The sequence below is a fragment of the Oncorhynchus mykiss genome, chromosome 8 (genome assembly GCF_057628025.1).
Source record: "Oncorhynchus mykiss isolate SJ-2025 chromosome 8, ASM5762802v1, whole genome shotgun sequence".
Lineage (NCBI taxonomy): Eukaryota > Metazoa > Chordata > Actinopteri > Salmoniformes > Salmonidae > Oncorhynchus > Oncorhynchus mykiss.
The window spans coordinates 76,226,135-76,501,995 of NC_143029.1; the positions used below are offsets into that span (position 1 = coordinate 76,226,135).

General features: G+C 42.3%; 13 protein-coding genes and 2 long non-coding RNA genes across 33 annotated transcripts; 7 read left to right on the plus strand and 8 right to left on the minus strand.

Moving 5' to 3' along the window:
• Positions 1–11,176: 11,176 nt before the first annotated feature.
• On the plus strand, positions 11,177–13,531 carry myadmb (myeloid associated differentiation marker b). The gene has a single exon (XM_036986227.2). It carries the CDS (start codon positions 11,177–11,179, stop codon positions 12,059–12,061), a length of 885 nt encoding a protein of 294 aa, XP_036842122.1. The 3' UTR covers positions 12,062–13,531.
• On the plus strand, positions 12,042–19,766 carry ftr66 (finTRIM family, member 66). The gene is made up of 6 exons (XM_036986222.2): positions 12,042–14,320; positions 15,108–15,203; positions 15,366–15,599; positions 17,951–18,110; positions 18,234–18,293; positions 18,470–19,766. The coding sequence occupies exons 1-6, from the start codon at positions 13,727–13,729 to the stop codon at positions 18,997–18,999; spliced, it is 1,674 nt and encodes a 557-aa protein (XP_036842117.2). The 5' UTR covers positions 12,042–13,726; the 3' UTR covers positions 19,000–19,766.
• Positions 19,767–32,949: 13,183 nt separating this feature from the next.
• Positions 32,950–40,896, minus strand: nfatc4 (nuclear factor of activated T cells 4). The gene is made up of 13 exons (XM_036986215.2): positions 39,877–40,896; positions 38,210–38,373; positions 36,542–37,051; positions 36,275–36,450; positions 35,993–36,155; positions 35,781–35,881; positions 35,571–35,672; positions 35,200–35,387; positions 34,718–34,858; positions 34,487–34,542; positions 34,273–34,399; positions 33,404–34,102; positions 32,950–33,244 (listed from the first exon to the last, which is right to left on the minus strand). Exons 1-13 carry the CDS (start codon positions 40,055–40,057, stop codon positions 33,186–33,188), a joined length of 2,667 nt encoding a protein of 888 aa, XP_036842110.2. The 5' UTR covers positions 40,058–40,896; the 3' UTR covers positions 32,950–33,185.
• A 4,079-nt stretch (positions 40,897–44,975) lies between these two features.
• Positions 44,976–50,402, plus strand: ltb4r2b (leukotriene B4 receptor 2b). Its single transcript, XM_021613764.3, has 5 exons — positions 44,976–45,272; positions 48,508–49,130; positions 49,435–49,635; positions 49,750–49,793; positions 49,922–50,402. Exons 2-5 carry the CDS (start codon positions 48,525–48,527, stop codon positions 50,175–50,177), a joined length of 1,107 nt encoding a protein of 368 aa, XP_021469439.3. The 5' UTR covers positions 44,976–45,272; positions 48,508–48,524; the 3' UTR covers positions 50,178–50,402.
• Positions 50,403–59,552: 9,150 nt separating this feature from the next.
• Positions 59,553–60,895, minus strand: LOC110530578 (uncharacterized). The gene is made up of 3 exons (XR_002474548.3): positions 60,709–60,895; positions 60,048–60,085; positions 59,553–59,860 (listed from the first exon to the last, which is right to left on the minus strand). It is a non-coding gene; the product is annotated as an uncharacterized LOC110530578 (long non-coding RNA).
• A 100-nt stretch (positions 60,896–60,995) lies between these two features.
• sdr39u1 (short chain dehydrogenase/reductase family 39U, member 1) lies at positions 60,996–65,315 on the plus strand. The gene is made up of 6 exons (XM_021613770.3): positions 60,996–61,984; positions 62,745–62,851; positions 63,170–63,252; positions 64,223–64,344; positions 64,467–64,619; positions 64,766–65,315. The coding sequence occupies exons 1-6, from the start codon at positions 61,969–61,971 to the stop codon at positions 65,194–65,196; spliced, it is 912 nt and encodes a 303-aa protein (XP_021469445.2). The 5' UTR covers positions 60,996–61,968; the 3' UTR covers positions 65,197–65,315.
• Positions 65,316–65,435: 120 nt separating this feature from the next.
• Positions 65,436–68,895, minus strand: mettl17 (methyltransferase like 17). Of its 4 annotated transcripts, none has more exons than XM_090182623.1 (14): positions 68,702–68,895; positions 68,359–68,500; positions 68,045–68,194; positions 67,776–67,857; positions 67,587–67,668; positions 67,410–67,483; positions 67,229–67,323; positions 67,069–67,139; positions 66,874–66,981; positions 66,705–66,773; positions 66,555–66,605; positions 66,371–66,436; positions 66,044–66,234; positions 65,436–65,956 (listed from the first exon to the last, which is right to left on the minus strand). In XM_090182623.1, the coding sequence occupies exons 1-14, from the start codon at positions 68,768–68,770 to the stop codon at positions 65,869–65,871; spliced, it is 1,338 nt and encodes a 445-aa protein (XP_090038749.1). In that variant the 5' UTR covers positions 68,771–68,895; the 3' UTR covers positions 65,436–65,868. The 4 variants fall into 4 exon arrangements, with proteins under 4 accessions (XP_090038749.1, XP_021469443.2, XP_021469444.2 ...); XM_021613768.3 differs by having other exon boundaries at positions 66,371–66,463; XM_021613769.3 differs by having other exon boundaries at positions 67,776–67,863.
• Positions 68,715–75,908, plus strand: parp2 (poly (ADP-ribose) polymerase 2). Its single transcript, XM_021613765.3, has 17 exons — positions 68,715–69,156; positions 69,472–69,681; positions 69,763–69,930; positions 70,183–70,253; positions 71,657–71,707; positions 71,791–71,887; positions 71,971–72,046; positions 72,212–72,314; positions 72,794–72,947; positions 73,035–73,173; positions 73,265–73,328; positions 73,481–73,615; positions 73,768–73,895; positions 74,035–74,134; positions 74,242–74,340; positions 74,660–74,784; positions 74,991–75,908. The coding sequence occupies exons 1-17, from the start codon at positions 69,081–69,083 to the stop codon at positions 75,148–75,150; spliced, it is 1,956 nt and encodes a 651-aa protein (XP_021469440.2). The 5' UTR covers positions 68,715–69,080; the 3' UTR covers positions 75,151–75,908.
• Positions 75,909–81,987: 6,079 nt separating this feature from the next.
• si:ch211-284o19.8 (protein lifeguard 1) lies at positions 81,988–90,855 on the minus strand. Its single transcript, XM_036986223.2, has 7 exons — positions 90,445–90,855; positions 87,916–88,178; positions 87,592–87,674; positions 87,084–87,284; positions 86,565–86,693; positions 86,270–86,413; positions 81,988–86,129 (listed from the first exon to the last, which is right to left on the minus strand). The coding sequence occupies exons 2-7, from the start codon at positions 88,160–88,162 to the stop codon at positions 85,980–85,982; spliced, it is 954 nt and encodes a 317-aa protein (XP_036842118.1). The 5' UTR covers positions 88,163–88,178; positions 90,445–90,855; the 3' UTR covers positions 81,988–85,979.
• A 326-nt stretch (positions 90,856–91,181) lies between these two features.
• On the minus strand, positions 91,182–105,053 carry zgc:66427 (mRING-CH-C4HC2H_ZNRF domain-containing protein). The gene is made up of 5 exons (XM_021613772.3): positions 104,279–105,053; positions 102,092–102,187; positions 99,707–99,812; positions 93,426–93,525; positions 91,182–93,257 (listed from the first exon to the last, which is right to left on the minus strand). The coding sequence occupies exons 1-4, from the start codon at positions 104,793–104,795 to the stop codon at positions 93,468–93,470; spliced, it is 777 nt and encodes a 258-aa protein (XP_021469447.1). The 5' UTR covers positions 104,796–105,053; the 3' UTR covers positions 91,182–93,257; positions 93,426–93,467.
• A 15,701-nt stretch (positions 105,054–120,754) lies between these two features.
• Positions 120,755–143,354, plus strand: LOC110530582 (apolipoprotein L6). Of its 6 annotated transcripts, none has more exons than XM_090182624.1 (16): positions 120,755–121,448; positions 124,796–124,873; positions 124,980–125,043; positions 125,182–125,235; positions 126,838–126,903; positions 127,261–127,341; positions 127,420–127,479; positions 136,854–136,934; positions 137,050–137,103; positions 137,189–137,302; positions 137,906–137,965; positions 138,149–138,205; positions 138,870–138,944; positions 139,123–139,162; positions 139,255–139,306; positions 139,440–143,354. In XM_090182624.1, exons 4-16 carry the CDS (start codon positions 125,200–125,202, stop codon positions 140,341–140,343), a joined length of 1,680 nt encoding a protein of 559 aa, XP_090038750.1. In that variant the 5' UTR covers positions 120,755–121,448; positions 124,796–124,873; positions 124,980–125,043; positions 125,182–125,199; the 3' UTR covers positions 140,344–143,354. The 6 variants fall into 6 exon arrangements, with proteins under 6 accessions (XP_090038750.1, XP_021469448.3, XP_036842115.2 ...); XM_021613773.3 differs by having other exon boundaries at positions 120,794–121,448; positions 139,120–139,162; XM_036986220.2 differs by having other exon boundaries at positions 121,163–121,448; positions 126,841–126,903; positions 139,120–139,162.
• A 27,123-nt stretch (positions 143,355–170,477) lies between these two features.
• LOC110530584 (ferric reductase 1) lies at positions 170,478–175,361 on the plus strand. Of its 3 annotated transcripts, XM_021613779.3 has the most exons (7): positions 170,478–170,748; positions 170,926–171,026; positions 172,449–172,655; positions 172,814–172,918; positions 173,006–173,144; positions 173,253–173,378; positions 173,510–175,361. In XM_021613779.3, exons 2-7 carry the CDS (start codon positions 170,928–170,930, stop codon positions 173,551–173,553), a joined length of 720 nt encoding a protein of 239 aa, XP_021469454.3. In that variant the 5' UTR covers positions 170,478–170,748; positions 170,926–170,927; the 3' UTR covers positions 173,554–175,361. The 3 variants fall into 3 exon arrangements, with proteins under 3 accessions (XP_021469454.3, XP_090038757.1, XP_090038758.1); XM_090182631.1 differs by lacking the exons at positions 170,478–170,748; positions 170,926–171,026 and adding an exon at positions 171,376–171,773; XM_090182632.1 differs by lacking the exons at positions 170,478–170,748; positions 170,926–171,026 and adding an exon at positions 171,423–171,782.
• LOC110530586 (heterogeneous nuclear ribonucleoprotein C) lies at positions 175,357–180,621 on the minus strand. 8 transcript variants are annotated; one of them, XR_002474551.3, is made up of 10 exons: positions 180,440–180,610; positions 178,595–178,746; positions 177,435–177,700; positions 177,145–177,229; positions 176,978–177,028; positions 176,698–176,855; positions 176,372–176,485; positions 176,056–176,192; positions 175,723–175,952; positions 175,357–175,557 (listed from the first exon to the last, which is right to left on the minus strand). XR_002474551.3 is itself a non-coding variant. In XM_021613782.3 (9 exons), exons 2-9 carry the CDS (start codon positions 178,597–178,599, stop codon positions 175,854–175,856), a joined length of 903 nt encoding a protein of 300 aa, XP_021469457.1. In that variant the 5' UTR covers positions 178,600–178,746; positions 180,440–180,621; the 3' UTR covers positions 175,357–175,853. The 8 variants fall into 8 exon arrangements, 5 of the variants coding, with proteins under 5 accessions (XP_021469457.1, XP_021469455.1, XP_036842120.1 ...); XR_016482622.1 differs by having other exon boundaries at positions 177,157–177,229; positions 180,440–180,582; XR_016482621.1 differs by having other exon boundaries at positions 176,978–177,025; positions 180,440–180,582.
• Positions 180,622–181,649: 1,028 nt separating this feature from the next.
• Positions 181,650–190,770, minus strand: LOC149982124 (uncharacterized). The gene is made up of 2 exons (XR_016482623.1): positions 186,468–190,770; positions 181,650–185,006 (listed from the first exon to the last, which is right to left on the minus strand). It is a non-coding gene; the product is annotated as an uncharacterized LOC149982124 (long non-coding RNA).
• A 15,547-nt stretch (positions 190,771–206,317) lies between these two features.
• LOC110530587 (complement C3-like) lies at positions 206,318–269,931 on the minus strand. 2 transcript variants are annotated; one of them, XM_021613784.3, is made up of 40 exons: positions 269,511–269,931; positions 259,557–259,734; positions 251,967–252,129; positions 251,613–251,683; positions 248,395–248,486; positions 245,889–245,974; positions 245,685–245,772; positions 242,839–242,950; positions 241,338–241,461; positions 240,718–240,833; positions 238,688–239,041; positions 238,396–238,593; positions 232,333–232,497; positions 232,122–232,248; positions 231,839–231,913; positions 231,559–231,753; positions 231,301–231,412; positions 230,815–230,903; positions 221,048–221,187; positions 220,258–220,467; positions 220,092–220,152; positions 219,206–219,286; positions 214,851–215,054; positions 214,376–214,454; positions 213,825–213,981; positions 213,508–213,600; positions 212,983–213,145; positions 211,604–211,761; positions 211,281–211,454; positions 211,115–211,174; positions 210,866–210,950; positions 210,656–210,713; positions 210,204–210,291; positions 209,964–210,053; positions 209,327–209,438; positions 208,440–208,529; positions 207,750–207,830; positions 206,909–206,995; positions 206,655–206,793; positions 206,318–206,550 (listed from the first exon to the last, which is right to left on the minus strand). In XM_021613784.3, exons 1-40 carry the CDS (start codon positions 269,579–269,581, stop codon positions 206,445–206,447), a joined length of 4,932 nt encoding a protein of 1,643 aa, XP_021469459.3. In that variant the 5' UTR covers positions 269,582–269,931; the 3' UTR covers positions 206,318–206,444. The 2 variants fall into 2 exon arrangements, 1 of the variants encoding a protein (XP_021469459.3); XR_016482624.1 differs by lacking the exon at positions 213,825–213,981 and having other exon boundaries at positions 269,511–269,910.
• Positions 269,932–275,861: the final 5,930 nt, after the last annotated feature.

The following is a 275,861-nucleotide window of genomic DNA, read 5'->3' on the forward strand; positions in this document are numbered from 1 at the left end:
TGGCGATCTGTTCACTGTCTGCCCTGGCCTGTCTCCCCCTGTCTGGTATAGGTACCCCCACCACACTCTCCCATCTCTCCCGAGCTTTCGCTCGCCTCCAGCACACACACACTGTTGTGACGAGTGACTCTGAACTTACAATGGCTAGCCCCAAGTCATTATATATTTTTTTATTGTGCATTTTGCTATTTTGCTATTTGCCTCATGACTCCTGCTTGCTTTGTTGACTATGAAATTTCTTGTTTACCCAACCACGGGACAGACGATGTTTATACCAACATTCGGGACACTGACTATCTATTGGTTACACAGACTTTTGGCCTCCCATTCTATTCTACCCATCTCTCACCGGCTTTGTATTCATGTTACATGATTAAATTACTATATAATATGATCTTGTTGCCATCTAATGTACATTCAGATGTCATAAATCAGCACTGCAGAGCTCTCCCTGTCCTCTGCAGTGCCTTGATTGCATTACTGCTTGTCAGGATTTGGCCAGGATTGTTCCGGTTTTGGCCACTAGATGCCCCCATTGTGCTTTTTGACCCTTTTGTTTTCCCTTGTTTCCAGTTATTATTTGCACCTGTGCCTCGTTTCCCTTGAATGTATTTAAACCCTTAGTTCTTTGCTCTGTGTTTGAATGTTAGCACCCAGCAATGCTGTGAACATTTGTTGCTCCAGTTGGACTGTCTTGTGGCACTCTGTTTTTGTTCTCGGTTATTTATTTTTGATTATCTTTTGAGGCTTTCTCCTGCTGTACCTACCACCTTGTGGATTTACCTTTTGACTTGAGGATTACCTTTTTCTCTTGGAATTACTTTTGATGTTGTGGATTTATATTTTTGCCTGCAGAACTTTCCTTTTTCTTTATTAAAACACCATCTCAAGTACTGCTGTGTCTGCCTCATCTTCTGGGTTCTGCCGACTATTAGTGGCTCAGTTTTCTAAGTGACTGTTTCTCACACTGGAGACCCGAGTTTGTAACCGGGTCTTGACACTGCTGATTATATCTGGAAATGTGCATGTATACCCTGGCTCATCTACTGTTGCTAGCCCCAATTCTGACTTGTGCTCTGATGTCTGCTTCACTGATTTCTGCTCTCGTAAAAGCCTGGGTTTTCTGCACGTTAAACACTAGAAGCTTATTACCTAAACTGGATCAAATCCAGATGTGTTGGTCATTGCTGAAATGTGGTTAAGGAAGAGTGTTTTGAATACTGATGTTATTAACATTTCTTGTTATAACCTTTGTCGGCAAGACAGATCTTGCAAAGGTGGGGGAGTGGCAATCTTCACCAAGGATCACCTTCAGTGCTCTGTCTCCACCAAGTCTGTCCCCAAACAATTTGATTTTCTGGTTCTAAGCATTAAACTTTAAAATAGCACCCAGCAACAGTCAAAAGAGTTATCGTCCATCAGCACCGGCCTGTGCCCTACCTGCTCTAAGCTCTCTCCTGGCCCCTTACACTAAGTCTGAAATTGTCCTGCTAGGTGACCTAAACTGGGACATACTTAAACCACCCGACCAGTCCTAAAGCAATGGGACGCCCTAAATATTTTTCTGATTATTACCAATCCCACAAGATATGACTCCAAAACACTCAGAAAAGGCTACTGTCCTCGATGTTACCCTCACAAATAATCCTGATAGCTATCAGTCTGTTTTCTGTAATGACCTTAGTGATCACTGTTTTACAGCCTGTGTTCGTAATGGCTGCTCAGTGAAACGACCTGTCCTGATTTGTCATAAACGCTTAAACTTTAATGAGCAAGCCTTCATGAACTGGTCTCTGTAAAATGGTATAGAATCAGCTTGATCCCTGTCGAAGACGATTGGACCTTATTTTTGATATTTTCAGTGGTATTGTTAAAAAACACGCCCCCATAAATAAAATTAGAATTAAAAACAGGTTCAGCCCCTGGTTCGACCATTATCTTGCAGATTTATTCCACCTCAAGAATTGCATTTGCCGAAAGGATCGGCACACGCATACTCACGCTGACTGGCTCTCATTCAGGCAAATGAGAAATAAGTGCACTCAGACCATCCAGAAGGCCAAAGTTTAAGGAGCAGTTCTCTCTCTTTGGGTCTAACCCCAAGAAGTTCTGGAAAAAGGTTAACGACCTGGAGAAAAAACCCTCTTCACAGCAGCCCATGTCCCTTAATGTTGATGATGTGGTTGTTACTGACAAGAAGCACATGGCTGATCTCTTTAATCACCACTTCATTAAGTCAGGATTCCTATTTGACTCAGCCATGCCTCCTTGCTCATCCAATATTTCCTGATCTCCTACCCCTTCTAATGCGACTAGCACCGACGCTTCTCCCTCAAATTCCCCTGCCCCGCTACAAAGTTTCTCCCTGCAGGCGGTCACTGAGTCAGAGGTGCTAAAGCAGCTCCTGAAACTTGACCCCAAAAAAACATCTGGGGCAGATGGTTTAGACCTTTTCTTCTTTAAGGTTGCTGCCCCTATCGTCGCCAAGCCTATCTCTGACCTTTTTAACCTGTCTATCCTTTCTGGGGAGTTTCCCATTGCTTTTGAGGGCAGCCATAGTTCATAGTTCATACTTCATCCTGTTATAGGCATACTTCTATTTTGCTCTGTTTATCAAAAGTGTTGGAAAAACTTGTCAGGCTAAAGATAAATCTAGACTTGGTTTCCTCTATCGTAATCGCTCCTCTTTCACCCCAGCTGCCAAACTAACCCTGATTCAGATGACCATCCTACCCATGCTAGATTATGGAGACATCAATTATAGATCTGCAGGTAAGGGTGCTCTCAAGTGGCTAGATGTTATTTACTCTTCGGCCATCAGATTTGCCACCAATGTTCCTTACATGACACATCACTGCACTCTACACTCCTCTGTAAACTGGTCATCTCTGCATACCTGTCGCAAGACCCACTGGTTGATGCTTATTTATAAACCCTCTTAGGCCTCACTCCCCCCTATCTGAGATAACTACTGCAGCCCTCATCCTCCACGTACAACACCCATTCTGCCAGTCACATTCTGTTAATGGTCCTCAAAGCACACACATCCCTGGGTCGCTCGTCTTTTCAGATTGCTGCAGCTAGCGATTGGAACGAGCTGCAACAACACTCAATCTGGACAGTTTTATCTCAATCTCTTCATTCAAAGACTCAATATGGATACTTTTACTGACAGTTGTGGCTGCTGTAGTTGTAGTTGTGGGTGATGTATTGTTGTCTCTACCTTCTTGCCCTTTGTGCTGTTGTCTGTACCCAATAATGTTTGTACCATGTTTTGTGCTGCTACCATGTTGTGTTGCTACCATGTTGTTGTCATGTTGTGTTGCTACCATGCTGTGTTGTCATGTCTTGCTGCCTTGCTATGTTGTTGTCTTAGGTGTCTCTTAATGTAGTGTTGTGTTGTCTCTCTAGTCGTGGTGTGTGTTTTGTCCTATATTTATTTATATATTTTTAAATCCCAGCTCCCGTCCCCGCAGGAGGCCTTTTGCCTTTTGGTACGCCGTCATTGTAAATAATAATTTGTTCTTAACTGTCTTGCCTAGTTAAATGAAGGTTAAATAAAAAACTTTTTTTTAAAAATGCTACTACCAGGTGTTCTTGTGGGATCAAGGACATGAATGGAGGGTAGGCTAAACACTTTCCCTTTGAATATTCAGAATGTTAGGCTGCATGTCCGTAGTTACACGCACACACAGTGGTGCCTGTGTGTGTGTGTGTGTGTGTGTGTGTGTGTGTGTGTGTGTGTGAGAGAGAGAGAGAGAGAGAGAGAGAGAGAGAGAGAGAGAATGAGGGAAAGGATACCTAGTCAGTTGCACAACTGAACAGTGGTGGAAAAAGTGCTCAATTGTCATACTTGAGTAAAAGTAAAGATGCCTTAATAGAAAATGACTCAAGTAAAAGTGAAAGTCAACCAGTAAAATACTACTTGAGTAAAAATCTAAAAGTATTTGGTTTAAAATATACTTAAGTATCAAAAGTAAATGGAATTTATAAAATATACTTAAGAATCAAAAGTAAAAGTCAAAGTATGAATAATTTTAAATTCCTATTTTGTATTTATTTTATTGATGGATAGCAAAGGGGCACACTCCAACACTGAGACCAAATTTACAAATCTAGCATTTGTGTTTAGTGAGTCTACCAGATCAGAGGCAGTAGGAATGACCAGGGATGTTCTCTTGATAAGTGTGTGAATTGGACCATTTTCCTGTCAAAATGTAACGAGTACTTTTGGGTGTCAGGGAAAATGTATTGAGTAAAAAGTACAGTATTTTATCTATGAATGTAGTGAAGTAAAAGTATGTTTCCAAAACCTCTGAATCGTGTGTGTGTGTGTGTGTGTGTGTGTGTGTGTGTGTGTGTGTGTGTGTGTGTGTGTGTGTGTGTTTGACTGCTTGTCGCGCTGAAGCGCAACACTTTTTGTGCAGCTTTGTGCAACTTCGTATGCCTTCAATCTTTGACCCAGGTCCGGAAACGGATGTTTCTGAGTCACTTAAATCACATTATAAGTAAATAAATAGTGGTTTCCAGGGGAACGGCCTCTGTTTCTTAGCAACATAATACAAATAATGTGAGCAAAAAAAAAAAGAATAGTAGTACATGCAAAATAATGTATTATCTTGGTAGCCTAGCCAATGATGACATCATTCTGTAGCCCTCACCACTCTATCTTATCCCATAGCAGGACGTTGCTGCTTTAAATTGGAACCATCACGCCAAATTAAACAATAATAACCAAATGACAATCAATTAAATTAATTAAACTGTAATTATTTCATTGACATTATTTCATTAATTTATATCAGGTTGTTAATATAAAGATTATTCATCTAAATGGAGGAGGGTGGTATCGGATGACTCGCAGTAGAAAGATGTGGAAATAACGCTTGAGACATTTCATACCTAATTTGGTTGCAATGGGCGGGAATCTGGGGGGAGGGTTTTTTCGCACTATGACTGTGTTAAATTCAGGACTAGGAAGGCTACCAGTGTAAATTCGTATTCGATTAGATATCCTGAGAGAGAACGAAACATTTTGCAGTCCCAAAACTAACGATAAGGTAATACCTTTTTGTTTCAGAGTTATATTTGAGATTGTGTAATAGAATACTGGTCTATCCGAGAGTTAGCGTAGTTTTTATACATGTTTTCTACAGCATGTTCTACAAACAGTTGCAACTTGGCCTACCTGCATGCTTTTCTATAGTTTTAACAGTCCATTGAATATAATTATTTTCACCGTGAGCGCTGGAAATAAAACATCACTTTTGCACGGGATCAAGTAAATTGTTTATTATTAGCAGTATTTAGGACACAAGATAGGATAGTCAAGAAAATAACTGCTGCGGTGTTGTAAAACTTGTTTGCCATGGAAATGTTTTTGTTTTCTATGAATGACTTGATGGTGGATACACTCGTTTTTTTGTAACACTGGGAAACTCCAGTGCGCGGCACAATTTGCACTTCACGCATCACCTCGGACTGTGGTTGTCAATGCCCAACCAGAATAACGGGAGGATAACGGTAGGCAACAGCTGCCAGAATAACGGGGAAGTTGTAAACCGATTTTAGCTGACTCTTTTGAAGGAGGGCTCTGATATACACTACATGACCAAAAGTATGTAGACACATGCTCGTCGAACATCTCATTCCAAAATCACGGACATTAATATGGAGTTGGTCCCCCTTAGCTGCTATAAGAGCCTCCACTCTTCTGGGAAGGTTTTCCACTAGATGTTGGAACATTGCTGTGGGGACTTGCTTCCATTCAGCCATGAGCATTAGTGAGGTCGAGCACTGATGTTGGGCGATTAGGCCTGGCTCGCACTAGGTGTTCCAATACATCCCAAAGGTGTTCGATGGAGTTGAGGTCGGGGCTCTGGGCAGGCCAGTCAAGTTCTTCCAGACCGATCTCGACAAACATTTCTGTATGGACCTCGCTTTGTGCACGGGGGGGGGGGCATTTTCATGCTGAAACAGGAAAGGGCCTACACCAAACTGTTACCATAAATTTGGAAGCACAGAATCATCTAGAATGTCATTGTATGCTGTAGCGTTAAGATTTCCCTTCACTAGAACTAAGGGGCCTAGCTCAAACCATGGAAAAACGGCCCCAGACCATTATTCCTCCACCAAACTTTACAGTTGGCACTATGCATTGGGGCACATAGCGTTCTCCTTGCATCCGCCAAACCCAGATTCGTCCAGACCATGTGTGATTAATCACTCCAGAGAACACATTTCCACTGCTCCAGAGTCCAATGGTGGCAAGCTTTACACCACTCCAGCCGACACTTGTCATTGCGCATGATGATGTTAAGCTTGTGTGAGGCTGCTTGGCCATGGAAACCCATTTCATGATGCTCTCGAAGTTCTTGTGGTGACGTTGCCTTCGTAGGAAGTTTGGAACTAGTGAGTGTTGCAATCGAGGACAGACAATTTTTATGCGCTTACGCGCTTCAGCAGTCCAGTTCTGGGAGCTTGTGTGGCCTATCACTTCGCGGCTGAGCCGTTGTTGCTCCTTGAAGTTTCCACTTCACAATAACAGCACTTAGTTGACTGGGGCAGGTCTAGCAGAGCAGAAATTTGACCAACTGATTTGTTGGAAAGGTGGCATCCTATGATAGTGCCACGTTGAAAGTCACTGAGCTCTTCAGTAGGCCATTCTACTGCCAATGTTTGTCTATGGAGATTGCAAGGCTGTGAGCTCGATTTGATAAACCTGTGCTGAGCACTTGTTGGCAGCTTTTCCTTCACTCTGGGGTCCAACTGATCCCAAACCATCCCAATTGGGTTGAGGTCGGGTGATTGTGGAGGCCAGGTAATATGATGCCGCACTCCATCACTCTCCTTATTGGTCAAATAGCCCTGACACAGCCTGGAGGTGTGTTTGGTCATTGTCCTGTTGGAAAAACAAATGTTAGTCCCACTAAGCACAAACCAGATGAGATGGCATATCACCACAGAATGCTGTGGTAGCCATGCTATTTAAGTGTGCCTTGAATTCTAAATAAATCACTGACGGTGTCACCATGAAAGCACCTCTTCCTCCATGCTTCATGGTGGGAACTACACCAAAAATCTCAAATTTAAACTCATCAGACCAAAGGACAGATTTCCACCGGTCTAATGTCCATTGCTCATATTTCTTGGCCCAAGCAAGTTTCTTATTATTGGTGTCATTTAGTAGTGGTTTCTTTGCAGCAATTTGACCATGAAGGCCTGATTCACGCAGTCTCCTCTGAACAGTTGATGTTGAGATGTGTTTGTTACTTGAACTCTGTGAAGCATGTATTTGGGCTGCAATTTCTGAGGCTGGTAACTCCAATGAACTTATCCTCTGGGTCTTTCTTTCCTGTGGTGGTCCTCGTGAGAGCCAGTTTCATCATAGCGCTTGATGGTTTTTGCAACTGCCGCTATGACTGACCTTCATGTCTTAAAGTAATGATGGACTAACGTTTCTCTTTGCAAATTTGAGCTGTTCTTGCCATGTTATGTACTTGGTCTTTTACCAAATAAGGCTGTCTTCTGTGAACCAACCCTACCTTGTCACAACACAGTTGATTGGCTTGAACACATTAAGAAGGAAACAAATTCCACAAATGAACTTTTAACAAGGCCCACCTGTTAATTTAAATGCATTCCAGGTGACTACTTCATGAAGCTGGTTGAGAAAATGCCAAGAATGTGCAAAGCTGTCATCAAGGCAAAGGGTGGCTACTTTGAAAAATCTCAAATATAAAATATTTGAGATTTGTTATAAACTTTTTTTGTTTTGTTTACTACATGATTCCATATGGGTTATTTCATAGTTTTGATGTCTTCGCTATTATTGTACAATGTAGAAAATAGTAAAAATAAAGAAACTCTGGAATGAGTAGGTGTCCAAACTTTTGACTAGTACTGTACTTTTGTGTGTCTGCATACAGTTGAAGTCGTAAGTTTACATACACTTAGGTTGGAGACATTAAAACTAGTTTTTCAACCACGCCAAAACTATAGTTTGTGTAAAGTTGGTTAGGACATCTACTTTGTGCATGACACAAGTTATTTTTCCAACAATTGTTTACAGGCAGATTATTTCACTTATAATTCACTATCACAATTCCAGTGGGTCAGAAGTTGACATACACTAAGTTGACTGTGCCTTTAAAAAGCTTTGGAAAATTCCATAAAATGATGTCATGGCTTTAGAAGCTTTTGATAGGCTAATTGACATAATTTGAGTCAATTGGAGGTGTACCTGTGGATGTATTTCAAGGCCATTATACCTCTTTGCTTAACATCATGGGAAAATCAAAAGAAATCCGCCAAGACCTCAGGAAAAAAATTGTAGACCTCCACAAGTCTGGTTCATCATTGGGAGCAATTTCCAAATGCCTGAAGGTACCACGTTTATCTGTACAAACAATAGTACGCAAGTATAAACACCATGGGACCATGCAGTTGTTATACCGCACAGGAGGAAGACTCGTTCTGTCTCCTAGAGATGAACGTACTTTGGTGCGAAAAGTGCAAATCAATCCCAGAACAACAGCAAAGGACCTTGTGAAGATGCTGGAGGAAATGGGTACAAAAGTATCTATATCCACAGTAAAACGAGTCCTATATTGACATAACCTGAAAGGCCGCTCAGCAAGGAAGAAGCCACTGCTCCAAAACCGCCATAAAAAAAAAACAGACTACGGTTTGCAACTGCACATGGGGACAAAGATCGTACTTTTTGGAGAAATGTCCTCTGGTCTGAAGAAACAGAAATAGAACTGTTTGGCCATAATGACCATCGTTATGTTTGGAGGTAAAAGGGGGAGGCTTGCAAGACGAGGGAACACCATCCCAACCGTGAAGCACGGGGGTGGCAGCATCATGTTGTGGGGTGCTTTGCTGCAGGAGGGACTGGTGCACTTCACAAAATAAATGGCATCATGAGGCAGGAAAATGATGTGGATATATTGAAACAACATCTCAAGACATCAGTCAGGAAGTTAAAGCTTGGTCGCAAATGGGTCTTCCAAATGGACAATGACCTCAAGCTTACTTCCAAAGTTGTGACAAATGGCTTAAGGACAACAAAGTCAAGGTATTGGAGTGGCGATCACAAAGCCCTGACCTCAATACTATAGAACATTTGTGGGCAGAAAAGAGAGTGCGAGCAAGGAGGCCTACAAACCTGACTCAGTTACACCATCTCTGTTAGGAGGAATGGGCCAAAATTCACTCAACTTATTGTGGGAAGCTTGTGGAAGGCTACCCGAAACAACATTTGACCCAAGTTAAACAATTTAAAGGCAATGCTACCAAATACTAATTGTGTATGTAAACTTCTGACCCACTGAGAATGTGATGAAAGAAATAAAAGCTGAAATAATTCATTCTCTCTACTATTAATTCTGACATTTCACATTCTTAAAATAAAGTGGTGATCCTAACTGACCTAAAACAGGGATTATTTTACTAGGATTGAGTGTCAGGGATTGTGAAACACCTTAGCCAAATACATTTAAACTCAGTTTATGTAAACTTCCGACTTCAACTGTACATATACATAAATTTATTAGTGTATTTTGTGTGAATATAGTCTACTATTGATCAGAACACGTGGAAGCAAATATTTCCCCTTATTATTGCAGCTGAACTATGGAGCATGATGAAACATGTGAACATCTCCAGCCTGGGAGCCCATAGCTCTTTAACTGAATTATGGGTGAAATCGAGTTAACCATGTTGTCATAACAACGCTCGTGACCCTGGCTGCAAACAAACACTGAGTCTCCTCACCCTCAAGTGTGTGTGTGTGTGTGTGTGTGTGTGTGAGAGGGAGGGAGGGAGATAATTTGACTAATATCCTGTTTTCTCTCCTGCCCAGGCTGTGTGGGACTGTGAGTGTATCTCTAAAGGGAAGTCCCTCTGTTTGGATGATAACCTAGTCTTTTTCATGCCACCATTTATAAGGTGGCTTCCATGTAGGGACTTTATGGTCTTTTACCAATTTTCCTAACATTCAAGTAATGGAAGGGAGGGGATGGATTTTCCATTACTGCCTTCCATGTGGTTTTTCGTGTGTGTGTGTGTGTGTGTGTGTGTGTGTGAGAGAGAGGTAGAAGGGACTTGGCACCTTTGACCCAGTTTGCAGTTCGGCAGCAGTCTGCACATCTGGGATAAATCAACGAGTTGGAAAATCTTACGGGGAAGAGAAATGGAGAACAAGGGAGGGACAGAGAGGGAGAGAGGTGACTCACTGCTCTGCTATTCCTCATCATGTTTAAAATGTGTCCTTCTGAGGTTAAGGCACAGGGCTTTCCCCATTTTTCCTTTTTTTTCTCCTCGTACTTCAGCTAGCCTTTTCTGCCTGACTGTTTTGGTCACTCTCACTTTGAGTTTGTCCATTTTTCCAATCTTAATTCATCTGTCTGTTTCCTCTCTTTCTCTCTTTTTCTCTCTCCATATCCCTCCCCCTACTCTCTGTCCCCTGCTGTTTGAACAACTTATTTTATTAATGTAAACGTGTGTCTCTGTTTGAGTCCTTCAACAGTATGTAAACTGGGAACATGGACTCACTTACTTGTGGGGGATAGTGGGAGGGAGCAGCCCTGAGTGTCTCTGGATGTTGGGACTGTTAGTGGATGAGGCTGATGACAGATTGGCTGAGAGGTCGGGTAGAGGTCTCAGCACCACATCTGTCTGAAAGGGGGGGGGGGGGGGGGTGAAGGAATGTCCAGTGACACGGACTCACTGACTCACAGAACAGGAATCCCTCAGCTGATAAAGCACTCTCACAGAGTATAAAACTGAAGAGAATCCATACTTTTGATTCTCCTTGTACAAGGTATCAAAATAGGATTTTTATTTTTAACTTTCATGTTGAGATGGAGATAATGACACATTGCTACTGTTGCCCTCATGAGTCCAAATATGATATCTCATCAAGAATGTACATTGAAAATCATAATGGAATCAATACTTGCTTTGAGATTTTTTTTTAAATATGAATGCATGCTGTCAATTTGTTCTTTGTTACTGACAGCTGCTCTCTATTCTGTGTCTCCTTATAGATCCTTCTGCCACAGATGCACCAAGAACTGTAGGCCTAGGGTATTTCACAAACACCTACATCTCTGACCAACTCAGCCCTTCAGTCTAACCCATCCTAGTTGTCAAGCATCATCCATATCTCATCATGCCGATAGTGGTGGTGCACTCCAACCCCCTGTTCTGGGTGCGTTTGTGTGCTCTGGTCTTCTCCTGTGTGGCTTTTGCTGTGACCATCCATGGGGCTGAGCTCAAGCACGGTACAGGGGACTGGTGTGTGTTCTGCTGGGCCTTCAGCTTCGCTGGGACTCTGCTGGTGTTGCTGGTAGAGCTGTTTGGCCTGCAGACCCGTGCCCCCGTCTCCTGGAAAAACTTCCCCATCACCTTCGCCTGCTATGCCTCCCTGCTCTGCCTCTCTGCCTCCATCATCTTCCCCCTCTATTTCCTCAAGGGCCAGACCTCCCGCAACGAGACTCATAACTACCGCATCGTGGCCACCGTCTTCTCCTGCCTGGCCACCATCGCTTACATGAGTGAGGTGAGCATCAGCAAAGCCCGGCCAGGTGAGGTAGCAGGTTACATGGCCACAGCCCCGGGTCTGCTGAAAGTGTGTGAAACCTTCGTGGCCTGCGTCATCTTTGTCTTCATCAGCGACCCGGTGTCCTACAACTCTCATGCTGCACTGAGGTGGTGCCTGGCCGTCTACTGCATCTGTTTCATCCTGTCGGCGGCCATCATTGTGCTGTGTATCTGCGAGTGCACTGGCTGCCTGCCTTTCCCCTTCGCCCGCTTCCTGTCTGCCTACGCCCTACTGGCTGTCATCATGTACCTCTCCGCTACCATCGTCTGGCCCATTTTTACATTTGACAAGGAGCACGGGGGCACTTCCTCCAGGCCCGCTTTCTGTGGTAACAGTCAAGGGCTGTGTTCATGGGACAAGAAGATGGCTGTGGCTGTGCTCACTGCAGTCAACTTTGTGCTCTACCTGGCAGACCTGATCTACTCTGCCCGACTGGTGTTTATTACTGTGTGAGCAAAAGGCATAGAGGGGAAGAACGAGAAGAGGTAGTTGATTTTTAAGTAGGATGGAAAGAGAGGTTGAGGAGTAGAAATGAAGAGGTGAAGAAAGAGGGAGAAACAAAGAAACTGCTTACTGTATTTTGTGTCATTTATATATCAATGTTAAGCCATTAGTCACCTCCACACATAGAGAAAGACTCAATTATTTCTTATTTCATGCAAAAGGAAAAGTCCTTACACAACGATTTTATGGACCCAAGAACTATGATCAGATGGAACAGATGTTTTCTAAGTTTGAGCTCTGATTATCTGACACATAAATGTAGTATTCCAAAGACAGGATGGATCTGCTGAGTATGTTGACATTACTATAGATCATGTACAGTCTTACAACTTTCAATGGTCTTTTAATAAGCATGACTTTTTACATGATGGAAAACTGTAGGTAGATTTTACAGAACAACTCACACCTTCCTAGTTTGTTTAAGATGAGTTACGAAGGGATAGAAGTAATTCAATCAAACCCCGAAGTAATTCCTAGAAGATTGGTACACTGCTCCAAATGCTTTCAAGACATGAAGTAGAACAAATTGTTTGAATTAATGTAAAGATATACTCTGTTAGTGTAGGTTTTTTGCTAATTTTTCATTCCTGTTTTTACCCTTTTTTTTATTTGTCTATTTTCATATTCTGCCAAGCTACATGTCAGGAGTATATTGTATGTTGAAATAATATATGCAGACGGTAACTGAATTAAAACTCACTGTGTAATGAACAATTACTGTTTGACACTTATGTGTTTGTTATAACCTGTTCTCTGTAGGCTATGACGTCTCCAAAAAACAACATCTCAGAATAAAAACAAAACATTGTTAGGAAAATGTATTATTCTTAATCTGGCCCATTGCTTTGCACTTCTGTAACAGTCTGCTCTTGTGGATGAGAATGTCCACTTTGTCAGAGAGGGAGACATCCATTTGCTGCATCGTCCTCACTACTTCCTGCTGTTACTAAACATGACGTTTTTTCCCCCGCTGTGCTTGTTGAGACTGTGCGTACCACATCAGTGTTATGGGAACATACAATCTGGTGTTCAGTAAAAGCAATGTGATACATTTATATTAGGGTTTGTCAACTGGGGGCCCACGGGTCATTTTATTTAGCCCCCAAGTTGTTTTATTTAAATGATTTGACATAAAGGACTAAAAACACCAGCAAATCAACTTCAACTGTTTTTTTTTATTTTGGGAATCTGTTTCAAAATTATTTCCACACACAACAGAGCGAGTAATGTGATTGTATACACAGCTAAGTTTCAAATTATTATGTTTGAGTCAAATGTTTTCTGTTTGGGCTTCTTGCAGTCAATTTGCAGTCTACAGTCTGGCTGAATGTAGTTGATAGTCCCTGAATTATAGCCAATGTATATCTGTCTTTGTCCTTGTTAATTGAACAAAATAAACTAATACTTTGGTGTTCTCAATCTCTCTCTCTCTCTCTCTCTCTCTCTCTCGATCTCTCTGAAATGTGCACACACACACACACACACACCCCAAACCGCTGTGGGAGGTGTGGTTATGGGTTGCTGCTTTGTTTACAGTATGTAGGTTTATAAAAGGGATGCCACAGGCGGCTCCAGAGAAGCTTATACAATCTCCCCCTGTCTCTGTGGTAGAGAATGGCACAAACAGGTCCTCTGGATAGAGAGCAATTGTGCTGCTCAATTTGTGTGGAGATACTGAAGGAGCCAGTAGCTCTTCCCTGTGGACACCGCTACTGTATGGGCTGTATCAGGGCCTGCTGGGGTGAAGATGACTCCTCTTACATCTTCAGCTGTCCTCAGTGCAGACAGACCTTCACTCCAAGACCAATTCTGAAGAGAAACATCATTTTGGCTGAGATGGTGGAGAAACTGAATACAGGAGGACTCCAAGCTGTACCCTCTGGTCAACGCTGCCGGTATGCTGAAGCTGGAGATGTGGCGTGTGATATCTGCCTCGGTGGTCAGATCAAAGCCACCAGTTCCTGCTTGGTGTGTCTGGCCTCTTACTGTGCAGCTCACCTCCACACTCACAACGAATCTCCTGCCCTTAAGAAGCACACCCTGGTTGAAGCCACCATGCCACTGCAGGGGCGGATCTGCTCTCGTCACGATAGACTACTGGAGATCTACTGTCGTACTGATCAGCAGTGTGTCTGTCTGCTGTGTGTGATGGATGAACACAAGAGCCATGCTACCGTCTCAGCTGTAGCAGAAAGCACCAAGAAACAGGTAAGGACTGAAAAACAATATTGTCCTTCAAACTCAGTTGTTTAACCATGACAGAATATGTATATTTCTGAAAGTATGTTATGTGCATTAAGAATACTTATGCCCATTCCTATGACTGGTAACTATAAGGAAGTGGTATGTTTGGTGCCTTCTATACTGGGAGTGATGGATATCATTTGAACAATGTGAACATTTCCCTGATAATGATCAGAGTTGAGGCCATAAAATCTAAAGGTTAGAGGTACATTTATATCAATAGAACTTCCTTTCCCAAATTCAAATGTTAACTCTGTATCTGACACCTGCCTATATGTAACCAGGGGTCTGAGGAAGTTATTCTATCCTGAATAAGGTGTGTCAGGTGCCTGTCATCGGTTCGGTCAGTTGCTTTGAATGTGGCACCATACACTGTTTCCACATGCAAAACCTCTTCATCTCTTTTGACTATCTGACTGAGATGATATGCCAATGTGTAACATGATTCTCTTAAGGGAAGGCTACATTTTCCCTTCATCCATAGCCTAGCTGTTACAGGTTATAGAATGTGTAGGTCATTTTATGACTCAATGTGTCCATTTTGAGTAGGCTTTTTTTCATTTGAGGAATGTAGAATGTAAAAAGGAAAAAATAGTGTATGTTGAGTGTTATGGAGACTAAACAACCTCACAGCTTTCATCAGCTAAATATTCAATTTGACAAAGTGAACGACCATAAGACCAATAGCCTGCTTATATGAGCCCCAAATATTTACTAAGATAGGCTTGTGGGTGTGTCCTTGTCCCTGCAGAGGCAGCTGGGGAAGTCGAGGAAGAAATGCAAACTGAGAATGAAAGCCAAAGAAAAGGAACTGCTGGATCTGAGACAGGCTCTGCAATCGCTGAAGGTGATGCACTGTGGCGATCCGTAGAGCAATGGCAGCCATGGACAAGTCCGAAGCGACTTTCAAGTATTAATAAGCTAATATTTTAGTGGATGGGGGAGGTTTTGGGAGTTTGTTCATACTAGGCTAAATGTTATATCTTGACCACACTCTGTCTCCCACTAGCACTCTGCACAGACAGCAGTGGAGGACAGCCAGAAGATCTTTACTGAGCTGATCTGCTCCATAGAGAGAAGGTGCTGTGAGGTGAGAGAGCTGATCAGAGCCCAGGAGAAGACTGCAGTGAGTCAGACTGAAGGGCTCATACTGAGACTGGAGCAGGAGGTGGCTGAGCTGAGGAAGAAAGACTGTGAGCTGGAGCAGCTTTCACACACAGAGGATCATATCTATTTTCTACAGGTAGCATCACTGCTGCTCTGGCTTCGGTATAATTAAGGTGTCCAGTGTTTTTATTTACAGTGGGGCAAAAAATTATTTAGTCAGCCACCAATTGTGCAAGTTCTCCCACTTAAAAAGATGAGAGAGGCCTGTAATTTTCATCATAGGTACACTTCAACTATGACAGACAGACAAATGAGGGAAATTTTCAAATTTGGGGCTGTTGCTGGGCAACACAGACTTTCAACTCCCTCTAAAGATGTTCTATGGGGTTGAGATCTGGAGACTGGCTAGGCCACTCCAGGTCCTTGAAATGCTTCTTACGAAGCCACTCCTTCGTTGCCCGGGCGGTGTGTTTGGGATCATTGTCATGCTGAAAGACCCAGCCACGTTTCATCTTCAATGGCCTTGCTGATGGAAGGAGGTTTTCACTCAAAATCTCACGATACATGGCCCCATTCATTCTTTCCTTTACACGGATCAGTCGTCCTGGTCCCGTTGCAGAAAAACAGCCCCAAAGCATGATGTTTCCACCCCCATGCTTCACAGTAGGTATGGTGTTCTTTGGATGCAACTGAGCATTCTTTGTCCTCCAAACACGACAAGTTGGGTTTTTACCAAAAAAGTTATATTTTGGTTTGATCTGACCATATGACATTCTCCCAATCTTCTTCTGGATCATCCAGATGCTCTCTAGCAAACTTCAGACAGGCCTGGACATGTACTGACTTAAGCAGGGGGACACGTCTGGCACTGCAGGATTTGAGTCCCTGGCGGCATAGTGTTACTGATGATAGGCTTTGTTACTATGGTCCCAGCTCTCTGCAGGTCATTCACTAGGTCCCCCCGTGTGGTTCTGGGATTTTTGCTCACCGTTCTTGTGATCATTTTGACCCCACGGGGTGAGATCTTGCGTGGAGCCCCAGATCGAGGGAGATTATCAGTGGTCTTGTATGTCTTCCATTTCCTAATAATTGCTCCCACAGTTGATTTCTTCAAACCAAGCTGCTTACCTATTGCAGATTCAGTCTTCCCAGCCTGGTGCAGGTCTACAATTCTGTTTCTGGTGTCCTTTGACAGCTCTTTGGTCTTGGCCATAGTGGAGTGTGACTGTTTGAGGTTGTGGACAGGTGTCTTTCATACTGATAACAAGTTCAAACAGGTGCCATTAATACAGGTAACAAGTGGAGGACAGAGGAGCCTCTTAAAGAAGAAGTTACAGGTCTGTGAGAACCAGAAATCTTGCTTGTTTGTAGGTGACCAAATAGTTATTTTCCACCATCATTTGCAAATAAATTCATAAAAAATCCTACAATGTGATTTTCTGGATTTTCTTTTCTCATTTTGTCTGTCACAGTTGAAGTGTACCTATGATGAAAATTACAGGCCTCTCATCTTTTTAACTGGGAGAACTTGCACAATTGGTGGCTGACTAAATACTTTTTTGCCCCACTGAACATGATCAAATACAAATCTTAGAATCAACTATTGAAGACCACCAGAACCCACTGGATTCTCCAATTAAATTGAATGAACTACAGGACAAAATACAAAACCTCCAACTTTAAAAGGCTTGTGGTGTTGATGGTATCCTCAATGAAATTACAAAATATACAGACCACAAAATCTAAACCACAAAAGTGGAGATACATTTGACCGCAATATATACTGTGGGATATGCGTCAACATCAACCTTGGGAAATTCCTCTGTATTATCATTAGCAGCAGACTCGTACATTTACTCAGGGAAAACAATGTACTGAGCAAATGTCAAATTGGCTTTATAGCAAATTACCATACGACAGACCACATATTCACCCTGCACACCCTAATTGACAAACAAACAAACCAAAACAAAGGCAAAGTCTTCTCATGCTTTGTTGATTTCAAAAAAGCTTTTGACTCAATATGGCATGAGGGTCTGCTATACAAATTGATGGAAAGTGGTGTCGGGGAAACAACATACAACGTTATAAAATCCATGTACACAAACAACAAGTGTGCGGTTAAAATTGGCCCAGGGGGTGAGACAGAGATGCAGCTTCCTCCCTCTTCAACATATATATATCAACAAATTGGCAAAGGCACTAGAAAAGTCTGCAGCAACTGGCCTCACCCTACTAAAATCTGAATTCAAATGTCTACTGTTTGCTAATGATCTGGTGCTTCTGTCCCCAAACATGGAGGGCCTGCAGCAGCACCTAGATCTTCTGCACAGATTCTGTCAGACCTGGGCCCCCTACAGGCCTCTCTCATTTTTTTAAGTGGGAGAACTTGCACAATTGGTGGCTGACTAAATACTTTTTTTGCCCCACTGTATTTGTATCTTGTAATCCGTCCCACACTTTGTCTTCCACTCTCCTGGGTTCTAGAACTGCCAGTCAATCTCTAAATCGACTGAACTCACAGACACACCCAGAATCACAGTGGTTCCTTTGGTGGATTTCGGTCAAGTTCGAGCCTCGGTATCAGCACTCCAGAAGAGATTGGAGGACCTGTTGAAAGGGGAATGGCCCAAAATATCCAGGGCAGGTGAGACTGGACACTTTACTGTAACTCACTCTATATTGCATTAAAGCTGTTTTAAAAGTACAGATTTGTTTTTCTCTATGGAACATTAGTACTCTTCACTGTCTAATTCGTATTCCTCTGTAGCGGGCACAGTGAAACTCCTGCAGTGTCCAGAGCCCCGGATCAGACCAGAGTTCTTATACTGTAAGTCGGTTTCAACTCCATTAATAGCCAGAGCGCTGCATCTGCTCTTAGCTCAGGGCTAAATCTGCATCGTGGCGGTGCTCTACGGATTCCATTCATCTTCTTGTTACCTTTCCTTTCTTATAGTGTAGTACACTAACTCCTCCTTTCATACCCTTCATCTTCTTTCCTTGTAGATTCCTGTCAGCTCACACTGGACCCCCGGACAGCCCACAGGGACCTGAGTGTGTCTGAGGAGAACAAGGTGGTGACAGTGAGGGCCAGGGACCACTCCTGCCTGGAGCACCCAGAGAGGTTTGATCACTGGAGCCAGGTGCTGTGTACTGAGGCCCTGTCAGGACGCTGCTACTGGGAAGCCGAGTGGAGCGGGAGTGGCATCAACATGGCTGTGGCGTACAAAGAGATGACCAGGAGAGGAGAGGGCAACGACTCCCACTTTGGACGCAATGACAAGTCCTGGAGTTTGTTCTGTTCCAGAAAAGGTTGTACCATCTGGCACAATAACGTGGCCACTAGAATACCCACTTCAACCTCCTCTAGGATAGGAGTGTACCTGGATCACAGGGCAGGAAGTCTGTGTTTCTACAGCGTCTCTGACACAATGACCCTGCTCCATAGAGTCCAAACCACATTCACTCAGCCCCTCTATCTTGGCTTTGAGTTTATGTGTTTCGGAGTCTTCGTTAAATTGTGCCAGATGGAGTGAAAGCGAAACAGCTGAGAGAAAGGCAGTAGCATGTGTGAAAATTTGTTTAATGGTGAAGTTAATAATTGATAGTCTCAAATGTCGCTCACACCAGTTTGTATTTGTTTATTACTGAAGAGTTAAAGTATAGTTTAGTAGTTTAGTTACTGTAGAGTTTTTATCATTTGTATTTTGCTGGCAAAACAAAGTACAATAATTTCAATGCAAATTCTGCAAATACCTTCTTGTGAAATTAAAAGAAACGTCTATCCTGTTCCCCCATTCTCTAATCTGACTGTCATCACATCCCCATTATGTTGATTCCAAATTGTCTAATTAAGGGCAATATCAATAGCACTGACATTTGTGTTTTTAAAACACATTTATTGTGGTATGTTTTTATCAAAAGTGTCACAAGTAACCTCCGTGGCAACAGCACAGCAGTGCGCAAAAGTCCAGTCTGTTGCGAAATTGTCACGCCCTGACCTTGGAGATCCTTTTTATGTCTCTATTTTGGTTTGGTCAGGGCTTGAGTTGGGGTGGGCATTTCTATGTGTTGTGTTTCTATGATTTTCTATCTCTATGTTTTGGCCTGGTATGGTTCTCAATCAGGGACAGCTGTCTATCGTTGTCTCTGATTGGGAACCATACTTAGGTGTCTTTTTTCCCCACCTGTCTTGGTGGGAAGTTAACTTTGTTTGATGGCACATAGCATGAAGCTTCACGGTTTGTTTGTGTATTGTTTAGTCGGTGTCATTTTGAGTTAATAAAGAGAAAATGTACGCTCACGACGCTGCACCTTGGTCCAGTTCCTTCAACAGCCATGACAGAAATAGACATGAACAAATGTCATACTGTCTCTCACGCACACACTCACGAACAGGGCCGGAAGTTCCTTTTTCTTTGTTATACAGTAACCACACCTCCTGTAACTGCTGGTTGAACCAGGAAGTACAACATAATTCCTACATTTTCACTATCAAAAGAAATCAATACGGTTCTCGCCCTCTCCCTCTTTGAAATCTCACAGGCAGAGGAACTCATCTACCAAGATCAACTTCTCTGTCCAGTGTGTCTAGATGTGCTAGGAAATCAAGTGGCTATCCCCTGTGGACACAGTTACTGCATGCCCAGCTAACAACAAACACTGGAGAATGGAGAACGTTCCCTTAAGAGTCTCATTAGGTCCTTAACTAACGTTTTCATAGGATGTGCAAGGTATTTTTCCAAGAGATCATTCCCTTAATGTCAAATAGAACTCACCCAGAACGTGGTTACCATGTTCTCAGAACTTAAGATATTGTTATAGACATGTTTAATGGGAACGTTTCATGAACATTCATGCCCAGTTTTCTGAGGGTTAAGAGAGTATTCCATCAACATCCACAGAACATGGTTGCCATGTTCTTAGAACGTAAGATATTAATGTTCTAGACACGTTTCATGAACATGTATGTGTCTGCCCAAAACAGCTATACACATCACTGTTGCTGAGCCAATCAAGGCCCTGATTAGTGAACCATTGATAACTTTTTTTCTGTTGTTAAGGATATTCACACACAGTGCTTTTAACTTACATATTTGGCATACATGATTACATTGTGCAGGTTCATTCATACATTAATTATTATTAAACATGTACTCACCTGGGATTTGAACTCACATCCTCTTAGTTCACAGTACTCCGATCTCTACACCACCATGTCCATGTCAGGTATCAGTTCATCTGACTATTCGCTCATCATTGATTTCATTGACTTATTTCAGCAATTAAAGTGCTTTCTGTAAACAGATGGATCTTTATTTGATCACTCTTTGGTTGATGTGAATTTTCCTCCACAGAAGGAAATGCAAACTTGTTATGTACTCAAGGTTTAAAAAGGCTTCTGAAGTTTGTAATTTTAACAAAAAAATATCAGACTTGATTAGCCCAAATGTAAAATGTGTCAACCCCTACAAAAAATATCCATTAATTATAATTCACATAATAATTCTCACTACCTGTAGCTGCAGGATTATTTTCCCGCTGTAGCACTCTGGCTCAAATTAACATCCTACATCTGTAGTTATCTAATGTTTGTGGGGCATATTAACCTGTTTTAATAATACTCAATCACTATGATCAATACATATTTTCTTGAGTGTACTTTTAACAGAGCTGAGATTTAATTTAAAGTGCTTTCATCCTATTGCTTACACCTATCAAGTTGTTTCAGATCTACCCAAGTACTGCTCAGGGAGGAGGGGTTAGGGTTTCTTCTGGACAGGGCCTACAATGCCTTGAGAAAGTTTTCATTCATTTTGTTGTTGCAGCCTGAATTCAAAATGATTAAATATACTTTTTTCTCACCCATCTTCACACAAAACCCCCTAATGACAAAGTCAAAAAACATGTTTTTAGAAATGTTTGCAAACGTATTGAAAATGAAATACAGAAATATCTAATGTATGTAAGAATTCACACCCCTGAGTCAATACTTTATAGAACCACCACTGGCAGCGATTATAAACTCTGCAAAAAAAGAACATAAACATAAACTGAACAAGTTCCACAGACATGTGACTAACTAAAATTGAATAATGTGTCCCAGAACAAAGGGGGGGTCAAAATAAAAAATAACAGTCAATATCTGGTGTGGCCACCAGCTGCATTAAGCATTGCAGTGCATCTCCTCCTCATGGACTGCACCAGATATGCCAGTTCTTGCTGTGAGATGTTACCCCACTCTTCCACCAAGGCACCTGCAAGTTCCCAGACATTTCTGGGGGCATGGCTCTAGCCCTCACCCTCTGATCCAACAGGTCCCAGATGTGCTCAATGGGATTGAGATCCGGGCTCTTCGCTGGCCATGGCAGAACACTGACATTCCTGTCTTGCAGGAAATTACGGACAGAACGAGCAGTATGGCTGGTGGCATTGTCATGCAGGAGGGTCATGTCAGGATGAGCCACATGAGGGAGGAGGATGTCTTCCCTGTAACGCACAGCGTTGAGATTGCCTGCAATGACAACAACCTCAGTCCGATGATACTGTGACACACCGTCCCAGCCCATGACGGACCCTCCACCTCAGAGAAGAGCACTTTTGCCAGTCCTCTCTGGTCCAGTGACGGTGGGTTTGTGCCCATAGTTGCCGGTGATGTCTGGTGAGGACCTGCCTTACAACAGGCCTACAAGCCCTCAGTCCAGCCTCTCTCAGCCTACTGCGGACAGTCTGAGCACTGATGGAGGGATTGTGCGTTCCTGGTTTAACTCGGACAGTCGTTGTTGCCATGCTGTACCTGTCCCGCAAGTGTGATGTTCGGATGTACCAATCCTGTGCAGGTGTTGTTATACGTGCTCTGCCACTGTGAGGATGATCAGCTGTCCGTCCTGTCTCCCTGTAGCGCTGTCTTAGGCATCTCACAGTACAGACATAGCAATTTATTGCCCTGGCGACATCTGCAGTCCTCATGCCTCCTTGCAGCATGCCTGAGGCACGTTCACACAGCTGAGTAGGGACCCTGGGCATCTTTCTTTTGGTGTTTTTCAGAGTCAGTAGAAATGCCTCTTTAGTGTCCTAAGTTTTCATAACTTTGACTTTAATTGTCTACTGTCTGTAAGCTGTTAGTGTCTTAACGACCATTCCACAGGTGAATGTTCATTAATTGCTTATGGTTCATTGAACAAGCATAGGAAACGGTGTTTAAACCCTTTACAATGAAGATCTGTGAAGTTATTTGGATTTTTACGAATTATCATTGAAAGACAGGGTCCTGAAAAAGGGACGTTTCTTTTTTTGCTGAGTTTAGCTGGGAATCTAAGAGCTTTCCACACCTGGATTGGGCAATAGTTGCCCATTATTCTTTTCAAAATTATTCAAGCTCTGTCAAATTGGTTGTTGATCATTGCTAGACAACCATTTTCAGCTCATGCCATAGATTTTCAAGTAGATTTAAGTCAAAACTGTAACTTAAGAACATTTTCTTCTTGGTAAGCAACGTCAGTGTAGATTTTGCCTTGTGTTTTAGGTTATTGTTCTGCTGAAAGGTGAATTCATCTCCCAGTGTCTGGTGGAAAGCAGACTGAACCAGGTTTTCCTCTAGGATTTTGCCTGTGCTTAGCTCCCTTTCATTTCTTTTTTATCCTGAAAAACTTTTACAAGCTTACCCATATCATGATGCAGTCACCACAATGCTTGAAAATGCATGTAGAGTGGTACTCAGTAATGTGTTGTATTGGATTTACCCCAAACATAACACTTGTAGTGTTGCTTAAGTACCTTGATGCAAACAGGATGCATGTTTTGAGATATTTTGTATTCTGTTCAGGCTTCCTTCTTTTCAATTTGTCAGTTGTGGTGTAACTACAATGTTGTTGCTTCATCCTCAGTTTTCTCTTATCACAGACATTAAACTATGTGACTGTACTTTTTTAAAGTAACCTTTGGCCTCATGGTGAAATCCTTGAGCGGTTTCCTTGCTCAAGTTAGGAACAACGCCTGTATCTTTTGTAGTGACTAGGTGTATTGATACACCATCCAAAGTATAATTAATCATTTCACCATGCTCAAATGGATATTCAATGTCTGCTTAATTTTTTTTACCCATCTACCAATAGGTGCCCTTCTTTGCGAGGCATTGGAAAACCTCCCTTTTCTTTGTGGTTATATCTGTGTTTGAAATTCACTGTCCGACTGAGGGACCTTACAGATACGTGTGAGGTACAGAGATGAGGTAGTCATTCAAAAATCATTTTAAACACTGTTATTGCACACATAGTGAGTCCATGCAACTTATGTGAGTCGTTAAGCACATTTTTACTCCTGAATTTATTTAGGCTTGTCATAACAAAGGGGTTGACTACTTATTGACTGAAGATATTTCTGCTTTTAATTTCTTATGAATTTGATCTAAATTGAATCAATTTCAAATTCAGGCTGTAACACAACAAAATGTGGAAGAAGTCAAGGGGCAATAATAACAAAGACGCATTAATGATATTTTTTTTAAGTGTTGTAACGAAATTTCCATATTACAATCAAAATGTCTGATAAATGCTATTCAAAATGGCAATAACGACATGAACATATATTGTTAAGAATGTGAGAGCACTAATGAAAAACGTCCTAACAATAAGGGATATCTCTAAGCACATTCCTTAGACCGAGGTAAAGTTGGTTATATATCCACACATTCGGACATTCAACAGACATTCGCCAAAAGCCATTTCAAAATGTAAAAATAAATAACTAAATTCACCGTTTGTCACAGAATCATCAAACTAATTATGATTTATTTTATAAATGTCTAGCATACTTTACAACCTTTATTTTGAGGAAAAATTCCAGTTTTGACTTGATAGAAATACATAACTTCTATAAAATGCCATTTAAAGTGGTAAAAATCAACAACATTTTCTCTGATTATGACATAATCATCAAACTAGGTATGATTTGTTCTATAAATGTCTAGTATACTAGTATACTTTTACAGCCTTTGCTTTGAGTAGAAATTCCAGTTTTGATTTGATAGAAATACATAAAATCTCAAATTGTATTTAAAGATTAAGAAATGGCGAATGTCTGTTGAATGTCTGTTGAATGTCTGTTGAATGTACGAATGTGTGAATATAAAACTAACTTTACCTATGTATTCTTTAGAGATATCCTTTATTGGGAGATTAGTTAGGGTGTTTGTCATTGGTGCTCTCAAAATCTTATTAATATATGTTAATGTCATCATTGCAGTTTGGAATAGCCTTTATCAGACATTTCTATTGTTTATATGGAAATGTAGTTTTTTCCAAGAACACTTGGAAATATGATTTATGCATCTTTGTTCATTACCATAATGTCGAAAGATTTCTCCTTTTTCATAGGTTTCTGGAACTTTGGCTACCAGCTTTGTGCCTCTGAGAAACAGATGCTTTTCTGGTATGATGTGGTGTTTCTAGACGAAGAGATCAATGCTGCCTTTGCAGTTTGTCTAAAATGTTGATCTCTTTCTCCTCAATTAACTCACAAATAATGGGAGCACTTCCACAAGGAAAAATTTAAGTGTGGACACAACACAGTTGACATCTTTCTTAGATTTCCGGCTTTAAGATAGCCTACAGCATGAATTCCGTTAGCATGAGACAAGACCTTAAAAAAATTATATAACATGCCGGTAGAGAGATGTTTCTGAACGTAATATACGGTTTACTTGAAAAAGTAACTTTAATAATATTACCATTTTTAAATACAGTAACTTGTCCTAGTACTCTGTTACTCATAAAAGTAATACAACTAAGTATTAGTAACTAAGTAATATATTACCCCCAATATTGGTCCCAAGTGAATTCTTTGCAATTTGTCTATTTTTTCACATAAAAACTTGGAGATGGACCTATGTATTGTCTATTGTTTTGGTATAACTGACATCATCATTGCTTAAATGGCAAGTGTGAGAAAGTACAGACATGCTACTGCAAAGTTATGATATTCTGAGAATATGGAAACCATGGTCTGGGTATGTTTCTATCAGAAGCAACACTACCAGCAACACTACCAGCCTCCAATTGGCTCATTCATCCCTCCTCCTTTCCCCTGTAACTATTCCCCAGGCCGTTGCTATAAATTAGAATGTGTTCTCAGTCAACTTACATGGTAAAATAATGGTTAAATAAAATAGAAATACCACCTGGGTCATGCTTCAGTTACAAATTAGGAATGTTAAAGATATAAATGCAATGACGAGAGCTGAAGTGATTACATATCAAAGACATGTTTGTTCTACATGGTATACTGTATGTGGTGTGGATTTCAAAAATGTTATCTTTGAGATTCTCAGTTATCTAGAATTCTATCAATTCCCATCTTTCAATGAGAAACAAATTTTAATTAGATCAGATAGGTTTGTTGTAACTGTTGCCAAATAATGACTTTAACATATAATGCTAAGAATACGATGAGTCCCTAAGTGGGTCTCTAACTGAGCCCACCAGCACCAATGACAAACACCCTAACCACTGTACCAATAAGGGATATCACTATGTGTTTTAACAGAGCTGAGATTTAATTTAAAGTGCATTCACCCTATAGCTTATACCTATCAAGTTGTTTCAGATCTACACAAGTGCCGCCTAGGAAGTAGGGGGTAGGGTATCTTCTGGACAGGGCCCAACTATACTGGCCCAATAAAAGTACACTCAAGAAAAACTTGTATTAATCATAGTGATTCAGGAGTATTATTAAAACAGGTTAATATGTCCCACCAACAGCCCTTAATTATATTGTTGAAATAAGTAAATCAAATGATTGATGAGAGAACAGTCCTATTAACTGATAACTAACACAGACATGGTGGCGTAGGAGGGAGATCTGAATGTTGTGAACGAAGAGGTGTTGTTTTCAAATCCCAGATGAGGACACATTGAATCATTATTACTGTTTAAATTAACATGCACAACATAATCATTTATATCAAAGTGAGTCAAATACGTAAGTTGAGAACGCTGTATGTAAAAATCACTGTGTGATTATGCCTAATCTTGCCAACAGACAAATGGAGCTGTGGGTGGGGGGTTGGGTCTCTTTGGACATTCAGGCGACATCCTGACAACTGATACACAGAAATGCTCTTGCAACGTACCCATGAAACATGTCTAGGACTTTAATATCTTACATTCTGAGAACTTGGCAACCAAAGTTCTGTGTATGTTTGATGTGAAAATTATTAAATATTCTCCAATCCTCAGAAAACTGGACAGAACGTGTCTAGAACATTATTGTTGTATATTCTGAGAACATTGTAACTATGTTCTAGATAAGTTATGTTTGACTTTAAGGGAATGTTCTAACTTTAATACCAAAACATGCAACAAAAAGTCATTGCTAACATTGAGAGAATAACGAAAAACTGGATATTCAAACATTACGGGGTAACGTTACCCCTAGAGATATTAGCTGGGTGGTCTATATTGAAGGCTGCTGGGACCAGGCTGAACAAAGCTGAGGAGAATACAGCTGCCCTCAGTGCAGCGCAAAACTCCCTTTTCCAAAAGACCAGAACTGGAAAGGAATACAATTTTGGCAGAGATGGTTAGGAAAGTTAAGGTCTTAGGAGTCCAAACTCCTCCTCCTGTTCAAAGCTATGCTGGGCCTGAAGATGCTGCTGCTATGCTGGGCCTGAAGTCTTGTCTGGTGTGTCTGGCTGTATTTTGTGAGACTCACCTTCAGCGCCATTTGGAATCACCCTCTCTAAAGAAGCATTCACTGGTTGACGCCACCAGGCAACTACAGGATAATATCTGCTCTCATCTACTGTCGTACTGATCAGCAGTTTGTCTGTATGCTGTGTGTGATGGATGAACACAGGAGCCATGCTACCGTCTCAGCTGCAGCAGAGAAGACAGACAGACAGACGGACGGACGGACGGACGGACAGACGGACAGACAGGACAGACAGGACAGACAGGACAGACAGACAGGTGGGGCATTCACACACCCCATATAGGGCCCATTGGTTATGACAGGGAGACAGGGAAGTGCTGTATTTTTTAAAGGGTGTGTTCTTTTTGTGTGCAAAAGGAATATTGTCATCAAATGCATGGTCTTAATTTGGAGACTGGAGAATAATGCATCAAACATACATGTTTATGCCTGTCTGTAACACTAAAGCTATCAATAGAGGGAGACAAATGACTGCAGTGTTTTTGGGAAATTCACAAGACAACAATCAAATCATTATTTTCAATAAATATGTGGAAATTTATATTTTCAAACAATGCCTGGAAAGCTGACATGAAATGTCTAGTTCCCTTTCAGTCGGTCACTCGGTATAAAATACTATGGGGAATCAACGACCAATCATATTCACCTGAAGAAAACTGAAATCACGCCCAATGGGCAAATGGATGCCTAGCCCGCCCTCGAAGCCCCAGTATTATGCCCAGGAAGTGGGTCTTCGAGGGCAGGCTAGGCATCCATTCCCTAAATTCTTTGCTCTTCACCTCGCCTGAAGGAAGAACGTGTCACGCAATTTGCTAACTTTTCAACATTTGTACTTAGGTGTCTGTTAGTGGGGAGAGGGTACTTGTCCCCCTAGATGTTGTGAGTTTTGGGTCTTGGTATCGTTTTTTGTGTTTGCTAAAATTGAACTACTTTTTGCTCTGCTTGTGTAACCAGTGCTTCCTTGCTTGAGTAAGACGGCCAGTCGTAAGAGTAAGTTCAAAAAGGCTAACCAGCTGAGTTTGAACCTCCGACTATGCCCTAGGACAAGGGTACTCAACTCTTACCCTACGAGGCCCAGAGCCTGCTGGTTTTCTGTTTTACCTGATAACACACCTGGTGTCCCATGTCTATATCAGTCCCTGATTAGAGGGGAACAATGAAAAAATGCAGTTGAACTGGCTTCAAGGTCCAGAGTTGAGTTTGAGGGCCCTAAGGCATGTAAAGATACTCATGAGTGCTGTCTGGGGTGGAAACACACACAGGAGGCTTTGGCTCAGACCAGTTTGTGTGACCATTGTTTTCGGCTGGGCTCAACTTCCATTGGGTGTCGTGCTGACTTTGTGGAAAAGATTGGGGCTGCTGGCGAAGGGTCTTCGGGTTAAGCAACCTCAAGAATGGGGTTGTCGGAGGTCAGGAGAGAGCAGCAGCGGTGGTCGGAGTTGATAGGGGTGTCATCACAGGCAAGTGAGGCTCCATCCAGTGTGAATAGGATTACATCAGTCCGGGGCAGCCTAAAGCCCAGCTTTGGATTCAGTGGGGGAGAGTGACCATTGGTTGTTAATGCGCCTTTGATGGAGCTGTGTCGTAGGGCGGAAACCATCTGGGGGTGGATTGTACATCTTCTCCCCCAGGTTGGGGGAAGGTATTTACTTCCTGTCCATGCAGCGGTGAAGCATTGCTTACCCCTGTTTAAATATTTCTCTCATGACCTAAAGGCAACCTCAGATTCCCCTCATTCAGCCAGGCTGGTGCTACCAGGTTATGGGGAGTTCATGAATGTAGAGGGTATGGAGGAGGCGAGGATCGTTTGCACATCGCCAATTGATGGAAAGCTGGTGAGTTACTTAGTTCCAGAGTCTAACAATGGGGCTATTCCTAGCACGGTGCTTCTGAATAAACAATGCCGTTTATCAGCAGATCAGCTGGTTGCAGTTCCTGAGAGGAACAGGCAGATGTATTTGGATGAGTCGGTTTCGTCAACAAGGTTGTTTGGCTCAGCTATGGAGTCCTTACAGGCCCGTTTCGAGGAGGTACAAACTGGTTCTTCCACAGCAAAGGGAAAGAGCAGATCTCATGACCCTAGCTGCAGGCCGAGGGAAGAGTTATGTTCTCGGGGCCCACCTCCCCAAGAATTTACTGTAGCAACAGTGCTCCCAAGTGGCTCGGTCAATGGGGGCAACTTACTGGTTTCCGAAGTTCCCGAATCCGGTGTGGTCTGGGTATCAGAATGGCTGTACCACGTAAGCACATTGTTTCTACCCAAGGTTCCTCAGTGTTCAGGGGTATCGAGAGTGAGGTATCATCCAGGTGTGGACATAATAAACACAGATCCTTCCCTAAAAAACTTTTTAAAATTATGACAAATAAATTGAATATCCCAGTCCTCAGGGTGGCGCTCTGCCCCTTAAGGACATAATGTATGGGAGACTGGGAGCATGTTCCGTCCAGTGGCGGGCATATGCAGTTTCACCATGGGTGACTAAGGGGTACCACCTGGACAGTGACTAAGGGGTACCACCTGCCGTTTGCTGTGCGTCCTCCTTCTTTCGTGGCGGTCCTAGCACCTGTCGTCTTCAAAAGCAGGCTATTCGGGTGGTTCCAGTGTCAGAAGTATAGAGCGGTTGGTGCAGCCGGTACTTCTTAGTTCCCAAGAGCGATGGAAAGTTGTGTCCCATCCTGGACTTGCGTGTTTTAAACAAGCACCTCAAGGTCCGCAAGTTTAGGATTGACAGCCCTACCCCGGGGTCTCGTACTCTGGTGGTGCGGTTCCTGAAAGGCGTGCGCCGGCTCAGGCCAGTTTCTAAGCCTTTGGCACCTTCCATGGAGGGAAGCCTCTATTTGAACCATTGGAGTCTGTGGACCTGAAGGTCCTTTCCTACAAGACTGCCCTGTTGGAAGGTGAACCTTCGCCCCAGTCTGAGGTCCTGAGCGCTCTAGAGCAGGTTTTCATCAAGGATCTCTCTGTACTTTGATCTGTTCATCTTTGCCTCGATCTTGACTAGTCTCCCAGACCCTGCTGCTGAAAAACATCCCCACAGCATGATGCTGCCACCACCATGCTTCTCCGTACGTATGGTGTCTGGTTTCCTCCAGACACTTGGCCTTCAGGCCAAAGAGTTCAATCTTGGTTTCATCGGACCAGAGAATCTGGTTTCTCATGGTCTGAGTCTTTTGGTGCCTTTTGGCAAACTCCAAGCAGGCTGTCATGTGCCTTTTACTGAGGATTGGCTTCCATACGGCCGCTCTACCATAAAGGCCTGATTGGTGTAGTGATGCAGAGATGGGTAGTCCTTCTGGAAGATTTTCCCATCTCCTCAGAGGAATTTCAATGCTGCAGTCTTTTTTTGGTACCCTTCCCCAGATCGGTGCCTGTCTCTGAGCTCTACCGACAATTCCTTCGACCTCATGGCTTTATTTTTGCTCTGACATGCACTGTCATCTGTGGACCTTATATAGACAGGTGTTTGCCTTTCCAAATCATGTCCAATCAATTGAATTTACCACAGACTCCAATCAAGTTGTAGAAACATCCTAAGGATGATCAATGGAAACAGGATGCACCAATTTCAAGTCTGAAAGTATTCAGGTCTGAATACTTATGTTAAAACCTGTTTTCACTTTGTCATTATGGGGTATTCTGTGTAGATTGCAGAGGAATTTAATCCATTTTAGAATAAGGCTGTAATGTAACAAATGTGAAAAGTCAAGGGGTCTGAATACTTTCCGAAGGCACTGTATATGGATAGGACCAAGGATATCCCAGTTCGTGACCAATTTTTGGTCTGTTTCGCTAATCCAGCTCAAGGTAGGGTGATTTTCTAAGCAGTGTCTTTCTCATTGGATTGCGGAGGCTATCTCAATGGAACATGACGGCAAAAGACAAGGGTTGGTGTACATGCTCCCTCCACTAGGGGTGTGGTGGCTGCTTGGGCGTTGTTCAGGTGCATGATGATTGGTGATATCTGTGCTGCAGCAAGTTGGGTTTCCCAACATAACTTTGAGGATTTATCGCTTGGATGTAACTGATCCCAGTGTGCCTCACATGGTTCTCATGGCTGGGTCCAGGAGTGGGTATTAGGCAGCGCACAGGTTGCGCATTTATCCTGGTTACCACAGTTTCCTCTGGGTTTGAGTCTTTGGCTGCCATGGTTGCGCACGAGTACACAGTCTCCAGGTTACTGCAGGTTACTCTCTGCGTCTCCCACCAGCACTCTGCACAGGCAACAATGGAGGACAGTGAGAGGATCTTTACTGAGCTGATACACTCCATAGAGAGAAGGTGCTGTGAGGTGTGAGAGCTGATCAGAGCCCAGGAGAAGACTGCAGTGAGTCAGCCTGAAGGACTCACACAGAGACTGGAGCAGGCAGCTGAGCTGAGGAAGAAACACTGAACTGGAGCACCTTTCACACACAGAGGATCACATTCCTCCAGGTATTATCAAGTATTACATGTAAAAAAAGTTTTTTAAACACAATGATTGCATGTTGACGGATTTCTAATTTGTATCATTTTGTATCCTCTCACTGTTCCCTCTGTAGATATGGCCGTCTCTATACGCCCCTCCTGAAACTCTATCGCTCTGAACTAACAGAGAGACAGGAAGACATCCTGAAAGAGAATTGGCTTCAGATTTTAAGAGCAGGTGTGACACTGATATGTCTGATATTCCACACCACTACATAAATAGAACTTGGCAGTGGTACATAACCTATTTCATAAAACTGGGGGAAAAATGATATTGCTCTTCAATCGTTTCTCTAAAATGGATTGGTGCATAATTGTTGATAGCCCTTTGTTGATCAGGGGTGTGGGCATGGGTGGGCCTGGGTTGACACAGGCCCGCCCCCTGGGGAGCCAGGCCCTGCCAGGTCCACCCAATCAGATTGAGCCCTTTGTTGTTATTAATTGAAAACTTTCCCAATCTGCAGTCAATACAATGGAGATTATGTACACCCCAGAGCCCCTCTCAGAGAAATACTTCACAAATATATCTAAAATCAATTATCTATTTCATTCAATTGTGCATCCATGTCTTTCTTCACTGTCACCAGGAGACACTGTTGCTAAAAAAACAGCTAAAATGAAAGTATAAATGTATGTTATTACACAAAATGTAAGGTCTATTCTACACTAATCACATGTCGTAAGTACATCTGTTCTGTTTCCTCCCTCTCCATAGATTTCTGTCAGCTCACATTGGATCCAAACACAGCATTCTACAATCTCCACCTGACTGAAAGAGACCAGGAAGTGACAATGAAGGAGCCCAAACCGTGCCTCAACCACACAGAGAGGTTTCACAGTATCCAGGTGCTGTGTAGAGAGGCTGCTGTTACTGGGAGGTAGAGTGGAGCGGGAAGAGGCCCTACATACCAGTCTTATACAAGGACATCAGGAGGACAGGCTTTGGTCCAGAAGCCCAGTTTGGCCTCATAATGAGAAGTCCTGGAATTTACTCTGCGTCAAATAAGAATGTAGTTTCCTACATAACAACATAAAGACTAAACTATCTGACCCCGAGTCCTCTAGGATAAGAGTGTACCTGGATCACAGGGCAGGAGATCTGTCCTTCTACAGCATCTCTGACACAATGAGCCTCCATAGAGTCCAGACTGCATTCACTCAGCCACTCTAGCCTAGCTTTAGGCTGTATGCATACATGGGCCTAATGAAACTGACTTATCTTCAGTGATAATAGATGTTACCCTCAGGAGGAGAGAGATCGGCTATTCAAGCACACACAAAACCATATCCACAAACAGACCAATAACACACATTTACTTGTATAATTTATATTGAAAACTGGTTAAAAACATTAGTCTCCCTTATATAAACGGTAAAATGTATCTGTAATCATACTTACAACTGTGCCCTTACCATTTAATCCCCATTCAGTATTGTCATATTTGAGCAATACATCATAAACCAAGTGCATAGAAAAAGGTGTGATATGGTAGCAATAAAGCGCTTCATACTATAACAACTGAACCAGACAGGACAGTACTGAGCTTGTCATCCTGGTTGGCTGTCCGTCTGGAACGATCTGATGTCTTCTCCTATGAACTCATTCACTGTAGTCAAAAAAGACACAGCAGCCAGTCAGAAGTTTAGACATTCATTTATGCTGTATATCAATCCATCAAACATGTTATATTATATGTATTGTTATTATTGTAACAATGGAGATCAATACCAATTAGAACTTCGTACTGTACATGCAAACTTCTCACCTTCCTCTAATGTAATGTGGTGAATAGATGATGAGCTGGCAAATTCCAGGGGGGTCGTCTGCATTTTAGACCCAGCCTGAGCCTCCCTTTCCCGAGGTCCCCTGCCCTGGTGGTCCCATACCTCATTGTGGGAGTATGGTGGTGGGTAGAAGTCCTGATACGGGCTGGAGTTGGAAGGAGGCGAGGGGCAGACCTCCTGAGGGTAGGGGTAGTGGGGGTAGGGTGAGGTAGTCATGGGGGGAAGAGAGGAGGAGGAGATGGGGCTGCCTGCGGGGAAGGGACTCAGAGAGGAGGAGTGGGAGGGAGAGGGGGAGGAGGACAGGTATGGGGAGTCCAGCCATGTGGAGGGAGAGGGAGGTTGGGAGACTCTGGGGTACAGGGGAGGCAGTAGCTCGGTGAAGCCCAGCTCCAAGTTCTCAAAGCTGGGGCGTCTTTCTGACAGAGAACCTCTGCTGTCACCCACAGCTTCAGGCTTGTGGCAGTACTCCTCCTGGTAGCCATGGCCTTGGTAGGGGGGAGAGTAGGCTGAAGGGTAGGGGGGCAGGTGCAAAGCTAGCCCTCTCTCCTTGGGCGTGGGATCATTCCTCAGGTGCAGACCCCTGTCCACCCTGCTGGGCCCCCCCATGGAGCAGAGTGTCACCCCCTCCAGGGGCAAGACAGAGGGATGCGAGGGCAGAGGGTCGTCCTCTTTAAACATGACTGAGGGCGAGAGAGAGAGCGTGAGAGTGAGAAAGGGAGAGAAAATAAGTGGTAATAAGCCCCTAACCTCGTAGATAAATCAGGATAAATTGTTCAAAATGAACCAAAAACAACAAAGATAGTTCCAGTCTAAGCTGAGAGACTGATGGATGAAGTGAAGGGAGACTCACCCGGCAGGTACTTGAAACAATGAGTGCTGCTCCTTTTCCTCTTCCCGTTGGAGACATAAAGGCACACAGATACTGGGCGGTTCACAGACAGGTCACCATAGGCTGGAATTTGCACACACAGCAAGCACTGTGGGATGACAATATGAACAATGTACATTACAGTTTTAATACATGTGCGCTGAAACACAAATAGACCCAGAAACATACTATTTACCTCACTACTGTTGTCACGGTCAACATGTGCCTCCTCTTCCCACTGCAGCTTTCCATCTGGTAAATATGGATATTAATTATACCTAATTTCATGGATGGTGCACATTGAAGAAAAGAAGAACACGCACACACAAATGTTATGTTATCCTATCTTTGTGGGAACCTAAGATTCATTTTCATTAAAAATCCTACATTCCCTAACTTCTAACTTCCCCTATCCCGAACCCCTTACCTGTCCCTCTTTCCATAAAAAGCACTCTGGACATGGGCAGGAAGTTAGATCCACCCAACAGTAGCTCCTCCCCTCCTTCCACAGAGCACGATATGACACTGACTGACTCCACCACTGGCAGCTCCTGAGCAGAGCGCTGGGCTGAGGAGAGAGACAGAGAAACACAGCGAGACACAGCGAGACACAGAGAGACACAGAGAGACACAGAGAGACACAGCGAGACACAGCGAGACACAGAGAGAGAGGACAGAATACAGATGATTCACTAGGATATTCAGAAACCTATTCAAAAAAAGTTTTGCATTGTCACAATGTGTTGTTTTACAGGGTCAGCCACAGCACCCCTAGAACAAATAAGGATTAGGTGCCTTGCTCAAAGGGACATCGACTGATTTTTCACCTTGTTGACTCAGGTATTCAAACCAGCAACCCTTCAGTTACTGGCCCAACGCTCTAACCGTTAGGCTACCTGCCATACTCACAGCACTCAATAGGCACGGAGGTAACCTGCAGGGCCAGCATCCGTCCAGGCGGGGCCACGGGAAGGCCAAGGGGGAGGTGGGTACGGAACACTAGGCGCACACGCGTGTTTTTCCTCCCTACATCTGTCTCTCCTTTCCTCAGCTCGATGTCCGAGTTCCTCAGCTTCAGAATGCCAGCGCAGTCAATGCTGAAACAGAGATAGGCTGTTATACTCAGCACACAGACAGACACTCACACAGTGCAAAATAGCATGTAAAAGTGCATCCTAGTATTTACACACATACAGGAAAGCTATTCTTTCTGCCTACTCAGTTACCCCCATACAAAGCCGTTGATATCTATGAGCTTTATCTCTCTGGTAGATACTCACAGGGCAGTCATGTTGGTCTCTGGGTTGAGGGGGATGTCCAGTATTTTGGTGCCAGCCTGTACACTCTCCTGACTGGCAGTACCCACCATCTTACCTGTTACCCTGAGGATCAAAAGAAGCATCTTAACAATAAAAACAAAAACACATCAAAACACTGATGTAGCACATACTATCATAGATTGATTGGTGTATTGTTGCACGGTAACCTACCTGTGTATCTGATAGAAAGGATGAGGCCGGATGGACCTGTCATCAGCTGTTCCCACAAACACCTGCAGAGAGAGGGGCTGTCTCTCTGTGTACCCAGTCAGCTGGGAGAGACAGAAAGGAGAGCTGTTGTTTAGATATATACTCTATATGTTAGTCTGGGATTGAAGCCATAAACAAATCAAGCTTTCTTTAATTTAATCTATTTATTATACCGTAACAACCGGATGTCCCCCTGGTGATGCCTTGACGGCTCCTCTGCTTCCTTCTGTCTCGTAGTGGGCTCGGTGGTGTGGGCGGGGCTGCACGTCGATACGCAACTCATATTGGTCAAACTGAGTTGGCAGTGGCCAATCAAGTGGCGGTAGAGCATTGGATCTGTAAGAACAATGGACCTGTCAGATGTGTGGGCGGAGCGGGCTATCCTGGCCATCCAAACAATAATAATGGCAAGTCAACACAGTGTTGAGGGATACTGTATAAACATAGTGTGTAACCTGAACATAGGGCTGTGGGCGCTGGCTCTGGTCCTCCCCCAGCCCAGAGCAGGGGGCACAGACAGGTAGTCCATGCCCATGGATGCAACCTCTCTCCTTTGCTGCAGTGGCTCTGGCAGTGGGCAGTGGGAGCTATGGGCTGGACCCTGCTCCTGCTCCACATCCCTGGGGGAGACCTGGAGGACACAAACAATGGATTTCTGGTTGAGCATCAAGACAAACCTCTATGGAACCTAAGTTCTAAGAACCACCAGCCAGCCACCTTACCTGCTCCAGTGACGTCTTCCTAGTTTTCTGTGGAATGCTCAGCTCAAAGCTGCTGTTGTGAGCTTGTGACTGAGAGGTGGAGTCTTCTCCCTCCAGGGTACAGGAGTGGTCCTCAGAGTAGCTGCTCCTGCGGGACGTGCAGGGGGAGGCCAGAGGGGAGTTCCTGCGCTTCTTACCCCCCGGTGAGGTGGGCCGGGAGGAGGGTGACAGGCAGAAATGGGAGGTGACCTCATTGAGCTCCTCCTCCTCCACCAGCAGCGAATCACAGCTGGACGCAGGACTGAGCCAGCCGCGAGAGGAGGGGCTGGAGGCAGGGCTTGGGCTCAGGGACCCAGCGCCGGTGCTGCCTTCGCGGTAGCAGAATGGGTCCATTAGGGGAAGGTAGAGGCGCTCCCTGTCCCATCCACCTCCTGTGTCCCAGAAGTTACTTCCTGCTGGGGCAGTGTCATCCTCTGGGGAGATAGTGGTGATCTGGATGCTAGGGCACTCCAACACATGGGACTCTGACACCTGGGAGAGAGATGGGAGAGAGAGAGAGAGAGATGGGAGAGAGAGAGAGAGAGAGATGGGAGAGAGAGATGGGAGAGAGATGGGAGAGAGATGGGAGAGAGATGGGAGAGAGAGATGGGAGAGAGAGATGGGAGAGAGAGATGGGAGAGAGATGGGAGAGAGAGATGGGAGAGAGAGATGGGAGAGAGATAAGTTAGAACATTAACAATAGAGAAATGCAGGGACCATAGTGTTTGCCTGCCTACCCAACCGGTTCCGGTCAAACGCTACGCCACCCCCACGGCCGTTAGTTTCTTCTCCGCAATGAGTGGGGATCTGAGTACTTCCCCCAAAAATTCTAGAATGCAAACCCATTCTAACCGTTCTGATTGGTCCCATAAACCGATGGGTTGGGCCAGATTCAGAACATACATGGGTAAAGTGGCATTTAGGAAATTTGCCGGGGGCGCAGCGCTCAATGGCACTGCGTCACTACAGACCCGAGTTCGATCCCAGGCAGTGTCACAACGGCCGTGACCAGGAGTCCCATAGCGCGGCGCACAATTGGCCCAGCGTCGTCCAGGTTAGGGGAGGATTTGGCCGGGGGGGCTTTACTTGGCTCATCGCACTCTAGCGACTCCTTGTGGAGGGCCGGGCACCTGCAGGCTGAATTCGGTAGTCAGGTGAACGGTGTTTCCTCCGACACATTGGTGCAGCTGGCTTCCGGGTTGAGAGGGCAGGTGTTAAGAAGCGCGGATTGGCAGGTCATGTTTCAGAGGACGCATGACTCAACCTTCACCTCTCCCGAGCCCGTTTTGGAGTTGCAGCGATAAGACAAGATCGTAATTGAATATCACAAAATCATTCAACTAAAATATCACTAAAATAAATAAACATTCGTAATTGGCTTTTATACTCTGATTGGTTACTGATGATCCAATCGCTGATGACTTTCTTTTGTACAACACCCTTCATTTTCACCACAAATGACTTCAATGATGACAGTCTCAGACTGAAGTATGTTGCGAACATAGAGCAGCGGAAGAATTGTTGGAGTCATCAGGCAACCATACTGTAGGGAACTGTATGGCTTTTAGCATCATTTATGACATACATTTATGAGTCACTGTCCCACTCTCACTGACCAGGAGAGTAACTGGACATCTCCGATTCGCTCACCTGTACAGATCTCGCTGGAAGGCTCTCATAGGTCCCACTGAACTCCCTCACCAAGGCACGTCTGGGGGGCGGGGAATGCATCCCAGCCCTTTGACTGGCTGAAGAATACGTTGGGGTAGGGATGCCGATTGGCTGGCCTACGTGAGTGGTATCCAGGTGGCTCTCTGTGACCAAACAAAAATGTTGGAGAGGGATGTTAGTAGTCTCCCAGTTACAGGTTGACATGGTAAGCTTTAGCCTATTGAGTTCACCGTAAAGAGATGGTACAGATCTAGAATACATTAAAGTTTCAGAGTAACCAGTTATGTCCACTAACTATAAAAAACATACCCTAACTCTATTGCTTCAGAAATAATGTAGAGGGGGCTTAAGGTTGTTTATAAAATAGGTAAGTAAATGTTCCATATTTGTGTTTTTACATCAAACATTTCCCTGCTGTGGTGCAATAGACAGTACAGGACAGTTAGGTTCACTGTAGAGCACTGTGTGCATCACTTTCCAGTATGGATCATTGGTCAGCCTAGTGCATCAGTTATAAGGTACAATATACACTGTGGTAACATCCCTAGGTTGGGGTGTGGTATATGTGTTGTATGCCAGTGTGGGCAGGAAATAAATGCTTTAGTGGGTGAGAGGGGTGTGTATCAAAAGCTGAAAGGGGAAAGGAGTGAGGGGGAGAGGAGAGGGAGAACGGGGGGAGAGGAGAGGGAGAACAGAGGGAGAGTAGAGGGATAGTAAATGGAGAGCAGAGGGAGAGTAGAGGGAGAGGAGAGGAGAGGGAGAGGGAGAACGGAGGGAGAGTAGAGGGAGAACGGAGGGAGAGGAGAGGCAGAACGGAGGGAGAGGAGAGGGAGAACAGAAAGAGAGTAGAGGGATAGTAGATGGAGAGGAGAGGAGAGGAGAGGAGAGTGGAGGGAGGTGTGTATGTGGTGCATGCTCAGTAAACAGAGATTGCGGTTCCATCCAGATGGCAGCTGTTAACTCCACTCACACGCACAGCTGATTAAAACCACATTGAGTTCTGCTCTTACACACACACACACACACACACACACACACACACACACACACACACACACACACACACACACACACACACACACACAGCACACATAGTAGGCTACAGAACACAAGAACTCCATGCACATGAACACATCCCCCAGACACAGATAAGCACGTGTGCACATACAGTACATCCAGACCGGGGCTCTCCAACCCTGTTCCTGGAGAACTACTGTCCTGTAGTTTTTCAATCCAACCCCAATCTAGCGTGTCTAGTTCTAATAATTAGCTGGTAGATCAACCAAATCAGGTTAGTTACAACTGGGGTTGGAGTGAAAACCTACAGGAGGGTAGCTCTCAAAGAACAGGGTTGGAGAGCCCTGATCAGACACATAACTCATCTATACCTGGGTAGAGAGAGAGAGAACATTAGGCCAAATAATTGTACAAATAAATGATAAACGTACTTAGAACAAGTCAACTAAATCATTCACATTATATACACCACACACAGAGGAATGTCTCTACGTTGTGGATGAGTTGCCTACATTGGGGACCATTGAACGGCCTTCAATCTTAATTTCCTTATCTGTCAATCTCTCTCTCGGTCAATCTCTCCCACATTCACAAACATTCACACACACTATTCAAGAAAGGGTTCTAACCAGTATTGCTCGACTCTAGGAGCGACAGGGCGCTCTCTGTCCTCTCCCCCACGATAGTGTGCTCCTGGTCCGCGTTGCACAGCGGGGATGGGCCCCGGAGTTGGCGCGTCGGGTCCTCCTCAAAAACCAACTTGAACTCGAACTCCCCCTCCTCCCAACCAGAACCCGGCGCAGCCCCCATCCCCACAGCAAGCGAAAAAAAAGTATGCGAAACGGATGAAGAGAACTCCCAGTTGAACAGATAGTGTGATCTGCTGTGTTATTTCATAATGATAATTTCCTTGGTCCTGTTCATTCGAAGTTTTGGAGAAGACAGATTTAAATAAATATATCGAGTTCTTTGAAGTCCGTTAGCCATAGGACCGGTATCTATCTATTCCATCACAGGCTATCTATCAGTCTTTAATTCTAATGCTCTGTCGCCATCCTTTCTTCTATCCGACCAGAAAAAAAAGTGTATCAAATATTTTGTCGTCCTTTACCCTTAATTGCCTTTGGGTGAGTTGCCCAGCCCAGTTTGGACAGTTACTCGATCTCAATTGGACATTTCGTTTGTCAGTCAATGAGACCCTCTCACCCTCCCCTCTCCCCTGTTCCCCCTGCCTGTGTCCATGAGCCGGGATGTTTCTTTTCACATGCTGTGCTTAGTTTACGTTTAAAAAAAAACTTTTTCCCAGTTCTTAACATAACTAATATGTTAAGTAGGCTATAGCCTATAGATTATTGCCTACATTTCCTCTGACAGTTTGACAGTACATCCTTGTATTTCCAGAAGTTTTCTGTTTTCGCTCCCTCCCTCAAACACTAAACTTTTTAAAGGTATCAACTCGAGTGTAAAAAAGTAATGAAGTGACCCTCTTGAGCCAGATGTTTGGCTGGTGGGCTGTTCCTCCTTGCTGTGGCCTCACTGTATGTCCCTGTGCTCTCTGTCATAAAAAGGACCATGATTCTTCGCTGTCATTCAGAGAGCATAAGGAGGCCAGGCTGTTTCCTGTGGTGTTTACATGATTTACCCCCTCTGTCTTGTCATCCTCCTTTCCTACTCCCATTACCCATCTCAGCCCTTTTCTTTTCCCTTCCCCATGTTACTCCCCTTGCTCTCCCAGGCTCACCCCCCCTCCCTCTCTCCCGCCCTCCCTCTCCCTCCCTTGCAAGATCTGTTTCTCATTATCCTCTGTAGTCTGTACTCTGTCTGAGACGGGAGACGAAAAACTTAAATAAACATGCTCTCTCCCTCCCTCAATCCCTCTCTTTCCCTAGCCCCCCCCCCCCCCCCGCGCCCCCCTGCCTTTCTCTCACCCCTTCCTCCAGTTCTCACAATCATCATGTTATACTGGAGCTGGATGCTTTTTTCTCTCACTTTCTATCTTTCATACTCTTGGAGATGTGGGTATCTTCTATCCAAATGAAGATGATTATATTTGGTAAATGTTTATGCGCAATCAAGATTGACTAAAGACTGCTCATTATTTAGGGTAAAATCTAGTTTATATTGTGGGGGATTGGGATTTATTCTATAGGATTGTAGAATTATCTCGCCTTCATAAGGTCTTGGCAAGAGATCAAAATCGTTTTTTGGAGTTTATATAACCAGTAGGGTTTTATTTGGGAGGCATATGAGTGTTACAAATGAAAAGGATGCTAATGTGGGTCAAATCCTCAGGCTGGCTTTCAGTTGCTGTTGGATGTCAACGGTTGAATGTCAAATTAATTGACAGAGGAAGGAGGATATAACAATGTGGATATCTTGCCACCATGTGGTAGAAAGGTGGAACAGTCTTTCCACAGTCTGTATTCTTTTGCCCGTCTTAATATTTTATTTTTATTGGCCAGTCTGAGATATGGCTTTTTCTTTGCAACTCTGCCTAGAAGGCCAGCATCCCGGAGTCGCTTCTTCTGTTGACGTCGAGACTGGAGTTTTGCGGGTACTATTTAATGAAGCTGCCAGTTGAGGACTTGTGAGGAATCTGTTTCTCAAACTAGACACTCTAATGTACTTGTCCTCTTGCTCAGTTCTGCACCGAGGTCTCCCACTCCTCTTTCTATTCTGGTTAGAGCCAGTATGCTCTGTTCTGAGAAGGGAGTAGGCCATAGCGTGGTACGAGATCTTCAGTTCTTGGCAATTTCTTTCATGGAATAGCCTTCATTTCTCAGAACAAGAATAGACTGATGAGTTTCAGAAGATGGTTCTTTGTTTCTGGCCATTTTGAGCCTGTAATCAAACACACAAATGCTGATGCTCCAGATACACAACTAGTCTAAAGAAGGCCAGTTGTATTGCTTCTTTAATCAGACAACAGTTTTCAGTTGTGCTAACATAATTGCAAAAGGGGTTTCTAATGATCAATTAGCCTTTTATAATGATAAACTTGGATTAGCTAACACAACATCCCATTGGAACACAGGAGTGATGGTTGCTGATAATGGGCCTCTGTATGGCTATGTAGATATTCCATTCAAAAGCAGCCGTTTCCAACTACAATAGTCATTTACAACATTAACAAAGTCTACACTGTCCTCTGATCAATTTGATGTTATTTTAATGGACACATTTAAAAAAATATATATATATTAAACAAGGACATTTCTAAGTGACCCCAAACTTTTAAACAGTAGTATTTACAGTGCCTTGCGAAAGTATTCGGCCCCCTTGAACTTTGCGACCTTTTGCCACATTTCAGGCTTCAAACATAAAGATATAAAACTGTATTTTTTTGTGAAGAATCAACAACAAGTGGGACACAATCATGAAGTGGAACGACATTTATTGGATATTTCAAACTTTTTTAACAAATCAAAAACTGAAAAATTGGGCGTGCAAAATTATTCAGCCCCCTTAAGTTAATACTTTGTAGCGCCACCTTTTGCTGCGATTACAGCTGTAAGTCGCTTGGGGTATGTCTCTATCAGTTTTGCACATCGAGAGACTGACATTTTTTCCCATTCCTCCTTGCAAAACAGCTCGAGCTCAGTGAGGTTGGATGGAGAGCATTTGTGAACAGCAGTTTTCAGTTCTTTCCACAGATTCTTGATTGGATTCAGGTCTGGACTTTGACTTGGCCATTCTAACACCTGGATATGTTTATTTTTAAACCATTCCATTGTAGATTTTGCTTTATGTTTTGGATCATTGTCTTGTTGGAAGACAAATCTCCGTCCCAGTCTCAGGTCTTTTGCAGACTCCATCAGGTTTTCTTCCAGAATGGTCCTGTATTTGGCTCCATCCATCTTCCCATCAATTTTATCCATCTTCCCTGTCCCTGCTGAAGAAAAGCAGGCCCAAACCATGATGCTGCCACCACCATGTTTGACAGTGGGGATGGTGTGTTCAGAGTGATGAGATGTGTTGCTTTTACGCCAAACATAACGTTTTGCATTGTTGCCAAAAAGTTCAATTTTGGTTTCATCTGACCAGAGCACCTTCTTCCACATGTTTGGTGTGTCTCCCAGGTGGCTTGTGGCAAACTTTAAACAACACTTTTTATGGATATCTTTAAGAAATGGCTTTCTTCTTGCCACTCTTCCATAAAGGCCAGATTTGTGCAATATACGACTGATTGTTGTCCTATGGACAGAGTCTCCCACCTCAGCTGTAGATCTCTGCAGTTCATCCAGAGTGATCATGGGCCTCTTGGCTGCATCTCTGATCAGTCTTCTCCTTGTATGAGCTGAAAGTTTAGAGGGACGGCCAGGTCTTGGTAGATTTGCAGTGGTCTGATACTCCTTCCATTTCAATATTATCGCTTGCACAGTACTCCTTGGGATGTTTAAAGCTTGGGAAATCTTTTTGTATCCAAATCCGGCTTTAAACTTCTTCACAACAGTATCTCGGACCTGCCTGGTGTTTTCCTTGTTCTTCATGATGCTCTCTGCGCTTTTAACGGACCTCTGAGACTATCACAGTGCAGGTGCATTTATACGGAGACTTGATTACACACAGGTGGATTGTATTTATCATCATTAGTCATTTAGGTCAACATTGGATCATTCAGAGATCCTCACTGAACTTCTGGAGAGAGTTTGCTGCACTGAAAGTAAAGGGGCTGAATAACTTTGCACGCCCAATTTTTCAGTTTTTGATTTGTTAAAAAAGTTTGAAATATCCAATAAATGCCGTTCTACTTCATGATTGTGTCCCACTTGTTGTTGATTCTTCACAAAAAAATACAGTTTTATATCTTTATGTTTGAAGCCTGAAATGTGGCAAAAGGTCGCAAAGTTCAAGGGGGCCGAATACTTTCGCAAGGCACTGTATATGTATATATATAGTGGCAGACCAGGGGGTTGTGTCAAAACATTTGCACAGATCAGACACAGAGTAGGATTAGCTCAGTTTCAAAGGTGTTTATTAAAATAATAGTTCAAAAGAAAAGAATAGGTCTCCCCCATGAGACCCTCTCCGGGATACCATCTTCTGGGCTCCGGGTCTTGCTGTGTCCTGTGGGGATCAAAATCTGAACTCACTCCTGTTACCTCTGCAACCGTCCCCAACTATACAGGTGTCCTTTCTTGCTCTTTCCCTTACATAGACTGACCAGGTGAATCCTGGTGAAAGCTATGATCCCTTACTGAAGTCTCTTAAATCCACATCAATCACTGTAGATGAAAGGGAGGAGACAAGCTAAAGAAGGATTTTTAATCCTTGAGACAATTGAGACATAGTGTGCCATTTAGAGGGTAAATGGGCAAGACAAAAAATATAAGTGCCTTAGAAGAGGGTATGTCATGAGTGAGGATGTTGAATCAACGTGGAAAACTGATTGGATTTGCAAAAGTAATCGACTTTAGGGCATTTCGTATTTTTAACCTAAATCCAATGACATGGTGACATTTTTTGTTGACTTCACGTTAGTTGACAACTCAACTAAATGTAAATCAAATCTAGACATTGAACTGATGTCTGTGCCCAGTTGGCAGACACAATGCGTGCCTGACTACCTCTAAAGGAAGATCACAATCAGATCACAATGTGTCTTTTAATCTTCTACACCTGTCGGATAATGTGGGTACAATCAGAATATTGGCAAGATCAGGACAAAGGGGGGAAGGTTAGCACCAGGAAAAACACCGCTGTGGAGGGTGTGTGTGTGAAAGAGAGTGAGAGGTTGGAGACTAAAGGAAGGACACACCTCTCTCGCCCTTCAGAGCATGTTACAGCTTGTGGGGCAGCACATTTATTAGACACAGTAACAGGGAAAGACAGGGGAAACAAGCAGTTGTAAAGAAAAAAATAGAATGAGAGAGGGAGTTGGATACAAGCTGTCAGAAAAGAGAGATAAACAAAGAGTATAGATAAACACAAAACTATTGCCACCATATGGTTACACACCCTACTCAGATCCATTGCTCTTCATCACCTTCTTCGCCATCCTCTGAAGTCTTGATTGTGTAGTAAGGTGAGTGGATGCAAATATCCTGAATTTTTCCCTGGGATATACTCGATTCTCATTTTCAGTCTCTCTCTCTCTGTCTTTCTCTCTCTCTCTCTTTCTCTTTCGTTCTCTCTCTCTCTCTCTCATAATCATTCCTAATCTCATAATAATTCCTAATTCATTTCCAATGATCTTATTTTCCAATTCCATCCTCTTCCCTCTATCTATCTTCTTTCCCTCTCATATCCATGTGTTGATGAGTGAATCCTGTCTCTGTGTGGTTCAGTGTGTTACTTGCTGTTGACGTAACTCTGCCTTGATTCTTATGTTGACACATAAGGTCAGCTTTTGAAATCCACTTCAAACAGTGTAGATAAAGGGGAGGAGACCGACTAAAGAAGAATTTTTAATTCTTGCGATAATTGAGACAGGGATTGTGTATGTGTGCCATTCAGAGGGTGAATGAGCAAGACAACAGATTAGGTGTTCCAGATGTTTTCTACACTCAGTGTATAATACAATGCACTTTCCACTGCTGTTCACTTTTTTTATTTGTCAAAATAACTGCACAAGTGGAAACTTGTTGCCCTGTTCATAGCCTGATTGACAAAATGTCCACTTCTGTGAACCATTATTTGGTGTCCTTCCTCTTCATAGCTTTACAGAAATATATTTTTTTGGGGGTAGAAATAGAAATTACACCACGGAGGAAGACAAGCATAATGCCTGTGATGATAAGAGGAAATTATTGTGGCAATGTAGAGTACAGAGAGCGATACAGAGAGATACAGAGAGAGATACAGAGAGAGAGAGCAGGAGGGAGGAAATCAAGAGAAGTCTATGACTATCGAAGTGGAGTCTTTTAAAGGAGCAGCGTTAATATTTGGCATGTTTTAGCATGCCATCTCTGTGTTGTGACAATATACTGTTGGCCAGGAGGGCTAATGTGAATATTTGCTTGCCTGTGTCAGTGGCAAAATGTTTTATGTGTGCTGCAAACACATTGTCTACCGCAAAGATACAACAGTGAGTGAGGGTTGAGCGACATGTAGCCCCAACCTCAAATAGAATTATATCCCAAAGCTATTTCTATCAGTGTAAACATGATCTTGGATGCCCATGCTTCACTCACGTCAATGAGGTGAGATTTGGAAGGATGGACTCGTGAAACTAGTGTAAACCATATGTAAAAACAATTCACCTAATTTTGAGTTGGTGACAGTTCCGTGATATGCTACATGCATGACCAAAACTATGGGGACACCTGCTCGTCGAACATCTCATTGCAAAATCATGTGCATTCATATGGAGTTAGTTCCCCCTTTGCTGCTATAAGAGCCTCCACTCTTCTGGGAAGACTTTCTCCTAGATGTTGGAACATGGCTGCAGGGACTTGCTACCATTCAGCCACAAGAGCATTAGTGTGGTTGGACACTGCTGTTGGGCGATTAGGCTTGGCTCAGAGTCTGCGTTCAAATTCATCCCAAAGGTGTTTGATGGGGGTAAGGTCAGGGATCTCTCTGCTGGCCAGTCAAGTTATTCCACACCGATCTTGACAAACCATTTCTGTATGCCCCTTGCTTTGTTCATGGGGACATTGTCATGTTGAAACAGTAAAGCTGGCAACCGTTCCCTAAATGGTTGCCAGCCGCACCAATGTGTCAGAGAAAACACGGCCCAACTGACAACCGAGTCAGCTTGCAGGCACCCGGCCCGCCACAAGGACTCTTTAGAGCACAATGAGCCAAGGAAATCCCGCTGACCAACCCCTCACTAACCCAGACAACGGTAGGCCAATTGTGCACCGCCCCATGGGTCTCCCAGTCACGGCCGGCTGTGGCACAGCCTGGGATAGAACCCAAGGCTGTAGTGGCACCTCAGCACTTCGATACAGTGCCTTAGACCACTGCGCCACTCGGGAGGCCCACAGAAAGCCCTTTCCTGTTGCACATGGTGATCTTAGGCTTGTGTGCGCCTGCTCGGCCGTGGAAATCCATTTCATGAAGCTCCCGACGAACAGTTATTGTGCTGACGTTGCTTCCAGAGGCAGTTTGGAATTCGGTAGTAAGTGTTGCAACCCGAGGACAGACAATTTTTACGAGTCACGCACTTCAGCACTCAGTGATCCTGTTCTGTGAGCTTGTGTGGCCCACCACTTCGCGGCTGAGCCATTGTTGCTCCTAAATGTTTGCACTTCACAATAACAGCACTTACAGTTGACCGGGGCAGCTCTAGCAAGGCAGAAATTTAACAAACTGACTTGTTGGAAAGGTGGCATCCTATTACGGTGCCACGTTGAAAGTCACTGAGCTCTTCAGTAAGGCCATTCTACTGCCAATGTTTGTCTATGGCGATTGCTCAATTTTATACACCTGTCAGCAATGGGTGTGTCTGAAATTCAGTAATTTGAAGGGGTGTCCACATAGTTTTGCACATAGAGTGTACTTCCCAAACATATGTCTCTTTCTCTCTACCCTCGTTTACATCTTGTGCTATCGTGAGTTTTGTGAGACCTGATCAATATGATCCGATCACTATCTGATCAAGGTTTATCGCGTCTACACGTTGTATTAAAATGTGTCTCTTATCCTTCCATCGTGTCAGCACTAAGTTGGTGCCTCCCTGTATGGAAACTATTTGACAGATATTCTTTAAAAATAATCGGAGTTTATTTAAGACAATGATACCATAAATCATTGGTGCTACCTGTGTCAATGATTTTAGAGTGATGATTATAATGATGATTTAAATGGTTTCACCATCCAGGTCTGTTTGATATCCAGACACAATGTGTGCCTGATCACAATCAGATCACAATTTTATTGTCTACACCTGTCTAGAAATGTAGCCTGGGCACAATCAGAATGTAGAAAAGATCAAGACAAAGGGCACATGCTAGCAACAGGTATAAACGGGGCTATTGTTTCGCCCTTTACCTCAGAGCTAATAACCGTACAAATGGCCAATGACATTGATTTCCTCCTTTTTTCTGACTCGTCCATCTCCTTCCTTCTTTAATCACACAGAATTGAAGATGACAGACAGCACCTTGAGCCCTCAACTAAAACCTTTACATCAAAACAATATGTTCTTACCTTAGCTTCAATAAGTAAAATGTCTACTGATAACTGTGTTTTATGTAGGTCATACTCTTTGTCAATGACCCAAGCTCTGTGCTACTTTTCAACTTGAAGGTTGATAACACACAGTAGCCATTAGAGTCCATGGATAACTCTGTCTTTCTCCCTCTCTCCCTCAGAGCTGATAACCCTCACTATGGCTAAGGATGGCAGTTCCCTCCTCCATTATCTCAACAAGTCCACTTCCACCTCTATCCTCTTCACCAAAGACACTGTTGAGGATTCCAGCATCGTGAGTAATGACGCCACCACAGCCATAGGAGCCCTCATCTTGGGCCTGGTCTTCCTCCTCGGCGTCCCAGGAAACCTCTTCATCATTTGGAGCATCCTGGCCCGTGCCCGCCAACGCTCCGTTACCACCCTCCTCATCCTCAACCTCGCGTGCGCCGATGGCTTTCTCATGTGCCTTACCATCTTCTTCCTAATTTATCTGGCCAGGCAGAACTGGGACTTTGGCGACCTCATGTGCAAAGGGCTGTTTTACCTGTGCAACACTAACATGTACGCCTCCATCTTCCTCATCACGCTGATGAGCCTGCACAGGCTAGTTGCAGTGGTGTGGCCCCATCGAGTGGCGGCCCTGGCCAGCAAGAAGATGGTGGTGCGGGCAATAGCTGTGCTCTGGGCCCTAGTGTTCTCAATTTCTATCCCTGCTCTGGTGTTCAGGCAGGTGAGGTATGATCATGATGAACAGAACAACACCCGCCTGGTGTGTGCCTCAAATCACTCCCGGTCTCGATATGTAAGTTTAAGAGATAAGTGAATATTAAGTTAATAATGAAGTTAGATACATTATATATTTTTTCTGGTTTAAGTATATAGTTATTCAGGATTAGGAAGAGGTTTACATGTTGATACAGGTACAGTCATTATATGACTACTAAAATCACAGGAGCCTCCCTTTCTTCCTGACATCATAAATCCTAACTAATCTTACATTTAGCTTGATCTTGGTATGACAGACCCATTCGTGTTCAAATAAGCCTGGTATTGTACCATGTCATTACATGTGTGCAGTTTATCATTACATAATTTCTCATGTTCAGGTGGTGTACCAGTACACCTTTGAGACAGTAGTGGGATTCCTGGTTCCGTACGGGGTTATAGTGAGCAGCTACGTCTGCATCCTGAGACGCCTCAGACAGACCAAGTTCCGTCGTAAGGTCCGCAGTGAGAAACTCATCCTGGCCATCGTTGTGATGTTTGGCATCTTCTGGTTGCCATATCACCTCATTAACATAATACAGGTCTGTGTGATCATACGGTATTGTTTATCTTGCAATTTCACTCAGAGTGTGGAGTGTAGCATAGAAAGTTATACTATTTTACAGTGAATGACTGTACTTTTTTTTCTCTCCTAGGTGGTGGCTGAACAGTTTGATGACAGCTCACCAACGAAAAAGAGGTATGTGCCAACCAACCCAACATCTTTCCCCTCCATTTAGCTAAAGTTAAATTTAACATAAGCACCAACACCCATACAATAAGAAAAGGACTGGAACTGCAACATGAACTCTATCCCTCTCTCTGCAGACTAGATATGGTATGGCAGCCTAGTCGTGCTGTGACCTCCGCTCTGGCCTTCATCAGCAGCTGTGCTAACCCTATACTCTACACCTTTGCTGGAAAATCCTACATCAAAGAGGACGGCATTGCCTTCATGGCTCGGCTCTTTGAGGGGACATCTCTGGACACTGGGATAAAGAAGGGAATTGGACTAAAAGATGCGTTGTCTTTCAGCAGCACTGGGGGCAATGCTGTGAAGAACGAAAAACAGACACTTGTGTAGAGTTGCACTGCAGATGCTATCCACTCATCATGACGATGCACTGCTGCACACAGACTGCTTCGAAACCTTTACCTGTCCAAATGGGACCATCTGAAAGAATCCCTACAATATTCAGTGCACCTTGTGTTAGACAAGTTTCTCAGTAGACCCAAATTCACTGCCACTAATCTTTGTAAATGCGTTTTGTAAATGTGCCCCCCCCAAAAAATTAAAATACTTTTAATATACACTGCTTGTACTGCTTGAATGTTTGTTGAATCCCATGTTGTAAATACCACTTATAATACTGTGGAATATTGTGATTAAAATAAGTGTGGAAAATGATTAATAATTTGAGTTCTGAATATGTAAACTCAACTTCAGGTTATAATTACCTAACCAAACAAATCCAATTTTAAGGGTCACATACACGTGATTAGCAGATTTTTATAGCAGGTGTAGCGAAATGCTTGTGCTTCGTCAGTGCAGTAATATCTAACAAATTACACAACATATACCCAATACACACAAATCTAAGTAGGAATGAATTAAGACTATATACATGTATGGATGGATGAGTGATGTCAGAGCGGAAAGGACTAAGATACAGTAGAATAGAATACAGTAGAGAGAGAGGTGCATATGAGATGAGTAATGCAAGATATGTAAACATTAAAGTGACTAGTGTTCCATTCCTTAAAGTGGCCAGAGATTTATAGTCTATGCCTATAGGTAGCAGCCTCTAATGTGCTAGTGGCCATGAGATAGCTGGAACCAAGAGTCTGAAAAACAGCTTTGATGCACCTGTACTGACCTCGCCTTCTGAATGTTAGCGGGGTGAACAGGCAGTGGCTCGGGTGGTTGAGGTCCTTGATATTTTTGGCCTTCCTGTGACATTGGATGCTGTACAGTAGGTGTCCTGGAGGGCGGGTAGTGTGCCCCTGGTAATGCGTTGGGTAGACCGTACCACCCTCTGGAGAGCATTGGTTGCGGGTGGTGCAGTTGCCATACCAGGCTGTGATACAGCCCGACAGGATGCTTTCAATTGTGCATCTGTAAAAGTTTAAGGGTTTTAGGTGACAAGAAAACTTTCTTTAGCCTCCTGAGGTTGAAGAGGCTCTGTTGCGCCTTCTTCACCACACTGTCTGTGTGGGTGGTCCATCTCAGTTTGTCTGTGGGTGGTCCATCTCAGTGATGTGTACGCCAAGGAACTTGAAGCTTTCCACCTTCTCTGCGGTCTCGTCGATGTAGCTAGGAGGGTGCACCCACGATCATCTCAATTGTTTTGTTGATGTTGAGTGAGGTTGTTTTCCAGGCACCACACTCCCAGAACCCTCACCTCCTCCCTGTAGGCTGTCTCATCATCGTTGGTAATCAAGCCTAATACTGTTGTGTCATCTGCAAACTTGATGATTGAGTTGGAGGCATGCTTGGCCACACAGTCATGGGTGAACAGGGAGTACAGGAGGGGGCTGAACATGCACCCTTGTGGGGCCCCAGTGTTGAGGATCAGCAGAGTGGAGGTGATGTTTCCTACCTTCACCACCCGAATGAGACCTGTCAGGAAGTCCAGGATCCAGTTGCACAGGGTGGGGTTCAGACCCAGGGTTTTGAGCTTAATGATGAGCTTGCAGGGTACTATGGTGTTGGATGCCGAGCTATAGTCAATAAACAGCATTCTTACATAGGTATTCCTCTTGTCCAGATGGGATAGGGCAGTGTGCAGAGTGATGGTGATTGCATCGTCTATGGATCTATTGGGGCGGTAAGCAAATTGAAGTCAGTCTAGAGTGGCAGGTAAGGTAGAGGTGATATGATCCTTAACTAGTCTCAAAGCACTTCATGATGACAGAGGTGAGTGCTAAGTAGCAATAGTCATTAAGTTCAGTTACCTTTGCCTTCTTGGGTACTGGAACAATGGTGGCCATCTTGAACAAAACTGAGCTCCCTCCTTTTATCTCTGGAACCGTCCCCAACTATGCGGGATCAACCTTTCCTCCCCCAGTCCCTTCTCCCATGTGCTGCCCTTCCCTTCCGGCAGCTTTATGGGACTTGTCCAGCTGGTAATCAATCAGCCCTTGATTACTCAGCCCCAATTAGTCCTTGCCAGAGAGCCCGGCGAGACCTGGCACATCCAGAAGAGGGAGCCATCGCCTTGTGATGTAGACTCCGTCTGTCACCAGGCCTTGACGAGTCTCCCCCTGGTGGCTGACCTGCTGTACGCCACACTTCCCACAATACGTTGGGTGAATTTTGGCCCATTCCTCCTGACAAAGCTGGTGTAACTGAGTCGGGTTTGTAGGCCTCCTTGCTCGCACATGCTTTTTCAGTTCTGCCCACAAATGTTCTATGGGATTGAGGTCAGGACTTGATTTGACTTTGTTGTCCTTAACCCATTTTGCCACAACTTTGGAAGTATGCTTGGGGTCATTGTCCATTTTGAAACCTCATTTGCGACCAAGCTTTAACTTCCTGAGTGGTGTCTTGAGATGTTGATTCAATATGTCCACAGAATTTTCTTGCCTCATGATGCCATCGATTTTGTGAAGTGCACCAGTCCCTCCTGCAGCAAAGCACCCCCACAACATGATGCTGCCACCCTCGTGCATCACGGTTGGGATGGTGTTCTTCGGCTTGCAAGCCTCCCCCTTTTTCCTCCAAACATAATGATGGTCATTATGGTCAAACAGTTCTATTTTTGTTTCATCAGACCAGAGGACGCTTCTCCAAAAAGTACGATCTTTGTCCCCATGTGCAGTTGCAAACGTAGTCTGGCTTTTTTATGGCGGTTGTGGACCAGTGACTTCTTCTTTGCTGAGCGGCCTTTCAGGTTATGTCAATATAGGACTTGTTTTATAGTGGATATAGATACTTTTGTACCTGTTTCCTCCAGCATCTTCACAATGTCCTCTTTTGTTCTGGGATTGATTTGCACTTTTCGCACCAAAGTACATTGGTCTCTTGGAGACAGAATGCGTCTCCTTCCTGAGCGGTATGACGGCTGCGTGGTCCCATGGTGCTTATACTTGCGTACTATTGTTTGTACAGATGAACGTGGTACCTTCAGGCATTTGGAAATTGCTCCCAAGGATGAACCAGACTTGTGGAGGTCTACAATTTATTTTCTGAGGTCTTGGCTTATTTCTTTTGATTTTCCCATGATGAGGCACTGAGTTTGAAGGTAGGTGTTGGAATACATTCACAGGTACACCTCCAATTGACTCAAATGATGTCAATTAGCCTATCAGAAGCTTCTAAAGCCATGACATCATTTTCTGGAATTTTCCAAGCTGTTTAATGGCACAGTCAACTTAGTGTATGTAAACTTTTGATCCACTGGAATTGTGATATAGTGAATTATAAATGAAATAATCTGTCTGTAAACAATTGTTGGAAAAATGACCTGTGTCATGCACAAAGTAGATGTCCTAACCGACTTGCCAAAAGTATAGTTTGTTAACAAGAAATTTGTGGAGTTGTTGAAAAACAAGTTTTAATGACTCCAACCTAAGTGTATGTAAACTTCCGACTTCAACTGTATGTAATTGCAATGTTTCAATTTTAGCTGTGATCTTTTGTCTACCTCAGAGATGATCCTGAAGTTGATATTTGACAGGAAGCTGTTGCCTTTCCAGACAGCCTTAGCCTGAGGAAGACAGGTATTACTCTGTTTATCAACCTCAGACTCAGTGGGGAGAACAGTTGAGATGTCCACCTCTCTGTCATGGATGCTGGCCCCATCTTCAGATGTTCTTTAGCGCCCAATGTACTATTTCTGCATTACTGAATCAGAAAACTGAGAGATGTTGTCCATGACTTTATGGACCATAACCTTTGTAAACAGATTCACAGCATTGTCGTATGTCTGTGAAGAGCTGTCGGAGACTGCATATCTTCCAGAAGAAATGCAGTTCTGAAAGTTAAATCAGTAAGACTGGTCTGAATGGATCATCACTTTTAATTCATCTAGTAAACTCATAATTCACATCGCTTCCTATCTCACTCATCAGCATTATAGGTATTTACCCTGAACAAAAATATATACTCAACATACAAAAAAATGTAAGATTTTACTGAGTTACAGTTATTTGTAAATCAGTCAATTTAAATAAATTCATTAGACCCTAATCTATGGATTTCACATGACTGGGAATGCTGATATGCACCTGTTGGTCACAGATACCTTAAAAAAAAGTAGGGAGTGGGTCAGAAAACCAGTCAGTATCTGGTGTGACCACAATTTGCCTCATGGGGCACGACACGTCTCCTTTGCATAGAGTTGATCAGGCTGTTGATTGTGGCCTGTGGAATGTTGTCCCAATGGCTGTGCAAAGTTGCTCAATATTGGCAGGCACTCGAACATGCTGTCGTACACGTCGATCCATAGCATCCCAAACGTGCTCAATAGGTGACATATCTGGGGAGTATGCAGGACATGGAAGAACTTGCACATTTTCAGCTTCCAGGAATTGTGTACAGATGCTTTCGACATAGGGCAGTGCATTATCATGCTGAAACATGAGGTGATGGCGGCGGATGAATGGCACGACAATGGGCCTCAGAATCTCGTAACGGTATCTCTGTGCGTTAAAATTGCCATTGATAAAATGCAATTGTATTCGTTGTCTGTAGCTTATACCTGCCCATACCATAACCCCACTGTCACCTTGGGGGCCACTGTGTTTTTGGGAACCTTCAATGCTGCAGAAATGTTTTGGTACCCTTCCCCAGATCTGTGCCTCGACACAAACCTGTCTCTGAGCTCTATGGACAATTATTTTAACTTAATGGCTTGGTTTTTGCTCTGGCAACTGTGGGACCTTCTTTAGACAGGTGTGCAGTACTTAACTTGAGCCGGATCCTGTCGGAACAGGATCCTGCACCTCTCAGATTTGACTTTGTTTGTTCCAGCACCTATTTGCCCAGATCCGGTACCCCTCGCAGCATGATTTATTCATAATTTCATTGTTCGCACTGTAGACATTCTAATAAAAGCAATAAGCATTAAATCAAGTTGTCTCCTCGTCTCCCGGGTGGCGCAGTAGTTAAGGGCGCTGTACTGCAGCGCCAGCTGTGCCACCAGAGACTTTGGGTTCGCGCCCAGGCTCTGTCGTAACCGGCCGCGACCTGGAGGTCCGTGGGACGACGCACAATTGGCCTAGCGTCGTCCGAGTTAGGGAGGGTTTGGCCGGTAGGGAATTTCTTGTCTTATCGCGCACCAGCGACTCCTGTGGCGAGCCGGGCGCAGTGCACGCTAACCAGGTTGCCAGGTGCACGGTGTTTCCTCCGACACATTGGTGCGGCTGGCTTCCGGGTTGGATGGCGCTGTGTTAAGAAGCATGACTTTCAACCTTCGTCTCTCCTGAGCCCGTACGGGAGTTGTAGCGATGAGAAAAGATAGTAGCTACTAAACAATTGGATACCACGAAATTGGGGAGAAAAAGGGGTAAAATTAAATTTAAAAAAATTAATAAAAAAAAATCGTCTCCTCGTTATTTCTCCTGCCCCCCCAGACCATCATGTAAAAGTGCGGTGATCCTTCTATGTAATCATCCTATCCTGTACATAGAGGTTATTGGGAGGGACAGTGGGGTAAGTAACTGATCTTGACACAGGTCCTGGTAGTGGTGGTCAGCTAGTCCCTACGTAGTCACGTCACGTAGCCTAGTCTAGTCATCTCCCTACTGAATTTGAATCATGGGAAAGCCAAATAAAAAATTTATAAAAAAAAGGCAATCGAGTTTGACATTTTTCAAGTCCAAAAATCCAGAGAAAGATGGTGAATTCGAACCCAGTACGGGCCAGAGAACTGTCAGTGCGTGAGAGGAGTGAGGGGCAAACTGTTCCTGATGGCAATGCTAATATACAGTGTCAAGTAAAAGTATGTGAACCCTTGGAAATACCTGGATTTCTGCATAAAATGGTCATCAAATTTGATCTGATCTTCACAACAATAAGCAAACATAGTGTGCTTAAACTAATAACACACAAATTACTGTATTTTTATTATCCTACAGTGTAGGTTGTCCAGATAATTCCAAAGGATTCACATACTTTTTCATGCCACTGTACCTGTTGCAAGACCCACTGGTTGATGCTTATTTATAAAACCCTCTTAAGCCTCACTCCCCCCTATCTGAGATATTCTGCCAGTCACATTCTGTTAAAGGTCCCCAAAGCACACACATCCCTGGGTCGCTCGTCTCTCTTCATTTAGCTGCAGCTAGCGACTGGAACGAGCTGCAACAAACACTCAAACTGGACAGTTTTATCTCAATCTCTTCATTCAAAGACTCAATCATGGACACTCTTACTGACAGTTGTGGCTGCTTTGCGTGATGTATTGTTGTCTCTACCTTCTTGCCCTTTGTGCTCTTGTCTGTGCCCAATAAAGTTTGCACCATGTTTTGTGCTGCTACCATGTTGTACTGCTGCCATGTTGTGTTGCTACCATGCTGTGTTGCCGTGTGTTGCTGCCATGCCATGTTGTTGTCTTAGGTCTCTCTTTATATTGTGTTGTCTCTTGTCATGATGTGTATTTTGTCCTATATTTTTAATTGTATTTATTTTGTTAATCACAGCCCCTGGTCCCCACAGGAGGCCTATTGACTTTTGGTAGGTGTCATTGTAAATAATAATTTATTCTTAATTAACTGACATGCCTAGTTAAATAAATAAAGTAAACAAATTATCCCACCAGTTCACTCTACTAGCTAGTATTTTTTTTAGCAAGAAGTTGACTCTCGAGAGTTAAATGGACTTGACATGGGTAAAGTCATTGTGGGAGTTTGTAATCTGAATATGTGCTTCATATTATCACATAGGCAGGAGGCCTACAAATTCTTATATGTGGGTTCTGCTGTAGCCTACATAGATTTATTTTATGTTATATTCCAATATTGCGAAATTTGTCGTGAAATATGAAATACGGGTCTTGTGAGCCCCACAGCTGAGTATGTGTGCATATGGTGGGTGTTCTGCAGTGTCGCATAAAAATGTTGCTGTACATTGATGTCTATAAAATTAGGCTATAAGAAATTCTGACTTGTGTAAGCCCCACGCTATACTCAAGTATGTGGGTTTACTGCAGTGACGTCTAAAATGCTTTGAATTAATTAGCACCTTGCAGAGTGCTGTACGTTTCACCTCCATAGATAGTAGGCTACTTGGCTGCTACGTTGTGCTTGACACTTTTTCTCAAAGTGTTATGGTACCTCAGAGACCACCCGGATAACCCCCCCCCATTTTTTAATTTAAAAAAAAAATAAACCTGTTTTCACTGTGTCATTATGGGGTATTGCATGTAGATTGATGAGGAACATTTTTTATTTAATCAATTTTAGAATAAGATAACAAAATGTGGAAAAAGTCAATGGGTCTGAATAATTTCCTGAATGCACTGTATTCGTTAAGGACTGGGGAGTTTTTCAGGATAAAAAAGAAGCAGAACGGAGAGGCACAGTCAGAATCCTTGAGGAAAACCTGGTTCAGTCTACTTTCCACCAGACATTGGGAGATGAGTTCACCTTTCAGCAGTACAATAACCTAAAACACAAGGCCAAATCTCCACTGGAGTTGCTTACCAAGAAGACAGTGAACGTTCCTGAGTGGCCGAGTTACAATTTTGACCTGAAAATGGTTGTCTAGCAATAATTAACAACCAATTTGACAGAGCTTGAAGAATTTTTCAAAGAATAATGGGCAAATGTCTCACAATCCAGGTGTAGAAAGCTCTTAGAGACTTAACCAGAAAGACAACCAGCTGTAATTGCTGCCAAAGATGATTCTAACATGTATTGATTGACTCGGGGGGTTGAAGTGTTTAATTTTTAATAAATCTTTCACAAATGTAAAAAAAAAATGCCTTCCACTTTCACATGAAAGTTTTGTGTATAGATCGTTGACAAAAAAACAATTAAATACATTTGAATCCTACTTTGTAACACAACAAAATGTGGAAAAAGTAAAAGGGTGTGAATACTTTCTGAAGGCACAGTATACATAGTGGCTGTAGAATTAACACATTTCAGAGAGGGGTCTGGAGAAGCACTCAATGGCTTAGTTGAGTCTTTCTGGGTAAGTAAGAGATTTGCACACCTGGATTGTACAATATATGCACATTATAATTTTTACAATTCTTCAAGATCTGTCAAATTGGTTGTTGATCATCACTGGACAGCCATGTTCAAGTCTTGCAATAGATTTTTAATCCGATTTAAGTCAAAACTGTAACTAGGTCACTCAGGAACATTCAATGTAATCTTGGTAAGCAGACTAACATCGCTGCTCTACCAGGGGTCGAGTCGGAGAACAGGGAGGGGGCGGTTAGGTCAGGTAGAGCACTAGAGCAGCGGCGGTGTCTGAGGACAGGGCAGCTAGTGGATGCTCTGCGACTTCTGAGAATTGTGATTGATAGATAAGATTGAATGACTTTTATATGGCTATAGGGGGGGTCTGGTGACGCCATAGTAGCGATAAATTGTGCCGTAATTAGGCTATTGATTTAGCTTATAAAATAGATGGGCTATTAGTTTGAAATTACAACAGGATCATTTCAAGAGCCAACCATTATAAAGGTACATCTAATACCTTAACCCTCAGCTGAGGGTCCGCTCATACAATTTAGCGATTTCCCCCCCTTAATTTTAGGATCAAAAGAATCGTGCTGTGTTTTGTATTTGTTAATTTTCCCGTTTGTGCTTGGAATGGCACGGTTACTATGGGAAAGTCACATGTCATAATGCACATGTAAACGTTTTGTCGGCCAATTTTGAATCTGTAGGTTACTATATTAACCATTATTCCTTTTAAACTTTTACGTCATTAAAAGAAGTGCCATTTGGCGGCCAATCGGGCTTGTGCCACCAGTGGATTCAAATGAGAACCCTAACAATTATTTAGCCCACATGGCTCCAGTTCCATTTGCAGAAACTTAAACATAGGGTGACAGTGAGCAAAATAACCACAGATGGGAAGTTAATGGTTTATTAAAAGGTATACATTTTACTAGGGTTGCAGTCCTCAGATCAAAATTGCATTGAATCAAATCCAATGATTTATCGACCATAGGACGGGGTGCCGCAATTGCAAAATACCACGGGTATGACGCTAAAATGTGTAACTGGATTATAAAAGCAATAAGGAACCTCATGGGTTTGGTAAAACGCTTCAGGTCGGTCACGTGTGCTAGCAATGCAGAGGTCACGCCGAATTGGAACTCCCTAAACCAGCAGCAAGACATCCTCTACACTCCTCCCCCTCGTGGGGGCTATTTGAATGCTCATGGAAATTGGGGGCCGCTAGAACATTCTCTATTACAAGCAGCACTCGCCTAGCCCTCATGTGGTGGCTAGAAACCGACCGCTAGTCAGCCAATCCAGTAATGGTGAGACGCTATAGTGATGATTTTATTTTTATTTTATTTTAAAGAGGTATTAACAGTTACAACTGCCAATGACATTCCATAAATTATAAACAGTCAACATTCACTGCATTTATTGAACACTTTGAACCAAAAGTAACATTTTGTACAATTTTGAACCAGTTCGATAGTGCCGCAGACAAAACGCATCTGGTTAGCAACTGTAGAGTACATACGTAGTCATTAGATGTACATAAATTTGACCTCAAACTAGTTAACAGATCTGAAGATCCAGGGGTTGAATGGAAGCGGTGATCAGTCCTACAATGGCAGTTCACATTACCTAGAGATGGACAGATGGGAAACCGTTAGTACAACACAGAATGAAGAGATTCTACAACAACTCCTTAAATTTACTCAGCGCATGTGTATAATCACTAGGATTCAGGTGAAACACGGATCATGCAACAAACTCATCATAGTAAGGTTACTGAAAGGCTAGATTCAGGAGCAGAAAAGCTTATAGTTACCCGATTTTCCAGCACAGCAAGGATTGAGCTCAGATTCTCTAAAGTGACATACAAACAAAAGTCAGTTACCTATAGTCATTGACAGAAGTGTTAAATGTTGACATTGTCAACCCAGTCAGTGCAGTGAAATTATAATCACGAGGTTCAGCTGAAACACGGACTCACATGCAAATCATCATTTTGGGTTTGACGATACAACATTTGCAAGTGGTCACAGGTAAATAACGTTAGCGATGTAATAATGGACCCAGGTAGCAAGCAAAATGACTAGTCCTCGGAACCAAACCCCCCCCCCCCCCCAAAAAAAAATTACGTTTAGAGATACTGCCATGGTTCATCATGGAACCAGTTCGATAGTGCCTCAGACTAAACACATCTGGCTAGCGGCTGTACAGTACATGCCCAACATCTGCTTACTGTCTATATAAGGGCCTACGGCATTCGAATTCGTGGTTAAAAAGAAATGTAAATAGTTAGGCCCAATTCTCAGACAGGTAAAAAGTTAAGAAAATACTTGATGTTTACCGTAGCCAAGGCCTTTGAATGGTCGGTTTATTGAACCAACTTACATTTTTAAAAATCGGATAAAACTAAAAATGTATCAAGATATATTAGGCTGGCCTAAAGCTAGCCTAGCAAGTTAGCCACCAAAATGACTTACCGGCCAATTGCAAGCAAATAACCCAAAACTTGAGTCAAATATTACCTAATAAAAAAATTGTTATAAAAAAATAACTAACTGACTATCAAAATGAATCAATTGGTAGCTTATGGCGAAATCGTCCACATGTGCTGATGTCCACTTGTCCTCCGACCGCAGTAGGTGAGAAAGACTGATTGAGGGGACTGGGGGCGGATTTATATGTTTTACAAAACCACGTGTTGTTGTGGGAAACACGCATGTTGCTTCCGGGTGTGGTATCTCCCCCTAAGACATGTCTTTGTTTCAGTTCCGCGTGGAACGAATCAACGCTGAACACTTTAAACCGCGAAAGATCATTCCCGAGTTTGACAAGATGTAATATAGAAATTGTCATGGTTCGCTATAATTTTCCCCTTCGATCTGGATATCTGAGAATACAACAAGTCACACTTTCTCGTGTGCAGTGCTTGACTTGGGCAGGAACTCACCGGATGCTTGAGCTCATATGTGCCTCTTTAAGAGCATTAGCTCAAAAGCTTTATGGAGCTCCTGAACCTTAATGTAAACAATACCGGCACCTAAAAAGAGTACCGGCACCTAGTTCAGTCCAAATCAATCATTTGGGATCAAACTATTATGTTGTTATAATACAAACAAAATGTTATCATAACAAACATTTGTTCCATTATTCTGATATTGATTTATAAAGGCCAATTGACTGACAAACCAATAACTGGCTGATAACTGATCTGGTATATCCATATTTTCGAAACATGCATATGTCTGACACTATTGCCATTTAGTTGAAAGTGTTGCTGGAAACACTGCGTTTAAAAAAAATCTCCGCTTGTAAGCATAATACAAGATAGTGATTGTATAATTGGATTGAAAGGACAGTAAGTTATTTTCCTTACCTCACAAAAATGGAGGAGGGCTCTGTTCAGTATGGCATGTGACATATCTACTGGACACCGTTGGACAAATTCTTCTGCGTACACTTTAAAAAAAATAATATTTAACTAGGCAAGTCAGTTAAAGAACAAATCTTATTTTCAATGGCGGTGTAGAAACAGGGGTTAACTCAGGGGTTAACTGCCTTGTTCAGGGGCAGAAAAACAGATTTTAACCTTGTCAGCTCGGGAATTCGATCTTCCGGTTACTAGATCAACGCTCTAACCACTAGGCACCCTGCAGCGCCGTGCCAATTTGAGTTAGTGTACTGTGAACAATCAACACAGGAAAGCAGAATTCCAACCCTGGAACTGGAAATTGTGTGATATGAGAGTGTTAATAGGTATGTATAAATCAGACATTTTTATTTTATTTAACTAGGCAAGTCAGTTACAACGATGGCCTAACGTTACCACTGATCTTCAATAGCGTAACGTTACTTGGCTACTTGTAACTGAGTGTTTGTTACATTGAACGTATACTATTAGCTAGTTAAAGAAATCGTTATCAAACATGCATTCTGTGGTTCCAGTTTCATGTCATGTGTGCGGTAACTGTAGAGGAACCGCGTCAGTTTTGCTAAGGACATTTCGTTCACATTTGAAAACCCTTGTAAATATAGCCAGCTACCTTGTTTTGTAACTGAGCAAAGTGCGCATGCGCGTCAATATGACGTTTCTTTGAACGCTTATCTGTATTGTTTGGTGAGCTAAGATTCTTATGCCTAGAGTAATTGCTGGTTGTTAATACAGGTTCAGAGTTTTATTCATGTTCTCATCCAAATTTGTAGCATCGTCTATGTTTTGGACTGTGAAAAATAAAATACAAATTAGTAACAGCAGCTTCCCTAATCTAATCTTGTGGTTGTCAAACCTGTTCCATGTATTTGATCTATTCCAGAGTTAGCATACCTGATTGAACTTGTCAACTAATTATCAAGCCCTTGACTAGGTGAATTAGGTGAGCTACTTCAGGGCTACAACAAAATTGTGAAACATCTAGGGGTCCCCAAGGAGACGTTTGAGAACCACTGATATAATCAATCTTGTACTTATCCTGGCTTGTAATATTGTAATATGCTCTCTGCCTTTTATTTTCATCAGGAGGAGGATCTGGGTTTGTGGGAAGAGAGTTGACTCGTTTACTCAAGAACAAAGGTCATGAAGTCACAATAATATCCCGACAGCCAGGTCTGGGAAAGATCACATGGGTATGATTATGACCTCATTTTATAGCACTGTCATGGGCAGAGCACGCACTGAAATAATTGTAATTCATTTTCCTTTAGTATTATAATACAAGTATTCCTCACTCCTACAGAGTAACCATTCTTCATATTAGCAACCATAAGTGATCTTTGTATGCACGAATGACTGACTATAAGTCACTTTGGATAAAAGCATCTGCTAAATGGCATTTATTATTGAAGTTATTATCTATTGGAATCTTTCAGGTTGACACCCAAACATAACACATGGTGTCATCTAATAAACAATAATTAAAAAGCTATCTCATGCCCTGTTTGCAGGGTGAATTGGAGTCTGGTGGCCTCCCACCATGTGAGGCTGCTGTCAATCTGTCTGGGGAGAATCTTATGAACCCACTGCGATGGTGAGCAATGGAGCCCTCATTTTAAGCCTTTTCCAAAAATGAAAGCAATTGTCTGAGGAGGGTGCTGGACCATCAGATTTAATTTGTCACGTGGCAAATGCAACTGTTGTAGACTGACGTGAAATGCTTGCTTACTAGCCATTCCCAACTATACAGAGTAAAATACATGAGGAATAGAATACACAACCATGAAGATGTATACAGAGAGTATGAATAGCAGATCAATGTGCGAGAGGGATTTGAGGTAGATATGTAAATAAAGGCAGGATAAAGTGATTAGGTATCAGGATAGATAATAATAAGAGTAAGAATAAAGAACAGAGTAGCAGCTGCATATGATGAGTGTGTTGTGTCGGTGCGTATATATAGTCTTGTGACTGTGCATAGTCATTGCAAGATAGGGTCAACGTAGAGTCCTTCTAACCATTCAATTAACTATTTAGCAGTCTTATGGCTGTTTAGCTGTCTTGTGGCTTGGGGGTAGAAGCTGTCTCGGAGCCTGTTGGTCCGAGAGCCGATGCTCCGGAACCATTTGCCGGACGGTAGCAGAGTGAACAGTCTTTGGCTTGGGTGCCTGAAGTCTTTGGCAATTTTTCGTGCTTTCCTCTGACACCACCTGATAAAGAGGTCCTGGATTTCAGGGAGCTCGGCCCCAGTGATGTACTGGGCCGTCTGCACCACCCTCTGTAGTGCTTTGCGGTCGAGGGCGGTGCATTTGCCATACAAAGTGGTGATGTAGCGAGTCAATATGCTCTCTGGTGCAACTGTAGAACTTGAGGATCTGAGGCCCTATCTGACATAAAAAGAAAAGGGGACAGTTTGATGAAAACGTTTTAAATACAGGTTAATATCCATCATGGACTGGACTCTTTCCATACCACTCTTTGCCTCCCTCTCTCTCTTTTCTTTTTATGTTTGTCCCTCTCAACCCCACCCCCCCATTGGTTCTCCCTCCTCCATGTTGGTACAGGTGGAATGAGGGTTATAGGAAGGATCTGTTCTCCAGTCGGGTTGACACAACCACAATTCTGTCTCAAGCCATTGCTGGGTCCCCCAATCCCCCTCATGCTTGGGTCCTTGTCACAGGTGTAGGTAAGTATCCTAGGTTCCTTGCATAAAGTTTCAGTGACACTTAAAGCATCCTTAGATAGTCACAAACAATATTACAATATTTTTACCACAATTGTTGGTTGGTTTTTGTCTCTTCCCCACAGCATGTTATAAACCCAGTCTAACAGCTCAGTACACAGAAGACAGTGAGTGGACGCCATTTGACCTCCTGTCGAGACTGGTGAAGGAATGGGAGTCGGCGGGGCGTCTTCCTGAAAACATTGCACAGAATACCAGACAAGTAGTAATCAGACCAGGTGAGTACTATACATTTATTATCAGAGTGTGTGTATGTGTGTTAGATACAACTGGACAATGTTAATATGAATACGGTCCATTGAATGAGATAGCAGTCTTGTGATTTCACCACTGATACCCCTGCTCTACTGCCTTCCTCCAACAGGGGTAGTACTGGGCCGTGATGGTGGGGCCATGAAGCAGATGATGACTCCTTTCTGGCTAGGCCTTGGAGGCACGTTGGGGTCTGGCAGACAACCATTCCCCTGGATCCATGTCTCTGACCTGGCTGGAATCATTGCTCATGCCCTGGTGCCCTCTCCCGACACCCCCTCCTCTGCTGTCCCTCAAGTGTTTAACGGTGTCGCCCCAGCACTGAACACCAATTACGAGTTCACCAAAGAGCTGGGCCGGGTTCTGAGGAGACCCACTGTCTTCCCTGTGCCTGGATTTGTCATTGATGCCCTAATGGGTTCAGAGAGAGCCATAGTGCTAACCCAGGGTCAGAAAGTAGAACCCAAGAGGACTCTGGAGTCAGGCTTTCAGTACCAGTACCCAGACCTGAGCTCTGCCCTGAAGGAGATTGTTGGGAGCTAGATGTGAAACAGGAGATGTCAAGAGACTGAATGAGATTAGATTTTGTAACGTGAGAGAACTTCACTGATGTGAGCTTTTTTCCTGAATAAATATGAGATGGACCCTGTCTTTCAAAAAAAGTGTCCAGTGTCCACTGCAAGAAAGGATTATGTACATATATAAAATCTTCTACACGTTAGTCAATATTACATTCTCAGCCTAGAGGTTTCTGTGACCTCAGAATGTAATGAGTAACATGATTTGAGCACTTGAACTTCACTGTTTATTAACTCTTATTTACAATGTAAATATGTTATTCCCCATTACAGGAAACAACATGCAATTTATGGACCGTGGTGAGCGGAGGGTGGGGTTCTGACCAAAGTATGATGAATGTGTTTGGCACTTATTCACTTAAACACAGGATTTAACAAATCATACACTTATTGCCGTGTCCTTGACAGTTATATACTGAACAATGTTCACATTAACAATCTTCACCACATACCCTTTTAGAAGGAGAGTTGCGCTTGAATCAAATGTTGGTGTTTCATGTCATGTCAGTTATCCTCAGTATGATGATGTCAACCTGTTTTTGATCAGTCTATGAAGGGAAGAGTTGATTTCACAGCACCAGGAAGAATGACCTTAGAAACACCCTCCATCTCGTTCATTCATAATGGCACTGACTGGTCAGTCTAAATTACTTGAGTCATCCTCTGGCTGAATGATTGGCAGTTGATCTCCCCAATCACTACTCCGGGCACAGCGATATACGTCTCTGTGTGGAAAAGATACCATCAGTCATGTATGCAGTTTAACTTGGACAGTGGAAGTGTAATGATGCTAGTTGGAGGATTCAACGTACCTGCCATGTCGATGGGCTGTCACCACAACCCGTTTAATCTCTCCACTAGAGCAGCAGACCTGACAGTGAACATGTCTCGGCCTGCGCAGCACTGGTGCTGTGAGCCTGGCCCAGTCCAGCCCCTCTCCACCTGCCCAGTCTGTTCTTGACAGAACCAGGTAGCTGAACCTCTCGGTCAGTCGGTCTGGAACCTGTGAAAGAAATAACAGGACTAAGAATAGGACAGGCCAGATTATCTTGCATTCATTGTTGACACCATTGTTGACACATGGTCAAGTATGCCAACAACCAGAAAATACAGTCAGATCCTTCAGAATGATCTCTTACCCCAGGAAAAGGGAGTGGGCTGTAGGCTTGAGAGAAGTTGCAGGGTACTACGGGCAGTTGGAACAGCTTGGGACAAGGTGATTCATGAGGACACTCAAAACAAAGCAGACAAAAAACCACATAGGTGAAATAAACTGCCGAATGAGACAATGTATTATAAGGTGGTTCATGTATAATAACATACTGGGGCGAACACAGATGGTCTTCTAGGGTCATGGGCTGTTCTTTCTTGTTTCTGGGATTAGAGTAATAAAGGCATCATTATACTTTCAATGACTCATGTATTTAGATATTAAAAGCAGTTGATTATAGTATATGTTTGAGAGAGTGAGACCTTAAGTAGTATGTCTCTGGCATCCATAAGTATCTGGTGGCCCTCTTTGGTCCCATTTTCTACCAGCACCTACAACAAAAGCAGAGTTCAAAGAAATGAGGTTGGGGTGATTCAAGGTAATATTACTTATTGTACAATGGATGGGGTTTGAGGGAACATTTTCACCAACCAGATAAGAGCTGGTCTTTCTCCACAAAGTGAGTATGGCATCTTCCCTCTCCTTTTGACTGGCCAATTCTGACAGAGAAAAGGCCCCCACCACCAGATCAAATTGCACCTGAAAGTATAACACTGCATCATCACTAATGCCATCACATTGTTAGTCTTGCACATAACTAGACACATTGAAGGTAACTAGACTAACCTTAGGGGAGACAGGAAGGAACTGACGGAAGTATACTTGTTTGATGACAGGCTCATCTTTTTCGCTGCTGCCTGCTCAACAAAGAACAGCATAATGATTATGTAATTCTCTGTCTCGCTCCCTGTACATTGACATGAATGACTGGAGGTGCATACTTTACCTCTGAGAAGGCGATCTGCTATAGTGTTCATTGCCCCAGAATTGTCGACACACACCATCTCCTTCAACGTATCACCCCAAAATGAGTGTGATGCCCTGGGAAAAAAGGAAGGAGAATCTTAAATGTGAAGTCTCACTACACAGACAGACAACTGAAATTATGTTATTGTTCTGATCCTCACCAGACAGCTGTTCCTAATCCTGAACCAAAGTCCAGGAGAGAATGAGGGGAGAAGGAGGGATCTCTTTTCTTTATCTGGAAAGAGTGATGAAAAAAAGTGAAGAGGTCCCACTGTTGGCAAGAGGGGATCAGACTGTATATAAAGCATGTTAGTATGTGGCAAGACTGATTACTTTACCTCATTTAGAACTCTTTTCACTGCAGCGTAGCCACCTGCCAGCTTAGCAACCATGTACACCACACCCAACTCTTCATCATACCTAGGACAGAGACAGAAGAGCAGAGTGAGACAGAAAGACTAATTTACATGCTACTTTAAGCTTACCATGCAGAGATGTACATAGTTGAGGAAAACACACATAGCTACCTCATAGGGGACCAGTGGTATGTTGTCTTCCTGAGATCGGAGAGCACTTTCTTTGTGATTTGGGTCTTCAGTAGTTGAAGATCTACATCTTAAATAAAAACAGACGTTAATTTCACATTACCACATGTTCTCCATCTTGTGTCCAATTGAGCAAGACACTTTCCTGGAAGTTGTTCATCCAGTTCACCTTTCCCTCACACCCAACATTCCATATCGCCAATCTCTGCCCCTCTCTTTCTTTTAACATCCATTTGTATTAAGTCTGTCACCTCCACCCTTCTCTTTTGTCTTCTCCCACAGATTCTTCTCCAGGGCCATGGCTCTTTCCCTTAGTGTTACATCCTCAGGTGCTCTTTTCCTGCTCCACAGGAAGTTGGTGAGACTGCGTGCTTTGTCAACCAACCCACTCACTTCTGTGCCTGCAAGTTGGGAGGATAAAAGACTAGAATAACACTGTCTCTAAATGGTAATAGATTAACATTGTCACTAAATGGTAACACTGTCTCGTGATATTTTATTACTCTAAATAAATACCATGGCAAGAAGTAACACTATTGAGATATGGATGTCAAATATCCTCTACCATGAATGATAGCTTGTGCTGCTTTCTGGAGTTCATCTGGCAGGCGCAGTGTCTTCAGATTTGTCACCCCTGGGTGTTTCCTGTGGGGAGCACCTTTTAGGAAGTCTGCATGGGATTGGGGATGCACTTCTGCACTTAGTGCCTGTGGGTAAAGATAAATTATTCGAGACATAACTGACATTAACATCCTCAATATTATTATTCCCAACCTCTATGAATAAGGATGGTCAGTCTTCAATTAGACTTTAAGGTCACAAAAAATTAAGGATGTAACATAGAAGAATAGGCCACATTTAAGAGAATGGATCAACGACAGGGCGAGAAGAGCAAAAACAATACATACTCTGTACATTATCCTCACAGCAACCACCCTTTGATAAAGGACACGCGCACCATAAACTCGAAAAGCCATATCTTCGTTTTAACAATCCCAAATGTCTACATGGAATAATAACTATACTAAATAGCTAGCTATTGGCTACCTGGCTGACACAACATGCGAAGCGATCACGTGTACGTTTACCAAATACTTCCGCCTAGGAAACCGCTAAGGCGGAACCTTTATTGCCGAGCTAATCCACAACATATCTCAACAGAGGCGCTAGCTGGTTGGGTGATTTCCCGCGTTGATCACTTTCTAGTCTGCATCTGTCTAAATTCTTTAGTGTTCTTAGATACAAAAAAACGTTCTTATTAGGCAAGTAACATAAACATTGTACAACATGAGACGCACAAGAAGCTCCAGGAACACATCTCAAGGTGTAGCATCAGCAAATGGAGTGTCTCCGTCCAAGACAGGTTAGTGCTTGCTGGCAGGCTAACGTTAGCTTTGTTGTTAGCTGGCTAGCTAGCTACGCTTCGGTTGCGTGTAATTTTGCTTACCTAACGTTAATTAGACACTAACAAAGTACTGACAGGAGCTGATAACTATTCTGCTTTTTTAAAAACTTGTTGAAAAGTTTGCTTGACTCAGTCTGTTGTGACATTGATTGGCTATAAAGCTGTATAGCTCTCTGTTTGACTGAAACATAGCTATGCAAAAACGTGTATGTCTAGTCTACAGCATCTGTTGCGTTGTTGAAATGAATATCTCTGTGACTGTTCTCTCCTCAGTGTGGCAGTGGAAGGGGGATGAGGGTCAGTGGGAGCCATACCCACCATCAGCATGTGCCCAGCTAGACTCAGCCCTCAGCTCTGGAGACGCCACGGTCTCACTGACGTTTGGCTCTGGGGCAGCATATGACGTAGACTTGAAGAAGATGGTCCAGGTCAACACAGTAACCAAGTACAAGAGGAAAATACGTTCTCACACACTGAAACCAGGTTAGTTGTCAATGTTGTTATTACATGTGTCTATGTATGTGTGTTACCTACAACAAATCAACACATGCTATCCCCCTGTAGAGAGTTTAAATGGAGGAGATGCAGTGGATTTAACCCAACAAGATGCGAGTCCAGTCCAGATTAAAGTGGAGGAAATGGAGGAGCAGCCAATCGCCAAGAAGAAGCGGGGTGAGGGAAGGAGCCAGAAGAAAAGTAAAGTGATGCCCATGGATGAAACAGAGAGCAAAGGTTCTAGCATTTCCTTCCATTTTTATAATTTAAATGTGTTGTCTGAAGTGCTTTCAATGCTATAAATACCCATTGTTTTAGGACATGGACATCTATTTTTGTTCATGTGTGATACAGTAATGTAAGGGGTTGTGTCAATTACTGTATACTGATGGCTCTATGTAATGTGTTCATGTTCTCTTAATAATTGTGGTTAATGTCAGATGTCTTTTTGATGTGTTGTGTATTAACGGTGCTGTTTATGTTGTGCAGAGATTGTGAAGACTGTGGTCATGAAAGGAAAGGCTCCAGTTGATTCAGAATGCAAAGCCAAAGCCGGCAAGGTACAGTACACTGGGATTTTTTTAGACTGGCAACTGAAATGTTCTCTTATGATGCTCATCCCTCGTCTAGGTGACAAAACCACGGCATCTGTGAGCTTTTCTAAGACAAGCTTTGGTCACAGTTCTCAATGTGGTGTTTCTGTTTGAAAGTGTTTTAGTCACATACCTCTGACACAATCTACCATGTATGCACAAAATCTAGAAAAATTGACTAGGGTCTGGTTTCAATGATGGGACACTTTTTGCAACTTTCAATACGGGAAAAAAATATGTTCCGTGCGGGTCCTCCTCAGACAGCTTCCTATTTCGCAACAAAGCATCCTTCACTCATGCTGCCAAACATACCCTTGTAAAACTGACCATCCTACCAATCCTCGACTTCGGCGATGTCATTTACAAAATAGCCTCCAATACCATACTCAACAAATTGGATGCAGTCTATCACAGTGCCTTCTGTTTTGTCACCAAAGCCCCATATACTACCCACCGTTGCAACCTGTACACTCTCGTTGGCTGGCCCTTGCTTCATACTCTTCGCCAAACCCACTGGCTCCATGTCATCTACAAGACCCTGCTAGGTAAAGTCCCCCCTTATCTCAGCTCGCTGGTCACAATAGCATCACCCACCTGTAGCACGCGCTCCAGCAGGTATATCTCTCTGGTCACCCCCAAAACAAATTCTTTCTTTGGCCGCCTCCCCTTCCAGGTCTCTGCTGCCAATGACTGGAACGAACTACAAAAATCTCTGAAACTGGAAACACTTATCTCTCTCACTAGCTTTAAGCATCAGCTGTCAGAGCAGCTCACAGATTACTGCACCTGTACATAGCCCACCTATAATTTAGCCCAAACAACTATCTCTTTCCCTACTGTATTTATTGTATTTTATTTATTTATTTATTTATTTTGCTCCTTTGCACCCCATAATTTTTATTTCTACTTTGCACATTCTTCCACAGCAAATCTACCATTCCAGTGTTTTACTTGCTATATTGTGTTTACTTTGCCACCATGCCTTTTTTTTTTGCCTTTACCTCCCTTATCTCACCTCATTTGCTCACATCGTATATAGACTTGTTTATACTGTATTATTGACTGTATGTTTGTTTTACTCCATGTGTAACTCTGTGTCGTTGTATGTGTCGAACTGCTTTGCTTTATCTTGGCCAGGTCGCAATTGTAAATGAGAACTTGTTCTCAACTTGCCTACCTGGTTAAATAAAGGTGAAATAAATAAATAAATAAAAATGTTCAAGTGGATAGAGTAGTGATGTAGGCAGTGACGTAGTTCTTCTATGCCTAAACAGTCCATAATTGAAACCAGTCTCTAGTCACTGTTGCCTAGGGTTGGATATTCCAGACTTCCCTTCTCACCAATTGTAAACCCTCTCTTTTCCTCACAGGCCCATGTCTACAGTGAAGGAGATGACGTATATGATGTAATGTTAAACCAGGTAAAAACATAACGACATAGTAACTACATAAGTGTATTTGCTAAATGATTTGTAAGGGAGATGTTTTGTTTGTTGTTTCACAGACAAATCTTGAGTTCAACAACAACAAATTCTTCCTGATCCAGCTACTTCAGGATGACAGTGTTAAGGCCTACAGCGTGTGGTTTAGATGGGGACGAGGTGGGTTCATGTCTTTGTTTTCCCAAATGTTTTGTGATATTGGGAAGTAGTGTTTTCTAACACATGGTGCCATCTCTATTTAGTTGGTAAGGTTGGACAGAACAATCTAGTTTCCTGTGGTGGAGATCTTCTTCAAGCCAAAGAAGTCTTCAAGAAAAAGTGAGTGGGCTGGGGGTGTTGTGTGTGTGTGTGTGTGTGTGTGTATGTGTATATGATGGGAGTTGAGTGATATTGGGTGTTTGAATGATTGGGGAAAAAAGCTACATTTTTGAACTAAGTGAATATTGCTAAGAGGATAATGTATAAATTTGTGTTTTGATGTAGGTTTCTGGATAAGACCAAGAACGAGTGGGCACACCGGACAGACTTTGAGAAAGTGGCAGGAAAATATGACATGGTGTTTATGGACTACAGTACCAATGGAAAGGCAAGGAATAAATCATCTCAGACTTTCCTCATATCGTCAATGTTTTATCTCTCAATCAAATCAAATGTTATTGGTCACATACACATGGTTAGCAGATGTTAATGCAAGTGTAGCGAAATGCTTGTGCTTCTAGTTCCGACCGTGCAGTAATATCTAACAAGTAATCTAACAATTTCTCAAAAACTACCTTATACACACAAGTGTGAAATCATCTACATATCAATCAAATTCAATCAAATTTATTTTATATAGCCCTTCGTACATCAGCTGATATCTCAAAGTGCTGTACAGAAACCCAGCCTAAAACCCCAAACAGCAAGCAATGCAGGTGAAGAAGCACGTCAGTTATATCCCCCTGCTCTGCATTCATTAATTCTCCATTCCATATCTTCTCTCCCACCCCTCTGACCTTAATGGTCCACTGTTCTCCAGCTTTAGGCAGGTGAATCTGTGCCTAACCAGTGTTCCTCCTTTTCCAGGAAGAGCCCCAGCCCCTGCTTGCATCACTGTCCCAGAAAAAGCCCTCCAAGCTGGATGTGAAGGTCCAGTCCCTTCTCGAACTGATCTGTGACATCAAGGCCATGGAGGAATGTGTGCTGGAGATGAAGTTTGACACCCGAAAAGCTCCTCTCGGTGAGTATGTGTAACTGTCAAAATAACTGACAAAGTAAATGTGACATTGTTTTTGTAACTTTTCATTGTGGTTGTTTTCCCCGGTAGGTAAGCTTACAACAGAGCAGATCCGTGCAGGTTACTCAGCACTGAAGAAGATTGAGGAGTGTGTGAAGAGAAAGGGAAGCAGCCGCGAGCTACTGGAGGCATGCAACCAGTTCTACACACGCATCCCCCATGACTTTGGGTCAGTAATGAATGTTCTGTATTTCAAGCTGCTCTATCCACTGGCATGTGTCCATTCATGGTAAATAACAATTTTATTATATTTTTCCCAGGTTGCGAACTCCCCCAATAATCCGCTCAGAAGAGGAGCTGAAGGAAAAAATTGCTTTATTAGAAGTGAGCATGACTTATTTGAGTACTATATTTTCTATTACCTGCAGATCATACCATTCAATAACATGTTCTTACAAATTTAAATTGCTGGATGTTGGTTTGGTATGGAATCACGCCGTCTGCAGCCTGTTTGACAGTGTGTTGTCTATCTCCAGGCACTGAGTGACATCCAGATAGCAGTGAAGATGGTCCAGTCCAGTGCCTACGGTGATGAGCATCCTTTGGACAGACAGTACAACGCCCTCCAGTGCCAGCTACAGCCACTGTCCTCTTGTAGCCAAGAGTATCAGGTGAGCACCTGTGCTTTGGTTGAGTTTACTCAAAGTATGTTCATGTGTAGTTTAGAGGTCTGTTACAGCTGGGTTGGAACAAAAGCCTGCATATATTGATCAGGTAGGGTGTCTCTTCCTTCCACTGCTCAATTGTTGTTCTCTCTCTGAAGGTGATTGAGAGATATCTTCAGACAACCCATGCTCCCACTCACTCTGACTTCACCATGACTGTTCTGGACATCTTCTCTGTGGACAGGGAGGGGGAGAAGAATGGCATCTTCTCACAACTACACAACAGGTGCCTAATATTTTATTGTCTGCTTACACAGGCTGTCCAATGCCACTTTGAAAGGGATTTTAAAATAAAGATGGTACCCGTGGTGAATGGTTGTCCTTCGGGGTGTGTTCTGCATTGTTATTGTGTGTGTCTCCCTCAGGACGCTGCTGTGGCATGGCTCTCGTCTGTCTAACTGGGTTGGAATCCTCAGCCAGGGCCTCAGAGTGGCCCCTCCAGAGGCTCCTGTCACTGGATACATGGTGAGATTGTGTGAGTGAGAGACTGTGAGAGAGAATATGACTGAAATGAAATGGCACATGTTCACCTGCTGCATAACAGGGCGATGACAATTGTTTCTTTCTCCTAGTTTGGGAAAGGTATTTACTTTGCTGACATGTCATCGAAAAGTGCCAACTACTGCTTTGCCAATCAACGCAACAAAACTGGACTCCTACTGTTGAGCGAGGTATGAGATTTGTAGTTCTATTTTTTTTCCTCTACACAAATGCGTTGTTTCCAATTTGAGAATAACCCTTCTGGAAATGATCATATGAAGCGTTTGTTTCCATACACCTGCTATTTTTCATTTGATTTATTAGGATCCCATTAGCCGATGGCGACAGCTAGTCTTACTGGGATCCAACACATAACGGAAAAAAACATTACAATTTACATGCATGTAAAAAAAAAAAAATGTTTATATGTATGTATATGTGTGTGATGCAATATGATGTGTGTACTCCCTTGGTAACAAGTCGTCTGTTTATTCGTTGTCTTGGTAACAGGTTGCCCTGGGTGACAGTAACGAGCTGTTAGCAGCTGACTATGAGGCTGCCAAACTACCTGCAGGGAAACACAGCACCAAGGGCCTTGGACAGACAAGCCCAGACCCCAGTAACGCTGTCACATTGTGAGTTTCTCTCCCTTTCACTCACTGTAAATGTTTGGTTGGTTTACTCTAACACAGATGAGTAATAAAAAACAGACATATCTAATAGTTTTACTTGAACCTGAATCAAGATTTCCGTCTTACATGTTGTATATGACTCGCTTGAGTCTTCCATTGTTCACTATTGTCTCCTCTCTCTCTCTTTCCCTGTTCTGTGGTTCTCTCAGGAATGGAGTGACAGTCCCAATGGGGCCTGGAATGAAGACTGGGGTGGGAGCAGGTGGCGGCTACTCCCTCCTCTACAACGAGTTCATTGTCTATAACCCTGCCCAAACCCACATGAGGTATTTACTAAGAGTTCAGTTTAACTATTCCTCGCTGTGGTGAGACAGGGATATACTGTAAAGACGTGTGTAGCAAAAAGAGACATTAACACATGAAGTAAACTGTCGCATATTAGTAATTTTGGGGGGGGGGGGGGTGCTTATATTTGTCCTGTTACACACAAGTGTGTAATGGAAATGCCGTAAGGGCACAGCAACATATTTTTTTGTTTTTCTTTCGATTACTGACCCAATGCTTCAACCTCGAGGCTATCTGCCGCCCTTAAGCTTAAGCGGTGGTTATGAAAAAGGAAGAGTAGACCCAGAGAGATTCTGATTAAAAAAAATTCACAACTCATGAAACGATCCCTAAGGGGTTTTAATGTCTGTGGTGTTGAGGCTGTATTACTCCCAATAGCTTTATTTCAAAGCCTTGCATTGTATGATGTCCATAAGAGGGCAGCAACAATTAACATGGGTTAAATTCATACATCTGTTGCATTCCAAGCATTTTTTGAAATAGTGGATGATGTGAGTGTTTTGAAGTGATACAGCTTGTTTAGACATCAGCACAGATTTTGTTTTATGTTGTCAAATGTCACCCTGAGTGTTTCTTTCTAATGTAAAACAAAATAATAAAAATGCATGAATTGAAGGTTGTTTTATATATAAGCTATTGCTATAACTATCACCACAAAACAGATTTTTATTGATAACAAAAATATGAAAAGTAAGTCTGTAAGAGCGAGAGATATCACTCATCAAATATGTATGTCCAGGGGTTTCCATGTAAAACTAAATAAAGACTGTTTTCATTGTGAACAGGGGTTTTGCATGTGTGCTTGGAGTAGAGCTGGGACGATAAACCAAAAATGATCAGCACCAACCATACTGATCACTTATCCAGGGCCAGATTAACAAGTCATAGGCCTTACGCTTAGTTTTTTTAACTCAGTCGTGGTCTCAACTTACTGTTGAGAGTTAAAATGGTACGATACACGGTGCAATTTCAAAATATGAAATGCTTACTTTCAAGCCCTTAATTAACCAACAATGCAGTTCAAGAAATGGAGTTAAGAAAATACTTACTAAATAAACTAAAGTAACACAATACAATAAGGCTATATACAGAGGGGCAGTGTTTCTCTGTCAGTCAATAGCTAGGTTTCCAATTGGTGACAGATTTTCATGTGAATATACTAAAATACGCATAAAAACAATATACACATTTTCCCACCAGAGATGTTACATTCTATTTGACTTGTTGCGGATAAAAGGATGTGCGTGATGACGTAGTGCTCGTAAAAATATATTTTGCTTTTAAATTCCCATTTACCGAAACAAAAACAAAAAACTGGTATCGCATTTTCACTCTACTGATGGTTTTGTCACAAAACATGTATATAGAATGTGCCCGCTCTGGTATTGTCATGTGCGATCTGGCCAACAGCTCACATATAGAGCCTTCAGAAAATATTTACACCCCTTGACTTTTTCCACATTTTGTTGTGTTACAGCCTGAATTTAACATGGATTAAATAGACTTCTTTTTTTGTCACTGGCCCACACACAATACCAGTGTTACAGTCACTGGCCCACACACAATACCAGTGTTACAGTCACTGGCCCACACACAATACCAGTGTTACAGTCACTGGCCCACACACAATACCAGTGTTACAGTCACTGGCCCACACACAATACCAGTGTTACAGTCACTGGCCCACACACAATACCAGTGTTACAGTCACTGGCCCACACACAATACCAGTGTTACAGTCACTGGCCCACACACACTACCAGTGTTACAGTCACTGGCCCACACACAATACCAGTGTTACAGTCACTGGCCCACACACAATACCAGTGTTACAGTCACTGGCCCACACACAATACCAGTGTTACAGTCACTGGCCCACACACAATACCAGTGTTACAGTCACTGGCCCACACACACTACCAGTGTTACAGTCACTGGCCCACACACACTACCAGTGTTACAGTCACTGGCCCACACACAATACCAGTGTTACAGTCACTGGCCCACACACAATACCAGTGTTACAGTCACTGGCCCACACACACTACCAGTGTTACAGTCACTGGCCCACACACACTACCAGTGTTACAGTCACTGGCCCACACACAATACCAGTGTTACAGTCACTGGCCCACACACAATACCAGTGTTACAGTCACTGGCCCACACACAATACCAGTGTTACAGTCACTGGCCCACACACACTACCAGTGTTACAGTCACTGGCCCACACACAATACCAGTGTTACAGTCACTGGCCCACACACAATACCAGTGTTACAGTCACTGGCCCACACACAATACCAGTGTTACAGTCACTGGCCCACACACAATACCAGTGTTACAGTCACTGGCCCACACACAATACCAGTGTTACAGTCACTGGCCCACACACAATACCATAATGTTGAAGTGGAATAATGTTTTTAAATAAAAAAAAATGTAAAAAAATGAAAGCTGAAATGTCTTGTGTCAATAAGTATTCAGCCCCTTTGTTATGGGAAGCCTAAATAAGTTCAGGTGTAAAAATTAGCTTAAGTCACATAATAAGTTGCACGGACTCACTCTGTGTGCAATTAGTGTTTAACCACATAAATGTAAAGTCCCCATATTTGGGGACTCTATTAGATTTTTTAAAATTAAATTCAGTCTGGTATGAGAACAGTAGCCCCTATCTGCAAAAGCAGGGTGTCTGTGGAAAGCTGAGTATCTTGGCTATTGATCTGTGCCTTAAAATCTTTGGTGTAACTTATTACCATATATGGGCATACAAAAATATAATGGCATGCTGAGGTGATGACAATTCAAGATGACTGCTACATAGATTCCGGTTAGCGTTGTGTAGCATAAAGGAAATAAACACGGAATACGTTGATACACACCGAAAGCCGGGACTCCACAGATCATGAGGATGTTTTATTTGTCTGCCAGTGACCTACCGTTATTGATCACCAGCCCCAAGAGTCCAAATGTTTTATTTTACACATTTTTTTTCACCAAACAGTAAACATCAAATTTTATTGGTCACATACACATGGGTAGAAGATGTTAATGCGAGTGTAGCGAAATGCTTGTCATCTTACAAAGTAAGCTTCGATTTGGTTTGTGTTTGCGCTAAAGATACATGGGTGGTATCAAATTAATCCTTAGGTTGGTAGGAACAAATCTAGCATATTGCCAATGTTATCTGATGATGTATGACTAAATGGCAACATCGAATGTCCACTGAGTGACTATCTTTGCGCATCAAAAATATGACGTTGCCCGTTTTACACGCTGAAGGCATCCATTACACGGGATTGACTACTATGGCACCTTGACGGTCTTGTAGCCAGCGAGATGAGCTTCCAGGGATATGCAGTTGACCTGGGTGGGACAAAGTAAGGCCTAGAATATTTGATGCGTAATGCGAGCTATTGCTACCTGGCTCAGAGACGAGACACACTGAGTATGCCACATTCGATTGTAAACCGATGAATTGCTTTAATTTCAACACTTTAGCATAAAAGATGGCTTCTCAGGGTGTAAAAAACTAAGAATATTGAACAGGAAGCTAAAAAGGAGGCAGCTATGAATGAGCATACCGGCATAGAAGCTTTGGTCGGACTCGGATCGGGGAGCGATTTGGACAACGAGATTTAGACTCGGCCAACGACGATAGTTTTCTAGAAGGATTGGATCCACTTTTAGATCTGTAAGTAAATTTTTTTCATGACTTTTATTTAACTAATTTTACTATGTATTTAGTTTACCTCGGCCTATGTAACAAGTCATTTCAATGTAATATAATTCCTAAATTTCATCCTTGTAATTTTGGGGAGACCACTAAACTCTCATGGCCATGTTTACTTGTGGTTCTCACCTCTGCCTTTGTCTCCAAAGTGTTATTGTTTGCATTGTGTGTGTTTCACACCTATGAGACACTGTACAGATAAAGTTAAGGCTTGGTGTTTTTACTTTACAGTAATGTCCTTTTTGTAAATTTAGTCAATTGCAATTCTGTGTGTCTTACAACAATATATCCCATAATTTAATTCACCGCAGAGGATTTGGATGATGATGACGTTTGGGAGCCACCCCTCCCCAGCAAGCGCCCCCGGTCAAGGTCTTCACCCCCCACTGCTATGTCAATCACCCCATCTGATGGTTCTACATCCACTTTTCATAGACCTCTTGAAAAGAAAATAGGGGCTTGTGGCACCATTCGTCCTAACATAATCGGTTTCCCCAGGACCAAAGTAAACAACATGACAAAGACAGCGGAGAGGGGGACCATATGTTGTATCAGGACGAACAAGCTGCTTTTTGTGAAAGTAGGGAAGTAACCATGCTCACCACACAGCATAAGGCATTCAATAGCGACCATGTCTCAAGGAGGGTGAAAAAGGAGAATGTCCCCATTCCTGATTCTGTGAAGGACTACAATGCCAGCATGGGGGGTGTTGACCTACAGTTGAAGTCAGAAGTTTACATACACTTAGGTTGGAGTCATTAACTTGTTTTTAAACCACTAACAAATTATAGTTTTGGCAAGTCGGTTAGGACATCTACATTGCATAACACAAGTAATTTTTCCACCAATTGTTTACAGACAGATTATTTAACTTATATTTCACTGTATCACAATTCCAGTGGGTCAGTTTTCAACCATTTCTACAAATTCATTGTTTATATATGATCAAATATTGTCACCTCCGTTCTCATCCACACAACCTAATGAAACCATTCTGAAAATGTGGTATGGTATTTATTAAAGGAGAGAAAAGAGAAATAACATGTTTGACACAGCTGGGGAACAAAGGACAAAAAACTAGTTTCATGTGAACTTAAAATTAAACTTCATTTATATATATTTCAAGTAACTATTGCATACTACATGCATTATAGCTGATTTACATTGAGGTCCTTCTCTTAGGTTTTTAAAGGCATGTACATACAGTTGAAGTCGGAAGTTTACATACACTTAGGTTGGAGTCATTAAAACTCGTTTTTCAACCACTCCACAAATTTCTTGTTAACAAACTATAGTTTTGGCAAGTCGGTTAGGACATCTACTTTGTACATGACACAAGTCATTTTTCTAACAATTGTTTACAGAGAGATTATTTCACTGTACCACAATTTCTGTGGGTCAGAAGTTTACATACACTAAATTGACTGTGCCTTTAAACAGCTTGGAAAATTCCACGAAATGGCATGGCTTTAGAAGCTTCTGATAGGCTAATTGACGTAATTTGAGTCAATTGGAGGTGTACCTGTGGATGTATTTCAAGGCCTACCTTCAAACTCAGTGCCTCTTTGCTTGACATCATGGGAAAATCAAAAGAAATCAGCCAAGACCTCAGAAAACAATTGTAGACCTCCACAAGTCTGGTTCATCCTTGGGAGTGATTTCCAAACGCCTCAAGGTACCACGTTCATCTGTACAAACAATAGTACGCAAGTATAAACACCATGGGACCACGTACCCATCATACCGCTCAGGAAAGAGACGCGTTCTGTCTCCTAGAGATGAACGTACTTTGGTGCGAAAAGTGCAAATCACTCCCAGAACAACAGCAAAGGACCTTGTGAAGATGCTGGAGGAAACAGGTGCAAAAGTATCTATATCCACAGTAAAACAAGTCCTATATCAACATAACCTGAAAGGCCGCTCAGCAAGGAAGAAGCCACTGCTCCAAAACCACCATTAAAAAAAGACACTATGGTTTGCAACTGCACATGGGGACAAAGATTGTACTTTTTGGAGAAATGTCCTCTGGTCTGATGAAACATAAATAGAACTGTTTGGCCATAATGACTATCATTATGTTTGGAGGAAAAAGGGGGAGGCTTGCAAGCTGAAGAATACCATCCCAACTGTGATGCACGGGGGTGGCAGTATCATGTTATGGGAGTGCTTTACTGCAGGAGGGACTAGTGCACTTCACAAAATAGATGGCATCATGAAGAAAGAAAATGATGTGGATATATTGAAGCAACACCACAAGACATCAGCCAGGAAGTTAAAGCATGTTCGCAAATGGGTCTTCCAAATGCACAATGACCCCAAGCATACTTCCAAAGTTGTGGCAAAATACCTTAAGGACAACAAAGTCAAGGTATTGGAGTGGCCATTACAAGCCCTGACCTCAATCCTATAGAAAATCTGTGGGCAGAACTTAGTGTGTGCGAGCAAGGAGGCCTACAAACTTGAATCAGTTACACCAGCTCTGTCTGGAGGAATGGGCCAAAACTCACCCAGCTTATTGTGGGGAGGTTGTGGAAGGCTACCCGTAACATTTGACCCAAGTTAAACTATTTAAAGGCAATGCTACCAAATACTAATCGAGTGTATGTAAACTTCTGACCCACTGGGAATGTGATGAAAAAAATAAAAGCTGAAGTAAATCATTCTCTTTACTATTAATTCTGACATTTCACATTCTTAAAATAAAGTGGTGATCCTAACTGACCTAAAACAGGGAATTTTTACTAAGGATTAAATGTCATGGATTGTGAAAAACAGTTTAAATGTATTTGGCTAAGGTGTATGTAAACTTCCGACTTCAACTGTATCAAGACAAGGAAGTGGTATACTTTTTTTACCACTTTGTGGACATTGCTACAGTAAATGCGTTCATTCTCCACAAGCAGATGACCAAAGCAAAAGGTCAAACCCCTTTCTCCCAGTTGGCCTTCACCAGCCACTCTATTCATACCCCTTGACCTATTTCACATTTTGTTGTGTTGCAGCCTGAATTCAAAATTGATTACATCATTTTTTCTCAGGCATTGACACACAATATGCTCTATTGACAAAGTGAAAACATGTTAAACATTTTTGCATATGTATTGAAAATGAAATACAGAAATATCACATTTACATTTTTTTTTACCTTTATTTAACTAGGCAAGTTTAAGAACTAATTCTTATTTACAATGACGGCCTACACCGGCCAAACCCGGACGATGCTGGGTCAATTGTGTGCCGCCCTATGGGACTCCCAATCACGGCCGGTTGTGATACAGCCTGGATTTAAACCAGGGTGTCTGTAGTAACGCCTCAAGATGCAGTGCCTTAGACCGCTGCGCCACTCGGGTGTTGGAAATGGCTGAATTGGGGGCCCAAAGCAACCTCACAAGACCCCCCCCCCCCCCTCATTTAACTGTTGAAAGCACGGAAGGAATGAAGCAACAATAGAGAGAGAAAGAGGAGGTTGGCTAATAACATTGGAGTAACCCTGAATTGTAAACTGTCCTGGTCAAAACATATTGATACAACAGTAGCTAAATGGAGAGAAGTCTGTCCATAATAAAGTGCCGCTCTGCCTTCTTAACAACACTATCAACAAGACAGGTCCTACAGGCCCTAATTTTGTCACACCTGGACTACTGTTCAGTAGTGTGGTCTGGTGCCACAAAGAGGGACTTGGGAAAATATCAGTTGGCTCAGAACAGGGAAGCACGGCTAGCCCTTAAAAGTACACAGAGCTAACATTAATGACATGCATGTCAATCTCTCATGGCTCAAAGTGGAGATTGACTTCATCATTACTTGTTTTTGTAAGAGGTGTTGATAAGCTGAAGGTACCGAGCTGTCTGTTTAAAATAATAGCACACAGCTCGGACACCCATGTATACCCCACAAGACATGCCACCAGAGGTCTCTTCACAGTCCTCAAGTCCAGAACAGACTATGGGAGGCGCACAGTACTACATAGAGCCATGACTACATGGAACTCTATTCCACATCAGGTAACTGATGCAAGCAATTAGATTTAAAAAGCAGGTAAAAATACACCTTATGGAACAACGGGGACTGTGAAGAGACACACACAAAGGTACAGACACATGCATATGCACACATTGTGATATTGCTGTATGGTGGTATTGAACATTTTGTGTTGTGGATGTGTGGTGGTGTAGGGATGTTGTATGATGCACTGTTTTATCTTTAGCTCATTCAGTACAAACAGTTCACTGTTTTATATTTTGTTTTATATGAGATGTGGGTGCTTTGGTGTGTTTGGACCCCAGGAATATGGGGATCCCTAATAAATACAAATGAATACAAACAAGGTATATACAGTGCCTTGGGAAAGTATTCAGACCCCTTGATTTTTTTCCACATTTTGTTATGTTACAGCCTTATTTTAAAATGGATTAAATTAAATAAAAATCTCATCAATCTACAAACAATACCCCATAATGACGAAGCAAAAATTTAAATTAAAAACTAACACATTTACATAAGTATTCATACACTTTACTCAGTACTTTGTTGAAGAACCTTTGACAGTGATTATTGCCTCGAGTCTTCCTGGGTATGACGCTACAAGCTTGGTACACCTATATTTGGGGAGTGACTCACATTATTTTCTGCAGATCCTCTCAAGCTCCGTCGGGTTGGGTTGGAAGCGTCGCTGCACAGCTATTTTCAGGTCTCTCCAGAGATGTTTGATCGGGTTCAAGTTCGGGGCTTTGGCTGGGCCACTCAAGGACATTCAGGAACTTGTCCCGAAGCCACTCCTGCGTTGTCTTGGCTGTGTGCTTAATGTCGTGAACCGTCGCCCCAGTCTGAGGTCCTGTGTGTTCTGGAGCAGGATCAAGGATCTCTCTGTACTTTGCTCCGTTCATCTTTCCTTTGATCCTGACTAGTCTCCCAGTCCCTACCACTGAAAAGCATCCCCAAAGCATGATGCTGCCACCACCAGGCTTCATTGCAGGGATGGTGCCAGGTTTCCTCCAGACGTGAAGCTTGGCATTCAGGCCAGAGTTCAATCTTGGTTTCATCAGACCAGAGAATCTTTAGGTGCCTATTGGCAAACTCCAAGCGGGCTGTATTGTGCCTTTTACTGAGGAGTGGCTTCCATCTGGCCACTCTACCATAAAGGTCTGATTGGTGGAGTGTTGCACAGATGGTTGTCCTTCTGGAAGGTTCTCCCATCTCCACAGACGAACTCTGGGGCTCTGTCAGAGTGACCATCAGGTTATTGGTCACCTCCCTGACCAAGGCCCTTCTCCCCCAAATGCTCAGTTTGGTTCCAAACTTCTTCCATTTAAGAATGATGGAGGCCACGGTGTTCTTGGGGACCTTCAATGCTGCAGACACTTTTTGGTACTCTTCCCCAGATCTGTGCCTCGACACAATCCTGTCTCGGAGCTTTACCAACAATTCCTTCCACCTCATGGCTTGGTTTTTGCACTGACATATACTTTCAACTGTGGGACCTTTATATAGACGTGTGTGTGCCTTTCCAAATCATGTCCAATCAATTGAATTTACCACAGGTGGACTCCCAAGTTGTAGAAACATCTCAAGGATGATCAATGGAAACAGGATGCACCTGAACTCAATTTCAAGTCTCATAGAAAAGGGTCTGAATACTTACGTAAATAAGGTATCTGTTTTTTTTTATTTGCACAAACAAAATACTGTTTTATCTTTGTCATTATGGGGTATTGTGTGTAGATTGATGAGGGAAAAATGAAATGTATCAATTTTAGAATAAGGCTGTAACGTAACAATGTTGAAAAAGCGAAGGGGTCTGAATACTTTCCGAATGCACTGTATATACAATGCGTGTGTAGCCTACATGATGTTATTAATATGGACTAAAGAGCAAGTTTATTTTATTTGTCAAACGGCAGCTAAGCATCTGTCATCATGTCACCAGAATAAGAACCATTGTATTTATTGGAAAGGAGCATAAAGCTCATCACCTTGCACTTTCACCACCCTGTAAAGTTCATCAGAATTTATTTCACCTGTTGCCTAAAAACTGCATGGTTTCCCAAGTCGTAGTGGGAGAATAACACAACATGTCATCGCATGACTTCAAGTCTACATCGATATGATGGTTATTATATCAATATTTGTGCTTAAAAGAGTTTCCACTGCCATTTCGCGCATTATTAATTTTACCGACACAAAAAGATCCCACCTTGTCTAGCATATTTAGTTTAGTCAACATTTGGAAAGTTTACCAACAAATTTGCTGTTTCCATCAGGCCTGTCATAAAATGTTTTATGTGACATGTATTTTTCTCGCATAAAAATATTGGATGGAAACCTGTTTACTGACAGTCATTCAATAAGCCATGTCAGCTAACACTTTTTAGACAAGTTAGCTGGCTAGACTATCTAATCTTGTAATAATCATGGCTGAATACCCATCGACTGTGCATGCAGGGCACATGCCCAGGGGCACTGACCTCCTGGGGGCCTCCTTTGATTTTGTTATTCACTCTCACTGAGATATCATTAACATGGCATAAGTCATGGCAAAATGTGTAGAATTGCAGGTAATTAGCTTTAAAACTGCAAAAATGACTCTCCGCCCCATGGCAAAATGTGTAGCGGGGCAACTAAAGTGTTTTACACATGTGGGCCCCCTACTTCCTCTCTTCCCCCATCTGATGATTAGCAGAGTGGCAGAAGGATGTCTATATTCATTGAGAGCGGGCTCCTGAGTCCTCCTGTGTTTGGTGGTTGTAGTAAAAAATATGTATATTTTACCTATATATACTGTATGTATTTCCTTTTTTTTGTGCCTCTTGGGCCCCCTACAAGCCTGGACCCAAAGGCTCAAGAAATGTGATGTTTGAAATTAAATAAGTTTGCTAATATGGATGATTGTTAATGGGACAATTGATGACTACAACCATCAAAGTAGTAGTAGTAGTTTTAAAGGATACAAAAAAAGAATGGCGCACATTGTTATAAACGTATCGTTCTATTTATCGTTATCGCATCAATTCATGCAATTTATCGCGATATGGATTTTTGTCCATATTGCCCAGCTCTAGTTTGGAGTGCTACGGACTATAGCTACATATGTGTGTCATTGTAGGTTTCTGCCAGGTGTTGACTATTTGCTGGAGCCTCCCATTATGATGAGCAGATAGAGGAAGATGTTAATGATGTCCAGGTACAGGATCAGGGCAGCAAACACATACTCCTCTGGATCTAGAGCGTACTTCTGCCTGCCCATCACCAGCTGGCAGTCAATCGCCAAGAACTGAGGGAGAGACACAGAAAGGGAAAAGGTGACGGAGGAAAGAAAGCGTTTAGGGTGCAATGGATGGAGGCATTCATTCTGGCTATAAGGCTGGATAAACAGAAATGGCCTAAAAGGAGAAGTAACATTGAGTTCTGTACCAGTGAGAAGAGCAGGGCTCCCAGAGATCCGTAGACTATCTGCAGCACATTGGAGTAGAAGAAACAGCAGAAGAAGCTGAACATGAGAAGGTCCACTGCCAGCACCAGCAGGATGCCATTACAAATTGTGAAGTCCACTCGAGTCTGCAGACCAAAGAGAGGATAGTGAGTAAGGCTAGATAGGCTTGGTTACTGATCAGCCTGACCACATTAAACACACATGGTAGGTACTACAGTAGTGGTCCAATTAAGCATAACATCATGTTTTTTGTTATTTGAAAAGACTGAGTCTGACCTGGGCTGAGAAGATGATGATGGTGAAGGAGATTGCCACTGTTGCTCCCATGGCGATGACTACAGCAGTGGTATTGTGAAATGAGGCCACAGTGCCGACCAAGTAAGATAGGGTGAGAGTGACCACTGACTAAAGGTAGTACATTACACAGTTAGAATAACACTCACCCAACCACAAATCACACTGTATCTTTGTCTTATGTGTTTAAGACAGTTGTTCTCATTAGTCATGCAACTAGGTTCTAGGAGAATGGCTTTGGCATTAACTAACAGGGAACTGTGAATACAGGAAGAAGCATTTATAACCATCACAGGTAAGTTCTCTTTTTCAATAATGTTTGGGAACATCTAAAGAACAATTGCGTAGTTTATATACAGTATATCAGTCAACAGATGAACCTTGAGCTCAATTCAATCTAACCCACACTTCAGTATTAACTCATTGACTGCATTAGCCAGTATGTCAGTCACTGCTCTACCTAGCTGCGAAAGGGGTTGTGTTTGTCTGTGTGTGACCTACCAGTCCCACCAGGTTCCAGGGATGCCTTCTGCTGAAGGAATTGGAGAAGCTAAGGGAGATGGCCACCACAGCAAACAGGATGTATGAGCTGAGGTAGATCCAGATGTTGCTCTGCACCGCCGCCCTCACCACACTGGAGAACGTGAACACACACACGATGCTGAAGGTCACCAGCAACTGCAGGGTTACGACACTGAACACCTGCACAGGTAGAAAGACAGGGTTACCGTTAGCCACTTTGCTTGCCAGGTATACTGGGGAGGTCACCATGAAACCTGGGGGTCAAAGACTAAGGGCTCTATTCAATCCGTAGCGCTGAAGTTCCGCATTGTAGCCCGATTTACATTTAAAGACAATGTTCCCACGGTAGCAGACTGCATTTGTGTTAAACACTGTATATGTCGACTAAATTGGAAATTACCTTTACATTTCAAGCACGCTATAGCTCTGAACTTTGGCGATATGGATTGAATAAAGCCCCAAATCTCTGAGACTCATCAGTACAGACCTTTCTGATAAACGCCTTCCTTATGGTCTTGTCATCAAAAGATGACACCAATAGGGCGGCGTCTGCCTCTGGTGAAGACGATCCTTTGTGAGTGACAGAACAACAGTCCCATGTTGTTATTGGACACAACACTGGAATACTGTAGTGACCAGACTTTGCAGACTTTTCAGTGGTTATGTAACACAAGTGAATTTAGCGGACATAAATGATTCAATCAGAAATGTTCAATGTTATAGTAATTGGCAGTAATATGAGGAAAGACATGAATAATCCATCCGCATGATCGATTCCCTCTTTCCTTGCTATAGCAGGACAGATATATACCTGGCTCTCCCAAAGGGTTACACTCTCCAGGGGGGAGAGTTCCCATGTCTACCCCTGCCTGTGGTGGATACAGGACTGGGGGGTAGGCGGATGGAGGATACATGGCTGGAGCTGCAGAGTATGGGGGTGGTATGTATGGTGGCATGGGGTCCACTTGAGTTTCCCCATGGGGGTAAGGGGGTGGCAGGTTAGAGTTCAGGGCATCCTGAGACTCTGTGGGCATGGAGTAATTCTGAGCATCTGTCATTCTGGCAGAGTGTAGTCTGAAAAGGAGGAGTGGTTAGAAGACACTGATGTTGAAAGGAAAGTACAGAGGACGTTGATATCAAAAGGTTAGTAAGAAAATAGAGGTGCAAAACTTAATTTTGAAAGTAAAAATGTGTTGCAGGCATATTGCCTCATTGGGGGGGGGGGGGGGTTTCCACACAAGGAGAAACCTGGGTTGAGTAAACCATGGTTTCTCCTTGTGTGGAAATATATAGTAGAAGAAATATAACAGCCATGTATCGGAAAAATCATGCAACAATAACATCCTTGCATTTACGACCAATCGAACATACTGTGCATGTTACTACCAGATATTTTTTTTGTATTAGTGTACTCACTGACACAGGTGGTTTTGTCTATGTGTGTGAATGCAGTTCTTAGTAGCAGGAACAAGAAGAAGGTCAAACCACTGTGACAGAGTTCAGCGATGAACACATCAAAATGACAACTGGAAAGCTAAGCCCAAAAAGCAATCACTTTTACTGTATCAGTTATACAAAATTAGATCAAATGTTTGTGTTGTCCAATTCATCATCAGATATACAGTACCAGTCAAAGTTTGGACACCTACTCATTCAAAAGTGTTTCTTAATTTGTACTATTTTCTACATTGTAGAATAATAGTGAAGACATCAAAACTATGAAATAGCACATATGGAACCATGCAGTAACCAAAAATAGTCTTAAACAAATCAAAATATATTTTAGACTCTTCAAAGTAGCCACCCTTTGCCTTGATGACAGCTTTGCACACTCTTGGCATTCTCTCAACCAGCTTCATGAGGAATGCTTTTCCAGCAGTCTTGAAGGAGTTCCCACATACGCTGAGCACTTGTTGGCTGCTTTTCCTTTACTCTGCGGTCCAACTCATCTCAATTTGGTTGCGGTCAGGAATTTATGGAGGCCAGGTCATCTGATGCAGCACTCCATCACTCTCCAAAAACAAATGATAGTCCCACTAAACACAAACCAGATGGGATGGCGTATCACTGCAGAATGCTGTGATAGCCATGCTGTTTAAGTGTACCTTGAATTCTAAATAAATCACTGATAGTGTCACCAGCAAAGCACCATCACAACATCTCCTCCCTGCTTCACGATGGGAACCACACATGCGGAGATCATCCGTTTACCTACTCTGCGTCTGACAAAGACATTGCGGTTGGAACCAAAAATTTCACATTTGGACTCATCAGACCAAAGGACAGATTTCCACCGGTCTAATGTCCATTGCTCGTGTTTCTTGTCCCAAGCAAGTCTCTTCTTATTATTGGTGTCCTTTAGTAGTGGTTTCTTCAGCAATTCGACCATGAAGGCCTGATTCACAGTCTCCTCTGATCAGTTGATGTTGAGATGTGTTTGTTACTTGAACTCTGTGAGGTTCAATCTGAGGTGGTTAATTCCCCATTTCTGAGGCTGCTTAACTCTAATGAACTTACCCTCTGCAGAAGAGGTAACTCTGGGCCTTGCTTTCCTGTGGCAGTCCTCATGAGACAGTTTCATCATAAAGCTTGGTTTTTGCGACTGCACTTGAAGAAACTTTCAAAGTTCTTGAAATTTTCCGCATTGACTGACCATCATGTCTTAAAGTAATGATGGACTTTCATTTCTCTTTGCTTATTTGAGCTGTTCTTGACATAATATGGACTTGTTTTTTTACCAAATAGGGCTATCTTCTGTATACACCCCTACCTTGTCACAACACAACTGATTGGCTCAAACGCATTAAGGAAAGAGATTCCACAAATTAACATTTAACAAGGCACCTGTTAATTGAAATGCATTCCAGGTGACTACCTCATGAACCTGGTTGAGAGAATGCCAAGAGTGTGCAAAGCTGTCAAGGCAAAGGGTTGCTACTTTGAAGAATCTCAAATATAAAATATATTTTGATTTGTTTAACGTTTTTTGGGTTTCAACATGATTCCATGTGTATTTCATAGTTTTGATTTCTTCACTATTTTTCTAAAATGTAGAAAATAGTACAAATAAAAACCCTGGAATGAGTAGGTGTGTCCAAACTTTTGACTGGTACTGTATCTTACATGTTTTTATCCAAACTGACACATACTATAGGTCATCCACAACAGCCTGAGATCTTTGACATCCCCAAAATTCTGTCATCTGGTTCAGTCAATGAATTGGCTGTTTACAAAGGCAGCCCAATTCTGACTTTTCTTCCCCCCAGTAATTGGTCTTTTAACTAATCACATCATATTTGTTTCCAATTCAATTTGGTAGACAAAACAGGAGATGACTTACCTCCTTTACACCTGGGTTTCACTTGAACTTCAATGACCGTACTGTCCTTCCTGTTGATCTAGCCTACACACAGACTGTCAATTGCTGCTAGGCTCAGACAGACTCTGGAACATCTACCTTTAGCAGCCTGTGCCCATTTGTGTTATTTCCTGAACCTAACTGTCACTGACAGCGATGGTGATTAGAGGAACTAAGGCCGCGTTTACACAAGCAGCCCAATTGTTTTGACCGATCACATATTTTTCAGATCTGATTGGCCAAAATACCAATTAGTGAAAAAAAGATCAGAATTGGGCTGCCTGTGTAAACCCAGCGTGTGACAGAACAAACCAACATACATTTTCAGATCTGTAGCTTGGGGAAATGGAAAACCACAAAGTTTCTCCACTGTTCTTTTCCACAAATGTAGTCAGAAGGGGATGTACTTTAATCGTTAAGAGGCCTAACAACAGGAAATGCAATAATGTAATCTGGTGCTCGTAAAGGTTTGAGTAACCATCTTTGGTAAATCTAAAGAATGCAACCAGTTAGGAATATACATAATTGTGAAACTGACTCCCACATTTCACATGGTCGAGAGAAAAAAAAATGTAGGATAGTCATTTACAATGAATAACTTAACTGTAGAAATGAGTGTCACACCATTACCTCTTTAGCAATGACCATTGCAGACATTCCACAAAACACTTATGAACACTACAGTACTCACATATGCAAACAAGGACAATGACAAAACATGGCTCACACAAGTATATTTATTGTAAAAAAATACATATAAAAACAACTTTGAGACATACAAAAGATTGGAGCTTAGAAACAGTATAATGAACAGACAAAGACCAAGCCATTTTGAATTGCAATACATATGTACACTTTAATAAATAAACGGATTGTTCTGTTATACCAGAGAAGGCAGATTGTCCATATCTTGGGATGCAGATATCACCATGGTGACCTTAAAAACATTATCATTGAATATATCAATTATCGTCCTTGGAGAAAAGCTATGCTGCCGAGTAATAACATATGTAAAAATGGAGGTATTGCACCACACAGCTAAAAGGGAAGAGTAGTAAAGTAAAGGAACATTTGGGGCTTCAGATTGTCCATATTTTCACTGACAACCCCTCCCTCCGCTCCCTCAGAAGTACACATCATTATTCATCATCACCACAAATATTGTAACATTTATGTCTAATGATCAATTTCTCTCTTTTTCACACACATCCCCTACCACTGTTTCATGTACACAGACATGCATACATACTTTTGGCGGAATAGTTCTTTCTTATTTTTTGGGAACGAAAGAGTAACATGCACCGGGCTGCCATCTAGGGTCAGGAAAGGTCGTAGCACCTCACTTCAGAATGCAAGATGTGGGGCAAGAACTCGGGGATATCATCCAATAGGAATGCTGAACAGGGCTGATCCTCATGCTGGTAGCATCACTGTAGCATCACCACTGATCCCCAGAGTACACTACACCAGAGGAGCCTGGACAGACAAATCTCACCAGGCAAAGGCAACCAAAACACAGGCAAATGTATCTGCTTAGCACATTTAGTAGTAATAATAATAACTGGAATAATAGAATGTCTATAAATCCTCTTATGGGGAAAGGGGGGTGGGGTAATATAAGAATCACCCCATCAGCTGTTCTTTGCTTCCAGCGACAGGAATCATGGAATAGGCAAGGCAGCCTTATGGAGTAATCATGCCATTAAATACATCATCCCTCCCATTCAGACATGAATGCAGGGAGCCAGATAGCCAGACTAGCACACAGGGCCTGGTCCAACAATCCGAACAACACCCTAGAGAGGCAGGGGGACATGAAGACCCACAAACACCACCACATGCCTTCATCACAACAGGCGAGGTGGGTCTCACAGAGGGAGGGCATGTCAAAGTAGCAGAATGTTTTAATCACACAGATAGTTTTAATCATTGTGATACTTTGTTCCTAAAAGTATCGCTTTCACCCAGGGCATTAAGCACACACACCTCTCATGTATACAGCCAGTGAGAGGACTGCAGTTCACTTCTGCGGTCCAGTCAGGCGGTGTACACACACACAAACAAACAACCGTATGGAACTATCAACAACCTGCTACCGCTGCAGTAAAGGACCTAATACAGTGGTGTCAGCACCAACCAAACAAACTGACCTAAACTGACCAAACTATCAATCAACTCACACCCACCATCCTTCTCCTGAAATGTGTCATGGTGACAACAGAAAAACACCTACAATCACTATAACAACCCCACCCACAAAATAAAGCCCTGCGTTCCAACATATGGCTTTTACAAACAATACATTGCAATATTTACGCATAATCAACTCATTTATTTTTTTCCGGAGCTGGGCTGTTGTTTTTTGAACAGAAACATTTATCCACTGTAACGTGAATCTCTGCACAATATTGTTTTGCAGCATCAGGAAAGATAACATTACCTTTTCATATGGATAGTCCACATTAGGGTAAGAAGAATGCAGGGAGCACAGAAACACATTTTCCTTTCCTTGAGTTCCAAAGGTCTTTCAGGGTACTGCCAACCTGGTATGATAATATATCCCCTCCAGCAGTTTTGGCTATAGTTTCGGCTACATTGACAGAGGAAAGGTGCCATCTATTCCAGGGGTGATTATAGTGGTCTGCGTTGAGTTCAAATGGACTAAACCAGGTCCAAGATGGTAAAGTGGTTGTTGGTCGCATCCTTGTGGGGTTGTGTTGTTATTAGGAGGCTTGCCTCTGGTATTAATCATTGTCGTAGTATATTTTCTGCAATTGTAGATACATTGCAGTCTCCTGTGGGGTAAAAATCTAAAGTACGTCAGAAACATTTGGATTGTGTAATCCTTCATATAAAAATCTCTTCATATTCAAGTACATAATCATGTCCACACTAACTTCTACCCAGTTGGGTAATGTGACATCATGAGGATGGAACAAATGTGGTTATGAACATGTACATACCTGAGTCAGGTGTGTCACTGAGCAGGACATGTGACCCATGAGTCAATCAAAAGGGTGTTCAGGACAGCAGGTCTTCACCTTCGCCCAGGAGTCAATACAGCTGGACAGAGAAACAAATGTCTATTTTCCCTTTTGATTATCACATATTCACTTATTTGTCAGGGACCATGCATAATATGTCTATTACAACAGAGTTTTAGATACATAACTAACTTCCATCTGTGGTCCCGGGGTGGGACTTAACTATGACCATGGTGCAGCTGACTCACTGTGAGACAGCCTGATTAGAAACACTTGTTGTGGTTAGGGGTGTGAACGTTTAAAGAACATTGGGATCATTGGCGTTTAAAAATCCCTAAGGCCTAGGGAAAGTTGAATAATATTTATAAAACCAGGGCTGAAGAGGCAAACTTTAGGCTACTTTGGTGAATGTGAGATACAGATTACCAAGACATATGGAGTTCTTTCTGCCTGGCCCTCCTCTCTCTTCCTCACGCTGGCTCGCCTGCTTGTTCTCTTTGTTAATGATGCGAATGGGTGTTCAGTTTGAGTTTTTTTGTGTGTAGAATAACATAGCCTGGCGCAACAATTTAAGGCACTGCATCGTAGTGCTTGAGGCATCACTGCAGACCTGGGTTCGATCTCAGGCTGTGTCACAGCCGGCTGTGACCGGGAGACCCATGAGGCGGCATACAATTGGCCCAGCATCTTCCGGGATAGGAGAGGGTTTGGCCAACCGGGATTTCCTTGTCCCATCGCGCTCTAGCGACTCCTTGTGGCGGGCTGGGCTCCTGCAAGCTGACTTCGGTCGCCAGCTGGACGGTGTTTCCTCTGACACATTGGTGCGGCTGGCTTTCGGGTTAAGCGAGCAGTGCGTCAAGAAGCAACGCGGCTTGGCAGGGTCCTGTTTTCGGAGGACGCACGGCTCTCGACCTTCACCTCTCCCGAGTCCATAAGGGAGTTGCAGCGATGGGGCAAGACTAACTACCAATTGGATATCACAAAATTGGGTAGAAAAAGGGGTAAAAAGAACAAACTAAAATCAAATAAAACAATATGGTCCTAGCCTATTCATTGATAATAGGGCCTTGCTTTACAGAAGTTGCAAGACATGTGCAAGCCAAGAAATTGCGAGATACAGCTTTTGATTACCGATAGATAGGCCGAGTGAACGGTTTGGATAGTCTGTCTGGTAGCCGACCTGCCTATAACCGTGCCCCTCCCCTCTCTATCCGTTCCTTCGCTAACTCGCTATGAAATATGGAAGTGTTTGTGTTCTCGAAAGTACAGGAACTAATCAGTCTCCTCTGTTCCAAAAATACAAAATCTTAGGAGTCAATTGTGTGTGGAATTGAATCGTGACACTCAGAAATGGGAGTTGACACCGGGAGTCGACATGCAAGGAGTAGAGGAATCTATTATTTTGGAGTTGACTATCCAGCACTACGTCATCGTCGTCAACAGTTGGAAAAATAGCAGAGAAAGGCACGCGATAGCAGCGAAGTCCTGTATGGCAATACTTTCAGAAGTTAAATGCGAAGGTGGTGAAATACAAACTTATAAGAATTGTAGTCCAGGTGCAATGCTTAACCATCTGAATGAGACGCACCATGAGACCCAAACTGTAGCGGGCAGGAGCTCAGGCCCCCAACAACAGACATAAGACAGCTTCACACGAAGGAAGAGTGATCAGGGATGAAGTAGCCATGACTGCAGTAAAAGGAGCTGCATTGCCCCCCAGAGGTCATATGCAGGACAATATTGTGCCTTTTGAATTCGCATGCAATTTCATACATTTTTTCATATCTTTTTAACAAAGAAAAAAATTGTATTTTAAACATAAAGAAATCTTTCCCCATTTGTCACAGGCCTAGTTGTGGTTACACGCCTAGAGGTTCACACCTCAAGAGACTTCCTGGTCTTAAAGAGGTGAATGACTTACAATAAGGTTAGGTCTTTCAGGGAAAAAATGAATGAGGTTATTAGATGCTCATTGTTTGCTGCTAGCACAAGAGTTCTTCAGTGGAGCTTTTAGTGATATACTTTTGGTCATTTAGTGTTTATTTTCTATATCAACTTTATTTAACCAAGTAGGCCAGTTGAGAACAAGTTCTCATTTACAACTGCGACCTGGCCAAGATAAAGCAAAGCAGTGCGACAAAAAACACCAACACAGATTTACACATGGGATAAACAAAAGTACAGTCAACAACAATAGAAAAATCTATATACAGTGTGCAAATGGGAGTAAGGAGGTAAGGCCTAGGCAATAAATAGGCCATAGTAGCGAAGTAATTACAATTTAGCAAATTAACACTGGAGTGATAGATGTGCAGATGATGATGTACAAGTAGAAATACTGGTGTGCAAAAGAGCAAAAAAGTCATTAAAAACAATATGGAGATGAGGTAGATAGTTGGATGGGCTATTTACAGATGGGCTGTTTACAGCTGCAGCGATCGGTGAGCTGCTCAGATAGCTGATGCTTAAAGTTAGTGAGGGAGATATATGTCTCCAACTTCAGCGATTTTTGCAATTTGTTCCAGTCATTGGCAGCAGAGAACTGGAAGGAAAGGCGGCCAAAGTAGGTGTTGGCTTTGGGGATGACCATTGTGATATACCTGCTGGAGCGCGTGCTACGGCTGGGTGTTGTTATGGTGACCAGTGAGCTGAGAAAAGGCGGACCTTTACCTAGCAAAGACTTAGATGACCTGGAGCCAGTGGGTCTGACAACGAATATGTAGCGAGGGCCGGCCGACGAGAGCATACAGGTCCCAGTGGTGGGTGGTATATGGGGCTTTGGTGTCAAAACAGATGGCACTGTGATAGACTGCATCCAAGAGTAGAGTGTTGGAGGCTATTTTGTAAATGACATCGACGAAGTCAGGGATCGGTAAGATTGTCAGTTTTACGAGGGATGTTTGGCATCGTGAGTGAAGGAGTCTTTGTTGCGAAATAGGAAGCTGATTCTAGATTTAATTTTGGATTGAAGATGCTTAATATGAGTCTGGAAGGAGAGTTTACAGTCTAGCCTGACACCTAGGTATTTGTAGTTGTCCACATATTCTAAGTCAGAACCGTCCAGAGTAGTGATGTTAATCGGGCAGGCGGGTGCGGGCAGCGATCGGTTGAAGAACATGCATTTAGTTTAACTAGCGTTTAAGAGCAGTTGGAGACCACGGAAGGAGTGTTGTAAGGCGTTGAAGCTCGTTTGGAGGTTTGTTAACACAGTGTACAAAAAAGGGCCAGATGTACACAGAATGGTGTCATCTGCGTAGAGGTGGATCAAGGAATCACCCGTAGCAAAAGAGCGACATCATTGATATATACAGAGAAAAGAGTCGGCCCGAGAATTGAACCCCGTGGTACCCCCATAAAGGCTGCCAGAGGTCCGGACAACAGGCCCTCCGATTTGACACGCGGAACTCTATCCGAGAAGTAGTTGGTGAACCAGGCGAGGCAGTCATTTGAGAAACCAGGGCTGTTGAGTCTGCCAATAAGAATATGGTGATTGACAGAGTCGAAAGCCTTGGCCAGGTCGATGAAGACGGCTGCACAGTACCGTCTCTTATCGATGGCGGTTATGATATCGTTTAGTACCGTCAGCGTGGCTGAGGTGCACCCGTGACCAGCTCAGAAACCGGATTGCACAGCGGAGAAGGTAAGGTGGGATTCAAAATGGTCAATGATCTGTTTGTTAACTTGGCTTTCAAAGCCTTTGGAAAAGCAGGGCAGGATGGATATAGGTCTGTAACCGTTTGGGTCTAGAGTGTCACCCCCTTTGAAGAGGGGGATGACCGCGGGAGCTTTCCAATCTTTAGGAATCTCAGACGATATAAAAGGGAGGTTGAAAAGACTAGTAATAGGGGTTGCAACAATGGCGGCGGATAATTTTAGAAAGAGAGGGTCCAGATTGTCTAGCCCAGCTGATTTGTACAAGTCCAGGTTTTGCAGCTCTTTCAGAACATCTGCTATCTGGATTTGGGTAAAGGAGAAGCTGGGGAGGCTTGGGTAAGTAGCTGCGGGTGGGTGCGGAGCTGCTGGCCGGGGTTGGGGTAGCCAGGAGGAAAGCTTGGCCAGCCGTAGAGAAATTCTTATTGATATTCTTGACTATCGTGGATTTATCGGTGGTGACAGTGTTTCCTAGCCTCAGTGCAGTGGGTAGCTAGGAGGAGGTGCTCTTATTCTCCATGGACTTTACACTGTCCCAGATCTTTTGGGAGTTAGAGCTGCAGGATGTAAATTTCTGTTTGAAAAAGCTAGCCTTTGCTTTCCTAACAGACTATGTGTATTGGTTCCTGACTTCTCTAAAAAGTTGCATATCGCGGGGACTATTCAATGCTTGTGCAGTACGCCAAAGGATGTTTCTGTGCTGGTCGAGGGCAGTCAGGTCTGGAGTGAACCAAGGGCTATATCTGTTCTTAGTTCAACATTTTTTGAAAGGGGCATGCTTATTTAAGATGGTGAGGAAATTACTTTTAAAGAACATATGGACGGACACCTGCTCGTCAAAAATCTGGGGCAGGAAGTGTTCTCCTGGAATCTGCCAAACCCAGATTCATCCTTCAGACTGCTAGATGGTGAAGCGTGATTCATCACACCAGAGAACGCGTTTCCACTGCTCCAGAGTCCAATGGTGGCGAACATTACACCTCTCCAGGCGAAGATTGGCATTGTGCGTGGTGATCTTAGGCTTGTGTGCAGCTGCTCAGACATGTAAACCAATTTCATGAAGTTCCCGACAAACAGTTATTGTGCTGACGTTGCTTTCAGAGGCAGTTCGGAACTCGGTAGTGAGTGTTGCAACCGAGGACAGACGATTTTTACGCACTATGCGCTTCGGCATTTGTCGGCCCTGTTCACAGCTGTGCCTTTGTTGCTCCTAGATGTTTCCACTTCACAATAACAGCACTTAAATTTAACTGGAGCAGCTCTAGCAGGGAAGAAATTTGACGAACTGACTTGTTGGAAAGGTGGCATCCTATGACGGTGCCACGTTGAAAGTCACTGAGTTCCTCAGTAAGGCCATTCTATTGCCAATTCACGAGTCATGACCACAGTCAAATTCCAAGTGACCGTTCATGACCGCAGTCAAATTCCAAGTGACCGCTGAGTAACAATAACTAGGCTACTCCAAAACTGTTCTCTGTAAATAATGATGCTGATGGTCGTTAGTAGCCAACCAAACTTGTTAATGGCCCTCAAGTCACAAATGGCCTGGTACTCAGCACTCCATTGTCCCTGTAATCACTCTGACATCAATGCAAATACAATTGAAAATCAATTCAACCACTTCATGATTGAATTTGAATATCACCTGTCACGCAGCTGAGAGCCAGCTCCTCAGCTTTTTGATGTGTGTAATAAAATAGTGCATGCATTTTTTTGCGACTTTTTCACATCATCAAAATTCGCATCATGCAGCCCATATATGTTTGATTTTTCAAAAACATTCTAAGGTTTGGATTACAACTAAAGTTGCCAAATAACTCTATATTAAGCATATAGGACATGTTAAAAAGTATCACACTGCAATTGATTGCAGAAAATATCCTTTCTATTTCATGCAGCTATGTTCAATTGTATTATTTTAAATTGTATTCTTCTTACTATAAAAATAATATAATATGAAATAATGGCATGGGAATTATAAGAAAATCATGTCTTCTAAATGAAATGCCAGATCAGTAATCATGTTCTTCTGAAATACATTTTCTTCATAGGTTCTTAAGACCTGCCTAAAATAAATCATGGATTTAATTTGATGGTGTGTATTAAATGGAATTATTAAACTTTTTAAAAATGTAGATGTTCCAAGGGTCTGCATCAGTGGCTTAATGCGTGTAAGCCCATAGATGCTTTAAAGTGTTTGTTAATTAACCGTCAATTATGAGACCGGCGGTGATTTGCATGACAGTTACCAGCTCACAAATTGTCATAACTGCTACAGTCCTAAATGAGATTTCAAAAGAATACAACTCATGATTGTATCACATGCTTCCCATGCATGTGATGCTTCCCATGCATCACAGTTGCATAATTGCTTCCTGGTAGATAGAATAGAAAAGTATCAATGAATTATCAGATCTGTGCTCTTGTGTGTGAGAAATGTCACCCCTTTCCCTACTGGGCAAAGTGTATGCCTGCATCCCAAAATGACACACTATTCCCTATATAGTGAAATACTTTCGAGGCCCTGCTCAAAATAAGTGCACTATATAGGGACTAGGGTTCCATTTGAGACAGATATATTGTGTGTATTAAATCCTCAGTGTAATTACCTCTTGTGGTAGACACAAAGGCAGGCCAGCCGGGCGATGGTCTCTCCCTGCTGCAGCTCGTCCAGACAGATGGAGCACTCACCGCTGTCCTTACTCAGCACGTCCACTGAGACCACCACACACATCACAGAAATGACAGTTAGACAAAGCACATCCGCTGAGACCACAGTTTGTGTAATAGACTGTAATAACACCATAATAACACCACTCATGACCCAACGTGAGTATTACATTTAGCATGCAATGTCAACCCTTTCTCTGGGTGAATGTAAAGACAGTAGGGCTGGGAATTGCCAGGGACCTCACGATACAATATTATCACGATACTTAGTTGCCGATACTAGGGTTGAATGGCAGGAACCCGGTTACCGGGATTTACCGTCCAAAACCAGTAAATTATAATGAATAATTTATATGAACACCATGGCACGAAATGGAACTGTTAAATGATATGCAATATCTAAATCTGGTTTCTCTACGGCCTCTGCATGTTGAATCAACACTCAGGGTGGGGACATACAGCCCATCTCAGTATGGAGCGCAGTTCACAATGCATGTAGACCTACAGTATCATCTCATGAAAAAAAATTGCATCAATATCTGCAGTAATATAAAGACCGAATGCGTGTCTAATTTACACATCTCCATCTGAATTTCGGGGGTCACCTTGTTTTTAACTGTAAGATAATATTTTTTTTGCAGCTGCAGAGTTTTAAAACAGCCTATCACTCGAATATCGTTGCTTTAAATAAGTGCACGCGGGAGTACTCTCACAGTCTTTCTTTCTCTCTCTCTACATCAACTCCATTCAAATTGCTTCCAAAATACATAATTCTGTTCTAGATTGATATACATGTCCTAGCCTATCTCTTTCAGGCAATATATTCAATGCAGTTTTAGCTTATATTTAGCAAATTAATGATGGGTTATGCAAAATATGCTTCTTACATATAGCCTCTGTCTCTTGAGCAAAACACAAGCACCTGTGCTCCACTACCCTCTCTCCTTAAAAAACACTCCGTAGCTCTTGGAGTCCCAGGCAGGAAAAACTAGACCAGAATAGCTTGCTGGACATAATTATTTTTAGCATTTCTTATACCAATAGACAATTTGAAGAGAGACGCAAACTATTTTTTTGCTGAATGTTAAATACTGCAGAACACGAGATGGTGGTAAGCTATAGCAGTTATTTATTCAGACTCATAACCATTCAGTCTTCATGAAGAGAAGTGAAAGCCTTCTGCATCTAATTGTAGTCCTACATTATTCAAGGATGTCTTTAGAATGATTACGATAAGGACAACAAAACGTATTTAATTTAACTGTTGAACGCGAGGAAAGAATGAAGCAACAATAGAGAAAACGGTAGGCTAATAGCATTAGGTCTAAATATTATAAAAGGTATAAATGCGTCAGCCTACTAATTATACAAATAGGCCCTATTATATTTCAAAATTAAAATCAAATTCGCCAACCTATACTTTGTAGGCTGCATGTGCTGCACCAGAATCGCATGTTCTCTTCTGCTTTATCATGGTTTGAACAATGTGCGCAATTCCACTCCATATAATACAGTATAGTAATACAGTTCACACTCAAAAAGATGAGCCTACAGGAGTTAGTTTAATTTATTTACCCAAGAGCACATATAGCTAGCTACATCTATGGGCTTTTATGTTTTAATGTCGTGCGTAATGTGCAGTAGCCTATATCATATATGTATTGCATAACGGCCCAATCATTTGGGCTTTTTTGGGCTTGGGCTCATTAAATGTCATAAATGTATGGCTCGTAAAATGTATTTAATATATGTCTCATCAGGCTCAGCTAGCATCAGGTTTGAATGTTCATGCTGATCAAATCTCTAATCAAATCCAGACATTTATATGCTTCTTTGAATGACACTTACGGCTTTGGCGGGAAATACTGGGCTATCCGGGTGAAAAGTGATTTATTCTCGTGATGGAACATTTGTAAAAAACCTGGAAAATATTTAACCCTAGCTGATACGATATGTATTGCAATTCTCCCGTTTCTATATGTATTGCGAGTCGATACTGCGATTTTATTTGATGTTCCAAACATATTAGGGTAGCTTAGCGGTTAAGAGAGTTGGGTCAGTGACTGAAAGGTCGCTGGTTTAATCCCTGAGCTGGCAAGGTGGAAATATCTGCTGTTCTGCATGGCAGTTACCCCCAACAACAACTTTTCCTCGGGTGCAGATGACTTGGACTTCGATTAAGGCAGCCCCCCGCAACTCTCCGATTCTGGGGGGGTTGGGTTCAATGCGTAAGACACATTCCAGTTGAATGCATTCAGTTGTACTGACTAGGTATCCCCCTTCTTTTATTACTCACTATATATTTGCTGAAGAGAGATACTTACTGTTGTAAGGGAGAGGGGGAGATGTGAGACAGCTCAACAGGTGATCCTCAATTCTGCCACCCGGGAAAGGCTTGGAGCAGAACGGACAGCGGATATCTGGGGAGGAGACGACAACATGCTCATGTTTAACAACAACACATTAGAAAAACAAAAGAGGGGAGTTGATCAAATCAACTAGTCAACTAATGAAATCAACTTGTCCATCATGCATGCCATTGGTCTTCAGTAGATGTTGACATTTGCGTGATCAGCGTGTCATGACGAATGATTAAGGTCAACTGACCCGTGATTAGTTTTCTAGTCATCATCATTCTAACAGACCAGGCAATCACGCATAAGAAGAGGAGTCCAGCCTCGGGGATGGGACGACGTGGGGGAGAGCGTTCCCAGTTGGCCTACATTCCTCTCTGGCCCTCCTGTCAGCCATGCCCAAGTGAGGACTTTGACCCATTTCCTAGACTTGCTCTGAGCTGTGTTTGTGTGTTATGGCGCGTGGGAAAATAAATCCAACGTTGTGTTTGGGCAGGGGTCTCACTCATATACAACCACATCTGTCCATCTGTCTAATGAATAATATAACATAGGTCTACACTGAGAATCTCTCTCAGTCTGGGACGGGTCATATTGGAAACGTCCCTAGCTACCGTAAGTAAATGGATTTTGTTGAGAGTGATGCATGGGCTATTGTTAGAGAGCTCATTGATGAATCTCGAATGAATTCATGGGTGTGCTACATTCTGAAATTGTCAAAGCAGTCAGTTTGTAGTACTACTGTATTAGCTAGCTAATCTATTAACAGCAGCCTGATTGTTACAACTTAAAACAATGGGTTCTGCTGTAATAAGTCAAGTAGCTTGTAAGCACGAGAGAAGATCATACCTCCAAGAATGCAGGTTCAGTAGTAAGCCTGGACAATTTGTGTCACCGTAAAACTGATTGTTGAGCCCTAGCCTAATAGAGAATGGAGTATTTTTGTTGCCACTAACTTCATCATGGCTCTTTGGCTCTTTGGCCAAAGCATATAGGGAAATTAAATGGGGGTTTGAGGGTTTTTGGATAAACACAGAAAGAAAGTTAAATACAGGCTAGGAGATCTTATACATTTTGTTCTATGATATTTTGTTCAATCAGCTAACGGCACTTTTTGTGAATTTTTAAGCATTTATGTAATCAAAACAAGCACATAAAGGCTTCATAATGGTCATGTTAACTGACTGATATTATCTCATAGAACAAAATGTATAAGACCTCCTAGCCTGTGTTAACCTCACACCTTATTTTAGGTGTTTATCTAATCAAATCCAGCTTTATTTATACAGCACATTTCAGACATAGAATGCAACGCAATGTGTTTTACAGGAAAAAAATATATAACAAAACAATTAAAATAAAAGCTGAAATATATACTACACAACATAAAAAACTAAATGACACAAACTGAACAACTAAAAAGCACATTCAGGAAAATCCAAGCTAAAAAATATGTGTTTTAAGAGCTCTTTTAAATATGTCCACAGTTTCAGCCACCCTGACCGCAGGTTATTCCAGAGGCTGGAGGCATAATAAGGCGTAAAAAGCTATTTTGGTCACAATCCTAACGTGTGATTCAGAATTTAGTTCAGAATCTAAAATAACACCTAGGGTTTTTACCTGGTGTTGTATCTTTATTGCCTGTGAATTAAAATGTGCGGCTAGATTCTCTCTCGGTGCTTTGGCTCCAACAATAAGTACCTCAGTCTTGTCTTGATTTGGCTGGAGGAAGTTGTGAGCCACCCAGGTATTTAAATCACTAATACAGTCTAATTTATTTATGAAGCTAAAATCATCTGGTGACACAGGAATGTAAAGTTTTATAACGTCTGCGTAGCAGTGAAAATCAATGCTGTGCTTTCTGATAATGCTGCCAAGGGGTAACATATATAAACTGAACAGTACACCAGACCCAAAATCCCCAACCCCCATTTATTTCCCCTACAAGAATGGCTGGACGAACCAGATATAACTAATTTCAAGTTTTTTGGACCACAAGCTGGCAAAGTTCTATACCAATGGGGCATTTCACTGTGTTTTTGTTCACACTGTGTGTGTGATAATGTATGGTTGTCAAATCTGCGAGAGAAAATAGGAACAGCAACTTAAACAATACACACACAAAAACACAACATGGGTGGTCTCGTATAAACTTACTGCCATGTCGGTTGTTGACACGGTAGAGGCCAATCCAAGCCTCCGACACTGGGCGCTGATGGATGCCTCTCATCCGTGCGGATCTTGCGCTGACGTTGCGCCCAGACGAGTGTCGATTACCGGGTAAACGTTCAGAGAAAGTGCGGTGAGGCACTTGGCCTGTCTCCTCTCCAGGCAGATGTTCCCCGTTTACAGCATCCGCAGGACTGCTATTGCAGTCTTCCTCTCGTTTGCATTCGCTGTTGTCTTCTGCTGGTGATGATGGGCTGATGGACGGGTGGCTCTTGTGGTCGACGGGGCTTCCACCGGTGCTCGCCTGTTGCCCCATGTCCGAATCGCTGCCCTCCTCTGATCGGCTACGGTTGGTCTCTGAATCGTCAAAACTCCCCAAAAAGTCTACCATAATACTGGTGGGCCTATTGCACCGGGGTCGTCGATAGGAATCCCGAGTGATGCCATCTTTCCCGAAAGTCGAAGGCACTGGGTCCTCTTGTAAACGACTAGCTCTTGTCCCCATCTCTTTCGTTGAGAGCAGTTAGCAAGCCAGCTAACTCACCTATTTAACGTTAGATAAACTAGCCTTCTCAGTACCTTTACGGACCACAAAACAGGAGATTTTAGATGGAGTTATTCTCGAAAATTGTATTAATTTTTTTTCCCACGATCTCTTAAATGATATTTGTTCTATAAATAGAGTATTGTCTACCGGTTGATATCCCTCAGCTGGCAGCAGCGGAAGTGAATTCAGTTTCTTCTTCGGTATCATGGCGTTTTCACATTTTGTTTGTGCATGCCGCCACCTACTGTGCGGAAGTGTGTGTTCAATCACGTTGCATTTTGTGAACACATAAAAAGGGTGAAAATGAAAAATTGCACCACCAACTAACCCTACACCTACATACCACTATTTCATTAAAATAAAAATCCCCACCCTATTCCACTACTTTGACCCTTACTGATCCTACACCAGGCCAACAGCATGAGAGGATGGCACTCTCTAGTTCAACACACCTTGCAACTCTTCTGCCGTAAAACCTTGTGCACCCAAGTACATCGCTGCAGCTGCCACCACAACATCTATTTTTTGTGATTTGCGTTCCATTTCTGCGGTACAGTTGATAACCATGGCAATGAATGCTAAGAAGCCAACGTTACTGAAGCACAAATTCTATCACTCTGTATTGGCTTAAGGCCTACTACTCACCCTTGACCCATCATCCTCTACTCTCTCCACTGCCTCAGCATACAACATCTGTTCTACTCTGACCCTGACAACCTAAACCTGTCTCCTTCGCACTGGTCACTTCTGATCCCCAGCAACATGGTCACCTCCACAATTGACCGTTTTTTCCACCGATACTACACATTTGTCCCATGCACTCCTGCATACTTCTCACATCTCAGAATCTCCCTCCTACACACTGCTGTAACATGACCCTCAGCTTGGCATCTGAAACGCCTTAGTGGGTTCAGCACCAAAGCTCTCACTGGATAACTGACATATCCTAACAGGAATATATCAGGTAAAGACTCTGCTTCAAAACTCGAAAGGGCAGTGTCTTCTCAGTTTCACCACACTCGCCACCGGGTCTAAGTCGCACCAAACGGCCAGTATCACAATAGAGACAGCAGAATATGGTTTGTACTTGGCGCCATTTTTCCTCAACACACATCTTCCCTCTGCACTCGGCTCTTCTCCTTCTTCCTCGCTGTCCATAACCACGTCTATCAGTTCACCACGCTCATGCCGCATCTTCATTCGCTATACTGCTTGCAGAACAAATACTGATGGCCTTTCTCCAATACCCACCTTCTGTTCCTTAGCCCAATTTACTAGTCTATCTATCTCTGGCCTCTCCATGCTCCTAAACGTGCCACAGTCATCAAAACCTATAAATCTCTACTGAATAAAAATATAAACACAACATGTAAAGTGTTGGTCCCATGTTTCATGAGCTGAAATAAAATATCCCAGAAATGTTCCATATGCACAAACAGCATGACCAACCGCAGACCATTTCTAACCACGCTAGCCCAGGACCTCCACATCTAGCTTCTTAATCTGTGGGATATTCCGAGACCAGCCACCTGGACAGCTGATGAAACGGTAGGTTTGCACAACCAAAGAATTTCTGCACAAACTGTCAGAAACCGTCTCGGGGCAGCTCATCTGCATACTCATTTACCTCACCAGGGTCTTGACCTGACTGAGGTTCTGTCACGCCCTGACCTTAGAGAGCCGTTTTATTTCTCTATTTGGTTAGGTCAGGGTGTGATTTGGGGTGGGCATTCTATGTTGTCTATTTCTTTGTTTTTGTCCGAGTATGGTTCCCAATCAGAGGCAGCTGTCTATTGTTGTCTCTGATTGGGGATCATACTTAGGCAGCCCTTTTGCCTACTTTCTGTTGTGGGATCTTGTTTTTGTTAGCTGCTGGTTTAGCGCTACATTACTTTACACATCGTTTATCTTTCTTGTTTTGTTGGGTTGTTCATTTAATAACTTCAAAATGTACCCCTACCACACTGCACCTTGGTCTCATTACGACGACAGCCATAACAGGTTCGGCATCGTAACCGACTTCAGTGGGCAAATGCTCTCCTTCGATGGCCATTGGCACGCTAGAGATGTGTGCTCTTCATGGATGTTTCAACTGTACCGGGCAGATGATGTCATCTGGGCAAGTTTGCTGATGTTAACGTTGTGAACAGCGTGCCCCATGGTAGTGGTGGGGTTATGGTATGGGCAGGCATAAGTTACGGACAACGAAAACAATTGCATTTTATCAATGTTAATTTTAATGCAGAGATACCGCGACGAGATCCTGAGGCCCATTGTCATGCCATTCATTCGCCATCACCTCATGTTTCAGCATGATAATGCACAGCCCCATGTCGCAAGGATCTGTACACAATTCCTGGAAGCTGAACATTTCCCATTTCTTCCATGGCCTGCATACTCACCAGACATGTGACCCATTGAGCATGTTAGGGATGCTCTGGATCAACATGTGTGACAGTGTGTTCCAGTTCCCGCCAATATCCAGCAACAGCCATTGAAGAGGAGTGGGACAACATTCCACAGGCCACAATCAACAGCCTGATCAACTCTATGCAAAGGAGATGTGTTGCACTGCATGAGTCAAATGGTGGTCACACCATACTGACTGGTTTTATGATCCATGCCCCTACCTATTTTTTAAAGTATCTGTGACCAATTTCAATGTACTGTTTAGCCTTGTGTGGACTTCAGTTTAATTTGTGCTTCTAGAATACACCATTAGAATAATTTCAAGCACACCCTTCCTTCTTCACTACCTTTAATTATCACTGGTCTGATGACTGGACAGTAAATGTTATACTCTCTCCCCCTCTTTTTCTCTTCACACCCCTCTCATCTCATGCCCCCCTCTCTAAATCTATCTCTCTCTCTCTCTCTCTCTCTCTCTCTCTCTCTAAATCTGTAATAAATTGACTAAGACTGACAGCTATGTTTATTAACCAAGAGTAATATACTATACTATATACTATTGATCATACCATTTATTTGGAAAGATTGACATCTCACCTGACCAGATTTTGAAGAAAGTCCCATAATCTCAATTGGTTGTCCTAATCTCTGGACAGTCATTAGAACCAGAACTGGATAGATTTGGTAGGAAACATACAGGGGTGGATTTAGAAATTTGGGGGTCCATTGCATATACTGTTGAAGGGCCCCTACAAAAGGGACATTTTCACACAGACAGAACCTGGTGATTGATTATTAATATGCCATTATTACAAATATTTATTTCATGTACATTTAGAAATTATAAAATGTATAAGCCATATAATGTTGAATTATTTTATAAACATTGAAACCCCTGAAACATAGCAAAGTCCAACCTTGGAAACATCGGCGGGCAAACTCTATCACATTCTTTTGTCATTTTTTAAAAACATTTATTAGGAGGGTTGGGAAACTCAACTCTCTTATAGTAACCTATTATATGTTATAACTTGCACCCTCTATTGACTAGCTTCACAGATTATTTATCCAGGGTTGGATCTCAATTCTGACTTCCTTTCCACTTCTGCTTTAATAATCTACACTGATTTGAAATAACTGAACAGTTGAAACCAAAATCCCAGTATCCACCATATTGCGGTTTCACCTTTCTTGTGTTTTCAGATCTGTGCAAGTGAAGTGAAGGAGACAAGGAGATGAAGCCACTTTACTAACATATTAAGATGCACCCAGGTTTGTATAAACTATGCTTTGTACAAAATTATGTTCTGTACTGCACGAGGCAGTTCCTCATTTTACTGCCATACATCTAGCATTTCCAAGCATTTTTGTAGTCGTTTCTATGGGACCTGGGTGAGTAGATGTTGCCTAGAAGGGATACAGATTTTGTCTAAATTGTACTTTTCATAGCAGGGTTAGGGGAAATTACGCAGCAGGTTAGGATAATTAATGAAGCAGGTTAGGAGAATTATGTCAATATTGCGGAAAAGGGTTAGGTAAAATGCAAATAAAGAATAAACTTTTGGCGTCAAAAGCTGTATCCCATCAACACATGACCCGTTTAGAATTGATTTAAAGCGCATCCAACAATTTTTATAACTAGCTCCTTGTTCTATCTATACGATTTTTATAACTAGCTCCTTGTTCTATGTGTAAGATTTTTATAACTAGCTCTTTGTTCTATGTGTAAGATTTTTATAACTAGCTCTTTGTTCCATCTGTAGCGCATTAAACAGTGCGTCCACAACAAATATCTACACATATGCAAGAGGCATTTCTCATTCGGTACAAAACTTGCATTTAATATCTTTTTGAAATTTCTCTGGATTTTGTAGAACCACATGCAACTGGACACAGACATTTTATGAGATACACTTTTTCCCGAATGGAACGAAGTAAGTATTCCCAAGAGCAGGTAAATTGAGCGTCAGTTGTTTAGCAACAAAACTGATGTGTGTGCAACTATGGGGTAAAACAGATGGGGTCAGCTTAGATTGTAGACAACATATCAACTATATTTAGTCTCCAAATGTCTATTGAAAACATAAATACATTTTCACAATGACCACTTGTTGTCTCTCAAATACATCATTACAGTTGTTGATTAGCTAGCTAACGAATTTGATCCATATTAGTGTTGACATGAAATCAGTCACAACATCTCAAAACAACTTTTTTGGTGTGTTTGGACCATGATAGTTTGTTGGTGATGTGGACATCAAGGAACTTTTAACTCTCGACACGATCCACTACAGCCCCATTGATGTGAATGGGGGCGTGTTCGGCCTTCCTTTCCTGTAGTCCACGTCTCCTTTGTCTTGCTCACGTTGTTGGAGAGGTTGTTGTCCTGACACCACACTGCCAGGTCTCTGACCTCTGGCTGTTGCATTGTTGTCAGTAATCAGGCCTACCACCGTTGTGTTGTTAGTAAACTTAATGATGGTGTTGGAGTTGTGCTTGGCCATACAGTCGTAGGTGAACAGGGAGTACAGACGGGGACTAAGCACGCACCCCTGAGGGGCCACCATGTTAAGGATCAGCATGGCAGATGTGTTGTTGCCTACACTTACCACCTGGGGGCGGCCAGTCAGGAAGTCCAGGATCCAGTTGCAGAGGGAGGTGACCCAAGTCCCAGGGTCCTTAGCTTAGTGATGAGCTTTTTGGGCTCTATGGAGTTGAACGCTGAGCTGTAGTCAATTAACAGCATTCTCACATACTGTAGGTGTTCCTTTGGTGGGAAAGTGTGGAGTGCTTTTGAGATTGTGTTGTCTTTGGATCTGTTGGGGCGGTATGTGAATTGGAGTGGGTCTAGGGTTTCCGGGCTGATAGTGTTGATGTGAGCCATGATCAGCCTTTCAAAGCACTTCATGGCTACAGACGTGAGTGCTACCAGGCGGTAGTCATTTAGGCAGGTTACCATCGCTTTCTTGGGCTATGGGACTATGGTGGTCTGCATAGACTATGGTCTGCTTGAAACATGTAGGTATTACAGTCTCTGTCAGGGAGAGGTTGAAAATGTCAGTGAATGCACTTACCAGTTGGTCCGTGCATGCTCATGCCCCGCGGCCTTGTGAATGTTGACCTGTTTAAAGGTCTTGCTCACATCGGCTATGGACAGCGTGATCACAATATAATAGCCATATCTAGGAAAACCAAAGTTCCAAAGGCTGGGCCTAATATAGTGTATAAGAGGTCATACAATAAGCTTTGTAGTGATTTATATGTTGATGATGTAAAGAATATTTGCTGGTCTGTGCTGTGTAATGAGGAGCAACCAGACGCTGCACTTGACACATTTATGAAATAGCTTATTCCAGTTACTAATAAGCACGCACCCATTAAGAAAATGACTGTAAAAACTGTTAAATCCCCTTGGATTGATGAGGAATTGAAAAACTGTGTGGTTGAGAGGGATGAGGCAAAAAGGTCTGGCAGCCCAACTAACTGGCTTATTAAGAAATCATGTGACTAAGCTAAATAAAACTAAAAATAAACAATACTATGAAACAAAGATAAAATATATAAAGAATGATAGTAAATGTCACGACTTCCGCCGAGGTCGGTCCCTCTCCTTGTTCGGGCGGCGTTCGGCGGTTGACGTCACCGGCCGTCTAGCCATCGCCGATCCACCTTTCATTTTCCATTTGTTTTGTCTTGTTTTCCCGCACACCTGGTTTGCATTCCCTCATTACTCGTCTTGCATATAACCCTCTGTTTTCCCCCATGTCTGTGTGTGTAATTGTATTATGTAAATGTATGTGTACTCCAGGCTGGTTTTGTAAACCGTGTGTGTTTAGTTTTCTGAGTGCCGTGTTTTGTTCACCTCAATAAAGGGCTCCGTTTGCTATCAATTTCTGCTCTCCTGCGCCTGACTTCCCGGCAGCCAGTTACGCACACAAGTATAAAGCTTTAGAGCACCTTAAATGACATTTTGGGGAAAAAAGCCAACTCGGCTCCATCATTCATTGAATCAGATGGCTCATTTATCACAAAACCCACTGATCTTGCCAACTACTTTAATTACTTTTTCCTTGGCAAGATAAACAAACGGAGGGATGTCATGCCAGCAACAAACGCTGGCACTACACATCCAAGTATATCCGACCAAATTATGAAAGACAACAATTGTACTTTTGAATTCCGTAAAGTCAGTGTGGAAGAGGTGAAAAAATGATTGTTGTCTATCAAAAATGACAAGCCAAAGGGCTCTGACAATCTGGATGGAAAATGACTGAGGATAATAGCAGACGATATTCCCGCTCTTATTTGCCACATCTTCAATTTAAGCCTACTAGAAAGTGTGTGCCCTCAGGCCTAGAGGGAAGCTGAAGTCATTCCGCTACCCAAGAATAGTAAAGCCCCCCTTACTGGCTCAAATAGCCGACCAATCAGCCTGTTACCAACCCTTGGTGAACTTCGGGGAAATTAATTGTGTTTGACCATATACAATGCTATTTCACAGTAAACAAATTGACAACAGACTTTCTCACATATAGGGAAGGACACTCAACAAACACAGCACATACACAACTGACTGATGATTGTCTGAGAGAAATTGATGATAAAATGATTGTGAGGGCTGTTAGACTTCAGTGCAGCTTTTGACATTATCGATCATAGTTTGCTGCAGGAAAAACTGATGTGTTATGGCTTTACACACCCTGCTATAATGTCAATAAAGAGTTACTTGTCAAATAGAACACAGGGGGTGTTCTTAACGGAAGCATCTCAAACATAATCCATGTAGAATCATGAATTCTTCAAGGTAGCTGTTCAGGCCCATTGAAAAAGGCAATCTTTACTAACGACATGCCACAGGCTTTGAGTAAGGCCACTGTGTCTATGTATGCGGATGACTCAATGCCATACACGTCAGCTACTACAGCACGTGTCTATGTATGCGGATGACTCAATGCAATACACGTCAGCTACTAAAAGACTGCAACACTTAATAACAAAGAGCTGCAGTTAGTTTCGGGATGGGTAGCAAGGAATACGTTAGTTGTAAAGGTCTTTTTCCTCCTCTGATGAGGAGTAGTAGGAAGGATCGGAGGACCAATGCGCAGCAAGTGTCCATATTTTTAATAAAGAAATTGAACACTGAACAAAAACAACAAAGTGCACAAATGAAACAGTTCTGTCTGGTGCAGAATACAAACACTCAACAGAAAATAATCACTCACACCACACAGGTGGGAAAAGGCTACCTAAGTATGATTCTCAATCAGAGACAACTAACGACACCTGCCTCTGATTGAGAACCATACCAGGCCACAAAAACACCACATAGAAAAAGGAACATAGACAACCCACCCAACTCACGCCCTGACCATACTAAAACAAAGACATAACAAAAGAACTAAGGTCAGAATGTGACATTAGTCCTAAATATTTGGAACAAATCACTCACTAAACCCTACATCTCAACTACATCTCGTAATGAATAATGTGGAAATTGAGCAAGTTCAGGTGACTAAACAGCTTAGAGTTACCCTGGATTGTAAACTGTCATGGTCAAAACACATTGAAACAACAGTAGCTAAGATGGGGAGAAGTCTGTCCATAATAAAGCGTTGCTCTGCCTTAACAACACTATCAACAAGACAGGTCCTACAGGCCCTAATTTTGTCACACCTGGACTACTGTTCAGTAGTGTGGTCTGGTGCCACAAAGAGGGACTTGGTAAAATATCAGTTGGCTCAGAACAGGGCAGTACGGCTGGCCATTAAAAGTACACAGAGCTAACATTAATGACATGCATGTCAATCTCTCATGGCTCAAAGTGGAAGAGAGATTGACTTCCTCATTACTTGTTTTTGTAAGAGGTGAAGCTGAAGGTACCAACCTGTATGTTTAAAATATTAGCACACAGCTCGGACACCCATGCATACCCCACAAGACATCCCACCAGAGATACGCACTATACACACACGTACACATGGATTTTGCATTGTAGATATGTGATCGTGTAGAGCAGGGGTGTCAAAGTCAAATGGACGGAGGGCCAAATAAAAAAATCAGCTACAAGACGAGGGCCGGACTGTTCGAATGTTCATTGAAAAATTTTTAAATGACGCATATAGTCTAGTGAACCTAATTGAACCTACTGAAAACCTAACAAATATATTACAATATGATCAGATAAATAAAGCAATATTTTCTTATGGCTCTGTCAGTAATCTTTAATTTTCAACAGACACAAAAGACAAATTTCCTTTATATAAATATCCCCATAACATGAACATTAAATGAAAGAAACCGGTATTCAAGGCACCATCAGTAGACTATATTTTCTATTTTAGCAAAAGTGGGCTAAATTTACTTCAAAGAAAAAACAATAATAGCAATTTTCTATCATCCACTCAACTGAAATATTTTTAAAATATAATTGGATTGAAATACAAAAAAATAAAGTGCAAAAATCTATTAATCAAAAACAACACTTTGTTTAAGGAGAAGTAACATGCAGTGAAAACAAATATTAAATTTTAACTTTTAAACTTGAACTGAGTAAAAACTCTAAATATGTGATTGCACAGTAATGTTCACTTGTTTGAGGTTGAGGGTGATACTTGGTGGTGTCCCATCTTTTCCACAAGTTCATCAATGTTCGGGGTAAGGCTCTGAGCTGAAGAAATCCTCAGAATTGAGTGGAGGTGTTCAGCAGTAAGTCGACTTCTGTGTGATGTTTTGTTCAGGTTCATCAAAGAAAACAGTTGTTCACACAGGTATGTGCTGCCAAACATAGACAACGTTTGAGCAGCCTGGATGCGCAGCTGGGGCATTGTGCCGGGGAGGAAACGGGCGAACTCCGCAGCACCCACTGCCGCATATTTTGCCCTCAGTGCATCATTGCATTGGAGGTCAATCAACTCCATTTGGAGGTTTGGTGGTGAGCTTTCCACGTCAACAGCAAATGGGTTACCGAGCAGTTCCAAACCTGTTTTTTTGGGTTTCAAAGTCAGCAAATCGGCGTCGAAAGTCAGCGGCAAGCATACCTATTTTATCAGCCAACTGTGTGCTCGGGAACGCACTGGTAGAGAGCTTCTCTTTCATGGTCTGGCAGCTGGGAAAGTGGCTCAAATTTTCTTTCCGCATCTGCGTCTCCCACAGAGTCAGTTTGGTTTTAAATGCCTTCACTGTACTGTACATATCAGAGATGACACGATCCCGACCCTGCAGCTGCAAGTTTATTGCATTCAGATGACTCGTAATGTCACACAGAAAAGCCATTTCACACAGAAACATTTCGTCTCGGAGTTGTGTTGTGTCTTTCCCTTTGCTGTCCAAGAACAGACAAATCTCCTCACGAAGCTCGAAACATCTTTGAAGCACCTTTCCCTGGCTTAGCCATCGCACCTCTGTGTGATAAGGCAAATCACCATGCTCCGTTTCTAACTCCGTCAGAAATGCCTTGAACTGGCGGTGATTCAAACCTTTGGCTCTGATAAAGTTAACTGTGCGCGTGATGATGCTCATTACATGCTCCATTTTCAAGGCTTTACCGCACAACGCTTCCTGGTGTATGATACAATGATAAGCTGTCAGCTCACCTGTCGCGTTTTCCTCTTGCATCTTTTCCCGTATCTTCGCCACCAGTCCGCTCCTGTGTCCACACATCGCAGGTGCTCCGTCGGTTGTCAAACCCACGAGTTTTTCCCAAGGCAGCTCCATCTCATTTACACATCTTGACACCTCTTCATACAAATCATGCCCCGTAGTTGTGCCATGCATAGGACGTAAAGCCAAAAACTCCTCTGTCACGCTTAGGTTGGAGTCCACTCCGCGGATGAAAATTGACAACTGGGCAATGTCAGAAATGTCGGTGCTCTCATCCACAGCCAAGGAATATGCAATAAAATCTTTTCCCTTTTTCACAAGCTGCTCTTTTAGATTGATGGACAACTGGTCTACTCTCTCGGCAATGGTGTTTCTGCTCAGACTCACATTTAAAAAGAGTTGCCTTTTTTCTGGGCAAACTTCGTCACAAACTTTAATCATGCAGTTTTTGATGAAATCCCCCTCCGTAAATGGCCGGGCTGATTTAGCGATCTCTTCTGCCAAAATAAAACTGGCCTTGACAGCAGCCTGGCCTTGTGATTTGGCTTTTTTGAACAGAGCCTGTCGAGATTTGAGGCCTCGTTTTAATTCCTCTGCCTTTTGTAGCCTTTGTTCCATGTCCATATTCTTGTTTTTGTCCGCGTGTTTCGTTTCATAATGTCGTCTCAGATTATACTCTTTCAGTACCGCCACACTTTCTCCACACAGAAGACACACAGGTTTTCCAGCTACCTTCGTGAACATATACTCCGACTCCCACCTTGTTTGAAACCCCCGGTTCTCAGTATCCACCTTCCGTTTTGCCATTTTTGATGGGTATCTGAAAGTTAATTTTACTGTGATGCTGACGACTGCTGTGCCAATAAATATTGAAATGAAGCAGCCTACTGCTCGGTGCGTCACCTTTGCATTGTGGGAAATGTAGTATTGGTGCGTGTAAAAGATCTGCGGGCTGCCGGCTTGCTGCGGGCCGGTTCTAATAATAAATCAAGATCATCCCAGGGGCCGTAAAAAACCTTCTTGCGGGCCGGATGTGGCCCGCGGGCCTTGACTCTGACATATGTGGTGTAGAGTATGGATAGAGTATGGGCCTGAAAGCACACACATAGCGTGTTGTGAATTCTGTAATTAATGTATTGTAATGTTTTTTAAATTGTATAACTGCCTTAATTTTGCCGGACCCCAGGAAGAGTAGCTGCTGCCTTGCCTTGGTGCTCTCAGGATTCAATCTTAGTCCTGCATTGACACTTTGCCTGTTTGATTGTTCGTCTGAGGGCATTGCGTGATTTCTTAATATCGTCTGGATTAGTGTCCCGCTCCTTGAAAGCGGCAGCTCTAGCCTTTAGCTCGGTGCGGATGTTGCCTGTATACATGGCTTCTGTTTGGGATATGTACATGCGGTCACTGTGGGGACGACGTCATCAATGCACTTATTGATGATGCCGGTGACTGAGGTGGTATACTCCTCAATGCCATTGGATGAATCCCGGAACATATTCCAGTCTTTAAGAGCAAAACAGTCCTGTAGCGTAGCATCTGCGTCATCTGACCACTTCCGTATTGAGTGAGTCACTGAGACTTCCTGCTTTAGTTTTTGCTTGTAAGCAGGAATTAGGAGGATATAATTAGGCAAAACGGATTTAAGTTTGCCTGCATTAAAGTCCCTGGCCACTAGGAGCGCCGCTTCTAGATGATAATTTTCTTGCTCGCTTGCCTTATACAGGTTCTTGAGTGCAGTCTTAGTGCCAGCATCGGTTTGTGGTTGTAAATAGACGGCTACGAAAAATATAGATGAAAACACTCTTAGTAGATAATGTGGTCTACAGCTTATCATGAGGTACTCTACCTCAGGCGAGCAATACCTCGAGACTTCCTTAATATTGGACATCACGCACCAGCTGTTATTGACAAATATAGTGGCAAGAAAAAGTATGTGAACCCTGGAATTACCTGGATTTCTGCATAAATTAGTCATAAAATTTGATCTGAGCTTCATCTTAGTCACATCAATAGACAAATACAATGTGCTTAAACTAACAACACACAAATTATTGTATTTTCTTGTCTATATTGAATACAGAATTTAAACGTTCACAGTGTAGGTTAGAAAAAGTATGTGAACCCCTAGTCTAATTACTTTCCAAAAGCTAATTGGAGTCAGGAGTCAGCTAACCTGGAGTCCAATCAATGAGACGAGATTGGAGATGTTGGTTAGAGCTGCCCTGCCCTATTAAAAACACTCACAAAATTTGAGTTTGCTATTCACAAGAAGCATTGCCTGATGAACCATGCCTCGAACAAAAGAGAGCTCAGAAGACCTAAGATTAAGAATTGTTGACTTGCATAAAGCTGGAAAGGGTTACAAAAGTATCTCTAAAAGCCTTGATGTTTATCAGTCCACGGAAAGACAAATTGTCTATAAATGGATAAAGTTCAGCACTGTTGCTACTCTCCCTAGGAGTGGCCGTCACCACGGAAGAAGCCACTGCTGTCCAAAAAAACATTGCTGCACGTCTGCAAAAGAGCAATTGAATGTTCCACAGCGCTTCTGGCAAAATATTCTGTGGGCAGATTACACTAAAGTTGAGTTTTTGGAAGGAACACACAACACTATGTGTGGAGAAAAAAAGGCAGAGCACACCAACATTAAAACCTTATCCCAACTGTAAAGTATGGTGGAGGGAGCATCATGGTTTGGGGCTGCCTCAGGGCCTGGACAGCTTGCTATCACTGACGGAAAAATGAATTCCAAAGTTTATCAAGACATTTTGCAGGAGAATGTAGGCCTATCTGTCCGCCAATTGAAGCTCAACAGAAGTTAGTTGATGCAACAGGACAATGACCCAAAACACAGAAGTAAATCAACAGAATTGCTTCAACATTTCCTAGTGACAATAGTCCTTGCAGTGCTTCTGTAGTGAAGTCTTGGAGCCCCAAAAACTTATCGGCCGCAGATGTAACGATGTCCAGGTTCTTCGACTTCTTAGACACGTGTGCTGTACAATTAATCACTGTGGCTATAAATGCCACAAAATCCACTTCACAATGAGTGTATCCAGATCACTCGATTGACTTTAAACACTAGCAACTGGTTGCAATGCATCCACTACGATATCTTCAACACTGTTGTCTCTTGCCCCTTCGACTCTCTTCACAGCCACATACAGTGCCTTGCGAAAGTATTCGGCCCCCTTGAACTTTGCGACCTTTTGCCACAGTTCAGGCTTCAAACATAAAGATATAAAACTGTATTTTTTTGTGAAGAATCAACAACAAGTGGGACACAATCATGAAGTGGAACGACATTTATTGGATATTTCAAACTTTTTTAACAAATCAAAAACTGAAAAATTGGGCGTGCAAAATTATTCAGCCCCTTTACTTTCAGTGCAGCAAACTCTCTCCAGAAGTTCAGTGAGGATCTCTGAATGATCCAGTGTTGACCTAAATGACTAATGATGACACTTTTTTGGTAACTACATGATTCCATATGTGTTTTTTCATATTTTCACATGACTTCTGAGGTGGACAATTTTGCCAGATCCAGTGCCTGGTTCTTCTGTTCTTCATCAACACAATTAACCAAAACAAGGTAGATTCTAGTCACCTTGATTGAATCCAACTGCTTTCTTCACAGTCCTCGATATTACAAATGGATTTCCCAAATTAATCTCCTTGTCCCAAAAACGCAGTCCAATAAGAAATGCATTATTGGACCGGTCCTTGTCTTCTTCTACAATTTTTGCTCGTTTTGTTCCATTCTTTGATTTCCCATTGGAAACAACAGCCTGTGGTCTATCTTGGTTTAGTTAAAAAAAAATACTTCTTATAACGATCAGTATTGGAAACGTGGATGTGGGTACACAGACCTGGGAGCAACTGCGGCCCCTTTTGATGAGTTCAGATTTTTTGTGGCCCCCACCCCCATCAAAGTTGCCCATCCCTGTCCTATGCGGAGGCAACCAAAATAGTTTTGAAAGCAAACTACTGTGTTGAAGATATGGGCTGCAATCCAAACTCAAAGTAGACAGCCCTACTTGGCCCTAAACCCTCAGGCCTTGAATGACGTTTTACATTGTCACATCCGAATGTACCTTAAATGTCCCTTGCCCAAGCGAGGGAGAGTGATGATCGGAGAGGCAACGTCCTTGGTGAAAATCTTGAAATTGAGGCTAAAAACAACCAACCTGAAGCTATTAATGTACTTAGCAAGCTAACCTAACTAGCCTGCACTCATGTCAGGGAGTTACAGTTACACATAGCTGGCTAGCTAGTTTCAGTTAGCTCATTTATTCCAATAAATGTCAGAATTCCAAAAAACATGTCTATGAAGCTAGCTATGTTTTATAGGCTCCTCAGTATGAGACTAAGCCAATTTGCAAACGCTACAATCAATTTAATCAAACTTTTTTTTTTAGCAAGCTAGCATCATAATTTTATCTGACATGACTAAAAATGCAGCCATGTTGATTAAATATGACACTTTGCGGCCACCGGAGTATGACACGTGACTACAGTTTACATTGAATTGTGTGTCAGATCAACCATCAATTGGATAAAACAATTCCTAAGAAGACCCACTTCTATCTGGAATTTTATTCCTCATCATGTCTTCTCTACTTTTGGTGGCCTTAACTTCATGTTGTTTTGCAATTATAATATTGACAAAGTTCCAGTGAAACTTTCTGCTTTTCATCAGCAGGTTTTCTTGTCATGGTCCTTAATTTATAAACACAATTTTTCTCCACACAGATATTATATATGGAATAATCGGGATATATGGTATAAAAATACCTCTCTGTTTTTAGAATATTGGTTCCGAAATAATATCCTATTGGTGAGCCAACTGGTAAATGCAGAGGGTCTTTTACTCAGTTATAAAGAATTCTTATCACTTTACAAGGTCCCTGTAACACCTAAAGATTTTGCAATTGTTTTAGATGCCATTCCCTCAGGTGTTGCTATGTTATTCAGGAACATGTCAAGACCTGACCCTCAGAGCCTACCTTCTGTTGACCCTGTTGACTCATCAGTAGGAAAGATTTGTTTCTCTTTTGGTCCATTCAACAACAGAGCGATACGATCCTTGTTTCAGCAGGATGTTGTATCATGCCTTATTGGAATGGATTTATTGATAATATCTGTTGGAAAAAAGTTTGGATGTTGCCACACACATTCCTACTTGTTAACAAAATTAAGGAAGTTTCCTTTAAAATTATTCATAAATATTATCCTGCCAACCACTATATGAAGAAGTTTAAGGAAAACATCAACTCAAATTGCTCCTTTTGTAATGACCACCCAGAAACAGTTTTGCATCTTTTTTGGCATTGTATGCATGTAAGAAAACTGTGGCAAGACATCAGTAGGTTTATAATTGAACACATTTATGAAGATTTTACACTATTCTGGAGAGATGTACTGTTTGGATTCTTTACATACAATAGAAATAAGCGGAATCATTTTTATGTAATTAATTTCATTATTCTTTTGGCCAAATTTCATATACACAAATGTAAATTTACAAACAGAAAACCACATTTTCGTAGCCTACAAAAAGAAATTGAACTGTATTTTAAGACGGTTAAATGCTCTACTAACAAAAAAGCTGTTAGATTTGTAAGTATATGCATGCCCCTTAAGGTCCTTGTGTAATTGTAATGTGATATTGTACCCCCTAGCTTGATTGTCTATTGTCTGTAATCTATGTATGCTTGTGTTCCCTCATGTGCTTTATGTATTGATTTGTTATTAATAAAAATTACACAAAAAAAAGAAAAAAAAAGTGTGTCAGATCAACCCCACAAGTGATCAAAGTTCTTTACCTGCTCCCTCGAGCTAAATTGAGGGCCAAGGGGGTAACGTTGGTGAATTGGACCTCCATTTAAAATGGCAATCAAACTGCATCCGGTTGCGACAGGGATTCCCCTGAGGGAAACTGGCTAGTAGGAGAGCAGAGGGGGAGAAAACAACCTGTATGGACTGTAGACAAGGTCGCTTTTGTGTCAAACAAGAGAAACGGATACGCTGTGGGTTAAAAAGGTGGATTTTGGAGCATTCATTGCAACTGTTCTTTACTGTATGGCACAAATTACGAAGAAGTTGGACATCATTGTGGCTGCAGCTGAAAAGTATCTAGTACTTCAGGAGTTCACAGCGGAAGATATCCAAGGGGTATTGGCAATGGAAGATGTCCCCCATTTTTTGTGTGTTTTTGTTGGTAGTTTGTATGGATATTTCCCCCAACCCAAGAATGTTCCCATTTTTGGGATCTTTTTGTTTTCATCCCGCACATTAGGTGGCAGCAATACACATTTTTGGGTGTACTCTGCCAATAAACCTTAAAGAAGAAGTAATGGAAGCGAACATAGTTATTATTACATATGTGACGTAACACACTTTAGCTAGTGTTACAGCCTAAAAAGAAAAGTTCAACAACTGGTAAAGAATCAAGCCAACTGCTAGTTTAATAAACCGAAGAACAACTATTCAGCACAGCCTACATTTCAGCAACCACAGCAACTTCTTTTATGATCGAAAAAGGCTTTCAACGCGTATATTGCTTGAAGATCACAGATAAACAACCAGTAGGCAGTTGTAATGGTAAGCGTCGAATCATGTTGAAACGGTTTTGATTATACGTTTAAGTGATGTTTTGATCTGTGGTGTCCATTTTTAAACTTACCATAAATTGCTCCTGTATAATAGAGATAGTTAACATTTGTTTTGACAGGATCGGAAAGGGCGATGCCATTGTGGATTTGGAGTGTGAGGGAGAAGTCATAGTTAGCCCATCATAGCCCAATAATGCACTAAAGAAGCCTAAAGTTACTCCGTATCATCAAAGGACATTAAATGTCCCGTTTATAGACGAAATGCCTCTGGAAGACAAACCCGCTAAATACTCAATCTAAACATGAATCGATTCTCAATTGCCTTACGGTTCTATGAACATAAATCCCTCGACTTTCCTAGCACATTTAAAACCATTTCACAAACGCAAAATACACACGGTTTATTTATATGATTTTATTAAGCGTCATACACCTACCAGTGCCCAGCCCACATGGGTTTACAATTTTCCTTGTACTAAAACAAAATAACATTTTACAAATTATAATAATCATGGCAGGTACAGCTACACTACACAAAAAAATACATTGTTTAATTTTTTTTGCAGCCGTCAGTATTTTTCAGTGTCGACAGTCTTCCGTTTACACACAGGTGTTCAGAGACGCAGATAGCTAATTAGCACAGGTAGTCCACTCTGTCTTCCGTCATTGGGGGCTATTCTATGGGTGCTGAAACCAGTTGTTTCTTTTTAAAAACAAAATTGTTATGTCAGAGCTTCAGTAGTTGCTTTTCAACTCCATCCTAAATCGTTTGAGTTTAATCATCTACTTATCGTGGGTCTTCTTAAGAGACCCGAGGCCTTCTCTAAAAGGTAACGCAAATTACGGTACGGTTTTGGAAACCGTATAATGTATTTTTCATATCAGGGTATTTTACGACATCATTTAGGGTTTCCGCACAGACATATCTCCATGTTGCTACGCGTGTTAACGGAAAACCGAGGCAGCCATCTAGCGTGCTCGGAACATCTGTGTGTAAGCATTCAGACCCCTTGCCTTATTCTAAAATGGATTAAAGTTTTTATTTATCATCAATCTACACACAATACCCCATAATGACAAAGAAAAAATTGGTTTCTAGAAAACGTATAAAAAACTGAAATCACATTTACATAGGTATTCAGACCATTTACTCAGTACTTTGTTGAAGCATCTTTGGCAGCGATTACAGCCTCGATTCTTCCTGGGTATGACGCTACAAGCTTGGCACACCTGTATTTGGGGAGCTTCCCATTCTTCTCTGCAGATCCTCTCAATCTGTATCAGCTTGGATGGGTACTGTCGCTGCACAGCTATTTTCAGGTCACTCCAGACATGTTCGATCAGGTTCAAGTCCGGGCTCTGGCTGGGCCTCTCAAGGACATTCCAAGACATGTCCCGAAGCCACTCCTGCATTCTCTTGGCTGTTTCCTTAAAGTTGTTCTCCTGATGGAAGGTGAACCTTTGCCCCAGTCCGAGGTCCTAAGCGCTCTGGAGTAGTCTTTTAATTTTTTTTATTTAAAAAAAAAACTTTAATCTGTTCATCTTCCCCTTGATCCTGACTAGTCTCCCAGTCCCTGCCCCTGAAAAACATCCCCACAGCATGATGCTGCCACTACCATGCTACACTGTAGGGATGGTGCCAGGTTTCCTCCAGATGTGACGCTTGGCATTCAGGCCAAAGAGTTCAATCTTGATTTCATCAGACCTGATAATCTTGTTTCTCATGGTCTGAGAGTCCTTTAGGTGCCTTTTGGCAAACTCCAAGTGGGCAGTCATGTGCCTTTTTTTTTACTGAGGAGTGGCTTCCATCTGACCACTAACATAGATGGCTGATTGGTGCTGCAGAGATGATTGTCCTTCTGGAAAATTCTCACATCTCCACAGAGGAATTCTGGAACTCTGTCAGAGTGACCATCGGGTTCTTGGTCACCTCCCTGATCAAGGCCCTACTCCCCCGATTGCTCAGTTTGGCCGGCGGCTAGCTCTAGGAAGAGTCTTGGTGATTCCAAGACTTCCATTTAATAATGATGGAGGCCACTGTGGGGACTTTCAATGCTGCAGATTTCTTTTGATACCTTTCGACAGATTTGTGCTTCAACACAATCCTGTCTCGGAGCTCTACGAACAATTCCTTCAGCCTCATGGCTTGGTTTTTTTCTCTGACATGCACTGTCAATTGTGGGACCTTTTATATAGACAGGTGTGTTCCTTTCCAAATCATGTCTGATCAATTGAATTTACCCCAGGTGGACTCCAAACATTTCAAGCATAATCAATTGAAACCAGATGCACCGGAGCTCAATTTCGAGTCTCATAGCAAAGGGTCTGAATACTTAAGGTATTTCTGTTTATTTTTAATACATTTGCAAAACAATTTTAAAAACGTTTTTCGCTTTGTCGTTAATGGGGTAGTGTGTGTAGATTGAGGAAAACAATTTAAATAATTTAAAAATAAGGCTGTAACAAAATGTGGATAATGTCAAGGGGTCTGAATACTTTCTGAATGCACTGTAAGTGGGGAGGGAGTGTAGTTGATCAACTGGAGGCACACAGAGCATATGGATCTGTGCAAAACTGCTACAGTAAGTGTGTATTTTTATTTTAAAGATTTTTTCTCACTGTTATGAATGTGAAAGATAAGGGGCATATCATCATATGTTTCGAAAACTGCTTTGCAAGCTATGATTAACGCGTTTTTCTAAACAAATGAAACTTAGCGTCGGAATTGTAGTTCACACTGAGCCAACCGTGGGCAAGTTTTTTTTTTTGAGAGAGAGAGTTCAATTATGGTGAAACTGAGTGGCCTACATATTGATACGAACAACCCAACACCTAGCGACCTCTTCAAGGGGTTCATTGTTGCTGGACCTGGGTTCGAGTCCTGGTCGGGGCTACCCTGCGAATTCACTACACTGGTGTCGGAAGTGGGAGGGTGCCCGTTAGGCCATCGGAGAGGCGTGCACACGAGGGACTTGGTATAGTATTGAAACGCGGCGACATTCTTTCCCAAAGGAAGAGAGTATAATGTAGTGACCAACCCAACACCTAGCAATCTCGTCAAGACCTCTTGGCATAACGGTTAAGGTGTTGGCTTGACAATTGTCGGATCTGGGCTCGAGACCCGGTTTGGGCTGCCCCCAAATTCGCTACAATAGGTTTTCTTTAATACAAGAACCATAACCATTGACCAATCATTCTGTGTATTTTTCTAAATCCTCTGAATTAATCCACAATGAGCAGCCTAGTGTAGAAAGAGGGCAGTGCTGTTATGTTATATCCCCCCCCTCAATATTTATAATTTTTTTTTAATGATATTGATGGCATCTTTAATTGCAGGAAAAGTAGAAGGCTGAAAACACATCAGGATCAAAGGAGAATCTCACCTCTTCTGAAAAACACTCTAAAACCAAATCGGTAAGCATTTTGGTCTAATTTGTTGCTGTACTCTTTATTCATCAATATGGAATCTCAACTCAGAATGTACTTAACTGTAAAACATGTGTCCCTTTCTTTGTTTCAGGATAACCTATCTACACAGTGATCTGTCAGCCAGCAGTGACAGTCTCTCAGACAAGACCTCAAAGGTGAGGCTGGTGTTACACAATGTAACTTGCCTCCAATTTGTTTTGCATGCAACTAGGTTGCATTTGGATCGCTTCATATAACACCCCCAGCAAATAATAAGCAGCTTTTAATTTCTTTTTTATGTCTTTATCTGTCAGAACAAACTGGTTGGAGCCATGAACAAGCTGAATCCTTTTAAATCAACTCCCAAAGTAAGACATCATAGCTGTTGTACTAGCCAATGAGATTACACTAATAAGATCCCTCCAGAAAAAAATAGATTTCACTTGTAGAAAATCAATGATTTCGCATGAAATTCATGTGGTTTTTCCATAGGTTGTGCATATTTTCTTTCACTATCATATGACAGTTTGAACTATGAAGATAGAGTAATTACATTTATAACGATGCTTGAGACTGATAGTTTGAGCTGAATATGGTGGCAACATCTACAGCCCGAGAACAAACATACTGAACAAAATATAAATGCAACATGCAACAATTTTTATGATTTTACTGAGTTACAGTTTATATAAGGAAATTAGTCAATTTAAATAAATAAATTAGGCCCTAATCCATAGATTTCACATGACTGGGGATACAGATATGCATCTGGTGGTCACAAAAATGTGTCAACTAACTTTCTGTCCTGAATACAAAGTCTTATGTTTGGGGCAAATTAAATACAATACATTACTGAGTACCGCTCTCCATATTTTCAAGCATAATGGTGGCTGCATCATGTTACTGGTATGCTTGTAATTGTTAAGGGCAGGGGAGTTTTTCAGGATAAACAAAGAAATGGAATGGAGCTAAGCAAAATCCTAGAGGAAACCTGGTTGTCTGCTTTCCACCAGACACTGGGAGATACATTTACTTTTCAGCAGGATAATAACCTAAAACACAAGGCCAAATCTACAGTGGAGTTGCTTACCAAGAAGACAGTGAATGTTTGAGTGGCAGAGTTAGTTTTGACATAAATCTGCTTGAAAAACTATGGCAAGACTTAAATGATTGTCTAGCAATAATCAACCAATTTAACAGAACTTGAAGAACTTTGAAAAGAATAACGGGCAAATATTGTACAATCCAGGTGTGCAAGGCTCTTAGAGACTTACCCAGAAAGATTCACAGCTGTAATCACTGCCAAAGGTGACTCTAACATGTATTTACTCAGGGGTGTGAATACTTATGTCAATTATATTTCTTTTTCATTTTCAATAAACTAGCTAACATTTCTAAAAACATGTTTTCACTTTGTCATGATGCGTTTTTGTGTGTGTATATAAAAACATATTTATTTTAATCCATTTTGAATTCAGGCTGTAACACAACAAAATGTGGTCAAAGTCAAGGGTTATGAGTACTTTCTGAAGGCACTGTATATAAGGAACCAGGATCAGATGTTGAAGAGCCACCTGCCACCACAGAAAAGCTTCCCAGCCACAGACATTCCTATGCAAGGCCCTGTTCATCTGTTACTGTTCCTGTTTCATTATGTAATTCAAGTCGTATTGCATGTTATTTCTGTCAGAATTACCAATGGAGCCATATCAAAAATGAATCCATTCTGCTCTTTAACTACAGTAAATATTACAATGAATTTAACTGTTGGTGGTGGTGCTTGTATCAATGATTATGATTTTTGTGAAATGTTCGTTAGGATTATGATGGCGTGATGTTTTCAACGTCGTGATAGTGCCGGTTTGTGTTGGTGGTTTTGAGTTCAGTGCAAGTGGTGATGCTGCAGAGATGTTAATCAATATGGTGAGAAGGATGATCCCTTTAAAATAACAATGTCTTTCCTTGTTCAGAAGGACAATGAAGATGCAAAGTTACTCAGGGACAAGGAAAGGCAGGAAGAGGAAAAGCAAAAAACTGTGAGTTAGTTACATTTATACCACACACACTTGTTCTACTATCCTAGCGGAGACTTAAAATTGATTTCCATTCTAAATCTTATTTACCCTAAACCTAACCACTAACCATAATTCTAAACATAACTGAAAATAGCCTTTGTGATTGTGGGGACATTGGAAATGTTCTTTGTTTTACTATCCTTGTGGGAAGGATAGAAGATCAAGACCATACACACAATCAAAGTTGCTTCTCTCTTTCGAAAGTCCCCTCTCTTCCTTGTCTCCACCTTTTCCTAAAGTTCCCACCAGCCTTTGCTTCTCTAACTCCTACAAAGTCACAGGAACAGAACAGTGATTGACTGTGGGTGTCCTTGTCAGGTCAAAAGCAATCTGATCCAGAGAGAGAGGAAGGAGAGAACTGAAACACAGCCGGCAGTTCCTCCCAGACCCACTGAAGAGGTAGGCAAACTGCTCCTCCTTACTGTATGTCAAATGTTTTATATATCTCTACTGAGGTTGTCTGTCACCTCTCCACAGGAGCTGAAGGATACAGCCTTACATGACAGACTGAAGAAGAGAGAGACGAACGACAATCAGGTATGGTTTACACCAGTCATGTTCATTTTTGGATGTGTGTTATCTATAGTGGGGTCTGAATTTAATTTGAGGGTCAAAGATCATACTTCCAAGACTTGCTAACCTCTCACCATTAACATGGGGATGTTAGCATGTCTTGGGGGTATGATCTTTGATCCTCTTGTAACTATTCCCTAATAATTATTCACGATTCATTCAGGATTATCCATAATCATTGAAGCATCCACATTAGGGCTGTCCCGGACCAAAAAATAAATACTTAGTCGCCTGAAAGTCATCTGTTCGATTCGCCAATTTTTTAAATTTTTATGAGTATTTTCACCTATATAGACACTATGTGTTTTAATAAAATCAACTATATGCATTGAGCTTGTCTAATGCTTTTTAAATGAAATAAAACACAAATGACTCGGGAGCCAGACATCTAGCTAGATAAGCTGAAGAAAAACATACATTTGACCAAACCATTGTCATCCCTCTCCTGCTGGCTTTTGCAGATTCTGCCATTACTCTCCTGAAGTTGCCGGTAATAGGCTAAATGAGGAGTCGGCAACCTTTCTCATGTAGCATGCCAATTTATCTTACTATTTCTACCTATCTGTGTGCCAGTTGTGGTTTTCATAAGCACATTTTTGTGGAACAGTTTTGTTTTATAATAACGTCTTCATATCTCAGTCATTGTCATGTGATTAATCAAAATTCTATCCAAATTTGAATAAAAATGATAAAAACCTAAAGTGACTCCTATTGCCATTGCCAACTATGTAAAAAATCGTGCCTAGATAAAGACAACAAATAAAAACATTGCAGCCTGCAAGTAGAAAATATTCTGATTTAAAAAATAAATAACCTATAAATCACATTGGCTACGCATGGCCTGTCTGCAACCAACTTGAAACATTGTATTAAGTTTGGTCTGGCCCAATGCTTGCCTAACGAACTTGCAACATTGTATAAAATATTCTGGGCGCTCAGTTTCTGTGCCAGTGAGCTCAGGACAAACACAGCTGTAGGCTATTTACGCAAGGGATATGAAGCAGTGCTTGACTTGGGCAGGAGCTCAATAGAGCTGAGTACCGACACCTCAAATGCTCTACTGCTTGAGCTTCTGTTCCTCTTATAGAATATTATCTCAAAAGTATTGTGGAGCTCCTGTACTTAAACAGTACCAGCACCAAAAATGAGAACTGGAACCTATTTGTCTAAGTCAAGAAGTTATCAGATAGGTCTGTTTGATGACGTTTCCACTGGATCGGAGCATGACATTTTTTCCTTTCACGCTGAGTGGTTATCGAAAGGGAAAGAGCTGGAAAGATTTTAAAAATACATTGAACTATTGTCATTCTCAATGGATGTAAAAACATACTTTGTTTGCTTGCTATTTAGGTGAAGAAAACATTACTTTGAGAAGCTCTACAGCCAATCAGAAATACTATCAGATCCCCAAATGGGCACATTCCTATTCCTACATTTGCGAGCAGGCCAGGTAGCCTACAGGCCTACTTCTAAGGGTAGTCAAACTCCAAGCGGGCTGTCATGTGCCTTTTACTGAGGAGTGGCTTCCGTCTGGCCACTACCATAAAGGCCTGAAAGGTGGAGTGCTGCAGGGATGGTTGTCCTTCTGAAAGGTTCTCCCGTCTCCACAGAGGAACTCTGTCAGTGACCATTGAGTTCTTGGTCACCTCTCTGACCAAGGCTCTTCTCCCCCGATTGCTCAGTTTGACCAGGTAGCCAACTCTAGGTAGAGTTTCTGTGGTTCCAAACTTCTTCCATTTAAGAAAGATGGCGGAAACTGTGTTTTTGGTGACCTTCAATGCTGTAGACATTTTTTGATACCCTTCCCCAGATCTGTGCTTCGACAATATCCTCTCTCTGAGCTCTACAGACAATTCCTTCGACCTCATGGCTTGGTTTTTGCGCTGACATGAACTGTCAATGGTGGGACTTTTTATTTAGACAGGTGTGTGCCTTTCCAAATGATGTCCAATCAATTAAATTTACCACAGGTGGACACCAAGTTGTAGAAACATGAAGCATGATCAATGGGAACAGGATGCACCTGAGCTCAAGTTCGAGTCTCATAGGCAAAGAGTCTGAATATGTACAGTACCAGTCAATGGTTTTTCTTTGTTTTTACTATTTTCTATATTGTAGAATAATAGTGAAGACATCAAACTATGAAATAATACATATGGAATCATGTAGTAAACAAGTGTTAAACAAATCTACATTTTATATTTGAGATTCTTCAAAGTAGCCACCCTTTGCGTTGATGACAGCTTTGCACACTCCTAGGTCAGTTAGGATCACTTTATTTTAAGAATGTGAAATGTCAGAATAATAGTTGAGATTTATTTAAGCTTTTATTTATTTATTCACATTCCCAGTGGGTCAGAAGTTTACATACACTCAATTAGTATTTGATAGCATTGCCTTTCAATTGTTTAACTTGGGTCAAATGTTTCGGTGTAGGCTTCCACAAGCTTCCCACAATAAGTTCCTCCTGACAGAGCTGGTGTAACTGAGTCAGGTTTGTAAGCCTCCTTGCTCGCACATGCTTTTTCAGTTCTGCGCACAAATGTTCTATAGGATTGGAGTCAGGGCTTTGTGATGGTCACTCCAATACCTTAACTTTGTTGTCCTAAAGCCGTTTTTCCACAACTTTGGAAGTATGCTTGGGGTCGTTGTCCATTTGGAAGACCCATTTGCGACCAAGCTTTAACTTCCTGACTGAAGTCTTGATGTTGCTTCAATATATCAACATAATTTTCCTGCCTCATGATGCCATCTATTTTGTGAAGTGCACCAGTCCCTACTGCAGCAAAAGGACCACCACAACATGATGCTGCCACCCCCGTGCTTCACGGTTGGGATGGTATTCTTTGGCTTGCAAGCCTCCCCCTTTTCCCTCCAAACATAACGATGGTCATTATGACCAAACAGTTCTATTTTTGTTTCATCAGACCAGAGGACATTTCTCAAAAAAGTACAATCTTTGTCTCCATGTCCAGTTGCAAACCGTAGTCTGGCTTTTTTATGGCGGATTTGAAGTAGTGGATTTTCTTTGCTGAGTGGCCTTTCAGGTTATGTCAACATAGTACTCGTTTGACTGTGGATATAGATACATCTGTACCTGTTACTTTCAGCATCTTCACAAGGTCCTTTGCTGTTCTGGGATTGATTTGCACTTTTCGCACCAAATTACGTTCATATCTAGGAGACAAAACGCGTCTCCTTCCTGAGTGGTATGACAGCTGTGTGTTCCCATGGTGTTTATACTTGCGTACTATTTTTTGTACAGATGAACGTGGTACCTTCAGGTGTTTGGAAATTGCTCCTAAGGATGAACCAGACTTGTGGAGGTCTACAATTATTTCTGAGGTCTTGGCTGATTTCTTTAGATTTTCCCATGATGTCAAGCAAAGAGGCACTGAGTTTGAAGGTAGGCCTTGAAATACATCCACAGGTACACCTCCAATTGACTCAAATGATGTGAATTAGCCCATCAGAAGCTTCTAAAGCCATGACCTCATTTTCTGAAATTGTCCAAGCTGTTTAAAGGCACAGTCAACTTAGTGTATGTAAACTTCTGACCCACTGGAATTGATACAGTGAAATAATCTGTCTGTAAACAATTTTTGGAAAAATGACTTGTCATGCACAAAGTAGATGTCCTAACTGACTTGCCAAAACTATTGTTTGTCAACAAGAGATGTTTGGAGTGGTTGAAAAATGAGTTTTAATGACTCCAACCTTTGTGTGTGTGTGTGTGTGTGTGTGTGTGTGTGTGTGTGTGTGTGTGTATATCAGCAAAAAAAAAAAACTCTCACTGTCAACTGTTTTATTTTCAGCAAACTTAACATGTATAAATATTTGTTTGAACATAAGATTCAACAACTGAGACACAAACTGAACAAGTTCCACAGACATGTAACTAACAGAAATGGAATAATGTGTCCCTGAGCAAAGGGGTGGTCAAAATCAAATTAAGTCAGTATCTGGTGTGGCCACCAGCTGCATTAAGTACTGCAGTGCATCTCCTCCTCATGGACTACACCAGATTTGCCAGTTCTTGCCGTGAGATGTTTCCCCACTCTTCCACCAAGGCACCTGCAAGTTCCCGGACATTTCTGGGGTGAAGGGCCCTAGCCTTCACCCTCCGATCCATCAGGTCCCAGACGTGCGCAATGGGATTGAGATCCGGACTTTTCGCTGGCCATGGCAGAACACTGACATTCCTATCTTGCAGGAAATCATACACAGAGCGAGCAGTATGGCTGGTGGCATTGTCATGCTAGAGGGTCATCTCAGGATGAGCCTCTTTTAGTGTCATAAGTTTTCATAACTGTGACTTTAATTGCCTACTGTCTGTAAACTGTTAGTGTCTTAACGACTGTTCCACAGGTGCATGTTCATGTTTATGGTTCAAGCATAGGAAACAGTGCTTAAACCCTTTACAATGAAGATCTGTGAAGTTATTTGGATTTTTACGAAGTATCTTTGAAAGACCTTGTCCTGAAAAAGGAACATTTCTTTTTTTGGTGTGTGTATATGTACATACAGTGGGGCAAAAAAAGTATTTAGTCAGCCACCAATTGTGCAAGTTCTCCCACTTAAAACGATGAGAGAGGCCTGTAATTTTCATCATAGGTACACTTCAACTATGAGAGACAAAAAAATCCAGAAAAATCACATTGTAGGATTTTTTAATGAATTTATTAGCAAATTTTGGTGGAAAATAAGTATTTGGTCACCTACAAACAAGCAAGATTTCTGTTTCTCACAGACCTGTAACTTCTTCTTTAAGAGGCTCCTCTGTCCTCCACTCGTTACCTGTATTAATGGCACCTGTTTGAACTTGTTATCAGTATAAAAGACACCTGTCCACAACCTCAAACAGTCACACTCCAAACTCCACTATGGCCAAGACCAAAGAGCTCTCAAAGGACACCAGAAACAAAATTGTAGACCTGCACCAGGCTGGGAAGACTGCATCTGCAATAGGTAAGCAGCTTGGTTTGAAGAAATCAACTGTGGGAAGAATTATTAGGAAATGGAAGACATACAAGACCACTGATAATCTCCCTCGATCTGGGGCTCCACACAAGATCTCACCCGTGGGGTCAAAATGATCACAAGAACGGTGAGCAAAAATCCCAGAACCACACGGGGGGACCTTGTGAATGACCTGCAGAGAGCTGGGACCATAGTAACAAAGCCTATCATCAGTAATTCACTACGCCGCCAGGGACTCAAATCCAGCAGTGCCAGACGTGTCCCCTGCTTAAGCCAGTACATGTCCAGGCCCGTCTTAAGTTTGCTAGAGAGCATTTGGATGATCCAGAAGAAGATTGGGAGAATGTCATCTGGTCAGATCAAACCAAAATATAACTTTTTGGTAGAAACTCAACTCGTCGTGTTTGGAGGACAAAGAATGCTGAGTTGCATCCAAAGAACACCATACCTACTAAGAGGCATGGGGGTGGAAACATCATGCTTTGGGCTGTTTTTCTGCAAAGGGACAAGGACGACTGATCCGTGTAAAGGAAAGAATGAATGGGGCCATGTATCGTGAGATTTTGAGTGAACCTCTTTCCATTTCAAGGTCCTGGAGTGGCCTAGCCAGTCTCCAGCTCTCAACCCCATAGACCATTTTTGGAGGGAGTTGAAAGTCTGTGTTGCCCAGCAACAGCCCCAAAACATCACTGCTCTAGAGGAGATCTGCATGGAGGAATGGGCCAAAATACCAGCAACAGTGTGTGAAAACCTTGTGAAGACTTACAGTAAACGTTTGACCTCTGTCATTGCCAACAAAGGGTATATAACAAAGTATTGAGAAACTTTTGTTATTGACCAAATACTTATTTTCCACCATAATTTGCAAATAAATTCATTAAAAATCCTACAATGTGATTTTCTGGATTTTTTTCTTCTTCTCATTTTGTCTGTCATAGTTGAAGTGTACCTATGATGAAAATTACAGGCCTCATCTTTTTAAGTGGGAGAACTTGCACAATTGGTGGCTGACTAAATACTTTTTTGCCCCACTGTACGTATGTGTATGTATATACACTGCTCAAAAAAATAAAGGGAACACTTAAACAATACAATGTAACTCCAAGTCAATCACACTTCTGTGAACAATACATTTCACATGCTGTTGTGCAAATGGAATAGACAACAGGTGGAAATTATAGGCAATTAGCAAGACACCCCCAATAAAGGAGTGCTTCTGCAGGTGGTGACCACAGACCACTTCTCAGTTACTATTCTTCCTGGCTGATGTTTTGGTCACTTTTGAATGCTGGCGGTGCTTTCACTCTAGTGGTTTCATGAGACGGAGTCTACAACCCACACAAGTGGCTCAGGTAGTGCAGCTCATCCAGGATGGCACATCAATGCGAGCTGTGGCAAGAAAGTTTGCTGTGTTTGTCACCGTAGTGTCCAGAATATGAAGGCGCTACCAGGAGACAGGCCAGTACATCAGGAGACGTGGAGGAGGCCGTAGGAGTGCAACAACCCAGCAGCAGGACCGCTACCTCCGCCTTTGTGCAAGGAGGAGCACTGCCAGAGCCCTGCAAAATGACCTCCAGCAGGCCACAAATGTGCATGTGTCTGCTCAAATGGTCAGAAACAGACTCCATGAGGGTGGTATGAGGGCCCGACGTCCACAGGTGGGGGTTGTGCTTACAGCCCAACACCGTGCAGGACGTTTGGCATTTGCCAGAGAACACCAATATTGGCAAATTCGCCACTGGCGCCCTGTGCTCTTCACAAATGAAAGCAGGTTCACACTGAGCACATGTGACAGATGTGACAGAGTCTGGAGACGCCCTGGAGAACGTTCTGCTGCCTGCAACATCCTCCAGCATGACCGGTTTGGCGGTGGGTCAGTCATGGTGTGGGGTGGCATTTCTTTGGGGGGCCGCACAGCCCTCCATGTGCTCGCCAGAGGTAGCCTGACTGCCATTAGGTACCGAGATGAGATCCTCAGACCCCTTGTGAGACCATATGCTGGTGCGGTTGGCCCTGGGTTCCTCCTAATGCAAGACAATGCTAGACCTCATGTGGCTAGAGTGTGTCAGCAGTTCCTGCAAGAAGAAGGCATTGATGCTATGGACTGGTCCGCCCGTTCCCCAGACCTGAATCCAATTGAGCACATCTGGGACATCATGTCTCGCTCCATCCACCAACGCCACGTTGCACCACAGACTGTCCAGGAGTTGGCGGATGCTTTAGTCCAGGTCTGGGAGGAGATCCCTCAGGAGACTATCCGCCACCTCATCAGGAGCATGCCCAGGCATTGTAGGGAGGTCATACAGGCACGTGGAGGCCACACACACTACTGAGCCTCATTTTGACTTGTATTAAGGACATTACATCAAAGTTGGATCAGCCTGTAGTGTGGTTTTCCACTTTAATTTTGAGTGTGACTCCAAATCCAGACCTCCATGGGTTGATAAATTTGATTTCCATTGATAATTTTTGTGTAATTTTGTTGTCAGCACATTCAACTACAGTGCCTTGCGAAAGTATTCGGCCCCCTTGAACTTTGCGACCTTTTGCCACATTTCAGGCTTCAAACATAAAGATATAAAACTGTCTTTTTTTGTGAAGAATCAACAACAAGTGGGACACAATCATGAAGTGGAACGACATTTATTGGATATTTCAAACTTTTTTTTAACAAATCAAAAACTGAAAAATTGGGCGTGCAAAATGATTCAGCCCCCTTAAGTTAATACTTTGTAGCGCCACCTTTTGCTGCGGTTACAGCTGTAAGTCGCTTGGGGTATGTCTCTATCAGTTTTGCACATCGAGAGACTGAAATTTTTTCCCATTCCTCCTTGCAAAACAGCTCGAGCTCAGTGAGGTTGGATGGAGAGCATTTGTGAACAGCAGTTTTCAGTTCTTTCCACAGATTCTCGATTGGATTCAGGTCTGGACTTTGACTTGGCCATTCTAACACCTGGATATGTTTATTTTTGAACCATTCCATTGTAGATTTTGCTTTATGTTTTGGATCATTGTCTTGTTGAAAGACAAATCTCCGTCCCAGTCTCAGGTCTTTTGCAGACTCCATCAGGTTTTCTTCCAGAATGGTCTTGTATTTGGCTCCATTCATCTTCCCATCAATTTTAACCATCTTCCCTGTCCCTGCTGAAGAAAAGCAGGCCCAAACCATGATGCTGCCACCACCATGTTTGACAGTGGGGATGGTGTGTTCAGTGTGATGAGCTGTGTTGCTTTTACGCCAAACATAACGTTTTGCATTGTTGCCAAAAAGTTCAATTTTGGTTTCATCTGACCAGAGCACCTTCTTCCACATGTTTGGTGTGTCTCCCAGGTGGCTTGTGGCAAACTTTAAACAACACTTTTTATGGATATCTTTAAGAAATGTCTTTCTTCTTGCCACTCTTCCATAAAGGCCAGATTTGTGCAATATACGACTGATTGTTGTCCTATGGACAGAGTCTCCCACCTCAGCTGTAGATCTCTGCAGTTCATCCAGAGTGATCATGGGCCTCCTGGCTGCATCTCTGATCAGTCTTCTCCTTGTATGAGCTGAAAGTTTAGAGGGACGGCCAGGTCTTGGTAGATTTGCAGTGGTCTGATACTCCTTCCATTTCAATATTATCGCTTGCACAGTGCTCCTTGGGATGTTTAAAGCTTGGGAAATCTTTTTGTATCCAAATCCGGCTTTAAACTTCTTCACAACAGTATCTCGGACCTGCCTGGTGTGTTACTTGTTCTTCATGATGCTCTCTGCGCTTTTAACGGACCTCTGAGACTATCACAGTGCAGGTGCATTTATACGGAGACTTGATTACACACAGGTGGATTGTATTTATCATCATTAGTCATTTAGGTCAACATTGGATCATTCAGAGATCCTCACTGAACTTCTGGAGAGAGTTTGCTGCACTGAAAGTAAAGGGGCTGAATAATTTTGCACCATTAATAATTTTATACCATTAATTTCTATTGGGCACTAAATCTGAAACCCAACTAAAACTGCAAATGCATCCAAGCATGATGTTGTCATTGCATTCTAGGACCAAGTGCTAAACTTTTGACACTTCAATTCTAAGATTATTTAGGGGTGTCAATTTTGACCCCTACCCTTTTTGAGAAAAAACAAGTATTACTTGTTAACAAAGTCTTCCTCTGAGCAATTGTTTTAGTATAAAATATAATGGAGCATACAATATAGCTCAGTATTTGAATTGTTTATTTTATACAGTTATTACTGCTCATCTTCATCAAGGATGTCAATCATTTCTGACCCCTCTGTATATGTAGTGTACCGGTATCTCTGTTTAATTAATGCACAATTCAGATGGTGACTATATTCGTCCTTCTGACTATTTCAGGCTAACTGTAATATGATGCAGAGTGAGAGGAAAGGGAAAACTGCTGAAACTCCAGTGGTTCCTCCTAGACCCACAGAAGAGGTAGGCTTGGATGATTGACTGGTCAGGATTTATAATCATATCTAAATTATCTGTATCTATCAGTTATCCTGTGTCATGGTGGCTCATATAGGAGGATTTTGTCTTATGTTTCCAGGAGATAAACAGACCAGCCAGACGTGGTCAGCAAAATACAAAAAAAGACAATCTGGTAAGCGCATGCACATACGCTCGCACATACGCTCGCACACACACGCAAACATATGCACACTCCTTATCTGTAATTTATTTTCTAGGACCAATGTGATGATGAATGCCTTAAAGAGGGTGAATCTCTCTTCCCGGTGGTAAAAGAGGGAGAGGACAAGGATGAAGAAGAGGCCGTGGTTAAACTTACAGATAGCACATCAGTAAGTTTGTTTTCATCTTATATTCTACATCCCCCTAGACCTCGACCTGTATCCACAAAGCTTCTCGGAGTAGGAGCGCTGATCTAGGATTAGTTTGGGCTTTTAGACCGTAATGATTATATTGACAGGTGGGGTCCTGATCCTAGATAAGCACTCATACTCTGATACGCTTTAGGAATATGGGCACAGTACTCTATCCTTGCTGTGTTCATGCAAATATCAGGGTTTCACTTCAATTCAGTTAAGATTATTCCATGATTAAATGCTGGTGTTTTCCAGATTTTCTCATCATGTTTCTAACAGACACTATGAGTTTTTTTTTTTAATGTTTTTTTTATTTGACCTTTTATTTAACTAGGCAAGTCAGTTAAGAACATTCTTATTTTCAATGACGGCCTAGGAACAGTGGGTTTAACTGCCTTGTTCAGGGGCAGAACGACAGATTTGTACCTTGTCAGCTCAGGGATTTGAACTTGCAACCTTTCGGTTACTAGTCCAACGCTCTAACCACTAGCCTATCCTAACCACTAGGTGAACCAAATTAACACTTCCCTTTACTTGCCCTTTGCGTTAATGTATTGATTTGCATTCTATTGTTCTTAGGCCAAGATGCGAGAACCCACGAGACACAATCCTTTCATGCCACGTGGTGCTGGAGGCAAGGTAACGTTCAAACCTCCTATTTTCATGCACACACATCTGTTGATCTCCCATTGTGTACATTGTAGTTCCCTTCCTCCAGGTGTTAACTATGGTTTACAATATGCATATTATGGTTCCGTTGTGGGATAACTGTTATATTCCTCTAGTGTAAAAGTTGTTATATTTGATTATTGTCTGTTTCAGGGTAAAACCAAGAAGCGTGAACCCCAGCAGGGAGTTTCAGTCAGTGACTCAACAGAGGTAGCTCTGCACCCTGACACTCCTACTAACACTGTTCTGCCAGATACCCGTGCTGTTTTAATGGATATCTACTGTACAACCGTCACTCCTGAGGTTTTGTTTGTGTATGCGATTGCTTGACTGCCACAGTTAACAGACTGTAAAGTGGCCCAGGATTGCAAAATGGCTGTCACATGAGGTCTATTAGATGACTAGCTCTTTTTTTTTTCTTGGTCACTGGAAGGATTTTCCCACACGGTATTCTCTACTCCCAACTAAGATTATTATTTTTTTAAATTATCTTCTGTTCTCTTTATCTCTACCTACCAAAAACCCAGCCACACCACCTCGCCCCTTACTTTGCATTGTGAATTGATTAGATTGCTATTTGCCTAAACTTGTTCCCCTGCTTCCTGTTTCTTTGAACCCTGGAAGATTTTAGATGCTCAACTTCTGCAAAACAGCAGAGAAAGGAACTGAAATCCAAAATCGCAACTTGAAATCTGAAACTGACCACATATTTTCTCAGTTCTGGCCTGTGAATCTGATCTCTGATTAATTGTCTCTATATCTTGGTTGCTACACTGGCAGCAAAAACATTGGTTTGCCAAGAAATGTTCTACTTTTCTTTAGTGTGTAGAATGTATACATAACAGCATGTCATTTATCACCCCTGCCCTCTCAGAACAAAGGTGGAAATAAATCATTATTCGACCAATTGGAGGTATTCCGTATTAATCCAGCGGAGCCAGAGCAGCAGGTTGGTTTCTGTAAACAATGTTAATAATATCAATCTGTGCTCTTAAATACCCACAGATTTACTTTTCACTCTTGGTTTCCTCTAACTGCCATGGAGTTGTGCAATTGATTTTAAATAGATTTTTGATTGAAAAGTATGATTTTCTGAAGCTGATTTAGGAAAATGTGTGTCTCAGCAGAATATGGATGGCCTGATGGAGTGGTGGAGCACAGTGGAGCGTGAGTCCGAAACATGCACACATACACACAGTACTAGCGTAGGGGTATTCCTTAAACTTGATCCAAATGAAGCCCTTTCTCTTTTGCTGCAGAGTGGGAAGACATGCCTCAAGAGCATGACATGACTGAGAAAGAGGAGGCCAAGTAAGTGATTCCTTATGTTGGGTGTTACCTTATGTGCGTGCACCTGTATAGAACAGCCATGTTATAAAGCTGGTAAATCATACTATAGTAAGTAAGCATGGAAAATACTAATTCATCTGAACTTGTTTTCCAGGGTGTTTGCAGTGACAGCTGAGAAGGTGCAGAAAGGTATCCGTGTGTTCAACAAGCTGTTCTCAGATCGTGCAGAGAGCCTGTGGCAGCACGTCATTGACCTTAACAACATTGCAGACGCCCTCGACTGTTTCAACAAGAAGACTAAGATCGCCCAAATCACTGGTGGTTCCACCAGCGCGGTAGGAGGCGTATGTACCATTGTAGGCCTCGCCCTGGCCCCCGTCACCTTCGGAACCTCTCTGATTGTCACGGCGGTGGGGCTGGGCGTGGCCACGGCGGGTGGCCTCACCACGGCTGGAGCCGGAATCTCCAACACGGTCAACAACTCCATGGACCGCAAGAAGGTGGAGGCCATCGTGACGGACTACCAGGAGAAGATAACCGACATCAACAAGTGCATGCTGTTCATCAAGCAGGGGATTGAGAGTCTGCGCAGGTTCGACCTGCTGAAGATGAAGAAGCATGCGTACAACCGCGACTTCCCGGGCCTCAACAACATCTACGAGGATGGTGCCATGGCCGGGAAGGCCATCCTCATTAACGCCAATGAGATGATGCGTGTGGTGCAGATAGCCAACGTGGCGGGCAGCACCGCTGCAAGAGCTGTCCAGATTGCTAGCATGGCCACCGGAGTGCTCACCGGCCTCTTTGTGGGCATGGACATCTACTTTGTGGCTAAGGACTCCAAGGAGCTGAAGAAGGGAGCCAAGTCAGAGTTTGCAGCCAAGATCAGGGAGGTGGCGACCCAGCTGCATGATGGACTGGTGGAGCTCAATGGCATACGGGTTGAGCTGCAGTCCTCAGATCCAGGCAACACCAATGAGACCAACATCCAAAACACAGATAATACCAATTACAGCAAAAAAACAGACATCTCTGATGACGATATTAACAACTATTAAACCTCTATCAACAAAAGCAATGTTGATAACAGCAATACTTCAGATAACAGCCATAAGACCAGAAAAATCCTAAACTGTATTTCCAACCCATCTCTACAACGACACATCCTGTCAGCATTAACACTACTAGTAGCAACGTTGAGGCTCTGATTCCCCAGTCTCTCTTTCATAGCACAAGCACCCATGCCTGAAACATTTTTTTTAGACTGCAAAAATGGAACCAGATGATATCTCCAGTCATCACTGGCTTGGGTTAAGAACTGTTATTAAAACTTACCTCTGTAATATCTAGCAAAATAGTATATTGTATGACGAGCTCATGTCCACATTTTCCCTTGTCTTGCCCCAAAGAGTTGTATTGTAGTTGTGCGCATTGTGCCTATCTCGACAATATTATCTACAGGACTTTATGAAAAGTAAGGGTTGAAAGTTAAATCAGTTTGTTCATGGGGGCAGGAAACAGTTCACAGATGAAAATTATGGAAATATGTTTGTTTTTTAATATTACAAATACATTCTCATACACATTATGGAAGGGATCGTTGTGTCTATATTTTCTAGTACAGACTAGTGTAAAAAGCTAAATGTAATATTTTAAAGTTCAGGCAAATATTTTGATGGTTTCGATTTTTGATAGATACACACACACAATCTTTGTACATACCTATGGTACTATACATACAGTACCAGTCAAAGGTTTGGACACACCTACTCATTCAAGGGTTTTTCTTTATTTTTATTATTATAGAATAATAGTGAAGACATCAAAACTATGAAATAACACATATGGAATCATTTAGTAACCAAAAAAGTGTTTAAATATATTTTTATTTGTTTAAGCATACAGTGCCTTCGGAAAGTATTCAGACCACTTTACTTTTTCCACATTTTGTTACATTACAGCCTTATTCTAAAATTTATTTGTTTTTCCCCTTAATCTACACACAATACCCCATAATGACAAAGCAAAAAAAGTTTTTTAGAACATTTTGCTAATTTATTAAAAATATAAAACATTGCAAGTATTCAGACCCTTTACTCAGTACTTTGTTGAAGCACCTTCAGCAGCAATTACAGCCTTGAGTCTTCTTGGGTGTGACGCTACAAGCTTGGCACACCTGTATTGGGGAGTTGCAGATCCACTCAAGCTCTGTCAGGTTGGATGGGGAGCATGGCTGCACAGCTATTTTAGGTCTCTCCAGAGACGTTCCATCAAGTTCAAGTCCGAGCTCTGGCGGGGCCACTCAAGGACATTCAGAGACTTGTCCCGAAGCCAATCCTGCATTGTCTTGGCTGTGTGCTTAGGGTCATTGTCCTTTTGGAAGGTGAACCTTTGCCCCAGTCTGAGGTCCTGAGTGTTCTGGAACAGTGTTTCATTAAGGATCTCTCTGTACTTTGCGCCGTACATCTTTGCCTTGATCCTGACTAGTCTCCCAGTCCCTGCTGCTGAAAAACATTCCCACAGCGTGATGCTGCCACCACCATGCTTCACCGTAGGTACGGTGCCAGGTGTCTTCCAGACGTGATGCTTGGCATTCAGGCCAAAGAGTTCAATCTTGGTTTCAGCAGACCAGAGAATCTTGTTTCTCATAGTCTGAGAGTCTTTAGGTGCCTTTAGGCAAACTACAAGCGGGCTGTCATGTGCCTTTTACTGAGTGGTGGCTTCAATCTGGCCACTCTTCCATAAAAGCCTGATTTGGTGGAGTGCTGCAGAGATGGTTGTCCTTCTGGAAGGTACTCCTATCTCCACAGAGGAACTCTAGAGCACTGTCGGAGTGACCATCGGGTTCTTGGTCACCTCCCTGACCAAGGTCCTTCTCCCCCGATTGCTCCGTTTGGCAGGGCAGCCAGCTGTAGGAAGAGTCTTGGTGGTTCCATTTAAGAAAGATGGAGGCAACTGTTTAGAAAGCACTTTCGCTACACCTGCCATAACATCTGCTAAATATGTGTATGTGAACAATACAATTTGATTTCTTGGGGACCTTCAATGCTGCAGAATATTTTTGGTATCCTTCACCAGATCTGTGCCTCAACACAATCCTGTCTCGGAGCTCTACGGACAATTCCTTCGACCTCGTGGCTTGGTTTTTGCTCTGACATGCACCGTCTATGGTGGGACCTTATATAGGCAGGTGTGTGCCTTTCCAAATTATGTCAAATCAATTGAATTTAACACAGGTGTACTCCAAGTTGTAGAAACATGTCAAGTATGATCAATGGAAACACCATTCACCTGAGCTTAATTTTGATTCTCATAGCAAAGGGTCTGAATACTTATGTAAACAAGGTATTTGATTTTTGTTTTTAATAAATTAGCAAAAATGTATAAACCTGTTTTCACTTTGTCATTATGGGGTATTCTGTGTAGATTTCTGAGGAATTTGTTTTATTGAATACATTTTAGAATAAGGCTGTAACGTAACAAAATTTGGAAAAAGTCAAGGGGTCTGAATACTTTCCGAAGGCACTGTGGGGTAGGGGTTTTGTCACGATTTTATTCCAAAGAAAACATTGCTTATTGCATTGCTTCATTTTTAGGTCTGTTCGGGGGAATATTAATTTATATTGAAACATTCAGGTTTTTAATTAAGTCTAACTTTTATTTAATTAAGTCTAATTAAGTCTAACTTTTTTATTTTAGGTTAGGAATTAATGTTCTATTACTGAGTAGTGCCTTACTCATTTATATTAAGTCGAATATAAATGAGGTCTCACTTTAGGATTATTCTATTTTCCTGTCTTAGATTGGAAAGGTCTCAGCTGCTATGCAATTCAGTCCCTGTGTCTCCCCTGTCTCCTTCACTTGTGTGTGGTACTGATGCTGGATAAGTGATCTCTCCCTCTTTCTCTTTTACTCACTGACAAACTGGAGATGCCTCTTACAAAGGGCAGGGTCAGAGATTATTTTTCATTGGTCAATTTTAGTAACAATTTTTGTTTTGCAATGTAGTATTTATCTAAAGAGTATATATGAAATGTAATAAGTTGCTAATAAACGTACATATTATACAGTTGAATCTGTTTAATTTTAAGGAACAGGGTTGCAGACGTTTCCCTCGTTCTGCCTCTGCTGCTGTGTCATGCCTTAGATACTGTATTTGTTCAACAAGTGGCCAAGCTCATTTATCAAATTGTCCTCTATAGCAATGTTTTATGTAGCAAGGTGGAAGGCCGTGTGTATATCTCTGTGTTGGACTTGAAAGGCAAAGATTGTAAAAAAAGATAAGCCATTGATTTAGTGGCTGCAGGGAAAGACGGACATGTATGGTTAGAGTCAGAAGTTTACATACAGCTAAGCCAAATACATTTAAACTCAGTTTCTCACAATTCCTGACAATTAATCCTCGTAAAAATTCACCATCTTAGGTCTGTTAGGATCACCACTTTTATTTTAAGAATGTTAACTGTCAGCATAATAGTAGAGAATTATGTATTTCAGCTTTTATTTCAATCATCACATTCCCAGTGGGTCAGAAGTTTACATACTTGAGTGTATTTGGTAGAATTGCCTTTAAATTGTTTAACTTGGGTCAAATGTTTCAGGTACCCTTCCACAAGCTTCCCACAATAAGTTGGGTGAATTTTGGCCCATTCCTCCTGACAGAGCTTGTGTAACTGAGACCTGTTTGTAGGCCTCCTTGCTCGCACACGCTTTTTCAGTTCTGCCCACAAATGTTCGATAGGATTAAAGTCTGGGCTTTGTAATGGCCACTCCAATACCTTGACTCTGTTGTCCTTAAGCCATTTTGTCACAACTCTGGAAGTATGCTTGGGGTCATTGTCCATTTGGAAGACCCAGTTGTGACTATGCTTTAACTTCCTGACTGAAGTCTTGATGTTGCTTCAATATATCCACATAATTTTCCTGCCTCATGATGCCATCTATTTTGTGAAGTGCACCAGTCCCTACTGCAGCAAAAGGACCACCACAACATGATGCTGCCACCCCCGTGCTTCACGGTTGGGATGGTGTTCTTCAGCTTGCAAGCCTCCCCCTTTTTCCTCCAAAACATACGTTGGTCATTATGACCAAACAGTTCTATTTTTGTTTCATCAGACCAGAGGACATTTCTCCAAAAAGTACGGTCTTTGTCCCCATGTGCCATTGCAAACCGTAGTCTGGCTTTTTTATGGCGGTTTTGGAGCAGTGGCTTCTTCCTTGCTGAGCGTCCTTTCAGGTTATGTCGATATAGGACTCGTTTTACTGTGGATATAGATACTTTTGTACCTGTTTCTTCCAGCATCTTCACAAGGTCCTTTGCTGCTGTTCGGGGATTGATTTGCACTTTTCGCACCAAAGGACATTCATCTCTAGGAGACAGAACGCGTCTCTTTCCTGAGCGGTAGGACGGCTGTGTGGTCCCATGGTATTTATACTTGCGTACTATTGTTTGAACAGATGAACGTGGTACCTTTAGGCATTTGGAAATTGCTCCCAAAGATAAAGCAGACTTGTGGAGGTCTACCATTTTTTTTTTTTAGGTCTTGGCTGATTTCTTTTGATTTTCCCATGATGTCAAGCAAAGAGGCACTGAGTTTGAAGGTAGGCCTTGAAATACATTCAAAGGTACACCTCCAATTGAATCAAGTGATGTCAATTAGCCTATCAGAAGCTTCTAAAATCATGACAATTTTCTGGAATTTTCCAAGCTCTTTAAAGGCACAGTCAACTTAGTGTATGTAAACTTCTGACTTCAACTGTAAGTCAAAGAAAACAACCACCTATCTCTTTGTTTTGCTTCTACAAATCTAAGTTAAGGCCAGACCTATGTTTAACAGAACATTTGATCAGAACCACAGTACAGTTTCTACGGCAGCATCCTCATCACGACTGACACTGACCTGGACACTATTGGACACATCTTGACTTTCTCCACATTTTGTTGTTACGGCCTGAATTTTAAATGGATGAAATTGAGATTTTGTTTCACTGGCCTACACACACTACCCCATAATGAGTCAATAACTATTCAACCCCTTTGTTATGACAAGACTAAATACGTTTAGGAGTAAAAATGTGCTTAAGTTTCATAGACTCTTTATGCAATAAGGGTTTAATATGATTTTTGTAATGACTACTCTCATCTCTGTTCCACACACATACAATTATCTGTAAGGTCCCTCAGTCGAGCAGTGAATTTCAAACACCGATTCAACTACATAGACCAGGGAGGTTTTCCAATGCCTCGCAAAGAAGGGCTCCTATTGGTATATGGGTTAAAAGAAAATGAATGCAGACATTGGATATCCCTTTGAGCATGGTGACGTTATTAATTACACTTTGGATGGTGCATCAATACACCCAGTCACTGCAAAGATACAGGCGTCCTTCCTAACTCTGTAAAAAGGACAAACAGAAATATCTATTTTACATAAGTATTCACACCCCAGTGTAAATCAGACACAGCAGTTTTCACTACATCTTTTTGGGGGATCTGTGCGAACAGTGTTAATGGTGATGACAGCTATTCTGTGGCTGTCTGTGAGGGATTTCTGTCCCTCACTCTCTGTTTCAATACTCTTTACAGGAGAGCCAGAAGTGTCAGTCAGATACACCTGGAGAGAGAGAGAAATAGAGGGTGTGTTTAACAGGTAGAGAGCACATGAGTGTGAGAAAGGTTTGCATGAACACAGGGCCATAACAGGTGTTTGAGTTTTAGTGAGGTCTGGAAGGGACACAGGTAATTCTTTAAAAGTTGAAGTTGGAACTTAAATGCTATTTGGAGAACAGTAAAAACAAGCAAAATGACCCCAGCCATTATCACCTTGGCTGCTGTAGGTTCATTCACCTACAAAAATATAGCCTGTTAGCTATACAATTGTAACGTTATATCCCTGAAAGGGGGGAAATATGGCAAATGATTCACACTGACAGGTAGCATCAGTGACTGTTCAGTAATGACGAATTGCATAAAATCAACTCTACATAGATATCTATTTACTCAAACTACATACATTGCCTTCAGAAAGTATTCATCCCCCTTGAGCTATTTCACATTTTGTGTTACAGCCTGAATTCAAAACGGATTTTAAAAAACGTATCACCTATTTACACACACAACCCCACATGTTTCAGTATTTTTTTATTTTTTGAAAATAAAATACAGAAACATCTTCCTTACATAAGTTTTCACACCCTTGAGTCAATACATGTTAGAATTACATTTGGCAGCAAATACAGCTGAGTCTTTCTGGGTACATCTCTGAGAGCTTTGCACACCTGGATTGTACAATATTTTCACATTATTTTTAAAATTCAAGCTCTGTCCAATTGTTGTTTATCATTGCTCGACAACCATTTAAGTCTTTCCATAGATTTTCAAGTAAATTTATGTAAAAACTGTAACTAGTCCACTCTGTAACATTCAATGTTGTCTTGATAAGAAACTCCAGTGTACACTGAGTGTACAAAACATTAGGAACACATTATTGTGTTGCACCCACTTTTGCCCTCAGAACAGCCTCAATTCGTCAGGGCATGGACTCTACAAGGTGGTGAAAGCATTCCAAAGGGATGACGGCCCATGTTGACTCCAATGCGTCCCACAGTTGTGTCAAGTTGGCTGGATGTCCTTTGGGTGGTGAACCATTCTTGATACACACGGAAAACTGTTGAGCGTGAAAAACCCAACAGTGGTGCAGTTATTGACACATCATTGTGCCTGGCACCTACTACCACACCCTGTTCAAAGGCACTTAAATATTTTGTCTTGCCCATTCACCCTGTGAATGGCATACATACACAATCCATGTCTCAAGACTTAAAAATCAATCTTTAACCTGTCTCCTCCCCTTCATCTACACTGATTGAAGTGGATTTAACAAGTGACATCAATAAGGGATCATAGCTTTCATCTAGATTCCCCTGGTCAGTCTATGTCATGGAAAGAGCGGGTTTTCTTAATGTTTTGTATGCTCAGTGTATGTATTCCACATCACATTTTGATTTTTTTCAATAACGTTTTTTACATCTGTCCATGTTTTAGATTTTTTGCTAAATATATCCATAAAAAATAGATGTTGAGACCTTCGCCCAGGAGAAGAGTTCTCTCTGAACGTGGAAGGAGACCCAGGTGCCAAGGTTGGGCTGGTGGTGGTTGACAAGGCTGCTTACATGCTGAGTAAAAAGGGCAATCTCAGGCAGGCCAAGGTGACTCATTGAAATCTTGTTACATTTTTATATTCTGCTGCTTGAACCATTTTTACACCCTTCTTCTATCTCACTTTATTCCAGATCTGCACCCCCAGATCATCACCGATCCTCCACCAAATTTCACAGTGGGTGCGAGACACTGTGGCTTGTAGGCCTCTCCAGGTCTCGTACCCACTGTCAAATTTTGTGGAGGATCTATGATGGCCTGGGGGTGCTTCAGCAAGGCTGGAATCGGGCAGATTTGTCTTTGTGAAGGACATATGAATCAAGCCACGTACAGGTTTGTCCTGGAAGAAAAGTTGCTTCCTTCTGCTCTGACAATGTTCCCCAACTCTGAGGATTGGTTTTTCCAACAGGACAATGCTCCATGCCACACAGCCAGGTCAATCAAGGTGTGGATGGAGGACCTCCAGATCAAGACCCTGTCAGGGCCAGCCCAATCTCCAGACCTGAACACCTCTGGAATGTGATCAAGAGGAAGATGGATGGTCACAAGGCCAAGCTGCTTTAATTTTTGCACCAGGAGTGGCATAAAGTCACCCAACATCAATGTGAAAGACTGGTGGAGAGCATGCCAAGAAGCATGAAAGCTGTGATTGAAAAATCATATATATATATATATATATATACACACACACACTCCGACAGTGCTCATCCTAATATTTCTATATTTCTTAATTACATTGTTTTACTTTTATATGTATTGTTAGACATTACTGCACTGTTGGAGTTAGGAACACAAGCATTAGGCTTCACTCACAATAACGTCCGCTAAACATGTGTATGCGACCAATAACATTTATTTGATTTATTATAGCTAGCTAGCCCCGTTATTGATCACAAAATCAATCACTGTACTGAACAACACTGCCTCATGTAAAAATAGAGCTTATATTGCTAGTTAGCGACCGACAGCAAAACAACCTAGTCGTCTGTCATTTGCCATCCTGATCCAACTGCCGAGGCTGCCGCCGTCGGTTGATATTGGAGGTTCTGAAGAACGTCTCCGACACACCTCTATCGATATGTGCGTCGAAACTTTGATGGTCTGTCACAGACACACGATCCATGGGGTCTGCAGTGACCCTCTCCAGTAAGAACAGTCCACGATCGAATTTGCATGCAAGAACATTCATGTGTCCAGTTTTCGGACGGTTATGAGAATATTCCATCAACTTCCCACCAAACATACACAGAACATGGTTACCATATAATATTTGAATGTTTTAGACACGTTTCATGGGAGTTCCAAGAACATTCATGCGTCCAGTTTTTTTAGGGTTAGGAGAATATTCCATCAACGTTCTACCAAACATACACAGGACATGGTTGGCAAGTTATATTATTCAAGAATCAATGGGTATATACAGTGGGGAGAACAAGTATTTGATACACTGACGATTTTGCAGGTTTTCCTACTTACAAAGCATGTAGAGGTCTGTAATTTTTATCATAGGTACTACACTTCAACTGTGAGAGTTGGAATCTAAAACAAAAATCCAGAAAATCACATTGTATGATTTTTAAGTAATTAATTTGCATTTTATTGCATGACATGAGTATTTGATCACCTACCAACCAGTAAAAATTCTGGCTCTCACAGACCTATTAGTTTTTCTTTAAGAAATCCTCCTGTTCTCCACTCATTACCTGTATTAACTGCACCTGTTTGAACTCGTTACCTGTATAAAAGACACCTGTCCACACACTCAATCAAACAGACTCCAACCTCTCCACAATGGCCAAGACCAGAGAGCTGTGTAGGGACATCAGGGGTAAAATTGCAGACCTGCACAAGGCTGGGGTGGGCTACAAATCAGTAGGCAAGCAGCTTGGTGAGAAGGCAACAACTGTTGGCGCAATTATTAGAAAATGGAAGAAGTTCAAGATGACGGTCAATCATCCTCGGTCTGGGGCTCCATACAAGATCTCACCTCGTGGGGCATCAATGATCATGAGGAAGGTGAGGGATCAGCCCAGAACTACATGGGAGGACCTGGTCAATGACCTGAAGAGAGCTGGGACCACAGTCTCAAAGAAAACCATTAGTAACACAATACGCCGTCATGGATTAAAATCCTGCAGCTCAAGCCAGCGCATGTCCTGGCCTGTCTGAAGTTTGCAAATGACCATCTGGATGATCCAGAGGAGGAATGGGAGAAGGTCATGTGGTCTGATGAGACAAAAATAGAGATTTTTGGTCTGAACTCCACTCGCAGTGTTTGGAGGGAGAAGAATGATGAGTCCAACCCCAAGAACACCATTCCAACCGTGAAGCATGGAGGTGGAAACATCATGCTTTGGGGATGCTTTTCTGCAAAGGGGACAGGACAACTGCACCGTATTGAGGGGAGGATGGATGGGGCCATGTATCGTGAGATCTTGGCCAACAACCTCCTTCCCTCAGTAAGAGCATTAAAGATGGGTCGTGGCTGGGTCTTCCAGCATGACAACGACCCGAAACACACAGCCAGGGCAACTAAGGAGTGGCTCCGTAAGAAGCATCTCAAGGTCCTGGAGTGGCCTAGCCAGTCTCCAGACCTGAACCCAATAGAACATCTTTGGAGGGAGCTGAAAGTCCATATTGCCCAGCGACAGCCCCGAAACCTGAAGGATCTGGAGAAGGTCTGTATGGAGGAATGGGCCAAAATCCCTGCTGCAGTGTGTTCAAACCTGGTCAAGAACTACAGGAAACGTATGATCTCTGTAATTGCAAATAAAGGTTTCTGTACCAAATATTAAGTTCTGCTTTTCTGATGTATCAAATACTTATGTCATGCAATAAAATGCTAATTAATTACTTAAAAATCATACAATGTGATTTTCTGGATTTTTGTTTTAGATTCTGAAGTGTACCTATGATAAAAATGACAGACCTCTACATGCTTTGTAAGTAGGAAACACTGCCGATTTTGCAGGTTATCAAATACTTGTTCTCCCCACTGTATCATTAATTTATAAGTCTGATAATGGATGTAGCAACTAAGGATTCTAGCTTTAAACTCTACTTATTTGATTCTCTGATAACTTCATGTTGATGTTCTGTGTAAACGGCCCTCTGCATGCTTCAGGAGAAAGAAGGCATCTTCAGTGGAATGTTCAAGAAGTCTTCCAAACTTGAACAGAACCATCTCAAGAAGTAGAGGTGAAGTAGCCCTGTATGATATGATTTCTAAACGTGTGAACTGAATGTAAGAACAAAGGAAAATGTGCTTTCATGAGTCCATTAACCTTGATTTTATATCAATGAACTGTAAAGCGAACCGATTCATAATTAAATGGTCACTGTGCAGGTAACATCATTTGATCGTTGTGTTGCCTGTAATTTGTTCCAAACTAGCTTCTGTTGTCATACAGGACCAGCAGTCATTACACAGTGAACTCTCAGCCAGAAATGACAGTCTCTCTGAAAACAACAACATTAAGGTGATACAGAGTTGAGAACTATTCACCTGTTCAGTAAAAAGATGGACTTTTAAATTTATTTCACCTTTATTTAACCAGGTAGGCTAGTTGAGAACAAGTTTTCATTTACAATGGCCAAGATAAAGCAAAGCAGTGTGACACAGACAACAACACAGAGTTACACATGGAATAACATGGAATAAACAAACAAGCCAATAACACAAACAAGTCGATGACACAGTAAAAAAAAGAGTCTAATAACAGTGTGTGCAAAAGGCATGAGGAGGTAGGCAATAAATAGGCCATAGGAGCGAATAGTTACAATTTAGCAGAATAACACTGGATTGATAAATTAGCAGATGATGATGTGCAAGTAGAGATACTGGTGTGCAAAAGAACAGTAAAGTAAACAAAAACAGTATGGGGATGAAGTAGGTAGATTGGGTGGGCTATTTAAAGATGGACTATGTACAGCTGCAGCAATCGGTTAGCTGCTCAGATAGCTTATGTTTAAAGTTAGTGAGGGAAATATAAGTCTCCAGCTTCAACAATGTTTGCAATTTGTTCCAGTCACTGGCAGCAGAGAACTGGAAGGAAAGGCGGCCAAATGAGGTGTTGGCTTTGGGGATGCTCAGTGAGATATACCTGTTGGAACGTGTGCTACGGGTGGGTGTAGTTATCGTGACCAGTGAGCTGAGATAAGGCGGAGCTTTACCTAGCATAGATTTATAGATGACCTGGAGCCAGTGGGTCTGGCGATGAATATGTAGCGAGGGCCAGCCGACTAGAGCATACAGTGGTAGGTGGTATAAGGTGATTTGGTAACTAAATGGATGGCACTGTGATAGACTGCATCCAGTTTGCTGAGTAGAGTATTGGAAGCAATTTTGTAGATGACATCGCCGAAGTCGAGTATTGGTAGGATAGTCAGTTTTACTAGGGTAAGTTTGGTGGCGTGAGTGAAGGAGGCTTTGTTGCGAAATAGAAAGCCGATTCTAGACTTGATTTTGGATTGTAGATGTTTAATATGAGTATGGAAGGAGAGTTTACAGTCTAGCCAGACACCTAGGTATTTACAGTTGTCCACATATTCTAGGTCAGAACCATCCAGGTTGGTGATGCTGGTCGGACGGGCGGGCGAGGGCAGCGAACGTTTGAAAAGCATGCATTTGGTTTTACTAGCGTTTAAGAGCAGTTGGAGGCCACGGAAGGAGTGTTGCATGGCATTGAAGCTCGACTCCAGTATTGAGGATATTACCATATACAGTGCCTTGCGAAAGTATTCGGCCCCCTTGAACTTTGCGACCTTTTGCCACATTTCAGGCTTCAAACATAAAGATATAAAACTGTATTTTTTTATGAAGAATCAACAACAAGTGGGACACAATCATGAAGTGGAACGACATTTATTGGATATTTAAAACTTTTTCAACAAATCAAAAACTGAAAAATTGGGCGTGCAAAATTATTCAGCCCCTTTACTTTCAGTGCAGCAAACTCTCTCCAGAAGTTCAGTGAGGATCTCTGAATGATCCACACATGAATCCACATGAAGGATGCTTTACTGTTGGCATGACACATGACTGATGGTAGTGCTCACCTTGTTTTCTCCGGATATGCTTTTTTCCAGATGCCCCAAACAATCGGAAAGGGGATTCATCAGAGAAAATGACTTTACCCCAATCCATGTACCTTTTGCAGAATATCAGTCTGTCCCTGATGTTTTTCCTGGAGAGAAGTGGCTTCTTTGCTGCCCTTCTTGACACCATGCCATCCTCCAAAAGTATTCGCCTTACTGTGCATGCAGGTGCACTCACACCTGCCTGCTACCATTCCTGAGCAAGCTCTGTACTGGTGGTGCCCCGATCCCGCAGTTGAATCAACTTTAGGAGACGGTCCTGGCACTTGCTGGACTTTCTTGGGAGCCCTGAAGCCTTCTTCACAACAATTGAACCGCTCTCCTTGAAGTTCTTGATGATCCAATAAATGGTTGATTTAGGTGCAATCTTACTGGCAGCAATATCCTTGCCTGTGAAGCCCTTTTTGTGCAAAGCAATGATGACGGCACGTGTTTCCTTGCAAGTAACCATGCTTGACAGAGGAAGAACAATGATTCCAAGCACCACCCTCCTTTCGAAGCTTCCAGTCTGTTATTCGAAGTCAATCAGCATGACAGAAGGATCTCCAGCCTTATCCTCGTCAACACTCACACCTGTGTTAACAGGAGAATCACTGACATGATGTCAGCTGGTCCTTTTGTGGCAGGGCTGAAATGCAGTGGACATGTTTTTGGGGGATTCAGTTCATTTGCATGGCAAAGAGGGACTTTGCAATTAATTGCAATTCATCTTATCACTCTTCATAACATTCTGGAGTATATGCAAATTGCCATCATACAAACTGAGGCAGCAGACTTTGTGAAAATTAATATTTGTGTCATTCTCAAAACTTTTGGCCACGACTGTAAATGTAGATATGTTTAAAGTGACTATGCATATATGATGAACAGAGAGTAGCAGTAGCGTAAAAGAGGGGTTGGCAGGTGGTGACACAATGTAGATAGCCCGGTTAGCCAATGTGCGGGGGCACTGGTTGGTCGGGCCAATTGAGGTAGTATGTACATGAATGTATAGTTAAAGTAACTATGCATATATGATAAACAGGGAGTAGCAGCAGCGTAAAAGAGGGGTTGGGGGGGACGGGGGTCACACAATGCAAATAGACCGGGTAGCCATTTGATTACCTGTTCAAGAGTCTTATGGCTAGGGGGTAAAAACAGTTGAGAAGCCTTTTTGTCCTAGACTTGGCACACCGGTACCGCTTGCCATGCGGGCTGTACACACTACCCTCTGTAGTGCCTTGCGTTTGGAGGCCAAGCAATTGCCATACCAGGCAGTGATGCAACCAGTCAGGATGCTCTCGATGTTGGAGCTGTAGAACCTTTTGAGGATCTGAGACCCATGCCAAATTGTAAACGTTTCCTGAGGGGGAATAGGCTTTGTCGTGCCCTCTTCACGACTGTCTTGGTGTGTTTGGACCATTCTAGTTTGTTGGTGATGTGAACACCAAGGAACTTGAAGCTCTCAACCTGCTCCACTACCGCCCAGTCGATGAGAATGGGTGCGTGCTCGGTCCTCCTTTTCCTGTAGTCCACAATCATCTCCTTAGTCTTGGTTACATTGAGGGATAGGTTGTTATTCTGGCCCCATCCGGCCAGGTCTCTGACCTCCTCCCTATAGGCTGTCATGTCGTTGTCGGTGATCAGGCCTACCACTGTTGTGTCGTCTGCAAAATTAATGATGGTGTTGGAGTCATGCCTGGCCATGCAGTCGTGGGTGAACAGGGAGTACAGGAGGGGACTGAGCACGCACCCCTGGGGGGCTCCGTGTTGAGGATCAGCGTGGCAGATGTGTTGCTACCTACCCTCACCACCTGGGGGCGGCCCATCAGGAAGTCCAGGATCCAGTTGCAGAGGGAGGTGTTTAGTCCCAGGGTTCTTAGCTTAGTGATGAGCTTTGAGGGCACTGTGGTGTAGAATGCTGAGCTGTAGTCAATGAATAGCATTCTCACACAGGTGTTCCTTTTGTCCAGGTGGGAAAGGGCAGTGTGGAGTGCAATAGAGATTGCATCATCCGTTTGGGCGGTATGCAAATTGAAGTGGGTCTAGGGTTTCTGGGATAATGGGGTTGACGTGAGCCATTACCAGCCTTTCAAAGCACTTCATGGCTATGGACGCGAGTGCTACGGGTCTGTAGTCATTAAGGCAGGTTGCCTTCGTGTTCTTGGGCACAGGGTCTGCTTGAAACATGTTGGTATTACAGACTCAGTCAGGGACATGTTGAAAATGTCAGTGAAGACACCTGCCAGTTGGTCAGCACATGCCCGGAGCACACCTCCTGGTAATCCGTCTGGCCCCGCAGTCTTGTGAATGTTGACCTCTTTAAAGGTCTTACTCACGTCGGCTACGGAGAGCGTGATTACACAGTCGTCCTGTACAGCTGATGCTCTCATGCATGCCTCAGTGTTGCTTGCCTCGAAGCGAGCATGAAGTGATTTAGCTCGTCTGGTAGGCTCGTGTCACTGGGCAGCTTGCGGCTGTGCTTCCCTTTGTAGTCTGTAATAGTTTGCAAGCCCTGCCACATAAGACGAGCGTCGGAGCCGGTGTAGTACGATTCAATCTTAGCCCTGTATTGACGCTTTGCCTGTTTGATGGTTCGTCGCAGGGCATAGCAGGATTTCTTATAAGCTTCTGTGTTAGAGTCCCGCACCTTGAAAGCGGCAGCTCTAACCTTTAGCTCAGTGCGAATGTTGCCTGTAATACATGGCTTCTGGTTGGGGTATGTACGTATAGTCACTGTGGGGATGATGTCCTCGATACACTTATTAATAAAGCCAGTGACTGATGTGGTGTACTCCTCAATGCCATCTTAAGAATCCCGGAACATGTTCCAGTCTCTGATAGCAAAACAGTCCTGTAGTTTAGCATCTGCTTCATCTGACCACTTTTTTACAGACCGAGTCACTGGTGCTTCCTGCTTTAATTTTTGCTTGTAAGCAGGAATCAGGAGGATAGAGTTGTGGTCGGATTTACCAAATAGAGGGCGAGGGATAGCTTTGTACGCATCTCTGTGTGTGGAGTACAGGTGATCTATAATTTTTCCCCCTCTGTTTGCACATTTAACATGTTGATAAAATTAGGTAGAACTGATTTAAGTTGCCTGTATTAGAGTTTCCAGTCACTAGGAGTACCGCCTCTGGGTGAGTGGTTTCCTGTTTGCTTATTTCCTTATACAACTGACTGAGTGCGGTCTTAGTGCCAGCATCCGTCTGTAGTGGTAAATACAGTGACGGAAAAAAGTATTTGATCCCCTGCTGATTTTGTACGTCTGCCCACTGACAAATAAATTATCAGTCTATAATTTTAATGGTAGGTTTATTTGAACAGTGAGAGACAGAATAACAACAAAAAAATCCAGAAAAACGCATGTCAAAAATGTTATAAATTGATTTGCATTTTAATGAGGGAAATAAGTATTTGACCCCCTCTCAATCAGAAAGATTTCTGGCTTCCAGGTATCTTTTATACAGGTAACGAGCTGAGATTAGGAGCACACTCTTAAAAGGGAGTGCCCCTAATCTCAGTTTGTTACCTGTATAAAAGACACCTGTTCAGAGAAGCATTCAATCAATCAAATTCCAAACTCTCCACCATGGCCAAGACCAAAGAGCTCTCCAAGGATGTCAGGGGCAAGATTGTAGACCTACACAAGGCTGGAATGGGCTACAAGACCATTGCCAAGCAGCTTGGTGAGAAGGTAACAACAGTTGGTGCGATTATTCGCAAATGGAAGAAACACAAAAGAACTGTCAATCTCCCTCGGCCTGGGGCTCCATGCAAGATCTCACCTCGTGGAGTTGCAATGATCATGAGAATGGTGAGGAATCAGCCCAGAACTACACGGGAGGATCTTGTCAATGATCTCAAGGCAGCTGGAACCATAGTCACCAAGAAAACAATTGGTCCCCCTGCTCAAGAAAGCACATATACATGCCCGTCTGAAGTTTGCCAATGAACATCTGAATGATTCAGAGGACAACTGGGTGAAAGTGTTGTGGTCAGATGAGACCAAAATGGAGCTCCTTGGCATCAACTCAACTCTTCGTGTTTGGAGGAGGAGGAATTCTGCCTATGACCCCAAGAACACCATCCCCACCTTCAAACATGGAGGTGGAAACATTATGCTTTGGGGGTGTTTTTCTGCTAAGGGGACAGGACAACTTCACCGCATCAAAGGGACGATGGACGGGGCCATGTACCGTCAAATCTTGGGTGAGAACCTCCTTCCCTCAGTCAGGGCATTGAAAATGGGCCGTGGATGGGTTTTCCAGCATGACAATGACCCAAAACACACGGCCAAGGCAACAAAGGAGTGGCTCAAGAAGAAGCACATTAAGGTCCTGGAGTGGCCTAGCCAGTCTCCGGAACCTTAATCCCATAGAAAATCTGTGGAGGGAGCTGAAGGTTCGAGTTGCCAAACGTCAGCCTCGAAACCTTAATGACTTGGAGAAGATCTGCAAAGAGGAGTGGGACAAAATCCCTCCTGAGATGTGTGCAAACCTGGTGGCCAACTACAAGAAACGTCTGACCTCTGATTGCCAACAAGGGTTTTGCCACCAAGTACTAAGTCATGTTTTGCAGAGGGGTCAAATACTTATTTCCCTCATTAAAATGCAAATTAATTTCTAACATTTTTTACATGTGTTTTTCTGTATTTTTTTGTTGTTATTCTGTCTCTCACTGTTCAAATAAACCTACCATTAAAATTATAGAATGATCATTTCTTTGTCAGTGTGCAAACGTACAAAATCAGAAGGGGATCAAATACTTTTTTCCCTCACTAAACAGCCATGAAAAGTATATCTAAAAACTCTCTAGGCAGTGTGGTCTAAGTAGTGTGGTCTGCAATTTATCACAAGATACTCAACTTCAGGCGAGCAAAATCTAGAGACTTCCTTAGATTTCATGCACCAGCTGTTGTTAACAAATAGGGAGAGTGCCGGAGCCCGCCTGGGATTCGATGGAGCAGTGCGCGGAAGGTTACAGGAGAATGAGGTTGGCGAAACGAATACGGCTGGCAAGGAAGCCCGAGAGTCAGCCCCAAAAATGTATTGGGGGGGTGGCACAGGGAGAGTGTGGCAGAGTCAGGAGTCAGACCTGAGCCAACTCCCCCTGTTTATCGTAAGGAGCCAAGGAGGAAACCAGAACCAGAGCCGGTGTTGGAGGTGAGCGAAGCAGAGACTGTGAAGGAGTTAATGGGGAGATTGGAGGAGAGAGATATGAGGGAGTTGCTGTGTTGGTGCATGAGACACGGAATTCGCCCGACGGAGCGGGTCGGGGATTTGATGACACCTGGGTCAGCTCTCCATACTCGTCCTGAGGTGCGTGCTAGTCGGCTGGTGAAGATGGTGCCAGCCTCACGCACCAGGCCTCCTGTGCACCTCCCTAGCCTTGCACGTCCTGTGCCAGCTCAGCGCTACAGTGCGCCTAGCAGGGCTAACCGTGGCGGGCGTGGTACTGGTCAGGCACCGTGTTATGCGGTGGAACGCACGGTGTCCCCAGTACGCGTGCTTAGCCCGGTACGCTACATCTCAGCTCCTCACATCTGCCGGGCTAGGGTGAATCTGAATCAGCCCTGCTCTTAAGAGCTCCAGTGCGCCTGCATGGTCCGGTCTATCCGGTACCACCTCCACGCACCAGCCCTCTGGTGGCAGCCCCCCGCACCAGGCTGTCTCTCCGTCTCATCCCTACAGGTGCTCCCGCCTGTCCAGTGCTGCCGGACCCTTCCTCCTCTCCAGCGCTGCCGGAGTCTCCCGCCTGTCCAGTGCTGCTAGAGCCTTCCTCCTCCCCAGCGCAGCCGGAGTCTCCCGCCTGTTCGGCGCTGCCAGAGCTCCCGCCCCTCAGTCCAGAGGCGCTAGAGCCCCTCAGCCCAGAGGCGCCAGAGCTACTCAGTCCAGCGCTGCCAGAGCCTTCCTCTCCAGCGTTGCCGGAGCTTCCCGTCTGCCCAGCGCCATCAGAGTCGCCAGTCTGCCCAGCGCCATCTGAGCTACCCGTCTGCCCAGCGCCATCAGAGTCGCCAGTCTGCCCAGCGCCGCCTGAGCCACCCGTCGGCCCAGCGCCGCCAGTGCCGCCAGTCTGCAAGGAGCCGCCAGTGCCGCCAGTCGGCCAGGTGCCGCCAGTCGGACAGGGGCCGCCAGTGCCGCCAGTCAGCCCAGAGGCGCCAGAGCCGCCAGTCGGCCCAGAGGCGCCAGTGCCGCCAGTCGGCCCAGAGGCGCCAGAGCCGCCAGTCAGCCCAGAGGCGCCAGTGCCGCCAGTCGGCCAGGGGTCGCCAGTGCCGCCAGTCAGCCCAGAGGCGCCAGAGCCGCCAGTCAGCCCAGAGGCGCCAGAGCCGCCAGTCAGCCCAGAGGCGCCAGAGCAGCCAGTCAGCCCAGAGGCGCCAGAGCCGCCAGTCAGCCCAGAGGCGCCAGAGCCGCCAGTCAGCCCAGAGGCGCCAGAGCCCCTCAGCCCAGAGGCGCCAGAGCCCCTCAGCCCAGAGCTTCCGCCCCTCTGTCCAGAGCTTCTGCCCCTCTGTCCCGAGCTGCCCCTCTCTCCAGTGGGGTCATTGAGAAGGGTTGCCATGGTTAGAGAGCCACGGAGGCGGACAATAAGGCGGACTAAGACGATGGTGAATTGGGGTCCGCGTCCCGCGCCAGAGCCGCCACCGCGGACAGACGCCCACCCAGACCCTCCCCTATAGGTTAAGGTTTTGCGGCCGGAGTCCGCACCTTTGGAGGGAGTACTGTCACGTTCTGACCTTTATTTCCTTTGTTTTGTCATTATTTAGTATGGTCAGGGCGTGAGTTTGGGTGGGCAGTCTATGTTTGTTTTTCTATGATTTGGGTATTTCTATGTTTCGGCCTAGTATGGTTCTCAATCAGAGGCAGGTGTCATTAGTTGTAGCCTGGGTTTCACTGTGTGTTTGTGGATGATTGTTCCTGTCTTTGTGTTTGTGGCATCAGATAGGACTGTTTCGGCTTTTTCACATTTCTTGTTTTGTAGATTGTTATATTTTCATCTTTATTAAAGATGTACAAAACTAACCACGCTGCATTTTGGTCCGCCTCTCTTTCACCAGAAGAAATTACAGTCGGCCCCAGCCGCGAACTCAGGCTGTGTGTAGTTAATCCGACCCTCTCTGCCTAGTCATCGCCATTTTACCTGCTGTTGTTGTGTTAGCTGATTAGCTGTTGTTGTCTCACCTGTTGTTTTAGCTAGCTCTCCCAATCAACACCTGCGATTACTTTATGCCTCGCTGTATGTCTCTCTCAAATGTCAATATGCATTGTATACTATTGTTCAGGTTAGTTATCATTGTTTTAGTTTACAATGGAGCCCCTAGTTCCACTCTTCATACCTCTGATACCTCCTTTGTCCCACCTCCCAAACATGCGGTGACCTCATCCATTACCACCAGCATGTCCAGAGATACAACCTCTCTTATCATCACCCAGTGCCTTGGCTTACCTCCGCTGTACGTGCACCCCACCATACCCCTGTCTGCGCATTATGCCCTGAATATATTCTACCACGCCCAGAAATCTGCTCCTTTTATTCTTTGTCCCCAACGCTCTAGGCGACCAGTTTTGATAGACTTTAGCCGCACCCTCATCCTACTCCTCCTCTGTTCCGCGGGTGATGTGGAGGTAAACCCAGGCCCTGCATGTCCCCAGGCACCCTCATTTGTTGACTTCTGTGATTGAAAAAGCCTTGGTTTCATGCATGTCAACATCAGAAGCCTCCTCCCTAAGTTTGTTTTACTCGCGGCTTTAGCACACTCTGCCAACCCTGATGTCCTTGCCGTGTCTGAATCCTGGCTTAGGAAGCCCACCAAAAATGTGGAGATTTCCATACCCAACTATAACATTTTCCGTCAAGATAGAACTGCCAAAGGGGGAGGAGTTGCAGTCTACTGCAGAGATAGCCTGCAAAGTAATGTCATACTTTCCAAACCCAAACAGTTCGAACTTCTAATTTTAAAAATTAATCTCTCCAGAAAAAAGTCTCTCACTGTTGCCGTCTGCTACCAACCCCCTCAGCTCCCAGCTGTGCCCTGGACACCATTTGTGAATTGATCGCCCCCCCATCTAGCTTCAGAGTTTGTTCTGTTAGGTGACCTAAACTGGATATGCTTAACACCCCAGCAGTCCTAAAATCTAAGCTAGATGCCCTCAATCTCATACAAATCATCAAGGAACCCACCAGGTACAACCCTAAATCTGTAAACAAGGGCACCCTCATAGACGTTATCCTGACCAACTGGCCCTCCAAATACACCTCCGCTGTCTTCAATCAGGATCTCAGCGATCACTGCCTCATTGCCTGTATCCGCTACGGGTCCGCGGTCAAACGACCACCCCTCATCACTGTCAAACACTCCCTAAAACACTTCTGCGAGCAGGCCTTTCTAATCAACCTGGCCCGGGTATACTGGAGGGATATTGACCTCATCCCGTCAGTTGAGGATGCCTGGTCATTCTTTAAAAATAACTTCCTCACCATCTTAGATAAGCATGCTCTGTTCAGAAAATGCAGGACTAAGAACAGATATAGCCCTTGGTTCACTTCAGACCTGACTGCCCTCGACCAGCACAAAAACATCCTGTGGCGGACTGCAATAGCATCGAATAGTCCCCGCAATATGCAACTGTTCAGGGAAGTCAGGAACCAATACACGCAGTCAGTCAGGAAAGCAAAGGCCAGGTTTTTCAAGCAGAAATTTGCATCCTGTATCCTGTCATAAAAAATCCTACAATGTGATTTTCTGGATTTTTTTTTCTCATTTTGTCTCTCATAGTTGAAGTGTACCTATGATGAAAATTACAGGCCTCTCTCATCTTTTTAAGTGGGAGAACTTGCACAATTGGTGGCTGACTAAATACTTTTTTGCCCCACTGTATATCCATCCTGCCCTGCCTATCTAAGGTCTTCGAAAGCCAAGTCAACAAACAGATCACTGACCATCTCGAATCCCACCGTACCTTCTCCGCTGTGCAATCTGGTTTCCGAGCCGGTCACGGGTGCACCTCAGCCACGCTCAAGGTACTAAACGATATCATAACTGCCAGCGATAAAAGACAGTACTGTGCAGCCGTCTTCATCAACCTGGCCAAGGCTTTCGACTCTGTCAATCACCATATTCTTATCGGCAGACTCAGTAGCCTCGGTTTTTCGAATGACTGCCTTGCCTGGTTCACCAGACAGAGGTCAGTGTGTCAAATCGGAGGGCATGTTGTCCGGTCCTCTGGCAGTCTCTATGGGGGTGCCACAATTCTCGGGCCGACTCTTTTCTCTGTATATATCAATGATGTTGCTCTTGCTGCGGGTGATTCCCTGATCCACCTTTACGCAGACGACACCATTCTGTATACTTCTGGCCCTTCCTTGGACAATGTGCTATCTAACCTCCAAACGAGCTTCAATGCTATACAACACTCCTTCCGTGGCCTCCAACTGCTCTTAAATCCTAGTAAAACCAAATGCATGCTTTTCAAATGTTCGCTGCCTGCACCCGCACGCCCGACTAGCATCAGCACATTGGATGGTTCCGACCTAGAATATGTGGACATCTTTAAGTACCTAGGTGTCTGGCTAGACTGTAAACTCTCCTTCCAGACTCATATCAAACATCTCCAATCTAAAATCAAATCTAGAGTCGGCTTTCTATTTCGCAACAAAGCCTCCTTCACTCACGCCGCCAAACTTACCCTAGTTAAACTGACTATCCTACCGATCCTCGACTTCGGCGATGTCATCTACAAAATAGCTTCCAATACTCTACTCAGCAAACTGGATGCAGTTTATCACAGTGCCATCCGTTTTGTTACTAAAGCACGTAGATGATGTATGCTCTAGTCGGCTGGCCCTCGCTACATATTCGTCTCCAGACCCAGTGGCTCCAGGTCATCTACAAGTCTATGCTAGGTAAAGCTCCGCCTTACCTCAGTTCACTGGTCACGATGGCAACACCCTCCCGTAGCACGCGCTCCAGCAGGTGCACCTCACTGATCATCCCTAAAGCCTCATTTGGCTGCCTTTCCTTCCAGTTCTCTGCTGCCTGTGACTGGAACGAATTGCAAAAATCGCTAAAGTTGGAGACTTTTATCTCCCTCACCAACTTTAAACATCTGCTATCTGAGCAGCTAACCGATCGCTGCAGCTGTATATAGTCCATCAGTAAATAGCCCACCCAATTTACCTACCTCATCCCCATACTGTTTTTATTTATTTACTTTTCTGCTCTTTTGCACACCAGTATCTCTACCTGCACATGACCATCTGATCATTTATCACTCCAGTGTTAGTCTGCTAAATTGTAATTATTCGCCTACCTCCTCATGCCTTTTACACACAAGACTCTTTCTTTTTTTCTACAGTGTTATTGATTTGTTTATTGTTTACTCCATGTGTAACTCTGTGTTGTTGTCTGTTCACACTGCTATGCTTTATCTTGGCCAGGTCGCAGTTGTAAATGAGAACTTGTTCTCAACTAGCCTACCTGGTTAAATAAAAGTGAAGTAAAAAAATAAATACAAAAAGTCAGCGTGGAAGAGGTGAAACAATTATTGTTGTCTATCAACAATGACAAACCACCGGGGTCTGACCACCTGGAAGGAAAATTACTGAGGATATTAGCGGACGATATTGCCCAATCTTTAATTTAAGCCTACTAGAAAAGTGCTTGCCCCCAGGCCTGGAGGGAATTCCAGTCATTCCACTACCCAAGTATAGTAAAGCCCCCTTTACTGGCTCATATAGCCGACCAATCAACCTGTTACCAACCCTTACTAAACTTCTGGAAAAATTGTGTTTGACCAGATACAATGCTATTTCACAGTAAACAAATTGACAACATACTTTCAGCATGCATATAGGGAAGGACACTCAACAAGCACAGCACTTCCAGGACCTCTATACCAGTCAGAGGAAGGCCCCCCAAAAAATTGTCAAAGACTCCAGCCACCCAAGTCATAGACTGTTCGCTCTGCTACCTCCCGGGAAGCGGTACCGGAGCGCCAAGTCTATGTCCAAGAGGCTTCTAAACAGCTTCTACCCACAAGCCATAAGACTCCTGAACACCTAATCCAATGGCTAGCCAGACAATTTGCATTGCCCCCCCCCCCCCCCTTTTACACCGATGCTACTCTCTGTTGTTATCATCTATGCATAGTCACTTTAATAACTCTACCTACATGTACATATTACCTCAACTCACCGGCCCCCGCACATTGACTCTGTACCAGTACCCCCATGTATATAGTCTTACTATTGTTATTTTACTGCTGCTCTATAATTACTTGTTACTTTTATTTCTTATTCCTATCCATATTTTTCTTCATTGCATTGTTGGTTAGGGGCTCGTAAGTAAGTATTTCACTGTAAGGTCTACACCTGTATTCGGTGCATGTGACAAATAAAATTTGATTTGATTAGCACAAATGACTGATGATTGGCTAAGATAAAATGATTGTGAGGGCTGTCTTGTTAAACTTCAGTGCAGCTTTTGACATTATTGATCATAGTCTGCTGCTGGAAAAACGGATGTGTTATGGCGTTACACCCCCTGCTATAATGTGGATAAAGAGTTACTTTTTATAATGGAAGCCTCTCAAACATAATCCAGGTAGAAGCAGGAATTCCCCAGGGTAGCTGTTTAGGCCCCTTGCTTTTTTCAATCTTTACTAAACGACATGCCACTGGCTTTGAGTAAGGCCAGTGTGTCTATGTATGCGGATGACTCAACACTATACATGTCAGCTGCTACAGCGACTGAAATGACTGCAACACTTAACAAAGAGCTACAGTTAGTTACGGAATGGGTAGCAAGGAATAACTTAGTCCTAAATATTTCCAAATGAAAAGCATTATATTTGGGACAAATCATTCACTAAACCCTAAACCTCAACTACATCTCATAATGAATAATGTGGAAATTGAGCAAGTTCAGGTGACTAAAATGCTTAGAGTTACCATGGATTGTAAACTGTCATGGTCAAAACATTTTTACACAACAGTAGTTAAGATGGGGAGAAGTCTGTCCACAATAAAGCATTGCTCTGCATTCGTCACAACACTATCAACAAGGCAGGTCCTACAGGCCCTGGTTTTGTCGCACCTGGACTACTGTTCCATGTATACCCCACAAGACATGCCACCAGAGGTCTCTTCACAGTCCCCAAGTCCAGAACAGACTATGGGAGGCGAGCCATGAATACATGGAACTTTATTCCACATCAGGTAACTGATGCAAGCAATAGAATCAGATTTAAAAAGCAGGTAAAAATACACCTTATGGAACAGCGGGGACAAAGGGACAGGAGACTGGGTGATGCTGAAAGGGACAAGAGACTTGGTGATGCTGAAAGGGACAGGAGACTGGGTGATGCTGAAAGGGAGAGGAGACTGGGTGATGCAAGGGACAGGGGAGAGGGCGAAAGGGACAGGGGAGAGGGCGATGCTGAGCAAAAGCCTCTCGGCCAAGGCTCTCGTCGGCATTATTAACTACTGAAAATGTGATTAAGTATTCTAAAATGGATTGACATGGTGTTTGGTTTTTAGATTATTTATTTGGGGACAAATCAAAAGCCAGTCATTGTGTTGCTAATATTTGCTCCTTCTTTGAAACTAGAGCAATGGAACTTCAAATGGTGCCTTTTATACACATTTGTCATTAAACTTTTTTTAAGTGATTTTTTAAACAAGGTCATTGTAGAGATTGTTGTATTAAAATATATCTCTGTCTGAAAACTGGTAGTGGATTCACACGGACTCAAATCACTTAAAATAACAATGCTTGCTGCTCATGTGAATATCCTCAGGGTTTTCTTTCTCTGCTTAAATGTTTGCCATGACCACTTTTCCAATGTCAGAGATCAGTGTGTCGCAAACTCAGGTGTTTTTTGCACAATTTGAATGCTGGCCTCAAATTACTTTTGGTGTGTTTATAGTAATGTTTTTGCCACTGAACTCCTAAATTTGTTCTTTATTTAATGGTTACTGATACATGGGTCACATTCACATGTGGGCAGCATGTAGCCTAGAGGTTAAGAGTATTGGCGTGGCAATCAAAAGGTCTCTGATTCTAATCCCCGAGCAGACTAGGTGGAAAATCTGTCGATGTGCCCTTGAGCAAAGCACTTAACCCTAATTGCTCCTGTAAGTCACTCTGGATAAGAGTGTCTGCTAAATTACTAAAATGTAAATTCCATAAACATAGGTTTATGTTTTTTGAGGTGTTGGTTTCTAAAAAAAAATAGAGCTAACTTCTAACATAATTTGTTTTTGCCACACTGAAATTATCTAAAAATGCTCGCTGTACTTTAGTATACGGCTAAAACTAAAGCAGATACAGCCATGCTCTTACCACTTGAGGGTGACAGAGTTGTAGTACTAGAGGTCTCTTTTTCAGATGAGCCCTGTATAACACAACAAAGATCAAAATACAAGAAACACATTAAAATGTCACATCCATATACATATGAATATACTTAATATACACAACAGTACACAAAAACAAAACAAAATAATCAAATAATAAAAATAAAAACTTCTTCAGTAAAATGGTGCCCTGTGCCACAAAATGCATAGATATCTACGTTTATAAACACAAGGTCGATACAGTTATCGTTATTTGTGGCACAGATCGTAAATATTATTTTGAGTTAATTCTTTGAGGAATTATTTTTTTGTGAAAACTTGAGTTGTACCAGCCCCCAGGAGTATACACTGGAGTTGCTTACCAAGACAACATTGAATGTTCCTGAGTGGCCTAGTTACAGTTTTGACTTCAATCGACTTGAAATAACTTGGAAGAATTTTTAAAAGAATAGTGGGTAAATATTGTACAATCCAGGTATGAAAAGCTTTTAGAGATTTACACAAAAACCCTCACAGCTGTAATTGTTGCCAAAGGTGATGGTAACATGTATTCACGCAGGGGGTTGAATATTTATCTAATCAAGATATATGTGTTTTATTTTTCATTACTAAAAAAATTAAAACATAGAATACTTCTTCCACTTTGACATTACAGAGTATTGTGTGTGGATTGTTGACAAAAAAAATGACAATTTTAATCCCACTTTGGAACAAAACAAAATTAGTAAAAAGTCAAGGGGTGTGAATACTTTCTGAAGGCATTATATGTTTGTTGACTGTTATACAGGCACTGGATTATGAGCTGGCTTGTTTGCAGGGTCGATTCCAGGCATATGCAACATCAGCGGTCGCTTAGGGCTTAGAGTTAGTTATTTTTTGGCCATCCATCCCATGAGAGGGAACGTTATTCCAGTTAATCTGTATGTCATTCCAGTGTACTGCTCGCTATTAATTTTATCTGACGGTGTTTGCATGTTTAAGTAAAAACACCCCCCAAAAATGCATTTTGCTCAATCTGATTCGGTGGGCCTGCCTCTCCAGTGGGTGATCTTCCGCACTATATCGCAATTGAAATGTAAGGAAAATGTATCGAGTTGACATATGCAGCGTTTAGGACTACAAAGAATGCAGTCTCCGCAAACGCTGAACATTGTCTTTAAACTTTTATCGTGCTGTAGCCCTTAGTAATAATAGCGATAACTTCATGCATTGTTGATCCCCTTTTGTATCTGGTTTTCAATCAGCATCTGAGCAGAAAAGTTGTCCAGCGTAACTTGAGTATGTGTAGTTATTTTTACCTGAGTCTAACCTGCTGGTAATGAACCCAATAAAAGTTTAAGGGGAAGCTGTTTCACAACAGGAGGAAGTATACTGTAGGTTTCACCAGAAACACAATGCAACCTATAAAGAATTTAAAGGATACCATGTAACAAATGATGAACTACAGCCAGGAAGGTGTGTCAACTGAACCTGCGTCAGTAACTGGAGCTGATTGTGTTTTGTTTTTTTGTCCCATGATCCCTGTTATGATTACCTGTTCTCAGGTGGAACGAATCCAAGTGGACTTGATTCAAGAATGCAGACCAAAAGTCCCTTCTTTCTCTCTCCCTCTCTTTCTATGGCATGACTATGGGTTTTACTGTTGACATCAAACCCAGAAAATGTGGAATACAACCAGTAAAACCATGTTTGAAGAATGAAGCATTTAGTGCTTTTAGCTATTATTCTGCTTGATTGTTTGTGTTGTCTATGTTTGCTATAGTTCACACTGGCCAAGACCTGGGTAAAATACTATACCTTTAATAGAATGAGCTTTGCGATATGCAGGTTAATAATTAAATGTGTGCATTTCATATGAAAATCAGGTAAAGGAAGTGAACCAGACAGTCTTCTGAAAAGGAAACGCTGACTGATCGTCGCGATCAGGACGTGTGCTGACCAACTGGCAGGAGTCTTCACTGACATTTTCAACATGTCCTTGATTGAGTCTGTAATACCAACATGTTTCAAGCAGACCACCATAGTCTCTGTGCCCGAGAACACGAAGGCAACCTGCCTAAATGACTACAGACCCGTAGCACTCACGTCCGTAGCCATCTAGTGCTTTGAAAGGCTGGTAATGGCTCACATCAACACCACTATCCTAGAAATCATAGACCCACTCCAATTTGCATATCGCCCAAACAGATCCACAGATGATGCTATCTCTATTGCACTCCACACTGCCCTTTCCCACCTGGACAAAAGAAACACCTATGTGAGAATGCTATTCATTGACTACAGCTCAGCGTTCAACACCATAGTGCCTCAAAGCTCATCACTAAGCTTAGGACCCGGGGACTAAACACCTCCCTCTGCAACTGGATCCTGGACTTCCTGACGGGCCGCCTGGGGGGTGGTGAGGGTAGGTAGCAACACATCTGCCACGCTGATCCTCAACACTGGAGCCCCCCAGGGGTGCGTGCTCAGTCCCCTCCTGTACTCCCTGTTCACCCATGACTGCATGGCCAGGCACATCTCCAACACCATCATTACGTTTGTAGACGGCACAACAGTGGTAGGCCTGATCACCGACAAGACAGCCTATAGGGAGGAGGTCAGAGACCTGGCCGGGTGGTGCCAGAATAACAACCTATCGCTCAACGTAACCAGGACTAAGGAGCTGATAATAGATTACGGGAAAAGGAGGACTGAGCACACCCCAATTCACATCGACTGGGCGGTAGTGGAGCAGGTTTCAAGTTCCTTGGTGTCCACATCACCAACACCATTTTTTTACACTGCTGCTACTCGCTGTTTATTATTTATGCAGTCACTTTACCCCTACATACATGTACACATTACCTCAATTACCTCAACTAACCTGTACTCCTGCACCAATGGAGGCTGGTGACTTGAAAAATTGAGGAGGATGGGAGACCCACGATATAGGCGCTGAGCGCACAGAGATGTCAAAGTGTGTATCAAAAATCATCAAAAGAGTAATTATTTTAACCTAAAGCATTTAATAAAAATATGTATAGTACAATATTATGGGGATTGGGAATGAGAGGGCTAGCTACACAGTGTTTGGAAGGGATCACAGCAATGATTGAATGAGGGTATGAGGCATGAGTTGAGTTGTTCACAGGCTTGACTTCAATGCAGGATTTGCCTGGGAAGACAAAAAACAACACACTACAAAGTTAGGCAAAAGAGCAAATAATGAGTTAGTCCAAGCAAAGAGTAAAATCATTGATGTGTAATAATGTAAGTGTATATGTGATTGACTCTACATAGAGTAATGAGAGAAAATTGACAGGGGTACTCACAGTGCTTGGAGAGGAAACATGCAACGTGCCAGTGGATTAGCGGGCACATGAGACGTTGCTTCAGTTCATGTCAGTACAGAGTTGACAATGGTAGTAGAGTGGACTGGTCATCACCTCTTAAAATCAGAGAATAGCAGGGGACTTAGCTGGAAATAAAAATATCAGATATATTCCATTACAGCTGCGCCATCATAGGTTTGAACAAGTTTCTCTGTGAAGTTAAACACAAGAGTTGACATCTCGCCCACTTAATATATCAAAGTAGCCCAAGAAACATTCTTGAATAACACCCTGATCATCAACTGTGGGCTGAGTTTGCTTTATGAATGTTTGTATCATGCAGTCCTATGCAACTGTAGGCCTTATAGAATTGTTTACTCACATCTGTCATCACTATTATGTTGATTGATTATTTCCATTTAATCATTTTTGATTGAAAACATATTGGCAGCCTAGCCAGCCCGATTTGGAATATAAACCAAATTTGATCACATTTACATTTTCTGGACTATAAATACAGATGGACTATAAATACATAACGTTACCAATTAGTTTACCCTGACCAAATGGACAGCGAACATAGGCTGTATGCATCTGCTCATTTTAGAAGCCTACAGTTGCTCAGACTGAAAAGTTGTCTCGTTTTCATCCCATACAGCAAGTACCCCCTGTATATAGCCTTGTTATTTTGTGTTACTTTCTTTTTACTTTAGTTTGTTTAGTAAATATTTTCTTAAATCTTATTTTTCTTAAAACTGCATTGTTAGTTAAGGGCTTGTAAGTAAGCATTTCACTGTAATGTATAACACCTGTTGTATTTAGAGCATGTGACAAACAACATTAGATTTGACTTGATTATCAGACCAGTTTCTTTTTAATCGCACATTGTTTCCTTCTATGTGTGATTTCACAATAACTCATTGTTATACCGCCCAAGCCTAATGGAGAGGATGCATGTAGGTTTGTATCTATCAATATAGGGTTGGTCAGTTGAAGAATTGAATTGACATCAGTACTTAGCCCACTAGTTCTCTAAGTTTGCTTATACCACTTACACCAATAATTGTTCTTTTGACCAATTGCATCAAAATCTTTTGCCAATAATTGGTCTTTTGACCAATCAGACCAGATCTTTTGTCAACAATTGGTCTAGACCAGTGGTTCTCAAACCTTGACCTTTGCCTTAGCACTACACAGCTGATTCAAATCATCAAAGCTTGATGATGAGTTGATGATTTGAATAAGTTGTGTAGTGCTAAGGAAAAAAACACAACATGCACCCCTTTGGGTCCATAGGACCAGGATTGAGAACCACTGGTCTAGACTAATAGTTTCCTTCTTGTAAATACACAAGGGCAAACGAGGAACTGAATTTCTGAATTCATACTTACATACAGTATTATTCCATTGCGTGGTAACACACCTTTACCGGTAATCCACGCCCTGCCTCCTTCCACATGAACATGTAGATAAGGAGTAAAAAACATATTACAGAATTTAGAAAGTATTAATCCCGCTGAGACAGTGTATTGACTAAAGGATAAGCTTACTAAATACAGGACCAAGTAAGTCTTGTATTTGTATTTAAGAATACTCTGCATTTAGATTTAAAACATTTGGTTGATGGCTTCTTAAATAAAATATGACAAATGTTTTTCTCTACTATCAGAAAAGATAACAATGAGTGTTTTATTTCTGTTAATTGTTCTATTTTCTCCACCATTTACCATGTTCCCATGTAGGAATGGACAGAGGACTTCTCTTTGTGGCCTCTATGGTGATGGGCTGCCTGGCACCAGGTGTTAGTGGAAACGGACATCTCTCGTTTGCCAATAATACGGAGGTAAGGTTCTCAATCTACTCTTTCCAGCAACACCTTTATGGACCAGGGGCCGGATTCACAAAACATTACTTACGAAAAAAATTAAGAAGCTGCTGAAAACAAAAAAAATAAGAAGTTCATAAGATAGTTCGTAAATGCGATTCCTCGATGTTCTTGGGAATTCGTCGTTTTCTTAGAAACTTCGTAAATATATTTCTTAAGAACTTCGTAAATATCGTCTTATGTGGCATTGACATTAGTGACGTGCTTGAAACTAATAAATAAGCCTATGTGACATGAATGATAGGATTTGGCCCACTATAAGTGTTGATGTTTACATTTAATTACTTTTTTTTTGCTTTATATCTCCAGATTTTTTTTTGCTTTATGTCTCCAGCTCGCGAACCCTTTATACACGCATACAAAAAAACGTTATTTTTCACACATTATAGGAAGACTAGCGTTAGCTACTGTACATCAAAATACAATTTTCAGCAAACAAGAGCTTGGAGTGATGGTGGAGGAAATAGCAGCCAGGAAAAGGTTGCTGTTGGGGAGACTTGATAACTGCGGGGTCAATGCAGACAAAAAAAAGAGAGAGGATGGGCGAGTGGCCGAGTCTGTCAATGCTGTCGGGGTTATGGCAAAAGACAGTGACGCCTTAAAAAAAGTGGTCCGACATCAAGTCGACTGCTAAGAAGAAGGGAGCTGAGAGACCATTAATGTGGACCAGCTGGAGGAGAAGGTGGTAGAGGGACTGCGCAACCGGTAAATTAGGTAGCTAGCTACCTTCGCTAGCCAAGCGTCCCGACATTATAGCCAACAACATAGCTAACTTTGCCAAGTTCTTTGCAAATTGACGAGATAACGCTAGCTATTTAACACTTATAGAATATTGTAATATATTGTTAATTACTAGTTAGCTAGATAATGCACGTTTAATTTGTTTTCTTTCTGTATTTAAATACCCGGTTGCCAGCTGTATCTGGTGCAAGAACATTTTGTAAACATTAACGTTATCTAGTCGTCTCAAGACAAGGGTTTAGCTGTCCTAAAGTTCAGTACATTTCAAATAAGAAATCCTAAAGCATTATTTTCAAAAATCCCATTTCATAACTTTCTTCATATGAAGAAACTTAGGAAAAACCTTAACATGTCCAATAAGTTTGAGGAATAGCAACTTTGCTTAACTTTATTCTTAAGTCTATAGTTATGGAAAAATGGTCAGTTAAGAAGACATTTATTCTTAAGAAAATTGTGAATCGGGCGCCAGATCCTAACTTAAAGTCGTAGTTCACTCCCAAATCAAAGTTAGGCAGATGATTTTAGAAGTCATTGGTATGATGTCAATGAGTCAATAGCCCACAAATGTAGATATTGAAATGAACTTGTGTGTGTGTGTGTGCATAACTTGAACTAGATTTGCTGTGTGTGGTTTGACAGGTGCATATCACACGGACAGGCTGTGGATTGACTAAGCTGTGTGTAGAGACCCCAGAACAATGTGATCCTACAGGAAAAACAAGCTGCCTCTTCGCTTCCATCGTCACCACCGCCCCCTCTCCTCCTAATGGAGTAGACCTGTTAGTTGAGCTCCTTGGGAACTCCAGTGGATACATCGCTCTAGGACTGACTGCCAACGAGACAGAGGTAACACATGCACACACACACAACCAGAAAAACAAGGTGAACCCATAACCACATAATTATTACTTTTTGGACTTCTTCCCAAAGACAAGACATTAAGGGACCATTCTTTGGACTTTAAATTGTCTGTAACCCATGCTCTCCCTCTCTCCTATGAATAGGGAACGTCTATGGTTTTTATCTGTGCCCAGAACAGAAATGGCAGTTTCTTCTTCCGCTCTGCCCAGCGCAACAACCTCAACAACACAATTTCTCTGACACAAAGGGTGAAGAGGCTTTCATCTAATCAATTGACACTAATGAGGTTGGTTATTGACTGTAGGCAAATGTAACACTTTTTCTTGTGTTCCTAGATTGTGAAAAACATCACTGGCTCAGTCAATGGGACTTTCATACAGTGTAAATTCATGCTGCCAGCGGTCAATGCAACAACCAGGACCAGTCACGTCACCACCTTCGTCACCTTCCTCGCTGTGGGAAATGTCATAAACGGTAAGTGTTGACCTGATATTGGAACCAGGCACAGACCCCCCCCCCCCCCTCACTGTAATCATTTTATCTTCTAAACATCTGCCTTCTGCTTCATCCCTACTTATTCAGGTATGGGTATTGGTGACATCAACATACACTTGACCAATAAGCCATTGAACCTGGCTGACCCTACCAGCAACGTTGCAACAACAGCAGTCCCAACAACAGCCGGCAGCAGCGCACTCACATCCCAAGGTAAGCAAATCAGGCTTGAACTAGAAGTTGCCCTTAATCAACCATAGATCTGCTGGGGTCATGTCTATTCTAGTGCTTCCCAGTGTTCTGTCGGGTCCATAACATCCAGTCAATCCACACTTCCCTTTCAGCTGTGATGGTCCTGCTCAGTGTGCTGATGTATCGTCTTTCCTGAAGAGAACCTGAACGTTAGCCAGCTTCAACACCAATGGAAAGAGAACCCTTTTACCCTAAATATTTGAAGGAAAATTGACTCCGTATCTCTGATGAATTACTGTTACGTGCAATGAAATGCTACTGTTAATGTGGGATCTTGGTAACTTTAAATGTGTGTGAAAGGGAACAATTAGAATGTACGTATGCTACAGTAAAATGAATTAATTGGTTCATAATGTACAGTTGAAGTCTACATACACCTTAGACAAATACATTTAAACTCAGTTTTTCCCAATATTTAATCGTAGGTCAATTAGGATCACCACTTTATTTTAAGAATGTGAATAATAGTGATTTATTTCATCACATTCCCAATGGGTCAGAAGTTTACATACACTCAATTAGTATTTGGGTCAAATGTTTCAGGTAGCCTTCCACAAGCTTCCCACAATAAGTTGGGTGAATTTTGGCTCATTCCTCCTGACAGAGCTGGTGTTACTGAGTCAGGTTTGTAGGCCTCCTTGCTCGCACACTCTTTCAGTTCTGTCCACAAATTTTCTATAGGATCGAGGTCAGGGCTTTGTGATGGCCACTCCAATACCTTGACTTTGTTGTCCTTAAGGTATTTTGCCACAACTTTGGAAGTGTGCTTGGGGTCATTGTCCATTTGGAAGACCCATTTGCGACCAAGCTTTAACTTCCTGACTGATGTCTTGAGATGTTGCTTCAATATATCCACAATTTTCCATCATGATGCCATCTATTTTGTGAAGTGCACCAGTCCCTCCTGCAGCAAAGCACCCCCACGATGCTGCCACCCCCGTGCTTCACGTTGGGGATGGTAATCTTCGGCTTGCAAGCCTCCCCTTTCTCCTCTAAACAGTTCTAGTTTTGTTTCATCAGACCAGAGGACAGTTCTCCAAAAAGTACGATCTTTGTTGCAAACCGTAGTTCAGCTTTTTTTGGAGCAGTGGTTTCTTCCTTGGTGAGCAGCCTTTCAAGTTATGTCGGTATAGGACTTGTTTTACTGTGGATACTTTTGTACCCGTTTCCTCCAGCATCTTCACAAGGTCTTTGCTGTTCTGGGATTGATTTGCACTTTTCTCAAAGTACGTTCATCTCTAGGAGACAGAACGCTTCTACCTGAGCGGTCATGTTTATACAAACAGTGGTAACTTCAGGTGTTTGGAAATCGCTCCTAAGGATGAGTCAGACTTGTCGGTCTACAATGTTTCCCATGTCAAGCCAAAACAATTTCCTGGAATTTCCCAAGCCGTTTCAAGACAGTCAACAATTGCTATGCACAAAGATGTCCTGACTTGCCAAAACCATAGTTTATTAACAAGAGATTTGTGGAGTGGTTGAAAAAAGTTTTAATGATGCCAACCTAAGTGTATGTAAACTTCCGGCTAAACACTGTGCCAATTTTGTATTTGTGGATCCTTTAATAAATAGTTATACCCTCCTCTGGTTAATTTCAGACATAGCTTACCAAAGTTAAGAGGTATTTTGTAGCCAAAAACATGCCATCACACTGCATTTACTTGAATATCTTTAAGGATTACATTCTTTCAACATGAATTGCTCAAAGCCCAGAAATAGGCAGTTTGTCTCCAATATATGCATTGAATGTGTACTAAACATGAAGCTCATTATTGGATTTCAAGGAGAGGACCATTGTTTGAGTCTAAGTGTAACCATGATAAAGCACTTGCGGGGCCAGTCATCTGACATCCAAACAAAGTAACCTCTCCAAATAGTGGTGGTGATGTACACAATGCTTTCATCAGAAAACCTGCCTCAAGTCAATAAAAAGCATTAATCACAGTATTTAATCGCAATTTATTACAGTACAACTTAGTATAAAAATAATGACATGAATATAAGGAACATACATACTCAGGTGGGCCCGTTTCTTCAAACCTTAACCCAATCTTTAAAGTTGTCATCTCTTGATTAGTATTGCCAATGTGGTGATTTGACTTGTGGCTCAGGTCAGAGAATAAACAGCCATTTCTGCTCTCTGCTGGTCAAAAAAAGGAACAGCAGCACAGCAAATCACGTATTACTGCTTGCTACCTACAGCTAGTTCCAATGTAATTGGCTGCAGGACAATGCTAGATGTATAATAATGATAGGAGGGGGCTGAAATGGGGACAAACTAAATTGCGTCAAGAAAAATATATACCTGTGGGACAATGGAAGGGTGGTAGTGGGGGCAGGTGAGTGACATTTCATAGTGTGGGAATTAAAATAGGAGTCGGAGGTCCCACTGGAAGTTGTGGATGTGTTTGTCTGTACAAGTGTGCATCCGTCTGTCTATGAATCCTCATCTCCGTTGACACTGTCACCATCGTCTCCATCCACATGTTCTCCTTCCTCCTCTTCGTCATCATCATCCCTTTCTTGACTCTTTACCTGAGAGACCAACGATTGATTAGGTGGTGAGTACAAACAATCCAATAAGCATAAATACACCGCCATTCATCTTTTGCAGCATCATGACATTTCTCCCCCTCACCTCCTCTTCTAGCAGGTCCCCCTCAGAGTCGTTGAGCTCCTGGTTCTCCCTCTCCCTCTTGATGCTCTCCTCCTTCTTGTTGCTGGAGTGCTGCAGTGAGGACACCGCTCCAGGTTCAGGCTTGGCACCTTTCCCTTCTGTCCAGAGAAACAGGTCAAACCAGACAGATAAAAAGGCGTCAAAGAAAGCTGAAGATGAAATCCATCTGTGTATACAAGTCTGCTGAATACGGAGATACATAAACAGTACAAACTAGCTCATGAATGCGTTTGTTAAACTTTGAACATATGGTTCAGGTGACCCTCCTGCACCCTACCTGACTTCTTGCCGTGGTCCTTCTCCATGCGGCCTAGGCTCTCCAGCAGGTAGTCTACTTTGTGTTTAATCAGCGTCAGCTCCTTCTTGATGGCCTGCAGGTCATCTGTTTTCACTGAGAGAGGAAGCGGGAGAAGATAAAGGTTTTAGAGAGCTTTTTTGACCACACTGCCTAATGAAGCTGTTTGACAAGTGTCATTAGCCACCTGATTCATCTTAAGCATTGACAGCATGTACTGCACCAGAGTGCTGTAACTCTGCTAGCGCGCAAGTGTATTACGAGTAGTATGTCAGTTGAGTGGTTAGAACAGAGGGCTGGGTACTAACTTGTTCTTGATGCCCTCTGGCTGCTCTTGGAGGAGAAACTGGCCTTGGTGCGGCGGCTACCCCCTCCAGTCATGCTGACCCGCGGGCGCTTGGATGGGATCACTGCTCGGGACAGGGGTGGAGGAGGAGGGGGCACGCGGGACGGGTACGAATACACTCTGAGAATAGAGTAATGAATGAACCAACTTTTTCCATTTACTCTAATTCCTCTTGCATATTAAGTTTATTTAACTTGAGCTAAAACAACAGGATATGGGAACAGACAAAGCACTGGACTCACCGGTCATAGTAATCTCTCTGGAAGTCGTAGTCCAGATCAAATGTGGGACTGCTGTGGGGAGAAGAAAATTAGTGGTCAAAAAAAGATACATGCAGTGGAAGAGGCAGAGGGGGAAAGACACCATGTTCATATTTTAATATTAGGTATTTAAAAATGTGGTTCTTTACATTGAATCGGACCTGTACATGTCTCCCGCAGAGCGCTTTGTGGTCTTTGACCTGTGGGGTTTGGGTTCTCCGGCCAAGTTAATGTCTGAGGAAGAGAGGACAGAGTCAGTCTTGGAAATACAATCTTTATTCATATTCAGTAGTCACAAACAGCCACCTTTAAAAACAGTTATCCTCCAAGCAGGCAAGATGCTGTACCCTAAAATGTCAGTTTTGTTCATTACCCAAAGAACCCTGAGGCCAATTTGAGGCATTGCTCACCAGCTCCAGAAGCTGGCTTTAGTTCTTACCCAGCACCTGTCCCACGATCATGCGTCCGTCCTCACCCCCTACAGCAGCCCGGGCGCATCTCTCGTTGACGAACTGGACGAAGGCAAAGCCCTTGTGCACAGAACAGCCCACGATCTTGCCATACTTGCTGAAGATGGCCTCCACGTCAGTCTTGGTGACCAGTAGCGTGTTGAGGTTTCCGATGAAGACCCGGGAGTTGAGCGAGCGAGGGTCTGTCTTGTTGGTCACGTTGCTGGCCATCAGGGCGCTAGTGGTGGGGGACCGACTGGTGGAGAGAGATAATTGAGATTATCAACTGTGTCACTGCAAGAACACTACTCAACCATCTTTTTATATAAATAACAGAGTGGCAGGGAATGTTCCTAATAAAACACTGTTGTTGACCTTATTCAGGTCCTATATCAACAGCATCACCAAGACATCAAATAGTTTTGAAGCATCTTATGCTCCAGCCCTGTCACCTCCACAAATGGTTTGTTTTGTGATTGTGTAGCATCTTAAAAAGTCTCCAGATGTCCATGTGTTGGTAGTATAATAATTATCCTTAATATCAGTGGTACATCTTCTCTGGTGCAAATCCAGACGGTCCTACTGTAAAAAAGACCCTGAATACGCAGCAATAATCAGACAACACCCATCACAATATATAAAAACACCATTACATCATACTTGTGGCTGTACATCACACTTCAATTGATATACAAACCAAAACTCACTCAATACAATTGATTTTTTACAAATAAATGGATGCACACGAGTGTCCACTGACTGTTCAGACAACAGGATATTAGAATGGTGTGGAGGGGGCAATATGCAAGTTTTGGAGCGGGGTTTGTTTTATATTGCCTGAATTGCAAATCTGGGCAGGGGTCACAGTTAACAAGCGTCTAAGAGTAGGAAAGACGTCACGCAACAGGACCAGGCTAATATTTAGCGCTCTAAGCCTACGGGCAGGGAAAGGCACGTGTGTACAAATTGGAAATTTGGTGCTCATAATATTAGTGGCACATGTGGTAATTTGTGGAAGGCTAATACGCAAAGGAGGTTGGGCACAATTGGACATTGGGGAGTGAGAATCTCAATGGCACCGCATACAACCAGTGTGTCAAAAAAGTAAGCGTTAATAACAACCAATGGGGGTTAAATAACCATCACTCACTCCATAGCGTCTTTGTGCACGGCGGTCGTCTGTCAGTTCTTTGACACTGAGGGCAAGGCCAGTGTGTGCGGGCAGGTGTCTTGGGTGCTCTCAGCAAAAACTACAACTCCAGCAGCACCCTCAGAATGCAGAACTTCACCCCACGACTTATACTGAGGCGGGCGACAGAACACACCTCAGTGACATTGTACAGGGTTATTAGTCTTACCTGGTTGGTTTAGTACATAATTCAGTTATGTGTCAAATACAGAGGAAAAACAGGGTTATTGGCATCCTATAGAGGACAAATGATGTAAGACTAGAAGCAGCCTAGCCAATCAGAGATGCAATATGCTTCAAGTACTTGTAGTTGCATATTATGCAAATGTATCAACATGTTGATAGATTGTGTTATTATGGTTCAGGCATCCATTACAGGGATAAGTCGTAGTAGATAATGTGGTAATCACTGACAAGTCTTTTCAGATTTACTATAAGAGTAGTCATTTGTGATGCACACAGGGAAATAACATTGGGATGTTGTTTTGCATGAACATATAGAGTTGCTAAAAGGTAGTACTACGCCTACTTTGAGGACTTCACAAGCAGTGTATGTAATGCACAGGGGCCACCATAACACTCACGCTGCTTATGGGCCTACAGCAGCACCGCATGAGGTGGTGTGTGGGATGCGGGAGCTGTGCACTGCAGAGTTGAATGTCCCGACTAATTTTAAAGAACTCAAGTGTGAAAATAAAAAAGACAGTGTACTAGGCATGCACCACAGATGAGACCAGACCAGCCTAATGATGAGTGACATCTAACAAGCTAATCAATCAGTGCTGGGGTCTCTGGCAGGGAGACCTGAGGCACAGCACCACAACTCTGAACATTCGTGATTCACCACCTGACTTCCAAAGTAAATGCTAGTAGCTAGAATCGCTTTTGAATGGCACTTACTGATAACTTTAACACTATTGTTTAGTGTAAGATGCACCTTGATTAAATCAGGTTAATTAAAAACTACACAATTTTACCAGCCCACACCGTGCCAAGGCAGCCTAAATAACCTCAATCTGCACCATCGAGCTAACTAGTAGTCAAAGACTATAGTATTATATTAGATAAACCTAGCTAGTTTTCTATTGCTTTTGGGTCTAGCAAAGAGACTGAGCAAGGACAAAGTACATAACTGCATCATTCATAAAGTACATTTTAATTAGTGTAACAAAAATAAAAAATGTCTGTCGTCGGTCACATTAATTATACGGTTATGAACCTAAAATAACATTAATATATTCGCTAACAATGGACAACCAGCATTTCTTGCAGAAAAAAAAACATTCCCGCAAAAATAGCGTTCCTGTACCAGTCGGACTCCAAAACCAGCTAATCACAAAAATAAAATAAAAACACCACAAGCCTAAACGTATGTGCAACATGTTATGGATATCTAACAACAACAAAAATGGTCAAAATTGAAATAAATTCAACAAGGTTAGCACGCTAGAGATAAAATCCACAAGGTTAGCTAGTTAGCTTACATGTTAGCCAACCAGCAAAGTTAACACATTGAACTGCAGCCGTGTTGTAGTTATCGTCCACAAAGAAAGCTGTCGTCGCAGTTATTGTCTTAAAAAGCTCGGCTTATACAACTGTTTGCAAGACAACAAAAGCTGGCAAAAACTGTATAAAAAGTAATGGGATCCTGCTAGCTAGGCTGTTGTTGGGCCAACTTGCCATCTACCTAGCTTTAAGAAATTGAACCATAATGAGTTAGCTAGCCGCTCGCTCAAATAGAAAAATACATAGCGTTAAAAAATAAAATTCCAAAGATACTGCAAAGTCAGAGGAAAAAATACTCACCGGGAGCTTAAAGATTTAAATGGCTTATATTTCAGCTAAATCAGTCATTAGTGCTAGTTCTACGGTCGTCTTCTTGCGGCTAAAATAAGCTGTTTTCAACCCTGCACGAAATGGCGCAGCACCCAACAAAGGGGAGGTAGACCACTCCTCCTTCTTCTACTTCGGTATAATGGCGTTCGCACATTTCGTTAATGCATGCTGCCACCTACTGTGCGGTAGTGTGTATTGAATCACCTTAACAGTTGTGACGCAAAAGGGAAAAACTTGCACCACCAAGTAACCACACGTCACTATTTAATAAATAAAATCACTACCCTATTCCAATACTGATTCTACACCAGGCTGACAGCCTGGGAGGAGGGGAGTCCTTCGTTCAACACACATTGTAACTCTTCTGCAGTAAAACTTCCGATACGCCCAAGTAATTCTCTGCAGCTGCCACCACAACATCTATTTTCTATGATTTACGTTACATTTCTGCTGTACAGATGATAACCAATGCAATGAATGCAAAAGTAAGAATCTTACTTAAGCACAAATTTGTAACATTCTGTATTGGCCTAGGCCTACAACTCACACTTGACCCATCATCCTCTACTCTCGTCACTGCCTCAGACCCTTGCAATCTCAACCTCTCGCACAGGACACCCCCACAATTGACACACAGTTTTTCCACCGATACTACACATTCCTTTGTCCCATGCCCTCCTGCACACTGCTGACATCTCGGAATCTCCCTCCTACACACTTCTGGACATAAACTAGGCATCTGAAAATCTTAGTGGGTTCGGCACAAATGCTCTCCCTGGATAACTGACATATCCTAACATGACTTTATCAGGTAAAGACTGCTTCAAAACTCAAAAGGACAGTGTAAAATATGGGTTGTTTATGAATTCGAAGGACCAATAAAACTTTTTAGGCCGGTAGCAACCACCACCAGGTGCCCGTTCAGAACACGAGAAAGCAGTTGTTCCAGTTCAAGGATTTAATGAAGATCCACACACACACACACAACACCACTCTCTCTCTCTCTCTCTCTCTCTGATACTAATTGTGGTTCTGTAATGAAAAGAGGAGAACTTAGGCTATGGCACAGCATGGGAAAATATATGCCTATTTGCATGTCAACAACTAAACAGGCTATGTTCTGTTAGGGTTGCGTAAATTTGAATCTGGTATCAGGATAAATATAACAATGAGTCACCAATTTTATACTATGTATTTTTTATTAGCTAAGTAATAAATGGCAAATGCAACTTTCGTATATACGGGCTCACTGTAATACCACGCAGGGCAGAACAGGGAACTGACAAGATGTATGTAAACAGTATTCTTTATACTGTGATAGACAGTTCCAACCCGTCTGTTGGCCAATCACAGTAGAGGCTGGGCATGGTTTAAACTTGCTCAGCCTATTGCAGGCGCTCAGGCGGGTCCCCGCCTCTTGGCGCTTCTGTTGATAGATGTAACTGTTGCTGTGAAGAACATCCATGCGCTCATGCTCGATACCGTTATCTCGCACCTGGCTCCTGTTATCTAACAAAAGACCGCTTGTTCTGCAACCCCACACTCTGAATGTGCCCCCCCCCCCCCCCCAACTCATTGCACAGGTCCTGTCTTCTGTATTTTTCCATCATGAGAAAGGCCCATGGCCCTGAAACTTTTAACAATGTTTCAAGTCAGCTATGTTGCATAACACATACATACACCCACACAAGCCAACAGCAGATAATATTCAATCATATATATGGTAATGGCTATAATGTAAAACACAGGATCCAACAATCCCCCTTTTCAGCAATGAATCATATAACAGTTACAAAGTTTAAAATACCTTCATGTCCTCCATTCGATCCCACTATGTACTAGATTGGCTACCACCCACCTAGGAACTTAAAACCCTCATGTCAAAAGAGAACAACAGTTAATTTAAAAACAGAATAAAAGAAAATGGTGTTAAATTTAAGTCCCCCTTTTGACACCCGCTAGGGTGTCACTCATTATCCTTTATTTCAGCGGTCCCAACATAGTAATATGTTAATAGCATTTCATGAAAATAATAAAACATTTATTATTAATAAAACATTATTATTATTATTATTTTTTCTTTTCTTTTTTTACAGAAAAACAGAAAAGAAAAATCATCCAAGAAAAAATACGAATCAACAAGTGATATATGCTTTTGTCTCCCCCTTTTGACAAAAACAGGATAAGACTTTATTGTTTATTGACATGTAAGATGTAGGATAAAACTTTGGTCATGGAAAACAGAGTAAAGCAGAGCAAAGCATTATTATAAACCATCTGGTCCTCTCAGCTACTCCTATCCTGCACCAGGTGGGCACCATGCCACCCAGGGACTCCAAACCTTCACAACAGGGAGAACAAACATACTGGAAAGAAAACCTATCATTAAAAAAAAATGTAAAACAAGGAACTGTGGTGGTGTAATATTTATTCTACTACCTCACCCACAGCATACCATGGGTCATCCTCAGTCAGTCCCATCCTCCCCTGAAAGCTTGATTCAGTATCAGCATCTCCAACTGGAGCATCAAGCAAAGGCATCATGCCTGAAGCATTCACCACATCTGTAACAGACTTCTTAAAACATGGTATGATGCAAGCAGCACAACACATCAATAATAAAAATACAAGAATTAGGGTCAGAAATCCAGTAACCACCATACCAGTGTACTTACCAAACCAGGCTCCCAACCAAGAGAACAGTCCAGACTCCTCCACCCCCGCCATGGTCCTCATCTCAGCAGATAGTGCATCAAGCCCATTAAGGGCCTTAGATATACTACCATCTGGACTGGTGTTATTAGGAACATACGTGCAACATTGTTCACCGAACATCTTGCAGACACCCCCCTGACTGGCAAGAAGCATATCCAAAGCAAGTCTATTCTGGAAACCCTAGATGTGGCCTCAAGCTGTTCTGACATACCAGTGAGTGCATCACGGGAGTAATTCACAAAACGCTGTTGATTATAGTAGATGTAATTCATCCATGCAGTCTGTCTAGCATCCACTATGGCTGGACCTATAATAGGTAGTAAGTGCCAGAGTCCATCATTCCTACCCAAGGCCTGAAACTCATGAGGAACCCCCACTGGCACTCCCAACAGGTTAGTGTGTATGTCAACTACATCCTCTGTCCATGGAGCACTACGTCTATGTCTCCCATGGGATGGAATGTTTTCAGGTCCCCTGGATACAGAGCCCAACAGCTGTTCAGCAGTAACATCAACAATGGTCAGTGGAATTATCAAACTGGTCAGAGTACACGTACCTTGTCAGTCTCCTCTAAGAATGGGTCTCAGCAGTCTTTTGGGTCCACATATCCACCACACATCAGCCAGACCACTAGTTTGGTTTAGGCCTGTAACTGGCCAAGTGGCATTAATGGTTATGTTACTACTGCAATCAGCTTCAGGCAATCTCCCATAATCAATGCCATTACCTGTACCCGTGATGCAACTGTAATTGCCCCCATATGCCTTAACACCCCAAGGGGCCCGATGAGGAGGTACTGTAGGAAACACAAGGCTCAAAGAGGAACAGAGAGTTGAATTAGGCTGAACTTGGTAAAAACCTCTCAGAATACACAACCACCCCTCTCCTTCTCCTATAGCAAATGGGTGTGTAGCCAGAACAGGTCTAGGCATGACCAATGTTTCATGTAGTCCTTTCTTTTCAGGGTCTTAGCTGTATACCTCATATAAGACAGCCACAAATTGTCCCTACCATCAAAACCAGTCTCAGTGCCTAATTGATCAATAGCTGAATAGTCTCTAACGTTAATTACCTGAATGAGATTTGACACAGTGGTGGTAGGTGGCAGTTTCGGTCCAGGGGTGGTAGAGGAGTGTGTCTGGCTCTGGTTCGTCTGGGACCTCTGTGGTTTTGGCAGCACCTTAATAGAAAACACACCCATCGTGTCTGTCCTGGTCCTTTGTATTCCGAGGGTGTAAGTCCCTGCATCAGAGAGCTTAATAGTTTTGATGGTTAGTAGGATTTCATCACCTTTACAAAGTTCAACAGTGCTCCCAGGTTTCCCCCATATCATGGAAAACCTATCCACCTTTGTGGGATCCCCTATGCTATAAGGATACCCTCTTCTCCAATCCTTAGAACTGTCCCAAGTTGGTTATCATGTAATCCCCATACGGACACCCTCCCCCATTACACAGGTACACTGACACTCCTGTAAAGCCCCACCCTCTCCCAGAGAACACATCAGCAGCCAGAGACCAAACCACACTTCCACTTCTATGAACGCTACACAGTGATGGGCGGGGTCAGGAAGCTTCGTTAAGAGAGTGAAACCCCGAGCCATATTGGTTTCGGTTCTTCTCTCTAACTCTGTGATGGTTCGGCAGTGTCAGTGTGTCCTACCCTCCAACAATGTGTGATATGTCCCCAGGTAGCTACCGCAAAGGCTGTCACCAGGAGCACTTGGTATGGCCCTCCCAACGGGCTGCTTCACATCTATTCTCCACAAGGACTGGATTGAGTGAATCACCTTCTCCTTTAATTCACCTGTAATGCATAACATCTTGGACATACAGGTTTGGTTAACAAACAGTTTCACATTTGTTCTGATTATATCTTTAACTTCTATGCCTACTTGTTAGCTACATTTTAAAAAATTAGTTTATTATCCAAACGGCCACATCCTATCCTAGACCACAACTTACCCATCCCCCCTTTGATACCTGGCTCTGCCCAGGTAATAACCTTGCCTACTCTAAACAATGACTTAGGTAAGATTAGTAAATTATCCTTATGTCTGACATTATCATGTAGGAGCACCCCTTTCATTCTCCACATGTCCAATTCTCCCTTGGGCGTCCATTCATATCTATCCTGTACCAATTCTCTGTCAAGTGTCTTATCTACTTGAAGAGGTATCTGAGCTGCTTATATATGTTCTTAAATATATATATTTTTTTCGATTTAAACAGTAACCCTTTTCTCTCCTATCTTCCAAATATTAACTAAGCGTCTCACTGTTTGGCTTTATCTAAAATCATTGATTTGAGAAAAAAACATGTCTATGGTGGCAATCTCTAAAGTCCTTACATAACTTTTATCTCGATCCTATCAATAATCCTAAATCATCCCAGATGTCATATATCCCTGTCAACTTTAATACTATTAAAATAAAAATATTCTAATGGTCAAATAAAGCCAAAACAAATGCGAACCATATCAAATCCTTTCTGTACTAATAAGCTCTCTCCTTCAGGGTCACAGTAATTTATCTAACAATACCATGGGTTAACCTTAAAATCAGTCTCATCAATAATTTAATATGTTGCATAGTGTGGGATACCTTATCTACAGTAATTTACCACCCCTAAGAACTGAAACATTTTTATTTTCATTAATAATTTTAATGCTTATAAAATCACAATTTTTCTATGTATTTTCCTGCCCTATTGGCTTAAAATATATCCTGTCTAAACCTCAATGTACCATATCTTCCCCTATTTATTATCGATGATAAATAGGATTTTTTTCTGTTGTAATACCAAATCAATAATAGCCAATTCAAAACCTTCACAGCAAATGTTTAAAAACAGAATCCTGAACCATCCTCTTCCTCACTAGAGTTTATTCCCCCGCTCCTCATAATTTGTCCTGCCTCAATTCCACTTTTTCCTCTGTGGTTCAAACTATAATTATGTCCAAGAGCTATAAACTCCATTATAATTAATAAATCTAATCCCAGTGCAGGAACATCAATCAGCGGAAATTTCAGAGCGCCAACTATAGTTTTCGATAAAACTCAAACTTTCATTAAAACACACATGCAAGGTACTGAATTAAAGCTACACTCGTTGTGAATCTAGCCACCAAGTCAGATTTGTAAAATGCTTTTCGGCGAAAGCATGAAAAGCTATTATCTGATAGCATGCACCCCCCCAAAATACCAGAACGTCACCTAAACAACAGATTTTGCGGTAGCCGGTGCTACACAAAACGCAGAAATAAAATATAAAACATTCATTACCTTTGACGAGCTTCTCTGTTGGCACTCCTATATGTCCCATAAACATCACAATTGGGTCTTTTTCCCGATTAAATCCGTCAAAGTATGCCAAAAATGTCCATTTATAAAGGCCGTCTGATCCAAGGAAAATGCAGCTTTACACGACGCAACGTCACTTTTAAAATTAACAAAGTTGCCTATAAACTTTTACAAATCACTTCAAACTACTTTTGTAAACCAACTTTAGGTATTAATAAACGTTAATAATCGATCAAATTGATCACGGGGCGATCTGTATTCGATAGCAGCAAGTCTTGAAATCATCTTCCATTTTTTTCACTTTCATAATTTCCTGGGTGCACCCCAAGACAGGAAGTGCCTATACGTCATCCCACCAAGGATAAACGTGCAAAGAAATGCCAGTATTGGCGACATCGTGTGGAAGCTGTAGGCGTTGGAATCTCATCTATTTTCTGTCGCCTTAGACAATACATTGACTGGCGGATGAATATTTTTTTTGTGTTTTTGGTGAACAGTTTTCCCTGGGATTTTTACTCCTAAACACGCTCTGTTATAGCCACAGACACGATTTTATCAGTTTTAGAGACTTCAGAGTGTTTTCTATACACACATACTTATCATATGCATATACTATATTCCTGGCATGAGTAGCAGGACTTTGAAATGTTGCGCGATTTTTAACAAAAAGCTGCGAAAATTCGCAGTATCCTTAACTTAAAACTAGTATCCCAAATGACCACAAATTCATTATCCAAATGGCCCTCCCCTGAGGCTGATCAGACCACAAGAGATAGCCATGATAAAGGTCAAAGGTTATAACACCCTTTTATAGTCATGTTCCATACCATATTAGACATATTAAAGAACCCTTTATCTAAAAAAAAAATCCCTTGTGTAATTAAAACTCAGAAAATAAAACTCCTAATATTCCATATGTGAGTGTACCCCTTTAAGATTTCCTCAATGTTTCATGTAACTCATTCAGTCTTTCTCCAAATAATTTATAGGAACACCCTGCCATTGGACTCACACAACTGTGATAAACGTGCACTGTCCCTTTAAAATAAAACAAACTCAGCCAGCAATAAACTTTGCGGACCTTTCATTGTTCCCCTTAATGAAAACAGATCATGTTTAGAATACATTAACTTCTTGTTCAAATTCACTGGTGTAACCTAAACAATCAAACCAAAAATCAATAACCGGGAACTTATCACAAACTTTTACTATTCAACTATTCAGACCTCCCTCTCTTTTAGCCAAATATAGACCAGTAAACGCCACCAATCAGTGATGGCCATCTAGCGATTTTGTTGCTAGTTTTAGCATCTTTTCAGACTACCCTGACGATATACAGCTACTTTTAAAAATGTATTTGGAACTTTTATCAACTTCTGAAAAGTGACTCAAAGCTATAATGCACGCATTTTCCTTCTAAATGACACAAACCATTTTCTCTGAGTGATGTCAGTAACAGGCGCTCAACCCGTCCCCAAGCCACAGCGACTTTCAACGAATTGCAAAACATTGTTGGCTGACTGCAGCAGCAGTAGTAGTACGTACGTGTTCGATAAACCAAACCCCAATTTATCACAAATGTTGGACCTTGAATAGAACTTACAACATCAATCAACATCTCTCAATCAAAATTGTACTGCCAGAAGTACAGCAAAGAGTGTTACCTGAACAACGGTCAAAGCAATTTGAGTAACGTTATTGTGTATCCAACGTAATGGCGCAGTTTTACGTTTTCCACAACAAATCTACCTACCTCTAGCAACTTACCCTGAAAATTACTAGCCAACACAGCAACACCCACCATGTACTTCGCTAAATTTATAAGAACATTTCGATGGGCACAAACCTATCGTAATTGTCTCTTCATTATTATTTAGAATTCATTAGATTTAGGTAAGTGTCTCTTCTTTGATTCAGCATTTTAAATACGACTCCATTCCCAATACGTTATTCAAACAGATCATTTAGGCAAATGCATCGAAATTCATTTCGTTATTATTAAAAAATAAATAATAATTAGTCCCCCAATTTTAACCTAAACAATCTATTAAAAAAGTTCAATTTATATATTCTACAAACACTAGCGACCATATCTTTCTAGGCAAAACATAAAAATAGTTGAATTACAATCAAAAAGATTTTAGTCAAAGCATTTCCTGGGAACTGAACACAGGCCTCTTGTGTTGCAGGTGAGAATTCTTCCACTGAACCACCAAAGCTATGTGAATAACTAAAAACTCTCCGCAAATAAACCCACTTTACATGTATCTGTATTCGTAACTCCGGCACCGAGACAACAAAAATAGCCCTAATTTAAAAGCCCAAGCTTTTCCTCAGCGAGGATTCTCATTAATCTCGCTTTCGTTGTTTCTGACTCTGTCTCTTTTTCTCCCGATTGTCGCGCCTGACCTTCCCCTTAGTTAAATCACAATCTCGTGATTATGTCCTAACCTGTCACAATGTTTGCAGGGAATATTACACTCCCGCGCGAGATGTCCTAAATTATTGCAATTGAAACATTTTATATTTTTATTTTGACTTACCCTATCCACTTTTCTCAACTTTCTCTACCTCTATTATCCCTCCTTCGGCTCCAGCAGGCTCCACATATGTGGGTGGTGGTTGTGCGGGTAGCTCCTCCAGCCGTATTCTCACCACCACTATTTAATCAACAGGATTACCTCTGTATGCTTGGTATACTAGAGAATTATATAGTTTGTTACTCTCAATCCCGCCCAATTGGCTAACTTTTTCAGCTGCAAGAGCGGAGGGCAGCGTATCTTGGCTCTCTTTGTTTTTTCTTTTCTTATCCCCCTCTACTCTTTTCCTGGCTTCCAAAAGCCAGACCCTAGCTGTATACAACCCCTGTTTATTCTGCTTCTTCACATCCTTGCCACATTCCTTATGTATCTGTTTTATTAGCAATTCTAGTTTTTCAACATTCAGCCTCCCATCAAATTCATACTTCTTACTCCATTTTGGACAGAAATCTATGTTTCTCTTACATGTCTGTTCCATAAAACGCTGGTCTCCCAGGACCTCCTTTGAGGATTTACTACCCATGTTTGATAAATCCTTGCCATTACTAGTAGTTATGGTATCAATCACTTATCTATGTGTATGTATTTTTTGCCTTCTATGTGTGTGTTCCCACTTTCTACCGCGCTCACAATCTAGGTGTATATATTTCTATGATCTATGTATGTCCTGTTTACCGTTACCTAGTTACAATCTATGTGTATGGATTTATATGTTTCTCTTCCCTGGAAACTTTATCTATAGCGTTGCTATCGATCGGACATTAGATCTCACTTGCACATCTATCAGTTATTACCCAGGGGCCATACATCCCTAGTTAACCTCGGGTGTTTTTATCCAATCTCACTCCGCTACATTAAGTTTCCCTCCTACTTTTTGGGATATTATTTATTTCAGTATTGAATAGGTGCAGTTATTCCGTTCGCATATAATTAATTACCTTGCCTTCTCACCAAGCCTAATTTATATCCTCACCTGGTTTCCTACTAAAGGTTAGGACTTTATTTAGGTATGTCTTTTGAATTAATGGCTGTCCTATTTGTACAAAACGACCGTCCTATCTAACAACACTTACTATATCCCACCCTTAATAACCCTCACGGCTAGCAAAGCCCGGATCTATTAAGTTATTTTATTTATGGTAGCGCACCTTACCTCAGATCATTTTGGACCTGCCACACACAAACCCTTGTATATTGGTCATACAGGTAACCCACCACATCTGTTTGGAATAGCGAAGCTCCTATTATGGATGAATCCTAAACATTTTTAGAACATCAAATCAAAGATAACTTACATCATTGCCCCCAAATTCGAAAATAAAGACTATTTACCGTTGTCTTGCAGACTAGGAAAAGCAATGTTCATGAGATTCCGTCACCGTCTCTGTCGACCTTAGATATATATATATACCGGCCTGTTCTTTGAACCTCAATTCAGACGCCAAGTCTTTAAATAACGGGTCCAGACCCGCCGGTGCACGGTTTTCGGCGTACTACCTTCGGACGACAGAGGCAGGTTTGGAAATCCGCTCAAAGGACCAATTGTCAATGGAATTTCATAATTCCTATATGTGTTCATTAATTAAAATCATTCTGTCTGTTTCTAAGAATTTGTAAGATTCTTATTTGCATAAAATAGACAGGGACCAGTCTTATTAAAATTAGATAATAGTATTTATTCTCGAAGCGCGCTCAGATTGAACCACGAACAACAGTTTATATCCAAAATATGACCTCATTGGTTATAGAATGAATCTCCTCCTCTCGACCAAAACAAAGCAGGTTCAAAGGTTTATTCCAACCCACTAGCCCACTCCTGACACACACAACACATCAAGATTAACTTCTGAAATCTCACCATTATATATCACTATTCAGCAGACAGTTCCAGATAACGAAAACCTAGGGAGGATCTCGCTGTCTTATTTAATTGCCACAGAGTTATAGCTGAGTGGGTTCAGACATAGGTTAATGAGCCTCTTTGCTTACTTCAAACACACCACACATACCTCTCCAACTAAGTTGGAATGGTGTTTATTATGTTTAATTACTCCTTGTTCATGCTACATAATTCCTTCCTTATGAATTAACATTATTAATCAGATATTGTAAAACAGGGTAGAGTTCAATTAGTTACAGTTCTATTTAAATGTAGATATTGTTTAGTCATTATTCATACAATTCCTATCACTTTTTCAACCTCTCCCTGTCTGAGTCTGTAATACCAACATATTTCAAGCAGACCACCATAGTCCCTGTGGCCAAGAACACTAAGGAAACCTGCCTAAATGACTACCGACCCGTATCACTCACATCTGTAGCCATGAAATGCGTTGAAAGGCTGGTCATGCCTCACATCAACACCATTATCCCAGAAACCCTAGACCATCTCCAATTGGCATATCGCACCAACAGATCCACAGATGATGCAATCTCTATTACACTCCACACTGCCTTTTCCCACTTGGACAAAAGGAACACCTATGTGAGAATGCTATTCAATGACTACAGCTCAGCGTTCAACACCATAGTGCCCTCAAATGCTCATCACTAAGCTAAGGACCCGGGGACTAAACACCTCCCTCTGCCACTGGATCCTGGACTTCCTGACGGGCCGCCCCCAGGTGGTAAGGGTAGGTAACAACACATCCGCCATGCTGATCCTCAACACGGGTCCCCTCAGGGGTGTGTGCTCAGCCCCCTCCTGTACTCCCTGTTCACTCATGATTGCACGGCCAGGCATGACTCCAACAGCATCATTAGGTTTGCTGATGACACAACAGTGGTAGGCCTGATTACTGACAACAATGAGACAGCCTATAGGGAGGAGGTCAGAGACCTGACCGTGTGGTGCAAGGACAACAACCTCTCCCTCAACGTGATCAAGACAAAGGAGATGATTGTGGCCTACAGGAAAAGGAGGACCGAGCACGCCCCCATTCTCATCAACGGGGCTGTAGTGGAGCAGGTTGAGAGATTCAAGTTCCTTGGCATCCACATCACCAACAGACTAACATGGTCCAAGCACACCAAGACACTCATAAAGAGGGCACAACAAAACCTATTCCCCCTCAGGAGACTGAAAAGATTTGGCATGGGTCCTCAGTTCCTCAAAAGTTTTGCTGGTCAACCTATGCCATTCTCCAGGACCAGAGTTACCTGGAGTTATGACGCGTTCACTTGCTAGTCGGAACCAGGAAACTGAATTTTCCGACATGATATCTGGTTGAATGTGGAATGTGCATAACTACAGTTTCCTAGTTCTGACTAGCACGTGAACGCAGAATAACTTGCCTTGCTGGCCCGCCCTTCGCTATTCATGCAGTTGAAAATTCTGAAAAAGGTTGTGAACTGCACACAGTATATTGATTGACGCCCACAGTGCAAATGTATTAACTGGTGTATGACACATGACTTCTCCTATTTCTAAATGGTAATTAATTTGTAGCCTACTGACCATGTCATAAATTGTGATCAAGTAAAACAAGGACATATGTTTGTTATAATAATGTGATATTTGTTATGAGAATCTTGTTCACAATGTTCATAAACTGAACTTCAATTAAACAACTCTGTCTGTTACTAAGAATTTGTAAGGTTTTTATTAAAATGAAACAGTCAGAGGCCAGTCTACCATAGTCAGCTGTTTAGAATTTCCTGTACATTGGTCCATATACCTCACATTTCGTCATAAATGTCCCTCCTCCTTTCAGAAACAATGACAATATAGTTCACAAGTCTTCTCCTACTCATACATGGTCTGCCACCTGTTATACAATCTACTACAAGCCCAAGGTCTCTCCCCTCCCTGGGTGGGGACAGAATGTCCTGTAAGGAACACAGTAGTACAGCTTGCCTGTTGATAGCTCCTCTTATCATTTGTTTCACACTTGCACCCTGCTTGCATACTAAAAGGGCACAAAAAGTCCTAGTTCTAATTCTGACTAGAACTACACACATCAGATTTATGATTCTAATACATTTCATACAATCATACAGTGACAGGGTAGATTTCTGTGAGATATAGTTCTACGTTAAATGTATACATCATTTAGTCATTATTCATAAAATTCATAACAATCCACCCTATGACTAAATATTATACACACAATCACACATCTGTTTTTATTAGAAATATCTGTTGTATCCAAAATCAACCACACAAAGACCAATATATGTATTTACAATGACTGTTCTAGGCCTACATCAGAATCATAACTCTTCTTATCAGGATTTTCATTATAATCTTCATCAAAAAACAGTCTAAACATCAACACAAGAAGAAACCTAAACATTAAAACGGTCTCATGTAACATAGGCTAAGTGAAGGAGCCGGGTCCATCTACTAGATCTGGGGTCATGTATTCATCATTCCACTGGTCAGAGCTTGGAATCGGTCCGTATCTCACCATCTGTTGTGTCATCGATTTCTCCAGAGTCCTGGAAATGAGACCTCTCACGCAACATCCACACAAAACTTACAGTCACACAGGTGAAGGTTGCCCACAACACAGCGATCATGACATTTTTCCATTTTCCAAACATACTGTCAAACCAATTTGTTAGAGCATTATCTACCCCAGAGTTCTCTGCCAGGGCCTTGGTCACTGATCCGTCTGGAGCTGTGTAATTCGGGATGCAGGTACAGCACATTGTTCCAAATATCACGCAGACCCCTCCCTTCTCAGCTAATAACATATCTAATGCTATTCTATTCTGCCATGCCATCTATTGCATCTCTAGTTTAATTGATGAAGCGCTGTTGATAATAGATATCATTGATCCAATCCACATTCTTATTGAGAGTGGACCACCAGAAAATGCTTGACTCTAGTCCTGCTAAGATCTGATTTCTTGCTTTAAACTTGTCTGGCACCCCAGATGGGACCCCAATATTATCAATATATACTCTATCGTCAAAAGACCCAGATGGAGAGCTTCTTTTTTCCCGTCTTGCCAACATTATGTCATGGTGTTGGATGAGGGTGCATTCCCCCACACAACCACCAGATGTCAGCCCTTGGCCTCTTTATCTTACTGAAATCCCCAGAGCTCAACCAGCCTGTCAGATCTCTCATAGTCTCATCAGTTGTAACATTCTCTGTCCTATTGCATGTACTCACTTCCCCTACGTCTTTCACATGAGTGTTATGTAGCGAGCCATACAATAATAATGTCCTCCTGTAACTGTGAAAGGGGGAAGTGTAGATGTAATGGGCACATGGGGATACAGATAATGCAGACCAATGCAACTGCCATTGTCCGGCTTCCCTGCCCTCATGAACAGCTTTACCATACAGGCCATTCCCCTGGGTGTATCAATTCCATCAAATGGAAAGGGGATGGTAGTCAGCTGAGGTTTTGCTGTGGCGCAGGCATAACATTCTTCTTTCGCTACTGATCTGGCTGTATACTGAAACCATTCTAATCATAGGTTAGAATCCCCATAATCCGTTTCCGCCTCAATCACTTCCTTAAGATTTCTCGTCTGCACTATCCGCACCGGCCCTTGGCTCTGGACGACTCTGCTGTCAGTATCTGTTTTGTCAGGGGCTCTGCTTGAATTCTGTCTGACCATAGAGCTATCACCTGCCCTAACCTCTTCTTCCTGGAATGGCACTAGGGTATCAACCGAAATCTGATCAAACCCAACATATCATAACCCTAGATCCTCCTTCTTTACGTTCTTAATGGTAATTCGTACCTTTATGCAATACTTCTCTCGCTCCGGATTGCAGTCAAAAACCCTCACCTTCACTATACTCCACCTCCTTACATACGGGGTAAGCGGATTCCTATAGCCCTCTCTCTCTCTGTGGGCTATGACCTGCTTCCATGAACTACACGGGGACCTGCACAGATATCCTCCGTAATGGCTCATCGTCCTAGACTGCCAAGGAGTCAGAGACCCCATCTGGTCTACATAGAACTCCACTGAGACATCCTTCCCAATCTCCACGCTCACTTCCTGTTTACCCAGATCAAGTGATCTCTTATGCTTGGTTAATACAAAATCCTCATCGTCTAAACTATGGGTCAAGTTACCACCTTCTGCATTCTCGGGATGGGTCATGGTGTATTTAGGAATATTGCTCCCACAATAAGACAGCTCAGACTAATCAGCACTCCTGTAAAGCCCCACCCTTTCCCGGAGAACATATCCTCAGCTAGAGGCCAGCCCATACTTTCACTTCTATGAACGCACACAGGGAGGATAGGACGGGGTTAGGGAATCTTCGTTAGAGAGGTAACCCCCGAACCCTATTGGTTTTGGTTCTTCTCCTAACTCTGTGATTGTTAGACAGTGTCTGTGTGTCTTACCCTCCTGCAATGTGTGATATGCCCCAGGTAGCTCTTTCAGCTATTCTCACCGCGAAGGCTGTCACTAGGAATACTTTGTATGGCCCCTCCCAACAGGGCTGTTTCCCGTCTATTCTCCTCAGGGACTGGATTGAGTGAATCACCTTCTCCTGTAATTCACCTGTAGAGCATAAAATCTTGGACATACAGGTTTGGTTAACAAACAGTCTTCTCATTTGTTCTATCTGATTAGCTAGAATGTCATCCATTATTTAAAGAAATAGATCCTAGTAACCCAACTCTAGAGATAATATATTGACCTAATATTTTAGCTTATCTATTACACTTTTTTTTGTTTTTTGTTTATTATCCAATAGGCCCCAAGCGTCTTATCCTATCCCCCCTTTGATACATGGCTCCACCCCTGTATCACTATTGCCACATTTCTAAACAATGACTTAAGCAAGATTAGTAAATTATCCTTATGTCTAACATTATCATGTAGGAGCGCCCCTTTCATTCTCTTTATGTCCAATTCTCCCCGAGGCGTTCCGTCATGGCCTTATCTACTTTAAGAGTTACCTGTGCTGCTCTGTATGGTCTTAGATATATATAAGTGCTTGTCTATGTAAACAGTAACCTTTCTCTCCTTTCTTATTTCACAGGCACTAGTTAATGCTACTATTTTGGCCTGCTGTGCCAAATAATTTCTGGGCAATGTTTCCGTGTTTAACACCATAGTTCCTGAAACCAACTAAGCTTTCATTCCCCTTTTGTCTCCAAACAGTAACTGTTATCTACCCATTCTGTGTCACTCCTATCTTGCTCATTTCCTGGCCCCCCATCTCCACCTTCTCCTCTCTGCTCTCAAACCTTCAAGGTCTCAGCAGTGCGGGGAGGGCTCCTCTGTCTGCCCTTCCTCCTATCTGTCTTTCGCTCTTTCTCATAACAGTCAGTATCAAATATGGGTTGTTTCCAAATATTAACTAAGTGTCTCACTGTTTGGCATTATCGGAACTCATGGATTTTAGAAAAATAAACATGTCTATGTTGGCAATCTCTAAAGTAATTACATAGGATTGAGATAACCTTAATCCTGAATCACCACAGATGTCATATATCCCTGTCCTGTTGGCCTGGATTAGGTTCTAAATACTTAACATAAATCTGCCATTAATCCAAGGCTATGCCATTTCTTTCTTCTCATTGTTTCAAATTACAACTATGTCAAAGAACTATAAACTCATTCATAATTAGCAATTACTCAATTTACCTTAAAATCAGTATCACAAATGACCTTAAATTCATTATCCAAATGGCCTACCCATGAGGGTGATCAGACCACAAGAGAAAGCCATGATAGAGGTCAAAGGTTATACCACCCTTCTACAGTCGTGTTCCATACTATATTAGACTAATTGAAGAAAAACCATCAAACATTTTCTACATGTTGTATCCCAGGTTCCCAGTACATTCCCTTTAGGAAACAAGAAATCTCCTCAAGTCCAATGGCTAAAATGAAACAAAACATTACATTTCCCGGCCTTTTCAATTTGGTAGAAACATGCCTCTAATCTGAATCGCTCCCTTCAAGATTACAGCCCCAGAAAACATTTCCAAAGAGAGAGACAGTGAAGCCTCCTTTTCCCAGAAAAAACACTTTGTCAACATTCTAATTCCATTGTACTCCCTCCAATCATTCGTTTTAAATTTCCTCAATGGTTCATTATGCTTAATTGAACGTGTGCTCCAAGCTTGCTTTGTAACATTAAATCCCATTCAGTCTGTCTGCAAAACAGTCTCCCAAAATGCTTAATAGGAATATCCTGCCATTAGACACCCACTACTGTGATTAACATGCACCGTCCCTTTAAAATAAAATTAACTCAACATGCAATCCACTTTGCGGACCTGTCATGGTTCCATGTAATGGAAACAGATTATAATGTTAGTATACCTTAACTTCCTGTTCAATTGCACTGGTGTAACCTAAACAATCAAACCAAAAATCAATAACCGGGAACTATCACAAAACCTTTACGATTCAACTATTCAGACCTCCCTCTCTTACAGCCAAATATAGCCCAGTGAGCGCCACCAACCAGTGATGCCCACCTAGCAATTTTGTTGATAGTTTTAGCATATTTTCAGACTACCCTGACAAATTTAGCTACTAAGTGACTCAAAGCTATAATGCACGCATTTTCCTTCTAAATGACACAAACAATTTTCTCTGTCACACCCTCAGTCACAACATCATTGCCTAGCTGCAAAAGTGCCTTCTGAGTGACGTCAGCAGCAGGCGCTCAGCCCGTGCCCAGGCAGCAGCAATTTCAGCAAATTGCAAATCATTGTTGGCTGACTGCAGCAGCACTTGTATGGGTTCGACAAGCCAAACCCAATGAATATAGTTGGTCGCAAATGTTTGATCTTGAACAGAACTTACATCTCAATCAAAATTGTACTGCCAGAAGTACAGCAAAGAGTGGGAGTCTGTACCTGAACAACTGTCAAATAAATTTGAGTAACGCTATTGTGTATTCTACGTAATGACTCAGTTTCACGTTATCACGCAATGACATCACAACGTCATTTAGCAATAAATCAACCTGCCTCCAGCAACTTACCCTGAAAATTAGTAGGCAACACTGCAACCAACTCTCTTATTCCTGCCTCTAGGCAAAAATATACCCCCTACTCAAACTGAGTTCTGCTTTAATTCTATCGTAAGAGTAAAACCAAACTTTCCAACTTTCTCTACTCCAAAATGTAAATTTATAACGTATGTCAGTCAATCCATAAGAATAAAAACATTTCAATGGGCACAACTCTATCGTAATTATCTCTTCGTTATTATTTATAATTCATTAGATTTAGGTAACTGTCTCTTCTATGATTCAGCATTTTAAATACGACTCCATTCCCAATAGGTTATTCCAGTGGACCATTTAGGCAAGACAACGTATTCCACTGAGATCGACTTGCTATTATTTAGAATGGATGAGTCTTTCAATTTAACCTAAACAAGCTATTAAAACGTTCAGTTTATATCTTTAACAAACCTTAACAACCGTATCTCTCCCGGCAAAACATATCCATATTTGAATTATAATCAGAATTAATTTTAGTCTAGGCTGAGATAAGAACCCGAGACTCTCGCGTTGTAGGCAAGAGTTCCACCCCTCGACCACCATCACTATTGGAATGACGGAGCCTCCCCGCAAACAACCCTATTATTATAATTGTCTGTTGTCACAAACTACGTCACCGAGACAATTCCCAGAAAATGGCCCTAATTTAAAGGTCCAAGCTTTCCCCAGCGAGGATTCTCCTTACTCTCACTCTCTCGTTTTCTCTGTATGTCCCCTTATCTTGTAACCTTCTCTCACCCTTTCTCTACGCTTGCCTTCTTTTCCGGGATTCAGACAGCCCGACCTGCTGTTTCCCTTGACTATCTACACATTTATTTTGACTGTCTCCATCCACTTTTCTCAACAAGTTTGCTAAATCCTGTCCTAGATATGTTAAATCTTTCCTGACTTTCCCTAGGGCAGCTAGCCCTATCCTTTCCTCCTCTTGCTCTACCCCTCCCTCGGCCCCAGGGGGTTCCCCATATGGGGGTGGTGGGACGGGAAGCACTGGCTGCTGTCTCCGCACCCACACTGTTTCACCATCAGGATTCTCTCTCCACGCCTGGTCTATCCGGGTGGGATATAATTTAGCCTTATGAGGGACCTCCAAAGGAGCTGTGGGAGTTATTGCTGTCTGTTGCTGGCAACTTACATCTTCCTGCTTTTTTACTTCCTTTTTATTTTCTCTCTCTGCGCTCTTCCTTGCCTCGGCTAACCACGTACGAGCGGTGTCGAGCCCTTCTGTCCTTGCTTCTCTACCTTGTCCTCACAAACCCTATTTATTTATTTAATAATTGATTCCAGTTTTTCTTTATTTAAACGTCCGTCAAATTCATACTTCTTCCTCCACTTTAAACTGAAATAGACGTTTATTTAATCCTTTCGTTGCATATACCGCTCATCTCCTGTTAATTCCGGAACCTCCTTTGAGGATTTACTACCCATTGTTAGTAAACCTTGTAGTTACTATGCTTATGCTCACAATCTAGGTGTATGTATTTCTTTGTATGTGCTGTTTACCGTTATCCAATTACTATAGTTGTGTATCTTTTAAACCTATGTATATGTGATGTTTGATGTGTGTTTCTCCTTTCTGGAAACTTTATCTATAGAGTTGACTGTCGATCGGACATTAGGTCTCACCTGTACAACTAACTATCTGTTGTGTCATAGGACTTTTAATGTTAATATCTCGTATCTCACTCTGCTATATTAGGCTTCCCTCTCCTCCTTTTTGGACTTTATTTCAGTATTGAATAGGTTAAGTTATCCTGTTCGCATAGAATTACCTTCCTTTCTCACCAAGCCTAGTTTATATCCACACCTGTTTTAATATATCTATCGCTTCTTTTCATAGTCTCAGACTACTTCCCATATACAGATAGACTATATAGGTATTAGGACTTTATTTTGGTATGTCTTTTGAATTGGGTGTATGGCCAATTTACCGCATGCCAATTAACCATAAGTTATCCTATTTGTACAAAACGACCGTCCTATCTAACCTATTTAATATCGCTTCCTTCCGTTATTTTTATTTGTGGTAGTGCACGTTACCTCGGGTCTTTTCAGACCTGCCTTCCTTACTATCGATTTTGGTTAAACTACAAAGTAGAAACCTAGTGAATCTGTTTAGAATAATTAAGCACCCATTATTGATTAATTCTAAGCCGTTTAGCACATCAAATCAAATATATATTAAATCACTCCCCCCAAATTCGTAAATAAAGATTTACTGACCTGTCTTATAGACTGGGAAAAAGCAATGTAGGTTGGATCCCGTCACGGTCTCTGCCGACCTGTAATGGAACCCCAATGTCAGGGAACAGGTCTTTAATTTACGGGTCAATGACCCGCCCGTGCACGGTATTTCGGCGTGGTACCTTTGGACGGTAGGGACAGGTATTGGGTTCCGGCTCTCGAAGGACCAATTGTAATGAGAATTTTGTTCTCAATGTTCATAAACTGAACTTCAATTAACATACTCTGTCTGTTACTAAGAATTTGTCAGGTTCTTATTAAAATGAAACAGTCTACCATAGTCAGCAGGTTTATTTACGAGAGCTCTGCATCTCATTTCCTGTACATTTTCTAAATGGTAATTAATTTGTAGCCTACTGACCATGTCATAAATTGTGATCAAGTAAAACAAGGACATATGTTTGTTATAATAATGTTATATTTGTTATGAGAATCTTGTTCACAATGTTCATAAACTGAACTTCAATTAAACAACTCTGTCTGTTACTAAGAATTTGTAAGGTTTTTATTAAAATGAAACAGTCAGAGGCCAGTCTACCATAGTCAGCTGTTTAGAATTTCCTGTACATTGGTCTATATATGTAATGTATTGTCATGTTGTGTCCTGTTCCTGTTCTTACTCTTCACCCTGTCTCCCTCTGCTGGTCGTATTAGGTTACCTTTTCTTCCCCTCTTTCCCCCAGCTGTTCCTTGTCTTCTCTAACTACCTCGTTCACCCCTTTTCCCACCTGTTCCCTTTTTCCCTCTGATTAGGTCTCTATATCTCTCTCTGTTTCTGCTTCTGTCTTTGTCGGATTCTCGTTTGTGTTACTCATGCCTGAACCATGAGTAACTATCGTCGTGTTTGCTGCAACCTTGTCCTGTCCTGTCGGAATCTGCCTGTTCATCTAACCTTGTCCTGTCCTGTCGGAATCTGCCTGTAAATCTGAGCCTACGTGTGTTTCGTCATTAAAGAAACTCTGTTTTGTTAATTCGCTTTTGGGTCCTCATTCACGCACCTGACAGAAGAATCCGACCAAGAATGGACCCAGCGACTTCGGATCCTCTCCACTCAGCCGTCGAGATCCAGGGAGCGATGCTAGGCAGACACGAGCAGGAATTGTCTGCTGCTCGACATGCCGTTGAGACCCTGGCCACCCAAGTCTCCAACCTCACAGAACAGGTTCACCATCTCCGCCTCGATCCACCGGCCACTTCCAGGGCTTTCGAATCTCCGGAGCCCAGAATCAATAACCCGCCGTGTTACTCTGGGGAGCCCACTGAATGCCGCTCGTTCCTCACCCAGTGTGATATTGTGTTTTCTCTCCAGCCCAACACTTACTCCAGGAGCACTGCTCGTATCGCCTACGTCATATCTCTCCTTACTGGACGGGCTCGTGAGTGGGGCACGGCAATCTGGGAGGCAAGGGCTGAGTGTACTAACCAGTATCAGGACTTTAAGGAGGAGATGATACGGGTTTTTGATCGATCTGTTTTTGGGGAGGAGGCTTCCAGGGTCCTGTCTTCCCTATGTCAAGGTAATCGATCCATAACAGACTACTCTATTGAGTTTTGCACTCTTGCTGCCTCCAGTGGCTGGAACGAGCCGGCTTTGCTCGCTCGTTTTCTGGAGGGTCTCCGCGCAGTAGTAAAGGATGAGATTCTCTCCCGGGAGGTTCCTTCCAGCGTGGATTCCTTGATTGAACTCGCTATTCGCATTGAGCGACGGGTTGATCTTCGTCACCGAGCTCGTGGAAAGGAGCTCGCGTTCTCCGTTGCCCCCCTCTCCGCATCACTACCATCTTCCTCTGCCGGCTCGGGTGCTGAGCCTATGCAGCTGGGAGGTATCCGCATCTCGACTAAAGAGAGGGAACGGAGAATCACCAACCGCCTCTGTCTCTATTGCGGTTCCGCTGGTCATTTTGTCACTTCATGTCCAGTAAAAGCCAGAGCTCATCAGTAAGCGGAGGGCTACTGGTGAGCGCTACTACTCCTGTCTCTCCTTCAAGATCCTGCACTACCTTGTCGGTCCATCTACGCTGGACCGGTTCGTCAGCTTCCTGCAGTGCCTTGATAGACTCTGGGGCGGAGGGCTGTTTTATGGACGAGACCTGGGCTCGGGAACATGACATTCCTCTCAGACAGTTAAGGGAGCCCACGGCCTTGTTCGCCTTGGATGGTAGTCCTCTCCCCAGGATTCAGCGTGAGACGCTACCTTTAACCCTCACTGTCTCTGGTAATCATAGCGAAACCATTTCTTTTTTAATTTTTCGTTCACCTTTTACACCTGTTGTTTTGGGCCATCCCTGGCTAGTTTGTCATAATCCTTCTATTAATTGGTCTAGTAATTCTATCCTCTCCTGGAACGTCTCTTGTCATGTGAAATGTTTAATGTCTGCTATCCCTCCTGTTTCCTCTGTCTCTTCTTCACAGGAGGAGCCTGGTGATTTGACAGGGGTGCCGGAGGAATATCACGATCTGCGCACGGTGTTCAGTCGGTCCAGGGCCACCTCTCTTCCTCCACACCGGTCGTATGATTGTAGTATTGATCTCCTTCCGGGAACCACTCCCCCCCGGGGTAGACTATACTCTCTGTCGGCTCCCGAACGTAAGGCTCTCGAAGATTATTTGTCTGTAGCTCTTGCCGCCGGTACCATAGTCCCCTCCTCCTCTCCCGCCGGAGCGGGGTTTTTTTTTGTTAAGAAGAGGGACGGGTCCCTGCGCCCCTGCATAGATTATCGAGGGCTGAATGACATAACAGTGAAGAATCGTTATCCGCTTCCTCTTATGTCTTCAGCCTTCGAGATCCTGCAGGGAGCCAGGTTTTTCACTAAGTTGGACCTTCGTAACGCTTACCATCTCGTGCGCATCAGGGAGGGGGACGAGTGGAAGACGGCGTTTAACACTCCGTTAGGGCACTTTGAATACCGGGTTCTTCCTTTCGGCCTCGCTAACGCTCCAGCTGTCTTTCAGGCATTAGTCAATGATGTCCTGAGAGACATGCTGAACATCTTTGTTTTCGTTTACCTTGACGATATCCTGATTTTTTCACCGTCACTCCAGATTCATGTTCAGCACGTTCGACGTGTCCTCCAGCGCCTTTTAGAGAATTGTCTTTTTGTGAAGGCTGAGAAGTGCACTTTTCATGCCTCCTCCGTCACATTTCTCGGTTCTGTTATTTCCGCTGAAGGCATTAAGATGGATCCCGCTAAGGTCCAAGCTGTCATTGATTGGCCCGTCCCTAAGTCACGCGTCAAGCTGCAGCGCTTTCTCGGCTTCGCAAACTTCTATCGTCGTTTCATCCGTAATTTCGGTCAGGTGGCAGCTCCTCTCACAGCCCTTACTTCTGTCAAGACGTGCTTTAAGTGGTCCGTTTCCGCCCAGGGAGCTTTTGATCTCCTCAAGAATCGTTTTACATCCGCACCTATCCTTGTTACACCTGACGTCTCTAGACAGTTCGTTGTCGAGGTTGACGCGTCAGAGGTGGGCGTGGGAGCCATTCTTTCTCAGCGCTCCCTCTCTGACGACAAGGTCCACCCTTGCGCGTATTTTTCTCATCGCCTGTCGCCGTCGGAACGTAACTATGATGTGGGAAACCGCGAACTGCTCGCCATCCGCTTAGCCCTAGGCGAATGGCGACAGTGGTTGGAGGGGGCGACCGTTCCTTTTGTCGTTTGGACTGACCATAGGAACCTTGAGTACATCCGTTCTGCCAAACGACTTAATGCGCGTCAGGCGCGCTGGGCGCTGTTTTTCGCTCGTTTCGAGTTCGTGATTTCTTATCGTCCGGGCTCTAAGAACACCAAGCCTGATGCTTTATCTCGTCTCTTCAGTTCTTCAGTAGCCTCCACTGACCCCGAGGGGATTCTCCCTGAGGGGCGTGTTGTCGGGTTGACTGTCTGGGGAATTGAGAGGCAGGTAAAGCAAGCACTCACTCACACTCCGTCGCCGCGCGCTTGTCCTAGGAACCTTCTTTTCGTTCCCGTTCCTACTCGTCTGGCCGTTCTTCAGTGGGCTCACTCTGCCAAGTTAGCCGGCCACCCTGGCGTTCGGGGTACGCTTGCTTCCATTCGCCAGCGTTTTTGGTGGCCCACCCGGGAGCATGACACGCGTCGTTTTGTGGCTGCTTGTTCGGTCTGCGCGCAGACTAAGTCCGGTAACTCCCCTCCTGCCGGCCGTCTCAGGCCGCTTCCCATTCCCTCTCGACCGTGGTCTCACATCGCCTTAGATTTTGTCACCGGACTGCCTTCGTCAGCGGGGAAGACTGTTATTCTTACGGTTGTCGATAGGTTCTCTTAGGCGGCTCATTTTATTCCCCTTGCTAAGCTTCCTTCTGCTAAAGAGACGGCACAAATCATCATCGAGAATGTTTTCAGAATTCATGGCCTTCCGTCAGACGTCGTTTCGGACAGAGGTCCGCAATTCACGTCTCAATTTTGGAGGGAGTTTTGCCGTTTGATTGGGGCTTCCGTCAGTCTCTCTTCCGGCTTTCACCCCCAGTCTAACGGTCAAGCAGAACGGGCCAATCAGACTATTGGTCGCATCTTACGCAGTCTTTCTTTTCGCAACCCTGCGTCTTGGTCAGAACAGCTCCCCTGGGCAGAATACGCCCACAACTCGCTTCCTTCGTCTGCGACCGGGCTATCTCCTTTTCAGAGTAGCCTCGGGTACCAGCCTCCGCTGTTCTCATCTCAGTTCGCCGAGTCCAGCGTCCCCTCCGCTCAGGCTTTTGTCCAACGTTGCGAGCGCACCTGGAAGAGGGTCAGGTCTGCACTTTGCCGTTATAGGGCGCAGACTGTGAGAGCTGCTAATAAGCGTAGAACTAAGAGTCCTAGATATTGTCGCGGTCAGAGAGTTTGGCTCTCCACTCAGAACCTTCCCCTTAAGACAGCTTCTCGCAAGTTGACCCCACGGTTCATTGGTCCGTTCCGTATTTCTCAAATCATTAATCCTGTCGCAGTGCGACTTCTTCTTCCGCGATATCTTCGTCGCGTCCACCCGGTCTTCCATGTCTCCTGTGTTAAGCCCGTTCTTCGCGCCCCCGCTCGTCTTCCCCCCCCCCCCCCATCCTTGTCGAGGGCGCACCTATCTACAGGGTCCGTAAGATTTTGGACATGCGTCCTCGAGGCCGTGGTCACCAGTACCTAGTGGATTGGGAGGGGTACGGTCCTGAGGAAAGGAGTTGGGTTCCCTCTCGGGACATGCTGGACCGTTCGCTGATCGATGATTTCCTCCGTTGCCGCCAGGTTTCCTCCTCGAGTGCGCCAGGAGGCGCTCGGTGAGTGGGGGGGTACTGTCATGTATTGTCATGTTGTGTCCTGTTCCTGTTCTTACTCTTCACCCTGTCTCCCTCTGCTGGTCGTATTAGGTTACCTTTTCTTCCCCTCTTTCCCCCAGCTGTTCCTTGTCTTCTCTAACTACCTCGTTCACCCCTTTTCCCACCTGTTCCCTTTTTCCCTCTGATTAGGTCTCTATATCTCTCTCTGTTTCTGCTTCTGTCTTTGTCGGATTCTCGTTTGTGTTACTCATGCCTGAACCAGACTATCGTCGTGTTTGCTGCAACCTTGTCCTGTCCTGTCGGAATCTGCCTGTTCATCTAACCTTGTCCTGTCCTGTCGAAATCTGCCTGTCCATCTGAGCCTACGTGTGTTTCGTCATTAAAGAAACTCTGTTTTGTTAATTCGCTTTTGGGTCCTCATTCACGCACCTGACAATATACCTCACATTTCGTCATAAATGTCCCTCCTCCTCTCAGAAACAATGACAATATAGTTCTTAAGTCTTCTCCTACTCATACATTGTCTGCCACCTGTTATACAATCTACTACAAGCCCAAGATCTCTCCCCTCCCTGGGTGGGGACAGAATGTCCTGTAAGGAACACAGTAGTACAGCTTGTCTGTCGATAGCTCCTCTTATAATTTGTTTCACACTTGCACTCTGCTTACATACTAAAAAGGAACAAAAAGTTCTAATTCTGACTAGAACTACACACATCAGATTTAGATTTATGATTCTAATCAATTTCATACAATCATACAGTGACAGGGTAGAATTGTTAGTTACTGTTCTATGTTAAATGTATACATCATTTAGTCATTATTCATAAAATTCATAGCATATTTCAGTTTAATTTTCATTTATTTTGCAATATAGGATAAACATCATGTCTCAAAGTTAGTTAAGTTAACTGTGTGGGTCATCTACATGCACAGATGTGGGATGAACCAGCAAACTGGACCACTGTGTTCAAGTGCTGCAGCCAGACGTCTCAAGCTTATTCAGGAAAGTCGCCTGTTCTCCCCCAGATTCAAATTCTTCCAGCCATGTGTTTCCCGACAGGACATAAGAATAACTTAAAAACAACAGAAATGGTTTAATCAAACAAATCATTAATTCAAAATGAAATGTGGCATGTAATGTAAGAAACAAATCAAACAGAGTAATTGTGATCCTAACCTGCCATCATCACCCACTATTATGTCTTTTGGGTTGCCTATGAATAAATACAATTTATCCTTCTTCAAACCAAGAGTCTGGCACATGCGGTGGGCATAGAAATCTCTCTCCGTTTTAACATCCACTTGTAAATCATTCCCTGTAAGACAGCATAAGCAATATCCATTACATGATTCCTCTATCACTCTCTCTTTACTTTTTTATTCTCTCGAGGCAACACAAATCATGATTTTGGGAAAAACTGTAGTATTTACCAAGTTTATAGGCCTTTTGAATCTCCATTTTATATTTGATCAGGGTGTTCTCATCCTCTTGTATATGTTTTACTTGAATGTTGTAAACTGCAGACAGAAAACAGAGTGAAAATAAGTGGGTTTGACCAAATATTTTTTGGTAAACATACATCTGTGTCTATCCCTATACTATTGTAGGTATAGTCATGGCCGTGGGAAGATGATTAGGGGTGGGGGTGGTGTTGCAGCTGAGAATATTTTCTCTCCCTGTCACGGCTCTCGTCGTAATGAGGATCGGACCAAAACGCAGCGTTGGAAGTGTTCATGATTCTTTATTAACCAAAACACTTGAACTAAATAACAAAGTGGAAAATCCCGAAACAGTCCTGTAAGGTGCAATAAACTACACAGAAAACAACTACCCACCAAACACAGGTGGGAAAAAGGCTGCCTAAGTATGATTCCCAATCAGAGACAACAATAGACAGCTGCCTCTAACTGGGAACCATACTTGGCCAAAAACAAAGAAATAGAAAACATAGAAATAACGAAACTAGAATGCCCACCCTAGTCACACCCTGGCCTAACCAAAATAGAGAATAAAAGCCTCTCTATGGCCAGGGCGTGACACTCCCTGTGCTGCTGACGGATATTTAGGTCCACTCATACAAGATTAGTAAAGACCTAGTGCACTACTTCTGTATAAAAAAAATATATATATTATTGTTTTTCTTCCTATAAATGATTCTGATTGATCAGGGAGTGCTGCAGCACCCTCAGCACTTCTACTTCCCACGACTATGATTGCAGTATGTGTCAGAAGGGTTTATTGGAAGTCAGAGAAATGTGAGTGCTGTTTTACCAGGGTTAGTCCCAAAGCAGGCTCTCTCTTCACGGTCAGAAGCTGTTAACGACTGAGCCTTCTTCACGGATGGACAATTTTCTGTCAGATAAAATTAAGGTTGGAAACAATCTTGGGGCGACAAAACAATAGAGTTTCCCAATGCTTAAGAGAACTGGCAAGCAGGCAACATAAAAGTCAAGCTTAGGCAGAGATGCTAAACATGAAGTGAAAACATAGTACATGTGCATACTACAAAAGCAAAATAATCACCACCGTGAAATTTCTGAAACTATAAAAATAATGAATGGCTGCAAAAAATCGTTAGTAGTAATGATTTGGGCTCCCGAGTGGCGCAGCGGTCTAAGGCACTACATCTCAGTGCTAGAGGCGTCACAACAGACCCTGGTTCAATTCCAGGCTGTATTACAACCGGCCATGATTGGGAGTCCCATAGGGCAGCACACAATTGGCCCAGCATCATCTGGGCTAGGATTTGGCCGGGGTAGGCCGTCATTGTAAATAAGAATTTGTTCTTAACTGACTTGCCTACTTAAATAAAGGTTAAATAAAATAAATGTAAACAATTATGTTGCTAATTTAATTTTGTACAGTTGTATAGCTAAACAATGGCCTCTCAATAGTTATCTTTACAGTAGATCCCTGAAATATCCACCAATATACAGTGGTTGTATGAAATAAGCATCTTACTGTCAACGCACGCACATCCATTCTTGCTGCAGATAATGTCCTCGTCTGTGCTACTCTTAAAGGGGCTGTAGAAACTGGTGCAGCTCTTTTCTGAAACACAGAGGAATATCATTCCGTCAATATTGTTTGGGTTCCATAGCTGTTGCTGGGCTGTACAACACATTTTCCAAAAAGTAGTAGCATTAGTCACGTAAACAGAGAAATAAACAAATGGCACATTGGATTCCGAATTTTAAAAATAAGTGGTGCTTGAGGAACTTTTCTTACCGAGGAGACAAAGTTAAATAAATTACTAAAATATGGAATAAGTGAAAGCGTTTTATTGACGTTACAATATGTAACTTTTTTGGGCGACCCAACCAAATTAGTTTTTTACACCAGCTTTAAACAGTTGAAAAAACAATATTTTTGGTTTTGGAAAATATATTTCATAGAGGTTTAGATGGTACAATGATACTTACATACTTCCATATTTTGTCACATAAACAGAAATTAGGCAAACTATTAGAATTTTAGCAACCAGGGAATGGCAGAGCGATTTCTGCACAGTGCACCTTTAATAATTGTACAGTCTAAATTTTACATCAGACTCAAATGTTGACACGATGTTGTAAATAAAGATTTTTTACATAAATTCCAGGGGATTCAAAAGTCCTCTATCAGTGCGGTGGAAAGTAGCCGCACATGCCAGGTTTTTGACTGGTGGGGCGGGCACACAGTCCACTTAGTGTTTTTATTTAAAAAAAAAGGGAATATAAAGATACATAAGTGGTTGGACACAAGAACTTCAAATAGAAATTGAGAGCATTTTTTAAAACAGATGTGTTGAACTCCCAAATCAATGGTGGGCCGAACCAAGGACAACCCGTACATTGAAAGGATCTTACCTGATTGGTAATAGGAATACACCCTAATTGAAGAAGGCTGTAGAAGGCGCACAGTAAATTCTTGATACAGAGTCACTGGTACGCAGTAATCAGAATTAGGACTAGGAGATAGCTGAAGAGAATGGAAAAAAAGGCATACACTGTACAAAACATTAAGAACACCTTCCTAATATTGTCTCGAGGCTTAAAAATCCTTCTTTAACCTTTCTCCTCCCCTTCATCTACACTGATTGAAGTGGATTTAACAAGTGACCAATAAGGGATCATAGCTTTCACCTGGATTCACCTGGTCAGGCTGTCATGGAAAGAGCAGGTGTTCCTAATGTTTTGTACACTCAGTGTACTCAGTGTATGGTTATGACACAAAGTTTTCGACTGATCAGTTCACAAGGTCAGGAAAAACTTGTCTTACCTTAGGGCCCAGTGCTTTTCCTGGTCAAGTAACCTGTACCTTCCAATTTGCAAGCCACTACATCACATTTTTACATCCATATTCTCTATGGTGCTTTCTTAGTTGTTGTAGTTCTAACGTAGGTTGTTTAAAAATAAGGAATAGTTGTAGTTTTTTTATCTGACTTAGAATGCCCCTTACTCTCTACCTTTGCCAGTGTTCTCAATAGGTTTCCAAATTACTTACATCGTATATGTGAATAATGAGAGATCCTTTATCAGAAAGCTCCTTGTCCAGTTGGTAGAAGTGAATCAACTTGTCCTTGCGAGACAACAACTACAAACACAGAAACATATGGAATGTTCTGTAGCTCAGAGTTCCATGATCAATTAGTGAAGGAGTATATCCTTTTATTGTGTATAGTGTAGATACTAAACATGAAAATGATACTTTCTACATACTGCTACTTTGTTTTGATGACTATACCTCATTGAGACTTGTATAGTCAGGCACAAAACCTGAAGGAAGAGATACATCCAGAATGGTCATCTTGTTGGAGGTCCCTTCAAGAGGCCTACATTTAGAGAGAGAGATAAATATTTAATATGTTAATTCAGATCTTCCACACCACCAACACTACTGTAAATACATTTACATATAGTACTTCGATACCCATCAGTCACTTCCAAAACTTCTACCACAATACATACTGTAAGCATATGCACAAGGGAACAACAAGGGAAATTCTGAGATCCTCAAATATGTGTGTTCTCAATCTATATGTTGTATATAGCTGCAGATAAATGTGTAATTATGTAGTTTTCCTCTCTACTGTCTGCTCTCCACTGTCTGCTAACATAACAGGATCATATCATCCACATGTACATGCACGTACATGCACGTACACGTTACATACTGTAACTTCCCTTAGTTCTCACCTAACACATATGGTCAGTTTGTAGACACCGACAACACCGTCTGGAGCCTGTGCTTCATCTGCATAAAAACAGAGCAGTTACATCCAAAGTGTACTGGCAAAAAAAATGGTTGTAATTAAAATATGGTGTGATCAAATAACAGTAATAACATAAAGACACTTGGACAAAAGGGGTTGAGTAAAGTTATTCTTCAGAAAAACAGGAACATACTCATCTTTTCTATTGAATGGCTCATGTTAAATCCTTTGCAAACTGACTGCTCTTTCACAAGCATTGCGTAGTATGTTGTCAGGACCTGAAAAGAGCACAATGATGACAGTATCAGAATTCTTACAGTATGTCATAGATATCATTTTATCATGAGTATGGGAAGAATATTCAAACACATCGAGTATACTACATTAACTGAAATATTTATTGTGCACAAATATCCAAATACAGCTGAAATGATCCACACACCTTTAATTTTGCTCTCCCTGACCCCTTTGCTTCGAAAGTGAAATCCGTCAGCTGTGGTATCTGCAGTAATCAAGTGCATATAAAATAAAGCCACTAGAATTCAAAAGCCACTACACCATATTTGCCTGTGTTGTTCAAATTGGTTTGCTAGTCCAATGTAACTCACCCTTTCAGATCGTGACATAAACCTGGATCTCTGGTCTAAATTCCATTTGATAGAGCTGCTTTGGCCCGTGCGGACAGGGCTGTTGACAGACAGGCTTACTCTTATGTCATTACCCGGTGGGGCAGGCTTCTGTTTTTGGAACAGAGAAAGGGCCTGGAACACCACTATGGTGCACTGGAGAGAGAAACACGAAGCAAGTAGAGGGGATAGAAGGGAGTGGGGTGGGGATGAGGGGGAGGGAGACAACAGCGTAAACCATTGAAATGACAGACTGTGTTTACTTCCATGAGTAGTACCATTTTCTGTCTATATTGTGTTGTTACCTGTGTGTTCCCAAATTGGCCATTTGCTTGACTCTTGGCCACCAGCCAGTCACTCACAGCCTCTGATCTCTTAAGCTCACCCAGTGTCACGAGTGCTGAAAGTGCATACCCTGTTGCCTCCACCCCTTTATCATCATTTCCACCCCAATGAGTGCCCTCTGAGGAAAGATGGAAAGAGACAGGTACAGGGTGAAAGTCTGATAGGTACAGAAAAATTACTAACAGAGAGAGATTTCATATCAAAGAAATAAGAATTTGATGTTTAAGGATCCCCATTATTGGGCTCCTGAGTGGCGTAGCGGTCTAAGGCACTGCATCTCAGTGCTAGAGGTGTCACCACAGACACCCTGGTTCGAATCCAGGCTGTATCACAACCGGCCGTGTTTGGGAGTCCCATAGGGAGGTGCACAATTGGCCCAGCGTTGTCCGGGTTTGGCCGGTGTAGGCCATCATTGTAAATAAGAATTTGTTCTTAACTGACTTGCCTAGGTAAATAAAGGTTAAATAAATAGCTGACGCCAATGGCTACCGGGGTCAGACACATAACAGACAAGACTAAAATACATTACAGACAAGACTAACAGACAAGACTAATAAGATTAAAAGGCATTACAGACAAGACTAATAAGATTAAAAGGCATTACAGACAAGACTAAAAAGACTAACAGGCATTACAGACAAGACTAATAAGACTAACAGGCATTTCAGACAAGACTAATAAGACTAATATTCCTAATATTGAGCTGCACCCTGTTTGACCCTCAGAACAGTTTCAATTCAACGTGGCGTGGACGAAAGCATTCCACAGTAATGCGGGCCCATGTTGACTCCAATGCTTCCCACAGTTGTGTCAAGTTGGCTGAATGTACTTTGGGTGATGGACCATTCTTGATACACACAGGAAATTGTTGAGCCTGAAAAATCCAGCAGCGTTGCAATTCTAGACACTCAAACCAGTGTGCGTGGTACCCACTACCACACCCTGTTCAGGGGCACTTAAATCTTTTGTCATGGTCATTCACTCTCTGAATGGCTCACACACACAATCCATGTCTTAATTGCCTCAAGGCTTACCAATCCTTCTTTAACCTTCATCTACACTGATTGAAATGGATTTAACAAGTGACATCAATAAGGGATCATAGCATTCACCTGGTCAGTCTATGTCATGGAATTATTATTATTATTTATTTATTACCTTTATTTAACTAGGCAAGTCTGTTAAGAACAAATTCTTATTTACAATGACGGCCTACACATGTATTCCTAATGTTTTGTAGACTCTGTGTATTTGAGAGAACACAGTAAAATGGCTTTAAGAGATAACTGGGGGAAACAATGGATGAAAGAAACACTAACATTAGCACTGAAAATATTACCTGTGCTTGTTCGATCTAATTCTTTTAAGATTTTCTCTTTCCATTCAGGTTTTTTAGTCAGTGCCAGGGCATAGGAAGATATGGCTACAGAGTAGGGACTGGATTGAGCAGGAAGTGCATTAAATATGTAATCTGAGGCGTTCTTCATGGCTCCATCTAGGTCCTATGAGAAACACACACACACAGAAGAAGAATGACACCGTAATGAGACTAATAATTAATAACTAATAATTTGTTAATAGTTTGACCTCTTAAATCTGTAACAATAACCAGAATTCCATATTCATCGCAGAATAGAGGTCCACATTACTGAGCAGCACACTAGTCTTCACTGACGCTACCGTATACCCAACTATTACAGCTTAGCCCCAATTGTCCACTGCAGAAAAAAACTGATCTAATTTTTCATCAGACCATCACACAGACTTACAAATGTAGTGATCAATACTAATTTTCACTAAGTCAAAAGTAGGCTACTCAAACCATCAACAATGCATCCCCTTAAAGTTATTTATCCTAGTTTACCGTGTCTATATCCTTACAGATCCCGAGGGTCTCTTGCATGGCTATCAGAACAAAAGCAGTTGTTGCCACATCTCCTTCCGTATATATCCCACCCTGAGTGGAGATGGAAGAACAGATTTTAGTCAAGGAAATTATAGCTTTGAACATAGTACAATATTAGTGCTAAAACTTGTGCTTACATTACCTGAAACATACAAAAGTCTACAGGACAAATAGTACATTTCAAAGGGATTTACCAAACATGTTTGCTTGACATGATTTTATGTTTTATATTTATAATAGTGGACAAAAAGTATAAATGAGATAAACAACTTTACTGTGAGCCTCAAACTATTGATTGGAGCGTCTTCTTGAAAAATTCCTGCAGAGTTCTGTTTTTTTACAAGGAACTTCAAAGGTTTGCACACTCTAATATCCTCCACGTCCCCAAACATATACACCATTGCAAACACCTTGGCAGTGTAAGCTGTCACCCTGGGGACCAAGACACAGTATTGTCTATTCTGGAGCCTGACGAGTCATATCATACAGTAAGTCTGACGTAAGCAGTCCTGTGTGGCTCAGTTTGTAAGAGCTTACATTTGAGAACTGAATTGTATTGTATTAACATTCTTAAAATAACTGAAAAACTTGAAAATCATGTCGTTTTAAAATGTGATTATCCATAGGGTTGATTTTCATAAGTTTAGGAATCAGAACGCTGATGTGTGGCTCTCTGTTTCTCAAGAGAAGGCTGATGTGTTTAACAATTGTAACTAACCACCATAATGCAGGTAAAGCAATCTACAATGATACACAACCATTCATGCAACTGCATACACCAATGACAATTGAGGCCCAGTGAGACGAAACTGATAAATTCACTTACCATGTGCTTGGGATGCTACCATATGAATATGGAGGATACGTGTCATCAGAGTTTTTGTAACTAAGGTGTCTTTGATAGCCTATGGAAATCAACAACATGAGAGAGTGGGGGCGATATTTGGAGAAAGAGAGGAAGAGAAAAGGACGTTTGATTAAATGTGATAGAATTAAAAGTGCCTTAATAATAACAAAATAATAATAGAGAATCATAATGCGTACCAGTATGTAATAAGCTATTCATTTATCTGAATGTTGATAATGTGATCTGTGTACTCGATTGATGTCTGATCTGCGTTCGATTGGTTATACCTAGGAATTCTTATAGGGGCGCACAGGGCTTCCCAGGTCACTCATTACAAGCAACTTGAAGCCGAAGCTACATCTCCATGTGATCTATTTCCTCCTTTCAGGGGTATAACATGTACACATGTCCACCAAAGAAAGCAGGTGATGCCTCTATGGTACAGTATATTCACCTAGCTTTACATATTCAAGCGCCTCAGCTCTCTTCTCCACTCCCACCTCCTCCCAGGCATTGGCGTGGTCCAGGTAGTGTGTGGCGATGATGGGGGCAGTCATTGAAACCAGGTTCTGCTCGACACAGCCACCCGGCATCTTAATGAGTTTACTCAGCACTGCGCCACCAATGGAGTTGATTACTGTATCTGCCAGGGAGTCCCCTAATCCAAGACAACATTTTAAACTTGTGTTTTCTTGTTTTAGAAAGGCAAATTCCAAATACTGTAATCTATTTGACACCGTTTATGCTAGCTACAAAATTGTAATGATCGGGTTTACCCGATATATGCAGCCTATACCGGATGATGCTTATTAGCCCACATGTACATTATTTTGTCATATATACACTGGGCCTGGTAGAACCAGACTGATCGCTGCGTTCACAATGGCGCCGGAGGGGAGGGCTGCCGTCTTATCGGCTCTCAACCAAGCATTTTGATTTTTTTCCCCTGTTGTTCTAAACTTGTTTTGTACATAATGTTGCTGCTACCGTCTCTTATAACCAAAAAGAGCTTCTGGACATCCGAACTGCGATTGCTCACCTCAAACTGGACAAAGATTGATTTGATTTTGAGGTTATTCTTCATCAAGTCGGATGAGAGGATATACTACTACAGACACCCGACCAGGCCCAGATCCCTGTGATTCGCTGGAGAAGGAAACTGAGATTTCATGGAAAAAGATCCGGGTGCCTTGTGAGGATCAGGCGACGAGTGGCTAATCTGCCCTTGCCTTCCGTCCTGCTAGCTAATGTTCAATCGCTGGAAAATAAATGGGACGAGCTGAAAGCATGTATATCCTCCAAACGGGACATGAAAAACTGTAACATCTTGTGTTTCACCGAGTCGTGGCTGAACGTCGACATTAAGAACATACAGCTGGTGGGTTATACATTCTATCAGCAGGACAGAACAGCAGCCTCTGGTAAGACAAGGCGCGGGGGCCTATGCATATATGTAAACAACAGCTGGTGCACGATATCTAAGGTTTTGCTTGCCTGAGGTAGTGTGGTCTACTGCTTATCATATACCTAGAGTTTATCTGAATTTTTCGTAGCTGTCTACATACCACCACAGACCGATGCTGGCACTAAAACCACGCTCAATGAGCTGTATACTGCCATAAGCAAACAGGAAAACGCTCCTAGTGGCCGGGGACTTTAATGCAGGGAAACTTAAATCAGTTTTAATTCATTTCTATCAGCATGTTAAATGTGCAACCAGAGGGAGAAAAAAATATCTAGACCACATTTACTCCACACACAGAGATGCGTACAAGCAAAAATTACAAGCAAAAATTAAAGCAGGAAGCACCAGTGACTCGGTCAAAGAAGTGGTCAGATGAAGCAGATGCTAAACTACAGGACTGTTTTGCTAGCACAGACTGGAATATGTTCCAGGATTCTTCCGATGGCATTGAGGAGTACACCACATCAGTCACTGGCTTTATTAATAAGTGCATTAAGGATGTTGTCCCCCCAGTGACTGTACGTACATACCCCAACCAGAAGCCATGGATTACAGGCAACAGTCATACTGAGCTAAAGGGAAGAGCTGCTGCTTTCAAGGAGAGGGACTCTAACCCGGAAGCTTATAAGAAATCCCGCATTGCCCTCCGGCGAACCATTAAACAGGCAAAGCGTCAATACAGGAGTAAGATCGAACCGTACTACACCGGCTCCGACGCTTGTCGGATGTGGCAGAGCTGGCAAACTATTACAGACTACAAAGGGAAGCACAACCGAGAGCTGCACAGTGACACAAGCCTACCAGAAGAGCTAAATAACTTCTATGCTCGCTTCGAGGCAAGTAACACTGAAACATGCATGAGAGCAGCAGCTGTTCCGGATGACTGCGTGATCACGCTCTCCGCAGCCGATGTGAGTAAGACTTTCAAACAGGTCAACATTCACAAGGCCGCAGGGCCAGACGGATTACCAGGATGTGTACTCCGAGCATGCGTTGACCAACTGGCAAGTATCTTCACTGACATTTTCAACCTCTCCCTGTCCGAGTCTGTAATACCAACATGTTTCAAGCAGACCACCATAGTCCCTGTGCCCAAGAACACTAAGGTAGCCTGCCGACTCATAGCACTCATGTCTGTAACCATGAAATGCTTTGAAAGTCTGGTCATGGCTCACATCAACACCATTATCCTAGAAACCTTAGACCCACTCCAATTTTCATACCGCACCAACAGAGCCACAGATGATGCAATCTCTATTGCACTCCACACTGCCCTTTCACACCTCGACAAATGGAACACCTATGTGAGAATGCTATTCATTGACTATAGCTCAGCGTTCAACACCACAGTGCCCTCAAAGCTCATCACTAAGCCAAGGACCCTGGGACTAAACACTTCCCTCTGCAACTGGATCCTGGACTTCCTGACGGGCCGCCCCCAGGTGGTAAGGGTAGGTAACAACACATCCGCCATGCTGATCCTCAACACGGGGTCCCCTCAGGGGTGCGTGCTCAGCCCCCTCCTGTACTCCCTGTTCACTCATGATTGCACGGCCAGTCATGACTCCAACACCATCATTAAGTTTGCTGATGACAACAGTGGTAGGCCTGATCATCTACAACGATGAGACAGCCTATAGGGAGGAGGTCAGACCTGAACATGTGGTGCAAGGACAACAACCTCTCCCTCAACGTGATCAAGACAAAGGAGATGATTGTGGCCTACAGGAAAAGGAGGACCGAGCACGCCCCCATTCTCATTGACGGGGCTGTATTGAAGCAGATTGAGAGCTTCAAGTTCCTTGGCACCCACATCAACAAACTAACATGGTCCAAGCACACCAAGACAGTCGTTAAGAGGGCACAACAAAACCTATTCCCCCTCAGGAGACTGAAAAGATTTGGCATGGGTCCTCAGATCCTCAAAAGGTTTTCCAGTTGCACCATCGAGAGCATCCTGACGGGTTGCATCACTGCCTGGTATGGCAAATGCTCAGCCTCCGACCGCAAGGCACTACAGAGGGTAGTGCGCACAGCCCAGTACATCACTGGGGCCAAGCTTGCTTCCTGCCATCCAGGACCTGTATTCCAGGCGGTGTCAGAGGAAGGCCCTAAGAATTGTCAAAGTTTCCAGCCACCTTAGTCAGACTGTTCTCTCTGCTACCGCATGGCAAGCGGTACCTGAACAGCTAATCAAATGGCTACCCAGACTATTTTCATAGGCCCCCCTCCCCTCCCGGAACGCTGCTACTACTCTCTGTTATTATCTATGCATAACAAGCTTGCTGTCCCCAGTCCACCTGGCCGTGGTGCTGCTCCAGTTTCAACTGTTCTGCCTGTGATTATTATTATTTGACCATGCTGGTCATTTATGAACATCTTGGCCATGTTCTGTTACAATCTACACCCGGCACAGCCAGAAGAGGACTGGCCACCCCACATAGCCTGGTTCCTCTCTAGGTTTCATCCTAGGTTTTGGCCTTTCTAGGGAGTTTTTCCTAGCCACCGTGCTTCTACACCTGCATTGCTTGCTGTTTGGGGTTTTAGGCTGGGTTTCTGTACAGCACTTTGAGATATCAGCTGATGTACGAAGGGCTATATAAATACATTTGATTTGATTTGATAGTCTCTTTAATAACTCTACCTACATGTACATATCATCTCAATTACCTCGACACCTGTGCCCCCGCACATTGACTATGACTCTGTACCAGTACTCCCTGTATATAGCCTTGCTATTGTTATTTACTGCTGCTCTTTAATTATTTGTTACTCTTATCTCTTACTTTTTGTTGTTGTTGGAATTTTCTTAAAACTGCATTGTTGGTTAAGGGCTTTTAAGTAAGCATTTCACTGTAAGGTCTACTACACCTGTTGTATTCGGCGCATGTGACAAATAAAATTTGATTGGATTTCACCACTCCATTTCTCTTCACATATCAGTCTGGCCTACTTCTCTGTCTGTAATGAGGGGCATTATTCAAAACGAACTTGTCTGCAATTGGATCACCATCAACCAATCAGAGGACGGCCGAATTGAAAGCACAGTGTTTGGCCACGTGGCATTTTGTCATAAACCCACCCATTGCTCCTGAGAGGATGGTGATTTGATCAGTCATTTGCTAACTTATTCCAAATACCCATCTATTGGAGGAAGGCCAGACTGATACATGAAGTGAAACAGAATGGTAAACTCAACGATGAGGCTGGTTCCACCAGGCTACACACTGACAGCAAAACATCAAAAACCATTGGATTGTTTCATTAATGTTTTCTTTTAAATATATAGTAGTCACAACAAACTTATTTTTATTAGAATAAGCAATCTTTTAGGTTGAGGATACCTTCTAGAGTGATGTAAGTACTTGACACTGTGTCTGGAAGCATGTTCTTCAGGTTAATGTTAACTTCTCCTGTCTGCTTCCCTGTTTCATTTGAGAGGGAACAACACAAAAATATCCAATTACATGTTCACACCTACATAATATCAACCAATGTTGTTGATATCATAGATTTAGGCCTCTGTGTAATCTCAGGAGGACATTCTGGCACATTCTCGACAATGGCCTTAATACATTTGAAAGGAGTGGTTCAGGATTTTATAACTTGTAATCCATAGTTCGGTTTTCTTTAAACGGCCACTTCAAACTTCAGTTAAATTTAGTCACCACAAGCTAACAATCAATGGATGTGAGGAAGGCATTTGAGCATGTTTTTTTTTTCTCAGAACAAATCGCCTGAAATCAACTCAAATCAACTCCATATTTGGTTTGATCTTACTTACAGGTGATATGGCCATTTTAATGTAAAAACATACATTAGCCATACTTCCATTGATTTTTAGTTTGTAGTGGCTGAAGTTAGCTGAATTTTGTAGTGGCTGTTTAAAGTAAGCCGAACCATGAATTACAGTTTCTCTCGCCCATAGAATACTTTCAAGGTGAGGAACCATCTAACATCAAGTTGTCAAGTTCTGTTTAAAGTAAACCGAACCATGGATTACAGTTTCTCTCGCCCATACAATACTTTCAAGGTGAGGAACCATCTAACATCAAGTTGTCAAGTTCTGTTTAAAGTAAACCGAACCATGGATTACAGTTTCTCTCGCCCATAGAATACTTTCAAGGTGAGGAACCATCTAACATCAAGTTGTAAAGTTCTGAACCACTCCTTTAAGCCATGTTATTTTTTAAGATCTAATGGAGGGTAAACAGCTGTTTTGGTCCAAACCATTCATAAAATCTGGTTGCAACAACCTTTCCTCTAGTTTGGCCATCTCCACTCCTTCTGGCTATGATATGAGCAGAAACGGGGAGAGAGAGAAACATTTTAAAGAAACATTTTATGTGTCATCAACTAAACTGTGAGCATCACGAGCAGGTGCAGGCAGCCTCACCACAACAAGAAGTTGTTTCTCTATGCCATCTCTATAATGCTCGCTCCGGGCCGTTACAGTGATTTGGTGTTTGCCTGGTTTCATGGGAATGACAGTGATGTACAGGACTTTCTGTGACGTTTTGTCCACATTAATTGTTTCCTTGTAGAAGGATCCTTTGTAATTTGTTGCTGTGCACAGATCCTCACTGGTCTTTAACAAAACTGTGACCTACAAATAGAGATGAGAAGTTATTTTAGTTGTGTCTAAATCAGGGGAGAATGTCCCCTCTCATTGAAGCCACGAAAGTTCAACGCCGACCGCGGTACTGCAGGCCTTGTTTGCAGTAAATAGGATCCCCCATTATAGTGAATGGAAAAATACAAATTGAAGACAATGATGGTACCAATAATGGCTTCTAATACACCAGATGTTTGTCCTTGAACGGATTGTTTTTAAATCACATACAGAAGTTATAAGGATCATTCAGTTGATAATGGCATTCTGCATTACCCCAGTCGGCCTTCAACTTTAATTACTCAATGAGAGGAGGCAGCACTGAGATGGCCTGCAACATCACTTCCTGAAGTAGGTCAAACTGCGTATGTTATGTCGCAATCTTAACCTTAACTGAATTCATTTGGCTTCAATGCGCTATTGAGTCTTCACATAGGAATGAATGGTGTCACGTGATCGATGGCTTTGCCCATTCATATATATATATATATATATATATATATACACTGTATATATAGTCATCGGCCTAAAGTGACTGCCTTACTGATCAAGCGACTTCAAACAAGACATCTACCTCTTGAGACTCTTCATCGTAGTTGTGTATAACTACTTTGATCTGCACTTGTTCTCTGTTTACAACAGAGTATGGAAGGCGCAGGTCCACATAGAAGTTCTTTACAACAGTCATTTCTACAGGTTCTGCTACACATACACCTGCAAACAGAAAAATATAGTTTTAACGACTGTGTTTCAGACTGATCATGTCATGATAAATAACAAGTTGTTAATTGTCATCTGGGGTTGTTTGATAAGGGCCAAAGAGGTACAACCTGTGATATTTTCTGCTGCTCGATGGTCATTTCAATGAATCCTTTGATTCTTGAAACATATAACATAAGTCTCCCATGAGCTTATGCAGTATAACTGTCTTACTTCATCATAACTCAAACTCAAACCTATTGGGCAAACATTTACCTACGTTTTTGGTGGTGCAATTAACATCTGAATAAACCATAATTAAAATAGGCCCAAATGCAACCTTAAGGGACAGTTAGTTTTTTTGAACCAAATCTCTATTTCTGATGTAAATGGCATGTTATAGAAGTGCCCAGACACCCCACCAGCGAGTAATACTGGCAATACTTTCCGTGAGCGAGCATGCACGTGCTATCTATAAGCACGCTCATGCTCGCACAAGGAAAAGTATCGCTCTTTCCAACAAAATGGAATGGACACAATTTCATGTGTACAACACCTATATACCTGCATCACTATACTGAGTGCATTGACGTTTCTAAAAGGATGAAATGTTGTGTTTTTGGAGCCTTTGATCATGTTTTATCTGTGCACTGGCACAGCAGAACAAGCCTGAGGATGTCTATCGCTGGTGGGCTAAGTTTCTCAAAACCAAGTGAAATTGCAAAAAAAAAAAATTCTGGACACTTATATAACATGCCATTTACATTAGAAAATGTGAGATTAGGTAAAAAATTTTTTTACAAAAAATGCTAACTTGTCCTTTAAGCCAGCATTGTATGGTTTCAAAATAAAACAAGTGAAACATTGTCATAGTGCAAAATAATTGTGCAAAGTGCAACAAATACTTTTAACCTCATTGTAATCTCACAGTGTGACATAATTTGAAACTTTTGTTCGAATATGTGGATTATAATTTATACAGTGGTGTTTATTTAACTACGGTGTTGTAAACAGAGTAATACATACATATTCAGCCTGGTTGCTCTGAGTAGATGTTTTTTGTGTCCCTCCAATTCCTATGATATGTTATGTTTGGTATACTTACTTAAGACAGAAACAAAAGGAGGGAGGTTGGTCGGGGAGGATACGAGGTCATATAACCCAAAATGTGAGCCTGCCTTTGCGCACGAATGCTGAAGACTGGACTTTGTTCAACAATCAAGACACAATGTTTTGCTTCTGAAGCGTAAATGAGAATTTAACTACGACTTGCGGGCAGTGGGTTCAGAACAACAATGACAAAAAATGTAGACAAACAATTTAACATTTTTGTGGAAATTATACCACCACCGAAAAGTGCATTTTGGAGACTGGAATGACAAAGAGACATGTGCTCTGCCAGTGGTGTAAAGTAGTTAAGTAAAAATATTTTTAAGTACTACTTAAGTAGTTTTTTGTGGTATTGTACTTTTTACTCCATACATTTTCCCTGACACCTAAAATAACTCGTTACATTTTGACAGGAAAATTGTCCAATTCACACACTTATCAAGAGAACATCCCTGCTCATCCCTACTGCCTCTTATCTGGCGGATTCACTAAACATAAATGCCTTGGTACAGAAACCTGTGTTTGCAATTACAGAGATCATACGTTTCCTGTAGTTCTTGACCAGGTTTGCACACACTGCAGCAGGGATTTTGGCCCACTCCTCCATACAGACCTTCTCCAGATCCTTCAGTTTCAGGGCTGTCGCTGGTCAATACGGACTTTCAGCTCCCTCCAAATATGTTCTATTGGGTTCAGGTCTGGACACTGGCTAGGCCACTCCAGGACCTTGAGATGCTTCTTACGGAGCCACTCCTTAGTTGCCCTGGCTGTGTGTTTTGGGTCGCTGTCATGCTGGAAGACCCAGCCACGACCCATCTTCAATGCTCTTACTGAGGGAAGGAGGTTGTTGGCCAAGATCTCACTGTACATGGTCCCATCCATCCTCCCCTCAATACAGTGCAATCGTCCTGTCACCTTTGCAGAAAAGCTTCCCCAAAGAATGATGTTTCCACTTCCATGCGTCACGGTTGGGATGGTGTTCTTGGGGTTGTACTCATCCTTCTTCCTCCAAACACGGCGAGTGGAGTTTAGACCAAAAATCTCTATTTTTGTCTCATCAGACCACATGACCTTCTCCCATTCCTCCTCTGGATCATCCAGATGGTCATTGGCAAACTAGTGTGTTACTAATGGTTTTCTTTGAGACTGTGGTCCCAGCTCTCTTCAGGTCATTGACCAGGTCCTGCCGTGTAGTTCTGGGCTGATCCCTCACCTTCCTCATGATCATTGATGCCCCACGAGGTGAGATCTTGCATTGAGCCCCAGACCGAGGGTGATTGACCGTCATCTTGAACTTCTTCCATTTTCTAATAATTGCGCCAACAGTTGTTGCCTTCTCACCAAGCTGCTATCCTATTGTCCTGTAGCCCATCCCAGCCTTGTGCAGGTCTACAATTTGATCTCTGATGTCCTTACACAGCTCCCTGGTCTTGGCCATTGTGGAGAGGTTGGAGTCTATTTGATTGAGTGTGTGGACAGGTGTCTTTTATACAGGTAACGAGTTCAAACAGGTGATACAGGTAATGAGTGGAGAACAGGAGGGTTTCTTAAAGAAAAACTAACAGGTCTGTGATCAAATACTTATGTCATGCAATAAAATGCAAATTAATTACTTAAAAATCAATACAATGTGATTTTCTGGATTTTTGTTTAGATTCCGTCTCTCACAGTTGAAGTGTACCTATGATAAAAATGAGGAAAACCTGAAAAATCGGCAGTGTATCAAATACTTGTTCTCCCCACTGTACATGGGATTTGTAACGGTTTATACTTTTACTTAAGTACAGTGCCTTGCGAAAGTATTCAGCCCCCTTGAACTTTGCGACCTTTTGCCACATTTCAGGCTTCAAACATAAAGATATAAAACTGTATTTTTTTGTGAAGAATCAACAACAAGTGGGACACAATCATGAAGTGGAACGACATTTATTGGATATTTCAAACGTTTTTAACAAATCAAAAACTGAAAAATTGAGCGTGCAAAATTATTCAGCCCCTTTACTTTCAGTGCAGCAAACTCTCTCCAGAAGTTCAGTGAGGATCTCTGAATGATCCAATGTTGACCTAAATGACTAATGATGATAAATACAATCCACCTGTGTGTAATCAAGTCTCCGTATAAATGCACCTGCACTGTGATAGTCTCAGAGGTCCGTTAAAAGCGCAGAGAGCATCATGAAGAACAAGGAACACACCAGGCAGGTCCGAGATACTGTTGTGAAGAAGTTTAAAGCCGGATTTGGATACAAAAAGATTTCCCAAGCTTTAAACGTCCCAAGGAGCACTGTGCAAGCGATAATATTGAAATGGAAGGAGTATCAGACCACTGCAAATCTACCAAGACCTGCCCGTCCCTCTAAACTTTCAGCTCATACTGAAGACTGATCAGAGATGCAGCCAAGATGCCCATGATCACTCTGGATGAACTGCAGAGATCTACAGCTGAGGTGGGAGACACTGTCCATAGGACAAAAATCAGTCGTATATTGCACAAATCTGGCCTTTATGGAAGAGTGGAAAGAAGAAAGCCATTTCTTAAAGATATCCATAAAAAGTGTTGTTTAAAGTTTGCCACAAGCCACCTGGGAGACACACCAAACATGTGGAAGAAGGTGCTCTGATCAGATGAAACCAAAATTGAACTTTTTGGCAACAATGCAAAACGTTATGTTTGGCGTAAAAGCAACACAGCTCATCACCCTGAACACACCATCCCCACTGTCAAACATGGTGATGGCAGCATCATGGTTTGGGCCTGCTTTTCTTCAGCAGGGACAGGGAAGATGGTTAAAATTGATGGGAAGATGGATGGAGCCAAATACAGGACCATTCTGGAAGAAAACCTGATGGAGTCTGCAAAAGACCTGAGACTGGGACGGAGATTTGTCTTCCAACAAGACAATGATCCAAAACATAAAGCAAAACCTACAATGGAATGGTTCAAAAATAAACATATCCAGGTGTTAGAATGGCCAAGTCAAAGTCCAGACCTGAATCCAATCGAGAATCTGTGGAAAGAACTGAAAACTGCTGTTCACAAATGCTCTCCATCCAACCTCACTGAGCTCGAGCTGTTTTGCAAGAGGAATGGGAAAAAATTTCAGTCTCTCGATGTGAAAAACTGATAGAGACATACCCCAAGCGACTTACAGCTGTAATCGCAGCAAAAGGTGGCGCTACAAAGTATTAACTTAAGGGGGCTGAATAATTTTGCACGCCCAATTTTTCAGTTTTTGATTTGTTAAAAAAGTTTGAAATATCCAATAAATGTCGTTCCACTTCATGATTGTGTCCCACTTGTTGTTGATTCTTCACAAAAAAATACAGTTTTATATCTTTATGTTTGAAGCCTGAAATGTGGCAAAAGGTCGCAAAGTTCAAGGGGGCCGAATACTTTCGCAAGGCACTGTACATTTAGGCAGTTCCATTTACTTTTGATACTTAAGTACATTTAAAACCAAATACTTTGTCTTTTACTCAAGTGGTATTTTACTGGGTGACTTTCACTTTTACTTGAGTCATTTTCTATTAAGGTATCTGTACTTTTACTCAAGTATGACAATTGAGTACCTTTTCCATGCATGTGCCTGCACATAATATTGAGTTTGCAAAAGGCTTTCGTAGCAAGTTAACATTTAATTGAGAAGGTTTTTGGGAAAGCCTTTTCATCTACCAGAAGACGGTTAGGCCTATTATTAGCATCGTTATATTTTTCCTGTTTCTTAGTTGTTTGAAACCTGGACATTTTAGTTCATATTATGAGGCATGTCTTCCCTTGCTTCAAAGTAGCCTATAGCCAAAATCCGACCATAGAAACATGGAGGAAATTATTTATAAAGACTTCCTCATATGCGTTCTCCTGTTCTATTGGTTCTTTCAACCTTCTTTCATTGTCTAGCAGACAAAGGCATTATCCTAGTCATTTTAGCAACCCATGATAGTTGTTGCATCTTTAGATCTCCTCTCTTTCTAAATTTCAAACTGATATTTCCATTGCTGCTCCTAAAATGTGAATAAATAATAGTTTATCAACATTTTAAGCTCAACATTCTGATCTGTTCCATCAGCCTATTAATTGATACAGTGTTTACCTACACTACTTTGATACGCATTGTGGGGATTAAGAAGAGAGTATATATGCTATCACTACTGCAAAATAAGTAGGTATATGGCGTATGCGTATACCCTCTACTACACCACTGTGGTTGCTTCAAGTTGTGTATTTACAGTCTTTTATGTATTGCATTGTCATCAACTCCAATTTCAATGTTAGTCCGTTAGGCCTATAGCCTAGTTCGTTAAATAGCCTGACCCATATTTGCTAAATATGTTGAACATGTTTGCATTCAGTATTGTTCTAATTGCATTGCTTCAATAAGGAAATATACAGTGCATTTGGAAAGTATTCAGAACACTTAACTTTTTCCACATTTTGTTACATTACAGCCTTATTCTAAAATGGATTAAATAAAAATAAATCCTCATCAATCTACACAAAATACACCCCATAATGACCAAGCAAAAACAGTTATTTTTCTGGCAAATGTATTAAAAACAAAAAAAAGAAATACCTAATTTAGATGTTTCTACAACTTGATTGGAGTCCACCTGTGGTAAATTCAATTGATTGTACATGATTTGGAAAGGCACACACCTGTCTATACAAGGTCCCACAGTTGACACTGCAAGTCAGAGCAAAACCAAGCCATGAAGTCGAAGGAATTGTCCAATGAGCTCCGAGACAGGATTGTGTCGAGGCACAAATCTGGGGAAGGATACCAAAACATTTCTGAGAATTCAAGGTCCCCAAGAACACAGTGGCCTCCATCATTCTTAAATGGAAGAAGTTTGGAACCACCAAGACTCTTCCTAGAGCTAGCCGCCTGGACAAACTGATAAATCGGGGGAGAAGGGTCTTGGTCAGTTATGTGACCAAGAACCTGATGGTCACTCTGACAGAGCTCTAGAGTTCCTCTGTGGAGATGGGAGAACCTTCCAGAAGGACAACCATCTCTGCAGGACTCCAACAAATCAGGCCTTTATGGTAGAGTGACCAGACGGAAGCCACTCCTCAGTAAACGCCACATGACAGCCTGCTTGGAGTTTGCCAAAAGACACCTAAAGACTCTCAGACCATGAGAAACAAGATTCTTTGGTCTGATGAAACCAAGATTGAACTCTTTGGCCTGAATGCCAAGTGTCACGTCTGCAAGAATCCTGGCACCATCCGTACGATGAAGCATGGTGGTGGCGGCATCATGCTGTGGGGATATTTTTCAGAGGCAGGGACTGGGAGACTAGTCAGGATCGAGGGAAAGATGAACGGAGCAAAGTACAGAGGGATCCTTGATGAAAACCTGCTCCATAGTGCTCAGGACCTCAGACTGGGGCGAAGGTTCACCTTCCAACAGGACGATGACCCTGAGCACAGAGCCAAGACAACGCAAGAGTGGCTTCGGGTCAAGTCTCTGAATGTCCTTGAGTGGCCCAGCCAGAGCCCGGACTTGAACCCGATCCAACCCGATTTGTTACTTTTTATTTAAATGTTTTACTTATCTATTTTTTACTTAACACTTATTTTTCTTAAAACTGCATTGTTGGTTAAGAGCTTGTAAGTAAGCATTTCACTGTAAGGTCTACACCTGTTATTTTCAGTGCATGTGACAAATAACATTTCATTTGATCTGCAGAGAGGAATGGGAGAAACTCCCCAAATATAGGTGTGCCAAGCTTGTAGAGTCATACCCAAGAAGAGTTGAGGCTGTAATCGCTGCCAACGGTGCTTCAACAAAGTACTGAGTAAAGGGTCTGAATACCTTTGTAAATGTTATATTTCAGTATTTTATTCATAATAAATTAGCAAAAAAATTCTAAAAAACTGTTTTTGCTTTGTCATTATGGGGTATTGTTTGTAGATTGAGGGGGAAAATGTTCTATAAATACAATAAGGCTGTAACCTAACAAAATGTGGAATGCCACACAACCTACTGATGAGTAAGCAGCATGATGACAACGTGATCAGCAGAGTGATCTTCTTTGTGAAAAGGGGGAGAAGACCATCCCGGAGAGGGCGTGCCCATGAGAGTGTTGAGGTCGTGTGTCTTCTCAGAAGTTGGAACAAGTTGACCATGAAGATAGGTGTACTGTATCGTGTTTCGAAGAATGTGGTTACAAAGAGGAGAAAGTAACTGTATGTGGTTCCAGCCTCCATGAACGCTGTTGAAGGGTGTCCATGATGAAGCTGGCCACCAGGGCCAACAGAGAACAGTCTACCTGACAAGACAGAGGCATGGCCTGGATAGGGAGGTTAAAGCATATGTGAAGTGTTGCAGGAGATGCGTCGTGATCGAGACTCCTGATCCGGAAGCAAGATCTCCTCTTGAGAGCATAATAACAACTGAGCCTCTTGAACTAGTGTGCATAGACTTTTGGTCTGCAGAAGATTCTTCAAACAAGTCCCTGGATGTGCTCGTTGTTACTGACCACTTTACCAAATTGGCTCATGCCTTCTTGTGTCCGAACCAGTCTGCTAAGTCTGTAGCTCATCAATTGAGGAACAACTATTTCTGTGTCTATGGGATGCCTCGCCGTATACACTCAGATCAGGGACCCAACTTTGAGAGTGCTTTAATAGACAAACTGTTGAGTGTTGCAGGTGTTCAGAAGTCTCACACCATGCCGTACCATCTGATGGGGAATGGGTCCTGCGAAAGGATGAATAAGACGTTGGGAAACATGATCCGGGCCCTGTCGACGAAAGCAAAGCACAGATGGACTCAGGCGCTGAAGTCCCTCACGTTTGCGTACAATTGTACAATCCACGAGACCACAGGCTTTGCCCCTTTCCTGCTAATGTTTGGGAGGAAGCCAAGACTGCCTGTTGACATAGTCTTTGCCTCTGTCATAGAGAACCCAGAAGTTGTCGACTATGACCAGTTTGTTCAGTCCTTGAGGAGAGATCTGAAAGAAGCCATGAATACAGCACAGGCGAAGCAGTTGAAGAGGCTAAGCAGTTGAAGCGAAGCAGTTGAAGCAGTTGAAGAAGCAGTTGAAGAGGCATGCTGACCTCTATGACAGAAGAGTCAGAGGAGCACCAGTGGAGATTTGTGATCGAGTGTTGCTGGCTAACAAGGGGGAGCACGGAAAGCGGAACCTCGCTGACCGTTGGGAGGATACTGTCTACCTTGTCACTGGATTGAATGCTGATAGTCACACTTTTAAGATTCAGAACAGCTCCACTTGGCAGGAGAAGACAGTACATCGCAACCTGATAATGCCAGTCAACTTTCTTCCTCTTCCCCATGCTGTCGTTGATGATGGAACAGACATGTCTGGATTAACAGAGTCTGAGGACATGAATGACGGCCTTGTGGTCTCAGCTGCCATGGACATTGCAGTGGATGATGATGCTGAGTACAGAATAAAACTGTGGGTGTCGGAGTTGCCTTCTGAAGGAACAGGTGACACAAGCCTAGAGGGTGATGTGCAATCCTTGGATGCTTAGGATATTCCACCTTTGCATTCTGTGGAAGATATACTGCAGCTGGAAGGTCTGCCTCGATCAGAGAGTCTTGAAGAATCTGACCATGACGTAACAGTGTCATGAGTGAGCTAATTGACCAGTCTGCTTACAATATCCGTACTGACCTACCAAACTCAGACCATCCCTTACCTGATCAGTTACGCACTGACTGTGTTGACAGACCCACTATTGCAACAATACACAACACTGTTACTCCTTATGCAGTTGAAGGTACTCTGGGTCATATTAGGTCAAGGGCAGGAAGACTATTTAAACCAGTGTCAAGACTGAAGAAAGTTAGCTCTTGAAGGTTAATTTGTGAATACATATTTTATTTGTTTCGTTTCTACATCATTGTGACCATGATTAGAGGTTGCAGGATGGTAATGTGATGGATATGATAGTCTCTTATGATATGATGGTTTATTTTATTACTTGGATGTTTTAAAGTCGCTGAGTGTACTTAACATGTAACAGGCATGTTTACCTATGAGGGCTAAGGGGATTGATCAACCACTTTTCACTCTAATTCTCATGGAGAATAGTAATAATCGAAAATAATAATTGCTGGGTTCTTAATAACTTGTTAATTTAATTGTATTATATAGTCCACGTTTGTGTAGTCATGGTGGTTCATATTTCATTTATTTTATGCTGTGACTAAATAACCATTTTAAATCAAAACCTTGAGAGATGATAATTTACTTTATTGTTAGAAATAGGCATACCATTGATTTTTAGGCTAATGAACGATAAATAAGATAAGTAAAAATGCATGTAAAAATCTAGTGTATTTTCATACATATGTTTTTTTTACCAAGTACAAAAATGGATGTAGCATAACCAGATTGACCCTTTAAAGGCAGATATATTGTGGATTTTTTGTTGGACATCATCTCGGTTGTCATTCATCAATAATGGATGACTCCCATTGAAAAAACAATGTCTCCATCTGAAATGTTTCCCGTACCATCATGCTAGAAATTGAGATGGTACTTGGAGCCACTCACCTTTGGTTTCAGAGGTACTGATGCCGAGGACCATCCACTGTGTGATGGAGTCTTGAAGAACCATGTTAGTCTTTTCATGTGTGACAATACTGAATAAGGGAGCGAGAGAGAATGATATACATTTCTATCTGCTGGATGCATTTAACATGTGAGGGATTGCTTTAGCAGAACCAGTGGGAAATTATTATTATATTATCAAAAGTATCTAAACTACTACTTCCTCCACATCATTAGAAAACAATGCATCATGCTGTAGGTCTAATAGAAAACAGAACATTTGCTTGCAATTGCATTAAACTGGGGCTTCGCTTACATTTGAAAGCCCTTTGAATATCTTATCTTTGGTTGGTCAGATCTCGAGTATGTGAGATACCTACCTGGTTCCCAAATTCTGAAACCCATACCTGATTAAATCCATCAATTTTCCATAATCAGTAACACATGAGGAACAATCATGTTTTACTGCCTGTTAAATGTTGTCTTTACCCAGCATCTGTTTCTTTATCACTCAGCAGTATGGTGGTCCACATCCAGCTGACATCAAATTTAGAGCGGATAATAATGTCCTCCTCAACTTCATCATACAAATCTTCATTTGCTTCAGAAAAATTAAACAAGATTGAAGAAGAGAAAGAGAGTGAGAGAACTCGATAGACATTTATATTTACACAATCTATCGATTTGCCTATGAAATGTATGTCAGACAAAGACAGACTGAAAAAAAGAGAGAAAAAATGCTTTTACTGCGAGCGAGGATCAGTTCTGGGGTGGTGAAGCGTATCTTATCTTTCTGGATTCCTTGACAGCAGCGTAGAAAGGCCTCCACACACTTCGGCCCTTCTGTGATGTAGTGCGAGCGCTTCTCACATGAGTAGTCCAAGGGAAAGTCCATCATGCCATCATGACAGCACCTCTTCGCATTCTCTTCATACTGTCTCGCTTGGGAAGTAGATAACATAACGCAGCTATATCGGTTAATTCACCCTCATTCTATTTATGATCTGTTACATCAGCCCTTACTCACCTAGCTCATATTTGGCTTCCTGTAAAGACTCTGCCCGTCGCCTCCTTTTAGGTACCTCTGTGTCACAACTGAATCCTAAGAGATGATTGAAAAGCAACTGAAGCTGATAAAAGGGTCTATTCTTAACTAACATAATTGAAGAAACCAAGAGAACATCAACTACAGTATTTGTCCAGTAGCTTAGTAATTCAAATGCTGCAGTGATCAGTGCATCTCAACAAGCGTATGCTTATCTGGAATGTAGTAATAGTATATAAAATAATATTATGCAGATTGCTCCTACGTTGTCTAGGTGCTGTTTTTTCTTGATTGGAAACAAACAGGAGGCCAGCATCTGAGAAAATTGCCATGTTGTTTCGCCCCCCTCCCCTTGTGCACCCTTTGTCACTCCTCTCTACTTCATCCCAGATCTGAAATAAAGTGAGATAGAAGGGGCGTGTCAAAATGGTTCAAGCAGCAGAATATAAAAATGTAACAAGATTTCAGTGAGTCACCTTGGCCTGCGTGAGATTGCCCTTTTTACTCAGCATGTAAGCAGCCTTGTCAACCACCACCAGCCCAACCTTGGCACCTGGGTCTCCCTCCACGTTCAGAGAGAACTCTTCTCTTGGGCGGAAGTCTCTTGTGCGTTTATTAGATTTCTTTATGGATAGTTTTAGCTAAAAATCAGAACATGGACAGATGCAAAGAACATTAATGAGAACAAAAAAATGTGATGTGACATTGAATGTACAGTACACTCCAAAAGTATTGGGACAGTGACAATTTTGTTGTTGTTTTGGTTCTGTACTCCAGCACTTTAGATGTGAAATGGTTAATGGCTATGAGGTTAAAGTGCAGATTGTCGGCTATAAATGTAGGGTATTTTTTATCAATTTCGGGTAAACTATTTAGAAATTACAACACTTTTTGTACATAGTCCCCCCATAGAAATGAATGGAAAACAATGTATTGTGTCATTTTGGAGTCACTTATAATGTAAATAAGAATATAATATAAATATTTCAAATCACTTCTACATTAATGTGAATGCTACAATGATTATGGATAGTCCTGAATGTTTCGTGAATAATGATGAGTGAGAAAGCTAGATGCACAAATATCCTACCCCCAAGACATGCTAACCTCTCACCATTACAATAACAGGTGAGGTTAGCTTTTTGGGGGTGTCATGATGTTGGCCTGGGGGGTTGGTTTATGACAGTCATAAATACCTCCCCCCCCCCTTTTCCCTCTCTCTACCCTACTAAGGTTACATTTGCAAAACCCTTGGTTAACATAGACATTCTGGGAACGTCAGAATGTGGGGGGAAATTAACTACAGTGGGGCAAAAAAGTATTTAGTCAGCCACCAATTGTGCAAGTTTTCCCACTTAAAAAGATGAGAGAAGCCTGTAATTTTCATCATAGGTGCACTTCAACTATGACAGACAAAATGAGAAAAAACATCCAGAAATCACATTGTAGGATTTTTAATGAATTTATTTGCAAATGATGGTGGAAAATAAGTATTTGGTCACCTACAAACAAGCAAGATTTCTGGCTCTCACAGACCTGTAACTTCTTCTTTAAGAGGCTCCTCTGTCCTCCACTCGTTACCTGTATTAATGGCACCTGTTTGAACTTGTTATCAGTATAAAAGACACTCCACTATGGCCAAGACCAAAGAGCTGTCAAAGGACACCAGAAACCAAATTGTAGACCTGCACCAAGACTGAATCTGCAATAGGTAAGCAGCTTGTTTTGAATTAATTATTAGGAAATGGAAGACATACAAGACCACTGATAATCTCCCTCGATCTGGGGCTCCACGCAAGAACTCACTCCGTGGGGTCAAAATGATCACAAGAACGGTGAGCAAAAATCCCAGAACCACATGGGGGGACCTAGTAAATGACCTGCAGAGAGCTGGGACCAAAGTAACAAAGCCTACTATCAGTAACACACTACGCAGCCAGGGACTCAAATCCTGCAGTGCCAGACGTGTCCCCCTGCTTAAGCCAGTGGCCTAGCCAGTCTCCAGATCTCAACCCCATAGAAAATCTTTGGAGGGAGTTGAAAGTCCATGTTGCCCAGCAACAGCCCCAAAACATTACTGCTCTAGAGGAGATCTGCATGGAGGAATGGGCCAAAATACCAGCAACAGTATGTGAAAACCTTGTGAAGACTTACAGAAAACGTTTGACCTCTGTCATTGCCAACAAAGGGTATATAACAAAGTATTGAGATAACAAAAGTTTATTGACCAAATACTTATTTTCCACCATAATTTGCAAATAAATTCATAAAAAATCCTACAATGTGATTTTCTGGATTTTTTTTCTTCTCATTTTGTCTGTCATAGTTGAAGTGTACCTATGATGACAATTACAGGCCTCTCTCATCTTTTTAAGTGGGAGAACTTGCACAATTGGTGGCTGACTAAATACTTTTTTGCCCCACTGTATATTCTGGTAATCCGAACAACTGAACATATGCGGTGGTACTTAATGAATATGATGTCAGTTCGGTTGTCATCTGAGACCTTCTCATCAATGATAAGATGACAAACTCTACAGCGGAAAGTCTACACATCAGAGTTATCGGATTCACATGGAATTGTTGTTCAATTTAAATGTTTGAATATTAAATTATTTGTGATGGGATGAAATGTGATTTTAGCTTCTAAAATGTGACATTTGGGTGTTCATAAGATAGGGCTGCTCAGTGGCCCTCCCTTGTGAAGGGACAAGGGCTATAAAACTTTTCAAACAAACCCTCCTCTCCCTTCCTATATAAGCCCTTGGCGACAACATAACTTCCTGTTCTGAGGATATGAGGGCTACAGTCCTATGTCAGAATGGTTCAGATAATAACTACAGAACGAAGCCAACATCAGCATGAGCTTTGGTTGCGAATGGTATGAACTTTTGAACTCTTATTCACTACAGAAGTAATACCTACTAGCTGTTGAGTTAGCGACCACAGCTGCAAACGCAGGTTAGGAAGGAACAGACAGAGTATCCCGTCTATCACACACAACGTTACTACAACGTATTCAATAGACAACCAGAGACATTCTTCAAAGGACAGAGGACTTGGTTTGGCAACACGGCTTTCCATCTACCACCAACCTACTGAAGCGCAGCTCAGAGTAAATATTTATTGCATTTTCCTTTTCCAAATGGGCGGTAATTTAGAATGCATAAGATACTGTATTTACGATAGCACAGCTTCGCCTTTGTTCCGGTTTTCCCGCTCTTTCACTCAACCCAGCCCCTTTTCCTTTGTGTAACCAGCTGTCATATCTGTTCCGCCCGCCAGGGCCGTTTTCCTTTATGACGTAATTTGTAATCAAGTTATGATTAATTGTGTGCATGTGAATTCTGTGTGATTAGTTAGGTATTTAGTAAATAAATAATTAACCCCAATTTTGTATTGCTGATTCAAATTGTTAGCCAGGGTTCTTGCAGATAAAATAATTTACAACTTTCAGATTATGAGACTGAAGTAAGATAAAGATTAATGTTGACTGCTATTGATGTAAAATATTACTAGTTTGTTTATTCGGAAGATAACAGCTCTATAAATATTATTTTGTGGTGCCCGACTCTCTAGTTAATTAGATTTACATGATTAGCTCAATCAGGTGATATTAATTACGGATAAATTATTTTATAGAATAGCATGTCATATCACTTAATCCGGCATAGCCAAAGACACGACAGGGGGTATGATATTTATTCCTCTTTCTCACTCATCATTATTCCTACAGGATTATCCGTAATCATGGTAGCATCCACATTAATGTAGACGTGTTTAGAAACATATTCTATTCTTATTTACAATAAAAGTGACTCCAAAATGAAACAATTCATTATCTACCATGAATTTCTATAGGGCACAAAATAATCTGAAACACAACCAAAACATACAGGAAATGCATCCAACACATTTGTAGAGTCACAGTCTTGATGTAGTCATTGCTTGCTATGAATATGGGACCAAATACTTAACTTTTTACTACTTTAATACACATGTATATATACACATATATAAATATACAGTTGAAGTCGGACGTTTACATACACTTAGGTTGGAGTCATTAAAACCCATTTTTCAACCACTCCACAAATTTCTTGTTAGCAAACTACGTTCATCTCTAAGAGACAGAATGCATCTCCTTCCTGAGAGGTATGGCGGCTGTGTGGTCCCATGGTGTTTATACTTACATACTATTGTTTGTACAGATGAACATGGTACCTTCAGGTGTTTGGAAATTGCTCCCAAGGATGGACCAGACTTGTGGTGGTTTACAATTATTTCTGAGGTCTTGGCTGATTTCTTTTGATTTTCCCATGATGTCAAGCAAAGAGGCACGGAGTTTGAAGGTAGGCCTTGAAATACATCCACAGGTACACCTCCAACTGACTAAAATGATGTCAATTAGCCTATCAGAAGCTTCTAAAGCCATGACATAATTTTCTGGAATTGTCCAAGCTGTTTAAAGGCACAGTCAACTTAGTATATGTAAACTTCTGACCCACTGGAATTGCGATACAGTTAATTATAAATTAAATAATATGTCTGTAAACAATTGTTGGAATAATTACAAGTGTCATGCACAAAGTAGATGTCCTAACCGACTTGCCAAAACTATAGTTTGCTAACAATACATTTGTGGAGTGGTTGAAAAACGAGTTTTAATGACTCCAACCTACAGTGCCTTGCGAAAGTATTCGGCCCCCTTGAACTTTGCGACCTTTTGCCACATTTCAGGCTTCAAACATAAAGATTTAAAACTGTATTTTTTTGTGAAGAATCAACAACAAGTGGGACACAATCATGAAGTGGAACGACATTTATTTGATATTTCAAACTTTTTTAACAAATCAAAAACTGAAAAATTGGGCGTGCAAAATTATTCAGCCCCCTTAATTAAGTTAATACTTTGTAGCGCCACCTTTTGCTGCGATTACAGCTGTAAGTCGCTTGGGGTATGTCTCTATCAGTTTTGCACATCGAGAGACTGACATTTTTTCCCATTCCTCCTTGCAAAACAGCTCGAGCTCAGTGAGGTTGGATGGAGAGCATTTGTGAACAGCAGTTTTCAGTTCTTTCCACAGATTCTCGATTGGATTCAGGTCTGGACTTTGACTTGGCCATTCTAACACCTGGATATGTTTATTTTTGAACCATTCCATTGTAGATTTTGCTTTATGTTTTGGATCATTGTCTTGTTGGAAGACAAATCTCCGTCCCAGTCTCAGGTCTTTTGCAGACTCCATCAGGTTTTCTTCCAGAATGGTCCTGTATTTGGCTCCATCCATCTTCCCATCAATTTTAACCATCTTCCCTGTCCCTGCTGAAGAAAAGCAGGCCCAAACCATGATGCTGCCACCACCATGTTTGACAGTGGGGATGGTGTGTTCAGGGTGATGAGCTGTGTTTCTTTTACGCCAAACATAACGTTTTGCATTGTTGCCAAAAAGTTCAATTTTGGTTTCATCTGACCAGAGCACCTTCTTCCACATGTTTGGTGTGTCTCCCAGGTGGCTTGTGGCAAACTTTAAACGACAATTTTTATGGATATCTTTAAGAAATGGCTTTCTTCTTGCCACTCTTCCATAAAGGCCAGATTTGTGCAATATACGACTGATTGTTGTCCTATGGACAGAGTCTCCCACCTCAGCTGTAGATCTCTGCAGTTCATCCAGAGTGATCATGGGCCTCTTGGCTGCATCTCTGATCAGTCTTCTCCTTGTATGAGCTGAAAGTTTAGAGGGACGGCCAGGTCTTGGTAGATTTGCAGTGGTCTGATACTCCTTCCATTTCAATATTATCGCTTGCACAGTGCTCCTTGGGATGTTTAAAGCTTGGGAAATCTTTTTGTATCCAAATCCGGCTTTAAACTTCTTCACAACAGTATCTCGGACATGCCTGGTGTGTTCCTTGTTCTTCATGATGCTCTCTGCGCTTTTAACGGACCTCTGAGACTATCACAGTGCAGGTGCATTTATACGGAGACTTGATTACACACAGGTGGATTGTATTTATCATCATTAGTAATTTAGGTCAACATTGGATCATTCAGAGATCCTCACTGAACTTCTGGAGAGAGTTTGCTGCACTGAAAGTAAAGGGGCTGAATAATTTTGCACGCCCAATTTTTCAGTTTTTGATTTGTTAAAAAAGTTTGAAATATCCAATAAATGTCGTTCCACTTCATGATTGTGTCCCACTTGTTGTTGATTCTTCACAAAAAAATACAGTTTTATATCTTTATGTTTGAATTCTGAAATGTGGCAAAAGGTCGCAAAGTTCAAGGGGGCCGAATACTTTCGCAAGGCACTGTAAGTGTACGTAAACTTCCGACTAAAATGGAGGGGACTATGTACCAAAAGGTCTGTAATTTCTAAACAGTTAATCTGATATGGATGGAAATACCCTCAAATTAAAGCTGACAGTTTAACCTCAGTCATTGTATCATTTCAATTCCAAAACAAAAAAAATGTCACTGTCCCAATACTTTTGGAGCTCACTGTATATTGTTAAAAAAGTTATATTTTAGAGTTTACCTGTCCCATGCACTGGTCCTCCACGTCCACCCACAGTGAGTCAGCCACCACGTCATAACCTTGCAATGGCACAATGTAGAAAGCCACCAGGCGGAAGGAAGGGAGCATGTCTGGAGTTACTTTCAAGGTTTCTTTGAGGAGAGCTTTGTCCTTTGAATTCCACTTCCCCATTTCCATGATCCGCCCTTTGCTGACCACCTAATATAACATTTAAACCGGACTGTAATAAAAATCAAAAATATAGAATTGCAAAACAATAAAGAAAAACATAGTTAATTTACAGTTGTTTTACCATGTATGAAATGAAATCCTGTTGAAAAACCTGGGCCCCATTTTCTCCAAGGAAGTTAACGGCAACGTAGAGGTTCTCATCCTTCTTCACAACAGATTTGTCCACAGAAAGGTGGATGTACTCTTTAACTGTCTTTGTCTCGTATGCTAAAAGTGTGATATCTTTTCGTGCCTGGTGACTAGAATTACGTAAACCAGAGACAGCGGTTGTCACTTGGACATTTTTTGTTTTGTCTGTGCGAACAGTGTTAATGGTGATGACAGCTATTCCGTGGCTGTCTGTGAAGTATTTCAGTCCCTCACGCTCTATTTCAATGCCCTTTACAGGAGAGCCAGTAGTGTCAGTCAGGTATACCTGGAGAGAGAGAAAGAAAGAGGGTGTGTTTAACAGGGGTTGAGAGGGCATGAGTGTGAGAAAGGTTGCATGGCCGTTTGTGTTAATGTGTTTGAGTTACCCTTATGTAAATGAAGTTAATAAAAAAAAGTTATACTGTACTTTAATGTATCATTATGCTTAAATAAAAAGTCCTTGAAATGTTATTTAAATAAGTGTTTTTGAACTTTTTTGGTGTATATGTACTTCATGTCTTAAGATAGATTACTTTTAGTGTATTTTATGTTCATATGTATTCTTTTTAATATTTTGAATAATATCGTTTATGCATACACAGAATACATAACAAATAAAAGTGTCCTTTCTCTTATTTAGCGATTATCTTGAAAATGCATGTTTTTCAGAATTCCACACACTGTCTAATTTGTAGAATAATTTGGTATACTTCAATAATATACTGAAAGTATACAGTATGTGTTTAAATATAGAAAAACTATGCTCCAAGTTAACTTTTTCAGAGTGAACTTTTTCAGAGTGAAGTTTTAGCAACATTAAAGTGCATGAAAACACAATTTTATAGCGAAAGTAATATATTCCTTGATATTTGAAAGATAAATAAACATAGGTAACACATTATTTGACACCCAGTGTAAGTTGTGACACGATCATAACCATGTCATAATATGGTCATAACACTGTCATGACCCATATATTTACACCTGTTGTGACATACATTGCGTTATTTTATGGCTGGTTATGACACTTACTTAAGTCTCAAAACCCATAGTTATTCAAATTAGTTTTTTCCCTGACAATAAGTTCCCTTTTGTTTGAAAGTTTGTCTTTTTAATCTTTAGTTTTTGTTGTAATGAATTCATTAGTAACGCTTTTTTCATTGTATTTTAAATAACTTCATGACCCTGTTATGAAGCATTATGACCATCATGTGTCACTTTTACTTGGACTAAGAAAATACACTTTATGTTAATGTCAAGAAGCATTATGACCGTCATAACCATATAACCCAGATAGGCCTATCACGTACATGACCTATATCAGTCATCAGTCAGAAAGAGGGTTTGTTGTCCTGCTCCGGAAATCTGCTCCTGCATTCATCCCAGTCATCAGCAGCAGAGCATTGGGGTATGTGCATGTCTGACATCAATGTTTGCACAATTACAATTATAATTTAACATGGTATATTTCTAAAAAGTATATATAACAAACATACTGTTGATACGTAGGCTATGGTGTAATGTAATGTTTTGACTTGTGTGGTAGGTTTTGTGAGTTTTGACATTCTTATATAGGTGTCATAACCAGCTACAAAATAACTACAGTCGTAGGTTTTGTGGGTTTTTACACTCTTATGTAGGTGTCATAACCAGCCATATAATAATGCAATATATGTCACAACAGGTCTAAATATGTAATGATAGTGTTATGACCATATTATAACAGGTAATTACACAGGCAGCCTGTTATGACATATTACAACATGGCTATGACAGTGTCATAACGTGTTATGACGCTGGGTGTCAAGTAAAGTGTTTGCTAGACATATAATAAGTAAATGTGTTGTTTCTATTTTTTATTTTTTAGAGTTCACATACAATATACATTTAAGGACTTGGTAAGGGTATAATTCTGCTTATTTCTAAAGACAAAAGTTTACCCTTGTGACGTATGCAACTTACATGAAGATTAAATGGTAGGCCTGGCTTGAAGAATTTGGAGGATTTGGTAAAATAAATTGAGTAAGGAGATTTAACCACTTTGATGCCTGTGAGTTCTGCTGTTACAATGTCACTGCCTAGGAAAGAGACGGACCAGGAGAAAACAAGGTGTTATATGGGATGTAACAAATATAATCTGTGGATATTAGGGTCAAATACACATTCCAAATGCTCTTATGTATATTTACAGAAAAAAAAGATGGATGTCACTAGTAAAAGTCACTAGTAGAACAGGCTGGATTGAAGATGCTCTTTGAATTATGTATCGTCCAAAAACAAAGACACCCAATGCGGCCTTAATAAGTGTTTCCATGTTTTTTAAAAAATCTATTAAACTGAACATGCAACAGTAATAAAGGGATTATGAACACACAACAATGATTATATAATACTTGAGCTGTGCTTGATTTAGTTTTCCATGGAACCAATAGAGTAGCTCCAAAAATGCACACACAAAGCTAATTCAAGCACACCTCAAATACTTTCAAGAATTTTGAAGTATTTTGCATAAGTATTTGACCTTGGTCTGATGGATATGAATGGATGAATCCATATAGCATTCACAATAGGTATTACCACACCTGAGCTAGTGAAGACAGTAGCTCTTGCATAGAGAGAACATTCAAGGATATCATCAATACTATTAACGTCTTTAGCGGCAGCAATGATTTGAGCAACTGTCACTATGGCTGTGGTTGTCCCTGTCTGAGAGACAAAATCAAAAAGATGGTTAAATGTAGAATATCGACAAATCAGTATTCTAAGGGTACAGTGCCGTGAAGAAGTATTTTCCCCCTTTCTAATTTTCTCTACTTTTGCATATTTTTTATATTAAATGTTATCAGATCTTCAACCAAAACCCAATATTAGATAAAGGGAACCTGAGTGAACAAATAACATAACAATTACATACTTATTTAATTTATTTAATAAACAAAAGGTATACAACACCCAATGCCCCTGTGTGAAAAAGTTAATTGCCCCCCTTACACTCCATAACTGGTTGCGCCACTTTTACCTGCAATGACTGCAACCTAACGCTTCCTGTAGTTGTTGATCAGTCGCTCACATCGCTGTGGAGGAATTTTGGCCCACTCTTTCATGCAGAACTGCTGTAACTCAGGGACATTTGTAGGTTTTCAAGCATGAACTGCTCGTTTCAAATCCTGTCACAACATCTAAATTGGGATTAGGTCTGGACTTTGACTAGGCCATTCGAAAACTTTACATTTGTTGCTTTCTAGCTATTTTCATGTAGACTTGATTGTGTGCTTTGGATCATTGTCTTGCTGCATGACCCAGCTGCGCTTCAGCTCACAGACGGATGGCCTGACATTCTCCCACAGAATTCTCTGATACAGAGCAGAATTCATGGTTCCTTCTATTAAGGCAAGTCGTACAGGTCCTGAGGCAGAAAACCGTCCCCAAACCATGACACTACCACCACCATGCTTGTCCGTTGGTATGAGGTTCTTACTGGGGAATGCAGTGTTTGGTTTTCACCAAATGTCTACCAACGAGCAGTTCATGCTTGAAAACCCACAAATGTCTCTGAGTTAAAGCATTTCTGCATGAAAGAGTGGGCCAAAATTCCTCCACAGCGATGTGAGAGACTGATCAACAACTACAGGAAGCGTTAGGTTGGAGTCATTGCAGGTAAAAGTGGCACAACCAGTTATTGAGTGTAAAGGGGCAATTACTTTTTCACACGGGGAAATTGGGTGTTGTATATCTTTGTTAATGAAATAAATAAAATAAGTATACTTTTTTTGTGTTATTTGTAAACTCATGTTCCCTTTACCTAATATTAGGTTTTGGTTGAAGATCTGAAAACATTCAGTATAAAAAATATGCAACAACACAGAAAATCAGAAAGGGGGCAATACTTTATCATAGCATTGTAAATCCTGCCCTAAATCACTGCTTTGAATTTGAGTTTGAATTGCTGAGAGATTGTACAATTACTTTATCAATAATATGCTGCCAAATAATACATAACATACCTTGTGGAAACATTCCAGTGATCATAATAACTTTGCTGTAAGGGCATCATCAGTAAAGCACAGTTCAAGAAAAACTTACTTGTAATTGGTGCCTTTGTAGTAAGGTGGATAACTGGATTTTCATGCCATTTTTGCACACATATCCAAACATGACATATGCATAGCCTACAACCGCCGTTCCAGAGAAGTACCTGAGAAACAAGTGTTAAATGAAATTGAATCTGCGCTTAAGCTCCGCCGCCCTTAGTTACTGTTGCAACCTCAGACAACATTTCCCCGGGAAACCCAATTCCCCATTCAACCATTGGCGAAATTCCCTCCCCAATGATCTCAAACGGTGTTTCTAATACACAATTAAATTAAACACAGACTACCCCTTGCTAATCAGGAAACTTTTGCTTATGTTGTGGTGGACTGTCATTACAATATATTCACGGGAACCTTGTCAAATTATGTTTGTTGTGTGGCTAGCCACTCAATTGCTCTGAATTCACCTTCAGCATGCATGCAGTCAAAGCTATAACAACTTAGGAGCTCATTAGTGCTCTCTAATCGTATCCAGATGTTGACAGCAGATGGGAGTTGTATTCATAGCATTGCTAACTTAGCTAACATACATTTTGAGAAAACAAGTTATATTAAGTGGCTAGCTAGCTAGTGTTTGAAATGTTTGGAGGTCAATGAGACTGGGAGCTAGCTAGATAACCAGCTGACTTAGCAAGCAATGTAACAAAAGTATAATTTTGGATTCCAAAAAATACTCTAACAGACTCTGCATTTCAGGAATCACAGGAGCAACTACTTCTGGTGCATGTGGGAGCAAAACTCATGCCTATGATTACATTTCCATTATTAGCAGCATCTAGGCTGTCCACTTTGAAGAGCAGAGACAGAATGGCTATATAAGGCATGGAACATATAGGACCAGGGCCCCGCTACCATTAAAACCTATACAGCTGTCAGATGTGGGCGTTAACAAGCAAGAACTGAGATGAAAAGATAATGGTGGAGAAAGGTCAAGGGAAACTATTTTCATATAGAGGGAGGGGACTCTATACTTTATGCAAAGACAGAATACTATAAAGGCAGGACTCTGTAATATGAGAATTTAATATTTTCCATGGAAGGGCTCGGCTCTGTTACGTGTGTAATAAAGTCTAAATTGAATTCACAAGTTCCGGTATCTGTGTAAATATTTGACTCAAGATTTTCCACAACATGTACTGTTCAACTATTTAGTAATTTAAACATTTATTTTTTTGAAGGAAACTCCATTCTTGCCATAGCTTTCATGCGATTTAAACATAAGCTTGTCCGAGGTGTCGGACTAGACAAGAGTTGGTATCCATTGGAGCACTGCAATTAGTTTCCCAAAGGTCTGGGGCGGGGCTTAGTGAAGGGTCAATTGAGATTTACTTCTTGAATTAAAATTGAAATAGAGTAAATACTATAGGATGTCAATGTTTTATTTATTATAGAATTTCATTAAAGTCAATACAATTCCAATGCTTTATATAATGTATACTTCAATATTAACAATGTTTATTTCAAGATATTATCAATGGCATATTGTTGTAAAGACTTATTTTGGGTTATGATGGAGAAAGAAATGTGTGCTAAGCTCATGGCAAGTTTATTATTATTTTTTAAATCAATGGGGTAAATATCAAGAATTGAAATGACTGTTGACCAGATTATTTAAATATAAAACGTACAGTGCGTACAGTAAAGTATTCAGACCCCTTGACCTTTTCCAAATTTAGTTACGTTAAATACTTATTCTAAAATAGATTAACTATAAACATTTTCTCAACAATCGACACACAATACTCCATGATGACAAAGATGACAAACAGTAAAAAAAAAAAAAAATGCTAATTTGAGTGGCCAGACTGAAGCCACTCCTCAGTAAAAGGCACAACAGCCCGCTTGGAGTTTGCCAAGGCACTTAATATACTCCCAGACCATGAGAAAACAGATTCTCAGGTCTAATGAAACCAAGATTGAACTATTTAGTCTGAATGCCAAGCGTCACGTCTGGAGGAAAGCTGGCACCCTCCCTACGGTGAAGCATGGTGGTGGCAGCATCATCCTGTGGGGATGTTTTTCTGCGGCAGGTACTGGGAGACTAGTCAGGATCGGGAGAAAGATGAACGGAGCAAAGTACAGAGAGATCCTTGATGAAAACCTGCTACAGAGCACTCAGGACCTCAGACTGGGGGCGAAGGTACACCTTCCAACAGGACAATGACCCCAAGCACACAACCAAGACAACGCAGGAGCTGCTTCGGGACAAGTCTCTAAATGTCCTTGAATGGCCCAGCCAGAACCTAGACTTGAGCCCGAACATCGAACATCTCTGGAGAGATGTGAAAAGAGCTGTGCAGCAATGCTCCCCATCCAACCTGACAGAGCTTGAGAGGATCTGCAGAGAAGGATGGGAGAAACTCCCCAAAGACAGGTGTGCCAAGCTTGTAGCGTCAAACCCAAGAAAACTTGAGGCTGTAATTGCTGCCAAAGATGCTTCAACAATGTACTGAGTAAAGGGTCTGAATACTTAGGTAAATGTGATATTTCAAACATTTCTAAAAACCTGTTTTTGCTTTGTCATTATCAGTTATTGTATGTAGATCGATGAGGAAAAAAAAACAATTTAACACATTTTTAGAATAGGGCTGTAATGTAACAAAATGTGGAAAAATTCAAGGGGTCTGAATACTTTCCAAATGCACTGTATATTAGCCTCTGACATATCTACAGTGTTAGCATAGGTTCAAATCTCACCTACTGCCCTTTGACACAACCTCTCTCTCTCCCCATTATCATCTTCGCTCACTATCTGTTAAATTAAATGTCAAATAAAATACATTTCCCAGAGGGCATCAGATCAAGCACCCCAGGCTGGATATTATTTTTCAAACTCACATAGCTTCTAAATCCACTTGAAAGTCTTTGTCCAGAACATGTAAATACTGCTTCCTGGTTTTCAATGTGACCTCAAATGTTGGCAACACTATAACAACAACAAAAAATACAATCACATAATGACAGCGGACAGTAAAAAATGAAATAAAAAATCCTGCCGTTAGATGGATAATCTATACTGTTGTGTTTGAATGGATGTCTCACCATGTTTCTTCACATCAAATGAGGTGTTAAAGACCCTGTCAGGTTCACTCTGTAATTTCACCTCGATGGTCCACGTTCCTTCCTCCCTGAAGGGAATAGAATACATGAGATTATTTACACATTGTAAATAATGTTCCACTTCTAATTTCACATTTGCAATGTGGAGTAACAAAATAAATGGAACACTTTTTGGCCACATTCATGGGTGCACAGACACACACACACACACTGGTGGAAAATTTACCCAATTGTCATACTTCAGTAAAAGTAAAGATACCCTTAACCATTGGCATACAATGGTCGCGCACGGCGGGAAATTGAATTAACATAATACAAAAAAATCCCATTAAAAATCTGTTTGTTTAAGTGAGAGATATGTTTTTTTTTTGCATGGGTTGCGTCTCAATCCATCTCATCCGCCAATATTGCCCTCCACATCTGGGGTGAAAGGTGGCAGAGCTAGAGCGATGTTAAAACATAACATCCCGAAAATTGTTTTTTCTCACGAACACATCTGTAGCATACAAACGCTTTTGCCTACAATGACCACTCCATTGAAAGCTGAGACTCTCACGAACACGATGGGGTTCTCCATTTTGCACTAGGACGCCCACAAGCCTAATCTGAAGGTCCAGGTACCAGTTTAAAAATGAATGGAAGTATAAATGGAGATATTTTAGGCACTAAAATAAGGGGATAAATATATTTTGAAAAATATATATTTTTTTGTTTCCTGATCTTATATCTCTGTGATATAGGAAAGATACTTCAGAACATACTTCCTTTAGATTTTTTTGGGGGGGACTATCTGTTTTCCCATGTGGTGACTCTGTTATTCAATGTGTTTCTATTGGCTAATATCAGTAATGCCAAATTCAATGTTGCATACAATAATTTGTTTATGTCTTTTTTTATAACTTGAGGGGTTTTAAAATTGAAAATATAATAGCTAAATGATCTTTGGTATGACCATCTTAAAATTCCACGTTAGCTTAATAGCAAATGACTCAAGTAAAAGTGAAAGTCACCCGGCAAAATAAACTCAGCAAAAAAGGAAACGTCCTCTCACTGTCAACTACGTTTAATTTCAGCAAACTTAACATTGTATGAACATCTGAATATATGAACATTCGGCTTGTCACCAAAAGCACTCACAAACTTCTACAGATGCACAATCGAGAGCATCCTGGCGGGCTGTATCACCGCCTGGTATGGCAACTGCACCGCCCTCAACCGTAAGGCTCTCCAGAGGGTAGTGAGGTCTGCACAACGCATCACCGGGGGCAAACTACCTGCCCTCCAGGACACCTACACCACCCGATGTCACAGGAAGGCCATAAAGATCATCAAGGACATCAACTACCCGAGCCACTGCCTGTTCACCCCGCTATCATCCAGAAGGCGAGGTCAGTACAGGTGCATCAAAGCTGGGACCGAGAGACTGAAAAACAGCTTCTATCTCAAGGCCATCAGACTGTTAAACAGCCACCACTAACACTGAGTGGCTGCTGCCAACACACTGACACTGACTCAACTCCAGCCACTTTAATAATGGGAATTGATGGGAAATGATGTAAATATATCACTAGCCACTTTAAACAATGCTACCTTATATAAATGTTACTTACCCTACATTATTCATCTCATATGCATACGTATATACTGTACTCTATATCATCGACGGTATCCTTATGTAATACATGTATCACTAGCCACTTTATACTATACTATGCCACTTTGTTTACATACTCATCTCATTTGTACATACTGTACCCGATACCATCTACTGTATCTTGCCTATGCTGCTCTGTACCATCACTCATTCATATATCCTTATGTACATATTCTTTATCCCCTTACACTGTGTACAAGACAGTAGTTTTGGAATTGTTAGTTAGATTACTTGTTATTACTGCATTGTCGGAACTAGAAGCACAAGCATTTCGCTACACTCGCATTAACATCTGCTAACCATGTGTATGTGACAAATAAAATTAGATTTGATTTGATTTGATTTGACATAAGATTCAACAACTGATGGCAGAATTGGTAAAAAAAATAATATATATATATATATATATATATATATATATATATATATATATATATATATATATATATACGGATAGCTGCTATGGGCACACTCCAACGCTGAGACATAATTTCCAAACAAATAATTTGTTGTTTAGTGAGTCCGCCAGATCAGAGGCAGTAGGGATGACCAGGGGTGTTCCCTTGAAAAGGTGCGAATTGAACCATTTTCCTGTTCTGCTAAGCATTCGAAAAGTAACAAGTAATTTTGGGCATCAGGGAAAATGTAAGTAAACCATACATTATCTTCTTTAGGAATGTAGTGGAGTAAAAGTAAAAGTTGTCAAAAATATATATAGTATAGTACAGATACCCCAAAAAACTATATATATATATATATATATATATATATTTACTTAAGTACTTTATAACCCTGCGCACACACACACACACACACAAAGGTGATTAATCTTACTTGACGATATCTGGGAGCAAAAATTGGTGGGCAAAAAGTCCATTGACACTCAGACTCATTTTGGTCTGCGAGATTATAGTGCCATCAACACTCTGTTGAAAAGCAGAAAATAAAATAATTAACATTATAAAAATATTTTAAGGAGCACCTTGAAATTATTCGTACACCAGCTGATCCGGTAAACAATATACAGTGGGGAGAACAAGTATTTGATACACTGCCGATTTTGCAGGTTTTCCTACTTACAAAGCATGTAGAGGTCTGTAATTTTTTATCATAGGTACACTTCAACTGTGAGAGACGGAATCTAAAACAAAAATCCAGAAAATTACATTGTATGATTTTTAAGTAATGAATTAGCATTTTACTGCATGACATAAATATTTGATACATCAGAAAAGCAGAACTTAATATTTGGTACAGAAACCTTTATTTGCAATTACAGAGATCATACATTTCCTGTAGTTCTTGACCAGGTTTGCACACACTGCAGCATGGATTTTGGCCCACTCCTCCATACAGACCTTCTCCAGATCCTTCAGGTTTCGGGCTGTCGCTGGGCAATACGGACTTTCAGCTCCCTCCAAAGATGTTCTATTGGGTTCAGGTCTGGAGACTGGCTAGGCCACTCCAGGACCTTGAGATGCTTCTTATGGAGCCACTCCTTAGTTGCCCTGGCTGTGTGTTTCGGGTCATTGTCATGCTGGAAGACCCAGCCCCGAACAATCTTCAATGCTCTTACTGAGGGAAGGAGGTTGTTGGCCAAGACCTCGCGATACATGGCCCCATCTATCCTCCCCTCAATACGGTGCAGTCGTCCTGTCCCCTTTGCAGAAAAGCATCCCCAAAGAATGATGTTTCCACCTCCATGCTTCACGGTTGGTATGGTGTTCTTGGGGTTGTACTCATCCTTCTTCTTCCTCCAAACACGGCGAGTGGAGTTTAGACCAAAAAGCTCAATTTTTGTCTCATCAGACCACATGATCTTCTCCCATTCCTCCTTTGGATCATCTAGATGATCATTGGCAAACTTCAGACGGGCCTGGACATGCGCTGGCCTGAGCAGGGACCTTGCGTGCGCAGCAGGATTTTAATCCATGACGGCGTAGTGTGTTACTACTGGTTTTCTTTGAGACTGTGGTCCCAGCTCTCTTCAGGTCATTGACCAGGTCCTGTTGTGTAGTTCTGGGCTGATCCCTCACCTTCCTCATGATCATTGATGCCCCACGAGGTGAGATCTTGTATGGAGCCCGAGACCGAGGATGATTGACCGTAATCTTGAACTTCTTCCATTTTCTAATAATTGCGCCAACAGTTGTTGCCTTCTCACCAAGCTGCTTGCCTATTGTCCTGTAGCCCATCCCAGCCTTGTGCAGGTCTACAATGTTATCCCTGATGTCCTTACACCCTCTCTGGTCTTGGCCATTGTGGAGAGGTTGGTCTATTTGATTGAGTGTGTGGACAGGTGTCTTTTATACAGGTAACGAGTTCAAACAGGTGCAGTTAATACAGGTAATGAGTGGAGAACAGGAGGGCTTCTTAAAGAAAAACTAACAGGTCTGTGAGAGCCGGAATTCTTACTGGTTGGTAGGTGATCAAATACTTATGTCATGCAATAAAATGCAAATTAATTACTTAAAAATCATACAATGTGATTTTCTGGATTTTTGTTTTAGATTCCATCTCTCACAGTTGAAGTGTACCTATGATAAAAGATTACAGACCTCTACATGCTTTGTAAGAAGGAAAACCTGCAAAATCGGCAGTGTATCAAATACTTGTTCTCCCCACTGTATATGTAGGCCGACAGTTACAATGAGCTCAGAACTGTTCAGAGATCAGAACAATTGTGTCGTGATATTCATGTAACACTGAACAAACTCAACATGTAAGGTGCTGGTACCATGTTTCATGAGCTGGAATAAAATATCCCAGACACATTTTCCATTCGCACAAAAAGCGCATTTCTCTAAAATGTTGTGCAATTGGCATGCTGACTACAGGGATGTCCACCAGAGAATGTAATGCTTCTGAACACTTCTACATTAACGTGGATTCTACCATAATTACGGATAATTCCTGAATCAATCATGAATAGTGATGAGTGAGAAAGCTACTCCGGCACAAATATCATACCCCCAAAAAATGTTTTGCTTGTAATGGTGAGAGGTTAGCATAACTGGGGGGTATGATATTTGTGGGTCTGTAACTTTCTCACTTATAATTTTTCACGATTCATTCAGGACTTTCCGTAATGGTAGCATCCACATTAATGTAGAAGTGTTGAGAAACATTATATTCTTATTTACAATAAAAGTTACTCAAACTGACACATTACTAATAGTATCCATAGTTTAGTGCAAAAAAAATTGGTAATTAACTACAAAGACCAAAATCCATTGCGCTTCTTCTTGTCCGGTCTGTGTGGGGCAGACACAGAGAGGAGACAGAAGAACGCTTAAATCAAGAGGGATAGAGAGGGATAGAGAGCAGTTGCTTCATGAGGTATCTCTACCTGAAAATACATGATCTAAGTGATTGATATTCATTTAGCAGTCAAGTATGCCTTATTTACTTTGAAGAACATAGGCAGCAGCTCAACAGAGATAAGATGACTTGGAATTAAATAAAGTCATAAAAAAAAATGTAATATACACAACTGAAATATTTGATTAAAGTACAGTAAAATAATGTGAATAAATGATGGTTAATAAGTGATTAGCAGTAATGGGCAGTCACTACCATCATGGGACTTTTATTAATTATTTATTTCAACGCACATAATGATAGTGCGTTTAATTTAAAAAATACTAATCTAAACCGAAACTGAAAACCAAGATATTTTTATTGAATTGAACCTAAACCATACTGACTTGAAAAAGCATTTATCGCTCAGCACTACCATCTAGTCAATACCCTGTTACAGTCATTAATTAACTGCCCTACTTCCTTTTCTCATGCAACAATTAACAAACATCTGACCAATCAGATTAGAGCTAAGTAGTTGCTAGGTAGATAATCAATTGTTATTCTAATTCCAAACAACTGATTCAACATATTTTAGAAGTAACAAAAGTGACTTACAAAATTGCTCTCATAAAATAATCCTACATTCATCTGATTTTTTTCAAAAATTGTTCTGTGTTGATCTATATTTCACTGTGCTTTTCCAAATATGTGATACCTGTAAAGTAGGCTATTGCATAATTTTATCTTACCTTTAAACCAACACCAACAATACCTTTTGCTGCCTTTGCGTCAAGGTTTGTGACAAATAGCCTGTACTTAACTGAAAAGGGGAAACCACATTTTTATTATGCACAAATGGGAGGATTATTCAAGTAAAGTCTAAAATTAAACCTAACGTGAAGCTCTCATGATATGAATTACCTTTGTAGGCTTCATAACTGCCTATGATTCTTTTTTGTATGCATTGCACCTTAATAATATGGTGATGTATGTGTTAAGACATTCTGCCATTGTTGACTGAATACACTAAAAAACAAATTTTGTATATGCAAAATGATGGAGCACTTTGAATGAGGCACAGGATAGGTTTTCTGCATACTTACCGTCCTCTCCAGGGTTATAGATAGGTTTATCTGTCTGGAGGAAGACATAACCTGCCTGGAAGGACACCAAAACAACTGTCTCCAATTGTCTGCCTCCGAATGTTGCTGTCAGGTGCACATACTGATTGCCTCTAACATTGCTTTTGAAGTCTTTTTGATCAAGCTTCCAAGAGAGAGAGAGCGAGGGAGAGAGAATGGATGTTAGTGAAGCTTGTTCAAAGGCATGATAATTATTAATAGCTAACAAAACATTTTTCCCAAATGCACAATGGTAACAGTAGCACTACACATAAGGTACCCTGTTAGGAAAATTATGATTAAATGACTGAACAAATCATTTTAACCTCTTGGATCTCTAGGGGCGCTATTTCATTTTTGGATAAAAAACGTTCCCGTTTTAAGCGCAATATTTTGTCACGAAAAGATGCTTGACTATGCATATTATTGACCGTTTTGGAAAGAAAACACTCTGAAAGGAAGGAATGAGCCTACACTTTCTGTCGTTTCCCCAAGGTGTTTGCAGCATTGTGACGTATTTGTAGGCATATCATTGGAAGATTGTGTTACGGTGCGTGAATGAGGACCCAAAAGCGAATCAACTTAAACAGAGCTTCTTTAATTACCAAACATGGGTAGGCTCAGATGGACCGGCAGATTCCGACAGGACAGGACAAGGTTACAGCAAACATGACGACAGTCTGGTTCAGGCATGAATGACACAAACAAACAAGAATCCGACAAGGACAGGAGCAGAAACAGAGAGAGATATAGGGACCTAATCAGAGGGAAAAAAGGGAACAGGTGGGGAACGGGGTGAATGGGTAGTTAGAGGAGACAAGGGACAGCTGGGGGAAAGCGGGGGAGAAAAGGTAACCTAACACGACCAGCAGAGGGAGACAGGGTGAAGGGAAAGGACAGAGACAAGACAACATGACAGTACATGACAGTACCCCCCCACTCACCGAGCGCCTCCTGGCGCACTCGAGGAGGAAACCTGGCGGCAACGGAGGAAATCATCAATCAGCGCACGGTCCAGCACGTCCCGAGAGGGAACCCAACTCCTCTCCTCAGGACCGTACCCCTCCCAGTCAACTAGGTACTGATGACCACGGCCCCGAGGACGCATGTCCAAGATTTTACGGACCCTGTAGATAGGTGCGCCCTCGACAAGGATGGGGGGGGGGGGGGGGAAGACGAGCGGGGGCGCGAAGAACGGGCTTAACACAGGAGACATGGAAGACCGGGTGGACGCGACGAAGATATCGCGGAAGAAGAAGTCGCACTGCGACAGGATTAATGACCTGAGAGATACGGAATGGACCAATGAACCGCGGGGTCAACTTGCGAGAAGCCGTCTTAAGGGGAAGGTTCTGAGTGGAGAGCCAAACTCTCTGACCGCGACAATATCTAGGGCTCTTAGTTCTACGCTTATTAGCAGCTCTCACAGTCTGCGCCCTATAACGGCAAAGTGCAGACCTGACCCTCTTCCAGGTGCGCTCGCAACGTTGGACAAAAGCCTGAGCGGAGGGAACGCTGGACTCGGCGAACTGAGATGAGAACAACGGAGGCTGGTACCCGAGGCTACTCTGAAAAGGAGATAGCCCGGTCGCAGACGAAGGAAGCGAGTTGTGGGCGTATTCTGCCCAGGGGAGCTGTTCTGACCAAGACGCAGGGTTGCGAAAAGAAAGACTGCGTAAGATGCGACCAATAGTCTGATTGGCCCGTTCTGCTTGACCGTTAGACTGGGGGTGAAAGCCGGAAGAGAGACTGACGGAAGCCCCAATCAAACGGCAAAACTCCCTCCAAAATTGAGACGTGAATTGCGGACCTCTGTCCGAAACGACGTCTGACGGAAGGCCATGAATTCTGAAAACATTCTCGATGATGATTTGTGCCGTCTCTTTAGCAGAAGGAAGCTTAGCAAGGGGAATGAAATGAGCCGCCTTAGAGAACCTATCGACAACCGTAAGAATAACAGTCTTCCCCGCTGACGAAGGCAGTCCGGTGACAAAATCTAAGGCGATGTGAGACCACGGTCGAGAGGGAATAGGAAGCGGCCTGAGACGGCCGGCAGGAGGAGAGTTACCGGACTTAGTCTGCGCGCAGACCGAACAAGCAGCCACGAAACGACGCGTGTCATGCTCCCGGGTGGGCCACCAGAAACGCTGGCGAATGGAAGCAAGCGTACCCCGAACGCCAGGGTGGCCGGCTAACTTGGCAGAGTGAGCCCACTGAAGAACGGCCAGACGAGTAGGAACGGGAACGAAAAGAAGGTTCCTAGGACAAGCGCGCGGCGACGGAGTTTGAGTGAGTGCTTGCTTTACCTGCCTCTCAATTCCCCAGACAGTCAACCCGACAACACGCCCCTCAGGGAGAATCCCCTCGGGGTCAGTGGAGGCTACTGAAGAACTGAAGAGACGAGACAAAGCATCAGGCTTGGTGTTCTTAGAGCCCGGACGATAAGAAATCACGAACTCGAAACGAGCGAAAAACAGCGCCCAACGCGCCTGACGCGCATTAAGTCGTTTGGCAGAACGGATGTACTCAAGGTTCCTATGGTCAGTCCAAACGACAAAAGGAACGGTCGCCCCCTCCAACCACTGTCGCCATTCGCCTAGGGCTAACCGGATGGCGAGCAGTTCGCGGTTACCCACATCATAGTTACGTTCCGACGGCGACAGGCGATGAGAAAAATACGCGCATGGGTGGACCTTGTCGTCAGAGAGGGAGCGCTGAGAAAGGATGGCTCCCACTCCCACCTCTGACGCGTCAACCTCGACAACGAACTGTCTAGAGACGTCAGGTGTAACAAGGATAGGAGCGGATGTAAAACGATTCTTGAGGAGATCAAAAGCTCCCTGGGCGGAAACGGACCACTTAAAGCACGTCTTGACAGAAGTAAGGGCTGTGAGAGGAGCTGCCACCTGACCGAAATTACGGATGAAACGACGATAGAAGTTCGCGAAGCCGAGAAAGCGCTGCAGCTCGACGCGTGACTTAGGGACGGGCCAATCAATGACAGCTTGGACCTTAGCGGGATCCATCTTAATGCCTTCAGCGGAAATAACAGAACCGAGAAATGTGACGGAGGAGGCATGAAAAGTGCACTTCTCAGCCTTCACAAAAAGACAATTCTCTAAAAGGCGCTGGAGGACACGTCGAACGTGCTGAACATGAATCTGGAGTGACGGTGAAAAAATCAGGATATCGTCAAGGTAAACGAAAACAAAGATGTTCAGCATGTCTCTCAGGACATCATTGACTAATGCCTGAAAGACAGCTGGAGCGTTAGCGAGGCCGAAAGGAAGAACCCGGTATTCAAAGTGCCCTAACGGAGTGTTAAACGCCGTCTTCCACTCGTCCCCCTCCCTGATGCGCACGAGATGGTAAGCGTTACGAAGGTCCAACTTAGTGAAAAACCTGGCTCCCTGCAGGATCTCGAAGGCTGAAGACATAAGAGGAAGCGGATAACGATTCTTCACTGTTATGTCATTCAGCCCTCGATAATCTATGCAGGGGCGCAGAGACCCGTCCTTCTTCTTGACAAAAAAAAACCCCGCTCCGGCGGGAGAGGAGGAGGGGACTATGGTACCGGCGTCAAGAGCTACAGACAAATAATCTTCGAGAGCCTTACGTTCGGGAGCCGACAGAGAGTATAGTCTACCCCGGGGGGGGTGGTTCCCGGAAGGAGATCAATACTACAATCATACGACCGGTGTGGAGGAAGAGAGGTGGCCCTGGACCGACTGAACACCGTGCGCAGATCGTGATATTCCTCCGGCACCCCTGTCAAATCACCAGGCTCCTCCTGTGAAGAAGAGACAGAGGAAACAGGAGGGATAGCAGACATTAAACATTTCACATGACAAGAGACGTTCCAGGAGAGGATAGAATTACTAGACCAATTAATGGAAGGATTATGACAAACTAGCCAGGGATGGCCCAAAACAACAGGTGTAAAAGGTGAACGAAAAATTAAAAAAGAAATGGTTTCACTATGATTACCAGAAACAGTGAGGGTTAAAGGTAGCGTCTCACGCTGAATCCTGGGGAGAGGACTACCATCCAGGGCGAACAAGGCCGTGGGCTCCTTTAACTGTCTGAGAGGAATGTCATGTTCCCGAGCCCAGGTCTCGTCCATAAAACAGCCCTCCGCCCCAGAGTCTATTAAGGCACTGCAGGAAGCTGACGAACCGGTCCAGCGTAGATGGACCGACAAGGTAGTGCAGGATCTTGAAGGAGAGACAGGAGTAGTAGCGCTCACCAGTAGCCCTCCGCTTACTGACGAGCTCTGGCCTTTTACTGGACATGAAGTGACAAAATGACCAGCGGAACCGCAATAGAGACAGAGGCGGTTGGTGATTCTCCGTTCCCTCTCCTCAGTCGAGATGCGGATACCTCCCAGCTGCATGGGCTCAGCACCCGAGCCGGCAGAGGAAGATGGTAGTGATGCGGAGAGGGAGGCGACGGAGAGCGCGAGCTCCTTTCCACGAGCTCGGTGACGAAGATCAACCCGTCGCTCAATGCGAATAGCGAGTTCAATCAAGGAATCCACGCTGGAAGGAACCTCCCGGGAGAGAATCTCATCCTTTACCTCTGCGCGGAAACCCTCCAGAAGACGAGCGAGCAAGGCCGGCTCGTTCCAGCCACTGGAGACAGCAAGAGTGCGAAACTCAATAGAGTAGTCTGTTATGGATCGATTGCCTTGACATAGGGAAGACAGGGCCCTGGAAGCCTCCTCCCCAAAAACAGATCGATCAAAAACCCGTATCATCTCCTCCTTAAAGTCTTGATACTGGTTAGTACACTCAGCCCTTGCCTCCCAGATTGCCGTGCCCCACTCACGAGCCCGTCCAATAAGGAGAGATATGACGTAGGCGACACGAGCAGTGCTCCTGGAGTAAGTGTTGGGCTGGAGAGAAAACACAATATCACACTGGGTGAGGAACGAGCGGCATTCAGTGGGCTCCCCAGAGTAACACGGCGGGTTATTGATTCTGGGCTCCGGAGATTCGAAAGCCCTGGAAGTGGCCGGTGGATCGAGGCGGAGATGGTGAACCTGTTCTGTGAGGTTGGAGACTTGGGTGGCCAGGGTCTCAACGGCATGTCGAGCAGCAGACAATTCCTGCTTGTGTCTGCCTAGCATCGCTCCCTGGATCTCGACGGCTGAGTGGAGAGGATCCGAAGTCGCTGGGTCCATTCTTGGTCGGATTCTTCTGTTACGGTGCGTGAATGAGGACCCAAAAGCGAATCAACTTAAACAGAGCTTCTTTAATTACCAAACATGGGTAGGCTCAGATGGACCGGCAGATTCCGACAGGACAGGACAAGGTTACAGCAAACATGACGACAGTCTGGTTCAGGCATGAATGACACAAACAAACAAGAATCCGACAAGGACAGGAGCAGAAACAGAGAGAGATATAGGGACCTAATCAGAGGGAAAAAAGGGAACAGGTGGGGAACGGGGTGAATGGGTAGTTAGAGGAGACAAGGGACAGCTGGGGGAAAGCGGGGGAGAAAAGGTAACCTAACACGACCAGCAGAGGGAGACAGGGTGAAGGGAAAGGACAGAGACAAGACAACATGACAGTACATGACAGATTGACCATAAGAGACTACATTTTCCAAGTGTCCGCCTGGTGTCCCTGCGTCGAAATTGGAGCGCAAAGCCAGGTCCAATTATTTTTCCATTTGAGAACAAGGAAAAACCAGGCTTCCACGAAGGATATATCATCGAAGAGATATGTGGAAAAACACCTTGAGGATTGATTCTAAACCACGTTTGCCATGTTTCAGTCGATATTATGGAGTTAATTTGGAAAAAAGTTCGCGTTTTGAGGGCTGAATTTTTTTTTTTTTTTTTTTTTTTTTTTGGGTAGCCAAATGTGATGTACAAAACGGAGCTATTTCTAATACACAAACAATCTTTTTGGAAAAACTGAGCATCTGCTATCTAACTGAGTCTCCTCATTGAAAACATCAGAAGTTCTTCAAAGGTAAGTTATTTTATTTGAAGGCTTTACTTGTTTTTGTGATAGTTGCCTGCTAAATGCTAACGCTAATGCTAACGCTAAATGCTACGCTAGCTAGCTACTGTTACACAAATGATTGTTTTCCTATGGTTGAAAAGCATATTTTGAAAATCTGAGATGACAGTGTTGTTAACAAAAGGCTAAGCTTGAGAGATAGCATATTTATTTCATTTCATTTGCGATTTTCATGAATAGTTAACGTTGCGTTATGGTAATGAGCTTAGGTCTATAAATAGAATCCCGGATCCGGGTTTGGTCGTCGCAACAGGTATGGAACTGTAACTAAATAAACTTATACTCTGTTTTATTATATCTGATTAACAATATGAGTTCATAAGAAGGGATTGTGTGACACGGACAAGGAGTAATTAAAGTTAATGAACAGCATTCCAACTAGGAAGAAAGAAATGGGTTGTGGATTAAGTAAACAGATAAGGTAGTTAACCTATGGTTGAACTGACGAAACTTAGCTCTGGGGTGTTTTAGATAAGACGGTGAGTGCATTCCTAGGTTTTCTGTTAATTAGAACTGTCAGCTAAGTGGTGATCGATAATGTTGAGGAGTCAAAAGTTAATTCAGTTATGTTGGGTGACCTGTGAGTGTGTTAGTGAGTTAGAATGAACTTTTAACCTCACTTGATTCTAGGTCGGGAGGAGGGGATTCATTCTAGAAGCAATTAAATGACATCATGTTATTGTATATAAACTGTTGCTCGTGGTAACGTGGCAGCGCTCTCCGAGAATAAATTCTGTTACCTATTATTGAAAAGACTGGTCTCCGTCTATTTTATGCAAACAAGAATCTTACAAATTCTCATAAAATAGATTAAGGGAATTCTATTAATGAATACATATTGGTATAATTCAATTACAGTAACATACCCTTTATTATGTTTGATCTCCCTATTTCAAAAGGACCAAAATGACAAGCACACATTTGTTAATAACCTTAACAATATGTAATAAGGCAGCGTTTCTCCAACCTCGGTTCTGGGGACACCAAAGGGCTACCACTACACAGCGGATTCATATAATCAACTCATCACGATTTGATTATCTGAATTAGCTGTGTAGTGCTATGGCAAAACCCCAAAATGAGCACCCATTGGGGATTTTGCTAATCACTGTAATAAGGCTTTATAAATGATTTATAAACTATAAATGAGAATAGTGAACAATCTATTAACCACTTTTAAATCTTGTATGAAGCCTTTATAAAGGGTGCCTTACTGTAAAGCCTTAAAGGGACAATTAAAGGGATGGTTTGAGATTTTTACCCCAATCTAAATTGTATTCTTACCTTGAGAGAAGGGAAGTGTTAAAAAAAAATATATATATATATACTGTAAACAATGCATGGAATTTAAAATAATAAGGTATACATCATGTAAGTACATAATGTAAGAACGCAGCCATACAAAATGTTTTCCCTGCATACGTGCGCCACAAAAATATGCAAAGTTTGCAGCAGCACAAATGTTAACTTGCGTAAGGTATACATTTGGCTTAGGTCTGTGTTGTGAGCATGTGAAATTCATCCAAATCAAATATCTTACCTTTAGCTGATGCAGAGCCTGGTTGTTGTCTCCAAGGATCTGTTTTTTTTCATAAAGCCTAGATCTTTTCAAAGGAAAGTCCATCACAATAAGGTTCACCTCACCACCCACAGAGCTCTCCAAGTATATGTTCTCCTCACTGCCAACCCGAAGGATGTTTGGGGCCACCATTATGTACCTGCAACAAACGGACACATTACCAAAATAGTACTCATAGTTTATAATGTAGGTGGGCTTGAAATAAAATATTAAAACAGCTAAATATTTGCAACATTTTTACAGATGTTGTCAATTCATTTTTTTTTTGCAAACCATTGATCAGTTCAGCATTGCTTTATGGTGAACAATATAGGCATTGGTTGAAGCTCAGTGCTCAAATCTCCATACCATCATATCTAAACCAATATGACACCAATCTCGATGACAATTCACAAATCAACTTGATTAGAGATACACAACACACTCCTCGCCTCTCCTCATGAACCTTCTGTCCTTTACCGAGAACCAAATACCGGATTTTTAAACAGAGTCGTTAGCATTAACGTTGTCAGACAATGTTTTGCCCAGAATGAGCTCAATATCTAGCCTTGGATAAGAATGAGACTACACCGAGGTAAAGCCAGACGGATATTCACGCTTTCAAACCACTTGAGCCACAGACTCCAAATAAGTGTCACGATGTTGGAAAAATTGCACAGGTCATATTTTCACGATTTGGACCTTAATTCCCTTTGCAAAGCTAATAAACATGTGGAAATGTGAGCAGCATTTTGTATTCCTAGTTTAATTAGTACAAACCTTTTTTTTTACATTTGAATTTCAATAGCTCCTTGGTCATGTGACCTACTGACTTCAAACAAGGTTCAGAATGTACACTCAGTGGGCCTACACATTGCACACCCTTTAGTTTGTCCATTTTCAACTCACACAATCTTACATACATTTTTCAAAATAAAAAAATGCAATAGCTCCTTGCTCATGTGACCTAATGACCTCAAACAAGGTTCAGAATGTCCACTGATTACCCTTCTATATTGAACACCCTTTAGTTTGTCCATTTTCATCTCACACGTTTTTACATTAATTTTTCAAACTTTAGAATTTCAATAGCTTCTTGATCATGTGACCTACTGGACTCAAACAAGGTTCAGAATGTACAACCAGTGGGCCTACACATTGCACACAAGTTAGTTTGTCCATTTTCATCTTACACGATTTTACATGAATTTTTAAATCTTTAACATTTTAATAGCTCCTTGGTTATGCGACCTACTGACTTCGATCAAGGTTCAGACTGTACACTCAGTGGGCCTACAAATTGCACACCCTTCAGTTTGTCCATTTTCATCTCACACGATTTTACATTAATTTGCCTGCTTTGCCCCCCTGAAGGACAGTGTCACTCACACACCTATTCACTTGGCCCTGGGGCCTTCCTGACCTCCAGGCAGGCCCCCATTGACCGAAACAGGCTCTGTGCTCCTGGTGACCCGCCTGCATTTTTCTGATCACAGTCTAAGTCCCCACTCCAACCTCCATGGCCTGAGTGCTGTCCCCAGCCCCCGAGTCCGGCTGCCCTTGCTTGGACTCTAAGTGCCTTGACGGAGGCCTCCTTGTGCACCTGGTAACCTGAAACAAGCTCTGTGCACCTGGTGACCTTTCCGCTTTTATCCACTCAGAGCATAAGTCCCCAACCCAACCTCCACAACCTGAGTCCTGCCCCCAGCCCGAGTAACACCCGGTGGTATCATCAGAGGCTTATCTGTCTTACAAACTGGACATCAGTTGCCGCTACTAACCTTCAGCAGACTTTAAATGAGTTTTTACACCCAATCGACATCAAGTGCCAGCGCAATACTTATAAGCTTGAGAACCAAATACCCCTCTCAGTATCTAGTGGCACCATCAACCGGGTGTCGGAAGAAGCAACAGAAAATAATCATCCCCTTTCAATAATTTGCTTGCCCAGTCAGGCTTTTTAAATTTTTTTAAATAACATTATTTCACCTTTATTTAACCAGGTAGGCAGGTTGAGAACAAGTTCTCATTTACAACTGCGACCTGGCCAAGATAAAGCAAAGCCGTGCGACACAAACAACAACACAGAGTTACACATGGAATAACAAAACATACAGTCGAGGTAAGATAAGGGAGGTAAGGCAATAAATAGGCCACAGTGGCAAAATTATTACAATTGAGCATTTAAACACTGGAGTGATAGAGACTGGAGTGATAAATGTGCAGGAGATGAATGTGTAAGTAGAGATACTGGGGTGCAAAGGAGCAAATAAATAAATAACAGTATTTGGATGAGGTAGCTGGATGGGCTATTTACAGATGGGCTATGTACAGGTGCAGTGATCTGTGAGCTGCTCTGACAGCTGGTGCTTAAAGCTAGTGAGGGCGATAGAGAGTCTCCAGCTTCAGTGATTTTTGCAATTCATTCCAGGCATTGGCAGCAGAGAACTGGAAGGAAAGGCGGCCAAACGAGGAATTTTGTAAATGACATCGCCGAAGTCAAGGATCGGTAGAATAGTCAGTTTTACGAGGGTATGTTTGGCAGCATGAGTGAAGGATGCTTTGTTGCGAAATAGGAAGCCGATTCTAGATTTAAATTGTTTATGTGAGTCTGGAAGGAGAGTTTACAGTCTAACCAGACACCTAGGTATTTGTAGATGTCCACATATTCTAAGTCAGAACCGTCCAGAGTAGTGATGCTGGACGGGCGGGCAGGTGCTGGTAGCGATCGGTTGAAAAGCATGCACTTAGCCCAGAACCATAGGAACCACCTTTACCAGCACTTCATCGATATTCCTCACTTTGGGGGGGGGGGGGGGGGGGGGTGTCACAGTCACCCCATGGGTGATTTGAGTGTGACCGCAACAGGTGTGTACGCTCCTTTGAATTTCATCAAGTTGACATTTAGTGATCTGTGCCCAGTGGGAACCTAGGCTTTTTCTGTCCGTTTTATGGTTCAGCAGCAAATCAACGGGCGTGGATGGTACTACCCACATCAGATGTAGGCCTCCCTTCCCAGACAAGCTGGAGATGCCTCTCCCCACGTTGTAGGGCATGAGCCAGATCCATGCAATGCCTTATCACTGTGGGGGCAATGGGTTTAGTCTCCGCCTTAAGTCTAGTGAGCTTAGAAGAGACCTTCCCACCTACATTGTGTGGGGTCGGCGAGCGCCGTAGCTGGGGAGATCCGCGATAAGGGCCTGGCGTGTGTTCAGAGTTGCCGCCGCCAACCCCCCACCGGTCCGCCTTCGGCCCGCCGACAGACACCACCCCGATGAACCCCCGCATGCAGCCCCTTGCGAGACCACACACGAGAGACCGCGAGATGGGCTGCACAACAAACTTCCAATGGTGGTGAGAGGAGGGTGACAGAGCGACTGCTCCCCTAACCGCGGCACGGTCCCAGCCCCGCTTCGCACACCAGCCCAACCGACCCAGCCCTTAGACAATCCTTATCCTGAAGTTATGGATCTTTTTTTGCCAACTTCCCTTACCTACATTGTTATAACATGCCAGAGGGTGTTCACCTTGGAGACCTGTTGCAGATATGGGTATGGCCCTGCGTGAGATTTAAACCATCTCCCCCGGATTTTCAAGAGCCAGGGAGAGCTCATCGGATGCCGCCGAAACCGCAACGCTTTCCAGGGCTTGGGACCCTCTCTCGGGGCGAACCCATTCCAGGGCGCCCTGCCCTTCACAAAGAAAAGAGAACTCTCCCCGGGGCTCCCGACAGATTCTCCGGGATTGGTCACATTACCGCACTGGATGCCTCGTGAGCCCATGACCGCCACTCCATGGACATTCTGAAAGTTGTTTGAGGTAGGTAGGTCACATTACCAAGGAGCAATTGAAATTCGAAAGTTTGTAAAATTGCATGAGAAGAAAATGGACAAACAATGTGTAGGCCCACTGATTGTACATTCTGAACCTTGTTTGAAGTTTGTAGGTCAAATGACCAAGGAGCTATTGAAATTCAAACATTTAAATAAATTATTTTAAATAGTGCGAGGTGTAAATCAACAACAAAAAAAGTGTGTGCAATGTGTGTCTATGCCATCGGGTTTGCTAGAGATAATGAAATTTGAAAAATTTGATTTGTCACTGTTGACAGTCCCTAACTGCTGTTGGGGAAACTACAGGCGAATAACCAACCTGAATCTGTCTTTACCTCGGTGGAGACGACAGCATCCATAAAGTGACCATTTGACTTGCCAGCTTTAGGACTGAATATGTTTGTAGTTTTGATTACATTTATAATTTCTCTCTCATGTTTGTCTGTTAAGAACCAAGAATGTGTTACCTTTATGTAGCATTTCTGATAATACTGTAACGACCCTGGGTTTATAAGTTTCATTACAATACCAACATATTTTCAGCCGAATCTCAGAGTTCGAACACCGGGTAGGTTGCTTGGCAACAACAGAGCTGCTTGCACCATGCCGCCAGTCTTAAGAATTGTTTGCGAACAAACCTAGGCTATTGTATATAGCTAGCTATATGGTGGTATTCAAGCTTAATTTAATAAATGCAAGCATATATTTTAATTAGCTAGGTAGCTAACTAGCGAACGTTAGCTTGCTAGTAGAAAGTCCAGCAGCTAGCCTCTGTAGCTAGCAAACAACAGTCACCTGAAAGCTAGCTACTAGCGAACAGGAAAATAAGCCAATGAATGTGCTTTTGTTTTGATTATTTAGCTAGGTAGCTGGCTAGCGAACGTAACATTATACCAGTCAGATGAGAGCTAACGTTGGCTAGGTAGCTAACCAACAAACAAGGAAAGCTAGCTAGCTATATTGCAGAGTTCTGTCCTACTATCCAGGTCTGTACCCAAACAATTTAAACTTCTACTTTTAAAAATACACCTCTCTAAAAACAAGTCTCACACCTTTGCCGCCTTCTATAGACCACCATCTGCCCCCAGCTGTGCTCTGGACACCATTTGTGAACTGATTGCCCCCATCTATCTTCAGAGCTCGTGCTGCTAAGCGACCTAAACTGGAACATGCTTAACACCCCAGCCATCCTACAATCTAAGCTTGATGCCCACAATCTCACACAAATTATCAATGAACCTACCAGGTACCACCCCAAAGCCGTAAACACGGGCACCCTCATAAATATCATCCTAACCAACTTGCCCTCTAAATATACCTCTGCTGTTTTCAACCAAGATCTCAGCGATCACTGCCTCATTGCCTGCATCCGTAATGGGTCAGCGGTCAAACGACCCCCACTCATCACTGTCAAACGCTCTCCTGAAACACTTCAGTGAGCAGGCCTTTCTAATCGACCTGGCCCAGGGTATCCTGGAAGGATATTGATCTCATCCCGTCAGTAGAGGATGCCTGGTTATTTTTTTTAAATGCCTTCCTCACCATTTTAAATAAGCATGCCCCATTCAAGAAATTTAGAACCAGGAACAGATATAGCCCTTGGTTCTCTCCAGACCTGACCGCCCTTAACCAACACAAAAACATCCTATGGCGTTCTGCATTAGCCCCCGTGATATGCAACTTTTCAGGGAAGCTAGAAACCAATATATACAGGCAGTTAGAAAAGCCAAGGCTAGCTTTTTCAAACAGAAATTTGCTTCCTGCAACACAAACTCAAAAAAGTTCTGGGACACTGTAAAGTCCATGGAGAATAAGAACACCTCCTCCCAGCTCCCCAATGCAGTGAGGATAGGAAACACTGTCACCACCGATAAATCCACTATAATTGATAATTTCAATATGCATTTTTCTACGGCTGGCCATGCTTTCCACCTGGCTACCCCTACTCCAGTCAATAGCACTGCACCCCCCACAGCAACTCGCCCAAGCCTTCCCCATTTCTCTTTCTCCCAAATACAGTCAGCTGATGTTCTGAAAGAGCTGCAAAATCTGGACCCCTACAAATCAGCCGGACTAGACAATCTGGACCCTTTCTTTCTAAAATTATCTGCCGAAATTGTTGCAACCCCTATTACTAGCCTGTTCAACCTCTCTTTTGTGTCGTCTGAGATTCCCAAAGATTGGAAAGCAGCTGCGGTCATCCCCCTCTTCAAAGGGGGGGGGGGGAACACTCTTGACCCAAACTGCTACAGACCTACAACTATCCTACCCTGCCTTTCTAAGGTCTTCGAAAGCCAAGTCAACAAACAGATTACAGACCATTTCGAATCCCACCATACCTTCTCCGCTATGCAATCTGGTTTCAGAGCCAGTCATGGGTGCACCTCAGCCACGCTCAAGGTCCTAAACGATATCTTAACCGCCATCGATAATAAACAATACTGTGCAGCCGTATTCATTGACCTGGCCAAGGCTTTCGACTCCGTCAATCACCACATCCTCATCGGCAGACTCGATAGCCTTGGTTTCTCAAATGATTGCCTCGCCTGGTTCACCAACTACTTCTCTGATAGAGTTCAGTGTGTCTGTTGTCCGGGCCTCTGGCAGTCTCTATGGGAGTGCCACAGGGTTCAATTCTTGGACGGACTCTCTTCTCTGTATACACCAATGATGTCGCTCTTGCTGCTGGTGAGTCTCTGATCCACCTCTACGCAGACGACACCATTCTGTATACCTCTGGCCCTTCTTTGGACACTGTGTGAACAACCCTGCAGACGAGCTTCAATGCCACATACAACTCTCCCTCAGTGGCCTCCAAATGCTCTTAAATACAAGTACAACTAAATGCATGCTCTTCAACCGATCGTTGCCTGCACCTGCCCGCCCATCCAACATCACTACTCTGGACGGTTCTGACTTAGAATATGTGGACAACTACAAATACCTAGGTGTCTGGTTAAACTGTAAACTCTCCTTTCGGACTCACATCAAACATCTCCAATCTAAAGTTAAATCTAGAATTGGCTTCCTATTTCACAACAAAGCATCCTTCACTCATGCTGCCAAGCATACCCTTGTAAAACTGACCATCCTACCGATCCTCGACTTCGGCGATGTCATTTATAAAATAGCCTTCAATACCCTACTCAATAAATTGGATGCAGTCTATCACAGTGCCATCCGTTTTGTTACCAAAGCCCCATATACTACCCATCACTGCGACCTGTATGCTCTCGTTGGCTGGCCCAAGCTTCATACTCGTCGCCAAACCCACTGGCTCCATGTCATCTACAAGACCCTGCTAGGTAAAGTCCCCCCTTATCTCATCTCGCCGGTCACCCACTTGCGGCACGCACTCAAGCAAGTATATCTCTCTGGTCACCCCCAAAACCAATTCTTCCTTTGGCCGCCTCTCCTTCCAGTTCTCTGCTGCCAATGACTGGAACGAACTACAAAAATCTCTGAAACTGGAAACACTTATCTCCTTCACTAGCTTTAAGCACCAGCTGTCAGAGCAGCTCACAGATTACTGCACCTGTACATAGCCCATCTATAATTTAGCCCAAACAACTACCTCCTGTTGTGGTAATTTAACACTTAAACAACACAATGTAACTCCAAGTCAATCACACTTCTGTGAAATCAAACTGTCCACTTAGGAAGCAACACTGATTGACAATAAATTTCACATGCTGTTGTGCAAATGGAATAGACAACAGGTGGAAATTATAGGCAATTAGCAAGACACCCCGAATAAAGGAGTGGTTCTGCAGGTGGTACCACAGACCACTTCACAGTTCCTATGCTTCCTGGCTGATGTTTTGGTCACTTTTGAATGCTGGCGGTGCTTTCACTCTAGTGGTAGCATGAGACGGAGTCTACAATCCACACAAGTTTGCTCTTCTAAAACGAAGTTCTTATCTCGTTCTTGGTAAAACATAGTACCAAACCATTACCTCATCCAATGGCATATATCAATTGTCAATTCTAGATACTCCCATCTCAAATACACCCCCTCCCGGACAAGATCAGAAAAGACAGTGAGCCTCTTAGGTCATATACTAGGTCAACATCAGAGGGGACATACAATGGTTCCAGACACTGCCATACTCTTCCCCCAAATGGGAAAAGTAGGGAGTGACTAGCACACAGACATTGTGGAGCCAAGAGATAATTGGTTCCCCCTCAATCATCTCTTCACATGGTTTAAAAGATACGTTCACATATGAAGAAAAGGCTGACCTCTCCCCTCTCTCTTTTCCCACATAAGCATACTTATGAAAATTGATAAAACATCTTATTTATCAATGTTACCTAACTAATTCTTATTCTGCCACGACCCCCCCCCCCCCCCCCCTCACTGTATTTATTTACTTATTTGGCTCCTTTGCACCCCATTATTTCTCTCTCTACCTTGCACATTCTTCCACTGCAAATCTACCATTCCAGTGTTTAACTTTTTTTGCCTTTACCTCCCTTATCTCACCTCATTTGCTCACATTGTATATAGACTTATTCTTTCTACTGTATTATTGACTGTATGTTTGTTTTATTCCATATGTAACTCTGTGTTGTTGTATGTGTCGAACTGCTTTGCTTTATCTTGGCCAGGTCACAATTGTAAATGAGAACTTGTTCTCAACTTGCCTACCTGATTAAATAAAGGTGAAATAAATTCAATTAAAATAAATAAAAAATCTCATATGTATATACTGTACTCTATACCATCTACTGCATCTTGCCTATGCCGTTCGGCCATCACTCATTCATATATTTGTATCTACATATTCTTATTCATTCCTTTACACTTGTGTGTATAAGCTAGTTGTTGTGAAATTGTTAGGTTAGATTACTTGTTAGATATTACTGCATGGTCGGAACTAGAAACACAAGCATTTTGCTACACTCGCATTAACATCTGCTAACCATGTGTATGTGACAAACAAAATTTGATTTGAAGCAATGTCAGTACAATAACTATTAGTCCGGAGCTTCATGAAATAGATTTCCATGGACGGGCAGCTGCACACAAGCATAAGATCACCATGCGCAACGCCAAGCATCAGCTGGAGGGGTGTAAAGCTCGCCGCTATTGGACTCCGGGACAGTGGACACGCGTTCTCTGGAGTGATGAATCACGCTTCACCATCTGGCAGTCCGATGGACGAATCTGTGTTTGGCGGATGCCAGGAGAACGCCACCTGTCCGAATGCATAGTGCTAACTGTAAAGTTTGGTGGAGGAGGAATAATGGTTTGGACTAGGCCCCTTAGTTCCAGTGAAGGTAAATCTTAATGCTACAGCATGACATTCTAGACGATTCTGTGCTTCCAACTTTGTGGCAGCAGTTTGAGGAAGGCCCTTTCCGGTTTCAGCATGGCAATGTCCCCGTCCATACATAAATGTTTTTTTGAGATCGGTTTGGAAGAACTTGACTGGCCTGCACATATCCCTGACCTCAACCCCATCGAACACCTTTGGGATGATTTGGAATGGTGACTGTGAGCCAGGCCTAATCGTCCAACATCAGTGCTCAACCTCACTAATGCTCCTGTGGCTGAATGGAAGCAAGTTCCCACAGCAATGTTCCAACATCAAAAGGGGGACCATTAATGCCCATGATTTTGGAATGAAATGTTCGATGAGCAGGTGTCCACACACTTTTGGTCATGTAGTGTGTACATATACACACACACACACCGGTATACATAATTTTAATAGCACAACACTGTAAAGTCCATTATCAATCTTTAGAGTATGAATTAGGCTGTTTGAGAAGGTATGAATCCTCATCAACATGCTTAAGCATTTCGCTACACTCGCATTAACATCTGCTAACCATGTGTATGTGACAAATAAAATTTGATTTGATTTGATTTACACATAGCTTGAAATACAATACCAACATAGCTACTGTAATAGGTCAAAGCTGTGTGCTGGAAAACTTTGGTAGGCATTGTGGTGCTTTCTTTTTCGGCTTCAGACCAATGCCTATTCTCACTTAAAACATTGTTTTTTTTATATATTATAGAAATGTATAAGATCATAACTAAGTCATCATGTAACCAGTTACCCGAGAGACAAAACAAGGTTTAGAGACTTACGTTTGACCCAGAGATGAACGGCAGAGGGAGAGGATGAGAAGGAAAGCTGCAAGGAGCTTTGAATACCCCATGTTGTCAGCAATGAAACCACTGTCCAGATGAAGTGCCTAGTCCCCTCTAATGTACTCAGTCAGTGTTAATTTTTAACTTGGAGTGAGGACCTAAACTATGACTGTTTACCATAGCAAAGGAACAATGACCTGGACCAGACTGAGACAGACAGACAGAAACACGCACCAATTTTCAACAATTGCAAAAAAAAATCTCACGTGTTCAAAAATGAAATCTATCAACCGCATACTGCAAAAATCACTTTTGATTGTCAAAAAGTATAATCCCAAATCCAAATCCCCCAAATGATGCAGCAGCTCTCTCTCTCTCACTAACACACACACACACTGAAAAGTTAGTTTTGTATGCTGGTAAACAGTTTATTTGACAACATAATTATATTTACAGTATAAGGCCTATTTGTAACTGGTTGCAATGTGGGTTTCACTAAGTTGAGTACAGTGTCATGATGTACAACGACACAGAAGTATTTATCCAATTTCCACAGTAGTATACATAATAAGATGCTTGTAAAACACAAAAGATCATTTTCACAACTGTCATTCACCCTGGCAAAATCCCTAATTATTTCTCGCAATACTTACTTGGGATAATGATTACAAGGACATGCCTCTTACCGTAAAACTATATTTTGGTTCTTGAACGAAGCAAAGTCCAAAGGCAATCGTTGTGTTTTGACACATAATCAACTAGGTCAAAGATGCCAGATTTCAATGAGATATTTGACTGAGCTGTCAAATCAAATCCTAATGTTGATTTGTAGTAAAAAAATTGAAACTGTTGCAGAAATTTGCTTCATATTCCTACAATACACATACAAACAAAATCACAAACTGAAAATAATTCACAACTTTTCACAACTTCTGCATGGGCTAAATAATATTTGAAGGAAGGAATTCCTCTGGGCAAAGAAAGATCAACTACCATTAGATAGCATACACATAAACACATACAGCATAAATGCACATTGAATATTAATAACGATAGCTAAACAACCGTACTTTCTGAGCATGTGCTGCTTTATGGACACAATTGTATACGTAGCTGCTGATCCCTCCACTGCTGCTTCCCCCTCTTTCCTGTTCCCCTCACCTCCCATGGCAATGATCTCTTTGTCTGCTGTAAAAACTTTGACATGTTGTACAAACTTCTTAGTCTGTTCTAACTATAAACGACCTTTGTTGATAAGAAACAACATGATTGACATATTGCACAGAGGTGGAACAGTAGGCTACTCTGGCGAATTTCAATAATGTGCTGTCCATCAAATAGTGCAGTGTTGCTTGGTCACTGAGAAGCGAACTAACAATTGTATGTTATTTATTGTTAAATCGCAGATTGTTCTGCCCCAATGCAATTTGCAGACAGGGCTGGGCTACATGTAGGCATTGTTGGCATTGTTAATCTGTTTACAAAAAAACCTGTGACTGTAATTGTTACGTTACCAGCAAATTACAGATACTTTTGAAAAAGTATATGATTACTTCTTGGATTACTTTTAAATTCAGAAAGGATTTTTGCGGGGAAAAAAAATAATTATGCAACCTTTGTTTTCTCAATTAAATTAAATTCAGTGTTAAAAAAAAGTGCACTTTTAAGTTTGTTCCACCTGAAAGGTGACACAGCAAATGATGACACAGCAAATGCATTTGATGGATCCTTTTTGTGTTCTTCTAATGCCTCTTTAGGGGAAAGTAATCCAAAGTAACTGAAATTAATCAGATTACATTACTAGTTTGGGTAATCCAAAAGTTACTGATAAGAATTTGTGTCAGATAACTAGTAACTGTAACGGATTACATTAGAAAGTACAAACCCTGCATGTAGGCTAGTTTAGGTTGTTATGTAAGCAAAATGCAGAGCAACAAGGGACACAACCCAAAGAAGGATTAAGCAGCCCCAAACTCTGAGGAGAGGAAAAGAGCACAGAGGAAATTCAACTCAGGACCAATGCACAAACAGCTATCTTCAACCTTTGATCCTTGTGTAACTTTAGACCGTCCCCTCGCCCATACCTGGGCGCGAACCAGGGACCCTCTGCACACATCAACAACAGTCACCCACGAAGCATCGGTTACCCATCGCTCCACAAAAGCCGCGGCCCTTGCAGAGCAAGGGGAACCACTACTTCAAGGTCTCAGAGCAAGTGAAGTCACCGATTGAAACGCTATTTAGCGCGCACCATCGCTAACTAGCTAGCAATTTCACATCCGTTACACTTGGCCACATAGAGAACAAAGACTTTCCTCACTGATTGAGTGTAACATTCCTAATAGTCAAATATCTCCAGGTCTCTTATCTTTCATTCCATTTCCTACTTCTTCATTAGCATTATTAAATGTTGATTGAATAAAAAATAAAGTGTTTGTTTTGTTATTTTGGTAAAGAACACCAAATAATTCATACCATCAGATTAATCAATTTCTTACTATTATTATACATTTTAGTCTTATAGAGGTATTATTAAAATAACTCACAAGTCAGGTCCTCTTAGAACACCATTTTGTCCAGGGCCATGCACAGACCGTTTGAGGGGCATGTGCTCAAACAAAAAAAAGTTAATCGGAACTGTAACTGCGGTCACAAACTAGTTGAGCAATTATTACAAGAGGGGAAAGCCGCACAATCTGATGAGTAAAGTATTTAACAAAACTATTTTTGAACTGGAATAAATGCTGCACTTACCAACACAATTCCAAATCGCACAATTCCAGTCAATTCCAAACACAATTCCAGTCAAAATAGATTGTAAGAAATACTGGTAGCTACATCTGTAGCTACCATATAGACTTTTTGACCATACAAACTTTTTGACCTGAAGGAGTGGTACAGAACTCGCTACCCCCCGCGCATGCATGTGCAAGTGTGCACACACGTGCACGCACAAATCACCGTGCAAATGTAGCCTGTCATTACAGCCATAAACTGAGACTTTATAAAGGCAAGATATACTAGATAAATAAACTGTGTTTTACAACTGCAACTGGAGCTGCATCTTATTTATGTTAGCAGTCACTATCAACTAGGGATATATCATGTCACTTTTCTGGTGTCCAGAGAAAGCAAAATCATATGACCTACTTGTAGCAGAGGTTGCAGGATCTGATGGAAAGCATGTTGTCTGCACCACACCATAACTTTTGAGGGCAGCCTGCCTGAACAGTGCTCATTGCCAGCTGGGTAGCTCTGTTCTTACTCACAAATATGTTCATCAATTTGCCATGTTACATCTTCATCCCATAATATTGAAGGCAGTGCAATTGTAGCTAACTGCTTATCTTTAGACATATTGTCACTTGCCAGTACACTCTTAGAAAAAAAGGTGCCATCTAGAACCTTTAAGGGTTCTTCGGCTGTCCCTGTACTGTAGCAACCCTGTGTTTACAAACGTGGAAATCGACTTGGGTTCGCCGAACAACACGGACGAGCTCACTCTCCCTGCCTGTTTCATTAGCCTAAACTATGATCAGAGCCAGCTGCAGACAACAAACAGCGAGAAGGAAATACAGATATCGATCTGTTTGTCACAGATACCATCAAAAAAAAGTAGGGGAGTGGATCAGAAAACCAGTCAGTATCTGGTGTGACCGCCATTTGCCTCATTCAGTGCAACACATCTCCTTCGCATAGAGTTGATCAGGCTGTTGATTGTGGCCTGTAGAATGTGGTCCCACTCCTCTTTAACGGTTGTGTGAAGTTGCTGGAAACTGGCGGGAAGTGGAACACGCTGACGTACACATCGATCCAGACCATCCCAAACTTGCTCAATGGGTGACATGTCTGTTGAATATGCAGGCCATGGAAGACCTGGGGACATTTTCAGCTTCCAAGAATTATGCACAGATCCTTATGACATGGATTATCATGCTGAAACATGAGGTGATGGCGGCTGATGAATTGCCTGACTATGGGCCTCAGGATCTCGTCAAGGTATCTCTGTGCATTCAAATTGCCATAGATAAAATGCAATTGCATTCGCTGTTCTTAGCCTATGCCTGCCCATACCATAACTCCACCACCACAGTGGGGCACTCAGTTCACAAAGTTGACATTAGCAAACGGCTCACCGACACAACGCCATACACACTGTCTGCCATTTGCCCGGTACCGTTGAAACGGGATTCATCTGTGAAGAGAACACTTCTCCAGCATGCCAGTGGCTATCGAAGTCGGTTACGATGCCGAACAGCAGTCAGGTCAAGACCCTGGTGAGGACGACAAGCACGCAGAGGAGCTTCCCTGAGACGATTTCTGTCAGTTTGTGCAGAAATTATGCAGTTGTGAAAACCCAGTTTCATCAGCTGTCCTGTTGGCTGGTCTCAGACGATCCCACAAGGGAAGAAGCCGGATGTGGAGGTCCTGGGCTGGCATGGTTACACGTGGTCTGCAGTTGTGAGGCCGGTTGGACGTACTGCCTGATTCTCTAAAATTACATAAATTATCTGGCAACAGCTCTGGTGGACATTCCTGCAGTCAGAATGCCAATTGCACACATTCCCTCAGAACATGAGACATCTGTGGCATTGTGTTGTGTGACAAAACTGCACATTTTAGAGTGGCATTTTATTGTCCCCAGCACAAGTTGCACCTTTAAAATGATCATGCTGTTTAATCGGCTTCTTGATTTGCCACATCTGTCAGGTGGATGGATTATCTTGGTAAAGGTGAAATGCTCAATAACAGGGATGTCAACAAATTTTTGTTCAAAATGTGAGAGAAATATGCTTTTTGTACGTATGGGATGTTTTATTTCACCTCATGAAACATGGGACCAACAATTTACGCTTTGCGCTTATATTTTTGTTCAGTATAATTATTACAAATATATGCAACTCATTTTCCACCAACAGGTTTCTGTGCCGATGCACCACACAACCAATAAACAAAGCATACCGACTTCATGCACTTCAAGGTCATGTGTTGCATTTTCAACACCACAATAAATAGACTATGTCAGTCTGGACAAACAGAAAATACATTGCTCCCTACATAGTAGGCCTACCCAGTATCGAAGGCTTGGCTTGACCATCTCTGAATGTCATTCAACTTTTTGCCGTTTTGTAACATACGTCTTTTTCCATTTATCAAATGGCCGTTGCACAGTTTGAATTGACTGATTGATTTTGTGTCTCAGTTAAAAAATACATATCTACACAGAGTACAAATATTTTTTTTAAGTGACCAGGATTGCACAATAATGTTGGGCACTAGTTTCCATTATGGTCCCTACTTGTTTACATAAATACATATACAATTACATAGATACAGACATTACAGACAGACAAAAAAAGGTTCTACAGTTCACACATTAGGATGCTTTCTACATTATTTTTTACAAGTGTTTATGGTTGGTATGGCTTTTGGTTGCTGTGGTAGTTTGTTCCACTCAACAGCGCCGGTATATAGGCATTTGTTCTTACCAGATAGACTCCTATATTCAAAACAGTGAATATTATAATGTCTGGCTAGTCCTTGATAATTCTGTGAACCAGACCAAGTTGAATCAATACTACTCTTTTTCTCTTTTTCAGTTTTTTTTCAATGATAGCCAGCAAAGCTGCTTAAAATGCTTGATATCCAGATGAGTATGAGGGGGAGTTTAAGTATAATTCTTACAAGCTTGTTTTGTGGGTGTCTATAGCTAGGTTTCCATCGAATTGGTGACAGATTTTCATGTCACTATTCTAAAATCTAAAATAAAAACCACAGTGCATTTTCCTATCAGAGTTGCGTTTCTATCAAACTGACTTGTTGTGGATAAAAGTCTGTGCGTAAATACGTAGTGGACATAAATTCCCATGAGCCGTATCAAAAATAAAAGTTACTACTGGCCTACTGGTTCTGTCACAAAATGTTGTGCGTAGGCATAGTGAAAGTATCAACTCTGGTATTGGCATGTGTGCTTGGGGGCTCCCGGGTAGCGCAGTGCTAGTAGGCGTCACGTCAGACCCGGGTTTGATCCCGGGCTGTATCACAACCAACCGTGATCGGGAGTCCCATAGGGTGACGCACAATCGGCCCAGCTTTGTCCGGGTTAGGGGAGGGTTTGGCCGGGGTGGGGTGGGGGGGGTGGGGGGCTTTACAAGTAGGCCATCATTGTAAATAAGAATTTGTTCTTAACTGACATGCGTAGTTAAATTAAGGTTAAATAAAAAATGAAATTAAATAGCCAACAGCTTGCAGATACAGTGCGGTATACTGTACATGATGAGATTATTATGGACAAAAGTGTGAGATTATTTTTATTTGTCAAACAGCAGCCAAGCATCAATCCTCATG

What these genes read in the sequence shown, in the direction of transcription:
- myadmb (XM_036986227.2), top strand. Translation starts at nt 11,177, where the DNA reads ATGCCGATAGTGGTGGTGCACTCCAACCCCCTGTTCTGGGTGCGTTTG.
- ftr66 (XM_036986222.2), top strand. Translation starts at nt 13,727, where the DNA reads ATGGCACAAACAGGTCCTCTGGATAGAGAGCAATTGTGCTGCTCAATT. An exon ending in CAGAAAGCACCAAGAAACAG is followed by an intron (nt 14,321 to 15,107) that starts GTAAGGACTGAA and finishes TTGTCCCTGCAG; the next exon opens with AGGCAGCTGGGGAAGTCGAG. An exon ending in CAGACCAGAGTTCTTATACT is followed by an intron (nt 18,294 to 18,469) that starts GTAAGTCGGTTT and finishes CTTTCCTTGTAG; the next exon opens with ATTCCTGTCAGCTCACACTG.
- nfatc4 (XM_036986215.2), bottom strand. Translation starts at nt 40,057, where the DNA reads ATGGGGGCTGCGCCGGGTTCTGGTTGGGAGGAGGGGGAGTTCGAGTTC. An exon ending in GAGACCAACATGACTGCCCT is followed by an intron (nt 35,388 to 35,570) that starts GTGAGTATCTAC and finishes TCTCTGTTTCAG; the next exon opens with CATTGACTGCGCTGGCATTC. An exon ending in CCACATTACATTAGAGGAAG is followed by an intron (nt 33,245 to 33,403) that starts GTGAGAAGTTTG and finishes TTTTGACTACAG; the next exon opens with TGAATGAGTTCATAGGAGAA.
- ltb4r2b (XM_021613764.3), top strand. Translation starts at nt 48,525, where the DNA reads ATGGCTAAGGATGGCAGTTCCCTCCTCCATTATCTCAACAAGTCCACT. An exon ending in ACCTCATTAACATAATACAG is followed by an intron (nt 49,636 to 49,749) that starts GTCTGTGTGATC and finishes TTTCTCTCCTAG; the next exon opens with GTGGTGGCTGAACAGTTTGA. An exon ending in AGCTCACCAACGAAAAAGAG is followed by an intron (nt 49,794 to 49,921) that starts GTATGTGCCAAC and finishes CTCTCTCTGCAG; the next exon opens with ACTAGATATGGTATGGCAGC.
- sdr39u1 (XM_021613770.3), top strand. An exon ending in GTCTGGGAAAGATCACATGG is followed by an intron (nt 62,852 to 63,169) that starts GTATGATTATGA and finishes CCCTGTTTGCAG; the next exon opens with GGTGAATTGGAGTCTGGTGG. An exon ending in ACAAGTAGTAATCAGACCAG is followed by an intron (nt 64,620 to 64,765) that starts GTGAGTACTATA and finishes TTCCTCCAACAG; the next exon opens with GGGTAGTACTGGGCCGTGAT.
- mettl17 (XM_021613767.3), bottom strand. Translation starts at nt 68,770, where the DNA reads ATGGCTTTTCGAGTTTATGGTGCGCGTGTCCTTTATCAAAGGGTGGTT. An exon ending in GGATTAGGAACAGCTGTCTG is followed by an intron (nt 67,324 to 67,409) that starts GTGAGGATCAGA and finishes CTTTTTTCCCAG; the next exon opens with GGCATCACACTCATTTTGGG. An exon ending in TCCTTCCTGTCTCCCCTAAG is followed by an intron (nt 66,982 to 67,068) that starts GTTAGTCTAGTT and finishes TTATACTTTCAG; the next exon opens with GTGCAATTTGATCTGGTGGT.
- parp2 (XM_021613765.3), top strand. Translation starts at nt 69,081, where the DNA reads ATGAGACGCACAAGAAGCTCCAGGAACACATCTCAAGGTGTAGCATCA. An exon ending in ACTACAGTACCAATGGAAAG is followed by an intron (nt 72,315 to 72,793) that starts GCAAGGAATAAA and finishes CTCCTTTTCCAG; the next exon opens with GAAGAGCCCCAGCCCCTGCT. An exon ending in AAAAAATTGCTTTATTAGAA is followed by an intron (nt 73,329 to 73,480) that starts GTGAGCATGACT and finishes GTCTATCTCCAG; the next exon opens with GCACTGAGTGACATCCAGAT.
- si:ch211-284o19.8 (XM_036986223.2), bottom strand. Translation starts at nt 88,162, where the DNA reads ATGACAGATGCTCAGAATTACTCCATGCCCACAGAGTCTCAGGATGCC. An exon ending in TAACCCTTTGGGAGAGCCAG is followed by an intron (nt 87,675 to 87,915) that starts GTATATATCTGT and finishes TCACTCACAAAG; the next exon opens with GATCGTCTTCACCAGAGGCA. An exon ending in TCATCATCTTCTCAGCCCAG is followed by an intron (nt 86,414 to 86,564) that starts GTCAGACTCAGT and finishes TTTGGTCTGCAG; the next exon opens with ACTCGAGTGGACTTCACAAT.
- zgc:66427 (XM_021613772.3), bottom strand. Translation starts at nt 104,795, where the DNA reads ATGGGGACAAGAGCTAGTCGTTTACAAGAGGACCCAGTGCCTTCGACT. An exon ending in TGTCAACAACCGACATGGCA is followed by an intron (nt 102,188 to 104,278) that starts GTAAGTTTATAC and finishes TCTCCTCCCCAG; the next exon opens with ATATCCGCTGTCCGTTCTGC. An exon ending in TCCCCCTCTCCCTTACAACA is followed by an intron (nt 99,813 to 102,091) that starts GTAAGTATCTCT and finishes TGGTGGTCTCAG; the next exon opens with TGGACGTGCTGAGTAAGGAC.
- LOC110530582 (XM_021613773.3), top strand. Translation starts at nt 125,200, where the DNA reads ATGAACAAGCTGAATCCTTTTAAATCAACTCCCAAA. An exon ending in AAGAGGAAAAGCAAAAAACT is followed by an intron (nt 126,904 to 127,260) that starts GTGAGTTAGTTA and finishes TGTCCTTGTCAG; the next exon opens with GTCAAAAGCAATCTGATCCA. An exon ending in CAGTCAGTGACTCAACAGAG is followed by an intron (nt 138,206 to 138,869) that starts GTAGCTCTGCAC and finishes CTGCCCTCTCAG; the next exon opens with AACAAAGGTGGAAATAAATC.
- LOC110530584 (XM_021613779.3), top strand. Translation starts at nt 170,928, where the DNA reads ATGGACAGAGGACTTCTCTTTGTGGCCTCTATGGTGATGGGCTGCCTG. An exon ending in TGACTGCCAACGAGACAGAG is followed by an intron (nt 172,656 to 172,813) that starts GTAACACATGCA and finishes TCCTATGAATAG; the next exon opens with GGAACGTCTATGGTTTTTAT. An exon ending in CAGCGCACTCACATCCCAAG is followed by an intron (nt 173,379 to 173,509) that starts GTAAGCAAATCA and finishes CTTCCCTTTCAG; the next exon opens with CTGTGATGGTCCTGCTCAGT.
- LOC110530586 (XM_021613780.3), bottom strand. An exon ending in ATGTACAGGTCCGATTCAAT is followed by an intron (nt 177,029 to 177,144) that starts GTAAAGAACCAC and finishes TTCTCCCCACAG; the next exon opens with CAGTCCCACATTTGATCTGG. An exon ending in GGGACCTGCTAGAAGAGGAG is followed by an intron (nt 175,953 to 176,055) that starts GTGAGGGGGAGA and finishes TTGGTCTCTCAG; the next exon opens with GTAAAGAGTCAAGAAAGGGA.
- LOC110530587 (XM_021613784.3), bottom strand. Translation starts at nt 269,581, where the DNA reads ATGGGGTATTCAAAGCTCCTTGCAGCTTTCCTTCTCATCCTCTCCCTC. An exon ending in CAGTACCTCTGAAACCAAAG is followed by an intron (nt 221,188 to 230,814) that starts GTGAGTGGCTCC and finishes TTCTGTTTGCAG; the next exon opens with GTGTATGTGTAGCAGAACCT. An exon ending in GGTAGCATCCCAAGCACATG is followed by an intron (nt 213,982 to 214,375) that starts GTAAGTGAATTT and finishes CTTGGTCCCCAG; the next exon opens with GGTGACAGCTTACACTGCCA.